The 244,219-nt window shown below is 34.0% G+C and overlaps 26 protein-coding genes, 2 long non-coding RNA genes and 1 other non-coding gene across 44 annotated transcripts; 9 read left to right on the top strand and 20 right to left on the bottom strand.

Annotated features, from left to right (window-relative positions):
* The first annotated feature begins 13,695 nt into the window (after positions 1-13,695).
* LOC108224108 (glycine-rich RNA-binding protein blt801) lies at positions 13,696-14,431 on the top strand. The gene is made up of 2 exons (XM_017398667.1): positions 13,696-13,720; positions 14,070-14,431. The coding sequence occupies exons 1-2, from the start codon at positions 13,696-13,698 to the stop codon at positions 14,429-14,431; spliced, it is 387 nt and encodes a 128-aa protein (XP_017254156.1).
* Positions 14,432-14,903: 472 nt separating this feature from the next.
* On the bottom strand, positions 14,904-22,952 carry LOC108208997 (secretory carrier-associated membrane protein 2-like). The gene is made up of 12 exons (XM_017379711.2): positions 22,683-22,952; positions 21,437-21,550; positions 21,289-21,351; positions 20,766-20,799; positions 20,446-20,568; positions 16,961-17,023; positions 16,750-16,843; positions 16,095-16,140; positions 15,942-16,009; positions 15,654-15,702; positions 15,325-15,390; positions 14,904-15,231 (listed from the first exon to the last, which is right to left on the bottom strand). Exons 1-12 carry the CDS (start codon positions 22,743-22,745, stop codon positions 15,145-15,147), a joined length of 870 nt encoding a protein of 289 aa, XP_017235200.1. The 5' UTR covers positions 22,746-22,952; the 3' UTR covers positions 14,904-15,144.
* A 3,462-nt stretch (positions 22,953-26,414) lies between these two features.
* LOC135150580 (wall-associated receptor kinase 2-like) lies at positions 26,415-27,365 on the top strand. Its single transcript, XM_064087027.1, has one exon. It carries the CDS (start codon positions 26,415-26,417, stop codon positions 27,363-27,365), a length of 951 nt encoding a protein of 316 aa, XP_063943097.1.
* Positions 27,366-27,456: 91 nt separating this feature from the next.
* On the top strand, positions 27,457-38,736 carry LOC108204543 (wall-associated receptor kinase 2). The gene is made up of 5 exons (XM_017374037.2): positions 27,457-27,595; positions 27,994-29,139; positions 35,858-36,871; positions 37,140-37,301; positions 37,412-38,736. Exons 1-5 carry the CDS (start codon positions 27,457-27,459, stop codon positions 38,584-38,586), a joined length of 3,636 nt encoding a protein of 1,211 aa, XP_017229526.2. The 3' UTR covers positions 38,587-38,736.
* On the bottom strand, positions 38,697-46,458 carry LOC108204544 (uncharacterized). Of its 7 annotated transcripts, none has more exons than XM_017374038.2 (16): positions 46,244-46,458; positions 45,459-45,549; positions 45,259-45,360; positions 44,760-44,795; positions 44,484-44,588; positions 44,203-44,286; positions 44,010-44,128; positions 43,525-43,626; positions 43,085-43,201; positions 42,902-42,967; positions 42,619-42,685; positions 41,709-41,762; positions 40,619-40,708; positions 39,663-39,689; positions 39,483-39,509; positions 38,697-39,236 (listed from the first exon to the last, which is right to left on the bottom strand). In XM_017374038.2, exons 2-16 carry the CDS (start codon positions 45,516-45,518, stop codon positions 39,087-39,089), a joined length of 1,206 nt encoding a protein of 401 aa, XP_017229527.1. In that variant the 5' UTR covers positions 45,519-45,549; positions 46,244-46,458; the 3' UTR covers positions 38,697-39,086. The 7 variants fall into 7 exon arrangements, with proteins under 7 accessions (XP_017229527.1, XP_017229528.1, XP_017229530.1 ...); XM_017374039.2 differs by having other exon boundaries at positions 38,763-39,236; positions 45,459-45,552; positions 46,244-46,389; XM_017374041.2 differs by having other exon boundaries at positions 38,942-39,236; positions 45,474-45,549; positions 46,244-46,385.
* A 2,234-nt stretch (positions 46,459-48,692) lies between these two features.
* Positions 48,693-55,556, bottom strand: LOC108220906 (uncharacterized). The gene is made up of 5 exons (XM_017394835.2): positions 55,044-55,556; positions 51,320-51,369; positions 50,635-50,712; positions 49,819-50,425; positions 48,693-49,614 (listed from the first exon to the last, which is right to left on the bottom strand). The coding sequence occupies exons 1-5, from the start codon at positions 55,203-55,205 to the stop codon at positions 48,886-48,888; spliced, it is 1,626 nt and encodes a 541-aa protein (XP_017250324.1). The 5' UTR covers positions 55,206-55,556; the 3' UTR covers positions 48,693-48,885.
* Positions 55,557-56,335: 779 nt separating this feature from the next.
* Positions 56,336-67,928, bottom strand: LOC108204753 (E3 ubiquitin-protein ligase JMJ24). The gene is made up of 16 exons (XM_017374348.2): positions 67,779-67,928; positions 67,576-67,657; positions 66,159-66,498; positions 65,955-66,050; positions 64,161-64,300; positions 63,981-64,080; positions 63,744-63,876; positions 63,606-63,660; positions 62,109-62,793; positions 61,599-61,928; positions 60,332-60,754; positions 60,166-60,238; positions 58,790-58,875; positions 57,370-57,489; positions 57,127-57,197; positions 56,336-56,931 (listed from the first exon to the last, which is right to left on the bottom strand). The coding sequence occupies exons 3-16, from the start codon at positions 66,486-66,488 to the stop codon at positions 56,838-56,840; spliced, it is 2,736 nt and encodes a 911-aa protein (XP_017229837.1). The 5' UTR covers positions 66,489-66,498; positions 67,576-67,657; positions 67,779-67,928; the 3' UTR covers positions 56,336-56,837.
* Positions 67,929-69,545: 1,617 nt separating this feature from the next.
* LOC108205325 (protein STRUBBELIG-RECEPTOR FAMILY 3) lies at positions 69,546-76,250 on the bottom strand. 2 transcript variants are annotated; one of them, XM_017375246.2, is made up of 17 exons: positions 76,109-76,250; positions 75,704-75,926; positions 75,329-75,458; positions 75,181-75,252; positions 74,922-74,987; positions 74,701-74,772; positions 74,537-74,608; positions 74,363-74,434; positions 74,215-74,280; positions 74,063-74,128; positions 72,920-73,293; positions 72,376-72,782; positions 71,759-72,030; positions 71,194-71,332; positions 70,516-70,637; positions 70,245-70,401; positions 69,546-69,956 (listed from the first exon to the last, which is right to left on the bottom strand). In XM_017375246.2, the coding sequence occupies exons 2-17, from the start codon at positions 75,795-75,797 to the stop codon at positions 69,867-69,869; spliced, it is 2,271 nt and encodes a 756-aa protein (XP_017230735.1). In that variant the 5' UTR covers positions 75,798-75,926; positions 76,109-76,250; the 3' UTR covers positions 69,546-69,866. The 2 variants fall into 2 exon arrangements, with proteins under 2 accessions (XP_017230735.1, XP_063941994.1); XM_064085924.1 differs by lacking the exon at positions 76,109-76,250 and adding an exon at positions 76,032-76,082 and having other exon boundaries at positions 69,635-69,956.
* A 409-nt stretch (positions 76,251-76,659) lies between these two features.
* LOC108224080 (tyrosine decarboxylase 4) lies at positions 76,660-78,143 on the bottom strand. Its single transcript, XM_017398634.2, has one exon. The coding sequence runs from the start codon at positions 78,141-78,143 to the stop codon at positions 76,689-76,691; it is 1,455 nt and encodes a 484-aa protein (XP_017254123.2). The 3' UTR covers positions 76,660-76,688.
* An 18,352-nt stretch (positions 78,144-96,495) lies between these two features.
* On the top strand, positions 96,496-97,272 carry LOC108224070 (uncharacterized). The gene has a single exon (XM_017398623.1). The coding sequence runs from the start codon at positions 96,496-96,498 to the stop codon at positions 97,270-97,272; it is 777 nt and encodes a 258-aa protein (XP_017254112.1).
* Positions 97,273-100,215: 2,943 nt separating this feature from the next.
* Positions 100,216-103,131, bottom strand: LOC108211152 (uncharacterized). The gene is made up of 2 exons (XM_017382679.2): positions 102,657-103,131; positions 100,216-100,577 (listed from the first exon to the last, which is right to left on the bottom strand). The coding sequence occupies exons 1-2, from the start codon at positions 102,930-102,932 to the stop codon at positions 100,449-100,451; spliced, it is 405 nt and encodes a 134-aa protein (XP_017238168.1). The 5' UTR covers positions 102,933-103,131; the 3' UTR covers positions 100,216-100,448.
* An 11,564-nt stretch (positions 103,132-114,695) lies between these two features.
* On the top strand, positions 114,696-114,767 carry TRNAQ-CUG (transfer RNA glutamine (anticodon CUG)). The gene has a single exon. It is a non-coding gene; the product is annotated as a tRNA-Gln (tRNA).
* Positions 114,768-116,812: 2,045 nt separating this feature from the next.
* Positions 116,813-119,585, bottom strand: LOC108224061 (probable 2' cyclic ADP-D-ribose synthase BdTIR). Its single transcript, XM_017398613.2, has 2 exons — positions 117,171-119,585; positions 116,813-117,037 (listed from the first exon to the last, which is right to left on the bottom strand). The coding sequence occupies exons 1-2, from the start codon at positions 117,668-117,670 to the stop codon at positions 116,968-116,970; spliced, it is 570 nt and encodes a 189-aa protein (XP_017254102.1). The 5' UTR covers positions 117,671-119,585; the 3' UTR covers positions 116,813-116,967.
* A 3,419-nt stretch (positions 119,586-123,004) lies between these two features.
* On the bottom strand, positions 123,005-127,629 carry LOC135150578 (uncharacterized). Its single transcript, XM_064087004.1, has one exon. It carries the CDS (start codon positions 127,627-127,629, stop codon positions 123,247-123,249), a length of 4,383 nt encoding a protein of 1,460 aa, XP_063943074.1. The 3' UTR covers positions 123,005-123,246.
* Positions 127,630-136,002: 8,373 nt separating this feature from the next.
* LOC108214391 (F-box/kelch-repeat protein At3g23880) lies at positions 136,003-144,054 on the bottom strand. 6 transcript variants are annotated; one of them, XR_010288157.1, is made up of 5 exons: positions 141,415-144,054; positions 140,136-140,333; positions 136,979-137,897; positions 136,698-136,743; positions 136,003-136,591 (listed from the first exon to the last, which is right to left on the bottom strand). XR_010288157.1 is itself a non-coding variant. In XM_064085923.1 (3 exons), exon 3 carries the CDS (start codon positions 139,637-139,639, stop codon positions 138,470-138,472), a length of 1,170 nt encoding a protein of 389 aa, XP_063941993.1. In that variant the 5' UTR covers positions 139,640-140,333; positions 141,415-141,519; positions 142,139-144,054; the 3' UTR covers positions 138,189-138,469. The 6 variants fall into 6 exon arrangements, 2 of the variants coding, with proteins under 2 accessions (XP_063941993.1, XP_017241865.1); XR_010288156.1 differs by having other exon boundaries at positions 136,003-136,743; XR_010288158.1 differs by having other exon boundaries at positions 136,004-136,743; positions 136,979-137,139.
* Positions 144,055-154,114: 10,060 nt separating this feature from the next.
* LOC108224045 (F-box/kelch-repeat protein At3g23880-like) lies at positions 154,115-155,308 on the bottom strand. The gene has a single exon (XM_017398590.1). It carries the CDS (start codon positions 155,306-155,308, stop codon positions 154,115-154,117), a length of 1,194 nt encoding a protein of 397 aa, XP_017254079.1.
* A 2,836-nt stretch (positions 155,309-158,144) lies between these two features.
* On the bottom strand, positions 158,145-159,771 carry LOC108195033 (F-box/kelch-repeat protein At3g23880). Its single transcript, XM_017361973.2, has one exon. The coding sequence runs from the start codon at positions 159,649-159,651 to the stop codon at positions 158,464-158,466; it is 1,188 nt and encodes a 395-aa protein (XP_017217462.1). The 5' UTR covers positions 159,652-159,771; the 3' UTR covers positions 158,145-158,463.
* Positions 159,772-161,504: 1,733 nt separating this feature from the next.
* Positions 161,505-165,255, bottom strand: LOC108212746 (F-box/kelch-repeat protein At3g23880). The gene is made up of 2 exons (XM_017384466.2): positions 164,070-165,255; positions 161,505-161,897 (listed from the first exon to the last, which is right to left on the bottom strand). Exons 1-2 carry the CDS (start codon positions 165,205-165,207, stop codon positions 161,872-161,874), a joined length of 1,164 nt encoding a protein of 387 aa, XP_017239955.1. The 5' UTR covers positions 165,208-165,255; the 3' UTR covers positions 161,505-161,871.
* Positions 165,256-167,156: 1,901 nt separating this feature from the next.
* On the bottom strand, positions 167,157-171,935 carry LOC108214038 (putative F-box protein At1g47765). Of its 2 annotated transcripts, XM_064085922.1 has the most exons (3): positions 171,735-171,935; positions 169,001-171,023; positions 167,157-167,417 (listed from the first exon to the last, which is right to left on the bottom strand). In XM_064085922.1, the coding sequence occupies exon 2, from the start codon at positions 170,182-170,184 to the stop codon at positions 169,036-169,038; it is 1,149 nt and encodes a 382-aa protein (XP_063941992.1). In that variant the 5' UTR covers positions 170,185-171,023; positions 171,735-171,935; the 3' UTR covers positions 167,157-167,417; positions 169,001-169,035. The 2 variants fall into 2 exon arrangements, 1 of the variants encoding a protein (XP_063941992.1); XR_001805472.2 differs by lacking the exon at positions 169,001-171,023.
* Positions 171,936-172,910: 975 nt separating this feature from the next.
* LOC135149901 (uncharacterized) lies at positions 172,911-173,997 on the bottom strand. The gene is made up of 2 exons (XR_010288155.1): positions 173,856-173,997; positions 172,911-173,293 (listed from the first exon to the last, which is right to left on the bottom strand). It is a non-coding gene; the product is annotated as an uncharacterized LOC135149901 (long non-coding RNA).
* On the top strand, positions 173,109-176,625 carry LOC108224037 (G-type lectin S-receptor-like serine/threonine-protein kinase At4g27290). The gene is made up of 7 exons (XM_017398578.2): positions 173,109-174,390; positions 174,513-174,638; positions 174,881-175,038; positions 175,235-175,445; positions 175,513-175,750; positions 175,837-175,987; positions 176,101-176,625. The coding sequence occupies exons 1-7, from the start codon at positions 173,109-173,111 to the stop codon at positions 176,407-176,409; spliced, it is 2,475 nt and encodes an 824-aa protein (XP_017254067.1). The 3' UTR covers positions 176,410-176,625.
* Positions 176,626-177,637: 1,012 nt separating this feature from the next.
* LOC108221192 (uncharacterized) lies at positions 177,638-179,612 on the bottom strand. 2 transcript variants are annotated; one of them, XM_017395329.2, is made up of 2 exons: positions 179,135-179,612; positions 177,638-178,239 (listed from the first exon to the last, which is right to left on the bottom strand). In XM_017395329.2, the coding sequence occupies exons 1-2, from the start codon at positions 179,473-179,475 to the stop codon at positions 177,810-177,812; spliced, it is 771 nt and encodes a 256-aa protein (XP_017250818.1). In that variant the 5' UTR covers positions 179,476-179,612; the 3' UTR covers positions 177,638-177,809. The 2 variants fall into 2 exon arrangements, with proteins under 2 accessions (XP_017250818.1, XP_063941991.1); XM_064085921.1 differs by having other exon boundaries at positions 177,638-178,236; positions 179,135-179,605.
* A 5,453-nt stretch (positions 179,613-185,065) lies between these two features.
* LOC108202291 (protein MOR1) lies at positions 185,066-205,832 on the top strand. Its single transcript, XM_017370682.2, has 53 exons — positions 185,066-185,416; positions 185,569-185,674; positions 185,758-185,881; positions 187,374-187,453; positions 187,544-187,721; positions 187,830-187,894; positions 188,314-188,396; positions 188,513-188,598; positions 188,719-188,832; positions 189,808-189,927; positions 190,940-191,042; positions 191,834-191,970; positions 192,538-192,603; positions 192,732-192,849; positions 192,960-193,000; positions 193,571-193,642; positions 193,757-193,861; positions 193,966-194,071; positions 194,569-194,681; positions 194,764-194,851; positions 195,094-195,194; positions 195,327-195,434; positions 195,516-195,621; positions 195,695-195,774; positions 195,862-196,011; positions 196,141-196,216; positions 196,324-196,448; positions 196,576-196,686; positions 197,935-198,084; positions 198,175-198,249; positions 198,331-198,412; positions 198,494-198,603; positions 198,691-198,792; positions 198,871-198,945; positions 199,044-199,139; positions 199,254-199,355; positions 199,468-199,569; positions 199,846-200,028; positions 200,147-200,335; positions 200,403-200,482; positions 201,183-201,245; positions 201,376-201,502; positions 201,760-201,882; positions 201,995-202,072; positions 202,233-202,391; positions 202,463-202,621; positions 203,181-203,278; positions 203,930-204,086; positions 204,172-204,288; positions 204,379-204,474; positions 204,601-204,672; positions 204,760-205,057; positions 205,151-205,832. Exons 1-53 carry the CDS (start codon positions 185,254-185,256, stop codon positions 205,405-205,407), a joined length of 6,075 nt encoding a protein of 2,024 aa, XP_017226171.1. The 5' UTR covers positions 185,066-185,253; the 3' UTR covers positions 205,408-205,832.
* Positions 205,833-208,180: 2,348 nt separating this feature from the next.
* LOC108214419 (dof zinc finger protein DOF2.2) lies at positions 208,181-208,912 on the bottom strand. The gene has a single exon (XM_017386410.2). It carries the CDS (start codon positions 208,910-208,912, stop codon positions 208,181-208,183), a length of 732 nt encoding a protein of 243 aa, XP_017241899.1.
* A 4,305-nt stretch (positions 208,913-213,217) lies between these two features.
* LOC108204903 (uncharacterized) lies at positions 213,218-221,281 on the bottom strand. The gene is made up of 18 exons (XM_017374577.2): positions 220,974-221,281; positions 219,877-219,996; positions 219,659-219,787; positions 219,490-219,552; positions 218,566-218,673; positions 217,923-218,000; positions 217,246-217,338; positions 217,035-217,121; positions 216,246-216,347; positions 215,500-215,619; positions 215,354-215,413; positions 215,109-215,242; positions 214,806-214,887; positions 214,661-214,719; positions 214,527-214,572; positions 213,764-213,855; positions 213,616-213,685; positions 213,218-213,519 (listed from the first exon to the last, which is right to left on the bottom strand). Exons 1-18 carry the CDS (start codon positions 221,178-221,180, stop codon positions 213,448-213,450), a joined length of 1,722 nt encoding a protein of 573 aa, XP_017230066.1. The 5' UTR covers positions 221,181-221,281; the 3' UTR covers positions 213,218-213,447.
* A 3,325-nt stretch (positions 221,282-224,606) lies between these two features.
* On the bottom strand, positions 224,607-227,135 carry LOC135149900 (uncharacterized). The gene is made up of 3 exons (XR_010288154.1): positions 227,007-227,135; positions 226,769-226,905; positions 224,607-225,001 (listed from the first exon to the last, which is right to left on the bottom strand). It is a non-coding gene; the product is annotated as an uncharacterized LOC135149900 (long non-coding RNA).
* On the top strand, positions 226,736-229,786 carry LOC108206561 (probable polyol transporter 4). Of its 2 annotated transcripts, none has more exons than XM_064085920.1 (2): positions 226,736-226,861; positions 228,286-229,786. In XM_064085920.1, exon 2 carries the CDS (start codon positions 228,297-228,299, stop codon positions 229,647-229,649), a length of 1,353 nt encoding a protein of 450 aa, XP_063941990.1. In that variant the 5' UTR covers positions 226,736-226,861; positions 228,286-228,296; the 3' UTR covers positions 229,650-229,786. The 2 variants fall into 2 exon arrangements, with proteins under 2 accessions (XP_063941990.1, XP_017232393.1); XM_017376904.2 differs by lacking the exon at positions 226,736-226,861 and adding an exon at positions 227,113-227,293.
* Positions 229,787-230,952: 1,166 nt separating this feature from the next.
* Positions 230,953-233,135, bottom strand: LOC108215655 (uncharacterized). Its single transcript, XM_017388191.2, has 2 exons — positions 232,597-233,135; positions 230,953-231,807 (listed from the first exon to the last, which is right to left on the bottom strand). Exons 1-2 carry the CDS (start codon positions 232,817-232,819, stop codon positions 231,068-231,070), a joined length of 963 nt encoding a protein of 320 aa, XP_017243680.1. The 5' UTR covers positions 232,820-233,135; the 3' UTR covers positions 230,953-231,067.
* Positions 233,136-234,076: 941 nt separating this feature from the next.
* Positions 234,077-235,501, top strand: LOC108225044 (stem-specific protein TSJT1). The gene is made up of 3 exons (XM_017399885.2): positions 234,077-234,523; positions 234,611-234,972; positions 235,052-235,501. The coding sequence occupies exons 1-3, from the start codon at positions 234,297-234,299 to the stop codon at positions 235,255-235,257; spliced, it is 795 nt and encodes a 264-aa protein (XP_017255374.1). The 5' UTR covers positions 234,077-234,296; the 3' UTR covers positions 235,258-235,501.
* Positions 235,502-244,219: the final 8,718 nt, after the last annotated feature.

Raw genomic sequence — 244,219 nt, 5'->3', positions numbered from 1 at the left:
ATATAGCTAGAACAAGTGTTTAACTTTCTTCTCAATAATACACAGATAGGCAAATGTATATTATCTAACCAAGATCCATTAATATCCGGTATAAGCTTGTTGTTTGTTGGATGGAGATAGATAGCAATATAGTTGGACTCTGTCAGGAAGTTTTGACACTGCATAACTACAAGTGGTCAGAAGCTTAATTAAGAGTCCAGCTCCATGGAGAGAAAAGGTCTCAGACTCTCGTATACCACAAATTTCATAAGTAATGCCTAAAATACCAGAGATGTGAGAAAAAGCTGACATATCATTTATTAACACCGGATAATCCAACATTTTGAACACTGCATGACCCAACATTTTGGATTGCAAAATGATATTTGGGACCTTCTCCAAGAGTGAAATTTGGAGTCTTATCCCTGAAAAAAGTGAATAAATTGGCCGACACCCCTCTCGGAACCAACTTTCACCTTCATTCATATCTTGTACTCCCTCTGTTTTTTAATATATGACGTTTGACTTTTTGACACACACTTTTAAGTGCTTTGACCGGATAGTTAAAAATATTATTTTTGAATTTTTCTTTTTCTGAATAAAAATATACAATCAAAATTTTAATTCACGAAAAAAATCAATCAAAAATAATGATTTCTACTATCCGGTCAACCCACCTAAAGTTACGTGCCCAAGTCAAAAGTGTCATATAAAAAAAAACAGAGGGAGTACTTTACCTATTTATAAGTTGGAATGACAAGTAAATAGGTACAGACAGATGGAGTAATACATACTAGAGTATATTTTAGCTAATCAATTAGTTTAGACATTGAGGATGGAGGAGTAAGAGCTTCATGGTCCCTGTACTGTTGAATGGTGTTCCGGTTCCCCAATAAAGATTACATAAAGTGAAACCAATACGTAGAGATATAGCAGTGGACCTAATCCCGTTCCTCATTCATGCTCAACTGTAATCCACTTCTCAGTTCTCACATTAATGCTTCCCTCTATTTTTTCTTCATCAGCTGACATTTTATTTTTATATGGTTTTTCTATTATGTGCACAGGCTAAGCGCGGAAATTTTTGTGTTTAGATCATTTTGATTGACTCCTAATTCTTAATAATGGTGGATCCCTCTGCAAATACATCAACCACACCCATCATAATGATCTAAATATAAAAATTTTCGCGCTTAGCATGTGCCTATGAGCACACATTAGACAAACCTTTTAATAAATGAAAGGTAAGGGCAGGTGGTCCAGAACAATCGAATGTTAGTAACATACATATAGCTACATATAGCGGGGAAAAGCTAGTAGTAGTATGTTGTAACATTCGTATGCGAGGACTCGGATCCTTCAATACGTATATTCTGTTGGATAAGCAGCTACTCTTAAGTCTCAACTCTCGAGTAATCATATATATATACACATACAAGTACTCTCCATTATATCTAGTCCTCATAGCGCACACAAAATGAACCTCTCCAAAATCTTCTATATTTCCTCTCTCTTGCTGCTCCTCTGCCTCTCTGTCTCAACCCTACCAGGATCAGCTTCCAGAGCCCCGCCAAAGGGCAGTAGCAGCAGCAGTGGTGGTGGTAACTTCCCTGGTAGCGGGGGTTACGGATAATATAGGAACAGATCATATTCCTCTAGGACAAAGAGAACAAGTACAAGACTTTGTAGGATCAATAACACAAGGAATTAATATAAATGGATATTTTCTAGATTTAGATAATGTATATGATGAGCAAGAAATAACTAGGAGAATTAAAGATTGGAATCTAGGAATGTATATAGCCCTAATGAATGCTAAAAATTTGGATAATATAGATTATATTTATGACCTAATATCCAAAACAATTATCGGAAAAGCAGCATTCTGGATTGAAAGTATAAATCATGCATTAAAAGAAGAAGCAAAAGAGAATGCTAAAACTTGGAGTGATATGCTAAACATGTTTGATGTAGTATTAAAAAGAGAATTTCTAGGAGAACAATGGTTTGTAGCACAAGATCAAGTAATGGTTGAAAGAAAAATAGAGATAGTGATGTATCTAAACAATATGAAATGTTGTAAGATAACCAAATTACCAGAGTATACTATAAGTTTTTCAAAACTATTTTATGAAGCAAAGTTCTTACCAGATGAAACTATAGTATATCAACAACTTTATTATGATCATTTACCTTCACCATATAACACAGAAATCACAAAAGAATATAATAATCTAGAACCTAAAGAAAATACGTTAGGAGAAAGAATTAGAGTATTAAGATTATACTTAATGCGTAAATGTGAAGAATATAGAGTTCAACAAAAAATAAAAAAGGATAAAAAGTATGGATTAAGGGAAATATGTGGATTTACAGAAAGAAAACTAGTATTTGGGTGTGATAATAAGCTAAATAATACAAAAAATAGATATAGGAAATATAAAAAATCAAGTTATAATAAGGATGAATATTATAAAAAACAAAATAAACCATATAGGCCTTATAAAACATTTAAATATAAAAGGAGAAGATTTAGGAGATATAAAAACACTCCTGAAAATAGGAAAAGATTTAAATATAAAAGAAAGTTTAGAAAAAGGAGATATACCAAACCTTTACAAGGTAATAATAAAACAAAAATAACAGATTGTAAATGCTGGAATTGTAATGAAAAAGGACATTATGCTAATAAATGTCCAAAGTTAAAACAAAATGGAGTAAAATATATAGATAGTACGGATTTTATAATGAAATTAGAATATATAAAAGAAGACAATAACAATGATTGGTACAATGATGAAATGTTTTATATTAGTGAAACAGAGCCTGAAGAAATCAATTATATAGAAGAAAATAATACTAGTAGTGATGAACTATTTGAAACAGAATAAGATGGTAGCTATATATGTCGAAGCAGATGTAGAATATAAGCCTTCAAAATATATAAAACAAAAGATGTTTATAGATAGTGGAGCAGATATTTGTTTAGCTAAAAAAGAGGTTTTTATTCAACATAAATGGAAAAGAACAAAAACACATAGGATTAGAGTAACAGGATTTAATGAACATATGAAAGAATTAGATATAATAGCAGAAAATGTGAAGTTTATATTAGATAAAACTAGGTTTAAATTACCTATAGTTTATCAGGAAAATAACATGAAGCAACAAATAATACTAGGAAATAATTTTTTGGATTCTTTTAAAACCCAAGTAATAAAACAAGAAACAATAAGTTTATTAACTCCATGTGGAAAATGGATAGTATTAAAAAGAATAGTACCTGTAAAATCAATTAGTATTAAAAATATAAGAACTGAACGACAAACTAATCTAGAACTATTAAAACAACAGTATCTAGAAGCATTAAAAATAAATTTTGGAGAGCATCCAATGAAATTATGGGAGAAGGAAAAAATATATGCTGAAATAAAATTAATAAATCCAAATGAGATAATAAGGAACCGACCAATTAGATATAGTCCAACAGATCAGAAGGAATTAGAAGTTCAAATAAAGGAACTGTTAACTTTAGGATTAATAAAGGAAAGCAAAAGCCCACATAGTAGCCCAGCCTTTTTGGTAAGAAATCATAATGAAACAAAAAGAGGAAAAGCCAGAATGGTAATTGATTATAGAGAATTAAATAAAAAGACAATATTTGATGGATATTTCCTACCATACAAAAGGAATTTAATTAATAAAACAAGTAATAAAAGATGGTTTAGTAAATTTGACTGTAAGAGTGGATATTGGCAGATAAAATTAACGCAAGAATCTAGATGTTTAACTGCATTCAGTGTTCCACAAGGACATTATGAATGGATAGTATTACCTTTTGGACTAAGAACAGCCCCTCAAATATTTCAGAGAAGAATGGATAAAATATTTAGAGAAATGAATGATTTCTGTTTAGTATATATAGATGATATATTAATATTTAGTGACAGTCTAACAGATCATATAAAACATCTAGAAGATTTTATTAAAACAATTAGGAAACATGGAATTTTATTATCAGAAAGAAAATCCGAAGTATTTAAAAATAAAATAGAATATTTAGGATATATTATAGATTCTGAAGGAATCCAGTTACAAGATCATATATCAACAAAAATAAAAAATTTTAAAGAAACATTAGAAAATAAGAAAGAAGTACAACAGTTTCTTGGAATAATAAATTATGCTTCAGATTATATAAAGGATTTACCAAAATTAAGAAAACCCCTTCAAGATTTAATAAAGAAAAATAAAATTTTTGAATGGACTAAGGAACATACTAATATTATAAAATTATTAAAAACTAAAGTAGAAAATTTGCCAAAGCTAAGATTACCCAAAGATACTGACCAATTAGAATTATTTACAGATGCTAGTGATATAGGATGGGGAGCAGTATTAGTAGCTTTTGAAAAAGATGATATTGATAAAGAAAACCCTTTAATATGTGGATATGGAGCTGGAACATGGAAACCAAATGAGAAAAATTATCACATTAATGAAAAGGAATTATTAGCTGTTAAATTAGGAATAAAAAGGTTTCATTACCATTTATTACCTGTAAAATTTATTGTAAGAACAGATAACACTCAAGTAAGATCGTTTATATTTAATAAAATAGATCCTTTACCAGAATTAAATAAAAGGAGAAATTGGCAAGCATTTTTTAGTTGTTATGATTTTGTTATTAAAAATATATCAGGGACTAAGAATGTTCTTGCAGATTTTCTTAGCAGAGAAAATGGACAGGGATAGTATGAATCGACAGGTGGAAGGAATAATAGCAGAAATCAAGAGGAAAAATCAGCAAATATCAGATTTAAACCATGAAATAGAAATTCTGACCAAAAATCTTGAAGAAGCCCTGAAAATTCTTAGATTAGAAACCCCTCAAACTTTTGTATCTCGATTAGCCTCCACACCAGTTATAAACACTATTACCCAAAATTTACCAGAAATGCCAAAATCTTTAAGTTCTATCAACCTGACTGATAGAATTAAACATCCCAAGGATTACATACAAGCCTTTGAAAAAATAACCAAATTTTATGATTATAAGTCAAACTCCACAATATTAAGAAATGGAAAGTTTAGCAAATATCCAAGGTATATTTGCAAAGAAAATGCAGATCCAAGTCTGGTTAAGAGCTTATTAATGTATGGTTTCATTGACAAAATAATGGTTGATGAAACGTTAACTAGTATATCAATGTTACCATCCTTGATAGCAGAAAGTGTGCAAGCTATGATGCAATCATATGGACCAGGAGGAATCTATGGAGTACAGGTATTCGATGCTTGTACCGATTTAACAGGGAAGCCAATATTAATATGTCAAATATTCAAATATGGCAGAAATACAGCGATAGAAGGTGATAGTACTAGTTTAAAAGCCCCCATGCCATGTACTCTAGAAGAATTTGAAGATTGGATATGCAACAAAAGAGCAATTGGAATAGCAGTTCTAAAATCCAAACTGGAAGATTTTATCAGAGGAAGGAAGGCATGTGTATTAGGTTCCAGAATGGGAGGAGATGTTGAAGAAATACTAACATTATATTATAATAATGATGTTTTGAAAACAGATACAACTGAGCTGACGGCAATGTATAAAAGAATTACAGAAGGAAAATATAATCATTCTATGAAGACAAGAGAGCTCTACAAGGAGATGACACCAGGACAAAGAAGGAAGACGATAGTAACATTACAAAGCCCCTCAAAAGAAGAAGGATGTTCTAATCCTTTTGAATGAAATGAGAAAATATCTGTATGGCCCAAACTTTAAATTTTTGGTTTGGTGACCATACTTAATGTTTTACAGCCCAATGTGAAATTGGTGACTGTAGTATAATAAAGATGTCTTTACAGCCCAATGTGAAATTGGTGACTGTAAAATATTAGCAAAAAATATTACAGCCCAAAATAAAATTGGTGACTGTAGTATAATAAAGATGTCTTTACAGCCCAAATGTGAAATTGGTGACTGTAGAATATTAGCATAATAATCATATTTTTACAACCCAATATGAGTTTGGTGATTGTATCTTATTAATTGATAATTATACGGCCCAATATAAATATTGGTGACTGTAAAAAGCAGATATGAAAGAACAGGAAAATCAGACGTCGGCAGCAGATAAAAGAACGTGGAAGAAAAAGCAGATATGCGAAGATATGATTTGACAGCAAATACTGAAGATTCAAAGGAAAAGAGACAGTGGGAATCTAAAAAGAAAGAAAAGATGGCACTCAGAAAAAGAAAAGATGGCATTCAGCAAATAATTCAGAGGCTTTTGAAAAAGAGAGACAAAAGGAATCTAAATAATGGATGTATCATTATTGTAGTAAATTATTGAAATTCGAGTGTATGGCTGTAAGTAAAGGCAGGATCTCTATATAAGAGACCTGATTGTAATGTTGAAAGATATCAGTTCTTGAAATATATCTTAAATTTCTCTACTCTTCTCATGGCTAACTAAACACCTTCCCCTACAATCTAAAACTAGAAAAACATATTCGTCAACAAGATACCATATACAAATATTATCTATTTGTCATCATAAGTCATATCATTTAAAGCAGAAGATGGTGGATATCTGTCGAGCAACCTGGTTGCAGAGCCTGTTAGACGGGAGGTCATAAAAGGGCATAGCAGACATCAGGGACTCCGGTGAGCCAATCTGCTTGAAAGGTATGTCTTATTTTAACAAATAAGATAAGATTTTTATATGCTATCTATAATTTATGTTATGCATAATGTTGATGAAAAATGTTTAGAAGTTATAGATTGTAGATTTTCTTTAAAAACATGTTTGTTTTTGTTAAAAGTTCTAAGTGCCTACCCTCTTTAGGGTCTGTTAGATATAAGCATCGATCCCCTGTAATTGGTATCAGAGCCAATTACTGGGGGATCGATGCTTATATCTAACAGACCCTAAAGAGGGTAGGCACTTAGAACTTTTAACAAAAACAAACATGTTTTTAAAGAAAATCTACAATCTATAACTTCTAAACATTTTTCATCAACATTATGCATAACATAAATTATAGATAGCATATAAAAATCTTATCTTATTTGTTAAAATAAGACATACCTTTCAAGCAGATTGGCTCACCGGAGTCCCTGATGTCTGCTATGCCCTTTTATGACCTCCCGTCTAACAGGCTCTGCAACCAGGTTGCTCGACAGATATCCACCATCTTCTGCTTTAAATGATATGACTTATGATGACAAATAGATAATATTTGTATATGGTATCTTGTTGACGAATATGTTTTTCTAGTTTTAGATTGTAGGGGAAGGTGTTTAGTTAGCCATGAGAAGAGTAGAGAAATTTAAGATATATTTCAAGAACTGATATCTTTCAACATTACAATCAGGTCTCTTATATAGAGATCCTGCCTTTACTTACAGCCATACACTCGAATTTCAATAATTTACTACAATAATGATACATCCATTATTTAGATTCCTTTTGTCTCTCTTTTTCAAAAGCCTCTGAATTATTTGCTGAATGCCATCTTTTCTTTTTCTGAGTGCCATCTTTTCTTTCTTTTTAGATTCCCACTGTCTCTTTTCCTTTGAATCTTCAGTATTTGCTGTCAAATCATATCTTCGCATATCTGCTTTTTCTTCCACGTTCTTTTATCTGCTGCCGACGTCTGATTTTCCTGTTCTTTCATATCTGCTTTTTACAGTCACCAATATTTATATTGGGCCGTATAATTATCAATTAATAAGATACAATCACCAAACTCATATTGGGTTGTAAAAATATGATTATTATGCTAATATTCTACAGTCACCAATTTCACATTTGGGCTGTAAAGACATCTTTATTATACTACAGTCACCAATTTTATTTTGGGCTGTAATATTTTTTGCTAATATTTTACAGTCACCAATTTCACATTGGGCTGTAAAGACATCTTTATTATACTACAGTCACCAATTTCACATTGGGCTGTAAAACATTAAGTATGGTCACCAAACCAAAAATTTAAAGTTTGGGCCATACAGATATTTTCTCATTTCATTCAAAAGGATTAGAACATCCTTCTTCTTTTGAGGGGCTTTGTAATGTTACTATCGTCTTCCTTCTTTGTCCTGGTGTCATCTCCTTGTAGAGCTCTCTTGTCTTCATAGAATGATTATATTTTCCTTCTGTAATTCTTTTATACATTGCCGTCAGCTCAGTTGTATCTGTTTTCAAAACATCATTATTATAATATAATGTTAGTATTTCTTCAACATCTCCTCCCATTCTGGAACCTAATACACATGCCTTCCTTCCTCTGATAAAATCTTCCAGTTTGGATTTTAGAACTGCTATTCCAATTGCTCTTTTGTTGCATATCCAATCTTCAAATTCTTCTAGAGTACATGGCATGGGGGCTTTTAAACTAGTACTATCACCTTCTATCGCTGTATTTCTGCCATATTTGAATATTTGACATATTAATATTGGCTTCCCTGTTAAATCGGTACAAGCATCGAATACCTGTACTCCATAGATTCCTCCTGGTCCATATGATTGCATCATAGCTTGCACACTTTCTGCTATCAAGGATGGTAACATTGATATACTAGTTAACGTTTCATCAACCATTATTTTGTCAATGAAACCATACATTAATAAGCTCTTAACCAGACTTGGATCTGCATTTTCTTTGCAAATATACCTTGGATATTTGCTAAACTTTCCATTTCTTAATATTGTGGAGTTTGACTTATAATCATAAAATTTGGTTATTTTTTCAAAGGCTTGTATGTAATCCTTGGGATGTTTAATTCTATCAGTCAGGTTGATAGAACTTAAAGATTTTGGCATTTCTGGTAAATTTTGGGTAATAGTGTTTATAACTGGTGTGGAGGCTAATCGAGATACAAAAGTTTGAGGGGTTTCTAATCTAAGAATTTTCAGGGCTTCTTCAAGATTTTTGGTCAGAATTTCTATTTCATGGTTTAAATCTGATATTTGCTGATTTTTCCTCTTGATTTCTGCTATTATTCCTTCCACCTGTCGATTCATACTATCCCTGTCCATTTTCTCTGCTAAGAAAATCTGCAAGAACATTCTTAGTCCCTGATATATTTTTAATAACAAAATCATAACAACTAAAAAATGCTTGCCAATTTCTCCTTTTATTTAATTCTGGTAAAGGATCTATTTTATTAAATATAAACGATCTTACTTGAGTGTTATCTGTTCTTACAATAAATTTTACAGGTAATAAATGGTAATGAAACCTTTTTATTCCTAATTTAACAGCTAATAATTCCTTTTCATTAATGTGATAATTTTTCTCATTTGGTTTCCATGTTCCAGCTCCATATCCACATATTAAAGGGTTTTCTTTATCAATATCATCTTTTTCAAAAGCTACTAATACTGCTCCCCATCCTATATCACTAGCATCTGTAAATAATTCTAATTGGTCAGTATCTTTGGGTAATCTTAGCTTTGGCAAATTTTCTACTTTAGTTTTTAATAATTTTATAATATTAGTATGTTCCTTAGTCCATTCAAAAATTTTATTTTTCTTTATTAAATCTTGAAGGGGTTTTCTTAATTTTGGTAAATCCTTTATATAATCTGAAGCATAATTTATTATTCCAAGAAACTGTTGTACTTCTTTCTTATTTTCTAATGTTTCTTTAAAATTTTTTATTTTTGTTGATATATGATCTTGTAACTGGATTCCTTCAGAATCTATAATATATCCTAAATATTCTATTTTATTTTTAAATACTTCGGATTTTCTTTCTGATAATAAAATTCCATGTTTCCTAATTGTTTTAATAAAATCTTCTAGATGTTTTATATGATCTGTTAGACTGTCACTAAATATTAATATATCATCTATATATACTAAACAGAAATCATTCATTTCTCTAAATATTTTATCCATTCTTCTCTGAAATATTTGAGGGGCTGTTCTTAGTCCAAAAGGTAATACTATCCATTCATAATGTCCTTGTGGAACACTGAATGCAGTTAAACATCTAGATTCTTGCGTTAATTTTATCTGCCAATATCCACTCTTACAGTCAAATTTACTAAACCATCTTTTATTACTTGTTTTATTAATTAAATTCCTTTTGTATGGTAGGAAATATCCATCAAATATTGTCTTTTTATTTAATTCTCTATAATCAATTACCATTCTGGCTTTTCCTCTTTTTGTTTCATTATGATTTCTTACCAAAAAGGCTGGGCTACTATGTGGGCTTTTGCTTTCCTTTATTAATCCTAAAGTTAACAGTTCCTTTATTTGAACTTCTAATTCCTTCTGATCTGTTGGACTATATCTAATTGGTCGGTTCCTTATTATCTCATTTGGATTTATTAATTTTATTTCGGCATATATTTTTTCCTTCTCCCATAATTTCATTGGATGCTCTCCAAAATTTATTTTTAATGCTTCTAGATACTTTTGTTTCAATAATTCTAGATTAGTTTGTCGTTCAGTTCTTATATTATTTAATACTAATTGATTTTACAGGTACTATTCTTTTTAATACTATCCATTTTCCACATGGAGTTAATAAACTTATTGTTTCTTGTTTTATTACTTGGGTTTTAAAAGAATCCAAAAAATTATTTCCTAGTATTATTTGTTGCTTCATGTTATTTTCCTGATAAACTATAGGTAATTTAAACCTAGTTTTATCTAATATAAACTTCACATTTTCTGCTATTATATCTAATTCTTTCATATGTTCATTAAATCCTGTTACTCTAATCCTATGTGTTTTTGTTCTTTTCCATTTATGTTGAATAAAAACCTCTTTTTTAGCTAAACAAATATCTGCTCCACTATCTATAAACATCTTTTGTTTTATATATTTTGAAGGCTTATATTCTACATCTGCTTCGACATATATAGCTACCATCTTATTCTGTTTCAAATAGTTCATCACTACTAGTATTATTTTCTTCTATATAATTGATTTCTTCAGGCTCTCTTTCACTAATATAAAACATTTCATCATTGTACCAATCATTGTTATTGTCTTCTTTTATATATTCTAATTTCATTATAAAATCCGTACTATCTATATATTTTACTCCATTTTGTTTTAACTTTGGACATTTATTAGCATAATGTCCTTTTTCATTACAATTCCAGCATTTACAATCTGTTATTTTTGTTTTATTATTACCTTGTAAAGGTTTGGTATATCTCCTTTTTCTAAACTTTCTTTTATATTTAAATCTTTTCCTATTTTCAGGAGTGTTTTTATATCTCCTAAATCTTCTCCTTTTATATTTAAATGTTTTATAAGACCTATATGGTTTATTTTGTTTTTTATAATATTCATCCTTATTATAACTTGATTTTTTATATTTCCTATATCTATTTTTTGTATTATTTAGCTTATTATCACACCCAAATACTAGTTTTCTTTCTGTAAATCCACATATTTCCCTTAATCCATACTTTTTATCCTTTTTTATTTTTTGTTGAACTCTATATTCTTCACATTTACGCATTAAGTATAATCTTAATACTCTAATTCTTTCTCCTAACGTATTTTCTTTAGGTTCTAGATTATTATATTCTTTTGTGATTTCTGTGTTATATGGTGAAGGTAAATGATCATAATAAAGTTGTTGATATACTATAGTTTCATCTGGTAAGAACTTTGCTTCATAAAATAGTTTTGAAAAACTTATAGTATACTCTGGTAATTTGGTTATCTTACAACATTTCATATTGTTTAGATACATCACTATCTCTATTTTTCTTTCAACCATTACTTGATCTTGTGCTACAAACCATTGTTCTCCTAGAAATTCTCTTTTTAATACTACATCAAACATGTTTAGCATATCACTCCAAGTTTTAGCATTCTCTTTTGCTTCTTCTTTTAATGCATGATTTATACTTTCAATCCAGAATGCTGCTTTTCCGATAATTGTTTTGGATATTAGGTCATAAATATAATCTATATTATCCAAATTTTTAGCATTCATTAGGGCTATATACATTCCTAGATTCCAATCTTTAATTCTCCTAGTTATTTCTTGCTCATCATATACATTATCTAAATCTAGAAAATATCCATTTATATTAATTCCTTGTGTTATTGATCCTACAAAGTCTTGTACTTGTTCTCTTTGTCCTAGAGGAATATGATCTGTTCCTATATTATTTCTTCGAGTTATTATATGTTCTCCTAGTTCCTCTTCTGGATAGTCTTCAGCATTTTTATTAGTATATGTTTCTGTTTCCATATCATTATCTGTTTGTCTAATAGAATTTTCCTCTTCTATATCACTTTCATCCTCTATTATAGCATTTATATTTTTCATTTTTCCCAAAGCCTCTAGTATTTCTTGATTTTCTTTTATTATAATTTCTTGTTCCTTATTATCTGATTCCTCCAGATACCTTATTTCCTCTTCTTCTGTATTACTACTATCTATTTGTTCTTTATCTGTTTCATTACTACTGTCCTGAAATTCTATTTTTTCTTTTCCTTTTAGTCTACTTACTTCTATTTTTAATTGACTTATTTCGTTTTTTAAATTTTCTACATTTTCTAATACTTTCATTACTTCTGATTTCGTTTCTCTTAATTCTTTCTTTTGAATTTTATATTTATTTTTATAAAATTTATATTTATTTAACCATTCTGTATTAGTTTTACTTTTTAGCTTAAAATTTTCCTTTTTTAATTCCTCTAATTCATCTTTTTTATCTATTTGTTCTACCTTTTCATTTTTTATAGGTTCATACTTTTTTCTTTCTCTTTCCATAATTTCTTTTCCGTGTTTTTTAAGAAAAGTTATTACACTATGTTCTTGTTTAGACATTTATTCAGAATTTTCCTTTTTTATGAAGTTCTGCTAGACTATTTATTGCTCTTTTAACTCCTGTTGACATTTGAGGTTTTGATTTACTTATATCCATAAGTATAGGGCTTTTAATACTACTTCCTATAATATTTATAGGTACTACTTCTGGTTTTTCTTCATTTTCCACTATTTCTTTCTTTGGTTCTAAATAATTTTGAATTGTTGTTAATTTTCCTAGAATTTGTTTAAAAGTGGGTACTTCGGATATATTCCATAAAGCTGTTATTTCCTCTCTTATAATCTGTCTACTTTTTTCTTGGTTTTCCTCTATTTTTGTTATTATTGTTTTTAATCCTTCTTTTACTAATATTTCGTTCCAAATCTCTTTTATTCTTTCCTCCGAGTTACTCATTTTTGTATACTCGCTTACTCCATTCTCCTTCAATGATCCAAATTTTTTCATTCTTAGGTTTGTTTATTTGTTCCTTTAACTGTTTTATTTGGTTTTCTAACTTTCTTTTTTCTTCTAAATATTCTAAATATTTTTCTTGAGATATTATTAATGTTTCTGTTATTATATTATTTACGATGTTCAATTCTTTTTCTTTATTTTTTAATTCTGCTTCGATATTCATATTCTTTCTATAAATCTTAATTTATTCTGATCATTTATCTCTATTCCTTCGTTTGTTATATTATACTGAATTTTATTAAGAAAATCCATTCCTAATAATAATTGATAACTAACATCATATTCGATTACTCCTAAAGTTAAATTATATTCTAAATCTTGGATTTTTATTCTCAGTTTTATAGCCTTTGTTACTATTGATTCTCTTGAGTTATTTGGTTCGTTTATTATTTGTGGTTCTATTTCTTCACATTTATTTATATCAACTTCCGTTATATGTATTACACTCGTAGTTGTTCCCGTATTGATTTCTGTTATTATTTCTTTTGCAAATATTCCATTAAATAATATTGTCTTAATTCTTAATTTATCCGATTCGTAACAAGGTATTTTTATTAGATTTATTTGTCTAGATAAACTCATATTCCTAATTAAATTTTTATCCTTTTTAAAGCTTAATCTAGATCCTTCCAGTATTGGTTTAATCCTTGGGGTTTGTATTATTTGTCTATTATTAAAATCTATACTTATTTCTTCTGGGATTGTTATTCTAGATTCCTCTTTATGTTCTATTCTCTCTAAAATATCTTCATATAATTTTGGAACTATTGTACATAATTCTGTTTGTTTCTTTACATGATGATTTCCAGTTATTGCGTATACCATTTTTGTTTCTAGCAGCAGCAGTGGTGGTGGTAACTTCCCTGGTAGCGGGGGTTACGGATATCCTGGTAACATCCCACCAGCATATCGTGGAATCATTGGTGGTGGCGGGTCGGGAGGATGGGGTGGTGGATATGGTGGTCCTAGTGGCGGCTCAGGGAGTGGTGGAGTGGTGAGGCCTGTTGTGACATGCAAAGTTAAGGGACCTTGTTATGGCAAAAAACTGAGGTGTCCTTCCAAGTGCTTCACTTCTTGGAGTCATTCTGGCAAGGGCTACGGTGGCGGAGGCGGAGGAGGTGGATGTAACATGGATTGCAAGAAGAAGTGTACTGCTTCTTGCTCAACTTAGTAAGCTCTGGACACCAACCTACAGCATACAATGGTACCACTGAGATGCTCATATAGGATATGAGATGCTTCAGTTCATGTCATGAGTAACATATATTTTGGTGTATGAGTATTACCTAAATAAATTACTGCCTTGAGTTTATCCAGCTAACACCCCCATAATTCGGTTTCACAATACCTGATATAAATTCGGTTCGGTTTTCACCAAATGGTCGCCCCTACCCATAATTGATCCTTATAAATGTGACTCTGGTAAAGTAAATATTGACACCATCAATACATAAGCCAGTTGCTGAACCATTATACTCACAAGTCATAACTGTACTCATGTTTGGTAAAATGTTTGACAATTACGAGGACCACAGCTTTGCAGGGGAGCAGATTTCATCAAACCATTTCTCTTCTAAATACTCCTGGATTTCGCACTAGTCATTGGCATGCATGTTAAAGTCGCAACAGAATAGAACGAGGGATTAGTGAAAAATATGATTAAGATTTACATAACTCTGTTTTCAATACATCAGATGAAATGCTTCTATAATTTTCATATCTAGCAGATGATATGTGTATTACATATGAAGAAAAAATTAAAGAAAATCACAGATTCAAAACATAATGGTCAAACAATTACGGCCTATGTGGAAAAACCCTAGCTGCAAACAATGTTGGGGCAAAGTTGTATTACTCTCATACACACTTGGGGCAATACAGTGGTTACATTGCTGCTCTAAAGGCTCCTCTTGCAGCATCACGCTTCATCTCTGCTGCTTGACCACTACCACGGAAGTACATGTACACTTGCTGCATACCATACAGAGACACAATTAAAAACAACAAACATGTTAATTAGATTTGAATATTTAATCTTCTTAAAAAATGCAACTGAAAAGATACCTGGATGACCCAAATACTGAGCACCGACTCAAGGCAGAATAGTCCGAATCCGACAAAGTAAAAAATCTGAACAAAAAATGTTAAATAAACATGGTCATTTGAAACATTTTCATGAATTGACATATTTAAACTGATTGTGCCTAATGTGCTTCATCTGCCTCCATTTTTGCAAAAATTAGTACATGTTAACAGATTTGAAATGGAAAATGTTACAATTACTGGGAGCTTGATACCACTAGAGAAAGGCAGCACTCAAGAGAAACAATCCGCAAAAAAAAAACAATATAATTATGCCTCAAATAAAAAATCTGAAAAATGACTGCACTTACCCCAACTATAGCATGATCACCAATGAGATCTACCGCAGGTAAAATGCCTCTGATAAGAAGTCAAGATAAGTAAATTAAAATTTATAATCTTCTGTCCATTCATAAATTTATTATGAACATAATTTAGAAATCTGTATGCTGTAACCATTCAAATCATGGTATTAATTAATAAAACTACTACTACATATGTAGGCAAGAAAATTCCTAGATCAAAATTCAATTTTCTATACTTTTATGTCCCAAATAAGTAGAATATGAAAAACAATTTAGCATTCAGATAAGACTCACGCAAGTGATTTTCCTTTGAAAACTACAGGAGGAGCCACTGCAGCAAAGATAACGAAACCAATGTGAACCTGTATGACAGAGGTAAAATGAGGTCTATGAGGTATCTTCTAGTATATATATATAGCAGGTACTTAACTAAGTTAATACACTTACCAGATAGAAGAGGAAAAACCATGCAAACTTGAAAGCACCTTCACTCCTGTAAACACATATTGAAATATACGAGTTCAGTTAAAGAAGTAGATATAAGGTATAAACCATGTGTACTAAATTAGTCAGAACTGCTTTCCATTGACGGTAGAAGGAAATGTTTCTGAAATTTTGGAAGAAATATATTGCAATTCATCACACAATTCTGGCAAACTGGAAACGGCACAACCCAGCTTCAAACAAATTTATGAAATTTGGTAAAATCGACGTAATGTAAAAGGTTTTAGAGAGTTTATAAGTATCTTCCGATTTTTGGTGTCATTTGCACCTGAGGTCACTTTAGGAATTTACATTTTTAAGAAAGTGGATCAAAGACTGTACCACTTAAAAAGACACGACTGTCTGTTTCTAGAAAAGAGCATCCCCCTCCAAATGTAAAATTACACACAAAAGTAGATATTACTTTATCCTGCTTTCAAATTACTTATACATGCCATGAACCTTCATAAATATTCGTAGGATATAACAATATGCAGGAATCATGTTTACTGGTCAAAGAATGTTTCAGATAGACAGAAAGAAAAACCTTAAAAGTCATAATAAAGTCAATCAGTCAACTGATGAAAAGGAACGAGTTCAAAAAGACAAAAGAAAGTACCTAAAAGCACGGTATAGTGGACGATACCACAACACATAGGCTAATGGGACCCCCGCTATAAAGTAGATGATGGAAAGGAACCAGATTTTCGGATCTAGAATGGGTAAAAAAATGAGTGAGCTGTAACAATATTAGGACGGCTAATATTGAGATAGATAAATAAGTTAAACATATATATGTGGTGTGAATATCAGTTTGGAGCCTGAATTACCTTCTCCTTTGATCCATGCCGTACTAGTGGCAATAATATTCCAGAAAAGACAGAGTACTAATCCTGTTTAATATTGAAAAAAGAGTAGCTTAGTGCCTGTCAGCCAAAAAGCTCTACATCGTAAGGCTTTTAATTAGTTAGTAGTGAATTGACTCAAAAAAATATTACAAGCACGAGCATTATAAAAAAAAAAAACTAGACTAAATCATGTAATCAAATTAGCCTAAATCGTGTAATCATGCACACAACTCAACTTTAAAGCAAATGGAAAGTTAACCCCGTTAGGCTTCATGGGCCTGCCTTAAATATAATCAAATACACGTGTAAATACTAAATATAATTCAATAAACATGTCTAGGCTTCATGACTGAAATGAACTTATAAACCAGGAAAGAGAGCTACTTCATTTAGGAAGCACGAATTCGTCTTACCCAATGGATACAGAGACCCGCCCATATAAAAAAAAATACAGATCAGTAACATATACCTTAGAAATGAATAGGATTATCTGTAATGTCATCTCTATAAGCTTATAAGCATGATATACATGAAACTGCTCTTCCTAGCACCATGAAGTGTTGCAGAAGTTGGTCAATTTATATGGAAACCCAATACTCTCAGATTATTTAATTTGGACACACAAGTTCATATAGTTTGTGACGTGTTAGGGTACACAATAAATCACGTTGGGTACACGAAATTCTGCTTGGTGTGTACAAATATAAATGCAAAATTTTGTAGTTTGTGTTTGAACATAATACAACCATGAAAGTGCAGAGACGATTGTCTACATCTTTACATTCTTAAGCCTGTCAATAATGTTGGTAGTACAACAATATTCTAAAATGCCCACCAAAGACTCTTTGGCTTCACCACAAGTCTTCTCTGGGTTCATTAAAAACATGTGCAGAACTGCAGATCCTAGTGTCCTGAAATCTAGTTTCTTCTGGAAACCTTTATCTATTTCCTCGCTGTATATTTCTCGAGTATATTCCGAGGCTGGCTCTCCAACAGCTTCGGTAAAAGCTTGACTTCCAATATATAATTAAACTAGCTTATAACCCGTGCAATGCACGGGCGATTATAATATTTATTATATTATCATGTATATTTTATACTTAACTAATTTTATTTTGAAAATAAATTTATGATAGAAAGTGGTTAAATAAATTTTTTATTTAATTAAGTCTGTCAAATGGCTAATTAAAAATTAGGTCGAACATATATATTTTTTAATGAGAATGTTAAAATATGTTTTTTACATATTAAAACTTAAGTAGACCTATAATTCCATATATAAACCAACCAATCAACCTTTTAATATGTCGTTAATCAACCTTTTAATATGTCGTTATTAATAATTAATAATATAGTATAGAACATATTATAAGTTAAAGAGACGCGTAAACCCAAGTACTGACTCATCATATACAAACCTGATTTTTAATATTTTGATTTGATAGATAACAAAAAATATACTATAATATATTATAAATTAGGGAGTTCTGTTGATCGAATACCAGTCGGCTCACTAAACTCGATTGACCGACCGAATTTTTCATGTTTAAGCTTTAATAGTATAATAATATATAGTATAATATAGATTTATAATATTACTTTTAAAGTGAGACATTAGAGTATTTAATAAATAATGTTAATGTTTCCTACAATAATAATAATAATAATAATAATAATAATAATAATAATAATAATAATGTTAATGTATTTTGTTTGAAAAATATCACCGGTCATTTATTAATAATTATATATAATAATATTATACTTTTATGTATATGTGGCCTGTGTTAATTGTACAAGATCGGTTTTTTAGTTAGAATATTTAAAAAATGTAATGTGTTTTATTTAAAAAGGAATTACTATGTTGATCGATGTTATTTTAGAGGATTGAGTTTTTTCCGTTAGAAAATATAGAAAAGATAATATATTTTGGTTAAAGAGTAATTAGTTACTCCCTCTGTCCCAGTCAATTGTATAAGTTTCTTTTTCACTGTTCGACACGCATTTTAAGGTTTTTATAAAACATAGTTCCGCAACTTATTTTTAAGATTTTCTTTTTCTGTATAAAAATATAAATGTTGTATTTTTATACAGAAAAAGAAAATCTTAAAAATAAGTTGCGGAACTATGTTTTATTAAAGCATTAAAGTCCGTGCCGCGCCCCCGTCCCCCAATGTATACTATTGACTGGGACGGAGGGAGTATATAGATAAGTCCGCACGTGTAATTGGCCCAAATACTGACCGACCAAACTTTTAATGTTTCGGCTTAATAATATAGTATAGATATAAGTTAATGATCTCTTCCAATCAAGCATCTACTCATTAACACTAAAAGATATTTCTAAAATGTACACGGTCCAGACTTCAAATGGATATTGTTGTGAGTTCTCCATTTCTCCATTAATTTTTTTTTCTTTTGGACTTTGGAGAACAACATTGACCCCTGACATCCGAATTCTTTTACCAATCCTCCATAGGTAACATAATAAGAGTCTTCAAGAATCCTAACCTTCAGTTAGCCAGCATCAGATGATCTAACATAGGAGTTCACCTCTCTTGAACATGATTATACCTCATGATGAGTTTTTGAAGATCAGCCCTACTAAGCATCATTTTAATTTATTTTCTACTCTCTTCCCCTTGACGCAGTCAAGGTAATTGTGAGTTGGATCAAACAAAAGTTACGTGCATATAAGATGATAATGTCGTACAGAAGAGATATTATGAAAAACTCCATTTTTGTTACTTCCTCCATCCCAGCCAATAGTATACATTGGGGGACAGGCACGCGGTACGGATTTTAATGCTTCAATAAAGTATAGTTCTGCAACTTATTTTTAAGATTTTTTTGTTCTGTATAAAAATAGAGCATTTATATTTTTATACAAAAAAAGAAAATTTTAAAAATAAGTTATAAAACTGTATTCTATAAGAGCCTTAAAATGCGTGCCAAGCAGTGAAAAAAATGTATACAACTGAATAGGACAGAGGGACTATTTTAGAACCTTTTCGTTATCTAAAATACTACAAAATATACTCAACTGCCTTATTGCCTAGCTAGAAAATCATAACTTTTACATTTGTACTGTACTCTCCCACATAATGGGACATATAGGTTTAAAGTATCGATTGTTGAGAAATACTATGTAGTCATGGGCGACGATTCATACAATTCCACTAATATGCAATTAAGGAATTCTTCGGTAGTTTATTATCTACATTTAATCCCACGATCTCTATTGATTTTATATTATAAATTCTTATTTCCAAATCATTTACTAGATCAAAGATACACATCAACAGATTAAAAATAATAAAAAATCACAAAAAAATATTGAAGAACAATTGTATTGGAACCCCTCCCCCCGAGAAAGTAGCATAAAGCTATAGGTTCACAACGGATGCAGGCAATCTGGCATGAGCAAAGTATTAATTATATAACCAATAAGATATTGACAAACCAACCTAGGTATGTAGTAAACGCCACGTACTGTAGCCTCTGTAGATGAATTGGTATTTCATTAGCAATGTCGTGATGAATTATTGGAAAAAATGGTGGCCAGTTTTTCTCCTCCAGAACAATACCAGCTGTAATTATAAAGGAAGAAATCAAACGTCGAGATTTCCACCACTAGATCACAAAGAATCTATGTGACAGGACAGTATCGTGTTTTAGAGTGGTATCTTGTATGGAAAAATAACCTTGAATGATGATTAAAGACATGTGTGGATAGTGCAAGTTCATAGCATAAAGTAAAAGAAAATAAGAGAAGATCAGATAATACCTCGTGATGCGGCTTCTTCTCTGCGTCGTACTTCCTGCATTGAGAACAAAATCACAAGTATATCACATTTATGCAGACATATGGTATCCAAAGAAAGGTGTTTAAAATATTTACACATGTGACAACACCACGATGGATTGATTAAGATTCTAATTTCAATGCTAATACCATACCAGTGGTACTATAATGGTAGGTATTTAAGGAATGATTGAAAGACAAATTCATGCTAACAAGATTTAGAATTTATCAATTAATAGTGGGGTTGAAAGACAGGAGTGCCCGTATCAATTTGATTGCTCATTTGTTGAATTGCAAACAAAGCGAAACAAAATATTTATCGAATTTATTGAAGAGTTGGGCTATGTCTTTACGAGTATTGGTAGAGCTGCATAATCCCTGCATCAACAGTCTTAACTGAGGGAAAGCAACAATATTTGTGCATAATTCAAAGGAACTCACATATTTATAATACTTCCCTTAAAATGGATAACCAGTGCACATGTGAATTATTTAATATACAAACCTGTTCCCTTCGATTTAGTTCAGTCTCCTTGGCTTGCAACTCCCTCTCTTTACTTTTCAAATCCTATAATGAGAAAAGAAGATAACTTAGAAAACACAAACTGATGAAAACAAGTATTTGACACATTCACCAATCTCCAGACACTTACTGAAGCTGAATCAAGTGGAATATCAACAGAGGCATTACGGTCGTAGAAATCTGTTGGTTCATGAGGAAGGGGTTTGAGCCTCGTATTTGCAGCAGGTGGAGCACGGCCAGGATTCTGGCATTCCATCAATAAAATTTATGTAAGGGACCAATAAAGTATGATGTTCTATTACCTTACAAGTACAATACTGATCTCAGAAAACATATACATCATGCTGCATACGCGACTATCAAGAAAAAGGACACTAAACTTTGTGATCCTACTTTCAAAGAAGAATGAAGTCTCTGTTTTAATATACACATCAAAGTTTGTTTCCGTCAGTTGATTATTCTTTAGATGTTGGGTTCTAAAGTCAAAGCAAACAAATGCATGAGAACTAGAAAATTACATATTTGTCTTTGACATACAGAATATGGCACAACAGATTTCCATAAAGAGGCTGAACTAGAGATTTTTGGAAGCTTGTTAATGTGAGTGCCTCAATCCTCTATAAAATGCAGTCTTATTTTACTAGGTCCAAAAAGTTTTAACACTATTAAGACACTTCAGATAATATAACCTAAAACAACTTATTTTCATGCATTACTGAGTACCAAAAGTGAACACAATCACAATCACTCATAGACAATGGGGCCTAATTGACCAGAGTTGTGCATTAACAATGATCCCAAATATTACATCTCATAGAAAGCTTAGGCAAACAGAGTGCCTCTCCCAACAGAAATAAAATATTCACCTAGTAGCAAATCTACATTTGACACCAATCTTTCGAGTCGATGCTACACAGAATGTATCACACATAATATCATATATAGATGCTTGTGCTACTTGAAGAACCAAATCGAAATGAGAGCCGACAATGGTGATTTGTATCAGAAACCCGTAATTCGGATTCACATAAGGTCACACACATAACTAGTAATTTGCATTCAAATCACCAATTTCAACCAAACAAATCACCAGTTCTTGGTCTTCTCGAGTTTGAGGTTATCACTGTAACTTATTTTTCGAGACTATCTTTACATACACATAACAAAACAATTAATAACACCAAATCAACACAAAAATCACTCAATTCAACTAAACACCAAAAGGGTCAAACTGTAACAATTAATAAGCTAGCTAGCACTATCAAAAACAAAACCACAAAAAGTGAAATCAGCCACACATATCCAACAAATACACATACAGAAAAAAAAAATAGTTGCGCTAAAAAAATTTAAAAAAGAAAAAAAAAAGGACTTACAGAGAAGGGATTGACTTCTTCATCTTCTTGGGCAAAAGGGTTTGCATCATAACGACCAGCCATCCTAGTCCAATTATGATAAGCTACTTTTAAGTTAAAGGAGAGAGATACGAGCTGATGTAAATCTTGTACAAGAGTTCCTGTTAACGAGATCTAAACTCAATTAGCTAGAGGGAGACAGCTTAACTATGAAGAAATTTCAGACACAGAAAGGAAACAATGAGACGACGACTTATTTTATTTTGGTCAGCGTTCTATTCCACCTTTTTTCGCTTTACTTTAAAATAATAATATTTAAAAATTACTTTAGTGTTTAGGTGCAGCAGCTGTACTAAGTTTTCATTTATTATTAAGATAAGTAAAGTATATACCTGCAGAATTATAATCATATATATATTTTAATATTATTTTGTTGGGAAGACAAGAATAACTAATTGTATCTATTCTAAATAAATAGATTTTATGTAAATATAAACATGCTTGAGTTATATTAATTTAATTTATTTGATATATTAAATAAGTTTTTTATAAGAAATTTTATCAAAACAGTTATTAATATAATAGGTTATAGATCGGCATAATTTCCGTGGGTTTGATTCAATGTTGAAGGTTATTATGGAATCGCATTTATCGTTGATTGTTCAGAAAGTCAATCTATATTTGTAGATGCCGTATGACTTTTGATTAATGAATTGATTCCTTTTTATTAAAAAAAAAATTTGATTGGTCGGTTGACTATAAGTCCGACATTCTTATTTTATAACATATAATAATAATTTTAATGATGATTAATAATTTTAATTATGATTAATAAATATTTATATAGTATTACTATTTTCGGTCCAACTTTTAATTTAATTATTAATGAAATTAACTATTCAAAATTTATTCAAAATTTTTAAAAAAACATAATATACTCAATAAAAATATATATTATTAAGTGCAGGACACTCTTATAAGCTGTGCTAAAATTACTTACATATATTGGAGTGGTTTGTCTATTCAAGAAAACTTGATTTTGATATATTTGAATCAAATTAGATTGAATTAAAATTATATGAATTTAGATTTGTGTAAGTTTTAAGTCTGATTCATATTTAATTTGATTTTTGATAATTATATATATATATTATAAATAATATATCTTTCAAATTTATTTTAGTTTATACTTTATGTTGATTTTATTTTAGAAAATGTAAAAGTTTAATATAAGACATATTTGCTTGTGCAATTGATCAATTTTGATATGATACATAATTTGATTCTTTGTGCACTAATCATATTTCTTTGTTCTCTAATCTTATTCTTATTATTAACATGAATATTTTTAAATCATATGCGTACATGTATACTTTTAGATATTGTAAAAATACATGTAAAAAGTATTTAACATGCAACATAATTATTATATGTTGAAACAAATTATGTATATATTAAATTCACCTATTCCTCGTATATAGTCAATTATAATAATAATTTTTATATAAAAATCAAAAATAATTTGAAAGTAGAAGCATTATCATAATTATTTTAAATAAATAATTATTTTATTAAATATTAAAATTATAATAATAATGTGTTATTTTTAGAATCAACATAACGGGAGTAAAGAACTAAAGCGTTCATGAATCCTTCAACTTGGGAATTTCTAGACATTTTCCGACCAAGAAGCATTCATCGACCACCGCACAGCTATTCAACTTCGAAATTTCTTGATATTTTTAAAGAGCAAGAAGCATTCACCTGACTTGACGAGGTAATAAACATGCTCTATCTTGTAGAGGAAAGAAAACACTTTTCATAGCTTTTCCTGACTGCATTGCCTTTGGTTTGTGACTCTGTTCCCTCCATAAGTCTTCCACCAAAATTGACGATAACTTTTAATTTAAAATATAAAAACGTATCTTGAACTCATATTGTATTGATAAAATATAAGATTTCCACCTTAACATCCACTAGATTGCTGTATAATTTGTTATAGTTGAAGTTAAAATATAAAAAGAAATAAATAAAGACTGAGTTGATATAGACTAGAGTCAAATATATTATAATCTTGAATTATATCTTTAATAATTCTTTTATCATATATTATATTCAAATTATTTAACAAATTAAAATAAGTTATTTAATATGTAAATGCATTACTTATTATCTGAATAATCCTATTAATTTTAAAGAGTGAAAGTGAAATGTGTTAATTAAGTATTTTGTATTAAATGATATCTTTGATGATTTAGAATTTTCTTAAAAATCTTGTATTTTAATTTTACCTATAATATGATGGATTTTAAAAAGTTTCATTTCATCAAAATTATAATATATTAAATTTATATATTAAAAAGTACACTCCTATCTTTAGAATATCAATTAAAAATAGAAAGATGTTAGATGGGAAATTACATGTCATTCTATTATTTATAGTGGCTCTAATTAATTTATGTAAAAACCTTTTATTTAAGAATATCACGTAATTTGAGATGAGAGTTGGTAATAATACATGAGCGGCAAACTTTACTTATCAAATTTAAGGGTTTATTATTTCACAAAAATATATTTTCTTATAATATTTTCTGAAATTGATGTTAAAAAAATGTTTATATTTATTATTTGACAAAAACTAAGAATTATTATAGAAAATAAGTAGAGTTTTATATCATTTCTTCTCAATATTAAATCTTTAATAGTGACTGTCCACAGAATCTTACTTATGGATGCTAAGTTTTGTCGACCTGGCGATGAATTTTGGTAATAGCCCGGGTGTACTTTAGTGGTACCGGGTAGAGTTAAGCATGGGCTATAAAACATATATGGAGTTTTGATAAGCTTTAGTGAGAACCAAATATTGAATTAAGTAGGATTAGAATTTAGAAATGAGATCCGCCATGTCAGGCTATGCAAGAGCGGGATAGATATTTTTAGTTTCTCTCTGTTATTACTTAACTATTTAAGGTTGTAATTTCAATTTGATCACGGCCATAATACATATACATAAATAGTTTTATTCAAACAAAGACCTCTATTGGATTAAAAGTAGAATCTAATACAAAATATCTGCAAACTTCTCACTCAGATCATAGTCCTTTGATTTGGTGCAATTGGCATTTTTAAGTTCTGATTGTGGTGTAATATATACTTGAGTACAACCTTTGAGGTTTTATTAGATCCTCTTTTTGTTTTAGTGAAGCGAAGTTGTAGCTAGACAACATTTACCCTTTAAATGCTCTGCAATGAACTTATAAATTTTGATCCATGCATTACTTGAGGTGAGTATATACAATTTCTTATTCAGAATTCAGTATTCATAATATTAATTCAATAATTAAAATAATACCCTTTATTTTTCTGTTAATGAGTTGTTCTAACAAAAAAGAGTCTTAACAAAAAAGGGGGGGACAGTATCTATATGATATGATATGTTTGGGTCAATCTATTGAAGAATTTAGGATCAGAAATGAACAGGCAAGAAAGATTCTGAAACGTACTCCCTCCGTTTTCTTTACAAGAGACTTGGTCTTTGGACACATATTTTAGTAAACCAGTACTCCATATAGTGAACCAGTATGAACTAGCTAAAGGTAATGAAGCTGTGGCAATGGCAAGCTGCGCCGGACAAGTCCAAATGTGCTGCTATAAAAGTGAGGACCATGCAGGACTAACAACATAAAATTCTAACGACTACCAATATACTACACACTTGACATAAAATTCCTGTATCGAAAACTGTAGATGAAAATGCATTTGTTTCTAATTCTTCTTGTTGTTTTACCGAGGCTTTCTTGGGGGTATGAAGTGCTTTCCCCCGATACCTCTAACCACACCATCATGAAGGCTCCAGTTTTTGCAAAGCCGGGGTGTCAAAGCCAATGCGGAGACCTGCTAATACCATATCCCTTTGGCATCAAGTCAGAAGGTCTGGATTGTGCCATCAATCCCGCCTTTGAAGTTGAATGCAACACTTACTACAATCCTCCTCTGGCCTTTCCATTAGATCCATATATGAGAACACATCATATTCATGATATATCCGACACTGAGTTACGAGTCAATTCTTTTCAGGCCTCTAAGTGCTACAATCAATCAGGTGACTTAACTGATCAACACATTCATGTAGTAAATGGACTGGATGGGACTTCATTTGCGTATTCAACTGCAAATGTACTTACTGTTGTTGGTTGTGATGACTATGCCAACCTATACAATGATCGAACCAATTTCAACGACAAAACAAACAAACCAAACAAGGTCTGCAGCGCCACATGCCCACCTGACAAGGAGATTCGTGAAGAAGAGTGTTCCGGCACTGGTTGCTGTCAAGCACCCATCACATGTCACACGAATTTCTCTATCGACCTTCTGACCTATAAACGCCACAGAAATGTCTCCTATTTTAACCAATGTGGCTATGCATTCGTTGGTGAGAAAAGCAGATTCAGATTTCGAGGTATGTCACATCTTAATGATTCAAACTTCATGCAGAAGATTGCAGATATACCTATAGTATTAGACTGGTTTATTGTGAATCAAACTTGCGGTGAAGCACAACGGGACCAAAGTTCTTATGCCTGCAAATTCAATAATAGTTACTGCATCGATGCAACTCCGTCGAGGGGATATCGTTGCAGCTGCAAACAAGGCTTTGCGGGAAATCCTTATCTCAGTCCAGGATGCAGTGGTAACTTATAAATCTGAAATTTCTATTCGGGAGGTTGTATGCCTTTTACTAAATTATCTGAGTGTAACTTGATTTTTCCTTTTGCAAGATATCAATGAATGTATGGATAAACAAAAAAATACTTGCGATCAGATTTGCAACAATATTGAGGGGAGTTATTACTGTTCTTGTCAAAGTGGATACTCCCAGAAAGGTGATAAATGCATTGCTAAAAGGTCCCAAGTCATCAAATATGTATCAGGTAAATTAGTTTTATGTACTCAGCCTCGTTTATACACGGCAGGAAAAGCAGTTTTTTCGAAAATTTTTTTACGATAAACAGTCGAATATACCTATTTTCGATGTTTCATGAGATATTTCTGCGCAGACAAAATCCCGATCAAAATTATATTTATTTCGACCGATTAATTTCGACCAATAATATTTACGACCTCTTTCGGTCGTAGTTCTTATATTCGACCGTTTATATTCGATCGAATTTAATTTTGACCGTTTCCGATTGAAAATGGACTGCGGTCGCTATTTCCGATCGAAAATAGCTGTTTTCCTTACAGCGGCATTAACTAATTAACTACTTTATCTTTCACTGTTATATCAATCCAGATTACAATGAAAACAATTCTGTATATTGAGGTGCAGGTTTGGGATCCACTTGCGTCTTCTTAATCATTGGAATGAATTGGTTATATTACATCTTTAAGAAACGAAAATATGCTCAACAAAGAGAAAAATTCTTCCGCCAAAACGGTGGTCTCTTGTTACGTCAACAAAGTAGAGACGGCAATACAAAAGTTTTCAGCAATGAAGAACTCAAGAGAGCCTCGAACAACTACGCTGCTGATAGGATTCTTGGACAGGGTGGTTACGGAATAGTTTATAGAGGAATTCTACATGACAATCGTGTGGTTGCTATCAAAAAGTCCAAACAGATGGATGAGAGTCAAGTAGAGCAATTTATAAATGAAGTGGTGATTCTTACACAAGTTAATCACAGAAATGTGGTTAAACTTTTGGGATGTTGTTTGGAATGTGAGGTACCACTCTTAGTATATGAACTTGTATCCAATGGTTCTTTATTGGATCATGTCCACAATATTGTTGGTGGCGCATCCTGGTTATCACTGGAGAATCGGTTAAGAATTGCTGCTGAATCTTCTGGCGCCCTTGCATATCTTCACTCTGCAGCTTCCATACCTATAATTCACAGAGATGTTAAATTAGCCAACATATTACTGGATGATAATAATGTTGCTAAAATTTCAGATTTTGGAGCGTCGAGGTTGGTACCCATGGATCAAACCAAAGTGACTACACTAGTCCAAGGTACTCTAGGGTACTTGGACCCTGAGTATTTCTATAGCGGCCGACTGACCCCTAAAAGTGATGTTTATAGTTTTGGAGTGGTTCTTGCAGAGCTATTAACCGGGAGAAAACCAATATGCATGGCTAACCCTGAGGAAGAAAGAAATCTTGCCACATTTTTTGTTACCTCCATGAACAAAAACTGTTTATTTCTCAATATTCTAGAGCCTCGAATTGTCAAGGAAGGAACGCCCGATCAACTTGAAAAAGCTGCTCTACTTGTGAGGAGGTGTCTTAACCTTAATGGTGAGGAAAGACCAACAATGATGGAAGTTGCTATGGAACTACAAAATTTGAGGGGTTTTACTAAACATCCTTGGGCTAATCAACAAGGCCATGAAGAGATGACGAGCTTAAAAGGTCATAGTGAGATCAGGCATTCTAATATCTATGATATTGAAATGAGTTCTGGCAGTAACTTTGGTAATGACTCAGATCAGTTAAGCCCTCGTTAAGATATCTTAATTTGTGTTATGAATGACTAAAAAATATAATTATGTTTTGCCATGCCTGTTTAACAGTGGTGATGGAATTTGTAGAAGTGTGTGATGTGTGATGAAAATGCGTAGAAGTGTGTAAGATAATCGAGAGCTAAGGTGTGGAAAATTGCTCTTAGTTCCCTCAACTTTTAACAATTTTTTATTGTTTTGAACTCGTCTAGGTAATTGTACTTTTCTTTATAAGTTGTAAATTAGGGTACGGGTGAAATGATTTGTTGAAGAAATTATGTATTAACATGGCTATAGTTTCGTATATTACATCCGTAATTTTACATTTTACGTCCTTGTTAAATGATCAACTGTGTAACTGTGTTTACTCAAATTAGAATGTGTTGCCCGCCGCCGCACTGATCTATGTTTTATTTTATATATTATATAATTATATTTATATTAAGTATTATTATAAAATAATTATAATATATTAATATTATTAATTATATAAATTTGTGATATGTTATTAAATTATTTAATATTATTTCTCAACTGTGAATATTTTACCCTTTTCAAATACTAGTTGAGAAGCCGCGCGCTGCGGCGGCCTATAAAAATTATATTAATGATTTAATATTATTGTTTGTAGAATGCAATAATTTTATGACTGTTTATAAAAAATGTATTAATGATTCAAAATTAATATTTGTAGGATAAAATAAATTTTATATGATAAAAATCTTGACGTAATACCAATACTAATATATAAATTTACAAAATTGGACTATAATTCATGGTGAAAAATGAAAATAAATTTCTACACGTAATTAACAATTTAAAGTACGATGAATCTTAATTTTATTTGGGTTTTTTTTTAATCATGTTCTTACATTGTCACCTTCCTCCAATTTTTTTGGATTGATTGTGCACAAAAACATCCAACTTAAATCCGTGAGATAGCGGTCTATAACTACCCTTACTTAAACAGCCTTCACTTGAATGGATGAAGTGATAATGCATGGATAATATTTTCCTTTATACAAAGTAAATCATATAAAAATTAACAACAACAAACATGTCCGATTGACAAAATAAATATTATAGAAGAATAACCAACAAACATAAATCACTGATAGTTAATTTATTAATATCATCCATCAATATCATGCCAGGACTATATTCTTCTCCCGTGTTACATAGCGGGCTATAACTAACTTTGCTTGCAACAACCTTTATTTTTTAATACCGTATAAACAGCCTTCAGTTATCGTTGTAGAAGAACGACACCATCGAATTAGAAATTGAGCAAGATAACTATCGTCGATGTAGGGTTGTGGTATTGAGAGAGAAAAGGTTGTGTTTAGATGATCAAAAACTCTACAACTTATAAGGGTATTTATAGGTGCAGAGAGACTTGTGTGCTACTTTTTTCCATAATTAAATAATCTGAAACAAAATCAGATTAAAACTTTCAAGTTACTATATACCATAAATAACTTGAAACAAAATCCAAAATCAGATTCTGAAACTTACTTCTAATATATCCGAAATCAAAAAAGACAGTTCTAATTTTTGATATTTTCATCCAAAAATTTCAGAAAATTAGAAAAATAGAACAAAGCGATGTGAGAGGCGCCACCTACACGTCCCTCGCTTCTCCTTTATATAAGTATATTGATTTTAAATTTTTTTTTTCAATACAAAGATTTCTTGACATGACTTTCCCTCGATCTTTATGATGATAAATTCAAATATCATTATTATTCTAGAAATAATAGCATAAAACTCTCAATTATTGTGTAGAAATATATGACTAGTTAAATGGGGTGATTTGACCGATATTTTGCATGGTCTTCAATATGCAAGTTTAACACGTTTCCTGGAAAGTAGAATAAACGGTGTGATTTCATAGTCATTTAACTTGTAAATTTCAACTGAAAGTTAAATTTCAGGACAATTTCTGAAAGTACAAGGCATGCATATGACTTGCGTTGAGTAGAGAGTACTAAACACTTTCCATCCTGTAAAGGAAAAAGGAAAAAAGCGTTTCTCTTGACTGCATTGACGTTGAGTTTTTTCCTGTCCACCAAAATCTAAAGCATTTCTAAAACTTGTTAACTCATAATATTAAATGGATATTTGAAATTGGAGCTTCAAAGAGAGTGACTCAGTGAAAATTGAAGAGTCTTGTTCTATGCATAATTTTAAATTCCTCTTAACTTATTTTGAATTAACATATACATATTATGGGGCCGTTTGGCTTAGCTTAAATTAAATGTTTTTTGCTTAAAGTAAAGAAATGAAATAGAAGTAAGAAGCAAGTTAAGACTTATAAGTGATTATAGTGTTTGGGAAATATGTAGAAGTCGTGAAACAAAAGCTAGCATCCCTAACTTTTTATAAGTGCTTCTTGACTTTTTACACAAACGATACAAATAAGTGCTTCTAACTTATAAATCCAGAAACTGAGCTTAAAAGCCTAGCCAAACACCCCCTATATCAATTTTCTTCTGATTCTCTTTATCTGAGAGTAAAATACAATGAAACTATAATAATAAGAAAATTAGTATCTATAATTGTTTTAGAACAATTTATTTTTATATATTTTTTTCAGTGATGGAGAGGCTCTTAAAAAATTCTGTAGTTGTCCACTTAGTATTTAAGTAATGAATCAAACAATTATAATTTTGATAAAGAGCATCTTGATTTTAAGTATTAGATAGAGTTGAGCATCAACCACACCATCATGAAGGCTCTAGCCGGGATTTGAAAGCAAATGCGGGAAGCTGCTAATACCATATCCGTTTGGCATCAAGTGAGGAGGTCTGCTGGATTGTAAATATTACATAATTTAAAAATGAGTTCTACCCCATAATAATGAATGTAATATTTGAAGATTGTAGTACTGTAGAAAATGAATGGGCAAGACTGTGAAACGTATGAACTAGGTCGGAAAAGTAACGATAATTATAAATTTGAGGGCCATCAGCCATGCGTGGACCGGGTCATTTGTTAAATCTGAACAGTTATTTTGTTGAATTTCTGAATGATGTGAATTTCTGAATGAATGAATTGTTGTTGTTTGTTATTTTTTTTCTAATATATCTGGATGACTGGTTTATAATACATGAATACTCTTAAATTAATTATATTTTTTGTCATCTGTATATTTATATCTGGTGACTTTTATTTATTTTATCTTTTTTGAATTTTTATATTTTCTTAATAATCAAATACATATTTTAAATATTTAATAATAGATATAAATATTTATCTTCAAAAAAATAGATATAAATATTAATTTTTTGATAATTCGGCTCATTAACATAAATTGAAAGATAAGTTTTCATGAAGGTGAAAATTTTTAATATTCAAAATTCTAAATTATTATATATATATATAACAATATAATATATAAAAATTTATAAATTTCAAATATTTTTATTAAAAAATAGTGAACCTTCCAGTTGCATAATATTAAATCTAATTCTAATGCAAAATTTATATTATTAACATTTATATGTAATTTTTATTATTTAAAAGAAGAGAACAATTACACATTTTTAACAAATTTTAAAAGAAATGTATGTGAGTGCCACCATACAACCAAGTTTTGGGTTACAATACACTTCTGGACGACACCTGCTATATTCTCTATGGTATCTCGTCCAGCTGTTTTTGGCATCGTCCAGATTAGAAAAAAAGTTGTCAAACAATCTGAATTAAAAATGAGTGTGTCGTTCAGCGCATCCGGCTTCATTCACTTGTTAACAAATGACCCCTAACAAAACGCAATAACAACATAAAATTCTAACGGATACCAATATACTACACAAACACAATTGACATAAAATTCTTGTATCAAAAACTGAAGATGAAATTGCATTTGTTTCTGATTCTTCTCCTTGTTTTACTGGGCTTTTCTTAGGGGTATGAAGTGCTTTCCCCAAACACCGCTAACCGCACCATCATGAAGGCTGAAGTCTTTAATTACCAAGCCGGGATGTAAAAAGCAGTGCGGAGACCTGCTAATACCATATCCCTTTGGCATCAAGTCAGAAGGTCTGGATTGTGCCATCAATCCCACCTTTGAAGTTCAATGCAACACGGACTTTTCTCAACTACATTGCATTTGGTTTGTCTCCCCTCCCTATCATAAATTTTGAATTATATCTTTAATAGTTCTTTTATTATATATTATATTTAAATTATTTAATATATAAATGACATTACTTATTATCTGAATAATCCTATTAAATTTAAAGAGTGAAAGTAAAATGTGATAATTAAGTATTTTGTATTAAATGATATCTTTGATGATTTTAGAATTTTCTCAAAAATCTTGTATTTAAATTTTACCTACAATACAATAGATCTGGAAAAGATTCATTTCATCAAAATTCATAATTATTGATAATATATTAAATTTATATTAAAAAGTACATTCCTAACTTTACAATATCAATTAAAAATAGAAAGATGATAAGATGGGAAATTACATGTCATTCTATTACTTACTTACAGTGTGGCATAAAACCTTTTATATAAGAATATCACGTAATTTGATATGAAGTAATAATATATAGAGTGACAAACTTTACTTACGGTTTTACGAAAGAATATCACGTAATTTGATACGAAGTAATAATATATAGAGTGACAAATTTTACTTATCAAATTTAAGGCCGGTTCTTTCAAAAGAATATATTTTCTTATAATATTTTCGGATATAGATGTTAAAAAATGTTTCATATTACAAAAAAAAAGTAAAATTCTATATATTTTTCAAAAATAAACCTTGAAAGTTGAATAAAAATAAGTTTAGTTAAACACTCTTTATTGATGTTAAGTTTTGTCCACCTGGTGATGGATTTTGGTAATAAGCCCGGGTGATGTCAGGTTATGCAAGAGTGGGATAGATAATTAGTTTATCTCTTACTGGTTGTAATTTCAATTTGATCACGGCCATAATATATATACATAAATTGTTTTATATCACCAAAAACCTCTGTTGGATTAAAAGTAGAATCTAATTCAAAACAGGGTGGGTGACATTCACTGTTTGATCATGGCGTTTAATGTCTGCAAACTTTTTACTCAGAAGTCAGATCATAGTCCTTTGATTCGGTGCAATTGGCATTTTTGAATTCTGATGGTGGTGTAATACTTGCAGTACAACCTTTGAGGTTTTATTAGATCTTTTTTGTTTTTAGTGAAGCGAAGTTGTAGCTAGACAACATTCACCCTTTAAATGCTCTGCATTCTGCAATGAACTTATGAATTATTCATGTATAAGTTATAAGAGGTGAGTATATACAATTATATATTCAGAATTCAGTATTCATAAAATTAATTCAATAATTTGAATTTAATTAAAAAAATACTCTTTATTTGATATGGTTGGCCAATCTATTGAAGAGTGTAGGATCAGAAATGAACAGGCAAGAAAGATTGTGAACGTACTCCCTACGTTGGAAAATGCTTGGTGCACATAATTGTGTACAAAAACATGTACATAATGACATGTGGTGGATTTTAATTGGATGGCCCCCCTGCATTTACATCAACCACCCCAATTAAATCCCACCACATCACTTGCCACATCATTATGTACAAATTTTCTGTACACAATTATGTGCACCTAGCACTACTCCCCTACGTTTGCTTTATAAGAGACTTGGTCTTTAGACAGATAGTTTAGTAAACCATTTATTGACGAATTCGTTTGAATTATAAACAAGTTACTTACGAGGAAGTATTCGTGTTTGTAATTTATGATTTGATATGACCGGGGGCCAATCTATTTGAATATTGTAATATTGGAAATGAATGGGCAAGATTGTCAAACGAATGAACTAAGAACGAAAAGTAATGACATACTGACAATGAAGCTGGCACCGGCAACGCGGACTGACAACTCTAAATGTGCTACTCCCTCTGTCCCAATAAATTCTATACAGTTTCTTTTTTGAGATGTTCCATCATTTCTATACATTCTCAAAATAGCAATTTTTTTAATATAAAACACTACTACATCCACTACATTCTCCCACTATCTCCATTCTATAATAATAATAAAAAAAACACTATTACACCCACTGCTTTACTCCAATATCTCAAATTTATTATTAAAAAATATATGGGTCTCACCACTTTACTCACTTTCCATATAACTTTACTCATTTATTACATTTTTTTTGGTCTCCTTGTCCAATCCCAATGTATATAATTCATTGAGACAGAGGGAGTATAAAAGCAGGGGCCATGCATGGACTAACAAAACACGCTAAGAACATCTTTAATCATAGAATTTTTTTTATAGATGCTGCAGCCTTGAAAAGTCCTTAACTAAAAACTTACTTGGCATATCAAAAATAAAAAATATAGACAAACTATTCAGAAAAATCACACTCCAACCATACTCACCCCTCCTTTGTCTATTATTATAGCCAAACCTCTTATGGATGAATATATTTTTCGATTCACTAGTGATCAGAAATTTGTAAAAAGATTACACAACACTTATTATCATATTAAAGTGACATATTAAATTTATAACAATCTTAAATAATAATAATAATATATTATTATTAAATTATAATTCACCAATATAAACAATATCGTCGAACCGGTTAGCAAATTTAAAGTAATGTCAATTTAGCCAACCACTATACTTAATGCCATTAGTGATATCTGACAACATAAAATTTGAACGACTACCAGTAATCCAATATACTACGCAATTGACATAAAATTCTTATATCGAAAACTGAAGATGAAGATGCGTTTGTTTCTAATTCTTCTTGTTGTTTTACTGGGCTGTTCTTGGGGGTATGAAGTGCTTTCCCCAGACACCGCTAACCACACCATCATGAAGCCTGAAGTCTTTACCAAGCCGGGATGTCAAAGGCAGTGCGGAAACCTGCTAATACCATATCCCTTTGGCATCAAGTCAGAAGGTCTGGATTGTGCCATCAGTCCCGCCTTTGAAGTTCAATGCAGCACTGACATCAATCCTCCTTTGGCCTTTCCATTAGATCCATATATGACACATCATATTCATGATATATCCGACACTGAGTTACGACTTAACTCTTTTCAGGCCTCCAAGTGCTACAATCAATCTGGGCCACCTGCCGACGGAATTGAACAACTCATTCATGTAGAGTATGGATTGGATGAGACTTCATTTGCGTATTCCACTGTAAATGTGCTTACTGTTGTTGGTTGTGATGACTATGCCAACCTATACAACGATCGCAGTTTGAACCACACAACCAGCAAACCAAGCCAGGTCTGCAGTGCCACATGCCCACCTGACAAGGAGATTCGTGAAGACGAGTGTTCTGGCACCGGTTGTTGTCAAATACCCATCACGAGTCACGCGAATTTCTCTATCGACCTTCTGACCTATAAACGCTACAGAAATGTCTCCTACTTTAACCAATGTGGGTTTGCATTCGTTGGTGAGAAAAGCAGATTTAGATTTCAAGGCATGTCATATCTTAACGATTCATACTTCAGGCAGAAGATTCGAGATATACCTATAGTATTAGACTGGTTTATTGCGAATCAAACTTGCGGTGAAGCACAGCGGGACCAAACTTCTTATGCTTGCAAATTCAGTAATAGTGAATGCATCAATGCAACCTCGTCGACTGGATACCGCTGCAGATGCAAACAAGGCTTTGCAGGAAATCCTTATCTCACTCCAGGATGCTATGGTAATTAACTATTCGGGTTTGTCTAGTGTGTGCCAATGGACACATGCTAAGCATTAAATTCTAAAGGTTTGGGACATTTTGATTGGTGTGGTTGTTGTATTCACAGGAGGTCCACCATTATTAAGAAACAAGAGCCAATCAAAATGTCTCAAACTAATAGAATTTAGTGCTTAGCATGTGCCCATGACACACACTAGAAAAATCGTAATCTTAATTTTGTATTAATCCCGAATTATCTAAATTTTGTTTGATTTTTTCCTTTTGCAAGATATCAATGAATGTATGGATGAGCAAAAAAATACTTGTGATCAGATCTGCAACAATATTGATGGGAGTTATTACTGTTCTTGTCAAATTGGATACTACCGGAAAGGTGATAAATGCATTGCTAACAAGTCCCAAAAGTCCCAAGTCATCAAGTATGTATTAGGTAAATTAGTTTTCTTTACTCAGCCTCATTCGTAGTAAGTAGCTACTTTAGCTTTCACTATTATATCAATCCGGATTATAATGAAAACAATTCTGTATATTGAGGTGCAGGTTTCGGATTCAGTTGCCTCTCGTTACTCGTTGGAATGAATTGGTTATATTTCATCTTAAAGAAGAGAAAACGTGCACAACAAAGAGACAAATTCTTCCGGCAAAATGGCGGTCTCTTGTTAGGTCAACAAAGTAGAGAAGGCAATACAAAAGTTTTCAGCAATGAAGAACTAAAGAGAGCCACAAACAACTATGCAGCTGATATGATTCTTGGACAAGGTGGTTACGGTGTAGTTTACAGAGGAATTCTAAGTGACAATCGTGTGGTTGCTATCAAAAAGTCCAAGCAAATGGATGAGAGTCAAGTAGAGCAATTTATAAATGAAGTGGTGATTCTTACACAAGTTAATCACAGAAATGTGGTTAAACTTTTAGGATGTTGTTTGGAATGTGAGGTACCACTCTTAGTATATGAACTTGTCTCCAATGGTTCTTTATTGGATCATGTCCACAAGATTGTTGGTGGCGCATCCTGGTTATCACTGGAGAATCGGTTAAGAATTGCTGCTGAATCTTCTGGCGCCCTTGCATATCTTCACTCTGCAGCTTCTATACCTATAATTCACAGAGATGTTAAATTAGCAAACATATTGCTGGATGATAATAATGTTGCTAAAATTTCAGATTTCGGAGCGTCGAGGTTGGTATCTATGGATCAAACCAAAGTGACTACACTGGTCCAAGGTACTCTAGGGTACTTGGACCCTGAGTATTTCTATAGCGGCCGACTGACGACTAAAAGTGATGTTTATAGTTTCGGAGTTGTTCTTGCAGAGCTCTTAACCGGAAGAAAACCAATATGCATGTCTAACCGTGAGGAAGACAGAAATCTTGCCACTTTTTTTGTTACCTCCATGAACAAAAACTGCTTATTTCTCATTCTAGAGCCTCGAATTGTCAACGAAGGAACGCCCGATCAACTTGAAAAAGCTGCTCTACTTGTGAGGAGGTGTCTTAACCTTAATGGTGCGGAAAGACCAACAATGATGGAAGTTGCTATGGAACTACAAAATTTGAGGGGTTCTACTAAACATCCTTGGGCTAATCAACAAGGCCATGAAGAGATCATGAGCTTAAAAGGTCATAGTGAGATCCGGCATTCTGATCTTTATGATATTAAAATGAGTTCTGGGAGTAACTTGGGGAATGACTCAGAACTGTTAAGCCCTCGTTAAGCTATCTTGGTTTGTGTTATGAACGAAGACGCCAACATAATTATGTTTATGTTTCTGCCATGCTGATGTAATAATGGTGTACTGCTCGGAGAGAATCTCGTAGAAGTGTGTAAGAATAATTGAGAACCTTATAAGATAATCATAGTTCATACAGGTGTCATTCTGTCTGAAAGGAATTCGTAGAATATAATGAATGATATATATCCCTTGGGATCTTACATAAGAAAGAATTGTTTCAAAAAGGCCAGATCCTATTTTGTATTGTTATTGGAGCTCCATCTCTGCTCAGCACATGTATAATCCAACCACTACAATATAACATGCGGATCCCTAAAATGCTACCAAGTATCCACTATACAGAAACAAGTAATGATTAATAAACAAAAAAGACGAGGCATCCTGTATACATAGATTAGCTGCGCAACAATATATGATATATATATATACTTCAGCAAATACGAGCATGTTAGAGCAATGTGATTCTTTGCAGCCAGGTTGCTTTATGCAGGCTGCACTGTATCTTGACGTTTTTTTGGTGGTCTCGGTCTTCTCGACCTTTTAAAAGGATCAACCCAGTTTTTATCCTCCTCTACGGCTTTTTCCCAGCGCGCCTTGAATTTTTGAAGCTCTGTTGTAGATTGTCTTCTTATCTGTTCAATCAATTTCAGAAATTGTAAAGTTAACTTAAAATGTTCTCCATTGATGGCATCATATAATACTTTGAAATGCTGCAAAGACGACTACTCTACATGGACATTATTACATAAAGTGATTAAGACAACTATTTGGAAGACTCCATAGTTTTATATATTTAGAGGTCAGATCAACAATCACATTAAGGTATTTCAAGAAAAAGAAGTTTATTAGGAAAGCTATTCTCAGTTCAGCTGTATCACCTCAGACCGCACATCAACAGTATGTCTCTGAAATCAGAAGAAATATACAACAGTAAGTAAAAAAAATTGCTGAGGAAAGAACTATTTTTGTTAATAAATTTATATATGTGGAAAATCTAAATATTCAGGAAGAGCATAAGATAATACAGAAAAGTAAAGGATTGGATGACAAAAGGATACCTTTAACAACTCCTCAGTTTTTGGACCCTGCAAACACGCATAAGAAGAGCAAAATTTCAAACTAGGTTGCAATAAAAGATTACAATATTTTTTCCCGGTCAACTTGATTTTAATACAGTGCCTTGTAAAATCATAGAACCAAACATGATAGGACTGCTATGTCAACTAAATTTTAGCAAAAATTCATGTTGTAAATCATGGTTCTCACAAAGATGACCGAAGGTACTCGGGCACCGGGTTCCTCGATGCTCAACCTGGCACAATTCGTCGCCTTTGATAACCATGATTATTGTGTACCATCACCAGATCCAATCAATAACAATACACAAGGAATTTTTCACTATGACTTGTGTTTTTATATGCGGTTGGACATGGTTGATATTTGAACTTATTATTCTATAACTTTTGATTAAAATTATAAAAACTTGTGTTAAATTATATTTATATTAAATCTATTAATGTATGTAATATAAAAAGATTTGTCGACTTTTTACGACCAGTCGGGCGACTTGTCGACTTCTTGAAGGTACTCAGACATCGAGGCTCGACTTGAAGCTGTAATAACCATGCTGTAAACTATTTTACTATTTCTGAAGAGTACTAACTTTTATAACTTAATTTGTTCCATGGATTCGGATTACTTTTCATATCTAACCTTAGAATTCCCTGTTTATAACATATATTAAAAGTCAATGCAACTATTTTTTCTAGCAAACGGTACAAAAAGTGCAGATTGCTTAAGACAGATGTTTGATGTTTATAAGCCAACAAATTCAGTAGCACGCATTAAGAAAGTTTTGTACAAAGTAACATCAACATAATGATCAAACATTCTTATGGCTTATGTCACAACAGATCATAATGTTCAAAATTGTTCTCATCATACTCGGAAGCAAATTCTCCTGCATAATCACTCCTTTAATTTAAAAACTACAAAAGAAGTTGGGCATATTTACCTTCTCTGCGGATGGTCCACCTAGAGTTTGTATGCTTTGATGAACTAGATATTCACTATCAACAACGCCTATATTCCTTGTGCGATCCCCCTGGTAAAATTTAAATTAAAATGGAACATATAAGACAGCCAGACACCACGACAAAAGCAGGCACTATACAGCCAAAAAAACAATCGCTTCAGGTCACAGATATTTGAGGACCCCATAAACTGAATGCAACCACAAGATGTTACTGAATACATATATTTTAGAGCCCAATAAATTTAAGAATATATACTATGGGTCATGTTCTTAGAACCCTTAGCCTAAGAACCATTAGTCTTATTTCTAGTATTAATTAGGGTTCTGCAGCAGAATGACACATGCAAAAAATGACGTGTTTATGTATTATATTTTGAAAATATTTTTGAACACACACAACGATGCAAAAAAACATGTATTTAGATTTGGATCATGCAAATCTATTTACAATTTAGGGTTCTGTAGCAGAACCTTAATGGTTCTAAAGGTTCTATTTTAAGGATTTGTTCTCTCTTGAGCACGACCCTATATATATAACCTAGTGTTGAACAGAGTTTCGGAGTATAAAACTCTAGTCATGTCATACGCTACCTCAAAACAATTAACAACAATGAAATGATAATATTTTATCTGAATAGTAATGACAAAGGAACATGCATCAACAGTCAGAAATCTTTTAAGAGGACAACTATCTTCTGTAAGCCTTCTAATCTCATGCAGAAACAAAAGAGTCAGATAGCCACGGTACTATAAACATTTTCTAAAAACCTTCTTCTGTTATTTTTATCACTAGCAAGTTAATTAATCTTGATCAACAATTTCTGCTGAAAAGAGCCTTCACATAAAATAAATCAAACAGCATTGAGCAATGAGGGGTACAAACTCAAGTTGCTTCCTTTAACATCTACCTAAAATACTAGTAGAAAAAGAATGATGTTATTTTATGATATGTCATGCATATATGATAACAAGCAATGCTTTCATCGATACATCTAGGATCTGAAGTCTAAAAAACATTATCCTAGAAGAATCGCCATTATGGCATCACCAACAAACAACCATAACCTACCTGTGCACAATAACCGAGTTTCATGTCCAAACCCCATCCATGAACAAGATCATTCTGAGAGAAGATAAAAAATTTATGATATATTAATAGGCTTCGATTTTTAAAATAAATAAACAAAGTGAAACTAATGCATAAGAGTGAAAACGTCTCAATTAATTAAAATTAAAAAAATTCAGCAAACAAAACTCTAAAACGACGTTCTATATGAAACAAAGGTTGCGGTAAGAGAAAATAACTTCATATTCCACATGCACTCCTTATATTCTATCCAACTATGTTGAGTAGAATAAGGATGACATACGCAAGAGTGTAACTGTACAAGTAAAAAAGAAAGTTTGTTCACCTCACTTGGGAAGTTATATTATCTTAGCGTTAGATTGAGTTTTTTTCTAACCGACATTGGTCGAACATTTGACCAATACTCATTTCAGCAACCCTCATCTTATACATGTGCTGCCCTTCCATTCCCTAACATTTAGCTCCATAAAGCTGCCTTGTTCCCATCCTAGTTTACTTTCTTGGTTCAGAGCTATATATGTTTAAGAGCACTAGTTTCATGCTGGCCATATATCAAAGAAGCACAATATTCTTGGACCCATTAAAAGTAGCAGCTTAATGCTTTCTGATATATATGAAAATAAAAATGCGTCGAAGAGAACCCCGTATTTTCTAAAATTACACTTCACATAAAGAAAACTTTACAATTTTCGGAACATAGTTCGAGTACTAGGCATGTTTCAAAAGACATGCCTTACCCAATTGTGGCAAAATGTTTGTACGGTGTAGACCAAGTTACATGTACTTTTGCTTTAATGGTTTTAGATAAATTACTGCTGCGTAGTTGAGTAAACGCCCTTGAGCTTCAAATGTGGAGTAAGTGCTCTTGGAAGAGGAAGATTATATAACATACCTGAATGAGATGCCACGTACAAAGCCAAGCAGATCTTGAAAACACTGGAGCCATACCTTCAACAAAACTGAATATATAGACGATCTGAATAAGCACTAACAAGTGATAACATTTAGTAACATAATGTACTTTCCACTTGAATCATTTTGCTTTTGTATATGTTATAATCTCCTACAGAAAAGAATAATTATATAGCTTACAAGACTCAGTGGCTTGATTAACCAAATGAGCCCAGTTGAGCTTCCTGGATCAAGTCAATCAAAAAGTACACATGTTAACTTACCCGGAGCATGGTGGACCTTCACTGTCACCTGAACACTTTGTTTTCCCTCTTTTGTCATATACTCTTCTGCATTATGTTAATTAGATTTCAAAGCATTAGAATCCGAATGCATCACTACTGACAGTAAAACCTCAGAAAGTCCGAAATTGGTAGATTATGAATCTTGGGAACTCATATAGTTACCTATGAAATTGCTTGCGTCTACTTCGTACAGTGATCCTGTGATGTATACCAGTCGAATTTGGGTCTAATGCTGGTTGAGATATTTCAAATCCTTGAAATTTAACAATATCCAAGTAACTGAAAATAGAGAATAGCAATAAAGTATATATAATCAAACTCAATAGGTGCAGTCATATTCCTTCTATACAGAAGGTGCATTGGAACTGGTAGGTAACACCTATATAACGCCAGAGAATAAAAGAGACTCGCAGGGTTACCTAAAGACTTCTTAGACAGAAATAGAATACTAGAATAACGTGAATGTACTAAAAGATATACATTACAGTGTTCTACAATCAATTATCTTTGAACATGTGTACAAAACACACACACACACACACACACACACACACACACACATCAGAAATAGGACCACCAGCCTTTAAGTGAATAAAAATTACCTTTTTGGATCAAAATGCTCCACCCCCAAATCTTCATCCCATAGAAATATATAGTCATAAACAGAGACAACCGAAGGATGTAGAAAACGTTTTGCAAACCACCTGAACCAACAAACCATGATCAGCCAATCTTGAAATCAAAACAACTAAAACTGAAGGTAAATAACAAAAATACACCCTATCTCTTATTTCAAACTGTCCCTTTTATGTATGCCATTACATAATAAAACTTGGAACATCTAGACTACAGCATTGTACCAAAACTCGTGGTGCCACCAGGGGACTCTGCACTAATTACTAAGACACATTGTTTACATATATAGCTATCCCAGGCCTAAAGTATAATTTTATGTTATATTTATCATTCATGTTTTCTCAACTCCAACGTCAAGTCTTTGTGCTGTTCACAAAAAATAATGTTATCTCTAAAAGGTTCCAATGTGTCATACAGTCAAAAAATATAAAAACATATTTATATGTCTTACCACTTTGTTTGGTTCTGACCAACAATATGAATGGCCTTGTTGCTCCATTCAAGATTCATCCACCCATCCACTTTCCCGTCATAATGGAACAATATAATTGTGAAATTAACTGGACGAAACTGAATTAAAAGATGTCAGATCATATATTCCATGCAGTAGTAGTAGTGATTCCGAATTAATTAAAGTATAATACCTTCTGAACTATATCATCCACATTATCCTTTTGATTAATACCAACAGGAATTGCCAGCAAGTAACAAGGACTAGGAACATTTGCCTGTTAAAAAGATAAGTTGGGCAACTTTCAGCACAGAAAACAAAATTACCATTGAAATAGTTTATAGGATACACAACATAGATCTAGACGTGCCGACAAGGAGTAAGCGGAAAGGACCGAAACAATATGTGATGACAACACTAAGATGCATATTGGATATTAATGCTAAATCATAGTTTACAGAATAAGAAACCAACCTTTGACTTGTTAGTCGTCCACAAAGGCTTCAATTCCAAATCAGAGGTAGATTGAACGATTCCACGAGGTAAACGAATTAAACTTCTCCAAGCCTCGTCCACTTCCTAGACAAAACATCAGAAGAACCTTAATTAAGGAAGACATGCTTCTGCGAGTACTTTGAGATGAAGATAAGAACACTAATATTAAGTCATTTCCTTGTGGAAGGGAGAATACAAGTGAAAAAAGAGATGAGAAATTCAACTAATATAATATGCTAGAATTGAGCCTATTACCCGTGATGCGTAGAGGGGATGCAATTTTGTATCCAACTGAGGATGTGAAAACAAAAAGGAATCCATTAGCTAGCCCATAAGAGAAGGTAATAATATAGTAAGAAGAAGCAGCACTGTGCATACAAAGTTGAGACAATGTGCAAGAGGACGATTTATGTGGCCTTATCAATATATATATATAGGGCTCTAAGCAGCAGGTGACAAGAAACTCAACAGGAACAAGTAATTTTAAAAAAACTTTAGGTTATGTGTCAGACAATCAGACATGCTTCAATGTTGTCCAGATGCAGGTGCATTGCTTACAGAAACATTACTACAGTTCCCGGTAACTATAGTAAGTAACAAGTATAATGGAAATTCAAATATATTAACTGTTAATTTTGGCTTCTAAAAAATCTTTGAATGATCCCTAAATATGTCAATGCAATTACAGACACACTCAAATAACCAAGTTGGTCCACGTGATCACCCAAATAGATGCCATAAGTTTGTAACAAACCTCAGTCTGCAGATACTGATAATTTGTGGTTTTATAGACAACGAACAACATCACGGTACATACAAATCCCATTAAGGGTTTCATCTTGAAGTTGCAAGTTACCTGCAGTTCCATGAGATAGTAACAAATTTTTAGTTTTCAAATAAAATGTACACATCAAATGTTCAAAACATCTAGTACTATAGGTAAGAGAATATAACCCCTTCAAACAATACATGTCTTTTTCTCAGTAGCCACCTCCACGATTTAAATACCCTCATAGACGAATATGAATTCAGATATTCTCATAAGCTGCTGCCAACAAATACACAGTATTCAAATATAAATTGTATGTGATACATATGTTTAGAAGATAAAAAAATCTTGCAAAGAGACGATTTTTACCCACAATGTCATTACCTAATTACCAAACAGTAATAGCAGTATTATGTCACTGAAATATCGGACTACCAAGAACTGAACTTGGTTAGGCAACCTACCACACCAACTTAAGAAGACAAAAATACAATAAAAACACACCACTAATAACAGTAAAACAGAACCACCATCAAATTTCCAAAATCACCGACTCCAAAATCTAATATTTTAAGAAGTCATCTCATGCCTAGTGCAATTCAGGTGCAATCCTCAGAACATCTACTTAATAATTTCAACATCAAAATAGTGTGGCAAACAAATCACAACCCAAATTTAGTTGCACCCATTTCACTTACAAAATCGAAAACCTAACAAAACATCTAAACAATAACCACAAACTGATAAATAAAAAATCCAAATAACCAATGCTTGAACGAAGGGAGCATATGATCTTTATCAATAGTATAAACCCCAAATCTTGGTTAAGCATAATAAAATAGTACAAGTTGAAAAAAATCAAAAACAGTAAAGAATAAAATAAAAAAAACAAATGGACAACACAAGCTACTATTAAGTACCACACAAATAGATAAACAAATGAAGATCTTTGAGTATATAATACACAAACCTCATATATATAAAAAGGGCTTCAATTTGCAGCTGAAATCAAGCTCCGACCAGCTTCCGGCGCATCGAAATCAGTGTCCGGCGGCAAAAGAACAAAAGGGGTTCCAAGAAACACAATATATAAGTGTGTTGTACAAAAAGATGAAGCAAAAGTGAGTAGAGGTTGCCACGTTTTATAGTGCGAATTTAACTCCGCTTTGTGTGTGTGTTTTTTGTAAATATTTTAAGTGTGTGTGTGTGAAGTTAAAGGTGTAAGAGAGAGACAACTATCAATGTCCTGTGCGTATAATACTGTAATAACTGTATGAGTTAAAAGCATTTATGTGATTCTGTTTCTTGAGGTTGTGTTTATTTTTTTGTTTTCTAAATCTTGAGAAAACTAATGGAAAAGACGTGTGTTTTCACACACCTGTCAACGTCGGTACGCTCTTGAATTTGGGACATCATGTTTGTTAGATTGATGATATATATCAATCCAAATCTCAGGATCTTGACTAGGCTTGTGTATAGATTGGTTTTTCAATTACTATAAATTATACTATACTCCACTTGTTCCGGTCTTTTTATATAATTTGAAGTATATAGAATATATTTATATATATATATATATAATTTTTTGAATAAAAATTGAATATTTATATTTTTATTCACAAAATAAATTTTGAAAAATAATATGTAAACGATATATTTTTTATATCGAAAATTACGTGTAAAAAGTCAAAGAGTGATTTAAAGGAGTTTATTCAATTAAAAATTTTAGAAGATTTTTTTTATTTATGAAATTCAGATTTATTCAACTGATATTTTAAAAACTTTGTTGAAATGAATTATTTAATTAGAATTTTATATTATACTACAAAATTCGATAATGTTCGATCAGGATTTTGAATTATATTTAAACATTAATGATATTCATTTGAAATTATATAAAATTCATTAAATTTTATAACGTTCAAATATCTTTATGACATTGTTTGGGATATTTTACTTTTTTTTTGAAATCTTACCACAATCTACTGGATTTTAAATTGTTGTTCTCAAATATTAAAGATTTTATGACATTTTTTTAGATACCGTATAAAACTAAAATCATATATACAATCTATTAAAATTCATAAATTTAATATAATATATATCTCAAATCATCTCACTTGTTTTTGACTAAATTTAAATCTTCGACATCTCCAAAGAAGCAAAGGAGATATTATCGATATCTATTTTATTCGTACGTTGTTAAAGTGCATATGTCGGTTTTCTTAAATTTATTTGAATGCATATAATAATTATATTTTTTGAAATTATATGGGATATATAATTATTATTGTGAATATAAAAGATGGTCAAGTTGCAGCATAACAACATTCCTAGGAGACTGTGAAATCTCGTACTTCCAACCTTCCTCACTTCTACCTTCGATTAAAATAGTGTAATTAGAATAGGAACTGGATCTAATTTTATATTATTATATTAAGGTGCAAGATAGGCTACTCGCACTTCAGTTTTACTCATTAGTTAATAGTTACATATAAATTGTTTGAATAAAAAAAACAGAAAGTGAACTAAATTGAAGGAGCAACTATAAAATAATAGAATTGAATTAAATAATTATGTTGATTTCAAGGTGGAATATAATCTAGTACAGTTGTTGGACCTTAATTTATGCTACTTTAATATCGAATAATGTTGATATTTGTTTAACACAAAATTAAAGGTCCGTTAACCCACTAAACAATAGATTAGATTTTCCAACTACCCACTAAATAATTAGATTCTTAGACGAATTAGAGTAAGTATTTACTTCAAGCAATAGTAGGAGTATTAAACTTTACAACTTTAGTGGCAGGACTGAGGTTGTTTGCCTGAAATTGAGGTCAATGTTCTAGGTGAAACTAACCATTGGGAGTGTGGGACCGCTAGAGTCAATAATTCATTAACAATAATATTGTTAAATCTTAATCAAGCAACAACTTTCTCACTTGCTTATGGATGCATGCTTCCATTTTTGGAATCTGTCTTGACTAATCCACTTGAGCCTGTTTTGATCCCTTCCTTTTGTAACATTTGTTTTAACCAACCTCAATTTTCTTTTAAGTCAAGTAAACATAAAAATATTATACATAACAAAAGGCTGTAGTTCAGAACACGCGAATACACGAATGATAGTAACATATGTCCAACTCAGCTCCCGCACGTGACATATATATTATTGTAAGTATGCAGGAACCGCCCATAAACAAATTGCCTTACTTTTAAACGGGACATTTCACCCTTTCGTATCTTGTTTTTCTGGATCTTATTTCCCCATATTTTTGAGTCTGGAGAAATATATATATGCATTTTAATTGTAAGAAGTATCAGGATAACTGCTCATTTCGATCGGTTTTATGGGGTATTACAGCTCTGAAATTGAATAGAACTCAGACTTCAAATCGGGTATTACTTCTATGAAATTGAATAAAACTCGACATATATCAGATTTAATTAAAACATCTAGAATAGTTGTGTACATCTAAACCTTTTCCTAAACGATAATACTGGAATATACTTTGATATGTCTGAGTTGATATTATCACAACTGAGTTATGTTTAGCTAATGATACAACTATGACTAATCACCTATGTTTAGCTTATAATAAAGAAAAACTACAAACCAGTAATCTTCTGTCCAGCTCGTTTTCTTTCCTTCATTGCGACAGTTTTAGATCGATGGTTATTGGAGTTTGGCCGCACTATCTTTCCCTGAGGACTGACACCTTTCTTAGCCACCGGCATTGACTGCTTTGGAAGATTAGAATCAGCATTGTTTGGTTTTTTGGAGCCAACAGATATTCCTACATGTTTCTTCGCCATCGTCAGGGACCCTAAAGGAGTAGAGCTGGTATCAGCATGTCGCAGTTTCAGGTACCCCTGTGGAGCTCCAGGGCTTTTTCTTGCCATCACAGATGACTGCAATGCGAGTGATGGAGTACTAGGACTCGCATCGCCTACCCTTTTATTACCGAGCAGAGTTCCAGCAACACCACCTGCAGTTTCAGTTGGCTTGGCAGAAAACTTTGATTTCTCTGGTCGGGGGCGAAAACTTCTTGGTCTTACAGGAGTACTGCACATTGGTGAGAAATGTACAATGGACGAGGAGATATTGAGGGAATCCCTGCACTGTTGTCTTATTTCTTTCATGAGAAGTTCTCTGAGGGAAAAGGCCGACTTGTATTCACGTGTTCTTTTCGAGTAAAAGATCAGCGCATTATTGGCTAGCAGAAGTAAGTCCCTGAAGAGTTCTTTAATTGATTTGATGGTGCCACTATCAATTCTCGACTTAATTGTATCGAGATCCATGTGCTGTCGTATTATTCTCTTGTACCTTGCCCTCTTCTGTAAGAATCAACATAAATCACATAAGCCTACAAATAACCAACTACAACTAAAATCTCAGTTTCTTCTTTTTTGACGAGGTTGAAGATGACAGTTCAGTATCCACATTGTAAACACATCTCGATATACCCTATTCAATCAATATTTGGTAGTAATATGAGATAGACGCTAAAAGTAAAACGAATACCTAAAAAGTATCCCTACCTGGCCATCAAGTCTTCGCTTAAAGACCAGTGCATGCTTGCTCTCTGCAACAACACTAAAAAACCCCATCAAGCCGCCACTTGTCCCCCTAAATAAGTCTTTATTGTGACCATCTACAGAGGAAGATTTGACTATTTGACCACAGCCACTGGTCGAGGTTTCCTTCCAAGATGAAATAGTTTGAACGTTAGCTTGGTGAAAATGTTCACTTTCTGCAATGCTGCCTTCTCTGATTTCCATATTGCAATCTTTCCTCTTTCTTTTACCTCTCCTCTTTCTTACAGTACTTACTTTTTCATTCATTAGCCCTTCTATCTTTATGCTCATAAGTGTCTCATGCTCATCGGACTCCAATCTCTTTGGCCTTGTTTCCATCTCTGGAGTTGATTCTAGTTCTGTAATTCGACAATCAGGGGAAAAGCTTGACCTGAAATCCTGAGTGTAACTTCCAGCAGATAAACTGTCCTTGGAAGTTTCTTTAGCAGAATAGTCAATGAGCTCGGTCTTTGGTACAGGTTCAGGAGATTCTGTCCGGCTGGTATCATAATCAACCTCACAGTCCTCTTTTTTCGAAGTCTTAAGCCTCTTTAGCTTCGCCTCAAGAGATCTGAACAGAAAATAATACTTCATTTCTAGTTTAAATGAAAAAGTTTAAGATAACTTCTTAAGATAAAGAAAAAAAGAAATAAATGTAAAGTTAAATTTCAAAGAAAGAAAACTACTTTCATACATGATAAGAAGGCAAGGAATATGAATAGGTAACAAATAGCCTTCTCGATCAACACCAAGACAAAGAAAAAGGGGGAGAAATCTTACCCGATCGATTCTGCAGTTTTCTTCAATTCTAGCTTCAGCTCTTTCATCCGGCATCTCCTTAGTTCTTCAAACCAAGCCCTATAGACAATAAGAAACATGAGAAAACATAACTCGGGGAAAGTTGATTCCTCAATAGTGATAGACAAAATCTGGTTCACTAGATACACTGTATTAATGTGAACAACAATGGCAAAACCTATACTCTGCTGGGTTACCAATGGTAGAAAAATAACTTCTCAGGGTTAGCAAGGAAATACTCATTAGATACTGCATATAAACAACAATGGTGAAGACTATACTCTTCTGGGTTTCAATTGTAGGTAGATTACTTCTCGGGATTACCAGGGAAATGCTCTTTAAGATTGCATTATATACCGTACGGAAGGGGGGGAAACTATCAACAACGTATCTACCATTTTAATACTATTGACCCCTCAAATACAAGTGCAATCAGGTTATAACATCCCTAAGTTTTGTTTAAACTATACATTATTTGCAAGGTCCGGACATTACATCTAATGGTAGTAGGACACACCAGCACCATCCAACGAACTAAAGTAAACAGACACCTAATGCTTTACTAGGAAACACCTAACAGCACACCAAAAAATCTTTTAGAATTTTCAAGAATTAAATGGGACAACAAATTGAATTATAGACTTATAAAAGAAACAGTCATACTTACTTGCAGCCAGAGTAACGCCTTCGCAAGTCCTTATACTTTGCTTTACAAGCCTGAAACTTATTTACTGTTAGATCACACTGAAAATGACAAAAGTACCAAGAAGAACATATTATGCCCTAACCTAATAATAGTTAATAAATAATAAGAAACAGTGAATAAAGTGTATAACATACAATTATAACCCTTTTAGTTAGGAAGAATTATTTGATATACAATAGAATAGAATTTCCAACTTTAAATAAAAAGGTTTCCCTTTCACTCCTTTCTCCATTCCATTTTTAAATTTTAAATTGGAGCTCAAACCTACAAGCTTGGGAATAACTTCTCCGTTTCTTTCCCCTCTTTTCTCATTACAAATCTCATCACTGAAAATTTGAACTCTTCAATTTTCCAGACTTCCTTCTTCCCTCCGCCTCTTCTACCTCTAATTTTGTTTATAATCTTTCCTTCCATTCCTCCTAACCAAACGAACCATTAGTTTCTTATTCATCCGCCAACAGGCGACAAGTGACAAATAAACAATGGTGACCACGGTTTAAATGAATCAGCTGAAACTTAGTACAAGGATAGTCTGATCTTAACCTCAACTATACATCTTTTATGGAACCAATTTGGAGTGGAAATTTAACTATTTTCACCACACTGTGAGTACAAAATACTCAGGCGGTTTATTTCTATCAAGTATAAGCAGGAAATATGTTTTGCAAGAAAGTTCCACAAGATATGGGGCGAAAATAAAAACCAAATAAAAGAAAACATTTTCGTTCATGGAATGAATATAGCCAGGCACAAATTATTTGTGCCACTGGTGGAAATGCATTGAGGAAAATGCACAACGGAGCCTAGCAGCTTAGGCATGAGAGCAAGCCCAAGACATTGACTAATTATACTGTTCTGAAACATAAAAATACATTATTTTCCATGGCATTCAGCAAATCTATCAGTAATTTGATTATCTCAACTGAAAGGCATTTACTTTAAGGGAACACCGGAATTTTTCTTAAAAGAATGAAGAATTTAACTAAAAAAATATGTTTGTAACATCCACATAACTATTGTCACCAATGTCAACAGATGATCAAATACATTTGTCCGGGATTTGTGAGAATTTCACATTCTTTTGCTAAAACAAACTAGTACTTTACACTTTATCATTAATAATGGCTGAACTGAACTAACCAAACATACTATGAAGTCTAGGGTAGTGTCATGGTAGAGTAACATGTACGCAAATCTTACTCTCTTAATCTCACTCCCTGATCTTAGGAGCAAGAGTAGATAAAAAGAATGCAAGGCATAGTAGACTAGAAGACAAATATAAACAGTAAGCCTTTGAACTGGTTCTGTATAATGTACAAACTAATATTACAATCACTGACTGATCTGATTCAAAACACAGGCAGCATGGACGCATGGTGTACTAAGACGACAGTCTTGCCTACATTTTCTCTATGAAAACTTACCATTCAAACTCGATCTAAATTTGCAGTAAAATCAAAATTTAGATGAATGATATATATATAATCTTGGATCTGTTCAATATTTCTATAATGCAACTACTATGTAGAAAATAGATGTGTTAATATATGATTTGTTCAAAATACAATGTAATGCTCCTGATCCCGGCTATTTGAAGTGTGTCATTTGTATTGTAGCTACCTAGCTGATTTGTACTGTATACTGCAGAATATGACAAAGCATATATAGGTGTGTACAAGTAACTTATTACTTGAAAAGTAATGTTCAATCCGTTTATGTACAGTTCACAATGTGAATGTCATTTATAAGTTGAAGCAGGGAAGTAGACAAAGGTTACTTATTCAAAATTGGTGCATTGGCTTGATAAACATCACTATATTCTTTTATAAGTAACGTCTAGCATTTCTTATTTTATTGTAATTTAAAGAAAACATTTTACGTCACTTTCCTTGCAGATTTCAATTTTCTTTAGTTTTATACAAGCAATTCTCCAAGTTTTCATGCTATAAAGGTTTTTCATTTGAACCGATACCTATATTATGTAACTTATGAAAATTGTTCTAAAAATCCCCGATTAATCCCTGATTACTTAAAAAAAATATTATACCGATTGCATTCCGATTTGACTAAATATCCACGATTTTTCAAAAAAAATATCCGATGAATCCTAAATCGGTATTGTCAACCGATTACTTCCGATTCCCAATTTCTACAACCATCTTGTATGAATAATTAATAACATTACTAACTTAGAGCATGTCCAATAACACAAAATTAAATGAACACCACTTCAAATGAAATACTAAGAGCAATTCCAATAGTGTCCTAATAGGTGCCTTATATTTATTATAAATATAGCTTCCTAGTGATTTAGGACATTATGTTAATATATCAACTATAACAACATGCCTTTATAATTTTGCCTTATTATTATAATAATATATTTGAATAAATCAGAGGGACATTTTTGGAGACCTCATTTGTTCCAAATGCCCTAAATTTATGCTGAAGACATCATTTAAGGACAATGTCGGACTTGCTTATGCAAAACAGCAAAGATGATATGGTTTATTCTATATATACATGCAAGGTTGTTTTAAATATACATGCAAGCGGGAAGATGGAAAAATGGAGTGAAATCAATAATTAAAATAATGATAACAAATATAATTGTACATTAAAAAGTTAGGTGGTTAAAATATATTCCCTCCGTTTTGAAATATAGGTCACTTGACTTTTTTGGCACACATTTTTAAGTCTTGACCGCATAACTAAACTCATTATTTTAAAACTTTTATTTTTTGAATTATAATATTAAGCATATGTTTTTATTCGGAAAAAGAGAGTTTTAAAAATAATGATTTTAACTATACGGTCAAAGAACTCAGAAGTGCGTGTCAAAAAATCAAGAGTAAACTTCAAAGTTGTGGCCAAAGTTTACACTGATTTTCAAAAAGTTGGCCAGAATTCTAAATTCTCAAAAAGATGACCAAACTTTGGTTCCGTTTTTCAAAAGTGTGGCTCCCGTCACTAACAGGAGCCTAACGGGAGCCACAATTTTGAAAATCGGGCCAAAGTTTGGCCACTTTTCTGAAATTTTGGAACTCATTTTTACCCTTCTGTCCGTTACTTCGTTAGTGACATTCAACGGGAGCCACACTTTTAAAAAGTGTAGTCAAAATTTGGCCATCTTTCTTAAAATTTGGAACTCTGGCCAACTTTTTAAAAATCGGTGTAAACTTTGGCCATGAAGTTTACTCAAAAATCAAACGACCTTTATTTCAAAACAAAGAGAATAAGTAAAATCAGATCTCTCTAGCGTCATTTAATGCCAAATTTACGAGTTTACATTTCATATCGAAAATCACTTTGTGGATTTCATAATATAGCAATAACTATATGTATTTTGCAATGTCATTAGACATGTTCTTACAAGTGGAAAAAAGACTTTTGCTTGTGAAAATAACTTTAAAATCTATATTACTTTAAACTACAAACCAATCATTACTTCAATTATAACTTTATACTCACTTCTACTAACTACTAAGTAACAACACACTTTTACAACTTCATCAATTACTCTACTTCCTTAATTTCACGAGCTCCTCTAGCTCCTTATTTTTAATTTTACAACATATTTACACTAATATTTTCATCATTAAACTTACCAACACAAACAGAAACTAAAAACTAACACAATTAAAATAAAATGTATATGAGTAAAATAATGATATAGTGGCCTGACCTCAGGGGTGAAGCTAAACGGGTAAACGGTTCGGACCCGGAGCTCCGAAGCAATCACATTCCAATCCTTATTCCCGTGCCTCAAAACCGCGCTTCCCAATACAAGCTCCTCCCATGTACCCCACTTCAACCTGGGCCCCACCGCTATCTTCCCCTCCCTCATCTTACCATCCACGTGTACGCCCGCGATTGTTTCCCCCAATTCTTATCTGCGCACCCCGGCGTATTATAGCAAATGCCCCTCCCTCTTGCCGGAAAATACACACAAAATATATACACGAAATTCCGGCGAGGATAATCGCTTTGTAATTAAAATTGAACGCTCGAAGAACAAGTAAGCGTGAGAAAAGGAGTTGAAATAAACCGCTAATTAAAACAACAAAAATAGACGATTGGTGTGTAAATATATTTATTTATTTATTATATTTCATAATTTTTTTTCTCCATGAAATTGAGGGTGTGTGTCTATGTGTATGTATTGTTAATCTTTATCTTCCTATTCCTATATCTTTGTCATTCTGTTTGTAAAGTGGTGTAGCGGTTTTGCCCCTCTGCTTTTCGTTTTTGACGGTTTTGCCCTCGCTATTTTGTCGGGGCTTTGGTGAGTTGAGGGGTGTTTTTGGTAATGTGTCTATTTTTTGTCCGTACTGTAATTTGAAATATTTTGGAGTTTTTTAATTTGTCATTTTCAGGAGTATGCTTTGGCAAACATTCCTTTCAGCTATTGCTCTTCAGGTGCGTTTTGTACCTCGTTTTATTCATTTTTATGTTTCGAATTGACCATCTTATGCTGGGTTGAGAAAACAATTGCAGATGATAATACGTTTTCTGAAAATATCTTAAAAGTATATTTTACATATTAAAAGTTTTCTGTTCAAAATTTTAGATAATTTTTATTTCAAATAACGTGACGAATTTTTGTCTCAAATGACATGACAGACAAGTGACTATTTTTAATTTCTGAACAAATAAAAATACAACGGGGTCCATTATTACTATTACAAATGTTCCAGTTATATTTATCTCACATAAGTATTTGAAAACATTTTCAAATTTTTTTCAGGAAATTTAGTATTTTAAAAATTATATTACTAGATATGTGATTGGATCTATTATCATGTATATATACAAGCTGTTATAGGGGAAAATTACTAATAATTGGTTGGGAGAATGGAACAGAATAATTAAAATAAATGAAAATAATATATGCAGGAAGGAAGTTTTGAAACAAAATTGCACAAGTGAAATATTGTTATGCTGATACTTAAGAACAAATTGATAAAACAATGAAACTTATAAATAATGTTATTGTTCAAATTTCATTCAATTCCCTTCAAATTCTTTCACCCCAACCAAATTCAACTCAACCAAACAAAAATAACAGATTTGAGATTCATAGCCTCCTGAGCATTGTTCCATCAAACACATATTGTTGCCCAAGTACTGCACAAATAATCTTTTCATGTTTTTTTAATTCACTGGGCAAAGTCAGTATTGGCCTGTATTAAACTAGTATACAACCACCGCTGGGCCAGGAGAAGATGGCAGTACAGAACACATACAGTTTTTAAGTAAAGATATACATATAGACGTATTCACAGTTGCTCATTGCTTGATGGGGATGGATGTCACTCTTCTGCCCACGTTTGGTGCAAGTGGTGACGTTCAAGCAGTTCCAGAGCAGAGCTGAGAAGAAATGGCTTTGTTCGATTTTAATGCAACTTTGCAAACATTTTCTGAGAACCATGGTTTGAAAGAATTTCTAAAATACATAAAGTATCTTTCATGGTCAAACTCAAGCTACTTGTCTGCGTTTAGTAACTTTATCCAGATTTTCTGAAACCAGTGCAGTTAGGTTAGGATCCTCAAATCCAATCTCTGCACCAACCCTGGAGGGCCAAGATAAAGAATGTAGTAACACAAAAATAAGAAAAACTTGAACATATGAATAGTACACCCTACAATGGCAGAATGACGATAAGCATCATCCTAGAGTAAACTTAGCTGACGAATAGGCCAGATGAACACAATCAGAACAACAGAGACAGAGAAAGACAAAGACAAAGAGAGCTTTTATTACTTACTTTGGATCAAGAACCAACTTTTGTACTTCCTTAATGGCTGAACTAGCTGCATATAGTGAGATCTTACCCACCTGAAAACTCAAAAGAACTCAAAAACATTACTTATACAAGAACAAGGTCTTTAACGTGGCACAGAGGAGACACACACACACACACATGTGTGTGTGTCTGAAAGAGAGGGCAAGGGATCAGTGGAGGTCGTTTTTGAAAAGATACTAATATTAAGGTTACTGTTAAGCTTACCTCCAATATATGCTGCTTGACATTGTGATTATTAGGAAGACCACGGATGTCTTCAGCCAGTCTAGTTGCCTCCTGAAGACTTTCAGGCCACAGAAAATCTAGGCCTAATTGAACGGTAGACTGCAAATGGACAGAGAAGAAAGTACAACACATTAGTCTCATTCAGATGTTTCACTGTTTTATGCTCCTCAGAGAGTAGATATGAAAACTGAGGGTTCATTTGATGAGAAGTGAACCAAACCATTTTAACTGGATGAACCAAATTAATAGATTAAGACTGTTTACTAATTTTGGTCTATGGACGAGACAAGAAACCCCTGGAAGACTCGGGTATAAAAGTGTTGCTGACCATTGAGAATTGTGTATAAATAAAATCTGAAATATACTTTGGTACTTCTTTAACATGAAAAAAAGTAGTTCTTTGTTCTTTAACATTAAATTATATTATTAATTTCAAGTTTATGTTTGTATATCATAAATTTATAATTATGATCAATTATTTATCATAATTAGGTGTAGAGCAATATACTGGCTGTATATTATTGTTGTTATTATTAGTATTTTGTTGTGAATTTTGTTTTACCCGGTTCTTAGTCTCTTATATTAAATAGAATATACATGTTTTTGAATGCATAAACATAAAACCAGTATATACATTAGTTAGCAAGTTTTAGTTGTTCAGAAATTATGACTGAACTTTAGCAAACAACCCTTCACTATTCGTTGAGAAATTAATGTCATTCAGAAAATTTCATTCAGATTTATCAAATGACCCCTGAAGCCTAAAAGGTTAAAGGTTGGCAAATGTCTCAACAAAAAAAAACATACTAATATCAAACCAAAACAGAGAATATGACAAATAGGTGACAGAAATCATTTTCCTCCCCTTAAAGTGTTTAGATACACGCTACATGTAGCTTAAAGAACTTTGGTTACATATATTTAGAAGCATAATTGTTAAGCACCTTTTAGCTTGACTCGAGTGTATGACTATTTTAGAAAATATATATGTGCGTGTCTGTATATATATTAGAAACCCTTTCCGTGGCTTTAAGCCAGGGATGCCTCCAGGATGCTTCTTCCCAGCTAGGCATTATTTTGTCACATGCCCAGCCAGAAAGCATCAACACAAAAATATTACTACTGGATGCAGTCGATTTAATAAAAATACTATTCTAATAAAACATAATAATTTGCTATCAAGATGATTTTTTGAGAAGGAAAAAAATCTGCCAATCTGAATTATGGCTGTGGAAGAGAAATGCAGTAGAGCAGAAGTGCTACAATATTTTTCAAGTCCCATTGCGGGTAGCACGAAACAGAAACTTTGCCACAAATATTAAAAATTACTTTTCAATTTCCTTCTGTTTTCTAAAATTAGTTATAAATCAAAGAAGGTTGCATTGTGTGGATGACTCACCTGAAGATTTCGCACTTGAAAAGGACAACCAGCAGGGAGGAATACAGCTTGCCCCAGATGCTGCTCGAATGACCATGGCTCTACTCCTGATAAAGAAAAAATGTTTAAAAGATTAGCATAGCTAAAGTAATATTTGACATAATAGTCTTAGTTGTGAATGTAGCAGGTATCATACTTTGGCCGAAAGATGGTGCGTTACACACAAAGTTCTAGTAAATTGGACAATAAATTGTTGACACGGGCAAAATAATTATTATTTGGAGTTCATGAAATTGTTGCGAGAGAATACATATTTTTGAAGCACGATACTTCTATACAGGTATATAAACTGCACATTCTGGATTAAAAAATAATAAATTAGGCAATCAGTTTCTATTCGCCTTCACATAGATATACGGACATAAATTCTCCAATGTTCATTTAGCAACATGGAATGGTTAGACAAGGTCAATGGATCACATAAAAGATGTAACCTCCAATATATCACATAGGAAAATAACAAAGGGGCAGATATGTGTCACTTGGGATAGCGGCTTTCAATAGTTACTCTCTAGGTGAAGATCACCAAAAGGTATCTAGATTCTAGGAATAGCAGCATACAAAATGATTTTGCATTTGTTATCCTAGAGTAGACGAATTTATACAGTTTGATGTCAACTCAAAATGACCTTAGTCAGAGTCACTTTTTTTCCTGAACAGCTTGTGTAGATATCTGGATAGTTATGTTGATAAAAGAGTTGATGTTGGCATAAACAAGGGAGCAATAGGAAGGCAGTGATGCCTCCTAAAATTTTGGTATCTAGGTTTATACAGATAGTGCACATCCACTGGTGTATACAGATAATGCACATCCACTACTTGCAAGAACACCTTTTTCATCTTGTGTCGGGTGAAATATTTCGGAGAATGTCTTTGATCTACTTTTGTTCAACCAACTCAGAACACTAAGTCTCTAAAATGCAGAAGTTGACACGAACAAACCCTCAAGGGCTTCTACTAGCATTTAAATTTCTGAATTATGATTCTTCCTACTTATATGCATAATAGTGTTATGTAATTATGACCTTCAATACTATAAAACAGCTAATGGCCTCAACTTTGAATATTCTCGGGACTAAACAAAGCACTGTATTCAGTATCAGTAACACACACTTGAGTTTAAGAAGTATAAATTATAACATTCAAAGAACACAGAAGTGATGGAACTTCTAACCAAGTATATTAAGTTTGGTTATATACAAATACTGAAGTTGGTAAATATATCAGCTCTTTCAGAATATTTAATTATTTATAGCCTCTGTAGTTTAAAAATTCTAGGACAGTCCCTTATACCAAGGTCCTGCATCCTCCAGAACTCAACGAAAGTGTATACGCACCTAGTTCTTCCTTCAACTTTCTTTTATGATAACTATTCAAGTATATCACTCCATCGTAAAGTGGCCGGGGAACCTAAACAAGAAAATTACATAACAATGTTAATGAAACTGATGTCATAAGGTTGATTATTATGACGTAATACAATTACAAGAGGATGAAACATACAGAATCATTTGTCAACTCATCTGGTCTTCCAAATTCCTTCCAATGGACTTTAATAAACTCAAGCAGCTTTGAAACATCTCGTCGCCTGAAGACATCCCAAATAGCTCCTGGGCAACTCTTTTTACAAGAGTTCTTAGCATCTCCATTCAAGTCTTCACAATTAACAATTTCCTTTTCAGCCATAGAAGTAGCAACACTATCCGTACCTTCTTCCTTGGCTAAATCCAAACTGCCCTCCTGCTTTGCTTGGTTTTCATGTTCCCCGGGTGATAGTTTGGGTGAATCTTCTTTGCTTAAACTAAGTGGTGGATCATTGTTCAACTTATTTGCATCATGTTCCTCAAAGTCGTTTTGAATAGGCTCAATAGCCGTCTTTTCCGACCCTTTCAGCTTCACTTCACAAGTATGTACCAGGAGGTATACCTGCATGAAATGACAACTGAAATCGTTAAATGTTTGAGGTGCATAGAACAAGACAACTTTGAGAATCCAGTAAACTGAAATATCAAAGGATTATCAATCAATTAGGGGTCATTTACATTTTTGACCCCAACAGTATTCACATTTGTACACAATAACCCTCAAAGTTTAGAAAAATAGCTCTCTGCCCTTACTGGTTCATTTCTACACACTTATCCCCTTTTCAATATATTTTTTCTGCAAATGCCTTCACCTCAATAAAAAATACATATTCCAGATTAATTTTGTTCATTGGAGAATGTGGGTTTTTATCAGCTTTTTTGCTGCCATTTAATTATTTAATTTACTAAATGAAATCAGTTCCAGGTTATATTTTATATTGCGGTGAAGGGTATTTCTGTAATTTATTACAGAAAAAGGGTTCGGGTGTACAACTGACAAACATTAAGGGCATGAATGTGCATTTATAATCCCAAAGGGTTTATGTGTACATGCGCATAAACTGTGGGCAATAAAATACAAGTAACCGTTCAACTAGTTTACACATCAACTAACAATTAATCAAAGCAATGAAGAAATTAGAAAAACCATCAAAAGGCCATAACCAAGAGTTCCCAAAATAAGGAATATATATAAGAAACCTACTAGACCAACTCCATACATTGCAAAATGCTTAGAGGGAATCTGTCTAGTTAGTATACTAACCATTATGTGGTTACATGCTAAAAGCCTACTCGATATATTATGTAGCAGATGTGTATCGCTAAATCCAACAAAAAAGTTCCTCTTATCTTCTCATTTACCATATGTATTACTGACACTAGGAAACAGAGTACAGGGAGCTCACCATATCCCGCAGATTGTAACGGAGATTGTTCACTGAGTTACCCCGATCAAGTTCCTCATATGTACCGTATGATATGAAAATTTTAGGTCCTACATCATTTTGCAACGAATAATGTGGCAGTTTTGCAGCAACATTTAGAAGACCCCACTTTGAATGAATATACTCTAGCAAAGGCAGAATGCTGATAATTTCAGGTCTCTGGTACATCAAAAACTCTTCCAAAGAACTTGGAGAGGGCCAATTTTTTAACTTTAACATTTGCGGCCAGCCATTTTCATGAAAACGACCATCATGGTATCCTTTGATAAACTCACCAAGTTCAATATCAACCTGAAATCACATAATAAAATATTTTAATAAACCCATCCATTTTTAGAACATTGGGATACAATGGTAAATCATCTTTTGGAATAAAAATCACATGGAGAAAAGACAATGAACTCTAGACGATATAAAACTTTGAAATTGTTTAGTCAATACTACACACTGAGTTAGATAAGTTAAACCTACCTCAGACCACTCCAAACAATCTAAAGCCTTCACATTTCTAGTGTCATTTCTCGTTTTTTCTTCTCCTGTCTCTCGAATTCCTCTCCATATAACCATCGGATCCCAATTCGGGGTTGACGAGATATCTATCACCTCCTTTATAATTACAGGTTCACCTCTGACCCAATGTTTCCTAAAGTCCCCAATCCCTTCTGCTCTAACATCTTTAGAAGATGGACAGTACAAATAATTATCATTCTCGTCGTCTCTGTGGGCAAACTGGAAAAGTCTGGTGTTATGTTCAGCTTCTTGCCGACTTAAGGTGTCGTGTATCTTGCATCCATTAACCATTTCCTCGACATTCTTCACCAATTTTGCAACCCAATTCATCTTAAATATGCGTTTTAGGGTCAAGGCTGCGCAACCACAGCCTCCATACTCCTTTGGAGGGCATGGTACACTGCCATCTCTGTTAGCTCTCCAATCAGAAAACTTATCAACCAGTCTATTCCTGGAAGGTTTAACTTGCTCAGACATGGCTATGGCTTCCTTATCACTGTTTTCCCCTGTTAACTCAATTTCCACCTTTACTTTTGTATCAACCATGGATAAATCTCGAAGATCTTGGCAACAGCTAAGGCATACATCATATGAACAATTCATGCAGTGCCGATGATAATCAATAATAGGATTTCTACAAAGATCGCTGCAAGAAAATCATCAAAACATATCAAATTTATTCCTGCACTAGACACTCCCTTTTCATTAATTGAATTGTGGTACTGGTAAGTAGTTCACATATTACTTTTATTTTTTGCTATTTTCTCAGACTTGCAAATACAAACAATGAAAATACCAGATTCTTGTGTTGTGAATTGATATATACTGATTCATTGAATGTATTTTAAAGTTATAAATTATAATAGTCTGTAAAGAGTACAAGACAATCCAACCTAAATCAATTTATAACCCCAACAAGTCAACAACTCATAATCCCTAAATTAAAGCTGAAATATTATTATTTCAACCAAATTCTCCCTTTCAAAACTATAACTGATGCACCAATTTTGTAACTGATTGAATACTTATTGTATTTATTATGTTGCCTATCATACTGTTCTCTAAAAATTGTGAGAAAGAATGTAGTTTTAGAAAATGTAATGTAATAGACTAATGGTAGATGTTAAATATTAGCACAAACATATAAAATAAGCATCATGACAGCATGTTGATATCACAAGTCTAGCCTCTAAATTTGCTGACATCAGCCATGACATGAACAATACTGTTCAAGGAGTAGGCACCGAGTTTTATAGTTACTGCAGTAGATTTAGTATGCAGGCAGTAATCATTCAGTTTGTTCTATAAACAGAGGCTTATCCTTATTGCAACACTTGTAACGACATTATAATATAAACACCAAAGTCACTACCAATCCCTTTACTCTCCTCTCTACTATCACTAGTAGGTAGTAAATAGTAACATTATATTATAGAAACTTGTAGCAGTCAAAATTACCAGCACATTTGCTCATCTGCATTTAGTTTCATTCTGGGAAGATCTATCTCATTTCCTGGATAATAGGTACAGAGAAAGTCAGATCATGCCAACATCATACAATGCTAAAACTTCAATAGAACTTTATAAGCAAGTCACCTCGAAGCTTTTTTTCAAATTCCACTTCGGAACACTGTTCACGGTGTATCCTCTTAGCTACAGGAAGAACCGAAGATAAGAGACAATAGAGATATTCTAACTTCTCTTTGATAGGTATCTCACGAATCTTGACCTGAAATGGAGTACATTTGTGATCATAGGTAACTGACTGGAGAAAATTAGAATGTACTTGAAAATTAACAGTCACGACAGAAATAGTTAGCAAATACTACATACCTTGATTAAATTATCATTTCTTAAGCATGCCTTACAGTTACAAGTGCCACGACATGCAGGACAACCACTCTGAATATCTTCAACAGTAAAGTTTGAATACCTAGTATAAAGAGAACAGTGTCATCTAGATGTTAGCATGGAAATACAAAATCATGTTCTATTCAAAATGTTTGTACCCACCAAGTTGAGATGCAACTGTCACAGTATCCTCTTCTGTCACATCTGAGGCACCAGATAACTTCTCTGTCATTTTGCCGACACTGATGGCAAGTTTGTCCCGCAGTATCATCGGATGTATCTGAGCTTGCATCAAAGGACTCCTGAGAAGAGAAGTTCATAATTAGGCAAGACAAAAATACTTATTCAAGTAGAAGAAGATGTATCAAATGCTAGCCCACATTATTACGCAAGTGCCGCAAGTCTGTCTAAATTTTGATACGAGTCTGAAATTGTCACAAGTTCCAGCTTATCTTGTTGCTCAACTGCAATCCTCAATTCTTTTGTTTTGAGGTCATATCAAATGTTCAGTATTGTGCACAAACCTGGTAGCCCTCCATTAACTTGCACCTAATTAACTTCGGTGTAAAAAACCAGGGCTTCCCCATTTCCTGTAGATTCATATTCTATGTTTGATATTCATGTTGCATTTCGCTTAGGGAATGCTAATTGCACCGATTTACCAAAATGTAAATAGAGGCAAATACATAGTTCCTAATTGAACGTAGAGATCTGTTGAATGTGAAGTTATTGCTAGAAGAATTCAGATATCAGATAAAGTAACTAACTAACAGAACAGAAGACGGAAAATTCATGATGACATCCTAGAAAGCAGGGATAATTCAATGCCCTGAAGAACTGCGCAGGGGATACTTCGCAGTGTGGGGGTGCGCGGGGGTGCGGAGGAGTGCGTATGGGATACACCATGTGGCGTAGAGATGGGGGATACAGGGGGGTGTGGGACTAGTGGCATTTTTCGTAATTTTTAACATTATTTTTAAAGCTTCAAGTTAAATAGTCAAAATAAACAAATAAGACAGTCAAATAACCTAAATGAGAGTAAGAGAGAGCAGAGGACTAATCAATTTAGGTGCAGTCGGTGTGGGAAAAATGAGTGCACTTGTTACCAGATGCAGACTTAGAGTGCTGATGAACCTCTGACTACATATGTAACATGTGTAAACTGTGACAAACACTGGAAGTTCTTTTTAAATCTTCCAGGAGCATACTGCGTCAATAAACTACTGCCATGAGGTCTACTGTGAATCCACAATCAGTAACTGGCTGTTGTCTACCGAGATAACTGCATAGTGTGTGTGTGTATAAGTTGTATATCTCTAGTATACTTGTATATAATTGGTGATAAACTGATAAATGATAAATAATATATATGTTTTGAATTTTGATTGGTATGATTCGGTTGGATTTTTCAGAATATTTGATTTGGTTGGTTATATATGAAACATTGGAAGTGTTACAAATTTAATTTACAATTGCAAATTTGTTAAATTTGAGATATATACATAATCTTTAATATTTTAATATTTGCCGTATCCCCATATTTTGGAATTTGACGAATTCCCGTATCCCCGTACCGCGAACCCGCACGCCCGCCCCCGCGCTCATGCTTCCTAGATGACATCATAACAACATGAATCTTATCTCTGACAAGTACAAGAACTAGTATTAAGTAAGAAACAACATATCTGCAGGAATGTTCCATTGAAAAGGGAAATAAATAGTTTTGCTGAAAGTACACTATTATCACTTTCCCACTCACTTCCTAATCCACACTCTGTCACAGGTATGATATACAGAACACACTCCTCAGTCAAAATATTTTATACCTAATTCCAGCTCCCAGGTCAAAAACACATTTATTAATCTCCATAATAAGCATTTGAGCCTTATTATAATACATATGATTATAAGCAAAAACAAGCATAAAATGGAAGCTAAAGTCACAGTTGAACTTACCAATGTAGGACTGTCTTCAAAGTTCTTTTCTGATCTACTTCTAGATGACTCCATGGCTGAAAGAGGTGTACCGTATGACCTAAAATTCTCCTCATACTGTTCAAAGTCTATTTTCATGTCATCATTTCACTTTTAAAAGATTATGAATAGACAAATTCTCCATATAGGGTATTTCAGAGAACAAATAATTCAATTGGTTAATACCTTTTCATTGTACTTCCTCCCAGAGACTGTACCAGAATAATCTCCAAGTTTTGAACTCACAATTGGTGATTCCATGTCATCACTCTTACTCTCCAAATAGATATCGCTTTCACCTAGAGAATTTCTTTTGGCTTTTTTCAAGCTGGCCCTCATTGCAGAATTTGCAGCCCTCTTCTTCGCTTGAATGTAGTGCTTTTCACAAACTGTCTTATCCGGCATGGACAAGGCAGTGCATCTCCATTGCTTCCCATCTGACCTCTTACACCTCAAATCATCCGCAATCCCAGAAGCATCATCACCATTTCCGGGAGGTGATCGAGTATAGTCCATTTTTGATTATCTAAGAAAAAAATCATGAACACATAATAATATATACAACTATATACGCAATCAACGTGCATAAAGTAATCCGATATAACAGAGGGCGCTACTCTATACTGTAACTTGAACAATGTTCCAGTCTCTTGTATTACTAACATCAGTGCGCATAACCAATCCAAACATACCTAATATACCAACCTCACAAGTAGGATTTAGAAAGATGACACGTACGCAGACCTTACCCCTACTCCAAATTTTGAGATTAAAGAAGTTGCTTGGTGTATCTTCGGCTTACCAAATGTAGGGACCAAAGACGTGAAAATAATTGCAAGACAATATAGTATATACATCATGAGTGTGTCTACCTTCTAAACACACACCCACACCCACACACAGGGTGGGTGGGAAGCATTGTAGCTTCACACTTTGTTCCCCGTCTATCAAACGCTATGTTAATCGAACGCGGGTACCATATACAGAGTATACACAACGCATATACAAGTGTCGAACTCGAAATATCTAAATATCGGGGACAACCGAAGAAGGGGTTGATCTATTTAGACAAGGGTGCAGGTACACGGCATAGTTCATCATCAAAAAAAGATATATGTGATATGTCACAGAAAAATTTAGAATAACAGGAAAATTAACCTAATATTACAAAACACTTTGCAAATTAAATACAGTTTTCCCCTCTTCTTCTTCTTTATTCTAATCCTTTTGCTTTCCGCATAATAATTTCATCATTACACGGTCTTCCACTCAATCAAAATTTCCGCACTTCAATTCGCAACAAAAACATGTGTCCACATTTTACTCCAACTTAAAGCAACCAAAACCAAAGCAACGTAGGTCAAATTTCTGCCACCACACAAGTCTCTACTCTCTACACTTAAAACAACAAGCCTCTTTTCTACAGAGACCCAATTAACTAACAACACTAAACAAATAAAACCAAAATCAAGTACTCGATAAGCATGCAACACCAAACCGAAAATTCCGACTTCCCCCAACACAATGCCCCATCAAAATTACCACACATATCACCAAACAAACTAATTCATATACACAAAACATATAATTAACACAAACATACCACTTAATCCACTTCTTCTCCTCTTGCACTTCTTACTTCACTCCAATTGTTAAATTTCAATCACAGCTGGCATTATAATCAACTGCAAAAAAATGAAAAATAAGGTAATTAAACATCAAAATCAAAACCCTAGATCAATACAAACATAGAGGGATGAGAAATTAACAGTGGTAATTAATTGACGAGGGGGTGAAAGAGCAAACCCTAGAACACACGGAGAAGCAGCTGCGACCAAAATTAGAGTAAATAGAGAGTGTGATTATAATTTATTATTTGATTCGATTATATTTATTTTTGGTATAAGCAAGCTGTGTGTCGCGGTAATTGCAGAGATGTGAAGAAAGAAGACGATTGTCTAATTTACTTTTATACCCCCGTGTTTATATTTTTAGCCGTTTGTCTACTCTGTTCTTTTTGCAGAGGAAAACGGTCAAGAGCGAACTGGCTTGGAAGTCATTTTCATAATATGTTTTTATATTGTCTTATTTAATATTTTAATTTGATTTTAAATAATTTATTTGATTTTATTGATTTTTGAATATAAAATTATGTTAAAAAAATTAATAATCTTTTTAACAAAGATGCAAATCGACAGGGGTGGTATGACTATAAGCGTAGTTGTCTTGTGTTTAAAGTTCCGAATTGTTAATAGGATGTAAATATATTTAGAGAATTTGTATGCATACTATTTTTTGGATCTTATTCACAAATATACTATCTTCTCTGAAATCTTTCAAATATATTATCTTTCGAATTTTATTTAAAAAAATATTATCTTCACCGATTCATCTTTTCATTTCTTTGTTACTTATCTCTCCACCTTTCTCACCTCACCTCCCTCTCTCTTTCTCTCGCACCACCATCGCCTCCTTCCTCTCCGCTTGTTTTAAACCATAATTACAATCCCCCCTCCTCTGTTTTGTTTGCTTTTCATTTCTCCTTTCTTCGTGATTTGCTTTTTGATGCTAGTTACGTAACTTATCTCCGAGTTATTGGTTTGGGTGTGTTTGTATTATTGAGTTATTGAGTCGTTACCACCAAGTAGCCGTCCGAGTCAGTTTTGTGTTTTGTTTGCTCCGATGTCTATCACCGAATCAAGTCTCTGTAAATTATAGTTGTCGCTTGAGTTTGAGTCAAGATCTTGCTTCGTTGAGTTTTGTTTAGACGGGGTCATTGAGTTGCCGTGTTGTTGTGTATGGATGAACCCAAAGTTTTATTATTTTTTCGCTAATTTAATTGATTTTGAATTTCGAGTTGCTTTTGAGTTGATTTATAGGTTGTTGTTTTAGTTGCTTTTTAGGTTGTAATGTTTGGCCTCGCGAGAGTTATTTTTTTGTCTTGCAACCGACTGCAACTTATTAAGCAAACAAATATAATTTTCAATTTTTTTTTTCATAATTGCATTTCCGGTTGCATGTGATTGCTAGCAGTTGCAAATATGGTTGCATATTCAACCACTGTATTTTTGAAAATATTTTAAGGATATAGTATTTTTACAATTTGTTTAAAAAAGTGATAGTATTTTCTCAAAATTCTTTCAAACTTTATTATAAAAAAATATTTAACTTGTGATTTATAATATTGAAAAAAAAATCCACTCTTTCCTGTCCTTCGCTTCAGGACCTGTCACTAGATCATTTATCAAACTCAATGCAATCTTCCCCTGTCCGCAAGGATCAAAAACATCATTTATCAAACTCACATCAAAAGTCAGCAACCTTCGTCGCCATTTTCATTTTAAAATAACTTCTTATATACAAGAAATAAATATATTAATCCCTGTATTTGTTGTATCTATTGTATGAATGATCCAACAATAAACTGAATAAATAAATTTAAACCATCAAATGCTCTATATATTAGATCCAACAGAAAAAAAAAAAAATTAACTATCAAATACCTTTTGATCAAAGCTACACTAAACAAAACAGCAACTTATGTTATTGGAGACACCTATGAACAATTGTCAGGACTCCAGAAATTTGTTATGTTCTAACTAATCAATAAATAATTTCGCTCATACACCGTTTCAAAAACTTTAGTACATAAATTTGTCACACGGAGCAACAATCAATGAATTGAATACACAAATTCTCACCAAGGCCATGAATGATGGCCTCAGCCACTTGAACCAGAAGAATTAGAGGGAAGTGACAGATATATGCAAGTTCTTCCGGACAAAATCATTTAGAAGGAAGTGACAATGCTATATGCTATATTAGAGGGAAGTCGCGGCATTTTAACACAGGCAAAAGCATCTAAGTTGTTTGTTCTCTTGATCTGATTTATTCTCAGATGTCATCTCTTGTTCGGGCTCTTCCAACCATATGTTGAAGGTCCTCAACAATTTCGGACATTGGTGGCCTGAATTCTGGCTCCGGCTACAAAACAGGACAATTGACCAAAAATATAAATAGACTTATGGACAAATCAAAAGATAACGAACATGAGAAAAATATGTAAGATTAGCTTTTGTAATAGAGAGACATAATACATTTCTATAAGACAAATCAAACTAGTTCTTTATGACATTTTATGGGAAATCATTTAATGTTCCTCTGATATGGAACTTCAAAAAGGATGTACCGCTTCCTTATTGTATCGGCTGAACATAAAAACGTATAAAGCAGAAAAAGTGTGTAAATGAACAAAGACAGAAGAAAACTCACCTGCACACACAAGGATATTATATCAGCCAAACGAGATAAAGACTTCGATGGATAAGTTCCTTTTAGCGAAGGATCAACCATTCTTGACAACGCATCTATATCATGAAGCTGAGGAGCGGCCCATCTAACCAGAAATTGCTCCCCTCTTGGGCACGACCTAATAATTATGATAAAACAAATATTCAACATTTTCCAAACTAATGGGTACGACCATATAGTTGATGCATTGCATTGCACAAATAGATTATAAGGAGTCCGAAACATAGATAACCTGTCATAAGCTTTCCTCCCGGTAAGTAGTTCCAACATGACAACTCCAAAGCTGTAAACATCACTCTGGCACGTATAATTTCCCATCTCAAGCTCTGGGGCACCATAACCCGAACCTTGGAACTGGCATATGGACAAGTGTCGGTAATTTTATTGCATAACAACTCGCTGCAACCTTGTGACTTAATTTAATTGTACTTTATCTAACTGCTTCATACGATAAGCTTGTGTCCACCCACAAGTAGAAGATATTTCTCTATGAATACATTGTTTTAATAAACCAACTAAGATATAGATACTGTGTTTCTGATAGATTCCGAGGCCTCGGTCTTTTTCATAGATGGCCTACACTTAAGTGTCTTTTTTCTGACATCAGAGTCGAGGCAGAAATTCACTTGCAAATACAGATCAACTAGCCTTGAAGCTTGTTACATTTTCAGTTACAAAATTCAAGCATATTAGATGTATAGGCTGATGTGATTAAAAGCAAAACCATACTTGCGCAGTTTTTAATTACTCTAAACAAATTTTTCCTCTTCCTAAGGAACCTAGAACACAAGTATAAAAAGTTGCCCCTGAGGACTGACAATCGAGAAAGAACTGATGAGCCCAACCCAATGCTGATTTCTAGAACACAGGATTGATCTACAAACTTGTAAGATTTTTTAGTCATGATTACCTGAGTTACGTAATTAGATGATATCAATGGAGCCAAACCACAATCTGAAACGCGTACTGCAAACCCATCATCAAGAAGAACATTGGCAGACGTGAAATTCTGATGGACGATGGGTGGTTGACAAACCTCGTGCAGATACCTTTGTCACAAAACAAAGAGAAATCACTCAAGTAATTAGATGTAACACTTATATGTCTTACCCAAGCTTTTACATTTACATAATATAAAACTAGATTCCATGGAAAGTTAGTACAGTGAATGTAGTGTTTTTACAATTACAGTATGACCATCTATTGATCTAAATAATAAAAAGCAATGATGCAGCAAGCATAATAAGAAACGGAAATAGGCTGAATGCAGTATATTTTAGATGTTCAATAACTAGCGATTTTAAGAGTGTTAGAGAGGACAGCCGGACAGGCCCCTGTTTTCCAGTATTTTTCCATTCTTACAGTTTTATATTAACAAATTAAAAACTACTAATAAACTACAATCTCTTTGAGCTCACAAACCTACAAAACTGGGAATCTAACATATTGCATTGAGATGTAATTCAGATGCTTACTCTAGAGCTCTTGCAGATTGAAGTGCCAACCGTACCCTAGCATTCCATGAGAGGTTTTTGTGAATTTCATCATCTATGTGCAGTGCTTCATAAACCGTTCCATTACCGCAATATTCATAAACAAGTAATCTTTGTCCATGCTCACAACAGAAACCAACAAGCTGAACTATGTTAACATGCTGAAGTTCAGAGACTCTAGAGACAAACTCGAGAAAATCATCATCAGTCTGATTCTTGGAAGCTGCGCCATCCAGTTTCTTTACAGCCAGTAACTACAAATGACAAATGAAAATATTAGTAAACTTGTGTAGATAAAGGTCATCGTTCCATACAGTTAAAACTTAAAAGCAACGTTGTTAACTCACAGTACTGTCTATCTACCCATCTTTACACACACATGTAGACATATAATAGTCATCCATCAGTGAGGTACTAGTACAACTTACCGTGAAGTACTAGTACAACTTACCGTGAAGTACTAGTACAACTTACTATCACAAGTCAAAATCAAGTTAGACAACTAATTTTCCCCAAATAATAAAAGACCCCAAATAGCACAGAAGTTCATTGATACTTTCCCAAAACTTTGCTTAACTATAAACAAGAACCATTATTACCTTCCCATCAGGAAGCTCTGATCTATAAACTGTACCCAGCTTTCCACCTCCAAGAAGATTTTCTTGAGAAAAACTATTTGTATACTGTTGAAGAGATGCAATGGAGAAGGTCCTAACAGAGCTCAGCTTCTCCATAGATTGTTTTCTAGATCGAACTGGAGGTACATTCGGCCTGATAATCACCTTTTCAAAAGGATTATTTAGAGGAGGTAGGGGTGGTGGTGGCAGGATGTATTCATCTGATACTGGCATATCTATTTCATGCTCATCTCTATGCCTAGCTACTTCAGCCACATCATTTTGCTTAGATACTCCAGCCACCTCATTTCGCCTAGGTACTGCAGACGCCTCATTTCGCTTAGGTACTGCTGCAGCCACCTCCTTTTTTGGTTCGGTATCTTTTTGGGCTGCGCATAAATAATAAGAGGGCGTCTGTTTACTCTAAAGAACAAAGTGGTTGCATATATATATACATACAGACACACACACACACACACACATATGAACACCGGAACCAGATAACTGATATGGACATCAATAATACCATTCTCGTTGTGACTGGTTTTCAGCAATGATGTCTCGTGCTTAGGCTTCTCCCCTGGGACATCGTGAACATCCATTTCATGCCTCTTAGGAACTTTTTTGGTCACTGGCCTTCCTTTACAGCACCTTGACATACAAAGGCAAAGTCCCAAGGCAACCACTATAACTATGACCAATCCTGCTACAACAATCCAAACAATTCGTTTTGACAAAAAGTTTTCCCCTTTTGAAGAACTCGAAGTTTCTGGATTAGAAGGCTCGTTTGGTCGTATTCTAGGGACTTGCTCAGAAGGTGGAGAGCCAATTGGTGGTGCCGAAGGAGGCGACGCTGGTGGTGATGAAAGAACTGTAGTGTTGAACGGATTTCCAGCTCTCCTGCATGATGATGTAAATCTTACTTAGTTTCCTTGCAAAAAGTTATACAAAAACTACAACGGAGTACCAATTGGACCTAAATGCCAAGTACAAATATATTGGTCCTACCACATATTGCGAAAGCCTACCAATTTGACTAATCAGGTTTCTGTTGGTCCTTGGACCATCCTTCACACATTCAATATATATCTCATGTACATATGCTTTAGCAGAGAAAGTGAAAACTTCGAAATTTGATTACCTTGTTTAAAAGAATCTTTAGAAACTCTCAAATTATCACATATACTCTATTTGCAAGGTAAATAAAGTTCTACTTCGTTAAGCGATGTCGATTCACTCGAAGAACATTTATATTCAAACATAATTTGGGAAATGACAGATAACAAATTGATCAAGAAGCATTGAAATCCTCTGTTTGGTTAAAAGCAATAGAATTAAAATTTGAACATGAAATTAAACTGGAGAGGATGATATAAGAATGAATTGAAACATTAAATCTCAAATGAAGAGTGACTGAAGAAAATGAGTCAGAAGGAGAATGGAGAATTCACTATAAATTTAGGAGGTCTGAGCTCTAGTTCAAACCGATTAGAATGGAATGAAAAAGTAAATAATAACCCACAAACTAGCACAAAATTAACTCACTTCCCTTCAATTGTATTCCCTTTAATTAAATGGAGCTTTAGACTCAGTCTGATTTTGCAATTAGATGTATAAATTATAATTAACTTCATGCGAAAAGATTCATCGGAGTTTAGCTTCACTTTACCTGAAATTGGGAATACCCAGCAACTTGTCGGGTACAGGTCCTGAGAACAAATTGTTCTCAACATCCCTGAGGAAAGAAGATTAAGCATTTAAAATTAGCAACAAAAAAAATAAAATAGAGAATAATGTATGCATATAAAAAAAACAGATTACAAATCTATTAATGGCAGGTCTTGCAAAACATCAAGGGTCCCTGTGAGTTGATTGTCCTGCAAGTGCCTGCAAGACAAAGATGATGAAGTTAAACACCAGCTACAAAATCAAATTATAAATTATAGGTTTTGATGCAGATAATACGCACAATTTGGTAAGTGATAATAAGTTCCCCAGTGAAGGAGGTAGCTGACCCTCCAAATTGTTGCCAGACAAATCCCTGCAATTCATGTGTTAGTACTAAATTCCAACCATCATATTCTTCTTACACATTCAGAATATGTAAACATGCTAAAAGTAAAAATTTAATGAGAATGCGTACAAATTAATTAACCCTGTAAGCTGTTGGAAAGTATCTGGTATAACTCCCGTCAAATGATTGTTGCTCAATGACCTGATACGTGAATTTGCATGTATATAAATCAAGATTGAGAGAAGTAAAAAGAATAGTACATTGCTCTTTTAGACAAACTAAATAGAACTTACATGTCTGTCAATTGACCTAACGTGGAAAAAGTCTCAGGGATGGTTCCAGTAAATTGGTTACCTGAAAGAGACCTACCATATGCAAACTAATTAGTACCTGGAGCAAGTAACACATATATATCTAACAATCCAGAATATTAAGAAAGTTCAGCACCCCCACTATGTTTTTCTTTAAACACTTCAATGTGAACGAAAAGCTATCAAGGAGGGCGTAAACTTACAAGATCCTCGTTGTAGTTGGCAAATTCGATGGAATGATTCCCCCAATATGGTTATTGCCTAAATCTCTGCATTGAAAAGAAAACTTATCTTCGGGCACATTAAGAACAGACATGAACTAATATTGCTGGTACAATGACGTGCAAGCCGAAAATCTCAATACCTCAACCTGATTGCTTGACAATAAACTCATAACATGATAATAAGAGAATCTACGAGGTCAAGGAAAAAAAACTTCTGCTATAATTAAAGTATACTTACATTTGTATGATAGAAGCAAATACCCCCAAGCTCTCACCCAGTACACCACCCAAATTTGCGCCATTTAAAGCACTGTCAATATTAAACCTTAAGTAATTTACATACACATATCCAAAAGGCATTAAATACTTACAAATGAGATGCATACATTGCTGTAATGTTGGCATTTACACATTGTACACCTTGCCAACCTTCGGTACACGGGTCGCCACCAGCTTGTACCCAACCAATAAGAGGCGGGGTTCCCAGAGCACCATATAAATTATTGATAGCTGCAACTGAAATAAAATAAACGACAAATGGAGAATTAAGAAAACTACCATCATCTTCACAATCCACATACAAAATTAACACTTGAAACTAATTTCAGGCCTTATGGATAAGGTAAAGAAGATCTCTCTCTCTCCCCCCCTCTCTCTCTCTCCCTCTCCCTCCCTCTCCATCTCATATCCATCCCTCTCTCTCAACAAGAACAACTTTAAAAAAGAAAGAAGAGAGCTTTAAACTGTTAATCAGGCCTTACCATCTCTAGGATCTGTAAAACCCTGGCAAACAACCAATGTTGACATCAATCCAACAAGAACTTGGCCAAATATCTCCCAATTGAACCGACCCATCTTCAATTACAAGCTTAAAGCCACCCAAAAACCCTAAAGTTCAAATCTTTTCAGCTAATTTCTTTCTGCAGAAACTTTTCCAATACAAAAATCTTCACCAAGAACCTCAAAGATGAACTCTTGAACTCACTGCACACACAATAAAATTAAAAAAAAATAAAACAGCCCATTAATCAAAATCAAAACTTTTTAGTGGGTTCATAAAGCTATTGACAAAAAGCAAAAGTAACATACTTAACACAATTAGTTGGATAAAAAAGTGCATTAGAGAGCCATAGGTTGAAATAATTAAGATTAAGGACACATCATACCTGAAAAGATGAGTAAATTACAAGGGACTGCAAAAGTAATAGAGAGGAGAGTGATCAGACATTAAAGGTGTCAGCCGACAGAATATTTGTTTGATATATATCTTCAAGGAGTGTGTAAAATCTTATGTAATCGTTGCTTGTGATTTCAAAATTTTCCAAATTTAAAACTGCGCATGTTTATTATTTTAATATTAGACCGTTGTGTTGAGGGGCTCAAGGGCCTCAATTTTGGGCTGGGCTTTTCTACTTTATGGTCTACTTAAAAGAAAGCAGATCCTAAAAATTGATTGTCAATTTGGAGCAAGTTCTAGAAATACGTTTTCTTTAAATGCCTGCACAAACAATTATTGTAAATTTATATGTTAGCATTTTACAGAATATTTATATATAGTAAGGTTCATGTAAGGCCGCCGCATATAAATTTATATGGTTCTATCTGGAACCTCATTCATAATGCATATTTATTTATATATATATTCGATTACCGATAGTTTAATACTATATGTAATGTTCTGCATGCCAATTAAGCAAGGAAGCAAGGGATCTGCATGCATGATACCGCGCGTAGACATAGTATAATTTAACGGAGCAAGGCGTCTGCATGCTCCTGCACCACCTTCCAAGCCACACTCACATGCCTCATATTTGTTAAGGTTGCTCCAACAGCAAATCTGATCATAAAAACACCTTCTAGCACTGCATGGCTCATGTAGACTCGACCAGACCCATTCATCGACTCCAATAGCTTCCGGTTAATCTCATTTACATCCTCTCCACTCTTTTGTCCAACTGCTGATGGCGAAACCCGGAAACAGACCAATGAGAAAAGCCTAGGCACCACAACTTCAAATCTTTTGTCCATGACAACCAGCCTTTCCAAATTCTTGGCCATTTCGACATGCCCTCTGATAAAATTTCTTAGGTTATCAACTCCGTAGCTTCTCAACACAAACCATAGTTTCAATGCTCGAAAGCGTCTACTTAGCATTAGTTGCCAGTCCTTGTAATCGATGACCCTGTTTGATTCAGTGGCGTGATTCTTTAAGTATTCGGGATTGGTGGAAAGAGCTTTTGTAAGAGCGGTGGGATCCTTCACCCACAGGCAGCAACAATCCAAAGTTGTCAAGAACCATTTATGTGCATTCAAGCTGAATGAGTTCACATTCTCAACTCCATCAAGAAAGTGTTGGAACTCAGGGCAGATACAAGCACTTCCAGCATATGCAGCATCAACATGAACCCAAATTTCATAGTTTTTCGCCACCTCGGAAAGCAGTCCCACTGGATCGACAGCGGTTGATGAGGTTGTCCCAATAGTCAAACACAAATATAATGGAATCAGCCCATCTCGCAAGTCAGTCGAAATTGCATGATTAAGTGGCCCTGGTAAAAGCTGAAAATCTGAGGCTTTGCTTGTTTTAATTGAACGTATGTTCTTGGGATTTACACCAACAATTTTTGCCGCCTTTTTTAATGCAGAATGAGTTTGGTCAGAGCAATACACAACTAAGCTGCCTATTATTTCCATCCCATATTGGCTTAACTTTTGATCTCTTGCAGCAACAAGTGTACATATGATGGCTTCACAAGTGGTCCCCTGCAACACGCCGCCTCCTCCACCGGAAAAAAGAAAAGATTCAGGAAGTCGGAGGATTTGTCCAACCCAATCCACAACTATGTTTTCGAGTTCAGTTGCAGCCGGAGAAGACATCCAATTGAATCCGACAATGTTAAAGCCAGTACTCAGCATTTCACCGAGTAAACCAGCAGTACTCCCACTTGAAGGGAAATAAGCAAAGAAGTTAGGACTTTGCCAATGTGTGATGCCGGGGATAATTTTGTTTTGTACATCTTGGAGAATTGTTTCAAACGGTTCAGGGCTGCATGGGGCGGATTCAGGTATGATTTTCTGGAGATAGCCCGGTAAAACTTGGCTTCTAACAGGATATTTATGAATTTGATGATAGTAATCAGCCAGGAAATCAATCATTAAGTGGCCCTGCTTTCTGAACTCTTCAGGATTTAAGGGATTCATCGGAATTGTAGTGAGACTTATGAATGTAGAAGTTGGTTTAGTTAGATGCATGCATTAATCATCATCTATGACTCGCTTTATATATTATAAGGTCCAAGTGAAGTGCAGGTTTCTCTCACTGATTTTTAACAAGCACTCTGTGGATTTGGCTGGACCTAGTGCCTTTGTTATACTCCCTCAGTCCCACCAAATAGTTTAGATTAGATTTGAATAAAGAAAAAATATATAGTGGGATCATTGATTAGATAGTGAAGTAAAAGTAATGTGAAAAGGAAGAGAAGGTGGTAGGATTTTTAGAAAGATTTGTAATGCAAAGAAATGGATGGAACATCCAAAAGAGAAAACCGTAAAAAATCTGGTGGGATGAAGAGAATAACAAGCATTTTGTGAGTTTGGCTCGTGTGAGAATCAGCTTTCCTGAGTGAGTTATAAATTTATATTGAAAATTGAGAATCATAAATTATTAAATTTGTTTTATTTTTAAAATTTGATTATACAAAATTTCATAGAATCATTTTATACATAAACAAATTTATGATTTTAATTTTATTAATATTGCGGGCTGGAGGAGATTTGGAGTAATTATAATGTAAGAGGAACACAATGGGCTCGTGCTTAAAAATTTTTTAGCGGATGTTGTTCGGCACGGCGATAGAAGTGATGCAAAGTATCCCGGCTTTTCTTTTCCTTCATTTTTTCATTGAAAACTAATTTAATTAGCTGCTTAGCAGTAAGCACCTCCTCCACATTCCATTCCAAATTCCGTGACCCAAAATCCATCAGATTTCACATTCAAATCCAAAATGCATCTTGAATCGTCGGTTCTCTCTCATCATCCTCCTTGGATTGCTCGCTTCGTGGCTGTTTCTTGTACCTGTTCAGGCTGTCGGATCAGCCGCGTGTAGTGTTTAACCGTACGTTTCTCCGATCGCGAGACGCTAGGGCTTTTAATCCTGTCAACGATCATTGTGGTGTTCCTGACTAGCGATGGATCGATTTTGATCTCTGCGTTGATGATTGGGGTGGCGATCGTGTGTGCGCACGGTGCGTTTTGAGCGCCCGATGATTTGTTTTTGGATGAGCAGGGTGAGCAGAATAGTTCGTTTTCTGTCATTCATTTCCGGTGCTGCTAACAATGTTACTGCTTCGACTGCTCCAATCATCGCGGCTCATGGTTGAAGATTTGGACATCTGGTTGTGTAATTGCGGATTCCGGTGACCGCGGCTGTTTCGGGATCAGATCCGTGAATCGGTCCAAGAAAAGCGTTAATTAATCAGGTATTAATTGAGGGCGTTTTTTTGCCATAATTGAGGCGTTTTGTGTGCCTTAATTGAGGCGTTAATGTTTGACCTGTAGAGTCAATTATGTGCCAATTTGTTGGCTTGTTTAATTATTAGATATATTATTTTTTAATTTTATAATATATAATATATATATCCTGTCATATATATATCGACTTATATTTTTCTTGTTTGCTTTGTTTTATATTTTCAGGATGCTTGGAAGAAGACGGATTTTTCTTTTTGGACATTAAAGTTTTATTGTCTAAATTTCTCCGGTCATCTTGTATGTACGACGGTTAGATGATAAGCTTTCTTGAATGAAAAAATTATCACGGTAAATTGTCGGATCATATTCGTTGAGATTCATTCTCGTTATAAAAAAAAAATATAAGAGGAACTTCGGCAATTGGTTCCTATCATGCACACCTTTTCGTGTCAGTACTCAAAAATAAAATCCATTTAACGTTTGTGTATTTCTGTTGTGTTGTTTTTCGTGTTAAATCGAATTTAAATATAAATATATATATATAAATATATAAATTATTGCAAATCTTAGATTTCTATGTAAAATTTTACAAAATTATATGAAATATATACATTTAATTATTTATATAGCTACAATATATATTTTAAAATGTGCATTATTTTAAAAAAATATATACATATATTTATTATAAATATACATATTTATAATTAAATATTAATATTTAATTATAATTATTTCATATACATCGTGTACTAAAAAATAAACACACTTGGTGTACTTCTAAACTCCGAATGCAAATACAAACAGTACTCAATTTAATTTCATATTTTCCTGTCTTGTTTTAGTGTCGTACGAAACATGTCTGCTCTACTTTATCTATATACACACTTATGTGGAACAGAAAAAGGATTGAGCTCCAAAAACACCAATTACAATCATCCTCTTCTTTACTGAAACTTTTAGCTGAGAGAAAAATAAATCCCTTGTTTAAGACATATTTAGGAGATGAAAAAGGATAGGAAAAAAAATCTTAATTTGTGTTAAATCTTTTTTATTTCTATTCACTTTTTATCTCTCCCACAAAATTAAAAATACCAATAAAAATTATTTTACATATAAATGATTCATTATAAAGAGTATTTATAATAATTTTTCGCTTAACTATATTTTAGATAATCATTAATTTATTATATCCAAAAATCCAAGATAGAGAATCTATTAGAAGTTCATATCATTTAAATAATAATTCTTATCACTTTGTCTCACTCGTCATTTTTGACCGGAAATTTCTGATAATTGACAACTAATATATCAACTTCACCCGTTTGGTCTTATTTCTCATATATTATCGATATACTAACTTGTAAATCATGTAACACATTAGCTATATTTGAATATTTTACATTTTTCACAATTTATAATTATTATATATTTTTTATATTATTTATTAATTATAAAATAAACTATGATATAATTTTTGGAATTTGGAATTTATTTATAATTATATATTAATATTATAAATTAGTTTTAACATATTTAATAATAAAAATGATACCTAACACTTTATAGGCGCTATATAATGATAGTGCTATGATATAATTATACTAAACATCATAAATCACACACCCTCACACACACACAAATTACATATTATTTATTTTATGTTTTCTTGTATATTATTGGAATATGAACTTTCATACAATTTTAAATTTATAAACTCAAAAATATCATAAAATAAAAATGATGTGAATTAAGTAATTTAGAAAAAGAGCTAAGATATGATGAGGAAATAATTATATCATCAGGATTCAAATATTGCATGCATGCATAAATTTTCTCTCAAAAATAAATTAATTAGATAATTTGCATAATTTATGAAAGATTTAATCTTAAATAATTGTTACATATGTATTAGAGTGTTTTATCAATAAAATATAATATTAATATACTTCATAAAAAGTTATGGTACCAGTATATTTATTCCTATCTATGCATGTATACAAATGAAATTAGCATATTATTCTCTAATATCAAGTTGTCACGTAAGGTCATCTTAAAACATCAATAACATCTCAACAACTTTAACAAAATCACTAAGAGATTTGTTATAACGTATCATATATTATTGATAATTGGGGTCAAAATTAAAATTTAATAACTCGAAATAGTTGAATCTTGTTTAAAAGCATATGTGGGGACTAAATCTTTTATATGATCACATTTTACTAAACCAATTCTATAATTATGTAGAATCATTATGATAATTTGTGAAGTTGTTATATTAAACAAGTGTTAAAAAATTATCAAATATGATATGGATGTAACAGAAAATAAAAATAACATTGATATGATATGCGAGACTCATAATATTAATAAGAGAGGTTAAGTAACAATTTTATTATTGAAATTGTTTAATAATATTAATTATGACATTGATTTCTTTGGTATAATTGTACTCACGAAAATGAATCTAGTGTCAAGTTTGCAGCGACGTTATATTTACAAAATAATAACATATAAATCATAATATGTTGATATGACATGGATAATTTGTAAATTTATGAAAACTTTAATTCTAAATAACTGATACTTATGTACTATAGCGTTTTATTAATAAAATATAATATGTTTCACTAGAATTTATTATAAAAAAATAATATATTAATAACAATTTGTTCCTATCCATATACACAAATGAAGATAACTGTTATCAATCTACTTATGACACTCTTGTAACTTAATGTCATCCTAAAACATGCAGAACATCTCATCTCAATAATTTTAATAACATCATGAGGAGATTTGTCACAATCAATATTTGATAACTCATTGAAATAGTTAAATCATGTTTAAAAGCATATGTAGTGATTATAACCATTTTATATGGCCACATCTTACTAAATCATTTCTTTGATTTATATATGAACCATGTTCACAATTCCTTAAGTTGTCACTTATTGAAACGTGTCAAAGAAAAATATCAAATATGATAGGGATGAAGTAGAAAATGAAAATAATATTATGATATCTTAGATTGACAATTTTAATGAAATGGATTGTGTGTCAAATTTATTATAGAAATTGTCCAATAATATTACTAGATTCCACTACAAGAAATTGTGTATTTACCTACCAATAATTTACCTACCATTAAGTATTTGTAAGTAAAAAGCTATATTTATTTACCAATGTAATATGTGTAGAGACTATTAGTAGGCAAATGGTAAAATTATAAGAACTACTTCAGATCAAGACCCACGTCTTATCTTTGAAACTTCTTTTGGTTTGGGCGGGACAATTACCTTCCAAACAATTATTTGTTTGCTCCTAAATTTTCTGCGGGCTGCTGACCTGTAATTCAAACTATTGCCACATCATATAATTATTTAAATTGCTAACACAGTAATACTACTGTGTAGACACGTTGAATATGGTACTCAAATAAAACTGTCATCAGTTCTCGTCACTTCTTTCTTTAAAAAAATCTTTTAATTGATAAAATTTATAACTGAAATATTTGAACATATAAACACATTTTTGTCCCGGGATAGTAAAATATCATTGATTCATAGAAATATAAACTAACTATTTAAATTGATAAAATTTGAGTTGTGACCCTCGTTTAGATATGTAATGGATGATGGTTTAAAGTTAGTATAAAATCTGATATTTTTTTGAAAAAAAATAATCAGATGCTTTTTTTTTATCAAATAAAATCAGATAATTTTAATCGTATCAGGATTTAATTAAAGAAAATATAAAAAAATGATTACAGAGAACACATATCCACATATATTATTCATTTGAAACGGCAAACATGAAGAAATTGGAGATACAAAGGGGAAAGAAGATTATTTAGTTAATTATGTATGCAGTATATAAGTTTGCATTCATAGTTTAAAAAAAAAAAAGGTTTGCATTCATATTATGTCAAATGTAATAAGAAATAATAAATTAAAAAAATATAGATATAATGTTATTAGAGCAGGCGCAACATAGCCTATATTTAAGGGCAACTGTTAGGATAAGAATATGACTTCGTTGGTTACGTGGTAATCCACCAAGAGTTGGTTACATCGAAGAATTCTCTCTACTATTGGTTTTATCTCGATTTCGTGGGTTCATGATTTAGCAGGGAAAAAAAAAGATTTTCGAAAACTTTTTCTTCCTCGAGTCATTAATTAAAAATCTGTCTTTCTTGGTTCTCTTTTTTCTTTTGTCTAATTTTTCTTTTTTTTATGATACTATTTCAAAAAAAATAGTATCATAAAAAATAGGATACTATTTCAAAAAAATTATTATTTTTTAAAATACATTCCGCGCCTCATGCTTTTATTTTTCATTTATTGTTTACGGTCTACATTCCCAAAAATATTTTATAATATAAGTCTAAGTTTTAAAAATTATATACTTATATATAATAAACGCAAGGGTGATAATTTGCTCGCATGGTTGTATGGTCTAAAAATTTATCATTGTATATTAAACAAATAAGTATCGTTAGATTAGAACAAAGTTAACTTCTGTTCTATAAGGTAACTGATATTTACTTACATGTTTATAATTCTTTTTTCCGAATCTAAAACAAATTTTGTCTTTCACCTGTTTATGATTTTTTTTAATCCAAAATAGATATTTCCTACCAGTTTTATTTGTAGCTAGAATCATATAAATCGCACCGTCACAATTTTTATATAATATATTTTAAAATTAATAAGTCGGATTTATGTGAGGTCCGAATATAAAAACTTTTTCTTAACCCAAAACAGATTCTACCTTCTTATTGCATGTTTATGATTCCTTTTTTTTAATTCAAAACAAATTATGTTTATCAATTTTAATCTACTATCATGTAAATTTTTAGAAAAATATAATCACATTATAATAATTTTAAAATAAAATACATTTATAAATAAAATCTAATAGAAGTTGGCGTCACATATTCTACTCAAAATATATTAAAATTTGATAGAAAGAATTTAAATATACTTTGGCATGTTACGTACGAGAAAAGGAATGGCTTTAGTGCAATAGTTTATTTGAAGCCATTAATGACTGTGATTATGTATTTACAACGGTTCTAACCTAAAAACAAATCATAATTTCAAATTTTATTCAAAGTTTTAATTTATTATTTATAAATTAAAAATTTTCACACCATTTAAAATATATTTAAAAAGTTTATAAATAATTAAAAGGCTCCCATGCCTTGCACGGGCTATAGGCTATTATATTATACTCCCTCCATCCCAATTTAGATGAGCTTTTTGCTCATTTCACACATATTAAGGGGTATTAAATGATTCTTATTTTTTCCATCTATACCCATATATATGAAATTTTGTAAAGTCGTTAGGATATAATTAGTTATTGCCAAAATTTTCATAGAGTATCACTAATATTTCATTGACTTTTTATAGTTGTCGTGGGTCATTATCTGGATTGAAAATGTGTTCATTTATTATTGATACTAGCTTTAAACCCGTGCGACGAGCTAAATATATATTCAAAAATTATTATTTATTATTTAAATTTTAATATCATTTTATTAATATTTTAGTAATAATAAATTGAAGTTTGATTAATTATGTTAACCTGTTGATATATTTTCTCTTAAAATTTAGCTCTTGTGATATTTTTTTATATCATAAATTGGTAGCATAAATAATAAATATTTTTATTATCCAATCTGTATATATTTTTATGATATTAATCAATGCGATACTTTATATGTAAGTCCCACCGATTATTATAAGTTGTAATAATAAAAATACAAACTTTTTCATGCTATACACATCTTAAGTGACATAGTCGCACAGTGATAGGAAGGTGCGCAAGGTAACGGAATAACGGATAGACCTCGGTTCATTCCCACTAACATCTCCACGTCTAGCACTATCCGTATTTTACTGCCTAAAAGTGGCAATACAGAGTTATCAGCAGTTTCTTCTTAATACTTTAAAATATTGAATGCTCAGCTAAAAAACGTCTTCTTTGAAGTCAAAATTTCTTCTCTCACAGCTTGGTTTGTAATAACTGATTTTTCAGGATGTTTGATCCTAATTCACCAAATAGATCTGCCATTCTCTATAAAATCCTCTATAGAAGGTCTGTCTCATCTATAGATTCCGGTCTCTTGTATAACATTCTTGCGGTCTATTTTACGTTTTTCTTCATCTCTTTCAGTGATAAAAAGAAATTCTACTAGTCATATTGATGCTGAGATTAACATCTTGTTTCATAAGAATCTTGACAAGTCATCTTGGGGAGAAGACGACACTACTTATTATTTATCGAGTAAAATTGGTACTCGATTAACTTTCAAATAATGCCACCAGTTTTGTTAGCAGTCTCAACTCTCAAGTGTCAACGTAAGTTTCTTTTAGATGTATTATGTTCATTCCAATTTTGTAATATAAGCTCAAATTGTTAACTACTTGATTCTATATTTTGTATTCTCCCCTGGTGGACAGCTTGACTCATGCTATTGCTTATTTGCAGAAAATTAAAGGTGACATGCTCCAGTTTAAGAGGCACATGCTCTACTTTTTACTTATTTTACGGTGAGAGCTTTCTCGTTTATTTTGGATTATTAAAAATGCAGATGTATTTATCATTTAATTATAGAAAGTTAATGTATACTTGGCAACATACATTAAAGGATTATGTTTCTTTTACTACTGTAGCTACGCTAAGGGTAAGTCATCATCATATCCTCTCAATCTTTCTGTAGGACATCATTTTTTTGTATTTATTACTTTTTTATTATTGTTCTTTTTTTATATAATTTTTTTTAACAATTACCTTGTTTAATTTTTTATTTTGCAGTTCAACGAGATGAATACTCCTTATCAAAATCATATTGCTATAACTAGTGAGTTTTGCTTAGGTGGAAGTACGGGTTATGGAGGTATGGAGAGCTGGGACAAGTTCAAGATTTTAAAGACAATTGCAAATAGTGATAATTTGTAATTTTTATTTTCCAATTCATAAAAAACTCATATGTAATGTACAAGTGACGATTTAGTTATTTATTTTTATAATTCTTTGATAAGACAGTTTTTGTATGAGATGATCTCTCATTCAAAACAATTAATAAAATCAGTTTATAATTTATTTGTTTGATATTTTTATATATAAATAAATAAATAAATTGTATAATGCTGTGGCAAACTTTAGATGGCCAAGAGCAACAGTTTTGAATAATTATTTGGACTAAATTAAGAGTGCCACGTGGATCAATCACTAAGTGTATCTAGACCAATCAAAAGGTGCCACGTGGACTAATAACTAGGTGCCATGTGGACCAATTAAAAGATGCCGTATGGATGCCAAGTGGACCATCATTGCCATGTAGACCGATGACATGTCAGCTGATGACTCAACCATTTTCATTTCATAAAACGGGGTCCACCCAAATTTACCTACTAATATATGTATTTGTAAGTAAAGACTCTTTCTCCACGAACTTTTACTTACCAATCGTTACCAATATAATATTGGTAGGTAAAACTTTTTATCTACACATGTATCATCTTTACCTACACTTAAAAATGGTAGGTAAATGTCAAATTTCTTGTAGTGTTCCTATTTATCTAAACTAAAATGAATTACTTGGTCATCAACATTGTTTTTTTTTGAAGAAACTTGGCCATTGAGGTTGAATTCATCCAAATATTTAACACAAAATACATCACATATGCTGATATGACTTGTAAACATGATGATGAATTAGATTTACACAAGTAAATATAAAAAAAATTCATACATGAAAAATAATTGATATTGTTTAACATACAAACTATGTTTAAATGATTTTCTTTTGTCAAACTATTTTAATTTTCACTGACAAATTTTTTTTTATATTTAATAGTTCAATATCTAACTCATCACCACCTCGTATCTTAGGTTTTTTGTCAAATAATAGTATAAATTTAATAATAACAAACTTAATTGATATTACTAATTTATTTTAGTATGTTACCTGACATTCCACGGAGAAGGATACTCCCTCCGTCTCTAAAAACGTTTCTCGTTTGAAATGTCGGCACTGTTCATAACATGAGACAAATTACTAATTTACGTCTAATCTATAAGATAAAATATAGTCATGAGTGATCTTGTTGGATTCGTATTTATGAGTACTTTAATACAGTGAATTTTTTTTATTTAATACTAATACAAAACTAAAGATATTATTGATTAAAAGTGTGTGTTGGCAAACGTGAAAAGTACAAATGAGAAAAGTATTTGGGGACGGAGGGAGTAACATGTTTGTTATTATAATTTAATGATGAGTTTGATAATTAATTTCTAACAATATCTAATAAAATATTAACAAAATATCACATCATATCACATAATGTCAATATCTTTAATACAATCATTCTAATAATTTATATGCACGTCCAATCAATAAATATTTTGTTGGAGTTGCTCTCTTCATTTGTTTGCACGTTTAACAAACGTATAAACAAGAACTTAAGTCGGAACTTTTATTCCGTCTGGATTTATTTAACGTTTATGAGGATCCGGTGAAACTGAATTTTGTCGTACTCTCTGTCCCACCACCAGATTCTTTACAGTTTTTTTTTGGGATGTCCCATCCAATTCTTTACATTTCAAAACTTACTAAAAATAGTAAATGGGTCCCATCACTTCCCAACTTTTCCTTCCTTTTCACACTACTTTTACTCCCTTTTCACACTACTTTTACTCCACTATCTCTCTTTTATACATTAAAAATTGATGGGTCCCGCCACTTCACCCACTAATCTTTCTCTTTTCCACTACTTTATACATATTTCTTAACCTCCGTGCCCAAACCAAACGTAAAGAATTGGTTGGGACGGAGGGAGTAATAGATTTCTCTTGTCGTAATAGATTTCTCCTACTGATTAGTCCCGGTTTATAGCATGCATTTGATTTGTCACTAGACTGGGCCACTAGGCACACAACAAGTTAGCACTTCAATATGTCTAAGGTCTTGTTTGAAAATTAGAGATCTTAGACAAAATTAAAAATTTGAGATGTTTTATAAATTTTAGCATTAAAATAAGTTAATATTTGTGTTTAGTAGTTAGTGAATTAGAGTAGATATTTGAATTTAAAAAGTTAATGTTGAAAAAGTTATTTAAAGAGTTTTTTAAGTTAGAGGTTTTGGTTTGTGTTAGAAAACGCTGATCAATCAGCTATTTATCAAACAGTTTTACAACAAAAACGGCTAATTTATTCCGCTAATCAAAACATCTACTATAAGCTAATCAAAACATATAATAAAATCCGTTATAATTTTACATCATTGTCTAATATTATTTATAAGTTCTTAATATTCTTATGGTTAAATAATATATTATGTTTTTTTTAAAAACATATATGTCATTATAGAATTTAAAATTTTCACATAATATATACTTTTTTTACTTAAATTATCATTCTTATTTTCTTCTTTTTGTTTCTTTTGATTTTTAGGCTCATGCAAAGAGACTTCATAAGGTTTCTTATTCAGACTTTAAAGTCTTATTATCCAAACGTCCGGAAATATATTGCGTATCTTTCGGTTAGATGATAAACTTTGATGGTAGAAAGAAATCTGTGTTGCAGCTTATCTATGATACAACTCAGAATATAGGGGTGAGTTCTGGTACAAACTTACAAACTTACAAATTTTATGCGTTCAACATATATATAATTTGAGTTCAACATATTTTTTAACATATTTTGTTGAATATCGATTAAAATCGTGTTGGAGAAGTACATATACTAATTTTTCAATATAAGAACTAAGTTAAACATATTATATAACTAATATTTATGTTTCCATACCCTACCTAAACCCCACAGATATAGTTTAAGTATCATTATAGATATATTCAACATAATGATAATTAGTGTTTAACACCCGATGTTGAACCCCAGTTATAAATGTGTTGAATGCGCGATTTATTTATGCGTTATTTTTAAAAATTGTGATGTTTTTTCAAGAATTTTCAACATGAATACTTTCTATAATTAAGTATTAACATTACGGGAGAATAAAAAAAAGTTTGTAAGTTTGTAACTTAAAAAAAAATTATTTGATCTTATCCCTATATAGACTCTGACAAAAAAAATATATATAATTCAATCCGTTAACAGTTAACTCTTAATTCTCAAAACAACCTAAATTCTTTACACAATTAAAAACAACTAACGACACAACGTATTACTAGTAATATTTACTTTTCGCTGTACGAACAACAAAGTAATGAACACTAAAGGATACTAATAATTATAATATTGGATTGGTTTTTACTTTTGAATACCCAGCAACATAAAATATATATATAAATTTATATCCAAATACCATATATTTGATAGATATATATTTATTCATATAAATATAGTTATTTTTATTAAATTTCATATAAATATTTATTTACTAATATATGTTTGTAAACTTATATACACAAAGTATATTATAGTACTATAGATAAATATAAATGTAAAACATAATATTTTTATTTATTCATCAGGGTTTTGGCATTTCAAGCTCCTAAGTCTAAATTTTAGGAGCAAATCAAAATTTAGTGCTCTTAAAAATTTAGGAGCCTACTCTCTCTCCTTTCTTTTAAAGAGCATCTAGTAGCTCTTAACTCAATATTATATTAATTTCTCTTCAATCCTCTCTCTCTTTTAGTTAACTTTTTCCTCTCATTTATAAAGAGTAGCATTGGAGTTCTCACGTTTTATATTATTGTTTAAAAAATGATTTAGTAGCACCGTTGGAGATGCTATTAGGATTCACTCAATTCAGGCTGCATGGCGCGGATTTCAGGTAAAATTTCACGCGTACATAACCTGGTGACTTGGCTGAATCCCTTCTCTACTACTCCCTCCGTCCCAATGAATTGTATACTTTTGGGACGTCTCATCAATTATATACATTCTAAAAAAAGTAAAATTTTATAATATAAAATATCATTACACCAACTACATTCTTCCACTATCTTCATTCTATAATAATATAAACACTATTACACCCACTATTTTCCTCCATTATCTCAAATTTATTACTCCCTCCGTCCCAAAATACATGTCACTTTGACTTTTTTCACGTAATTTGAGGTGCAAATAAAACATATGTCTATATATTATTTTTCAAATTTTCTTTTTCTGAATAAAAATATGGATGTTATACTTTTATTCAGAAAAAGAAAATTTAAAAAATAATATATAGAAGTATGTTTTATTTGCACATCAAATTACGTGCAAAAAGTCAAAGTGACATGTATTGTGGGACGGAGGGAGTATTAAATATAAATGGGTCCCACCACTATACCCACTTTTCATCTAACTTTATCCTTTTTTTTACACACTTTCTTGGTCTCCGTGTCCCAACCATTTGTACAAGACAACTTATAAATGATAGATTATATCAAAATTTGGATAATCACAGATATTATATAAGATCAAACTAAAAAATTATGATTTGTGCTCCCAACCATTTGTACAAGACAACTTATAAATGATAGATTATATCAAAATTTGGATAATCACAGATATTATATAAGATCAAACTAAAAAATTATGATTTGTGCTCCAATAGAACTTAACTATATATATATTTTAGATACAGACTCAGTCTGTGGTGCGGGAAACTGCACGTATGACATGCAAGGACCAAGAAAGGAGGGTGAACTAATTATGAGTGAAATTATTTTATTTTTGCGGAACTAAATAATAATAAATTTTATATCCTAGTTATTTAACTTGAATTTATATTTTTAGATCAGCAGATTAATATTAAATAATCTTACAGGGCAATAGGGCATGTAATTTCCAAGTATCTCTACTGAAGTTGCTAAACTTGGAGGGTTGATGTTGTCGGTCATCAAAAATATTAATATATAATTTTATCTTTTTTAAATAATACTTATGACACCTTTGACCAAAATAAACTCTAACTATTGCATTTAAAGTTGTTGATATTTTCAAATAAATATACTAAGATAATACTCCCTCTGTCCCATTTTAACTGATGTTTGACTTTTTGACACGTATATTGAGGTGTAAAAAAATAGTATATACGCTCAATAAAAAGATTTAATTCTTATATCAAATAAAAATTTAGATTCTAAACTTTTATTTGATATAAATTTTATAAACAATAATTATGTTTAGATGTGATTTTTTTAACACCTTAAAATACGTGTAAAAAAGTCAAAAGCGGTTAAAATGGGACAGAGGGAGTACATGCCTTCAGGCTTCAGCCCGAATGTATTCATTTTTTCGAATTTTGAAAATGTCAGAAATTGACAATTTACATGACATCCCATCAATCTAGTGTTGGACTTGGGCCGATTGGCCCAAAAAGATAAAAACTTCCTGGACTGATACCCAATATATACCGCGCAGGACCAAAATTGCGATCAAAAAGGGCTTCTAAGCGTCTTTGAAAGGTGGTAGAACAATTTTGTGTCGTGTTAAAGACTTAAATAAAGTTATTAAAATTGAATGTTGCACAAAAGAGAAGATGAGGTATAAGAAGAACCGATTTCCAACTTAAAAAGTATTTTATATAGGTTATTTTCACGTAGAACCCCGACTCAAAAACCTACATAACATTCTTCTTACAAAAAAGTGAGCTGATTAATCAAGAACATTATTTTTATATTTCCAATAAATTTTATAAATATATGTAATAGATATCTCAAAGGAGATAGCTAGGCACCCAACATATAGTTTTCACACTTGAGAAATAAAAATGAAAATAACTTGAACGTCATCTGATACCCCGGATTCTGACTCTCCAATAAAATATTAGACCCGTTTAAAAGTCTAAACATTTTAAGACAAAAAAAAAAAAGTCTAAACATTTAGAAAAATTGCATATGCATGACATGTCAAATCGCTCTCGACATGCCAAACTATCTGGTTGGACTATTAGATTACTTATTATTACTTCTTATTACTCCTCCCCCTTTATTGTAGAGGAACCAAACATAGAACACACACAAAAACAAAGACTAGACGAGAATTGTACAGAATCCAATGTAAGATCCAAACCAATTTATTATTAGATCTGGACGGTTTGCTACTCAGACGAACCAATTATTATGTGGTTTATTCCCCCATTTCTGTTTTATTTGACACTATATAATTTGTTATAAATTACTATTGCGCAGATATTTTAGTTAGGTTCGCCTGTGAAGTTGGATTACTTTGGCTCTTGTTTAGGGTGCAGCATGGCAGATGTGGTCAATTTGATTTGGTTTTATGTATGCCCATGTTCACTTGGTCAAAAATGTAAGAACATGTATTGTAATATTACATGATCTGTCAGCCAATGAATTTAGTTTACACCATTTTCATGACCCTTTGTCTCATCAAAGCCAAAATGCATTACTTTTGAGTTTACTATGATTCAGCTGTATGATATAGTAATTTTATAATTTATAATTTTACTCCTCCAAAAATTTTAGAGTATTTATATTTTGCTCCTGTGGTCTTCTATTAGATTTTTTTTTTAATTTTACATGTTTTATGAAAAGTTAGTTAAATAATTTATTTTTATAATGATTCATCATAGTTGTTTTAATTAATTGTATCGAGTAAATTGTGTGTTTGAGACAATATTAGGAAAGCCCTAATATATCTTGAGAAAAATTGTTTTAAGAACCAAAAAGAAAAGTATTAATTTAGGTATAATTTTTTTTAACAAATTATATATCAAGAAAGAAGACGGAGAGGGTATTATTAGTCCAAGAAATTTCATAATCAATCATCAATCAATATACTTATATAAAGGAGAATAAGGGGCGTGTATGTGGCGTTTCTCATATCGTGATATCATTCTGTACTATTATTCTAATTTTATAGAATTTTTGGATAAAAAATATCAGAAATTAGAACAACTTTTTTTAGTTTTAGGTATATTAGAAGCAAGTTTCAGAATCTGATTTTGTTTCAGATTATAGTTAAATAAGTCTTAAATAATTAAGACATAATTTTTTATATTATATTTAAAATTTTAGTTAATACATATCGGATCGAGTTGTTATAAACAGGTAATTTAGAGTGCTTCGTCTTGACTATATAATGATATGAACCTGAACCTGAGATCACATACCAACCGAACCTACCCAGTCTTCATTCATTCAATACGCCCGGCACCAGCAGCGCTGAAAACTTCATTCAATACGCCCGGCACCAGCAGCGCTGAAAACTACACTGCCACTCTAAACACTTCTCCTCACTGCCTTTGCATCTAAATCTGACATGACTTGTTGCACTCATTTTCCACCTTAAGAGGGGTGTATTGGATTGGGATTTCAAAGCATTTTTTTGCATTCATGAAATCCGAGGGTATTCGATTGGGATTGTTTGAAATCCATTAAAATCTTGAGGTATTCAATTGAGATTTTAAATTATGCTACAGAATCTGGTGGTATTCAATTGGGATTTTAAATTATGCTTTAAAATCCGATGGTATTCAATTGAGATTGTTTAAAATCCATTAAAATCTGATGTATTCAAATGCTGATGGATTTTTTTTCATTTCATAAAATGATGGATTTTGTGACATTCTTCGGTGTATTTTAAGTTTTTTGAAATCCCATCAAAATCAATGGGATTTTGAAGCATTGTACCTAAATCCTATCAACTCTGTGACATTTTATCAATAATCCGCATAAAATCAAAATCCCATACAATCCATTAAAATTCATAGACTAAAAACAATCCATTAAAATCCCAATCGAATACACCCCCGTAAATCTAACCTATTACTCTATCCGCCCCATCAGATTTTTTACCGTTTTTTTTTTCGACGTTCCACTCATTTCTTTACATTACAAAACTTACTTAAAATAGTTAATGAGTCTCATCATTTTCTCACTTTTCCTCTCTTTTCACACTATTTTTACTCAAAAATTAACCGGTCCCATCACTTCATCCACTTTTCTTCTTATTTTTCATTATTTTATACATATTTCCTAACTTTTCATGACTAAACCTAATGTAAACTATTGGGTGGGTATATCACCTCATGTCCATAGTCCATACACAGACAAATACACAAGCAGTTGTTAGATTATTTTGTTTAAATAGTAGTAGTACTACTAATCACCTGCACCAAATGGTATGTGCACATTGTACATTTGTACGTACTGTTTGTTTCTATATATTGTATTAATATAACCATGCAGATTGCAGTGGGTTCTGTTGGAAATTTGTCATTTTGAGCACCAATTTGAGTGAGGCTCGGCTACGTGCTCGTGGCAGGTTATGCTTGGATTATGTTCTCCTCTGAGAGAGCTTTCTAATGCATGTTTATTCACTCAAAACGACTAAGGAATGGATGAGTTATGATGATCCAAAGTTGTTTCCTTGGTAGTGGAAAAATTGGAATAAAAAGCTTGAATCCCACATAGATTCAATAAAGAGCCTTTAAAGGCTTTATATAGCAAAACACTTTGGTAGTGTCCAAATGTGTTACTAGTGTTATGCTCCACCACCTACGTGCGCGCAGGGGGGGGTGCAAATCGTGGGATTTCGAGGGAAATTTCGTGGCTTCGCAAGCCTCGGGCTTTTCCGCGTGTGCGGACACGAATGCAGCAAAATCTGGGCCCGAAGAATTACGGACTAGTTCTGCTGAATTTAATTTTCCACTGGGCTTGGGCTCAATTAAATTGACAGAAATTAATTCCGATTTGATTTCGGATTAATTGTTTGGTTTTAAATTAATTCAATTTGATTTCGGATTTAATTTATAACCGTGTAATTTAATTAACGCGTTTTAATTAATTACAAAGCGTAGCGCACAAGTCTTGCATTGCCTATATATATTCATTATAGTTTAGGGTTTGCACTCACGAAAAAATACACAGCCTCTCACGTCCAAAACCCTAGCCGCGTTGATAGTTTTCAACCTTGTTCTAGTTCGTCGAAGGTGCTTCTCGCATCGTTAATCCGTTTTATCCTGGGAGGCGATCGTTCATCACATACGGTGAGGGCGAAATACGCTTTAAGGAGACAGTTGCGCACTGGACTCGGATTCTCTTACATATATCTTTCGTTTCGATTCTGTCTCCTACGCTTTGCACACACAAACACTCTTTGATTTTTGCACAGATTGTATAACAGGTTCAGCCATTTTAAGGTGGGTTCCAAGCTATTAATATTGATTTAGAAATTTGGTCTGAAATCCGTCATGGTAGGGTTAGTGAGTTGAGTTGGCGTATGTCAGATCTCCTCTTTATTTTTTTTTTTCCAGAGCAGACACAATCTTTCAATATTTTCCAATCTTGCCATATAGGGGCCGTTTGGGTTAGCTTAAAAAAAGTGACTTCTTGCTTATATTAAAGAAGTGGAGTAGAAGTGAGAAGTAAATAAGTTAATAAAGTGTTTGGAAAAGAAGCAAAAGCTGTAAGAGAGAAGTTAGCATTCTCAGCTTCTTAAAAGTGCTTCTACTTTTTTACACAAACGGGTCAAAAGAAGCAGAAGCTAGAAGCAGCTTCTGCATCTCATTCCCAAACAGGCCCATATTTTAGGGTGGGCACCCTCTTCCGTTGTAGACTTGTACGAGTACTCTGTAGATCATATACTTGTTATTTATATTATTTTTTTCATTCATGGATCAATAATTCAGTGTCATGCAACTGTAAGAGAAAATTTCATTTTTACACTGTAGTAACGTTTTTAATATTATTTTTTATTATTTGACCCTGTCCCATTATTTATAAAATAATTATCATTGGACAAATATTTCAAAAATATGTAAAATATAAATTATAATTATTTATTTTCAAACAAAAATTTATACGTTTAATTTTAATTCATAAAAGTATTTGCAATAATATACAAAAATTTATAAAAATATTAAAATGTGTTATTCTTGCAACAAACAACAGTGAAGAATGAAGCGGGAGAGAGAGTAATTTATACACTGCTCTATATATCAGCATGAGCTCACATGTTCACTCCCAATATTAAGACATCCTCTTCGGCCTAGAATCCCCCAATCACAACTTCCAACACATCACCATGACAAAGCTCCCCTTGGTCTCCTGATAAACAAATCAACACAAACATATTCACTCAATGGGTTGTTTTGTAAGCAAACACAGATCAAACTTACCATCGAACCAAGCACCATTGCCAAGATCACCACCACCACACTTACTAGAAGAATCAGTCAAAGAAGTCCTCTCCGAGACTCCAAAGCTAAGACCCTCAACTCCAAGAATCTTGAAGCCTCCAAAAAAGACTCAATCTTTACATCAAAATGATCAAGATTTTGAGGGAATAAACGAGACCCATTTCAAAAAGATTCATAAGCTTGAAAACCCAGAAGAGGTTTCTGAAATTTCAGAGATTTATAGTTCTATGAGTGAGAGCTTCTCTAGAGAAAATGAAGAAATCGGTGAAATTCGCCGGAAAGTTGAGTCGCCTGAGAAGTTCAAGCGTCGGTCGTATTCCGGTGAATTACACGGGAGGAGAGAGAGGGGAGTGGCGAAATCTCCGGCGAGGAGGCCCGAGCAACCGTCTCCGAATCGGGTTCGGATCGTACCCGGAAGAGACAAACGGGTCGAACAGAGTCATGTGAAGGAAATGAGGCCCGTTAGAGACGCCGGAGAAAGCTCTCGCCGGAGGTCAAGGTCGCCCGTCATCCGAAACGACAATGCCGGGTCAAAACAGAATCTGGGTCGGAGCCCATCTGTGAGAAGAACAGGAAAGTCACCGGGTCGGGTCAGATCCGACTTATCCGAGAATTCAAGAAAAAGGGAGGGAAGTAATAAAGAAGGCAAGTGGCCACCGACAAGCAATGAGTTGATCGAAAACCCACTCGTGTCCTTGGAATGTTTCATTTTTCTGTAGAAACAAAGGGGTAGAATGGTAACTTGACACAAATTGTCACCCCGAAGTCCCACTGTTGTCTGTCATGTTATTGTAAGTAAAAAAGTGATATGGTAAGTATGTTAGAGAGGATATGGTTTGGCCTTTTAGACCAAGAAGATTATCCTTGTACTATGTAGCAAGTAAATCAATATTGCAGGTAGAGGACAGATCTGTCTGCAAAAGGTTATCTTCATTTTTACTCTCTTTTTTCCGGGATTTGTTTCATATATCCAATATTAAATTGAACTCGAGCCAAACTTCTCACATAACAATAATTTGGAAGAAAAATGAAGAGTTAACATTTTGCCAACACGAAAATGTAGTATTTCCTAAATTTGAAATACATTTTGTTCGATTTTTGATATATATTTGTACGTTTTTTGATCAAATAGTTAAAAAAATATTATTCTAAAGAAATTGAATTAAAATATATAATTAAATAAAAACAAAAATAATAATTCAACAGATTGATAGAGTAAATTTTATTTCTTGAATTGATTTACATCTTCTCGTAAAATGTAATTTGACGATAAGATTTAATTGAAGACTGTGAAGTCCCCAAGTAAAAAGTGGAAGATTCAATTTGAGAAATCTAAAGTATTTGTGGAGATACCGTTGTCTTTTAGTAGAAGGATAAATTACAAGTAAAAGTGGTAAAACTAAAGTGAAAGTGGAGGGAGGATTTAAGAGAAAAAGAAGGAAAAAGGGTTAAAAGTGAAGGAAAACAATGATAGACTAGGTTGAACGAAGATAATAAATGAGTGCAACGATACCTGTTGTATTATTGGTGTTTGAAAGTGCAGTAGACCAGCAGTACACTACTGGACCATGTTCAAATCCAGCATATTGGTGACTAATTTGTTTCCAGGGGTTGCATCAACGATTATTATCTGAATTTTACAGCAATTAAATTATTCCGACTTGTAATCTCGCTATATTAGACCTTTTTCCGACCTTGTGAATGTCGAACTACGACGACGGGTAGGAGGCATGAAAAAGAGGTTAACAGAGGGAAGAAGTTTTGATTCGGGTTGAGGATAAAATTTGTTATTGTTGCATGAAATGGTGATGGAGTAATGGTACGAATAAAATGAGTTGAGGAGCAGGGGAAAGATTGAATGGTTGTTGAAACATGAATGAAGGAAAAATTGAATATTCTTGGATCACATTTATGTAAAACAAGGACCAGCTAGCTTTCATGATTTGGGAAGTAGTGAATTCCAAGATCCTGACCAGGGGAGGGGTTCACGTCTGATTGCTTTCCAGCCAAAAGTTTAAACTCACGAGTAAATTTATTGTTTTACCCAAATGTTTTTTCCCTTATTTTCTAAGCTAACAGCTTGTTAGAGGAAAAATGAAAAGAGGTAAAGTAGTATACCACATACACTTCTATTTTCCGCCCAATCCGAGTCGTAATATATTGAGTAACCAATTTTTCCGAAACCTCAAGTTAATGGAAGCACTGCTTATCAGGATTATTTTATATTCTAACAATTAACAAGATCGAAATCCTTAATTTAACCACTGGGTCGGCTTTGAGTAAAAAAAAACTTGTCAGACGAGCTAACATGCTTCGCGGTAGTTCTTGTGATCTCAGCAACACTGTAATTATGTAATCATCGCAATCCAATCCGTTTTTCCAAACCAACGACTTAACTTTGTGGGTGTTTGGTGGAACAGCTTATGGGCTTAAAAGCTCTGGAAGTTCACTTTTGCTTAATACTGTCTGTTTGGCTACGTTTTAGAAGCGCTCAATTCAACATTCAGAAGTTCAAAAAAAAAAAAGCTATAGAAGCTAGCTTTTCTTGGACTGCAACTTATTTTACAACAGGAAACCAAGTCAAGTCACTGTGGTTCAACTTTGTATAATTATCACTCAGCTACCTTTATTCATCACAATATATGTCCTGCATTTTTATTGATTTATTCATAACTAGTATTAAATAAATGACATGTCTTTTTACTTGTTTTATCTGTTTTTATTAATTTTTTCTTTTAATGCAGAGTTTTTAAAATTTAGAATCTGTACAATATTTCTTGTATTAATAACAAAAGGTCTTGTGTTATTATCATCATTTATATTTAAATAAAACAAATTATGTTACAAAAATATGAAATTATACCAACTTATAAGTCAAGTTATACAAACACTTAAAAACTTATAAGTCACGGTATCCAAACACTTATCATAACTTATAAGTCCATACTAACTTCTCACTTTTAATCTATTTTTTTACTTTAAGCAATAAGTCACTTCTTTTAAGCCCAGCCAAACGGCCCAATATATATTCTTACTTACCAACTTATGAGCTTCCAACCACATAAAAGACACACCAGAAAACCTGCAACTCAATTGTCGTTAAAAAAAGTCTCACCGGACCGGGGGCTGTTATTCAGGTTTAGCAATTGGGGACAAGATAAGAAGATATTATGATGGTGAATTGATGCAAAAGAAATCAATGTGAGGTTTTGTAGATTGACCAGTTTCGAGAGGATGTCAGCCATATTCCTGGGAAGAATTATACGATCCAGTTTTAAACTTAACAACGCAGGGAGGTTCCATGCCATTCGAGGAAATCCGTGACACGCAGTCAAACAGAGAGCTGTTAAATGAGGCACACTGAAAGAGAAAATGATATTGAGAAATACCAATAATCAAGATAGAGTGTTCTTAAGACAGGCAAGCAGGTCAGACATGCTTCACGTAAAATGAAATCATCAGGGCATATATTGTGAGGTAACACCCAAGACAAGAAGGCATTTAGAGAAGTACTATTCCAAAATTCTTAGTATATTTTAAGGTAAGAGACCATCTTATATTTCAACTTAAGAGTCCGTATAACTAGTTTCTTGCAATTTCTCTTAAGCAAATATTGCCCATATTCTTGAAGAAAGGTAGGTGAGTTGTATAGAAATTAGGAAGAGCAAAAAAAAAGTCCAGTTTTGTATTGAATGGCACCTGCAAACCCAATGAATAATTATCTATCCAAGTCCATTACATACCTCCTCATCAAAATATGTACACATGAAGGATAAAATTACAAAGATGCAGGCTAAACTTGATGCTAAAATGCTTACTGATGAATCTACACCAACGCAGTCATAGCTCTGGTCAACTTGATTCCAGGATCCAGAATAGTGTACAAACCTTGAAATTATATATGATTATGGGGAGGCCATGGTACACGTTCCAGGGGACAAGGGACAGGAGCAGGCTGTGCAATGAATGTGGGAATAGCTTCTCCGGGCATCAAGACTGAAACTTCAGTCGCCCTTGTAGGAATCTGAATAAAGACACTTATCAGCACAACACCTTAGCATATCTTTTAACAAGTCTGCGGGATAATTAAATGCTTTTAGTAAAGAAATACTTCAACTTTATAATAGAATACATTTAAAAAAAGTCTAATTCAATTAGCAAGCCAGTCCATATCATCGAGCCTACTCCCTAGAATATTGTAACAGCCTAGGAAATTTATTCAACAAATTCTAAGAACATATGTGATAATGTATGTATGATGATATATGGCAAGCAACCTACAATGCAAATTAGGGACCCAGCTAAAGAGTAATGCATTCCACCTACGGACTAGTTAAATTTGGTATATCTTCTATATGATTGCGTTCTAGGACATACATATACTTCACTGAAACATACACTTTCACAATGTGTTTATGAAGCACTATAGGTATTGCAGAACCCTCCCAAATTTGATAATTTTTTTCATGAAAGGAAAAGATATCCATTGAATCTACACAGCATAGCTAAGAAGGCTTGCAGGGAGGTTTTGATACTGGGACAACAAAACAAACAAATCTTTGTTGGAAGCTAATTTGTTTATCATCAGTTAATATTTGATACACATATACGGGGCATTTTTACTTGTCATCCGGTATACATTTGACCTTAGCATATAGAGCTATGCATCTTCGACTCTTTGGTGTTAGTCGTCGCGTGAAAGACCAGATTCGCAGTGAAACTTATTGCAAGGAAACATATGGGACAAGAAAAGGAGAAACGAGCAAATAAACAAGAGAAGAAGCAAAATTTGCAAAGTTTCTTAACGAAATCGTGTTTAATGTGATTTTTATTGTTGATCTTTGCTGTGAAAATTCATTAAATATACTGGATAATATAATGAATTTTCTCGTATCCCGGTGTCCAACAGAGGAATGTGCCTGTCCCCGGATATTTAAAAATTTTGAGTTAGAGGCTGGGATATATGCTGTGTGTCCAACAGTCTGTACCCCAAGTCCTAGTAACTTACATTTGGTGAACAGAATATGATTTTTACTTCAGTGATCAGCTGATTAGAAAATTAAGCATGATTTTGTAAATATTCACTACAAAGACTATTATATTGTTGAGTATTGGGAGCGGGCTTCTAAATTTTCAAAAAACACATACTGGCAAGTGGCAAATAGATGCGTAATCTTAGTCGCGTATGAACTATGAAAACTAGAATTTCTGTGCAAGTGCTGCTAATGACACTATACGTATTCGCCATCAATTAACTTTAAACAACTCATACAATTGCAGATACAGATATTTCTGTCTAAACTGAATTTCGACCTTGAGTGCATTAATGCTTGTTAAAAGACAAAAATATAGACGACTTGATAACAAAAGAAAGACGACGGCTTGTCTCCCAACTAATTGCTGGCCATGAGATGATGTGAAGCTTCATAAATATTTCTAGTGATGGCCCAACTTGTTAACATGTACAAGAGTGGGTAGTAAACACCAAATGTACAAGAAAGACATGTAGACACATGATCTCCCTCAAGTTTTTTATGGGCAAAAATTGGGGACCAACAAACCAGCTAGCAACATCTCCAATGGCCCATTTCATCAAGACAAAATTTGCTTATCTCTTAATTTAAAGGTTAGGAAACAATGCACATGCTTAAACTATATTCACACACTAGTTAGTCAATGGCATTGTTTAATTATATAATTGTATCAGACTAATTCATAATTACTAAATCCAAATTTAGGTTCCTTTGTCACTATTTGTGGGTATATGTATAGCATCCAATTCAGATAAATTTTGTACTTTTCTCTCCAAACAAGCAAGTGGAAGTTACTCAGAACTTGTAGATAACATATCTTCAATACTCTTTGTGATTCTGTGAACTACTTCTATGATGAGCATAAACAATTGTTTTATATGGTTAAAATACATGACTAAACATTTTTAAAAAAAAAATACCCGATAAATTTATGGTTTTTAACAAAAAAATTGTCAATAATTGTTTGTGGATGGTAATTAATTTCAATTGGCTTCTTATTAGGCAGATAAAAATCTAAAGAGCAAAAACAAAAATAACAAAGCAATTGCATGGTAAAATTTGAAACTGACCTTGGGTGATGGGTAACTGAGCTTTCCATGAAACCCCATTTGGGAAACCATATCCAAATGACTCCGGTCACCGGACGGTGACATTTCCGGCGAAGTGGTTCTAAGAAACCTCTCAAAAATGGCCATAACAAGAAACATTAAAATGAGAATAGCAGTAGCAACAAACCCACAAGACACCGCATTAACTGAGTTACCAAAATGCCTCCAGTGGTCATCTCTTTGTAAACTCATCGGAGCTCCGGTGGGTGACCATCCCCCATGAACTTCTTCCCCCATGACTATCCAACTTTACTCAAAGAACAAGAAGAATGACAGTTAAAAAGAAGCATGTACAAGAAAAATAAAAGATTTTGCTATTTTCAAGACATGCTAAGAGGCCTAGTTTGCAGCCTTGCAGGAGTTATGAATCCATTCCCAGATTGCCCAACCTCTCATTCATTTTTCCCACAATACCCACTTTCTTTCAATCTTTCCCTAAATACCCACCTTTTGTACTTCAGCCATGAAAAAAACAAAAAGCCTGGCCCACATGCTCTTAAATCAACTATTTACAAAATAATATATACTGCACAATATCTAGCTTTTTGAAAAATAATGTTTAATTTTACAGGCTTTTGTCTACTCAAATTTAAAGTGTATTGTCTACTCAAATTTAAATGCAGAATTGTCATTTCAACTCTTTGGCTTTATATCAACTCAAATATTTTAGAATTGTTAAATTTAATATTAGATGTTTGTTTTTTTGTTGATATGTTCAATTAATTTTAATTATAATTGACAATGATTAATTAAGAAACTGTAGGGTCAATTTAATAAAAAACATGAAACCTAAGTGATATATATGCAAAATGTACATGAGGGGTGCATGTGATTTCTTGTCCTTTTGCTGCATAATAATCTGGTGGGGTCCATATCAAGTCTTGTTTATTTTGGAAAAGGTAAAAGTTGGGTAGTTTGGGAAGAAAGCAACGAATGTGGGTAGATTGGGAAATGAGAATGGAAACATGGGCAATCAGGGAAAGTCTTCCAGGAGTTATACATACACTAACAAATGTTGCATATATATGGACAAATTATATTAGAGAAAACTGAAAGAGATGTAGCTTGGGGATTTGGATAGGCTATGTGGAAAGTAAGACACAGAGATGTCACCATTTGTTTTAATTTTATATACTACTGCTTCATTCTTGAGCTCTACTTTGCAGCTTATTTGAATGGGCCCATCTTTGGGCTTTTTTTGTTTAAATTTAGTTACAGACTTATGGTTTTACGTTACCACCCAGATTAAAATTGTGATCTACAATTTAAAATAATTTAATTATATTAATTAGGAATTTTAAATATATGTATTTGATTAGTTACAATTTTATATTAATTTATGAATTACTAAATTATAATGATAAGATAAAAGTGATCAAGAGATAATTTATGATTTATTAATAATTTTTATAAAAAAATGTTAAATTACTGAAAAATATATATATATCAAATTAATTTTTGTAAATCAGTTTCTGTCTTATTTATAATTATAATTCAATCACTGAAGTGACATTTCACAATTTAAAATCAAAAATAATTTTAAGTCATGATTTAAAACTGCACACCAACCGGCTGTTAGTCGCCAAGTTAAAGAAGATTTCGAATTAGTAATTTCCATCCATGTGTTCATACTCCCGTGTTTGAATTTTGAATTTTTCTTTTCGAAATAAAAAAAATCATTAATTATTATAAATGAAAAATATAATTTTAAAAACAAAAATTTCCACCTTGCGGTCAAATTATTTAGAAATATGCACCAAAATTAAGTGACATGTGTTTTGACATGGAAAAATGATAAGTTCTTGATTTCTTAACGCTAGCTACATTTTCAATATTTCAGATTTAGTAAAAATTTGAGGATTAATTCTTAGAAAATATTTTATCTCTTTATATATCAGAATATTTTTGATAAATTCTGCGTCAATATGTTAATTAGTTGGTTTCACCTATCAATTCTATGATCACGAATGCATATAATATTTATAGAATACAGTCTATAATAATTTTTCAAACGAAAATAGAAATTAAATAATTAATTGGTGCATAGAAATGGAAATCAATAATTACGTGTACTAAATTTTTATATACCTACATGTTTATGATAGAACACAAATTTGGATTTATTTAAAGCTAAGTGGTTGCATGTTGAATAATTATGTACAAAGCAAATACAAATCACAAATGTGTCCCCTCGATCCATAATTGTTGCAAGACTAGTAGTTTGATGGACCCTTGAAGCGTCTTAGCCATGTATTTCAAAATTTAACCGGGCCCAAAGACGCAGCCCGACTAGTTCGTGTTCATTAGAGATTACTTTGACGCTAATGTTTCTACAAACCTTGATATGTTTATGTTTGGAGAGTATTTTATGTGATTTGAAGGAAGAAACCAGCGATATCAGACGAGTGATATGGTTGATCAGGAGATTTGGGGTGTTTTAGAATTTTGACAATTTCAATCCGCTATGCTAGTGTTTGGTAGTTAGCCGATAAAGCTAATTTTAAAAAAGCTACTTTGAGGAGATTCTGGAGAGGTTTTGATAAAAAATTAATCAAAAAGTTATTTACAAAACAATTTTAAAAGAAACCGATAATTTAAACCGCTAGTCAAAATATCTATTTTAATCAACTAATCAAAATATTTAATTCAATAATCAAAACATTTAATTCAATACACAAACAGCTAACCGATAATTTTTAAAGAGGATCCGTGTAAAAACATGAACAAGGTGAATCCAATCTTGAATATGTTCACACACAGACCACGGATTGATTAACATGGAGCTGGAGCTGTCAAATGTAAGAGGCCTCGGACTCGGGTTGTCGGGCTTTTCAGGCTGGCAGAAAGCATGTGCGGGCACAGTGCTTATCTGTACCTTTCAACGGCCCAGATAGCATCTTCTGTCTATGGCCCTTCAGCCCCTTAATTTCACCAGCTTCAAATTCGACCCACCACTCATTTTCTCGCGTGCACTGTCGCACGTGAGCTGTTATTTGATTGTTTATTGGTTTCTAGTGACAATTAATAAATAGTCTATGTTTATGCATATATTAACCCGCTGATCAAATTTGTGAATATTACAGTAATAAATAATAATGAGAAATAAGTTATAAATTTGGCATGCAGTAACAAATTTGTGAATATGGTTCTCCTCAATAAAAAAAAGTAATAACAAGCGAACAACGTGACATGCAGTGTTTATATTTTTTCCCCAAAAATAATAATTTATTTATTTATTATAACGTAGAAACCCGTCGCCGCTGTCCTAAAGGGCGCGCACTGAGATTTTAGTGATAGTTACGAGTGACCGAGGGTTCCTCTGGAATTGGTCAAATCGAAATGGTAGAATTGACTGAAAGCCATAAGTAGTAGTCTTGAAAGTTAAATCTCCTTTCTCTTCTTTCAATGTTTAAAGTTTGGACCACAGCTATTGCTCTTTCGGTTTCAGCAGCAAACTAATAAAGACCTCACCTGGTCTATTTAGATGTTCGTTAAACATGCGAAACTTGATTAAGTGATAATTAATAAAATAATTATTTTATCCAAATAATATTATTTCTGGTTTCAATATAACGTTGATAATAGATTTCATCCTTGACAACATAATGAATTTAATAAAATAATATTTTTTATTGGTTTCAACATTATTATTTCAAAGAGATTTAACTCTATCTCGTATTAAGAATTTAATATTAGTTGCTTACACGGGTAATCCCACAAAATTTTAAAAAATATTAAACATTGACCCCTGCTCAATCACCACTCGCTTTAATGTCTAAAATTTGATTCTCATCGATGACGGAAAAATTACCGGAAGCTTTCTTTGCATGTTCGTGTATTAATATTCGCGAACAAACTTACATGCAAATAGTTTTGTCTGGTTTGGATGTCTGAGGTCTAAAGAACAAACACCTGTACTGCAGAGGGCCTCACAATGAGTAATTGAGAAGTCGCACTCAACCAAACAGGGCTTTTCTTAAAGCCTAGCAACTTATAAGCAAAAAGCCATATTCTTAAACGGCAAAAACTGACCCTTTGTTTGAGGCCACAAAATGGGCCAGAAAACACACCACATGCCCCAGGGTTTAGTTGCTTTTACATTTACTCGTCAACAAGAGCCTTAAATATATTGGTCTATGCAGTGTTCTAAAAAGCGCATTAAGCGGCCGATTAAGCGGCCGCCTAAGCGGAATCGGCCCTAAAGCGCTTCGATTTTGTACTAACGGGGGATTAAGCGTTTTTGAAAATTAAGCGGACAATTAAGCGGATTAAGCGGTCGTTAAGCGGATTAGGCGGTAATTAAGCGGTCAAAATAATGTTGACTTGCTAATTTTTTTTAAAAAAATAATTTTGAAATATTATTTTTTTAATAATATAACTATGATTATATTATAAAATTAAAAAAATATATTTTATCAAAAATATTAAAAATGCGTATTCTTAACACAACATAATATTATTTTTAAAAATATTAATATTATAATTAAATATTTAATTATATTTAATTAATCCGCTTATTGACCCGCTTAAAATTCCGCTTAAGCGTCCGCTTTACCGCTTAAGCGCTAGAAGGTCCTCCTGCCGCTTAGAACCGATTTGCGCTTTTCACAACACTGGGTCTATGTCTCTAGCGGTTTTGTTACAAGTAGGGCCTTGTTCGGGAGCACCATTAAGCTGTTCACCATAAAGGGGATTAACTGGTGCATGGAATTCTATATTTTTAAAAGCAGCCAAACACATATTTCATCATTTTTTTGTCAAGTAGATTACAGATAATGCTAGATTATTCATTTTTTTGAGTACATTGTGTGAAAATAAATTTTACTTTCTAGTCCTTCATATTATGTTTAAATATAATCAAGTCACCATTACAGTTTTTTAATTATCAAATATAAAAAAGCTTGAAAATTGAATCCAACCTGGTCCACGCCAGAGTGTTTTTTTTTTTTGGAATTATCACTTTTATTTTATTTTTGATGTATGAAAATTTTGAATTCTTATTTAGGTATACCAAACATTTTTCGAATGCCAAATTACAAATCAATCAATCAATATATATATATAAAGGAGGATGCGGACGTCTCTAGAATTGCTCGATTCAGTCTTCTAATTATTCTTAAATTTCGGAGAGAAAATATAGTTATAATTCAAAAAATGAGTTCAACAATTCTAAAAGTAATACAATTCTTTTATTATTGAATTCTAAACATAATACAATTCTTCTTCTTATTTACAATTCTAAAGAAAAATACTATTTATATTTGAGATTTATAAGGTAATACAATTCTTATTTTCAATTTATTCTTATAATTTTCTTAAATTTATCAGGAAACTTATCGAAAGAGATTTATCCAGAAACTCATCGAAAGAGTGCATGACATTTGGAAGAGTGCATGACATGCTCTATGGATTATCTAACAGAATTGCAACAGAATTGCAAAATGTTTTTAGGTCCAGGTTAATTTTTCTTTTAGTTTTATCTTTGATTGTTTTGGCGCACTCTGTCTTTTCCAAAATTTCTACAAATCCCTGATTTCGACACCGCATGAATCCTACTAAACTGAATTTGAATCTGCATATGTCAGGAGCTTAGTGTGTTTACGTTTATATGTTCTTTGATGTTTATATATGTAGCCGTTGGAGGCTATAATAATTAGTACCCATGATTTTTTATAACCCCTCGCCGGATGGCCAAAAAGTTATCAAAGATGCCTTTTAGAGAAAAATAAGTTACACCTTAAATTTGTCCAGTTGATCATACAGCTTGCGGCCACTATTGCCAATAATTAATCTCAAATCATGGGGATGCTGTGATTTCATTGATAATCAAAGTTCAAACCATGTTTTGAGTTCTATAACATGTTTTCTTTTTACAATTAAAAGAATACGTTCATATCAGGTTCGGTCTTTTTTCTATTATTATTTTGGTGAATTTATTGTAAAGAATATAAAGGAGGATGCGAAAGGCGCCTCCTTCGTTTAATTTTCCTAATTTTTTAAGAGAAAATAGATAAAATAACTAGAAATAGTATTCGTAAAAAAAATATAACTCTAAATAGTTAAGAAATAGGAATTCGAATAAAAATATAATAGCCAAAATTTGTGAAATTCTAAGTAGTTAACAAATAGAAATCTTAAAAGAAAAGAGAGATAATTCAAAACAATTAAAAAATAAAACCTATGAAAATGGATATATTTATCCAATTATAATTATAATTTTATCATAATGTAAATTATTCTTAATTAGTATTTTGTTTGAGAGGAGGGCGGCCCAAATTAATTTTTACCTAAATAATAATAAATTTTCTATTAGTATTATGTTTGACGGGAAAGCGACTAAAATAATTTTTTTTATTTAAGTTATAATATATTTCTTTATTAAAACGGGACCACAACTTAAAATAATTTTTACCAATCATAATCTTTAACTTTATCATAATTATAATAATTTTTATTAGTATTGTGTTTGACGGTAGGAGACTCAAACTAATATCTATATTATAATATTTTGTTATTAGTATTGTGTTTGACAAGAGGGTGGTTAAAACTAATTTTTATCTATATTATCATATTTAATTTTATCATAATATAATAATTGTTGATTAATATTGTCTTTGATGAGAGGGCGGGTTAAACAATTTTTTTTTATTAGTATTGTGTTTGACAGGAGGGCAATTAAACAAATTTTTATATTAATTATAAAAAAATTTATTAATGATATGTTTAAAAGAAACATGACTCAAAATAATTTTTATGTAATTATAATATTAATTCGTATCAAAATTTCTAAAAAAGATTCTTGATTATTATTGTGTTTGAGGGGAGGGCGGCCCAAATTAGTTTTTATCTAAATAATAATAAATCTTCTATTAGTATCATTTCGACGGAAAAGCGGGTAAAACAATTTTTATCTAAGTTATAATTTATTTTTTATTAAAACGGTACCAAGGCTTAAAATAATTTTTATCCAAATATAATCTGTAACTTTATCATAATTATAATAATTTTTTATTAGTATTGTGTTTGAGGGTACGGCGACTCGAACTAATATCTATATTATAATTTTTTGTTATTAGTATTGTGTTTGACAAGAGAGCGGCTCAAACTAACTTTATCTATATTGTTATATTTAATTTTATTATTATTATAATAATTATTGATTAATATTATCTTTGATGTGAGTGCGGTTCAAACAATTTTTTTTAGTAGTATTGTGTTTGATAGGAGACCACTTAAACAAATTTTTATATTAATTATAATATTTTTTTTATCAATGATATGTTTAACAGGAACATTACTCAAAATAACTTTATACAATTATAATATTAATTCGTATCAAAATATATAAAAAAATCATAACGCCGCCGCGAAGCGCGGTTTTATTCACTAGTAAATAAATAAATTCAATTAAGGTTTACTAAAGAGATCAACAACAAGGTTACCAAGAAAAAGGAGATAAGAAGAATAAAATTAGCATGGGAAGTCAGGTTCTAGAGAGGAATTTTGTAGTAAAATTCCGAATTTATCTTCACTTGATAATAATGTCTACACCTTTTCAAACAGAAATAAAATAAATAAATAAGGTCTACACTTACTAAAATAAATTTAGTTTTTCAAGTTTTTTCTTTTTACTATCTAACTAAATACAGCAATACATGTAAATGGGCTAGTCCAAATATTCATGCCATGGGCTCTCATTTTTGGGGCTTTGCATAGTTATACGACCCAACATCCGGAAACTATGGGGCTGTTTGTTTTGAAGAACCGGCTTCTCCTTTTCACACTTTTTTTTTTAATCCGTTTGTGTAAATAAACAGAAACATTTTTAAAAAACTGAGAATGTTAGCTTCTGCTTCTTTTCCAAATACTTTATTAACTTATTTATTTCTCACTTCTACTCTACTTTTTTAATTTAAGCAAGAAATCACTTTTTTAAATTAACCCAAACAGCTCTGGCCTCAAACTTTTTTAAAGATGTCACCACCATTTGTTAACAATTTTTCTTCAATTCAATAAGATACCGTTAGGATTTAATTTTAGCTTAGTTGACTCTTATCTATTTATCTCTGATCCAATATAATGATACTTCCTCCGTCTCATTTTAGTTGTCACCTTTGAGTTTGTGCCGGTCAAATTGATCAAAAGTTTGACTCAAATTTATTAATATATTATAAAATAAAAAAATATATTACTGGAAATAAATTTTAATCTACTTTAAAATGTAATTTTTAGTTTTTTAAAATAATGAAAGAGACTTATAATTTTTTGTCAAAAAGTTAGTCAATTTGACCAATAAAAATAGAAATGTGACAACTAAAATGGGACGGAGGGAGTATAAAGAGTCAGTTTGATGATATTCTAAATCCACATAATTGTCATATAATATAAAAATTAAAACAATATTGATAAGTTTTGAGTAAAGTTGTGGCGGCATTTCATAAATAAAATATATCTAAGGAGTTTATTAAATTATTTATAAATTAATTAATATTATTTATAATTTAAATTAAATTATACTCAGCAGTCAGCACCCTTTGAGCCACATTATACATTATCGGTTTTAATCAGGGTTAGCAAACTTGCTGGGGTTTTATAGTTAATTTATCAGAGGTTTGATGATATTAAAATTTAAAGCGCCGGATGATCACGATGATGCTTCGGGATTTGATTGATCACTGTCTGCCCCGGGTCATCCTAGGTACCGTCTTACGAATTATTCCCTCTGTCCTCTTTTACATGTCTATTTTGAGTGAAAAAAACGCGTACGAATGAATAATTGATTCTATAAACTTCTTCTTTGAATATCTCTAACTAATGTCCCTAATAGAAGCTGTTGTAGAATCAGTGAGGTTTTATAATTGTTGTTGCGTTGGGATGGCTTGAAGTGAAGAAGTTATTACTGATCATATATACGAGGGAACTTTAAGATAACTTACGTACGCTGTTGGGATTTGAGAGAAGCTTAGAGCTATGACACAAGCAGATTCTCTTGTTTAGGCTATTTTACTAGGTCATCTTCCAGCTCCAACAACCTCGTAATGCAGAAATTAGATTAGTTTTGTAATTTCCCATGAGTTAGTCTGTCACAGAGTAGCTTGTGTTAAGTACTTCTAATGAACTGTGTTGCAAATTCGTAAGTGGGAAGTTATGGAACTGCAATATGTAATGCATGTAATTGGAAGTATGATGAATAGATTTAGTGTTTTTTCCCACTCCACTGCAAAGGTTTATTAAAGAAAAATTGATGCTACCAAGATATTATACATTGTTAACAAAAGTAGCAAAAATAATTAAGAAAAATAAAACGAAGATGCGCGAATACTGAATCTGAAATAAAGCTAGTATTTTCTCTTTTTTCAGCAGAGTTTATCTACTTTGGATTATAGAAAATTAGGAAGTACATATTATCTATCTTTCTAGGTATTGTTAATGTGCAACTTTAGGTTTCGTTCTCTGTCCTACAAAGTTAGGACTCGTTAGATGTGAAAGGATTTCTCTACTGCACGTCTGCACATCAAATTGGCCCAAATACTCCATTTTGAGCTAATTAATGAGATTTTCATTATTATTAAAGCAAATTATTATGACCATTTAATGGAAGTAAAGCAAATGAAAGTGTACTTTGACTAGAAGTGTGCCCACTGGCGGACAGCATAGCCTAATTTTGATTTTGGTTTACTTTTGCCATATTAGATAGAGACATGGAGTGCCATACTTTTGTTTGGGCTTTCTTTAAATAAATTAGATTAGGTTGTAGAAGTTTTTGAGTTGATTTCTGCATTACTCTACATCTTTCTCATTTGCCCACATCTTTTGTATATATCATTCTTTCCTTAGATGCTTGAATATTTTTATCTTCCATGAGAATTTACCAAAACGGGGTTTGGTTTGTAAAGTGGTATGTTTTTTGAATCACATATCGGGTCAGGAGGTACCAGAGTGAAACTCCATTTTTGATATAATCTGTGTGGTATAGTGTTGAAATGAATCTTTCGAGCAAAACTATTACTGAGTTAATAGTTAAATTAATTTGTTATATAATATTATGTATTATCATTAGTAGAGTGGTATCAGGTATGTGTTTGAGATCAGGTTTGTATTCTTATTATTAGTGTTTGTTCATGTAAAAATTTTACTTTTTTGTATTATGTTATATATTAGTACGAAATATTAATGATATCACATTCTTAAACACACCCTCCCCCTTGAGTATCAAAAACCCATACCCTTGTGGTTTTAAGTTATAGGTTATAAAAATAAAAAAATAAAAAACACAACCTACACAGGTTCATTCCCGATGCCAACCAACCAAACGATCCCTTACAATTGTGCTTCAAGGTGAGTCTGCTTCCAGTGTTATGTGGTTTGTTGGAGTAATGTCAGTGATTATGGTTTCTTATGCTCACTTCTATGATTAATTATGTTGCAAAATTTCACGAGGCTGAATTGTGAACTATAATGTGTTCTCCTTTTAAGGCTTGTTTCCGGGACTGGTATCAGGATTACCGAAGTTGGATTTGCCTCCTTCACACGAGCTTGATGGACCAGGATCTGTTACATATCTGTATTCATACAACTCATCAAAAGTTTCGGATACTAGGGCTGGGAGTTCAGAAAGTTCTTAAACTCTGGCCTGAAGTCTGTCATATTATCTGAAGGTGAAAATCAGTATTATTCTTCACAAAATGATCCTCCCATGTTTAGCCTATCTGGAAGTCATGTAGACTGGAACACTCAGAGCCTATTTTGGTGAATTTTCGCCAAGATATTAATATTTGGTTCAAGGTAATCGTAATCCATTAAATTCTGCTTTTGGGTATTTTACAATGAATTCTGATTTTAAAGGCACGCTAATATGATTTAAGTATGGCCCTTAATGCACATCTTGAAAATGTCTTATTCACCTCTTTTCAGTATTAATCTTTTCTATTACTCCTTAATTCATTCTGTAATTTGTTACAACATCATTTTGTGGTTTAAGTGAGGTTTCCTGATGTGTCAGGTCTGAATTGCAACTTTTCTACAGAGAACCCTGATATTATTCCAGCTTCATGGGCTGATTTGGCAGTCAATTGCTCACAATTTCTAGGAGCACCACGTATGAATGCTGCATTATTCTCACAAAGTGCATACTTTACTGAATTCTCTGAGAAAAATATTCTTGGCACTGCATATGGTTCTTCTATAGACATGGCTGACATGAAATTATGCAACATTGCTGATAAGGTTAAGGGTCTGAGAATTTTACTGGTAGGTTGGATCAGCTGGGTGCAACGCCCAGGTGATCACCCAGGATGAAATACATGACGTACATCTTGCATCTAGTAACTGGTACAGGGATCTCATGTTAATGATGACCCAATATACGTATTCTTGAAGAGTTGAGTGAACCTGCACACCGGCATCACTTGCCAACAACTGTTGAGCTGAATATTACATCATGAATTTCAACATCTTTTAAGCCCCACAATCACATTGATGTAGGCAGTGTGAGACTTGCGATAAAAGATGAGAGGTTCTTCCGAGCTGCAGTGCAGGTGAGCTCAGGTGATTTGTGTGCCAACCATTCATTAATAACTGTGTGAATGTACATAGCTCTGACGTTAATTCCTACCACGGTGAGGAATTAATTGCATTATATCGAGTTGTTTCAAATGCAGTACTTAATTATGCAAACAAAAAGAGTAACCAAACAAACTTTATGAACAATACCCCAATGTTGCAAACTGCAGACCTCTTAAACTTGCTTTTGCCTGCTGAATGCGCATCTCTGTTTTTTTTTTTTTAACTTTTATAAAATGTGATATGAAATTTGTTCATTCTTTAGGCATGTATATGGTAAAATGTTGTTTTGTAGTCACTAAGTATTGCTTGTAAAAAGGACTTGCTTCTCATTTTAGCATCGTACTGACAATGCTGTGGTTTATAGTTCAACTGTGTTTGTCCTCATCTGGGTTGAAATAGTCTCAAAAGCTCTTCTTGTCCTGAAGTGGCGCAAATGGTCCCATGGTCTAGTGGTCAGGACATTGGACTCTGAATCCAGTAACCCGAGTTCAAGTCTCGGTGGGACCTGTTTTTGCTATTTTTGCAAACACCAAAACAAATGAAACACCCATGTTCCCTCCGATCTTGTCGATTCAAAAGAAGATTCAAATGTCTACCCAAGTTCGCCATGTAAACACAAATACCACATTTAATTTTTCAGCAGGTTCCTATTTCATATTACTGTACTAAATTAGTTCTCTTTCTATCTAGTTAAACACGTGAATGTTAGAAAAGTAGATACATATACTTACAAATTTGAAAAATATATTGCATTCGTGATTATGATACAGTACGATGGTATATTAAATATTTTAATATTCTTATGAACTCTCTTCTTTTCAATAATTTTTTAATAATGTTGTTGGCTTGGAATTTAAGCAAATTATTAAACTAAGATAATAACCACTTAGAAATGGTGGGTTTTAAGATGACAGGACCTATTAATATTAATAATATGAAAGATATTTAATTATTTTAGTTTTGTAAAGAAGTGAGATATTATAAAAAAAAGTGTTAAAAAAAATGAACGGGACGAAGAATAACGTCAAATGTGTACTGTATAAACTTTTTGTACTCATTCATTTTATATAAAATAAAATTTCAGTTAGTTAAAACAATCACTATTGCAAGATTATATAAGGTTGCATACAACATGTAAAATACAGACACATATCTTGCATGTAGATTGGCTATTATACGATAAATTGCTCTTGTAACAACTTCGGTTAGCTTATGATATATATATATATATATATATATATATATATATATATATATATATATATATATATATATATATATATATATATATATATATATATATATATATATATATTGAAATATGCAGGAATTTTCAATCCTAATCTTATGATAATTCACATAATGGATAATTAATAACTTAGAAAGTGTGATGTAAATTTTTTTCAATGTTGTATCAGGATTAGTCCATTGGTAGATATATCTTGATCAAATGAAGATTTTCAGATAATTGAATCAAATATCATAATAATGATATAATTTTTTTTATGGGAAAATATTCTCTATTAGTGCGGGGTTCCAAATTTCAAATGATGAATTACTTGCATTCGGTTAACGGAACAAATCTAGACTAATCTAACTAAAACAAGCGTGCCGTGATTTTTAAAAAAAAATCAAAAAATAATTTGCATTATACCGCCACATACTCTAGTTAACCCATAACCGATTAATCATTATATAAATTCCTCTATCGTATGGTTTCTTCACCAAATAATCCCCATTATCATTTTCTAAAACATTATATTATTTTTACTTGGAACATGTTTAATAGAATGGTCAAACACATCCAATGCTATACTATGTAGTATATGGCTATATGCGCATGAATTTTGTCTGCCTCCTTTAAAAATCGTGGCGGTGCTAAGAGGTTCTGATTACTTATTCTGTACCATTTAATTGTATACGTTTCTTTTCAACTGCTCGACACGTATTTCAATGCTCTTATAAAATATAGTTCCATAACTTATTTTTGAGATTTTTTTTTTCTGAATAAAAATATAACATCCAAACTATAATTTAGAAAAAGAAAATTTTAAAAATAAATTACACAACTATACTTTACAGGAGCATTAAAGTCCGTGCGTACCCGTCCCCAATGTATACTACTCAGGGGACGGAGGGAGTATATTTCAGTGAAGTCGATTTGAAGAAATTTGTATATTCAGAGTTCAGACACACATTTGCATCAATCACATATACGTACATGATTGATTAAATCCAAGAACGTCTTTAATACTGCCCAAAGTTTTTAATCACGGGAACATAATCAGAAATCAAAATGACCTGAGTTTAAAATCGATTATGATTATAAACTGATTGTTTTAAATCAGTCAGAGATCGTATGAATAAATATGTTATATCTTATTATTATAAGAGAAAACTGAAAACATTATTGAAATATATAAAAAAAAGATTTTCTGAGCCAACTGAGATTTCAGCAGCTAGCTAGCCTCTCGCTCGCTCGGTTCGGTTCTAGGTACAGCATTTACAAGCATACAATAAAATGACCTGATCTAATACGAGTAAATGGTCTTATTAGGTTACCGAAGAAAGATAAATACAAGTGATGATAAGAAAATGAATGAACAAACATTTAGAGAATTTATAAGTTAAAAGAATCAGTAAATTTGTAGATCCCCTTGCAATTTTTGCAAGTCATTAAATAAAGTATTGCAATTCACCAGCTATATCAATCTTTTACTTCCAGCAAATTCTTCATCACCGCGTCAGACGCATCCATCAGAAACTCGGACCAGTTACTGCATTATCAACATCAACATACATCACAAAACTCTATGCATTAATCGAACATTATTCAATTTTCTTTTAAATTATGAAACAAAAATTTGTAATTATATATGTAGAATTACATATAATGATTTATGCACTTACCCTTTAGATGTATTGAAAGTTAAGCCAACAGTGTACTTGGCCTCCTGAAGAGCCCAAGAAAACCTTTTCAGATTTTCGGCGGTGCAACACCCGTTATCCCTGACACGAAGCTCCGAGGGCTTTACGTCAACAAAAATCGGAATAAATTTTTTGTTCGACTCCATAATCAGTGACAATTCATGCAAGCAAAAATACGAATCGCAGTACCGCGGCGATAAAACAGATATCCCAAGCTTACACTGTCGTACAGCAGTGTCAATTTTATCAAACAGTTTATCACCCGGCTTCATATTCTTGCTATCCAAGAAAGGCCGAAACCCTAGCCTTGAGAGATGATCGTACAACAATCCGGCCACATTATCTTTCGTGTCGATGCCGCGGTGGCTGATGAAGATGTCACACGGCGATGATGGTCCACCTATGGTCGGCCGGAGTTGGTTACGGTGGTGGAGAATTCGGTTACAAATGTTCTTACAAGTTGATGATGAATAATGTTGCATGGCTTAAAAAACCTAGGTTTGGCAGTTAAAGATAAGTTGTGTTTTGTTTCTGTTGATAGAGGAATTTGGTGAATCAACAAACGTGAGGTTCGTTGACGGACTTAGGTGTTTTACGGTGATTATATGACGGAGATCCGCCGTGGACGGTGGTTTTAGGTGTTTGAGGGTGGCTGAGATCAAGGGAATATATTTCTGCTCTCGTTCTCACAACTCTCGATATATCCCCTTGATGTGCCTACGTACCCCTTTATATAGGGGATCAAGCCGTACGTAGTTCTATAGAACCAAGACTCCTAGTTTGATCAGGACTAGGCCTCTTGGGGATAAGACCAACCATGGGTCGGAGACTTATCACTTAGAGTTCTACTCCAGTTAGAAGTAAGCCTTGAGACAACTACCTTAGAATCCTAATCCAAGTACATCACGGATACGGCATCACCTCCACTACGAGAGATGACACTAACCGCTACTCTTCGTAACATGGAGGAGACATCGGACAGAGTCGTGACCACTTCCATGAGGCGTAGGGACGCGTCCTTACCCCCTAGTGAAGGTTCTCACTAAGAGATAAGACAATCGAGGAGCCAAGTTACACGATCATCCCAGTCCCCCAATGAGGACTAACTCACCAGAATACAGGACCCGGACATATGATCGGCCTTCGTGTTACCCCTGAGGGCCTTCTACAACCATGATCACCCCAGGCCCCCGCACGAGGACAACCCGGCAGATAGCAGGACTGGGGATTATAGATCATGCCCGGACGTAACCCGGGAACTACCAGATGAGCCTGATAACTACCAGATGAGCTCTGGCACTAGTCTTCATATCCCTCGGAAGGGTAGGTCTTCGTATCCCTCGGAAGGGTCGTCGTCGAGACTCACTCAACCTCACACATATTCATCACCTGTGGGCGCGACCACGGAGGGCGCGCCTTGGGTCTTCACTACTTATTTCTTCCTGTACTTCAGACACGCGACACCTACACTTAAGACAGGAGGCCGCGCCTCCCGGGATCATGCCGTGGAGGGCGCGCCCTCCTCTACTCCCCCACAGCCTAAAAACGGCTACAACAAGTACTCCCCAGATTTGGTAGATATTGCAAATGTCTAGGAAATCTTCACAGAGCATCCCTCATCCTTAACAGAGGGCGCGCCTTTCGTGACCGGCGCGACCTCCCCCTTCTGAATTTGAAAAGCCACAACCGTTACAAGAGGACAGCTGTCACATCCAACCTCCTACTATAAATACTCCTTCTTCGTCTCCATTTCATCATTTCCATACACTCTCTCTCTCAGGCGGCGATTTCAAATTTCCGGCACCAGAACTCCATCTTCCGGCAATTTTCCGGCGATTTCGGTCCAACAAATCGACTCCCCAACTCCTAAGGTACATTTTCGTTATTCTTTTGCAAGATCCCACCATGAATTTTACTAGATCTAGCACCATGTCCTTTCGTCTTCCCGCTGTTCTTCATGTTCTTGCTGTCAACATATATGTATATGTATATCTGTATATTAACTTGCTTCGCGTTTGATCTAAAATTGCAATTAATAATATAGTGTATTCTGTTTGTCGAATAATGGCTTAAGTGCCCAAGGGCGCGGCCTCCTTCGAGGGCGCGCTTACGAACTATAGTGAAAGCCACACTAGACCACCACTCTCTCATCCGCTAGTCATAATGCATAGAGGGCGCGCCCTGCCCGACTAGGTCGCGTCCTTCTATTCTTTTGAACCTCCCATCTTCACTTATCTCTTTTCTCTTTTATCCCCTCATATTCTTCTCCATGGGCGCGCCCTCACACCTTCTTCACTTTTTTCTTTTCAGCTGGCAGACGAGGGCGCGTCTCCTCCTTTTCATCCCTTTCGAGATTTCCTCAGCCGCATCGGGATATCAGTTTCCCCTCCTGAGGTCTTTCCTCCTTCTCCTCCCAGAAGCCCTCAAAGGGTTCCACAAGAGCTCTTAGAGAGAATCAACAAACAAATAGCGGAGGGCACTTTCATTTCAGACATGGATTCCTCTTCGCCTCAGCCTCAAGACACTACTCAGGCCCAGCCATCCAGCCATTGGGCGCGCCCTGCGGACTACGATTCCGAAATCGAGTCATGGTTTGATGATGGCCCTCCACACACCAAGGCTGACAACGCAACGGAGGCCGCGCCCTCCAGGATGACTGAAGCCGCGCCTTCTAAACCTGACAAAGGGAAAAGGATTGCTATTGACGACACTCCTCCTAACTCTCCCCTTTGTCAAGAAAGCTCTTCAGAATCCGAAGGCGCGCCTGAAGAGGGGCCTAGTCACAATCACCTCCCCTGACAGTTCTCCAGAGCCCTATGAACATCCCAAGATAGAGTCATGGGAAGAAGATATTGAGTGGGACACCCTTCCTGACAATGACACCTTGTCTCCTAGGGCTGTGGAAGCCATCAAGAGAAGAGCAGGCAAACTGGCCTGTGTAGACCAGGACTCCTTCATTTCCTGGGATGAGCTAGAGTGGCTGCAAGCCTATTATCATATGGAGGGGAAAGCTGTTGTCCCCAAAGATGGGATGCGACCCCATAGATTTGATAAAGAAAATATTCGAATACCAAGAATGGTCACCACCCTTAGGCACGTACCCTTGGGTGTGACCGCGCCCTTGCCATCATACTATGTCGACCTGTGTGATTGGTTCCAGGTCGCGCCCATCCAACTCTCGCCTAACTCTTACATGTTGGCCGCCGGACTTTATATTCTTTTCGATAAAGTGGGTTTGGGCGCGCCCTCCATGAGGGAGGTGAGCTATTTCTTCAGGTTGGCTCAAAGTCAACCAGGATACTTTTACCTTGTGGTGCAGCACGAGCACAACAGAAAAGGTTTCTCTGAGGGTAGGAATACACACGTAAAGAAGTGGAAAGACACATTCTTCTACATTTACAACACTACCCGGGTCACCACCCAGTTTAACCCAGAACCAGGTATGCCACCCTCTTTCTTAATCTTATAAGGGCGCGCCCTTCAGGTGAGGGCGCGACCCTTCTTCTTTTTACTCCAAGATCCTTACTTCTCCACCCTCCTTCTTCAGTTTATCACGATAAACCGACTCTTACAGCAAAGGAAGCTGAGCGTGTGGCCAAGGTATTCAACCTTCCACTTGCTGAGAGGAACCTTCCCTCTGTGGTTACCGAGCAGAACCTGATCAAGGTTAAGCTACTACCAGAGGAGGTTGGGACGAAAGTAGGATGGAAGAGATTCATTGATGGACGCCCTGTGGGCGAAAAATTGAAGGGCACCAAGAGAAAGAGGGCTGAGTCCAGCGACTCGGAGGGTGACAATGAAGATGGTAAGGCGACGGCGCGCCCAGTCATATGGGCGCGCCTTCAACTTATTCCCTTTTCCTCTACATTACACTCTCATTTATACTCCCCTGATTGCTGGTATGTGCCATGCTTTATATTCAAGGCTGCGTTTGACACGCAAGGGCGCGCCCTTGCCACTTATCTTTTATTCATCATGCATTTTTCCACTTGCATTATTTCTCCTACATGTCGTTTAAACATGCAATTGTATGTATATTGTGATGATTTTTTTTCTTTTTTAGTGGAAGAGGGCGCGGCCTTTCTACCGGGGTTGTGTCCTTTAATATTGACTGATTTCTCCAACTCCTAACCCCTTTTTCCTTGGTTTCACTTGTGCAGATATGCCTCGTCCAAGCTTCATTGGTAAGAAAGGTGCCGCTACCCACCAGCCAGACAGGGCCGCGGCCTCTGGCTCCAAGCAACTTCCAGATAAGGGCGCGGCTTCTGCCCTAACTCGGACAATTCCTGACATCCCAGAAGCTCCCACTACTGAGCAACAACCTGCCAAAAGGAAGAGGCAGTTAACCAAGGGCGCGCCCTCCATGGGCAAATCGGCGCGCCTTTTCGCCGACATAGGTGATACCTATGTCGATGAAAAGGAGCTTGACCAATGGAGGGCCAAACCTCAGGAGGAAAAGGACACTTTTTTGCTCAAGGGCGCGGCCGAGTTCCTCGTTCATCTCCACGACAGGGAGGAACGTCGACTAGAGGACGCGGCCTCCCTGAAGAAGGCCGAGGAGAACCTCTCCAAATTGAAGGAGGATTTCAAGTCTCAAAGGGAGGATCTGAAGAAGGCGCAGGATGGATGGAGGAGTTGTCAGAGGTCGTTGAAAGAGGAAAGGGCGTGCCTTGAGCCTCTTCAAAGAGAGGTTGAGAACTTAAAGAAGTTAAATGAGGACTTAGCTGCTGCCAACCAGGAACTCAAGGACAACCAGGCCTCACTTACAGCTGCGGAAGTCACAAAGATCGAGGGCGCGGCCTTCGACGATGGGGTTAACAATTATGTGGCCACCTTCGTTGCTGGCGCGCCCTCTTTTGACTGGGGCTCCCACTTTGGTTCCGAGATGGCAAAATGGGTAGAAGAATTCAAGGTCGAACAACCAGCCCTCATTGATGCTAAGAAGGTTCTTATCGAGGAAACCTTGGCAAAAGAAGCTTCTGCCCATAGGGAGGCTGAGGAACAGGCGCGCCCTCAGGACAATGTGACCAAGGACACTGTTGACAACCAAGCTTCTTAAGTTAATTTTGCTTTATCCCTTTAAACCCTGGACGTACACTGAGGAGCAGGCCCTCTTTTGATGCCTTGCAAATTGTACTTAAACAAATTTTCATCTGTGACATTCAGAATTAATCCGGGGGGCGCGCCCTCCGGTTGGCTATTAATTTATCTAATTGTCTTGATGATGTTGTTAGTGTCTCTCAGTAATGCCTGTTGTTGCTATTAACTTAGCTATGTGATCTTACTGCACCATTTCATGTGGCGAAGACATTGTTTCTTGCTCGAAATCACAGGCTTATAGCTTTCTTTAAGTCCAGCCTTAGGCTAGGGCGCGACCTTCATCTTGTTGGGGGCGCGGCCTCCGCATGCCTTAGCATGTTTCTCATGGTTTGTACCATTATGCCTATAGCGGGGGCGCTATCGCTTAGGGCGCGCCCTAAGGTCTTTTAAACAGTATCTTTACTGTGGCTTTGTGAAACTGTCATTGCAAATGTGTCTTGTCTTTACCGTTTATTCATGGCTATCACTCTGAATTATGCCTATCGCCTTTGGATATGGGATTAAGCATGTCTTTTGTTAGAAGGGGCGCGGCCTTCCCTTTATCAGGGGCGCCTCCCTGCTTCAGAATATTTCTATCATTCTTAAATTCTTTTGTTAGTATTCTACCGGCGCGCCCTTCTCCTGCCTTAGAATATTTTAGGGCCAGGGCGCGGCTCCGGAGCCGTTCTAATCACAGTTGTTCAGAAACAATCATTCGACACAATCTTTTTGTGGAAATAGAGTGGCTCTAGGCCTTTATTAAGATAGTTAAAACATGCCATGGCCTCGGGCCCATACCTACATACGATAGAGATAATGCGCTCGAGTACGAAACCGCACCCGTCCCAGGGAGCTGTTAACCCCAAGGGGACATAAAAAGACTAGCAAAAAACCTCTGCTAGGAGAGAGCATATATGCATCACCACTCCCCTAGACTAGGGATGACATTAGTGTCATGGCTAGTCTATGCAGCCTTTGGCTACTGATAGTATTTCTTTAGGTGTTCCGAATTCCAGGGGCGCGGAACAGGCTTCCCGTCTAAGTCTTCCAGTCTATAGGTTCCCTTCCATAGTATCACCTTCACCCTGTAGGGACCTTCCCAGTTGGCACCGAAGACCCCATGCAAGGGGTTCTTATTGTTGAGCACAACTTTTCTGAGGACGAGGTCTCCTACTTGGAATGGGTGAGCCTTCACTTTGTTGTTGTAATACCTCGCTGTTCGTTGCTGGTATGCAGCTAATCGTATCTGCGAGGTAGCTCTGATCTCTTCAATCATATCCAAGTAGAGTCTTTGGTTGACATCGTTGTCCTGTTTCTCAAAGTAATCTCGCCTGAACGACCCAGCTCCGACCTCTATTGGAACCATGGCTTCACATCCGTAGGTCAACACAAATGGCGACTCCCCAGTCGTAGTCCTAGGAGTCGTGTTGTAAGACCATAGCACCATGGGGAGTTCCTCCGGCCAGCTTCCCTTGCTATCTTCCAGCTTAGTCTTCAAGGTGTGTTTGATGATTTTATTCACCGCCTCCGTCTGCCCATTGCTCTGGGGATGGTATACCGCTGCAAAATCCTTCTTGATTCCGAGGTCATCACAGAGGCCTCTCAATTCCTTGCTGTCGAATTGCTTTCCGTTGTCCGAGATCAGCTTGTAAGGGATTCCAAACCTGCAAACAATAGAGTTAAAAACAAAATCCTTAATCTTTTTGGCTGTGATGGTGGCTAAGGGTGCGGCCTCCGCCCACTTGGTAAAGTAATCCACAGCTACCACCGCGTACTTCACACCTCCCTTGGCTTTAGGGAGTTCCCCAATCAAGTCTATCCCCCACATGGCAAAAGGCCAAGGACTGGTCATGCTGGTCAAGGATGTTGCTGGGTTATGGGTGAAGTTGGCAAACCGTTGGCACTTATCACACGCTCTGGCGAAATCGAAGGCGTCACTCCTTAGGGTAGGCCAGTAGTATCCCTGCCTTAGAACCTTCATAGCTAATGAGTTACCTCCCGAGTGGTTCCCACATATGCCTTCATGGACCTCTCTCAGTACATAGGTGCACTCATCACCGTCTATACACTTCAACAATGGCTGGTTGAAGCCCCTCTTATATAGTTTGCCGTCATACTCGACATACCTGGCTGCCTTATATCTCAGCCTCCGTGCTTCGGCTTTGTCTTCGGGTAGCTTTCCTTCCTTAATGAAATCCCATATCGGTGTCATCCATGTTTGATGCTTGACGCCGTCTCCTACCTCCATGACATTTAGTTCCGGGATGCTAGGCACCTCTTGGACTTCCAACCGAATCACCCCCAACAAGGAAGCTTCTTTTTGAGATCCCAATTTCGCCAAGGCGTCGGCGTCTCCGTTGAACTCTCTAGGTACCTTGTTGACTTGCACTTCCTCAAATTGGTCTAGCAACCTCTGGACGCATTGGAGGTACATAGCTGTCTTGGGCCCCTTGGCTTGGTACCCCCCTTTTATATGCTCTACCACCAGCATTGAGTCAAGCTTCACCACAAGTCTTCTGACTTTCATCTCGAGGGCTAGCTTTAAGCCTCCCACTAATGCCTCATATTCTGCGTCGTTATTAGATAGTTGGAAGGTGAAGTGGATTGCGTTCAAGAGCCTGTGTCCCTCGGGGCTTACCAATACTATGCCAGCACCTGCTCCGTCATTATTCACAGCGCCGTCGGTGTGCACCGTCCACCATAGTTCGGGGATATCTTCTTTCGGGGCGTCCGGTTGTGGGGGTAGGTCTGGGTCATATTTGATTAGTAGGCCAGAGTTCTCTCCATCTTCCGGAAACTCTAAAATGAAATCCGCCAGGGCTTGACCTTTGATGGCGGTACGCGGTCTGTAGTCAATGTCGAATTGTCCTAATTCAATCGCCCACTTCATCATCCTGCCTGTTACCTCTGGTTTGTGCATGATTTGACGAAGGGGGTACGCGGTCCGTACTTCCACCTTATGCGCTTGGAAGTAGGGTCGTAGTTTTCGGGATGCGTGTACCAAAGCATACACCAACTTTTCCATACTTGTGTAGCGAGTCTCTGCGTCCAACAACCTTTTACTTACATAATAGACTGGGGACTGACCATCTGCGTCCTCCTTCACCAAAACGGCACTGATGGAGTAGTCTGAGACAGCTAGGTAGAGTACGAGTGTCTCACCTTCATCTGGTTTGGCTAAGAGGGGTGGCTCGCCCAAGTGTTTTTTGATTTTCACGAAAGCGCTTTCACATTCTACCGTCCATTCAAAATCCTTGGATGCACCCTTCACGGCCTTGAAGAACTCTTTGCATTTTTCGGAAGACTTTGATACAAACCTGTTCAAAGCGGCGATCCTTCCGGTTAGGCTTTGGACCTGTTTGATATTGGTTGGAGACTTCATCTCTAACAAAGCTTTGATTTTCGCAGGATTGGCCTCAATACCTCTGTGGTTCACCATAAAACCAAGAAACTTCCCTGACTCCACTCCGAAGACACACTTTTGAGGGTTGAGCTTCATCCTGTACTTCCTTAGGATTTCGAACATGTCAGATAAGTGGGACACATGATCATTGGCTTTCTTGGATTTTACCAACATGTCATCAACGTACACCTCCATGGTCTTTCCGATTTGATCCTTGAACATCATGTTTACGAGCCTTTGGTAAGTCGCGCCTGCGTTAATGAGTCCAAATGGCATGCCAATATAACAATATAGCCCTCTGTCCGTGATAAATGAGGTGTGCTCCTGGTCAGGCTCGTACATGGGGATCTGGTTGTAACCCGAGTATGCATCCATGAAACTAAGGAGAGCGTGGCCGGCCGTTGAGTCTACCAACTGATCGATCCTAGGCAGTGGGAAGCTATCTTTAGGACACGCCTTGTTAAGGTCTGTGAAGTCTATGCAGGTACGCCACTTCCCGTTGGGTTTTTTCACCAGCACTGGGTTTGCTAGCCATGTTGGGTAGAACGACTCTTTTACTAATCCCGCTTTCATGAGACGGTCTACTTCTTCCTGGAGGGCTTCAGCTCTTTCCCCACTTATGGGTCTACGCTTCTGTCTAATACCTTTTTTGGTGGGGTCGATGTTGAGATGGTGACACATAACAGCCGGATCAATCCCGATCATGTCTTCATGACTCCAAGCGAACACATCAAGGTTGGCCTTTAGGAACTCTGTCAGCTTGGTCCTTACCTCAGAACTTAGTTTCGACCCTATCTTGAGGACCTTATCATCACTCCCCGGTGTAACCTGTATCTCGACTGTGTCCTCAGCTGGTCCCGTGTTCTGCATGGGCATAGGCAACCTAGGGTCTAGATCAAAATCAAATTGTTGGGGGTTTGCCTTGTGTTCTGGGGATGTATGCTCGGGTGTTCCTTTAATTGGTACGGGGTCATCTAGTTCCATCACTACCTCTGCCTTGTCTATCTTCCGGATTTTGGCGGGGGGGGGGGTGACCCCTGCCTCCCCGACTCGCTCTTTACATTCTCCCACCTTTGACTCATGTGTGAGGGGTAGTTTATCCTCGAAGTGGATGTGTTCTTCGGATGGTAAGGGTGAGGGCGCGCCCTCCGTATCACTTTCCGGGTATTGGATAAAGTAGATAGCGTGGACTGAATGGAGTTCCTCATGGGGTCTCACTCCTCTCTTCTCCTGAAAATTTTTGAGCGATCGGCCATAGCAGTCGCGAGACTCGTACTGAGATCCCTTTACGCACCCAACCCCTCCAGGAGTAGGAAACTTCAAAGTGAGATGATAGATGGAGGTAACTATCCTCATGTCTTTCAAGAGAGGGCGCCCCATTAGTGCATTATGAGCTGACGGGTGGTCGATGATTACGAACTCAGATATCTGTGTGGTCGCCCGTGGCGCTTCTCCCAATGTCACAGGTAGGCGGATGGTTCCTTTAGCCTTGATGGCCTCTCCTCCGAAGCCATAGATGTAGAGGTTCTCTACTGTCATGTCTTTATCTGGTAGTCCCATCTTCTTGTAAGTGTCGTAGTAGAGGATGTTAACCGAACTTCCATTATCCACGAATACCCGGTGAACGTTCATAGTGGCGATGCGCATGGCGACCACTAGGGCATCGTTGTGGGGATGGTGTACCCATCTAGCGTCGTCCTCTGTGAAAGTGATGTCCATAGTTTCTCCTTTGAAGACTCTCGGGGCCCTGGCTGATAAATGGTTTACGTTGGTAAAGGGGTAGTCCCTTGCCTCCTTGGCGTACCTCTCCATTGCCTTTCGACTGCCTCCACCTATGTAGGGGCCTCCGAATATGCTCCTAATGCTACCTTCCCTCACAAACTGGGTGTCGCTCTGCTTTTCATCATCTTTATTTTCGGGTGATCTTCCGCGGGCGCGCCTTTCCGGTGGGTGATCCATTCTATATTTCTTTACCCATTCCGTTAAGTAACCTGCCCTGAGTAACTCCTCAATCTCCTCCTTAAGGTGTCTACAGTCCGCGGTGTTATGTCCAGCCGATTCGTGAAAGTCACAGTACTTCTTCTTGTCTTTGGCAACGTTATAGGGAATAGGCTGCGGCTTCCGAAAAGGGGCCTTATCTTTGCTTACCGCATAGATGTGCTCGGCTGACGCCACGAGGGGGGTGTACGTGCCCGGTTGTCTCGGGGGACTCTAATTCCTTCTATCACTAGCCATGTGTACCCTTGCTGGGGAACGTCCACGTCCTTTTGGTTCCGGACTAGGTGTGTGTTCCTTTCTCTTACCCCGCGACTTGGCGATTTCTTTCTGATTCTCAGCGAGTGACTGTTCTACCTTCTTGAAGGACTCGGCTGCTGCGTACAGCTCTGACAGGTTAGACGGGTCTTTCCCCTGTAGGTGCTTCCAGAAATCGGTTCCAACCTTTAAACCGGCGATGAGGAAATTTTTCAAGGTCTCATCTGACGCTCCCGTAACCCCCATAGACTCCTGGTTGAACCTCTTGAAGTATGCGGTTAGAGATTCGTTATCGCGTTGCTTGACATTGGCTAAGGTGGTGACTGGTGGGGCGTATTTGGTCGCGGCTTGAAACTGCATCATGAACATTCGCTGCATGTCTACCCAAGAAGAGATCACACCTTCCCCTAATTTCTGAAACCATTGCTGAGCACTTTCCCTTAGACTTGCCGCAAGGAACCTACACCTGACGAGGTCTGGAATTTGATACAAGTCCATCTCAATGTTGAACCTGATTAAGAATTCCCGGGGGTCCGAATTGCCATGGTATCGAAGGTCTGCATTCACATGTCTGAACCCTGTTGGGAGTTGGGCGTCACGGACCGCAGCGGTGAATGGCGAAGGGATGTTAGGTACAGCGGTGGAATGTCCAGCTTGTAGGAGGGCAAGTAGTTTCTTAAGGTCTTCTCCGTTGATGGCTCCGAGTCCAGGGATGGTTTGCGTAGCCGTTTGGGTAGTAATGGGTGTAACCGTTGTGCCGGTATTATTAGCTAGGGTAGTGATAGGTGTGGCCACAGTATTGGTGTTGCCGCCTGGGGTTTGAACGACGGTCGTAGCAAGGGTCGTCTGCGTACCCGTGGGTGTTTGTTGTTGGGTCCCAGTGGCCTGTTGATTGGTCGTGATGGGAGTTGTTTGCTGAGGGTTAGTGATGATAGGAATAGTTTGCTGAGCATTACCTTGAGCGTTGGCTTGAGGGTTTGTGCCCGTATGATCGTGAGGAGTGGTTTGATTGGTCACGCCTGTCTGGTCATTAGGTGTGGTTTGTTGAGGATTGGTTTGATGGGTTGCGCCTGTGTTACCATTGAGGGGGCGCGACCTCCTTCGACCTAACTGGTTTGGCGTGTGCTGGCTAGACTCGCTCTGCGAAGGGAGGTATTCAATTATGGGTGGTCCGCGACCTCTTCCTCCGATTGATGTGTGGTCTCTGCCTCTACCTCTTACTCCCCGGTAGGTTCTGCCAACGCCGGTGTCGCGCCTTTGTTCTGAGGGCGCGCCTTGAGTCCCCTGGCGTTCTCGCTGTTCCTCTCCCGCCAGATGCACAATCATGGCTAGGCTGTCTGGTGTGATCCCAAGTCTTTCGGCCAAGGGTCGGGCGTTCGCGTTCTGATTTCCTCTTCCTTGCCCGGACCCTCCCGGCTGAGTTGGTGGTACGGAGACGGTCAAGGGCGCGCCCTGGGTACCATGAGCCCCGTGGTTGACGGTTGTTCCTTGGGGATGATTAGCGCCGGGAGTTGCATCTCCATACTCCAACATTCGAGGTGTGGGGCGTCTGAAACGTCTGCGTCCCCTCCTATCATGGCTCCTAGACTGGTGAGGGCGTCGGGGTGCGAGTTCTTCCAGGACGGACTCCAGGGTATTCAACCGTGTGTTGTATCTTGCTTGATTTTGTTCCATTCGGTGAAGGGCACTAAGAAGCTCCGTATTACTGACCACAACCGGAGGTGGGTTGTTAGGCAAGGTGCGGGGGTCTTCAATGTGCACCGGTGAGTACGGTTCTACTGGTTCATCTTCAACGTAGTACTCTCCTTCATACAAATCATCGTCGTGGTTGGCCATCTCTTCCTCTTTGAGATTTCACCTGGTTCCCCTCCTTCTAGCGCCAATTTGTTGATAGAGGAATTTGGTGAATCAACAAACGTGAGGTTCGTTGACGGACTTAGGTGTTTTACGGTGATTATATGACGGAGATCCGCCGTGGACGGTGGTTTTAGGTGTTTGAGGGTGGCTGAGATCAAGGGAATATATTTCTGCTCTCGTTCTCACAACTCTCGATATATCCCCTTGATGTGCCTACGTACCCCTTTATATAGGGGATCAAGCCGTACGTAGTTCTATAGAACCAAGACTCCTAGTTTGATCAGGACTAGGCCTCTTGGGGATAAGACCAACCATGGGTCGGAGACTTATCACTTAGAGTTCTACTCCAGTTAGAAGTAAGCCTTGAGACAACTACCTTAGAATCCTAATCCAAGTACATCACGGATACGGCATCACCTCCACTACGAGAGATGACACTAACCGCTACTCTTCGTAACATGGAGGAGACATCGGACAGAGTCGTGACCACTTCCATGAGGCGTAGGGACGCGTCCTTACCCCCTAGTGAAGGTTCTCACTAAGAGATAAGACAATCGAGGAGCCAAGTTACACGATCATCCCAGTCCCCCAATGAGGACTAACTCACCAGAATACAGGACCCGGACATATGATCGGCCTTCGTGTTACCCCTGAGGGCCTTCTACAACCATGATCACCCCAGGCCCCCGCACGAGGACAACCCGGCAGATAGCAGGACTGGGGATTATAGATCATGCCCGGACGTAACCCGGGAACTACCAGATGAGCCTGATAACTACCAGATGAGCTCTGGCACTAGTCTTCATATCCCTCGGAAGGGTAGGTCTTCGTATCCCTCGGAAGGGTCGTCGTCGAGACTCACTCAACCTCACACATATTCATCACCTGTGGGCGCGACCACGGAGGGCGCGCCTTGGGTCTTCACTACTTATTTCTTCCTGTACTTCAGACACGCGACACCTACACTTAAGACAGGAGGCCGCGCCTCCCGGGATCATGCCGTGGAGGGCGCGCCCTCCTCTACTCCCCCACAGCCTAAAAACGGCTACAACAGTTTCTAATTTTGTGTGCGCTGAAGTTAAAATGTAGATTGTTTTATGATACACTCATCTATTTATAAGCTTAAAAAAAAATGTAGGCACTTGATTCGTAATGAGAGTACGAATTTCAAGGAAAGAATTGAATTCAACGGTTTTACTAACGGGATTCAGATCGGACCCTAGAAGCATTTGGTGTTTGTCTTGACAAAATACAATACAATACGAAGGCCGTTTGAATTTCTTGACTCTCTAGGTGTTATTACGACGAATTATGATTTTAATCCTTCAAACACGTAAATTTCGTGCTATTTCCTTATTTATTTAGTGCTTTGCGTTGGTTTTTGGATCTCAATTTTTATTCATCGTGTTATGTTGCATGCATGTACCGTAAAATTTCATGCTATTAGTTTATTTTACCTCGGGTGCTGGCGAGATCCCGGTGCTGATCCGGGAGGTTTCAGGGCGAAATTAATTTCGGAATTTTGGAAATTTAATCGCAAAATTTATCTGTGATTCCTGAATATAAAATTTTGTTGATTATAATAAATTTGTTTATGTTCTGTCAATATTATAAGATGACTCGGAAGAGTATAAGGTTTGATTTTGTTGACTAGAGGTGTTTATAAGTGAATTCGCGATTTTAAACTAAACTTGGTATGCAATCAAAATGCATGTTATAGAGTAGTACTCCCTCCGTCCCTTCTATTTCTTTACACTTTCTTTTTTGGGGTCCCATCCAATTCTTTATATTTCAAAACTTACCCAAAATAATCAATGGGTCCCACCACTTTTTCACTTTTCTTTTCTTTTGACATTACTTTTACTCCACTATCTTCTTTTTATACATTAAAAATCAATGGGTCCCACCACTGCACCCACTTTTCCTTCTCCTTTCCACTACTTTATACATATTTCTTAACTTCCGTGCCCAACCCAAACGATAATAAACGGGAGGGAGGGACGGAGGGAGTATATATTTATTTCGAATGATTTTCGCCAGAAGGAACAATCTAGGCCTGGGTATTTGACCTTTTCAATAACGACTCAACTGAATCTGAAGTGGGCCAGTTTCGTTTCAAAATAATATAAATGAAAATGTACAGTATTTTAATACACCCTGGTGTTTGTTGACCCGGTTTGATATCCTGGAGGCCGGAACTTTATGAATTGATTACTCCTTCTGTTCCTCTCATTTCTTTACGTTACTATAAATAGTAAGTTTTTCTCATCATTACACCCACTATTTTCTCTTACTATCTCATATTTAACAATAAAAACTACTATTACATCCACTACTTTCCTCCACTATCTCAAATCTGTTATTAAATATTGGTAGGTCCTATCATTTTAACCACTTTTGATCTAATTTTACTCATTTTTCATATATTGTCTTGGTCTCAGTGTTCCCCCTCCAATGTAAACAATTGAGGGGGACGGAGGGAGTATGAACTACTCTACTAACTTTTAAAGATTTTATTTAACTAGCATAAGTCTAGTTTTCGCTAACAATATTGATAAAATTTTATAAATTAATGTCTCCAATTTATTTAAATATAGAGATGCAACTTCTACATGCATGTTAAAGCATAGACTTCATTAAAAAATTTAGAACAATTACTTGGCATTTTGCGTCTCTTGGTGTAGACTTTTACATATATATTAGGGCTGTTAACGAAACGAATATTTAATGAAATATTCGGTATTCGAATTCGTTTAACATTATTCGTATTCGTTTGTTAACAAATACAAATACGAATTCAAATCTTAAAAAATATTCGGTTTGTTAACGAATACAAATTCGAATAGATAAATATTCGTATTCGCTATTCGCTTAATTATTCGGAAATTAAATTATATATATATATATATATATATATTTTATATTATATAGAAAAATATTATATTTTTATTTAATAAGATTATGTACTGGTAAGGGGAGCTCTTCTAGTTATAGGCACAGACCGACAAATCAGAAACAAAATGTCACACCTTCTGGTTTATCCAGGTTTGTTCAATCAGTAATTTGAATTTTATATTATTTGAGTTGGATGACTTTTTTATAGTTTGCTTGAATTGGTGAAGTATGGGAGTTTATAACTTTTGTCACGTGTCAGCAGTTTAGTTATTTTTTTTATTTTCTTTTAAATGAGTGTCTTAAACGAATATGAATAGTTCGTGAACTTAACCGAATACGAATACGAATACAAATAACTATTCGGATAATAAACGAATACAAATCCGAATATGTATATTTAAACCGAATACAAATACAAAAACTATAATATTCGTTTCGAATTCGTTTCGTTAACACCCCTAATATATATACTGGTCTCGTTTTTTAATTGACATACGTCAAAATGCAATTTATACTTTTAAATTATAGTTGTCATAAAGGGCATCTTAATTAACTTATGCTTTCTTATGGGTAAAACCTATACTCAAAAGCGGAGCCGATAATTTTTTATTTAAATTTATTAACGATGAACAAATTGTCCATTCTATATTTGATATGATTTTTTTGTTGAGAAAAGTCTATATTTGATATTTAAATAGAGGAAAAAAATATTATTTTAAAATTTTGATCTGTCAAAATTATAATTTTTAACTTTTTGAATTTTTTTTGTGAAAAATGGTAACCGAGATCAACGTCATTTAGAGATTAAGTACTTTAACTAGAAAGTAACTGGATTCTTACTCGGAATTAATTTAATATTATATATTATATTAGTAATGTACTAATGTAACATATTTAGAACATGGCATGATTATTTGAAATAATAATTATGAATATGATGTAATTTTGAAAGAACAAGTTGAAATAGTTCACAATTTGACATTTTAAAATAAAAATCATATATATTAGAATCATTTTCTTCTTCTTATTCAAGTTTTCATCTTTTTAATTTCTAATCTTTTATTCACATGTTTCACTAATTTCTTAAACATTTATGAGTCAGGTTGATTTTTGTAAGATCAATCCAACTCCCGGCTGAGTAAATTTAACCTATCTAAAAAATTAACCAAATTTCCCAAAAATTAAATAAATTAATAAATCAATTGAATTATTACCTACTTTAAGTACACTACCCACAAGTTCTAAGTTGTCTGATAAAGTGTAGAACTCTATAGTTTTGGCTAAACCCTTTTGTTGTTTGTATTTCAGAAAAAGAAAATAAAATCGTTTGTTGTTTGACAAGTTGCCAAGGCTAATAATTACCGGAAAGAGAATTGGGCCGACCGAGTTACAATTTTAGTTTGGAACAATTCGTGAGTCAATGTAACAGTGTTGGGCCCAGTGAATATATAGAGTAGTAGAGCCACAATTATTCAAGTTTGATGACACGAGACAAGAAATATTTAAGTATTTTCATACAGAGACAAAGAAATAGGATTACTTCATATGATTCACTTGCACATATACAGTATCGCTTAAATAGTTAAATTCAGCATAAGTACTCGTTTCAAAAAAAGTAATAATTGTGTTTAATGCTCAATTTTTTATTCAAGTGAGTCACAAAATTGATACAAGTTATATACAATGAAAGGATTCATGATACTAGTCATTATATCATATATTCATCATAATAATGGTCTAATTATTTTTATTATTTCAAAATACTAGTCATTTAATTTTTCATATATTTTGAGGGGTAAAAGATAACATAATTTTATATATCATTTTTCAATATTTTTATTAATAAAAGAATATTTAAATATATAAAAGTATGTTTTTTTATATTTTAAATTATATATAAAAAGTCAAAATGAAAATTATTTCGAAACATAAAACGTTTTTTAGAAACCGAGGATAAGAAGACGGGTCAAAATCAAAAATCAAGTCTCTCATGAAAAATCTATAAATTTACTCCAAAATATGAAGGAGCACAGTAAAAGTAATTTCTTTCCATTTTATTCTATTCATTTCCCCACCAACGGGACCGGACAAAACGTAAGCTAATTGCTGTTAGAATTGTTCAGAGACACACACACAATAGTCATGACGGCAATGTAAATGCAGTGCCACTTGTTTCAATCGCATGAAATTTTTTGACCTGCGACTGTAGTATTTTCTTCTAGATTTCTTCGCTCTCCTCGGGTCTGTTCCTGAACAACATGTTTCAGAAAATTAAGCAAGCTTTTTCAAAGTGGTCTACACATTAAAAGTAACCCGTCATTAGACCGGAACTATTGACTTGATATCGCAGAACTGGCCAAAGATTTGAACCATTCTGGATACAAGTAAGCTGGATGAAACAGACCAACAGTTGTGTCAGTCATACTAATGTTGTAGGAGATATCATGCGAATATGTAAGACAATGGCTACTATTAGGAACACTCTTGTTTGATCTGTTTCGAGATCATGGCATGATTGAAACAAGGATTTTGCTATGTTAGTAGAAGTTTGGTTTGAGTGTTGTAATTCTACTGGACAAAGGGTGTTCCGGTCCCTTTATAAAAAGCTTAACCAGCTTCTATGACATTGTAAAACTACTTAGAGGTGTTAGAGCAACACTCTCTTTTAATCATACGAGAACAGACAGTAGACAGAGCCGACAGACAAACAGAAAATCAATTTCGATAAATATGCCATGGTTCAGGTGTTGTAATTCTATTAGAGAAAGGGTGTTCTTGTCCCTTCATTAAATGAGTGAGGCTTAACCAAATTCTATGGCATTAGGGGAAAAAACTTTAGATTGCTAAGAAATCAGTCCATCTAAAACGTTACTAGAGCAATTTACACTTTCCTCTAATCGTACTAGACAAACCAGATAACTAATGTAAATAAATGGGCATGATAAGTAACCAAACTATCTTGAACTTTAAATTGTTATACCAAAAATCCAACATCTTATATTATTTAACAAAATATCTTTTGGCGGAAACTATGGGTGATGAGATGTACTGATCTTCTTACACCAAACTATCTAAAACCTTTAATTGTTATACGAAGAATCCAACATCTTATATTATTTAAGACAATCACTTTTGGTGGAAACTATGGTTGATGAGAAGTACTACATGAGATGTACAGATCTTCTTACACGATTATTAGGACACACAGAAACATTATTACATACATCTGCCAACAAATTAGTGTAAAGTGCATCTGAAAGCAACACACATGGAAGAATCGAATGGGAACTTGTGAAAAAATGAAGATAGAAAGGAAGAATACTGAAAAACGAAAACCTGTGCATACTCTGAAAAGTGAAAACTGAACAATATGACATATTAATCAAAACAGTAGTTACTGGTGATTAATCAAATAACCATACATACACAGTACACACCCATCCTGTAATAACAACCACTCAACTAATTCTCCTTGATCCTATAATGATCCTCGGCATACTGAAAGAGTTGCAGACTAGATAATACAGTCTACACATTCTCTTCTGACATAAAATTCAGGCTAAAGTTAACTACCAACCTGTAACTAACATGAAATGCAGGCTAAATTTAAATATCAACCTGCAAGTAAAGAAATGACCTAATAACTATCAAATATAATTACAGTTACTTGAAATTTATTCTATGAACAAATTACCTAGTTATTTAGTTACTATTCCACTTACATATAGTAATATAATTACAAGTAACACCAAGATCACTTGAGATAACTGAGCCATTGAATTCCAGAAGGTTGGCTAGCGCTCCATAGTCAGTATCAGCTGAGCTAATAATTGAGAGAGTAGGTTGGTAATTGGTTTATAGCGTGGTTGGGCATCCTGCCCAATCCAAGTCAGTTTAACCTTGCAACTGTAGATCACTAGAAGAAGAAAGTAGTAAACCACAAGCACGATAGGCAGAATCCATATGAGATGTATGAGGATGCTGCATAAACTGACTTGAATACTTGACCGAATATGTGATACCTGTTCTTTTGATCGGTAACAGGGTTCCAGAGAATAAGTTTCTTCTCTGTAAAAGAAGCAGACAAATAAACCTCAATTTCCCCATCTGTTTAGTTTGGTGAAATCAGGAATGTGCATTAAAATAGAATATACATGTGATGAACTGATGAGGTATCAGGTGACAGAATTTTGGAAGAGATGCAAGTGAAATATGGGTAAAATCCATATTCTGAATGCTTCCTGTAAAACATATGATTGAGAGGAGTGAATGATCTCTATATTATATGGAGAATGTGATTCACCTTTCTCCAGTCTCGTGCATCATTGTTTCTAGCCTTTTCAGTAGCCCATCTGGTTATTCAACTAGAAACTGCACAGCTAATTTGTGACAGCAGTCGACAACACTTTTAAGTTGCCTTTGACGTTGGAATAGAGGTGTGCCAAACTGAATTACAAGTAAAAACTGGAGATGGATGAAAAGGATGAAAGACATGAAAAAGAGCCATCTATAGAAGGATAGAAAACATAACAAGAGGTGGGAGTCGTGAACAGCATAAATTTTAATATAATTCAAATCTGCTAAGTATAAAGTGGGGGAAAGCATGTGAATTCATCTGTACATGGCAAAGTATAGAGTTCATTAAACCTCATATGATTGAACGGAGAAATTGATGAATACAACATTACTGTATATTACTAGATGAATTAAGTTCACACAGAGATCACTTATCATATGCAATCTTAGTCTGTGCATAAAGCGTTCTGGTTTAAAAAAAGAATTAATCTTTGCACCAACTGAAAATGGCGATTAAAACATCAAATCTCATTCAATTCTACTACCAGACTACATTCTAATATACTAAGCCATTGCCGAAACTGGTCAAATACACTCTGACTATATTGATTTTACTTATATAAATTTTATCCAACTGGACCTGAATGTAAAGAAGAAAAAGTAGCATGGAAGTTCGACGACTTGAGTCATATCCAGTACAGTACATATTAACATAACAAAGTGAAGAAGTTTGAAACTGTAATACATGTTTAACTTCAGAATCATAAAGCATTTGGTTCAAGCTAGATATAAATGATAATACAGGAAATGTGAGAAATTTTTATTGACTGTAAAACCAAAGTTTTGAACTAGCACATCCATTTTTGATGAATAGCTATAGGCATAAATTGGTACACAACGGTTGCTCAAGTCCAGTAATGAATAAACTGTCATGCAGAAGAAAATATTCCTCAAAATGTAACTAAAAGAAGTAACTATGCAAAAAAGGCCAAGGAAAGGAATAATCAACAAGAACCATGTAATGAGGATACCAGCACTGACAAAACCTTTTAAAAAATTTATAATACATTCATTTCTCTATTCACCACAAACTTATATAGTGATTTACTCCTACAAAAGAATTGACCAATATGAAGACACCAAGAATTAAGAAGGGAACAAAGTTTAGGTCTTTTGTGTGATTAAGACCAGTATACCTACAGAGGTGACATATAATGTAAAATGAGAAAACCAGAATTTATTGGAGAATGAATACAACAAAGTCAAGCATATAGAATATAATGAAAAATAAAGAAACAGAATATAACAAACAACAATTTCATCCATGTCTCCTTGAACATAAAACAATGAAAACCAGCAAAAAGTATGAGCAAAATAGATGCAAATTTCAACCATTAATCCCTAAACATTTAAACTGGCCATTTCCCCACCATATTTTTCAACTAAACATATCATCAACACTTAAATGTCTAGAATGCCAATTGGAATTAGCAACTGATTATCCTCTTAATGAATTGATTAATCGCCGAGGAGTTCTAGAGCCGAGACCATGTGTACGAGTTTGGGTTTGTAGATAAACAGACTCCATTCCTGGCAGAGAAAGCAAACTAGGGGTATATCCATAGACTACACGAATACCAGTTGTATCTTGAATGTGTTTAATAGTGCCTGTCTTGAGATCATAGCAGAGAAGTTTGCCATACACATGACATAAAATCTCACCACCATACTTAAAACCCTGTGACAGAAGTACACTCTCATGAATATTGAAAGGTCCCAGATTGTACATCTTATTCCAAACACCACAACCCTCCTCGTCCAAAGAATATACCTCTACGAGTGTATCAATAGAATCACGTTCATGCACCATCAAAGCAAGACAATCCTTCATATTCACAAATTTAAAATCCTTTCCACGTGCACCACTTCTACCATAGTAAAAATTAGGCAACAGCTTGAACTCATTACTCCCAGCATCAAACTTCAGTGAAGCAAAATATATAAACGGTGTTGTGAGTCTATAGACCATTGTTGTCCAGTAAGGGCAATTTTTTACAATAGTAGTTGGGGCAAATGAGTCACAGTCTCTACTTTTAGGAAGAAGAGTAGGGGAAACAAATAAATCAGTCCAAGAATCGAATTTAGAAGAGTAAAAACTAGCAAACCTTGAATCAATCGAGACTACAACCTTGTAATCATTACTTACTGGATCAAAACCGAATCCGATGCTATTGATTTCACCAGAATGGTGTGGTGCAATAGTTACCTCTTTCGATTGATGAATCGCAGGATTCCACAAGGACAACTTTTGGCAGCGACGGAGACAAACTATGCCGTTGATAGAACCAACCAATTGATAGTGTTTATCGGTAGGAAGAACCAAAGTTTCGTTGTATCGGGAGAGAATGACGATCCTGAATTGTTTTTCAGCTATGAGACAGTCGTACTCGTTAGGGTTTCCAGAGGCGCTGCGAGTGTAATGTTCTCTCACAAATTCAGGATCAGAAAGGAGGGATAGCCAAGATTTAGAAACAGATTTGAATCGTGCCACATATTTGATTGGGAGGCGGATAAGTATCTCGTTACGGATTAATTCCTCCGGCAGTTCTGCCGGCATCTTTCTTACCCCGTTTACTCTAGCGGCCGTAATATTTTTTTTCACCTTCATTGTGAGTGTTTTTTTGGTAATGACCCAAATCGCCTAAGTTTCAATATATATTGATTGTGGTAACAGATACATACCCCCTAATTTCCGAATGAATACAAGTACTGGCACGCACATAGCACACAAATCAATTGAGACACCTTAAAGGTGGATACGCAATGTCATTAGGCGTGACTATTTTTAAAACTCAATATGATAATTTGTGTGAAAATCTGTGAAAAAAGAAGGCAATAATGTTTATTTAAAGCTCAGTCTTGAGAAAACTTTCTTTTACTGGTAATAACAGGTTGAGTGTCCAACCCTCATTCGAGGCATTTGTGCAGGAGTATACTTGAATCTCTACAATGGACCATAACATTAAAAGCAAACTTACCCATTCAATTACATACATATCCGAAAAGTTAGATTTGGACATGACTAGAGATCACCTTGAAGCAGGGAGAACAGGAGTAACATGGATCACATTGATGAACAATGTATGTGAGCAGAATCCAATTACCTTTGAAAGGGAAGCATTTGCAGCAGTACTGTCAAATTATATACTCAATTCTTCCATTTTGAGCAGGCTTTTTTAAGCTTCACCCATACAACCTTCTGATCATAAAGATTCATCCAGCTGTCGTAGCTCAAAGAGCACTAAACATTTACCAATGCTCTTAGGTTGAATTTGGCTTGTTTGGTAGAGAAGTAGGACAAACTGAAATAAACAGAAGGTAGAGAAGGATGAGAAACTAATTATTTATATTTGAAGCTTACAGATCAATGTAATGCTTTCCCATTATCTAGTGAAGCCTATACTTTGCTTTTCAAACTAGATCTTGAGGTACTTTTACATCAAACCACAGTTTGACAAAAACAAACCAGTTGTCCCGTGCCCCCCTACTCCAGACCCGTCTTACATGACTATGCCCTCAAAACTATCTTTAGTTCTGGGGCGATGACCTAGTACTGGGAATCACTAAGGAGTTTTAGAGCAGGTGCATATGCATTTTTTGGTTTAAAGGAATGAAAATGGAAAATAATGGAATAAAATATGTACTATTTGAATTTACAAAAGTACATTCCAATTCTTTCTTATATATGTTCAGTTGATTCATAATTCTATATCCGTTCCATACCATATCTATTAATGCCAACAAAGAGTAGCACAAGTGTGCGAGGGGTTTCTTACTAGTACCGTAAACACATTTTTTGTATGTCATCCGCAGACAACAGGGGTAGCTAAAATTATTCAGCATTTTTATGACTATTGACAGATATGGAAAAATAATGATATCAAGTTCCTACATTCATATGCGTGTAAGAGGAATAATAGGAACCAATCATTACTGAGTGACAAGCCTTTTATATATGTATTTAATTTAAGAACCGGATGTAACAGAGTGAACACAGTTGCAAATATCAATGATTTGAGTCTTACAGAGTAGATTGAAACTGCAATAAAAGGGTACTGTCAGAATCATATAGTTCTGATAAGCTGTGGTTCAAGTTAGATATCATCAAATGCATGTACTCCCTCTGTTTTGAAATATAGGTCGTTCGACTTTTTGGCACACACTTCTAAGTCATTTGACCGCATAGTTGAAATCATTTTACAATTTTCTTTTTCAGAATAAAAATATATGATTAATAGTATAATTCAAGAAAGAAAAATTCTAAAAATAATAATTTTAACTAAGCGATCAAAAGACTTATAAATGTGTGCCAAAAAGTCAAGCGACCTATATTTTAAAACGGAGGGAGTAATTCATGAACAATTATTCTTGACAAATACTTACATGCATATTGGTACTTCGTAGTAGCTTCAGGACTGGAACTATGTAATTTGTATACAGATATTTTCGATGAATACTTACATGCATACTTCAATTGTAGCTTTAGACCTGAAATGAACTCCCACACAAAAGATTAAAAATATTTTATGAATATATATAGATGCATAAATTTGGACTCGGTTGTAGCTTCAGGTTTGCAGATATACTATCATATAAATACTTGACACAAGTTTAGAAGAATCTATCAATACTTTCTTGATTCCGAAATATCAAAAGAAAAAACTGAGTATGAGCACTCTGAACTAGTAAACACTTGAACAGCCTAAATTATCATACAATGACCTAAAACAATAATTTCTCTCTTCATGTGCAGTTGCTTGCCTCTGCACTTTTCGGTGGGGAGGAATGGAAGTGGAATAGAATTTGTATTACTTGAATGCACAAAAGTACATATTAATTTTACTATTCCCCTTAACAACTTTCTTTGCTTACTTCAATTTACTCAATTTCAATCTCCATTCCATTCTATGTCCATTATTTCCAATAAACGTAGCACTAGTGTATGAAGAATTTACAAATTAGCCTTCATGCCATCGGGGAAAACCAAACTAGGCGTATAGCTAAAGGAAATGTTTGAAAAACCAAATCATGTCCCATTAATACGCTTGAGAAGATGTGTTTAGTATTCAAAGAAAAAATTGTCCACTCTCTTGAAATACAAACTCACCACCATATTTAAAAAGTTAAAACCCTGTGACAAATACCAATCTGGCCTCAAAAAATCGCGTGGTCCAACACGGCACATCTTGTCCCAAACACCACATTCCTCGTCCAAAGAATATATGTACACCTTATAATTCAAATCATATCTCTCAGTAATCTGTTAGAGTAAAATAGTTATTCATATTACATTTTAGTACATAATTTAGGCAACAACTAGAACTCATTTACGTGTAGCATCAAACTTCACTGAGTATTTAGAAAAAGTCCTACAAGGACAATCCTTGACATAAGTAGCTGGAGTGTCTAGTTTGTCAGGCAAGACATCATAACCAGAAACAGTTATATCAATCCAGGAGTAAATATAGTAGAAAATATCAGCATACCTTGAACCACATCCAGAACAAGACGAGTTAAGAACCTTGTAATCATTGTCTAAAAGATCAAAACCAAGTCCAATTTGATTCCGAGGACGATCCAATGGAAGAGCTAGTCATGTTTTGAACTCAGAGGTTTGAGAAAAAAATAAAGGTTCGGGCCACGTTAGAGGATCCTTTGTATACCTTTGAGTTCGAAAACCACGTCATACGATTTTTTGTGTTCACCTCCGCTCACCTTTTTTTCATTTTATTTAATCCCTACTTGGAGTTTTAAAAAATAAAGTAATTTTCTCTCAAAAAAATAAAAAAATTAAGTAGTTTAACTTTCATTTATATTTGTATTCTTGAATTTATAATAAGAACAATGTATCAGGAGATTAATATAAATTTAACATAATTTTACTCCAAAATTAGGATGAAAGTCCTTTGCTTACTCTTTACTTTACTTCATTTTCAAAATTCAGGAGTAAAGCGTTATGTTTGGATTGTGCATGAAAGTGTATAAAGCGGGTGGGAGAAACATAAGGAAAGGGCGTATATTAATAGAAGTAATTGATATTTAAGTATTAATGGAAAAAAGTAGTGGTTAGAATAAATTTTTATATTAATTATATCAAAAAAATATAAGGAATTGAGAAGGAACATTATATAAAGAAAAGTGCAAGGAATACACAATATTTGAATGGAGGGAGTATGAAATTATGCATCTAATAGCGCCAAAGCCTAGAATATTAAGAAGAGACAATTCAATGAATATTGTAAATATCTGATTTGTCGGAACATATTTGCGAATCAAAACAGAAATTTAACATGGGAGAAATTGATAAGCTACATGGACTTCCCAGATTTGAAATTATGAGAAGAGGATAACAAAACCTGAGTAGAAATTGAAGAAAACAGAACGAAATTCCAGAGCGCAGCCACCAAAGCATTATACATGATCTTGTGCCCTCTTATAATACTACCCACACATTCAATCAAACACCGTCTAATCTGCAATATGACCATCAGTAAATGGTTCTTTAATTAATGAACTGATTAACCTCCAAGGAGTGGTGTAGTTGTAACCAAGTTCACGAGTTTGGGTCTCGGTTTGTAAATGAACAGATTGCATTCCTTGAAGGAAAGCTAAACTAGGCGTATATGTAAAGCAGCTGCTTATGTCACCGCAACCTGCAGAGAGAATACGCTTTGATGTATTGCTTTTTTGATCATAGCAGTACATCATCCCATTTTTCTTAAATACAATCTCATCACTGTTCTTAAAACCTTGTGACAGATCTGCCCGGTATAGCAGTACACTGTACATCTTACTCCAAACACCGCATCCCTCCTCGTCTAGAGAATATAATTCCACCATCCTGCTATGAGATCGTTCAGACAACATCAATGTAAGACAGTCCCTTACATTCACAAATTTTATACTAAATTTATCACTTGAAGGGCGAAACACCATCACTGCATCAAACTGAGGCAACAACTTGAATTGATCACTTCCGACATCAAACTTTATCCCACCACATCTGCGTAACCACGTCCCATCATGTTTCCGCGAAAGTGAAACATATGTCCAGTACGGACAATTCTTGACTATAGCAGTCCCATTCCCTAAACTCATATTTAGGTAAATCATTCCATGAATCAGAATTAGAGGAGTAAACACAGGCCGGTTCGCCGATATGCTTGATCACCACAACCTTATAATTATTACTGACATGATCAAAACCGAGACCAATTCTATATATAAAACTAGACATAAAACTTGATGGAAGGGTGATAACTTTAAATTGAAGAATGGCTGGGTTCCACAACAAAAATTTCTTGGCAGAATAAAGACAAATTAAACCATTAACCGAACCAAGCAATTTGTAACTGCAATTAAAGTCGCGGGGGAGTAGATATGTTTCTTCATAGCGTGAGATAATGACAATAGCACGGCCATTATTAGCTACGAGACGATCATAATCGTGAGGGTTTTGAGTGGCGCTGCGAGTGAGGTGTTGTTTTACGAATTTGGGCTCAGTGAAGAGAGATGACCAGGATTTACAAACGGATTTAAATCGTACCACTGATTTTAGGGGGAGTCGCGTGAGGATCTCGTCGTGGAGGACTTGTTCCGGCAGCTCTGTTTGAGACTTCATTGTCTTTTTTACACACACGCCGGCCATAGATTAATAGTATTCACCGCTAGGTTTAAAGGAGTCGAAGTATGTATATATGCATGTGCGTCTAGTACGGGCCCAGTGTCCGGATCTTTCGGACTTTCTATGAGGTGTTCTCAAAATCGACCGCGAATTAATCGTTTAATCGGACTCCCAAGTGAGTTGCCATTTTTTTTTTTAGTTCTAAAAGAATTAAGACTTAATTACCGAAAAAACTATTAAACTATTGTGATTTTTTCATTTTAATCATAAATCTAATTTTGTTGCGGAAAAATGCAACTAACTAATAGAAACGTATTTGAGAGAACCCAATTTGAAAATATTTCTAACTATGGTTAAATGGATGTCCTACGGAACATTATTAAAATATCATTTTTTATAATTTTATTTTAAACATTTACATAATCCATTGTACACACACCAAACAATTAGGTTTTTTTTTACCTAGGATTCCACAGCCGCTACCCTTCAAGTGCACACCAGTTAAACCCACGAGCTCACGTATAGCCTGCAATCTACGTGGACTAGGTAAACCGCACTTAAACGACAGACTCTGGTTCAGGAAGCATAATCACAAATTCTGCTACCTTCGGAAGTCAAACATGTGACCAAGAGTATACAAGTCTGCTCTTTAACCAGCTGAACCAACCCTTGCAGACAGTTTTTATTTGAATTATCAGGGTTTGTCATAATATAATTTTAAATTATTATCAGATAAATAATATATGTGCTTGTGTAGGTTGTATATGAAAAAAACACAATTATCATATCCATGCTACAGTAATATATCGACAAAATTAGTAACAATGATTAAAAGAGCGATTAAGAGTTCGAATAGATTTATAAATTCGATACATATATCATAAATCACATGAAAAATTATCGATACAATTATACACATGTAGTCAGTAGGCTATAGGTGTTTCATAAAAATCATGCTAACATTGTCCACTGCCTTCAAACATAAATTATGATTCGCTCTATATTTGTGTAAAATATGAATTAGGATTTTGACCTTTTAACTCGATAGTAAAAAATTAATAAAATTCATATACTAATTAATTTATAACTTAACCGTGTATGTGGCATGCATCTCAATTTAAATTTAACCATGGTTATGGATTAGTGAGATTGGGTTTTCTAAATATAATTTTTGAAAGTTACTTGCATTGTCTCGCAATAAATATACTATTATGGTTAAATTGAAAAAAACATGATAGTTGTATAGTTTTTTTAGTAATTAAGTCAAGAATTAACTACAAAGACTCTACCTGACAGGGGAAAAAAAAAACTACAAAGACTCTTAGTTATTAGTCCAAATAAAAAATTACAAATTTAATCAATAGATGAATGAGTGATCATGTTTTATATAATGCAACATATTTATATACTTTTGTAATGGAAAATTTCTTTTACGACAACACAAATTTAAAATCAAATCAAAATCAGCTGAATAAGAATATTTCTTTTTTAAAAAAAATAAAAAATAGAATATTTCTAAATAGTAATATATGCGGGTATTTAACACAAAATAAATAGTATTTTTTATCACTTAGTTTCAAGATTTATTATGCGGCTTTATTTGTTAACTTTATTGTTAACCTAAATATTTTAATATAAATATTGGATGATAGTTTAATTTTATTGAAATGTTAACTTTATTGTTGAACTATAAATATATAATAGGTATAGGAATGACATATAATCTGCATTTTGTAGTTTGTAGTTTACAACATTGTATACCTAATGTCAAAGATGCTTTAAGACGCCAATTCTAAAATTAGGGAGCATGTTAGTGACAAGGCAGGTAATTCATACAAAGAAAGTCGTTTCCAATGAATTCAAATTCATAATTATTATTAAAAAAAAATATTTGCACAAATTGGTAAATTAATTAATTATGAACTATGATACATAAGAAAAGCAAAGATCAGAAATACGAGTTCAAACTTAGCAAGTAAACGGTGATATTCAATTAAAACAAAATCAGATATAATTATGATACCAACATAGACGTGCAATTTTCTTACTACTTTGCCACAAATCTCTAACAGTTGCCTACTCCTGCTAAAGAATTGATCAAACTGACATAATCAAAAGCAGAAATGTGATTATTTAGATTTACACCATTATGAAGCATATGAAAAGGAAGGTCAAGCCATTTCATCAGGTACTTTCTATTCAAACTATAGTAGCAAGTTCCACATTATGACCATGAACAAAGCCCCAGGATCTTATTTCTTTCTAAAATAATTTAACAAAATGAAAGGTTCTCGCGTATAATCAGTCTTATCTTCTTTCGCGAGTACCAAAACAAAGAAATCTAAAGGGCTCAAGCTACCTTATCAATTAAAATGAACTATAGCTACTAATCGTTTTAACTGATCATTTCATCAAATGTCTCCAATGGTCACTTGACCTTAAGCAAAAGATCAATCCCATAGTGAATTGATTAATAGTGGAGGAGTTCAAACTAATGTTGTGTTTGGTTGGGGTGAATGAATATGGAAGGAATGGAATGAAATTTACATTATGTTATGGGCGGATTCTTATAAATTTCATTCATTCCTCCATTTCATTCTTTTGCTAGAGATCACACCTCCAATTTGAGAAGGAATGGAGAAGAAGGAATGCTCCATTCCTTCCTATAATCATTTTCTTCTCAATCTCATCATAACAATTTTGCACTTATATAATTTTTTTCAAAACTTTCCTTCTATCTCTACTATTTTCATTTATTTTTAGTCATCCCATTCTCCCCAACCAAACACAACAATACAACAAATCAAGGCCTAAAAGAATCAGCAATCCAACAAAATTATAAACTAGAAGAATCGTTTATCCTTTATGACCTGTCTCTGAATTTCACCCACTATTGATATCTAACCCACCAAGATTTCTTTAAGGGGTCATTTGGTTCGAGGAGTGGTATCGGGTTGGAATGAGGAATCGGGTTAAGCTGGTATGGGTTTGAGGTATCATATCTGATATCATGTGTTTGGTTGAGTGCTGAAATCAATATATGCAATTTTTGTAAAAAAATAAGTTATTAATTTATATTAATTAAAAATATTAATAAAATTATTATTGTCATATATTTTTGCATCATTGATTTAATTTTGTATCAAATATTAATATTTCATTACTTAAATAGAAACAATAAGAAAAAAATAAATAAATGCATCTCATACCTCCATCTCATACCCACCTCCCCACTTGGGTATCAAAAACCCATACCTTGGGGGTTTAAGGTATGGGTTTCAGATTCTGTTTTTCCCAACCAAACATCAGGTATGGGTTTGGAATGGACAAACCCCATACCTGATTCCATAAACTCATGAACCAAACGACCCCTAAACTCTCAGCCTCCCACTCTTCTGCAATCTCGAAAATCACTTGCACTATGTTTAACAAAAAGTTGAACCACAACGTCCAGGAACACAACGGAAACATCACAACAAAAGTAAACAAACAACAGTTCGAGCAGAATTCATGAATCTCGGTTTTGTGTTCATTCGAAATGCCAAAACTTAGGGAAAAAAGTCAAAAGATGGTTACAATTATACGGAACTCAACCCAGATTTCATCCAATGTTCCATATTAACTCATTAAAAAATAACAAAACATTTAAACTCCCTCACAAACCGTTCCTATATAAAACAAAACAAAACTAACGGATAGTTAATACTCCCCGAGTACAAGGTATGAGAACATAAACTACAAAAAGCTCCTGGAATTTCATTTAACTGAACATTCAATCACACACTTAAGCAGCCGAACTTCCAAATTACCTTAAGAAAATGCATTACACATCATAGACTTAAACTGTCTAAACTTTCAATTTAATTTAAGCAAAGAATTACTCCCTCCGTCCCAGCCATTTGTATACAAATGGTTGGGACACGGAGACCAAGAAATTGTGTAAGAAATGATTAAAGTTAGATGAAAAGTGGGTATAGTGGTGGGACCCATTTATATTTAATAATAAATTTGAGATCGTGGAGAAAAGTAGTGGGTGTAATAGTGTTTATATTATTATAGAATGAAGATAGTTGAAGAATGTAGTTGGTGTAGTGTTGTTTTATACAGTATAAAAGTTTACTACTTTTGGAATGTATACAATTGATGGGACGTCCCAAAAAAGAAACTGTATACAATTCATTGGGACGGAGGGAGTAGTTGTTTAATAAAGTGATTAACTGCTGAGGAATTCTAGAGTATATACCATAAGTATGACTTTAAGTTGTTGAATGAACAAACTTGAGTCCTTGAATGAAAACCGAACTAGATGTATATCTAAGCAACTTATTAAAAAGATAGATGCAGACCTGAACGTAACCAAGTAAAAGCAGTTCTGGATATTGATAATTTGAGTCCTATAAAGTACAGTACAAATGGACATAATCAAGAGTGGAAAAAGATAAACTGCAAAAAAGGATTAGTTCACAATCAGGAAGCATGTCATAAGCAGTGGTTCCCTCATTCCAAGCACTAAGCTAGATATTAGTAATATTATAGGTGATTCTGAATCACTAAATCATTATAACAAAATTGAATCTTGTTTTAAAAAACAAAAAAACAAAAAATGGGCCAACACACCACTGTTTCTGATGAATCACATGCAATTGGCATCTAATAGCATTACGAGACTAACTGACAACTACATGGACATGAGTCAATTTTTCTTACTCCCTGCAGAAAAATTGATTTCCAAGAGGCAGAAAGGAACAAAGGTTAAAAACTTTAACACACCCGCTCTTAATCTAAAAGCTTGGTTAATATATCGTTATTTCTTCAGGATTACTTGATCAATATGATTATCAGGAAAAAAAACTTGATCAGAATCAACATAAAGAAAAAACATGACTAGATTAATAAATTAATGATACACCCAAAGCAAGACTATAGAATATAAAGTCAAGCCATTTCATAGTATGTTCCTTAAAACACTTAAAAATTGCAGAAAAAATCAATTGTCATCAAATTTGAATCATATTCAGGTAAGAAACAAGAAGCAAAAAATCGATAAAAAAAATTATCAGGGAAGAAACCATTGCAAAGACTAGTTCGATTCCAAAATTGAGGTAAAAACCAAATTAGTTCCAGAGTGCGATTGATGTTCAAAGCAGTTAAATCGCATTATAAAACACTTAATAAATAACATACATATAGTTTGGAATGCCTAATGATCGCAAGATAATGATGAGGCTCTCAATGAACTGATTAATCGTCGAGGAGTCCTATGGCAATGAGGTGTACGAGTTTGAGTTCTTAAGTGGACGGACTTCATTCCTAGAATAAAGAACAAAGTAGGTGCATATCTATAGCAGGTTACTTGATATTCTGTAGAAGTCGTACCACGAATGCGCTTGTTTTCTTCTGTTTCGCTAACAATGCAGGCAAACATACCATTGTCATGATACACAAGCTCACCATCAAACTTAAAACCCTGTGACAATGACACATACATACCTCGCGTTTCAAAATCCAACATTACTATGCACTTCTTAGTCCAAACACTACACCCCTCCTCCCCATCCATTGTAAACATTTGCACAATACAACACTCAGCTCTCTGGTCATGCACTATCAAAGTAACACGATCCTTCAAATCCACAAACTGATGACAAAACTCAATTCCAATATCATCCTTATCCCAATGATACTCCGGCGACAAAGTAAACTCATAATTCCGAGGATCAAACTTCACCACACTCAGAAACACCTCAACCAAATCAGTATACTCTTGACCAGGCACAAGCGCCTTCGTCTCATACACATATCTAGACCGCGTCCAATAAGGACACCCCTTGACAATAAACGGCGGAGTACAATCCTCAAAATCCGTCTTGGGGAACAAATCCTCCTCAAAAAACACCTGACTCCAATCATCCAAACCCGAACAATAAACCGACGCAGACCTCAAATCAGCGCACAACGCCACCACCTTAAAATCATTCCCTACCCAATCAAACGCCAAACCGAGACTAGTCCCAGGCACCCCAAAATGACCCGGGGGAAGCCTAAACTCCTTCGACTGATGAATAGCCGGATTCCACAACGACAAATTCGTTCCACGATACAAACAAACCAACCCATTAATCGAGCCAACCAAGAACGACAAATTATCGAAAGGGAGCAACTTAGTTTCCTTGTATCGAGATAGAATTACTAATTTGGTGCCTTTGTCAGCAATAAGAAGGTCATGAGCATTAGGGTTTTCAGTGGAGTTGTAAGTGAGGTGTTGAAATACAAATTGGGGCTGAGAGATTAGGAAAAGCCACAATTTACAAACGGATTTGAAGCGTACCGCTGATTTTATCGGGAGTCGTGTGAGAATCTCGTGCCGGAGGATTTCGTCCGGCAGCTCCGCCGCCGTGGTCTTCTTTCTTTTCGTTTTCACGGCCATCTCCAAGTGCTGAAGCTGAAGAAGCAACTGTATAGGAGTAATTTATTACTACAAACTATCCCCTTTTAATTCTCAGTATTTTATAAAGAGATAAACGAAATATTGGAATTTATTCTCAGTATTTATTCTCAGTAACAATGAAAATATTTTATGTACATGTATTTTAGACTTTGCTCGGCAAGACTCATGTAATGTTTTAACTTTTAAGACGGTTACTTACTTCCGAAGATATTATGACCATCTCGCATCGGTTAAAATGTTTGGATAAAATAATATAAAATTTGTTATAATAAATAAAATATCATGCATGATTAAATTTTTAAAAATAATATGTTATTATTATTATCACACCATCTCTTATAATATCAAGATAATATATTTAATTTGAACTTGAAACTACTAAGAGTTCTTTTCATAAAAATATTTTAAAAATTACTCTAATTTTCTTTAAAACAATTGCGAAAATATAATTTTTCAAAAAAAAATTATATTTGCAATTTTTTTACAAAAATGCGAATGCAACTTTACGACTATATATAAAATTTCTGGTAATCATATTTACAATCACAAACTCTTAAAAAATATATGTACATATAGGAAAAAGCAAAATTCTACTCCAGAGAAAGATAAATGTGAATACAAACTCTTCCTTTTGTGAATAATTAAATTCAACCAAAAGTACGACTTGGGGTGATCAAATTAACAGGTCATTCCGGGGACGAAATAAAACTAGGCATGCATCTAAAACAGCATAATGAGGGCACACACGCAGAAGTTGTCCCAGGAAGACGCCTGACTGCATTTGTAATGTGATGATCAGGTACAATTTAAGCACCATACTAAAAATCATTTGACATGGACACATGCCTATCTGAGTGTCTTAGCTGAAACACAACATTCCTCCTACCTACATCATTTATAAAACTCCAAGACACTCTTAGTCATGGAGCATCAAATTCATAATCAAAATCATCATGTGTTTCCTGCCACACTCATATCATGATAAACTTCAATAACCGACTTAAACTTGTCCAGCATCAAAATTTGCAGCAACCAGAATTCTAAACTCCTTATCGGGAAAACCCCTATAGAAATTCATGGATTACGTGCAACAAGGACCAATCCTTTACAATAGTGGTTGGAGTATTCTTAGTGGTTCATTCTGTTTCAGAAAAACTTGCAAGCCAAAATGTTCTTGACCCTATGACTTGATTATATGATCCAGATGTACAGATAGCAGGCTAAGCTAGAGGTATCTACAGACTATACTAGAGGTATCTGAGTTTAAGAATAAACTCTCAGAAATAAGAACATTACTCTGCTTAATTACTCTGACCATATGGCAAGTTGGGGGTGAGTTTAATGTATACTAATATCCTCTAAGAACATAAAAAGGTCTGACCATTTCATTAATATGCTCCGATCACCTATGCTTACAAAAACAATGAATTCAGATATTGCAGCAATGATAAATTAGCATTTACCAGACACTCCCAGGTCTTAGTTGCATCTGGCTTGTCCAAACGGGGGTGAGATAGCATAATATACATGTGAAAGCCAGAGTTGGAGAAGAAGGATAAACATTAATGAAGGAAGAAACAAGGACATATTCTACTGCTTAAAAAATCTAAGGATAGTTTTCACCAGTTGTAATATACCTGCACCAAAAGTATGAAAACAAGTCCAAGACTCAAGACACACACTAAATTACTCAACCAATGGTGCAGAATCTTTGGTTTTAAGCATCCCTAAAACAATAGGTCTAAATACCGCACTGGAAGTACTCCACATTTAATTCTGTAAGAGAAGGGATAGCTATTGAGCTTTCACCACTTACATAAGAAAGAAGTAACAGGATTTTAATACATTTAACAGACCAGTGATATTAGGAAAGACCAGAGAGCTGAAACTGAATCAGTAAAACAGTCAGTTTATTGAGTTGGATGATAACATGCTAGCAGTTAGCATTTCCAGTGTTTAAGCCCAAATAAACATATTAAAGTATCGACAGTCACTTACTAGGTAAGGATTATATATTGCTAACCCAAGTAGAAGTATGAGCTCTACTAACATCAGTCAAAATAGCACTGATGAGCTAGAACTAGATGAATTCCTAAATAGATCTATGTTCGGACTCCTATCTCATCTCCTTGTCTTGAAATATATGGCTGGTGAAGAAAATAGATAATAACTTGATAAGGTCCTTAACTACAAATCAAAACACCTCTTCCTAGCCTTGAAAGTTATGGCTGGAGAAAAAAAATAGATACTAATAACTTAATAAGGTCCTCGACTTCAAATCATAACAATGCGAGACAAAGGCTAGGGCCTAGGGGCATTCTGGTCCAGTAACATCCAAAATGGTAAGACTGCATAGTTTGGTTGTATAATCACAAATACTTCAAACTTCGCAAGTATACAGGATAATTTATTATGGTGAATTTACAACTTGAGAGCTAAATAGGATCCTAACATAGACATGCAATTTTCTTATATTAGATTGCTTCTTTATTCACACAAATTCATCATAGTGATTTACCCCTACATAAGAATTGATCAAACTGGTATAATCAAGAGCAGATATTTGATGATCTAAATTAAACTAAGATACAGCATATAGATATAATGTCAAGCCATGTTCAGCAAACTTGTAGTCAATTTAGAAACCATATATAGATACTTCTTATGTTTCAAAGCAATAGTAGCTAGGAAAAAAAGTGAGGGCAAAATCAATATATGACATTCATATAGAAGAAACCACGAAACTAGTAGTAATACTTTCCCAATCCATAATATGCACACAAACAGAACCTAAGTATCAAGGAAAAAAAGAAGTCCAAAAGGCACATAGTTACCAAATCGGGAATCTAAATTTGTAGTAGTTTAACTGATCATGGAACACTAAAATAGTCTAAACGGCCAGTTGAGGTCAAGCAAAAGATCTGTCTGTTTACTGAATGATTAATTGTCTAACTAAACATTTAGTCAGACATTAAAATTGTCCAAATTGCTGGTCGACCTTGAGCAAAATATCATCCCCTTAGTGAATTAATCAATCGTCGAGGAGTTCTGAAAGTGTTACCAGATATACGAGCTTGGGTTTGCATATAAACACTCTTCATTCCTTGAAGGTAAACCAAAGTAGGCACGTACGGAAAGCAGCTTATCAGATTCAAATGAGATGTAGTACCAGCAAGTCGCTTGACTGTATTTCTTTCGGGATCACAGCAGACAAAAGTTCCGTAATTATGGCATCCAAACTCTCCCCCATACCTAAAACCCTGTAACAAGTGCAAATAATGGGTATAAAGATCAAGAGGTCCAACACTATACATTTTACTCCAAACACACGAACCCTCCTCGTCCAATGAATAAACATCCACAACACTATCTTTAGACGTGTTATACGTCATCAAAGTAAGACAATCATTCATAGTGACTAGTGCATAAAGCTTGCCACGTTCCCAATTCTGTTCACTTGCATCAAACTCAAACTCAGGCAACAACTTGAATTCATTACTCCCCACATCAAACTTCATGACAGCCACAGATCGAACATCGTCATTATTAGACATATACGTATCGCATTTCCAATAAGGACAGTTCTTAACAATAGTCTCGGGTCCGCGCTTATGATCCCATGGCATTTTTTCAGTTCTAAAAAGCACATTATCAGGAACAAACACATCGCTCCACGAATCAGATTTCCCCGAGTAAACACAACCATACCGAGAATCACCCGACACATAGCAGACAACCACCTTGTAATCATTCGATGCGTGATCGAAACCGAGTCCAATGTGGCTCAGATCAGCATGACGTTCTTGATGTTGTGTCGGAAGAGTAAACTCCCTGGACTGATGAATAGCAGGGTTCCATAACGACAACTTCTTGGCACTGCGGAGACAAACTAAGCCCTGAACAGAACCAACCATTTCGTAATTATCGAGAGGCAGGACAAATGTTTCTTTGTAGCGAGTGAGAACGACGACTCTTCTGTGTTTAGCAGCCACGAGACAGTCGTAGTCATTAGGGTTTTGAGAAGAGTTGCGAGAGAGATGCTTTTTCAAGAAATTAGAGTCGGAGAATATAGAGAGCCAAGATTTGGACACGACTTTGAAACGCACCGCCGACTTTATCGGGAGTCGTGCGAGGATCTCGTCCCGGACCAATTCCTCCGGCAGCTGCGCCGGCGTGATCTTCTTCTTCTTGACGTTTGGAGCCATCGCCTTTGTTTTAGTTTCCTGGAATCTGGGGTTGGTTGTGATAGTGTATATGTACCTGCTCTGTTTTGACAAAATGTGAATCAAGATTACGAAATTGTGCTCGAAAATGACGGAGCAAAAGATGTGTTTGTTTATTGAAGTTGATTATTCTTTCTGAAGCCAACTCCTAATATTTCTTCCGTTTCTAATGAAGTGTTAACTGGGTTAGAGCAACGACAACTATTCAAATTTTTTGGCAAAAATTGGATGAATAATATTATAAAAAGGGTCTTTCTAATGAGGTGGAGGATCTTTGTTGGTCATGATTTTTGTGTATGCAGGGGACATTCATGATTATTAATGAGAGTGATTGTTAGTGTGTGCTCATCGACAGACACTAGAAAATCCGTTATTAAAAAATGTGGAAAATTTTCGCTCGAAAGTGTGGATAAAAGAGGCAAGTGACAGATTACTCAAATAAAAGTCGTGTGATTACGCAGGGATCTAGCAAGACTCTTTTACCCATAAAGTCGTGTCATTACGCAGGGCTTCATCGTGAAGTCGCGGGTATATTTCTCCCCAAATATGATGAGCCCTGCCCTGGTGACTGCATTCTTTTGAGACGATGCATATTGAACATGTTGCCAATACTACAAAGAGGTATCTGAGTTTAAAAATAAACTCTCAGAATATTTTTGAGGATAGGAGATATGATAAGTTGGGGGTGAGTTTAATGAATACTAATATTCTCTAAGAAAACAAAACAAGTACTCTGCTTCTCTTTAGGATATATGGCAGAGACATGATGAAGATAAACTTGGTCCTCGAGGGTTTTCGGGTATCTATGACCCGGAGAAGAGACATTTAGATGAAAGTGGCTTATAATTGAACTAGAAGTATATACACCGAGGCAGTAGAGCATGTAAAGCTGTCAGAGTGTCAGACTGGATGCAGATCCTCCTGTCCGACCCAACATTGATAATTTGATACTCCGATCACCTATGTTTACAAAAACAATGCACTTAGATATTGCAGTTCAATGATAAATTAGCATTTACCAGACACTCCCAAGTCCTAAGTTGCATCTGGCTTCTCCAAAAAGAGGTGAGATAGCATAAAATACGTGTGAAAGCCGGAGTTGGAAAAGAACGATAAATATTGATGAAGGAAGAAACAAGGACATATTCTGCTGCCTAAAAAATCTAGATAGGATGGTTTGCACCAGTTGTAATAAACCTGCATCAAAAGTATGGAATCAAGTCCAAGACTCAAAACACACACTAAATTACTGAACCAATATTGCAGAATCTTTGGTTTTAAGCTTCCCTAAAACAATAGGTCTCAATATTGTACCGGAAGTACTCCACATTTAATTCTGTAAGAGAAGTGATAGCTATTGAGCTTTCATCACTTACATAAGAAAGAATTAACAGGATTTTGATACATTTAAAAGACCAGAGAAGCTGAAACTGAATCAGTAATTACAGTCAGTTTATTGAGTTGGATAATAACATGCTAGCAGTTAGCATTTCTAGTGTTTAAGCCCAAATAAACATATTAAAGTATCAGCAGTCCCTAACTAGGTAAGGATATTTGCTAATCCAAGTAGAAGTATGAGCTCTACTAACATCAGTTAAAATAGCACTGATGAGCTAGAACTGGATAAATTCCTAAACAGATTTAAGTTCGGACTACTATCTCATCTCCTCGTCAAATATATGGCTGGTGAACAAAATAGATAATAACTTGATAAGGTTCTTGACTACAAATCAAAACATCTCATTTTCTAGCCTTGAAAGTTATGGCTCGTGAACAAAATAGATAATACTGATAAGGTCCTCGACCACAAAACGAAACAATGCGAGACAAATGCTAGGGGGATTTGGTCCGGTAGCATCCGATAGTTATTAATAAAATAATGTTAAAGCTTCATGTTACATGTAATTGCAAAAACCGGAAACACTGCCAAATTTGGTAGTATATATCAGGACTTGAGGCTTTGACACCTTCTATATTAAAGAAATAATAGGGGCCAGTTTCGGTGCAGCATAATTCCTCCAGAATATAAGTAACTAAAGAAGACGGTTAGGCTAATATCAACTTCTACTACCATCACTGTTTCAGAATGTAGTGTCCTGCATTCTTTAACAATCCATCTCTACATAATATGTTCTGCTTTTATGATTGCTTTAATGTATAAGGTTGAACTTCATTGTGGATATAATACCTTTTATAGGCATGGTACCCAATTTTTACCCAGAGAGTCTCCTATATTCGTACTACTCTTTTGTTTTTTTTTGTTTTTTTTTCCAAGTGGATAATACTTCACAACACAGGGCACGAGAAGCATGACTAAAGTAGAAGGTCAATTCTAAAATCTGGATATACGTCATCAAGTAATGAAATATATATAGATAATTCGTAAATATATTTGCACTTTCTGTAAATTCAAAGATTAGGACCAACACAATCATTTCTGATGAACACTTATGTGCATAAAATGGTACTAATCCAATAGCTATACGCAAGAAACATTTATCATCACAACTACTTCAAACTTCGCAAGTATACAGGATAATTTATTGAGGTGATTTACAACTTGAGAGCTAATTATGATCCCAACATAGACATACAAATTTCTTATTTTCAGATTGCTTCTTTATTCACCACAAATTCATCATAGTGGTTTACCCCTACTTAAAATTGATCAAATTGACACATTCAAGAGCAAATATTTCATGATTTAATTCAACAGACAGCATATAAATATAATGTCAAGCCATTCATGCCATGTTTATCGAACTTGTAGTCAATTTAGAAACCATATATAGATACTTCTTATGTTTCAAAGCAATAGTAGCTAGGAAAGAAAGTGAGGGCGACATTAATATAGAAGAAACCACGAAACTAGTAGTAATATGTTCCCAATTCCATACTATGACTACAAACAGAACCTAAGGATCTAAGGAAAACAAGAAGTCCAAAAGGCACATAGTTACCAAATCGGGACTCTAAATTTGAAGTGGTTTAACTGATCATGGAACACTAAAATAGTCTAAACGGCTAGTTGAGGTCAAACAAAAGATCTGTCTGTTTACTGAATGATTAATTGTCTAACTAAACATTTAGTCAGACATTAAAATAGTCTAAACTGCTGGTCGACCTTGAGCAACATATCATCCCCTTAGTGAATTAATCAATCGTCGAGGAGTTCTGAAAGTGTTACCAGATATACGAGCTTGGGTTTGCATATGAACAGTCTTCATTCCTTGAAGGTAAACCAAACTAGGCACATACGGAAAGCAGCTTATCAGATTCAAATGAGAAGTACTACCAGCAAGTCGGTTGACTGTATTTGTTTGGGGATCATAGCAGACAAAATTTCCGCAAAAATGACATACAAACTCTCCCCCATACCTAAAACCCTGTGACAAGTCCAAATGATGGGTATCAAGATCAAGAGGTCCAACACTATAAATTTTACTCCAAACACACAAACCTTCCTCGTCCAATGAATAAACATTCACAACACTATCTTTAGACGGCTTATACGTCATCAAAGTAAGACAATCATTCAGAGTGACTAGTGCATAGCGCTTGCCATGGTCCCAATTCTGTTCACTTGCACCAAACTCAAATTCAGGCAACAACTTGAATTCATTACTCCCCACATCGAACTTCATGACAGCCAAAGATCGAACATGCACATCATTAGACAGATACGTACGGCATTTCCAATAAGGACAGTACTTAGCAATAGTCTTGGGTCCGCGCTTCTCCCAGTCCTTTTTTTCAGTTCTGAAAAACACATTATCAGGAACAAACACATCGCTCCACGAATCAGAATTCCCCGAGTAAACACAACCATACCGAGAATCACCCGACACATAGCAGACAACCACCTTGTAATCATTCGATGGGTGATCGAAACCGAGTCCAATGTGGCTCGGATCAGCATGACGTTCTTGATGTTGTGCCGGAAGAGTGAACTCCCTGGACTGATGAATAGCAGGGTTCCATAACGACAATTTTTTGGCACGGCGGAGACAAATTAAGCCCTGAACAGAACCAACCACCTCGTAATTATCGGAAGGCAGTACAAATGTTTCTTTGTAGCGAGAGAGAACGACGACTCTGCGGTGTTTAGCAGCCACGAGACAGTCGTAGTCATTAGGGTTTTGAGAAGAGTTGCGAGTGAGATGCTTTTTCCAGAAATTAGGGTCGGAGAAAAGAGAGAGCCAAGATTTGGACACGATTTTGAAACGCACCGCCGATTTTATCGGGAGTCGTGTGAGAATCTCCTCCCGGACCAATTCCTCCGGCAGCTGCGCCGGCGTGATCTTCTTCTTGACGTTTTGACCCATCGCCTTTGTTTTGTTTTCCTGGAGGCTTGGGCAATTTGTGCTAGTGTATATGTACCTGCTCTGTTCTGACAAGATGTGAATCAAAAATGCGAAAATTGTGCTCGAAAATGACGGAGCAAAACATGTGCTTATTTATGTTAATTATTTTTTCTGAAGCTAACTCCTGCAATAAGTATCGAATTAATTTCTTCTGTTTCTGCTAGTTTTTCATTTTGAATTGGGAAAATAGATTTTTTTGCCACTCAACTTATAGTGTTTTTAGAAACTTACCATCCAACTAATTTTTTTATTCTTTTAGTCATTAATCTTAGGTTTGGTTTTATTTTTAGCCATCAACTTAGGTTTGGATTTGATTACCAGCATTATGATAATTTTTTTGTCACTAAACTTATTGCGTTTTTAGAAACTAACCACTGAATTATAATTTTTTTTATTTTACTCACTAGTGTTAGATTTAGCTCTTTTTTTTGTCGCTGAAGGTGGGTTCAGATTTGATTATCAGCATTACATTTTATGTGTATCATTATTAAAATATAGTGGTAGTCGGTAATATTTTGATGATTTGATATATGTTTGTATTCTTATATGTACTATTTTTTATGTCTTCAAGGTCGCTTAACTTGGATGATAAGAATTTTACACCCATTATATGGCCTTTAAAAGATGTAGTTTCATATATAACTTTAATTTTTTCTTCCGAATGAAAATTCAGCGTTTGAATTTTTACACACAAAAATAAGTTATGAAACTATGTTTTATAAAAAATCTTAAATACATGCTAAGCACTAGAGAAAATTTGTAAACTAATGAGAGGGACGCAGGGAGTAATAATAATATAAAATGATGCATTATATATAGAGGACAATCATCGATAATTAAGTTTTCCTCTCTATTTATTTATCTCGAAAATTGTAATAAAATAAAGTTATTAAAATTTTTGAAGATAAATTTACGAAAGATCTTAGACTGAGCTAGTCCATTGAAAGTTTAATAGCGAAAGATGATGCGTCATATCACTCAATTACACTTTATCTTATGAGAGAGGGTGAATTGTTTGAAGTCATTGATTTCATATTCATGATTTATTGAATTTTTAGAATCTAATTATTATTATTCCTGATTTTAATTTTTCATCGGCTCATTTTATATTACTATTGCTATATATAAGGATATAAACATACGACACATCATCAAAATATTAGATACTATCACTATGTATAAATGATGATACAAAAAATCATCATAATGCTAGTAATCAAATCCAAACCTAAGCTTGTGGTTAAAAACAAAACCAAACCTAACATTAGTGACTAAAAGAATAAAAAAATTAGTTGGGTGGTAAGTTTCTAAAAACACTATAAGTTGAGTGGCAAAAAAATCTATTTTCCCTTTTGCATTTTAAGTGTTGGAAGAATTCCTAATTCTTCTAAAATTTTAGCTAAAATTGAATAAACGATATCTCAAATAAAATCTATATAAATACTTCTGTAAAAATTCTCACTCTATTCAAAAAATCATTTTTTCCTAAAAAAAATATCAATCTCGTATGTTGTCAATATTTATTAAAACTCTTTAAACTCTACAATTACTATAATAAAAATATTAATGATAATAATATTTTTAATATATAGCCCATAATTACACATATTATAAGATTACGTCTTTAATAGAGTGATCACTGAACTATTCAATCGTACTCGTTCATTTATTTATCTATTAGGGAGTTGAAAAATTTATGTGCTTCGTCATTTTATTATCTCTCGTAATTCGTAAACTACTCCAATAAATAAATAGCTAGGAACAATGGCGCAGACACAGACTCACAGGTCCGCGAGTAGCCAATGTGTGAATAAAAGAGCCAAGTGACGGATTACTCATAAAGCAATGCTGCTAGGCACCCCAGCACCAATAAGAAAATAATTCAGCTACTCAAATAAGTGTTAACTTGGCAAGGGTATCAAATAGTACAAGTAAATGAGCTCCTAGCATCAACCAAGTTAGCATTAATGACTTGGCCTGATCAAGCAATACTCTTTTACCCATAAAGCCGTGGGATCACGCAAGGCTCTGTCCTGAAGCCGCGAGTTTATTTCTCTCCAAATATGATGAGCCCTGGTGACTGCATTCTTTTGAGACAATGCATATTCAACAAGTTGTTGCCAATAGGATAGAGCAGACACTGGATGGATTCTCAAAAGATTCTGAGGTCGGACTATTATTTCATTTCCTAGTCTTTAAAGTTGCGGCTACAAAACAGAATGGAGATTAACTTCATAAGCTCGTCGACTACAAACCAAAACAATGTCAGACTGATGCCAGGAAAAAAACCGTCAGGTTTTCAGTCTGGACACTTAAATACCAGAAAATGTAATTAACAAAATATGTCATAACTTTATGTGACATGTATATGCACAAAATGGGAATAGTGCATAGTTTGGATGTGCAAATCTGGACTTTAGGCTTCAACTCCTGAATCGAAGAAATTAGAGTGAATAGTTGTTCTCAGATCAGCTTCCACCATCAGCAGTGTTTCCGGATGCAGTGTAATTCTACCGGAACCAAAGTAACTAAAAAGGGGATATTTAGTCTTATGGCAGCTAACAACTCCATAATATGATCAAAGCTGATCATGTTATCAATACTTGATACTAGTAGAGTGCCTAAGAGAACAACTATATCAAACTTCATATATTTGAGTCCTATATAGTAGAGTGCAAATGACATAACCCAGAGAATAGGTCGAAATACAGCACTGGAAGTACTCCACATTTAATTCTATAAGAGAAGTGATAGCTATTGAGCTTTCATCACTTACATAAAAAAGAAGTTAAAGGTTTTTGATACATTTAAAAGACCATAGATATTAGGAAAGACCAGAGAAGCTGAAACTAAATCAGTAATAATGGTCAGTTTATTGAGTTGGATGATAAAATGCTACCAGTTAGCATTTCTAGTGTTTAAGCCCAAATAAACATATTAAAGTATCGACAGTCCCTAACTAGGTAAGGATTATATATTTGCTGATCCAAGTAGAAGTATGAGCTCTACTAATAAAATAGCACTGATGGATGATTTCCTAAATGGATCTAAGTTTGAACTACTATCTCATCTCCTCGTCTTGAAATATATGGCTGGTGAACAAAATAGATAATAACTTGATAAGGTCCTTAACTACAAATCAAAACATCTCATGTCCTAGTCTTGAAAGTTATGGCTAGTGAACAAAATAGATAATAACTTGATAAGGTCCTCGACTACAAATCAAAACAATGCAAGACAAATGCTTGGGGGGTTTTGGTCCGGTAACATCCAATATTTATTAATAAAATAATGTTAAAGCTTCATGTTACATGTAATTGCACAAAATGGTAACACTGCATAGTTTTGTAGTATAAATCAGGACTTTAGGCTTCGACACCTTCTATATTAAAGAAATTATAGGGGACAGTTGTGTTTAGATCAACTTCCACCATCGTCACTGTTACCGGGTGCATCATGATTCCTCCAAAATCTCAGTAACTAAAGAAAATGGTCAGGTTAATAGCAGCTTCTACTATCATCACTGGTTCAGATGTAGTGTCCTACATTCTTTAAGAATCTGTCTCTACCAAATATGTGCTGCTTTTATGATTTGTGGTGAATAAAGATTAAGGTCAGAATAGTCTATGCATAAATTGGTACTTATTCAATAGCTTAGAAAAGAAACATTTATCATCACAACTACTTCAAACTTCACAAGTATACAGAATAATTTATTGAGGTGAATTTACAACTTGAGAGCTAATTACATAGTCATGCAAATTTCTTATTGTTGATTGCTTCTTTAATCTTTATTCACCACAAATCCATCATAGTGGTTTATCCGTACTTAAGAATTGATCAAATTGACATTATGAAGAGCAGATATTTGATATAATCTATATTAAACCAACATACAGCATATAGGTATAATGTCAACCCATGACATGCCATGTTCATCGAACTTGAAGTCAATTTAGAAACTATATATAGATACTTCTTATGTTTCAAAGCAATAGTAGCTAGGAAAAAAAGTGAGGGCAAAATCAATATATGACATTAATATAGAAGAAACCAAGAAACTGGTAGTAATAATTTCCCAGTTCCATAATATGCCCACAAACAGAACCTAAGGATCAAGGAAAAAAAAGAAGTCCAAAAGGCACATAGTTACCAAACCGGAACTCTAAATTTGAAGCAGTTTAACTGATCACGGAACACTAAAATAGTCTAAACAGCCAGTGGTGGTCAAGCAAAGGATCAGTCTGTCTACTATTGATTAATTGTCTAACTAAACATTTAGTCAGACATTAAAATAGTCTAAACTTCTGGTCAACCTTGAGCAAAATATCATCCCCTTAGTGAATTAATCAATCTTCGCGGAGTTCTGAAAGTATTACCAGATATACGAGCTTGGGTTTGCACATGAACAGTCTTCATTCCTTGAAGGTAAACCAAACTAGGCACATATGTAAAGCAGCTTCCCAGATTCATATGAGAAGTAGTACCAGCAAGTCGCTTGACTGTTTTTTTTTTGGGATCATAGCAGACAAAATTTCCGCAACTATGACATACAAACTCTCCCCCATGCCTAAAACCCTGTGTTAAGTCCAAATAATGGGTATAAAGATCAAGAGGTCCAACACTATACATTTTACTCCAAACAAACGAACCCTCCTCGTCCAATGAATAAACATCCACAACACTCTCTTTAGACGGCTTATACGCCATCAAAGTAAGACAATCATTCATAGTTACAAGTGCAAAGTGCTTGCCACGTTCCCGATTCTGTTCACTTGCATCAAACTTAAACTCCGGCAACAACTTAAATTCATTACTCCCCATCTCAAACTTCACGACAATCACAGATCGAACAAACCCATTATTAGACAGATACGTGCGGCATGTCCAATGAGGACAGTCCTTAACAATAATTTCGGGTCCATGCTTCTCCCAGTCCTTTTTTTTAGTTCTGAAAAACACATTATCAGGAACAAACACATCGCTCCACGAATCAGAATTCCCCGAGTAAACACAACCATACCGAGAATCACCCGACACATAGCAGACAACCACCTTGTAATCATTACATGTATGATCGAAACCGAGTCCGATGCGGCTCAGATCACCATGACGTTCAAGATGTTCTGTCGGAAGAGTGAACTCCCTGGACTGATGAATAGCAGGGTTCCATAACGACAACTTTTTGTCGCGACGGAGACAAATTAAGCCCTGAACAGAACCAACCATCTCGTAATTATCGGAAGGCAGCACAAACGTTTCTTTGTAGCGAGAGAGAACGACGATTCTGCTGTGTTTAGCAGCCACCAGACAGTCGTAGTCATTAGGGTTTTGAGAAGAGTTGTATTTGAGATGCTTTTTCACGAAATTAGGGTCGGAAAATAGAGAGAGCCATGATTTAGATACGATTTTGAAACGCACCGCCGACTTTATCGGGAGTCGTGTAAGGATCTCCTCCCGGATCAGCTCCTCCGGCAGCTGCGCCGCCGTGATCTTCTTTTTGACGTTTTGACCCATGGCCTTTGTTTTAGTTTCCTGAAGTCCTTTTGTGCTAGTGTATATCTAGCGGTTTTGTTTAGACAAAATGTGAATCAAATTTACGAAAATTGTGCTCGAAAATTACGGAGCAAATGATGTGTTTATTTAAGTTGATTTACTACGTCCATCCCAAATTAAATGAGTTAATTGAGTTTGGGCATGTAACTTTAGGTGCATTAACCATCTACTTTCGAAATTTATTTTTTTATTTTTTCTTTTTAAAAATAAATCATGTAGTTATGCGGTCAATGAACCTTAAATTGTGTGCCCAAAGTCAACGAGGTCATCTTTCTTCTGTTTCTAATGAAGTGTTATCTTACGTGTCAGAGCAATTAAACTCTTCGAATTCTTTGGATAAGATTGGATAATTAATATTATAGAAAAAGTAACAAAATAATTCAGCTACTCAAATGAGTGTTAACAAGGTAAGCATACTTATCTAGAAATTTCCTAATCAAATAGAAGCAAATGAGCTCCTACCATCAACCAAGTTAGCAAGACTCTTTTACCCGTAAAGTCGTGTGATTACGCCATGCTCTGTTGTGAAGTCGCGAGTTTATTTCTCTACACATATGATGAGCCCTGGTGAATGCATTCTTCTGAGACAATGCATGTTGAACAAGTTGTTGCCAATAGGATAGAGCAGACACTGGATGGATTCCAAAAAGGTTCTAAGGTCGGACTATTATTTCAATTTCTACTGTTGAAAGTTGCGGCTGGAAAACAGAATGGAGATTAGCTTCATAAGCTCGTCGACTACAAATCAAAACAATGTTAGACTGATGCCTGGTATTGAATGTGCTGGTATTACAGAATTTAGTCAGTCCAGGTATCTAGTAAAGTAGTAGCACTGCTTCTTGTATTAAAAGTTTAACTTGTTACTCTGTCATTAGGTATTGCTAATATAATTCTAAAATTTTGAGTATGGATGATAATTGTGGATAATTAGGCTTCTTACAGGATGAGTTCTTGCTAGAGGAATGACATTGAAGACATTATGAAAATAACCACAACCATGATATAGCAAATTGCAAACCCATCCCTAATTTTGTGAATACAAAACGCAGAAACTAGATATGTGATTTAGGTTAAAGGTTTATGAGTTGAATTACGTTTGGACTGCTATAAATTTAATATTGAATTAGACTAATCTAAACGGGTTAGGTCGGGTTGGGTGGGGGTTAATAATTTATAAACCCTTACCCAACCCAATCTATTCGGGTTTATAAAATTCAAACCCAATTATCTTTCAGTTTCGAACGGTTTGGTTTGATCGGCCGAAATAAGAGGCGGTTTGGATCGGTCTAGCGGGTTAATCGGTTTTTTGTTCACCCCCAGTCTGGACACTTAAATATCAGAAAATGTAAGTAACAAAATACGTCAGAACTTTATGTTACGTGTAATGCACAAAATAGGAACAGTGCATAGTTTGGATGTGCAAAGCAGGACTTTTAGGTTTCAACTCCTGAATCGAAGAAATTAGAGGCAATAGTTGTTCTCAGATCAGCTTCCACCATCAGCACTGTTTCCGCTTTCAGTATAATTCTACCGGAACCAAAGTAAGTAAAAAGGGAATATTTATTCATATAGCAGCTAACCATAACTCCATAACATGTAGATCAAAGCTGATCATGTTAACAATACTTGATACTAGTAGAGTGCCTAAGAGAACTATTATATCAAACTTCATATATTTGAGTCCTATATAGTAGAGTGCAAATGACATAACCCAGTGAGAAGCTCAAGACTGTAACATACTAGGTCCGGGGTGAGCATCTTGTTAACCAAAATCAAAGCCGAAATTTTTTCCGGTTAACCAAAACCATAATATTCAAAAAATGCTACCAAAACCGTAATGTTAAAAAAATGCTACCAAACCGAACCGAATCTATTATTTCAATTATTACTGAAAATCAAACTAAATCACCTTAATGTATCAAAAACAGTGAAACTTTGCTAAAATAAACATTTGTGTAGCAAAAACAAGCCAACAATGTTACTCAAGTTTAAATTGCATTATTACATTGAAATTTAAGTTTGCATTCAACATCAAAAACATTCAATCAAACAAGCATCTGCATACCAGTCCACTAGTCCAGTTTTGTTTAAACAGTTATACACTTTTAACTTGGTGCTTCTACTTCTCAGACTTTCACATTCAAGTCCATCCTCTCATGTTTCATGTCATTCTGCATAGGAAATTAGGAAGTAAAGGTTAGAAATTGGAAAACAGCCATGGCACTAGCACATAACCACTTAAATTTACACAGCTCTTACAAATTAGTTTTTGAATAGCCAACAACTGTTCCTAAGAAAATAAATCAACATATTCAGTATCTATATATCGACATATCAACAAAAAACAATGCATGAAAATTCTAAAATATAAAGGCAGATAAATTCGGGACATTGGACAGACCCCGCCCCCTGTAGCTGCCCACATAGAATTTCCCAGGTGCTCATACAAGACTTGTGTTCCACGTAATTTAGTAATGTCCAGGTTTCAAATTGATTACAACTTGTATGTGAGCAACAACAATAGCAAGCTTGCCCTGTAACAAGTGTAGTGTGACAAAGTAACAGGTATTCCCCATCACAAGTATAAAAATATTATTAACTTATTATGATCAATGTTTATTATATAATATTAGAAATTCGATTTTTTTTTCTTTCAGTTTTTCTATCATACATGATTAATACTGAATGACCAAAAACCAAATTTTTTTAAAAAAAAGAAAGAAAGAAAGAAAGAAGTTCTATAAAAAAACGAACCGAAATATGTAATCCGGTTAACCGAACCAAATTATTTTTTTCGATTGTTCGATACGATTTTCAGTTAAGTGAACGAAGGTTACTAGGAGTATATTAGGAGTTGATTACTGAATGTGTTCCCACTCTATACATCTTAGTCCAAATACCACATTGCTTCTCATCCAAAGAACATAAAACCCTAAGAATATGCACAAAATAAAATTACTTAACCAAAATGAGTATGATACCTACCAAGTAGATTTTGTTTTAAATCTATGGGTGAGACTAAATCCCAGAAAGACACCTATTTGTTTTCTAAAAGTACAAGAGATGAAAGAGTAAAATTAAGATTAGAAATCATCGTGGAATGAGGCATGGATATATTGTAAGTTTATAATGCTTATTTTTATTATCAGTTGTAATACATTAAAATGCACAGCAGTTCTCTCAATCTCAAGACCGCTATCTTTCTCTTTTTTTTCACTCCTGCACACAAGAATAAGCTAGCTTTTACAAAGTGGTCGGTACATAGAAAAAATAACGTTTCCGAAAGTTAAATGGACTTGCATTGCTTATCTTGTTTATCTGTGAATAAAATTGCCATATACAGCCAAGACAAGCTTTTAAATGATGGTGAGAATCCAAGTCTAAACTTCTTCTAGACTAGGAAGCTTCAGCTCAAGGAACATTTTTCAACAAATTCAATGTGAATCAACTAAACTTGACATGTTTTATCCTAGCATGAAGAATCAGATATTCAGATTTAAAGCCAACACTTCGCTTAATTTATTTCCTCACGGAGAACAAAAGTAACATCTAATGTGAAAGCTTAAGATAAAGCAAAAATAAACACCATGATGAAGCTAACAAACTCTTAATCCTTCCCCAATTACAAAGTATGGGAACGAATAAAACCGGAGTATCAACAAAGAGAAGAGAATTCCAAATCACAAATATAAAGCAATAAAAATAACATATAACCCTCTAATTCTTTTAAATGAAAATTTGATCAAACACTTACAGGGTCTAAACTGACCAATGGCCTTGAACAAGTGATTACTCGCGTAATGAGTTGAGTAATCGCAAAGGAGTCCTAGAGCAAAGACCACGTCTACGAGTTTGGGTAGTTGAGTGAGCAGACTTCATTCCTTTAAGAAAAACCAAACTAGGCATATATCTAAAGCACCTTACGAAGGGGGGTATGTTTGTAGAACTTGTACCGACAAGACGTTTGCTTGTAAGTGTTTCGTGATCATAGCAGAAAAACACCCCGTAATATCGAAATACAAGCTCATCACCATATTTAAATCCTTGTGTCGGTGACACAAGTGGGTGAAAATTGAGAGGTCCCACATTGTACATCTTACTCCAGACACAACATCCATCTTCCTCGTCCAAAGAATATAAACCCACCATAGAAGATTTAACTTGAAACATTATCAAAGTAAGGCTATCTTTCATATCAACAAACTCAAAACAAGATCTACTTAAGTCTCCATCAATGTGAAGTCCAGGCAACAACTTGAACTTGTTACTTCCAGCATCAAACTTCAGAGCAATAAAAACCTTAAACCGACTATATCTGATAAATGTCCAGTAGGGACAATCCTTTGCGATGATAGCTGGACCAGTTAATTGATAATTGCAATCTTTAGGGAAGACATTATCAGGAACAGATATATCAATCCAAGAATTGGAACTAGAGCAGTAAAGAGTAGCAGACCTTTTATCCACTGACAGAACAACAACCTTGTAATCAGTACTTGCTGAATTATAACCGAATCCGACGTTACTCAGAACAGAATACTTGTGGGGTGGAATAGTCAATTCCTTAAATTGATGTATAGCAGGGTTCCATAACAATAACTTCTTTCCATTTCTGAGACAAACTAAACCGTTAATCGAACCAATTAAAAAGGAATTAGCTAAAGGGAGTAGAAATGTTTCTTTGTATCGAGAAAGAATGGCAATTCTGGTGTTTTTTTGAGCTATGAGACAATCATAATCTTCAGGGTTTTGAGCAGCACGGTGGTGTTCTTTTACAAATAGGGGATCAGAGAACAAAGAAAGCCATGATTTAGATACAGACTTGAAGCGTACCACTGATTTGATAGGGAGCCGCGTAAGGATCTCATTCTGAATTACTTCCTCTGGCAGATCCGCCGCCGTAGTCTTCCTTTTTCTCAATTTTTTACCCACAGCCATACTATTGAAAAATAACCTAACATTGAAGTTTAACTATTAAAATACCTAAATGCGGAAATGAGGCCTTTGCTGCCTTATTTGATACGTACGCAAAATCAATATGCGTATCATTATATTACACAACCATATATATATTAGTCGCTTCCTTTTTCCTATTACCGATCTCAGAACCAACCACTAACTCATTCTCGGATCCAATAACAGAAATCAATCACAAGACTCATCCCAAAGCCAACCAAAATGTTTTGACGGCAAAACATCTACTCCATTAGCAATTAGGAAGTGACATTCTTAAAGCTCTATCTATTTAACAAGCATCGTCAAGCCCACATGTTATATTAGCTTGTACCTGCAAATTCTAAAATCCGAATGACCTCATAACTAATGAACTTCGATCTTCTTAATTATGTGACATACTTTATTTTATCACATTATCATTCCGATATTGACAATGATACAGGTCTGATCAAATTCTAACCCCACGAGAAACGTCTCTTTCCCTGACATCCAGTGAATACCCAATGTAATAATATCAGTAGTTCTATAAACCAGTATTTGAAGAATTGTATTATCAATATATGACTTCTATATGCAAGATAAAGGAAGGAGATATGTAGGAGTACTTACCCATTTCCCTCTGGTATATCTTCCATAAGTGAACAAAAGGAATTAATCTAATAACCAACTTAGTACTTACCCACTTCCCTGTGGTGTATCTTCCATAAATGACAACATTTCTCCCATACTAATATAGTAAATATTAGCTGTATATAAGATTTGTCGAAGCGCGCATGAAACGAGCTGAGTGAATGCAGTATCGAAGGCTGATAATTTAATTCCTACATAACACAGTGCAAACTGCCATAACCAAATGCGAAGCACCATAAAATTGCAACAAAAAGTTAATTTCATAATAATGAAAAATGTCGTAAGAAGTGATTTAAGCTAGATATTATGAAAATAAAGGTAATTCCCAGCAAACTTGAACTGGTTGCATATATACACATTCAGGCTGATGCAGCCATTTTCTATTAATAAGTCATAGGTATGGGTGTAAAGTATAAACTGTCAAACAGAAGATGAGCATATTTTCTCAATTTACGCCAATTAAACCTTTGATTTTTAGCATATTTTACCGGAACAAGAGGTCGAGGGTTCAAATATAAAAAATGGAGGCACGCGGATGAGTAACTGAATATTTAAATTCAATTTCTAAAATAGTCCATGCCTAAAAAAATACAGTAAACAATTAAACCTCATAAACAATCTGGGATGTAATTAGGAGACCGATATAGACACGTAACGTTACACTTCACATGTTTGAACCACCGTTATTCACTCCTTCACGTAATTCAGTATAATGCAAGCTATCAATAATTCTCCTGAGGGACAGGTTAATAATTCTAATTACCGGAATTGAATGAAGAAGAAATGAAATGCACTTAGGAATGGAATTTATTTATTTGTTTAAGTAACATTCAGTACAAATGTGATAAGAAATATATAAAATCTATTTCACAGGGTCTAGGACCATGAATTATGAGTCATACCTCTTTTAATCATGAAGGTTAGGGATAGGTGTTGATGATGCCGGTGAAGAGCTCGACACCGCCGGTGTTTTTACGGCGAAGAGCTCGACACGGCCGGTGTTTTTCCGGCGAGTCGCCGGGGAAAGAAACATGTATAAAGGTATTGAGTTGTGAGCTTCTGCAAGTAGTCTACCATGGAAGTGGTGGTGCTTGGATTTACGTGGTGGGTGGTGTATATGAATAATTTTGTTAATAATTAATATTTTTTATTTATTTACAAATTATAAAAAAATAATTATATATTTTTATTTACTTAGTTTTCTTTGGTTTATTCAAAAAAAATATTTGTTTAAATATTTAGTTTTTAAATATTGTACTCTTTTAAATATGACCTTTTGAAATTATAATAGAAGATTTCTCTTATTTTTTAAACATTTAATTGATATAATAAGTGTATAAATTATGTGATTAAATATATTTTCAAAAAATTAAGATTAAAATGTATTTATAATCAAAATGATCCGTCAGAAAAACGTAGCTGCTTTTGGAGTTTATTTTAGGTTGCTGTCGGCCTGACGGTACCAAGGAGGTTGCATATTTTTAAAAATATATTTTGCAATTTGAATTTTTTTGAAAAAGCCCAAAATTAAATTATACATATTTCGAACAGGTTTAAGCTAGAACATATTAAAATAAAACAATTCAGAATAATCTACCCCAATTAAGAGAAGTTTGGCATTTTTGAAATGATGAAGTGATATTCCATGCCACACAGCAGTAACACCTGTCAGATATTTCAATATGACAATGAATATATTATGGGCTGTTTCGCAACGGCTTAAAAATGTTAGCTTATGGGTTTGTATCGTTTGTGTAAAAAGTCAAGAAATACTTATAAAAATTTTGGAATGTTAGCTTTTGTTTCAGGGCTGGTACTTATTTGTCAAACACTTTAATCATTCATAAGTCTTAACTTGCTTCTAACTTATACTCCACTTTTTTATTTTAAGCAAGAAGCCCTTAATTTAAACTCACTCAAACGGCCCCGTAACTTAAGTCGTGTGTGGAATGAATAACAATCAACAAGAAGTTTCTGCAGCGGCCTACTTTATTCTACACCTTACCTATTGTGACCGTTTTTACCTATCGGTCAATGCATGATATTCAAAGTAATTACAATTGCCCTGCAAAACAAAATGAATGTCAAAAAATTTAGATTAAAAGCCAATTTTGACTCTAGCATACATGTGTCAAACTTTGATTGTCATCATACTACTTTGTCTATGTTTTATATTCAGCAAATGGACTTGTTACAAACAATTATGAAATTTGGTTAAAGGAAACACACTACCACATTTTCTTTACTTGAAAGTGTACACAATTTGCAAGTGTGCAATGTATATTCCCACCATCATTCTGTTTTGGTTCATTTTATCCTCCACCTTGATGAACTCAGCAGCTGTTGACACCATTAGACCACACCAGACTATTAAAGATGGTGACACCATTATATCAGCAGGTGGAGAATTTGAACTGGGATTTTTCAGTCCTGACAGCTCGAGAAATCGATATCTGGGCATCTGGTACAAGAAAATATCAGTTAGGACAGTTGTATGGGTTGCTAATAGAGATCATCCTCTCATGAGTACCTCAGGCGTGGTACGGATGACTGACAAGGGAATTACTTTGCAGACTTTGAATACTAGTGATGGGATAGTTTGGTCGATGAATGCATCTAGATTTATGAGGAGTCCTGCTGTCAAGCTACTGGATACAGGGAACTTGGTTTTGAGAGATGAAGATGAGGTTATTGAAGATGCACAAGATTTTATATGGCAGAGCTTTGATCATCCCATGGAGAGTATGCTGCCTGGGATGAAGTTTGGTGTAGACCTGGTCACTGGTATTGACAGGTACTATACGTCGTGGAAAAGTGCTGATGATCCCTCCTCGGGTAGTTTTACCTACAGACTTGATTACAATGGTTTCCCACAATTTCTTTTGTGGAAAGGTTCAAGGATTTGGACGAGGAATGGACTATGGAATGGTTACAAACTCGGTGGCATTCCCAATTACAATCCCAATGGAATATATAAATACAAGTTTGTGCTGAATGAGAAGGAAATCTATTTTGGGTTTTACCTCATCAATCAAACAGCTGCTTTCATAAGGCTTGCACTGAATCCAAGTGGAGAACCAAAACTTCTGGTGTGGAATGATCAGCAAGAGAAATGGATTGTTTACCTTAGTCTACAGGACACTGACTGTGATCGCTATAACTTGTGTGGTGCTTATGGAATCTGCAACATAGAAAACACGCCAAGATGTGAATGCTTGAGGGGATTTGTTCCTAAATACCCAGAGAAGTGGAAAGCAGCAGATTGGTCTGATGGATGCGTCCACAGAACTCGTTTAGCCTGTGGGACTGGGGAGGGTTTTGTCAAATATTCGGGTGTTAAGTTGCCAGACACACATCACTCCTGGTATAATATGACGATTAACCTTCAAGAATGTAAGAGGTTGTGCATAAAAAACTGTTCTTGTACAGCTTATGCAAGTATAGATGTCACAAGAGGTGGACATGGATGTCTCTTATGGTTCAGTCATCTAGTGGATATTAGAGATTACACTGGAGATGGACGAGATATTTATGTAAGAATGCCACCCTCTGAACTAGGTAACTACTTCTGCAAATATTTTCTGTTGTCGCATTCTATATAATATAGCAGCAGAAATATTACCTCAAACTCGTTGCCTTGTGGGATTTTTGTTTCTGTTTTACAATTTTGGTTAACGCAGTAAAAAGCTGGAGTTCTGGAGTAAGGAGGAAAACAGCAGTTATTACAATTACTGTGATGCCAATACTAGTGCTACTTGGCATAACTTTCCGTTCAGTATACAACAAGAAGAAGCTGCTGAAACAAGGTAAACTATCTACTACGAAAACTGTCTGTCAATTAAGAAAGAACTAGAATTTGACCAATAGCAGATAATAGTGCTATAATATACTGAGCCTAATATCTTGGAATAACTAATAAGTCAAAACTGAATTTAAAACAGGGAACTAATACTGACCTCTAGGTTGTGCAGATCATTTGAATGTCTATCACTGTGCGTTTTCATTTTTGCCAACTCGCTGTGCATGTGTTTAACTTCAAACATTGCAGAGGACTTGAATATAAGTCTGGAAACTGTTGCTTTGACTGAAGTTGAGAATGAAGATCTGGAGTTGCCATTGTTTGAGTTTGAAAAAATTGCAAATGCCACGAGTAACTTCTCCAACGATAACAAACTTGGAGAGGGCGGCTTTGGACCTGTCTACAAGGTAATCATAGTGATAAATAACATGTGAATTTATGTAAACAGTTTATGCAATGTAGTTATCTGCAACTAGTTTGTCAGTACAGCAATGACTTAAATCACAAAAGTCTATATTCATATACATGTACCTAATAACTGGAAACAGGTACAAGTGTCTGTACCATAGATGCAGGATTAGAATGGTAATTAGATTTTTTCAGGGAACATTGGATGATGGACGAGAGGTGGCCGTGAAAAGGCTGTCAAAGGATTCGAGTCAAGGATTAGAAGAGTTCAAAAATGAAGTCTCATGTATCGCCAAACTTCAGCACAGAAATCTTGTGACGCTTTTTGGTTGTTGCACAGAGAAGGGAGAGAAGATTTTGATCTATGAATATATGGCCAACAAAGCTCTAGACTCGTTCATTTTTGGTATGTCCCAACTTGATACTATTACATGCTAATTTTAATGTGGACTAACTTGATGAAATATATATAGATGAAAAGATAAGAAATACAATCGACTGGCCAAAACGATACAACATAATAAATGGCATTGCAAGGGGACTTATGTATCTTCATCAAGATTCAAAGCTACGAATTATACATAGAGATCTCAAAGCCAGTAACATTCTACTTGATCATGAACTGAATCCAAAGATTTCAGACTTTGGCATAGCAAGAAGTTTTGGAGGAAACGAAACTGAAGCAAATACATCAAGGGTGGTCGGGACATAGTAAGTATTTCCAATACTGCAATTTGATTTCTTTTCTTGTGTGTCAGAGCTGATTATTTGACATTGTACCTTTTTCTCTCCTGCAGCGGTTACATGTCACCCGAGTATGCTATTGACGGACAATTCTCCATTAAATCTGATGTGTATAGCTTTGGTGTTTTGCTAATAGAGATAGTGAGTGGAGTCAAAAACAGATTATTCAGTCATCCTGATCACAGCTTAAACCTTTTAGGGCATGTAAGTATGAACATATTATTTAGCAAAAAAAAAGTATGAACATATTATGAAAATCCTTATGCTAGAGGCTTTATATACTACTGAGTACTGACAATCACATAAATTTGATTTAGGCATGGATGAGTTACAAAGAAGACAAACTTCTGCAACTAGTCGATGAGGTGATCTTGGAGTCTAGTAACCATACTGAAGTTTTTCGAGCTATCCAAATAGGATTACTGTGTGTTCAACATCAGCCGAAAGACAGGCCAGTTATGTCGCAGGTAGTTCTCATGTTGAGCAGTAATATGAAGCTGCCTCATCCTAAGCAACCTGGTTTTTTCATGGAACGGTGCCTTATCGAAGCAGAAAACGTATTGAGCAACCCAAAATTTTCATTATCTAACTATTTTACGATCACTTCTCTCCTACCTCGGCAATAGGTGTTATCTATGTACCTAGAAACAAATTGTTTTCGCTACATGTAACTAGGTTGTATATAAAGAACTAACGCTTTTTACCTCCAATTTTTTTAGCTAAACATTAAATTAAGCACTCACATTGTTTACACTTCCAAATGCCGGTAAGCAATTGATTAGAATTCTAATGAGTTGATTAATTGCCGAGGAGTTCTGGAGTGGAGGCCAGGTGTGCGATTTTGTGTCTGTGAATAAACAGACTTCGTTCCTTTAATGAAAACCACAGTAGGTGTATACAGAAAGCAGATTCTTACATAAAAAGCGGCTGAAGTTGTAGGAAGAAGACGCTTCACGCTTGATTGTCTTTGTTTTGTGATCATAACAGTAAAAGACTCCAACAATGTGTATATAAATCGAGTGGTCCGACACTATACACCTTACTCCAAACACCACATCCCTCGTCAAGAGAATAAACATCCACCATACTATTAAGAAGGCCAATAAATCATTACCATAAGACAATCCTTAATATTCACAAATTCATAATACTTCACCAATTCAAAAAAATTTCCGTATTCATCACTTAAATTGGTGTAAATCAAAATATAATTTAACAAACATCTTACTTGACGAATATCTAGTACATGACCAACGATCTATATGGACGGAAGACATAATCAGGAACAAAAACATCAGTTCATGAATCGGAGTTAGAGGAGTAAACAATAGCATACCTCAGAGGAAGAGACATATAGCAGGCCACAACCTTGTAATCATTCTTTACAGGATCAAATCCGAGGCCGACGTTATTGAGATCACAATGGCGTGGGGGAAGAGTGAATTCCTTGAATTGACAAATCGCGGGGTTCCACAATGATAACTTCTCGTCAAGATTGAGACGGACCAAGCCGTGTATTGAACCAACCACTTGATAATCATCAAAAGGGATTATAAATGCTTCTTTGTAATGGGAAAGAATGAAGATTCCTACTCTGTCTTTGTTAACTATGAGACAGTCGTAGTCATGAGGGTTTTGAGTGGCATTGCGAGTGTGGTGTTCTACAAATTTGGAGTCAGAGAATAAAGGAAGCCATGATCTGGAAAACATTTGAAGCATACCACTGATTTTATCAGGAGTTGTAAGTATCTCGTTCCTCTAGCAGCTCCGTCATCATTGCCAGCAACTTTCTCGGAACAACTTGCTTTGAGATGCATAACATATATTATTCATCTAAAATCATAATTAGGAAACTGAATGAAAAGTGATTGTTACACGGATTATAAGCATTTTTCACATCTCTGTGACCATAAGCCTTGTCTCGATCTCTTGTTACAGAAGGGTAACCCCTCAGATATTAATTTGATCATCATCAGAGACGATATAACTAGAAAGTACTATCTTTTTTTTTGCAAAAGCATTGTGACTACATCATATGCAAATAAAACTTCGCAAACAAAAACAGGGCTAAAAGTACAAATCCAAGCGCTCCTGCAGCACACAACAGCAGCATTTGTTCTATTGCTGCTCCAAATCCAGCAATAGCGATAGGGATAGTTACGAACATAGGATAACATATAGCCATTAAGAGACGCATTAGTAACCCCTCCAAATCTTGTGCTCCATTCCCGACTATTTCTTCTACAATTGGCATCACAAATCTTGTAAATAATATCGCTGAGGATGAGCCTGGGTGAGCCAATTGATAATGGTATTTCCATGTATCAAGTAGCCACCAACAGCACCCCTTGACCTTTTCCCAGTCAGCACTTCCACCCACTCCTCCACCGTCGTCATTGGTGCCCGTCCATTTACCTCCTCCATTTCCTTGACCACCACCAGAACCGTCACCGCTACTTCATTTGCCAGCATACACAAAATCAGGAAAAAAAATTGATGAGAAATAAATCTAAGACTATTTAGTTTATCCAAATTGTTTCTGCTGTCACTTAATTACTCAAGATATTAAGTACGGAATACAATGTAAAACCAACATGTTTAGTACAATTCTACCGGTTAGAGCTGACAGTTTTAACAGCAAAAAGATTGCAGAGTGCTGCAATCCTATCCAGGACGTAATTTTAGTCTGAGCTGGGTTTGGAAATTTTATGTAGAGTTCATTGAGCTTAAGCTTTTAAACAGATTTATAGTTCTACCTCGAATACGTAATGGGTCCAAGTCAACCTGAACATAAACAAAGCTCCAAATGTTACTTGCAAACTCAAAACTGTCTGATTTGAATCAAGTTCTATTCATTTATCAAAGAAATCCCATGAACAAACTCTAATTGCAGCCCTAATCCTTTTAAGCAAAACGCACTTTGACCAAATTAGTCTTTAGGCTATAACATGTATTCATGACACCACTAGCCACTCTAATCCATATAATAAAACTTTGAGAGTTTACCTGAAACAAGTACAAAATTCACCAATGTTAAAAAGATTCAGCATCAGTTCCGTCTCAAATACTGAATAAACGAGTCGAAGCCAAATTGAACTTGAATCAAGCTCAAAATATAATCTCATTTGTAGAAATTCAAATTTTCGGGTTTTAATCGAGTGCCATATATTGAACAAAGTCCATTAAAAAACTCCAATTTAATCCATACTCAATTTATAGCCTGCTCAACTAAAGTTTCAGCCTTAATACCATCTAAACAAACACAGATAGAACAAATTTCTCATTAACTACATTATCAAAAACCAAACTAGCTACTTCAATAAAAATAAACTGATAAGTTAAAGAATTTACCCAAGACCAGTATCAGATCCACCAATGTTCAAAACCTTAATTTGATCAAACCCTGACTTTATCTCATTCTCCCCAGTGTCCTTTATATCAAAATTGAAACTTGAAAATGAGGCAGCACATGACTTTGCACCAACCGAAGAAAATCCAAAACAATTTCTGCCTGCCCTGTGAAGTGATCTAAAGAATCTTGATGTTGAGCTGACAGGAATCTTGAAATCTGATGTTATTACAGAATCTTTATTGTTAAGGAATCCAGGATTCTCTGACACCACCCTGTTTCTGGGATAGTTGCATTTTAATCTTGATATGGTAGTGGCTGGATTGACAATAAATGCCAACATGATTCTTAGGTTGTGTATAATCTGGGATTAAGACAGAGTCAGGAGTAGTTGATTAGGCTCTTGCTTTTCTTGACTTAGCACTAACAGAAGGAACAAGATTAAGTTGACTGGCGTGTTTTAAGCTGATTTATCGGTCTTCTTTGTTTATTTATTAAAATGATTCTTTTCGCTTTACAAATAAGACTATTATGTGGAGTTGCTTGTGATAGGAATGATTAAGTGTAAACATGAAGTAAATTTTTTAGAAAAATTGCCTTATGAACTACAGTAATGATGATGATGATATTTAGTGTTAACTAGCCTAGGACCTAGATTGTAAAATAATTATCCGCGAGCTTTTTTGTCACTCATGGTCTCTTTTCCTGTGAAGGTTCACTACATGAAACATTTAAGAAATTCTTATTGTTATTTCTGATGATTAATGTGATAAATATAGTTTCAAAAAAAAATGTGATAAATATAACTTTTCTATTATTTATTTACCTTATAGTAAAATTTATAAAAAAAAATATCATATTTAAAGATGCCTTTTAAATTTCGTATGCCGTTTTCTGATTGAATATATCATAATTAATTGAGTATATTAAATTATTAGCATATATATCACTTTCTGATTAAATGTATTAAAATCGGATATTGATTGAACTGACATTTGATCAAATGCTTTTTGAGTTAATCAGTTACAACCAAAAATAATCGCAATTGCTGGTGATAAGGAATGTTATCAATTTATTATCGATCATAAATTTCACCCTCCTTCAATTTCTCAATAGGTATATTTTGACTATTCGAATTAATTATACTTTGATTAAAATCAATATGCATTGTATAATTGAAAATTATAAAATATATTTCTGTTTTAAAATATAATTTTTATTTTCCAAAATAATAAATAAATATTTTTTTAATATATAATCAAAAAATTGTAATTTCAAGTTCTGAAAAATTGAAATCCGTCCCTTTCTTACGAAACCTTCGGTTCTCAGCAATCGAAACAGTGAGTGACCCGACGCTCTAACCCACTTTCTGTATGATTCAAAATGAATATAGTACTGTAGTATCAGATTCCTCAAATTTTGAAGAAAATATTATGTATATCATAATTTAAAACTAAAATGTCCTAATTACTTTTTAAAAATTTGACTTTGATATTATATTAAAATATAATATTATATAATTTTAGATTTTATAACAATAAAACATTATATTCTATAACGTCGAATGCATATTTTATATATATAGCAATATTTCTAGAATTTGTAAATGTTTTCTTATGGATTTGGATTTAAAAAGAACAGTAGACACTATTTTTAAAAAAAATATATATAAATTAATGACGCAACGTTACAAAATGATATTTAAAAATATTTTTCAGCGTAAACTGTGAGTCAATATTTTTTAAAATGTTGATAAAAGGAACAATACCATAAATTTTGTTTGATTTTTTTACAAACAACATGATAGAAAGATGTCCTATTTTAAGTGAATATTAATTTATATATTGAGTTTCAATATTATTAGCGTTGTAGAACAAATCTTATATTTCTGACTAATATTTAAAAAAATTGAAAATAATTTGTTTTACTATGTTTAGCATTTTCCAAATGAGTACGTCAGTCGTTGCTTGCTCGGTGCTTCCAAATTGGGCTGTAAATCGAGATGGATTATCCGTTTTGAAAACGATCCAAATCTACGGAAAAATTAAGTACGTATAATATATGATCCCGGATATGAGTACACCTATACCCGCTCAGATTCAGTTTCATATAATTTTTCATAATATGATTCTACCCAAATAACCGAATATGATCCACGGTTCATATTCGATTCAAACTCATATACATATTATATTTTAACACCATCATATTTGCAAGTAAATAGTCATTATTTAAGAAAATTGTAATATCTTATTTAAGTTTATATCTTCGTAAAATATGATTTATTTAATGTGATCATACTTATTATCTTCATATATATTGAATAAATGATATATACCAACATATAACTATAAGTTTTAATTTAAAATTATTATACTTTATAATATTATGTTTACTTAGACTAAATGATAATTATTTGAACAACTTAAATAATAATGATATTTGATGTCAGTGGATCATATCCAGCTCATATTTGACGGATCATAAACTATCCGGTTAAAAAATAAAAAATACGATACTGGATCATATCCGGTTCAGATCCGAATCTCAAATACCCTGGATCGGTTTATATCCAAATAAAACGATCACAAACTTAAATCTGAGCAAACTAAAAATAATATGATGCTATAGTAGAGGATACCCGGGATCAGCAGGATATTTTACAGTAGTTCCGTGTTTCATCGGCCATCACTTCATCCTCTCTGTGGGCTCCGCACTGCTGATTCATTTATAGCTATCCGCTACTCTGGCCCAACAATATAATTAGCGCTGCAGCAAGCCCTATTTTTTCTATATATATATAGCCAATCTTGTTTAAATTTATGTCGCTGGCTTTAAATAATCATTAATTTTAAATTAAATAAAGTCTATCGTATAATAAATTAAAAAGTGGTTTACAGAGGAATTTTTTTTATCAAAAGTCGATAGAATTTTTGAGAATAAAATTTGTTGGAGTACTCATTTCAGTAGAGTCTTAAAGCACTCGTTCTTCAAAATTGAATAAAATATAAAAGATTATTGCACTTTATATTCTCACATTTTGTAGTCCTAAATTTTAATTAACTTTCAGTTTGTAACCCTGACCCGCAAATCAAAACATCTGTTAATTTTAACTGTCAATAGTGTGTATATTAGCTTCTAACAACTAGTTTACCCGGTTACCCTCAAAATTTATGTATTATATTTTGAAATTTTATCATTTTATAGAGGTTTGCCCCTTAGTTTTTCAAGAATTCGTGCATTTCTACGTATATATAACGATGTAAAAAATTTAAAATAAATTTTAAATGTGTATTTGGATTTAGAATCTGATTTTTTTGCATACACGATGTCACTTATTTTAATTTTTAAAATCAATACATATTTTATTTTTTATTTTTAAATTTATGGAAACTAATTTAGAATTTATTTATAGAAGCTAATTTAGAAACTAATTTAATTTTTATCAAATTTATAGAAACTAATTTTGAATCAGAATGAAACATATTAAATCATTTTTAATTTATAAAAACTAATTTAGAATTTATTTTTTGGAATTCAAAAATTACTTTACATATTATTTTTACTTTTTAATGATTTAAGACACAAATTATAACTGGGGAAAAAATTAATAAAAAATGAGAAAATAATATCCAATGAAAAAAGAGGAATGAATAAGGAGGAATATTTTGTAAGCCTAAAAATAAAAATGATCAAAGAGAATGACAATTGTCTAAAAATTAAAAAATAATAAAGACTTCATTATCTACTATTAATCCACTATTTTTTATCTCTTTCAATTTACATATTAATATTATATTAAATAGAAAATGAGTATAAAAAGGAGAAAATGCCTAAAATAACAATTAGAGTAATACGTATGTCCAAAATAAGTGCTGACAAATAAAATATACATTTTATCCAATCCAACCCTGGAAGAATGTGTATACCAAACTTAACACATATACCAACTGGAAAAATAACATGCCAGACTTATTGTATCATATCTCTCCTTGTTCCGGGACACTCAGAATAAGAATTCGAATTGTAATTAAATAAAAACGGATTTTCTAGTGTGTGACATACACTTTTTATTTAGGTGGTGGATTCTGATTGGCTCTCATTCTACTAACAATGATAACCCCTCCACCTGCACAAAAATTCTCATCAATCAAAATCTCTCTATGTAAAAAGTAATTGTTAGTGTGCGCCAATATCTTGATAAAAAATAGAGATGGTGCGTTCAAAAGTGACGTTGATCATGAAGTGTGGCCACGAGGCTCATTAACAGACTGTGTAAGTGTTTTGTAAGTGATCACATGTTAGTACTTTTAAGAATCATGTGAGAAATTAGATTTGATAAAGAATGTACGCATCTTGGGTATGCGTATAGACTAGTAACGCATTTCATTTCTACAAAAGGAAAATGATATTTTGGACACTTATTTGGTCTTCTGTTATTTTGTACAACACGGTCTTGAAAAGAGGTACTAAGAGCTTTCACCCATATAAAAAGTATGGTTGAAGTTGATTGTTTTAAAAATATAAATACTTGCTGAGAAATATATATATTTATATCATACTAATTTTGAACTGTGTGAAGAAAGGGCATGTATATATTTCAATTTTTATATAATTGAATATCTAACAACATTTTATTAATATTATATACAACAGCTGAGCATGATTGGAGTATGAGTTTTTCGAGTGGTTGGCTAAATTTTTTATTTTTAGTATGTCAACTCACATTTTAGCAAAGAGTTTTCAATGTTTAGAGATGCTCTAAGAGCATCTCCAATGGTGTTGGATATAACGGTTGCCTAAATTGGACATTGTGTAAAATTTGTTGAAGTTGTAAAACATTTAGGGGCCGTTTGGTTGGGTGTGGTTAAGAAAGGGAAAGGGAAACATGAAGGCTGATTCCCTTAGTTGGTGTTTGTTTTGTAAAAAGTATCATTCTCTTTCCCTCTTTTCAGTTCCGGGTTTACCTAATATTCTCCAAACCCCATTCCCTACCCCCCACTAGGTATTTCTTTTCCCTTTGATTTTTTTTTTCATTTTCATTTATAATTTATTTCCTAATTCATTAAAATTATAACTAATATTTAAAATATATTTAAAAAAATAAAAATAAATTTTAATTTAGTATTTATATATTAAAAATAATTTTTGTATAATTTATAAGTCAAGGTATTTAAAACATTAATGACATTTTTAAATAATAAATTGTATAAAAATATAAATAAATTATATTATTATAAACATAAATATATTTGAGTCTTTTGATATTATTTAATCTCTGAAAAATCAAATATAAATATAATCATATAATTTTTCATTCCGTTTCCGGATCAAAACCAAACAGGTAATACAATTCAGTATCAATCCTTTCTTTTCTTTTTCTTTCTCTTTCTAAATTCCTTTCCGTTTCCATCAGTCAAACCAAACGGCCCCTTACTTGAATGGTATTGGTTATGTTGATTGCCTATAATTTAAAAATAGTATATTATTAATATTTTAGATTGTTATAAATAGAATCAATCACTTCAATATGATAACAAGTGATATGTAATATTTTTACAGATTTCTTACAAACCTGTAGTGGATCGTCAAATATATCATCCATAAAAGGTTGATTATAACCATAATTAGTGATAACAGGTGGGTATGATTGAAGGGCGTTTTTTGAGGACGTTATGTCAATTAAGATTTTAGGTAAGGACTTCTCATAATTGGTTGGAGATGTTTTAAGAGCTCAATAAAAAATTATTGAGATAACCTTCGATTCTTCCCGTTCAAAACTCCAACCATCATATTTCCGAAATCCGAACGATGGAATTAAAAGAAATAATTGATTTTCATATATTTCCTTTATCGCCGATATATCTCTACGTTTAAAATTCAAAAACGCTCTCTCTCGTTGAAATATAACCCCATTTCTTTCAACCAGGTTTGAAACAACAGAGAAAATATATAAAATTAAAAAGAGATAGATTTGTATCTCTTTCTCTCACCCTCTCTCTCGCTCTCTCTCTACTCGCCGGCACTCATTCCACCTCTCTCTATTTCAAACGCCAATTATACATACACCGATTTGTATCTATATATTTCTCCACACAAACACACACATTTGTAGATTGCGATGTCGACGGAAGATGAAAAGCTGTTGAAAGAGGCGAAGAAATTGCCGTGGGAGGATCGATTGACGCACAAGAACTGGAAGGTACGGAACGACGCCAACATCGACCTCGCCGCCGTTTGTGCTTCTATTTCCGATCCGAAGGATCCTCGTCTCCGTGATTTCGGTTAGGTTTCGTTTTGTTTTTTACGATTTTCTTGGAATTTGAATTTCAGATCTGGTTGTTAGGGTTGGTGTCGAGGTATGTGTGAATTTGTAGTGTAAATTGTTGTGTAATGTGTTTGTGTTTGTGATTTGGTGTGGAATTTTTGTGATTAGGTCCGTTTTTTCGGAAGACGGTGGCAGATGCTAATGCTCCGGTTCAAGAGAAGGCGTTGGATGCGCTGATTGTGTTTTTGAAAGTTGCGGATGCGGATGCCGGAAGGTGAAGTGTCAATTTAGGGTTTTGTGTGTTTTCGGTATTTTTGTTTGATTTGGGGGAATTTAGATGTGGTTATCTGAATGTAGGTATGCGAAAGAAGTGTGTGATGCGATTGTGGCAAAGTGTTTGACGGGACGACCGAAGACTGTGGAGAAGGCGCAGGCTATATTTATGCTTTGGGTAGAGTTAGAGGCTGTCGATGCGTTTCTGGTATGCCTTAGTGTTTTTTTCTTGTTTTTTTTTTGAATTTTGTCGTGATGTTGCTTAACGGCTAGGTTAATATGTTCTAAACACGTGTATGAGTTTGCATTGGGTTTTGTTGCTGACATGGTGTAGCTTGATCATATGTATGTAATATGCTTGTGAGTGCATTCAAAATTGTAACGCCAGCTAAAATTATATAAGCTGGCACTTTGGAATCAGCTAAAGCATATGTAGTTTTAGTAAGCAATATCATAGATTCATTTCCAAAGTTTTAAGCATTACAGGGTCATGCTACTTCTACTGGCTAAATTCTTAAAGGTCTTTTTCCATTACATCATATGAATTACAATATTTTTTGAAAATGTTAGGCAGTTTAAGCTATAATTTCTGTTAATGTTTGGTTCAGCTTTCCAGTATTGAGTCGCAACATAATATAGTATTTATTTTTTGCTTTATACGTTGGCCGATAATCAGTAAAGCACTTTACTGCAGAAATATTTGCATCTTTGTTAATGCAAAATTTGGTATGCTACTTTGTACAGGCTTAAATTGACTTAACTTTTTATGCTAAGAACAGAGAATTTACTTGTATACAGATTTTTGTCACTTGTAAATTCTAGGCATGAAATTGTGAACTTTGTGCTGATATATTTCCAGTTTCTCTTTCCAATGGAAACATATCTAATTTTCCTTTGCGGCATCTTACTTTTGTAATTTTAGGATTTTATGCATGTAATATATGTTGGTAGGATAACATTCCCCATCCCATTAAAATCTGCGGAGTTTTATCATATATGCACACTTCTAATAATCTGCCTCCAACTGCATGTAAATTAATTTGGTACTGATGCTCCTATACTGGCAGTTTGTTACTGGTGCTCCTTTATTGATAATTTGGTAAAATCAATAATTGACATATTGATAAATTTGTATATTTATATATTAAAATATTAAGCTTAAAAGTTATAAGGTGTTATGGAACTATTCTGTAAGAAAGGCCAGTATCTTGGACTGACAGCCCCTTTGTGTAGCCTTCTGTTGCACGGTGTTACAAAAATTGCATGTTAGAAGGTGTTATGGAACTATTCTGTTTGGTTATTTAGAATGTGTATATTAGTGGCCAACAGATATGCAAATTTCTTAGCTCATTTCCAGGTATTGTTGCTAAAGAGATTTTGTTACCTAATACTGAAATGAAACTAATATGGCTGTTAGAATTGAAACTCGTAGTCTCACATAATGCACATTAAGAAAGACAGGGTTTTTCTTTTGAAAAGATACAGAGTGTCTTGAAGAACTGAATATGTTGCATTCCTTGAGTTAATTGGAATTGAGTTTTATAGAGCAAGCTAGACAATGATTATGTGCTATCTTTGCTTATGTTGTGTGGAATTGGAACTGAATCTTAATTTGATTCTTCAGTTATTATATTATGGAGATATATAGTTATTTCCTTTTTAGGCGCATTATTTAAAGACTTATATATCTTTAACTGAAGGATGCTATGGAGAAAGCAATCAAAGCTAAAGTCGCGAAAGCAGTTGTACCTGCCATAGATGTCATGTTTCAAGCCCTAAGGTTTTAAATGTGTAAAATATTCATCTTTTACAATTTGTGATTTAGAATCCAAATCCAGAGATATTGGTTTAAATTTTCTACATTTTTCAGTGAGTTTGGATCAAAGGTTGTGCCTCCGAAAAGAATTTTAAAGATGCTTCCGGAACTCTTTGATCACCAAGATCAGAATGTTCGTGCTTCATCTAAAGGGGTTACACTTGAGCTTTGTCGTTGGATTGGAAAAGATCCAGTGAAGTCGATTTTATTTGAGAAAATGCGTGATACGATGGTATGTAAATTATCTATTGGCAATTTGGCCTAATGTTCATCCTTGTAACATCTTTCGTTTATCTCTCTGGGAATGTGATAAGGATTTGTCTCTTTTTGCCTAATAAAGAAAAAAGAATTGGAGGCCGAGCTTGCTAACGTCACAGGGTCTGCTAGGCCATCTCGTAAAATAAGGTGATTGTTTGATTTGTAAAATCTTTCTTTTTTTTCCACTGAAGGATGTATATATTCTCTCTATATAGGGTTTTTGTGTGAAGATTTGCTCTCAGCATCTAACTCAATAACTTCTATCATTCCATTTGGAAGTTTGAGTAATGCTCCGGTTGGCTTTAAAATGTATGCCCTAGATGGATGACATTATGGTAACGTAACATTACATAATAATATGAAATAATTGGAACAGGTACATACCAGTATTCCACATAGCCTAGAAATAAACCAAATTAAACTTACCCAGCATGTCCCACTCTGGAAGTATGTAGGAACAATGTTTTCATAGATTAATATCGACTGTGATGAGCTGATATTAGGTCTTGTTAAAATAATTTTGCTTCAGTTTTTATAAATGGACTTATTTTTGGATCAATTTCCAGATCTGAGCAAGACAAAGAGCCAGAACCTGAAGCTATGTCTGAGGTTGCAGGGTCTGGTCCAGCTGAAGAAGCAGCTGCAGATAGTATGTTATCTACTTCAAAGCCATTGAGAGATACCTATATAATTTAAATTTTCTGATGTATCAGCCAATTATAAGTTGATCTCTCCATATGGTGCTTATATGTATATTTCTGTCAGCTCCCCAGGAGATAGATGAGTATGAACTTGTAGATCCTGTTGATATATTGACACCTTTAGAGAAGACCGGATTCTGGGCTGGAGTGGTTAGTGTTCTTTCTTCTTATATGTTAACAACATTTAAAACTTCATTAACTTCACATGCACTATTTATGTGGTAAATGGCAATACCTTGTCTGCGGTTTACATTTCTTTGGATCTTGTAGAAAGCTACCAAGTGGTCAGAACGGAAAGAGGCTGTAGCAGAGTTATCTAAGCTTGCTTCAACAAAAAGAATTGCTCCTGGTGATTTTACAGAAATTTGTAGAACACTTAAAAAGGTATTCCATTCATCAGCAATGAATAAACCATATGCTATTTTTAGTTGGTGCTCTGCCCATATATGGCCAATGTCAAAGTGTTTAACTTAAAAGTTATAATCCAATATCTATTGTGACCGGTAAATCAGTGCTTTGACATATGATTCTCTATTTTTATAAAATTCCACAAGCTATTAATTTGGTATTACTACGAGGGTGATGTAAGGATATTTAAAATCTTTCTTCTGCATTTTCACTACACTGAGGCTGTTGATGTTCCTTACCTGCATTATATATTCGAACCAGTCTTGTTATTTACTGGATTTAAGACTAGACTGTATTTGCATTAAATTGTGGTTTGCATCATTTAAGTGTTATTTTATTTGCCGAAGTGGATGTTAATATTTAAGTGGTTTGACACATCTTAAATAGGCATTCAATTGTGCAGGCTTTCGAATGACTGAACTCATTATATGTTTTTAATTGTTGCAGTAATGTTATCAGAATATACAAATTGATTCCAATAAACTATGGGATGATTTAATTGTGCTTTTGATTGGGCTAAGACACATTAAATGTGATAATGCACTTGGTTGAAATTTCAGGATAATTAGAGAGTGAGATCTTGAGTTATGATGTTAATAAACCTTAAGATATCTTTTATCACCAATTATAGACTATGTTTTGATGTGCGAAGAGTTTCAAAACATCTATATAACTAGTTGACCAAAATTTTGAAAAAAAGATGCTATTCTTCTTTCTTTTGCTATTGTAATTGTTAAGTTTATACTCCCAGAATTGATGCTTTAGTCCTCAAGTTTAGTTCGAATATACTAGTTTTTGATAGTTTTTAGCAAATCTATGTCCATGTTTAGTACTGTTGGCTGTTCCCAGATTCCATTTATAGTATAGTTTATCTTTTTGCAACTTTTTTTAACCCTTGTAATCGATATGTAACTGAATTATATCTGTCACTCATAACTCACCCCCCTACAGCTTATTACAGATGTAAATATTGCTGTTGCAGTCGAAGCTATCCAAGCAATTGGCAACCTTGCCAGGGGTTTGAGGACCAATTTTTCAGGGAACTCACGGTTCATGTTGCCAGTTCTACTTGTAAGTGTAGTAGTCTGTAAGACATTTAAAACATCTTGTGAGCATTAGGAATATGTGTCTGAATATTTTAACATAAAAAAAGTAATTTTCATGCTTACAGGAATTGTTTTTTGTTTTTCTACGAGTATACTTGTTTGATATCTTTCTCATTTGATTAGAGTATAAAAATCTGCAACTGCTGAAGTTATTCCAGAGTTTCTCAGCTTCTTCCATCAAGGATAGGGTGCTTTGACCATTGACCTAAATACCTAATTTAATTTTATATCTCAACCAGTGAATGTGGATCATTATAATCAGGCAACAAAGTTAATAGTGATACACTTTTTCTACCTACTTATTTCATATGAGTCATATGACTTTTCATATGAAAACTCGAATGAGTGATACCAGCTTTATGTAAAACACACAGGAAGAAACATGATTCTGGCTTAAAATCTCCAAATAGATATGTAGCAGTTTGATACATCTTAGGAAGTGGGGATTAGTTGATCGGGAACACAGAATTGTCATATAGAGATGTAGAAATATAATAGAGTAGTTGAGTAACTTGATATAGAACAGTACTTTATTCAGTGTTAGTGACGTATATAGTTTGAGTAACATCTCCTATTCTTTGTCATCTAAAAAATATGTTATACAAAACAACTAAAGGGTAAGGAATCACCCAGAAGAATCACTCCAAATACCAGATTTCCTAGAATAAATCAGATTTGGAGATTAGCTAACATAAAATTTCAGATTAGTTGTTAATACTTAAAATACGGGTAACTTTAGCCTTGTTTTTTGTTTCTCTAAGCGACTATATAGAGTATTTATTATGAGTCTTGTTGGTTTTCCCCATCTGCTTTGTTATTACAGCTACCGTCTGGTGTTTCTCATTAGGACGTATTCCAGTCACACGTCTGAATTTTTGTCATTTTAGTATCCTTTGTTTACTTCTGTTTCTGCTCAATGATAAAAAGAGGTTGGTATTGGAGTAAATATTTTGTTCAATAAATCTTATCTATAACAGGAAAAATTGAAAGAGAAAAAGCCTACTTTGACAGATGCTCTTACTCAAACTCTACAAGCAATGTACAAGTCTGGGTGCTTGAATCTTGCAGACATTGTTGAAGGTAGTACTCCATAAATATATATATATATATATATATATATATATATATATATATATATATATATATATATATGTATATGTATATATGTAATTAACAATGCAACGAATTCTCCCATCAGCTTATTAGCTCTTAAAACTATGTAATTAACAATGCAACGAACTCTCTCATCAGCTTATTAGCTCTTGTTTTTAATATCCTATTAGTTATAAATTCTTCATTTTACTTGAATGAAGAGCCTACTTGAGAAGTTAGATTACTCGATCTGAATGTAACTGTTGCATAAATTTACCCAAGGCATGTTCAGTAGCTCAAGTGAGGCTGAAATGCTGAATGTCGTGTCTTCTACACTAATCTGTGGAGTTTTTATTTTTTTGGTATAGGACTGTGTAGACCAACTGGTAGTGCAAAATGATGACTTGATTCATTTATTATCCAAAGTGGTTTTAATATTAGGAGAGGACATCGATAGAATCATTTTCGCTCATTTATCATTCTTCTTAATTTACTGACATGATTTGACGTGTGTGATAATTTGTGGCAATTCTTTATAATGCTAAGTCGTCTTACAGAGAATGTAATGGTAGTTCTGCACGACTGTATATCTGAACATGCAACATATTATTCCAAGAGAATAAAATTAGTCCTGTATTACTATATTGTTCACTATTAGTTTTTGTGAAATATAATGTTATCACTATAAGTGAAAGTGAGTGTGTACTGTGTACTTGTTTGATTCTATTTGTTAACTTTTCAAGTGATATTTTAATCATGCCGTTATACTTTCATTGCAGATATCAAGACTGCTGTTAAAAATAAAGTTCCGCTTGTACGGTCTTTGACTTTAAACTGGTTAACATTTTGTATTGAGTCAAGCAACAAGGCTGTTCTCCTCAAACTGCACAAGGAATATGTTCCAATATGTATGGAGGTAAGTTACATTTCATGCTGCATCCTTTATTTTCTGGCAATATATGTACAATTGTATTTACATAACTGTCCGAAGAGAGAACCGAGAAGAGTTGTGCACCTTATGTTTGCCCAGGCAGGTCTATCATTTTTTTTAAAAAATTTATCTAGAATAGTGTGCGTATTGTTGACGGGTGGATTCACGTTCAATCTGCTAAGGTTTTTTACCCTATATATAAACTCTTGGCAATAAATATTAAATATAATTGTTTCAGTCCCCTTTTTGACGTGTAGAACTCGGCGTCATCCTTGTCAAATGTCAAGACTGCTGCATCTAGTACCTTATACTCCTTACAACTTTACAAATATTACCTCTGCAGCTCTGCTGCACAAGCTGTTGGACCAATTTGTTGATTTTTGTTTTTGTGCACCTATTTACTTGCCATGTAGCAAAATTGAATGTGTTTTTTTTTCTTTTAATAGTCAATCATGCAAGTTCTATAACTAGGCTTTCTAATATCGCTTCAATCTTTAGTCCAAATCTTGTTTGTCGTACTCATATTCTATATATATTTTGTCGGTAATGTAGTGCCTCAACGATGGGACACCTGATGTAAGGGATGCTGCCTTTTCAGCTTTGGCAGCATTGGCAAAGGTATTTGCATTTAAATTCATACTGTGTCTGCATTTTAAAATGTTATTCTCCATTTTGTATCTCTACCGCTCTCTCTCTATCTTTTTATGAATATTTTATATGTTTATTGTTTTCTCATTTTCTTGTAGTTGGTTGGCATGAGGCCTTTAGAAAATTCATTAGAAAAACTTGATGAAGTTCGAAAAAAGAAACTTTCTGAAATGATTGGGAGCTCTGGAGGCGGTCAACCAGTGGCTGCAGGTTCAGGTTGTAAATTTACATATTTTTTTTAGTAATCTATGAATGCGGTACATACTGCTAAATTGATGTTTATCTTTCAGTTTCTATACTCCTAATATATTGTCTATAATATCCAGCTGCAGTCAAATCTTCAAGTGGAAGCATGCCCGGTTCTGAGGTGATTATCCATCACCATATATGCTAATTCTTTGATTTGTTAGTCTCTAAAAGAAAGGTTGCTCAGATATTGCAAGGCAATTTGAAAGCATATATGTAGTGAATATGACTTAATTTGTGTTGAATGAGAGAATGAGAATAAACGTATAGTAAGAGAATCGTTCAATAGTAACATCCACTTAATAACATGAAATTCATGTGAAAGTTATTAAAGTAATGTGTGGAATGTACATAAGAACACCAAGTTTCTACTGAAGAAGCACCTTTTATTCGGAGGATGTGTTCATTTCCTTTTGTTGATAGTTCATGTTATCCCAGATTTTAGCTTTGTGAGTAACTGTCTTGTCATTTAGCATTGGGTTAATAGTCTTATTTTATTTGTTTAATGAAGAGCGAAGACAGAGACCATTTAAGCCTCCACCACTGCCATCCCTTCTTGCTTCAGATGTTATCCTTTCTTGAATCAATATACTTATCAATTGCCTGCATTTTAGGTGCTTGTGTAGAGTATAGGCTATCATATATTTAGCTCTGACCATAAGAGGCTGTATTTATTTTGTTGCTCTTGCAGTCGTCTGATGCATCATATGTTCGGAGGTCTGCAGCTAGCATGCTCAGTGGAAAAAGACCTGTTCAAGCAGCAGTGAGTTTTTTTATTAAACTTCCATGGCTACTATATATGTTAATATTTGTTATGGAATCTTTAATGTTGCCTTGATACTTTATTATCTGAAGAATTGTGTTTCTCTTCATCCAGGCTGCTAACAAGAAAGTAGGTTCTGTGAAATCTGGTGCGAGTAAGAAAGGAGATGGATTGGGACCCTCAAAAGCTCCAAAAGCCATTGAGCCTGAAGATGTTGAGGTGATAGTAATATTTTGGCCTCTGCTCCTATATTCTACTTAGATTCACTAGTTTAATATCTGTTACATTTATTAATTTGTTCGTTTATCATTTGCTGTTTGCAGCCAGCTGATATGGGTCTTGAAGAGATTGAAAGCAGGTTAGGATCACTTATTCAAGCAGAGACAATTGCTTTGTTGAAGAGTGCAGTGTGGAAAGAAAGGCTTGAAGGTATGCCATTCTTCTTGAAGTACCTATAAAACAGTCTTCAACTTAAGTGAATAGAAAGTATGATTTTAATCATCAGTTTGTATTGGTATCTGATAATGTTGTTAACAAGTTTAGCTGTAATGAGTAGAAAAGTGGGAGGCATATGGATTATGCAATGAAGGCTATAAAAACTAGTCATTTTGTCATATTTTTTTGGCAGTAAACCATCTTCTCTAAAGAGAGAGATACTTATATGCACTAAAATGTGTTGAGATCAGGCATTTTTCTCACTTAATTGTATTCATGTGATCCTATAATGTTAAACTAAACTGTCAACATTTTGCAGTTGTGATCCAAATAATATGCACTTCTTTGATTAATTACATTTACTCTGTCTGTGTTGAATGAAGTTCATATATTAAGCCAATAGTGTTAAATTTCAGTTTGGTACATATCTCGTAATATATATATGTATGTATCTGTTAGTTGCTTATTGGTCGTCCCTATTGTCATTGCAGCAATTGTATCCCTCAAGGAACTAGTCGAAGCTATACAGAACATTGACGCCTCAGTGGAGATTTTGATACGTTTACTATGTGCTGTTCCTGGTTGGAATGAGAAAAATGTTCAGGTATGCTTATCAATTTGGTGACCTCTAGGTATATTGTGATATAACATATGATGAAGCATGCACTTTCTTTTTGTAAGTGCAGGTTCAGCAACAGGTTATTGAGGTCACTATACATATTGCTTCTACTGCATCAAAGTTTCCCAAAAAATGTGTGGTTCTTTGCATTCAAGGTCAGTTCATGAAACATCACTTATATATTTTCATAAGTATGTCAGGTAGAAATGGACTATATACTTTTCTTTTCTATTTTGTTCTTTCCTTGTGCTATGTGATATAATGCATAGAGAGTTCAACACTAGTACTAGCTTTTGGTTTTTGGACTTAATTTACTTAAAGCAAACGATTAAAATGCTTTTCTTTTTCATTGAAAACTATTTGGATCTCTCTGTATTTAAGTTGGTGTTGTCAACAGGTGTCAGTGAAAGGGTTGCCGATATCAAGACACGTGCACATGCCATGAGGTGCCTAACGACCTTTTGTGAGTCTGTGGGACCAGGATTTATATTTGAAAGAGTAAGTACAGCTGTGTGTATAATGTTTTACAAACGGCACCTGGTTTCCTTAACAGTCTGATTCATTTAGCAACTTTGTCCTGCATTTTTTTCTCTCTGTTGTCTTTTCAACATCTGGCTTTTGTCTAATTAGATGTACAAAATAATGAAAGAGCACAAGAATCCAAAAGTTCTCAGTGAGGGACTTCTTTGGATGGTTACAGCAGTTGATGATTTTGGTGTATCACTTTTAAAATTGAAGGTAATTCAGCTCTTATGTGATTGCGACAGGGTGATGTGGTAGGCTTTTGATTTTCTCTAATCCTTTGTGTGCATTTTGTAGGATTTGATTGATTTCTGCAAGGATGTTGGTCTGCAATCCAGTGCTGCTGCTACAAGAAATGCCACTATTAAACTTATCGGTGCTTTACATAAGTTTGTTGGTCCAGGTAATGTTTTAATTTATGACTCTGTTCATTGTGTAGAAATAATTGTTGGGGCTTAAAGCTATCCCTTCTGCAGATATCAAAGGGTTTCTGTCCGATGTGAAACCAGCTCTTCTTAGTACACTTGATGCTGAGTATGAGAAGAATCCATTTGAGGTAGGGTTCATCATTCAATATTACTTTTACTATCTCTTTGTACTTGTATCCTGTTAGTGTTCTAAATTTGAATGAAATTATCTGCAGGGAGCAGCTGCAGCTCCAAAAAAAACTGTGAAGTTGGCAGATTCGTCAGCATGTGCTTCTGGTGGTGGGCTAGATAGCCTTCCTCGAGAGGATATTAGTGGGAAGATCACACCAACTCTGCTTAAAGGTTTAGAGAGTTCAGATTGGAAGGTATTAATTGTTTCCTAATGTTAGCAACAAAAGTGAATTTCGTCCCAAAGTTCTACTTTTGCAACAATTGTCTTGACATTGTCTTTTTTTTTTTTGGGCTAAATGACATTGTCTTATTACGTTCTTCAGATTCGTATGGAATCTATTGAAGCTGTAAATAAAATCCTTGAAGAGGCTAATAAGCGTGTTCAGCCTACTGGTACAGGTATAACCTTAATTTTTCGTACTTGTGACACAACTAAATCTTGCATGTGGTTTATATACGTATAAGATTGTTACCCTTTTGATCTTTGTATTCTTTTCTGTATTAAGTGGAGTTATTTGGGGCTCTAAGAGGTCGGCTGTATGATAGCAACAAAAACTTAATCATGGCTACTTTGTCTACAATTGGTGGCATTGCATCTGCAATGGGACCCGCTGTTGAGAAGGCAAGCAAGGTAGGTTTTGGCTTGTTGTTCCGACCCTCTTCTCTCTCCTATCAAACCTTCTCCCCCCTTTTGTTCCGTTTGTTTTTAGTACTTGGGCTTGCTTTACCAATCTAGTATGTGAAATTTTTCCTGGCAGGGAATTCTTTCGGATGTTTTGAAATGCCTTGGTGACAATAAAAAGCACATGCGAGAGTGCACTTTGACTACTTTGGACTTGTGGCTTGCTGCTGTTCATCTTGACAAAATGGTTGGTGAAATCTCATTTAATATATTGGTTTGAAGGGGGAGTGTGTTTTGTTATACACTAGATTAGTCCCCTGCAGATGCATGGTTCAAAAAAAATATTATTATATGGTTTTAAATAAACAAAAATATTATTATATAATATTTAAAAAAATGATATATATATATATCATTATTATAATAATTATTATTTATGTAATATTATGTTTGTTGATTTTGTCTTCTTATTTATGAAATTAATACTTTTACTAATTTGAAATATAGAAATGATATTAAAAATATACTAAAATTAAGCGTTGACAAGTTATTTTTTCCCTAAACAAAGCACATATAATTATATTATAATCGGAGGCAATACAATTTGCTATATTAATTTTGAATCAAATTAATTTAGTCTCATTTATGAATATTCATTTGGGTAATTACTAATTAGCCTTTTAATGAGATTGACTATTAAGATCTTATTCAACAGTGTTAAATTAAATTTTTATTTCATACACCAAATAAATTATATTAACCCAAACATGTTTATTAATTATTTTAAAAACTATTTTACTCAAAACATATATTATTCTAAGATAAATTTATCAACACAAAAAAATTTAATATTAAAAAATATTTGATAAAATAACGAATATTATAAGTGACCCGTGCATGGCACGGGTTATAAGTTAGTATTTTAACAAATTATAAAATATGATATATTTCTTATAACAATCTAAATGTATATAAATAAGATATTTATCTACCTTGATATATATAAATATAATATATCCATAAATTATAATACTCATATTATGTTACTATAAAAATAAATTGGATAGATAATAATATTAATTTTTAAAGAGGTGATAAGGATGTTAATAGGAGATGTACATGTATAGCATTAAATATCAAAGTGTTGAGCCAAAGGAGATGTACAATGGATAAAGAGATGAGATGTACATGTATAGCATTAAATATCAAAAAACTGAGAAGCTGACTCGTGTATAGGATGATGTCAGCTGGTGTTTGTTTTAGTAATAGTATAGATAGATAGATTGTTCTATTCAATATCAGTTTGTTTGAGATATTGTGTAATGGAGTAACTGAAAGTGGATTAAGAAAAATAAAAAATGAACCCCAGTATTTTAATACTTGATGTACATTTTGAAATTCCACTGATATACCTGTATATTAGTGGAAACAATAATGAAAATGAGATATATGATGATCTTGTGTTATTACAATGACGATCCTGCTTCAAATCTAGGTGCCTTACTTTGCTGCTGCTTTAATGGATGCTAAAATTGGTGCTGAAGGTCGTAGGGATATTTTTGAATGGTTGTCCAGACAACTTGCTGGATTAAAAGACTTTACAGATGCTATACATCTACTGAAACCAGTTGCCACAGCTATGACAGTTAGTTTTCTCATCCTACGAAATGTCTTGATATTTAGATGTTACATCCTGTAAATGTTAGCTGATGTTTGCATTGTGGTTTCTGTATAGGATAAATCAGCAGATGTTCGTAAAGCTGCAGAAGTTTGCTTTGGTGAAATACTGAAAGTCTGCGGGCCCGAGTTGGTAAGAAAGGAATAGAACTTGACTGGTCCTGATTTATTGTATTTTGTTTGGATTCTCTTAATTTATTTGTGTATTGTGTAGGTGACTAAGAATGTAAGAGATATACAAGGACCTGCTTTAGCTATTGTTCTTGATAGATTAAAGCCGTATGGGGCTTCTCGAGGTATATCAGTATTGCTAATATTGATACTAACTATCCATGTATTGACTTTTTTCTAAAGTTAAGTACAATATATTTTGATAGATACATATGAATCCACAAGAACCACATCAACTGCACCACCTTCAAAAGGTGGCTTAAAGAGTGGAAAGTCTAATGGTGCTGTGTCAAAGCATAGCAGAGCTGTTGCTCCGGTATGTTCTAGTTGTTTGAGTTTTTTTTTGATTTATATTGCTTTGTGTGGAGACCTAACTACTGCTTTGTGTCATTTGTGTTGAAAGAGAGGTGTCTTGGCAAAGGGTGCAAGGCCTGAGACCATCATGTCTGTTGAAGATATTAACATGCATTCCCAGGCTCTATTAAATATCAGGGACTCCAATAAGGTATATATAGATGCAGGTTATAATTCTAGAAGACTGGATTCTTTGTGCTTGCTGTCATTTGGAATAATTAATGTGCAGGATGAGAGGGAGAGACTAGTTGTGCGCAGGTTCAAGTTCGAAGAACCACGCCTAGAGCAAATTCAAGATCTTGAGGTTTATTTCTGATGGTGCCTAGTATACTGTTGACACAAAAAACATAATACCATATTATCATATTTTTATTCAATAATCCGGAATTCTTCTTGTATCAGAGTGATCTCATGAAGTACTTTAGGGATGATTTACACAAAAGGCTTTTAAGCTCAGATTTTAAAAAGCAAGTTGATGGTATTGATATGCTGCAAAAGGTACTCTAACCGTGGTTTACTTGTTTATTTTGTATTTATTTTCTATGTCCTAGTATGCTGGTCGTAGTTATTCTCCAGAGATTTCCTCATTTATTGTTTACACTTTGTTCACAGGCACTTCCATCTATTAGCAGAGATATCACAGAAGTTCTGGATATCCTTTTGAGATGGTTTGTTTTGCGGTTATGTGAATCCAATACGTCATGCATATTAAAGGTGCTCTGATGTGATTAACTCTTTATTAGTTATATATGCTTGACTTGGATTGTAATTGAATTCTTCTGATCACATTTATATATAAGCTTCTTTTTATTGAATTTACAAATAGGTTTTGGAATTTCTTCCTGAACTCTTTGGCACACTGAGAAATGAAGGGTACATCATGACAGAATCGGAAGCTGCAATATTTCTTCCGTGCTTGTTTGAGAAGGTTCTGACTCTACGTTTGTCAATGCTCATATATTATTTGATACTTAAATAGTTAAATGTATTTCTCATGATGGGCAATCTGCTACTTATATGGAGAACATGTGTTGTAACTTTGACTTTCTTGTGATATATTTCCCTACTGTGTATGCAACTTTCTCTTTGTTTTATTGACATTTGTGCATTTTGTACCACTTATTTTGACCTGATATCATGTGCCAAAAAATGAGGGGGTGTTCTTACATATTCTTTAACGAAGTGTTTCTGTTGTGATGTGCAGTCTGGACACAACATTGAAAAAGTAAGGGAAAAGATGCGTGAACTAACTAAACTAATTATCCATACATATTCTGCGGCAAAGACTTTCCCTTATGTATTGGAGGCTTTACGTTCTAGAAACAACAGAACTCGAATAGAGTGTGTGGATCTTGTTGCTTATTTACTTGACAATCATGGGCCTGAGGTAAGTTGTAATAATTTTACAAGTTTCCTTTTAATTTTTGTCTTGTACGTGATTTTTATTGTTATTTGTTCTTTTAAATAATAAAGGATGCCTGATGCGTGGATGTGTGTTCTTACAGATCAGTGGGCAATTAAAGTCATTGCAAATTGTTGCAAGCTTAACAGCAGAACGAGATGGTGAACTTAGGAAGGCTGCTCTTAACTCTCTTGCTACGGGTTATAAAATTCTCGGTGATGACATATGGAAATATGTTGGCAAGGTAACAGAAGCACAGAGAAGCATGATAGATGATCGATTTAAGTGGAAGGTCAGTACATTTTTGCATTCTTTAATTTTCGCCTGCTCAACATTAGCTTGAGGTTCACCATTTTCAGGCTCGAGAGATGGAAAAAAGAAAAGAAGGGAAGCCTGGTGAAGCTAGGGCTGCTTTGAGACGTTCTGTTAGAGAAAATGGGTGTGTATCTTATTACCTCGAAACTAAACTTTCGAACCTTTTTGTTATCTTCTATCTTTTGGTTGAGTCGGCAGCAATGCAATTTTGGGCAAATTGAGCAGAATCTTATTAAGCTATTTCCATCCCACATGCCTTGATTATAGTCGTTGACAAGTCTTCTTGCTTTGAATTTTTCTAAAGTAGTTCTCAGATTGATAATAAAGTTTAAGATGAACCACATACCCTGTAATGATTTATAATTGCAATATTTTAGATATCTAATATTTTCCTTGAGGTAGGTAGATGTCACTCTCTTACAACATAAGCATGATGTATCCAGTTCAAGATGAACCACCTACCCTGTAATGATTATAAAATGAACTAGTTTGCGACTACTTTTTTCACTTCTAAAATGGTGAGATAAATGGGATCGGTGCTTCCCATGATCTGAAATGGTTTTAGTAAGTGAAATGTATAAGATACTAATGGCAAAATATTTTATACTTTGTGCTACGAATTGTAGGTGGAATGAGTACTTTTTCTTTTGGACAGTCAAAGTAGTATGGGGTCTTTTTAGTGTCAAAATCAAAAGTATTGTTATCTGTATTCTCTGTTTGTGATATTTTTTGCCATTTTTCTTGTTTGTTTCATTCTTTATTGTTGTTAAACATTACAGAACCCTTGTTTCACTTTATTGCGCATATTTGTTTTTGATACCCAGGCCGGAAGCAGCAGAACAAAGTGGTGAAATTTTTCGATCTATGTCTGGCCCGATAGTTAGTAGGTAAGGATGGGTTATATATGATTTTTTTTTCCTTATTTTTATGTTCCTTAATTGGGACTTGAAAGTCTTGTGTTTTCTCTTTGGAGCTCATTGTTTGTGTTTTCATTGTGATAATCATAACACTGTTTAGAGAGAATTATGATCAACCTGATCTTCACATGGAAAGGCATTCAATGCCGAGAGCACTTGCCAGTCCTATTGGTCCCACAGACTGGAATGAAGCTCTGGATATAATTGTTTATGGTTCTCCTGAGCAGGTTTGCCTCTGTTTTCTTTGCTATCAGCGTGATTTGTTCTGAACAGAAACCAGGCAGTTTTGATTAATGAAACATCTCATCATGCACTCGTATATGTCTAATAAAAACTAAGTTGAACAAATTACAATTTTTCGTGAAAATTATTTTTTGTTAGATTCAGATATCATACTAGATGTGATTTATTTCCCTCTAGATGTGGTTTATCTATTTTCATCTAGTATCTTGATTTGGACAATTACTTTTGTTTTATGGTTCAGTCTGTCGAAGGAATGAAAGTTGTCTGCCATGAGCTTTCCCAAACTATGAATGACCCTGATGGGAGTGCAATGGATGATGTCTTGAAAGATGCAGATAGGCTTGTTTCATGTTTAGCAAACAAGGTACCAACTACCCTCACTTTGACCCAGTTCTTGTCAAATGTCACATTAGCTAGCTTCTTTGCTCCTGTGAGATTCTAAAGAGTGATTATTATCATCATCTTATTATTGGCAGGTAGCCAAGACTTTTGACTTCAGTTTGATGGGGGCCTCTTCAAGGTCATGTAAATACGTCCTCAACACGCTAATGCAGGCAAGTAATTGTGTTTTAATGAATGCAGCTGTCAAGGAGTGATTGCATGTTTAAATTTAAATTAGAACCTAGCGAACTCAACACTTGCAGCATCTCCAAAGTTCTTTATCAATATTAATCAGTTATAACTGAACTTACGGTCATCTTTCTGTTGTTGCAGACATTTCAAAATAAAAGGCTTGCCCACGCGGTCAAAGAAAGTACTCTTGATAGTCTCATTACTGAGCTTTTGCTTTGGCTTTTGGATGAAAGGGTTCCACGGATGGATGATGGCAGTCAACTTTTGAAAGCTTTAAATGTGTTGATGCTTAAAATATTGGTAGGTTTTTCTGAGGTTGGATTCAATTTTGTCATATGTGTTCTTATACTGACTAGCATTTATTTGTGCAGGATAATGCCGAACGAACATCTTCATTTGTTGTACTTATCAATCTATTACGCCCTCTGGACCCCTCTAGGTGGCCATCTCCGCCATCAAATGAGTCTTTTGCCATGCGGAATCAGAAGTTTTCAGACCTGGTTGTCAAATGTTTGATTAAACTTACCAAGGTTAATTTCTTGCCGATACTCCCTTAATTTCATCTTACCATTTTATTTCCAAGCTCTTCATATTTTTATAGTTTTTAACACACTCACTTTTGACCTTTACAGATTATGTTGGTCATAATATAATCTCTTGTTTTTCTAAATTAGAACAAGAAAGACTTTTAGGTTTTACCCTAAATTTTTTACTTGGCATGTGTTTCATAATAAACTCATCTGTATTAGAACTAGTGCTTACATCTTACTTTCCAGGTGCATCATTATGCAATTGTCACAATGAATGTTATATATATACACCCAAGTCCATTTATACACTCTTGTGGACTATTGTATATGTAATTCTGATGCCACATTAGTCGGTGCGACTTATATTGATATATTTTTAGTCCATATAAAACTGGCGTACTGCTTTATACGATTGTGGAAAATCCTGCCGGTTTCACATGTGTTAACATGATTTTCATTTTGGACTGCCATTCAGCATATTAATCTATTGTTTTTTTTGTAAAGACTCAGAATCATGGCTGTGGCTGGTTGTATAACAGATGTGCTTTACCCAATGCAGGTTCTTCAGAGTACCATATATGAGGTTGACCTTGATCGAATACTTCAGAGCATTCATGTATACCTGCAAGAGCTTGGAATGGAAGAGATTAGGAAAAGGTATGATTGAAAACTATTTTAATAAATTGTAAGTAGATATATGAAGAGTTGGTCACTAAGCTGGTATTATTATGACCCCTCAATGTTTACTATGATGTCACTGCAATCATTTTTTTTTATTATGTCTACTATTTTGGAAAGTTGTCCAATAGATGAGTATTATATCTCAAGCTGTAGTTAACCTCAGTCTCTAGCATGATACTGGTTGACTTAGGACAAATTGCCCATCTGGAAAAGTTTGCTCTTGGTACCCATCAGTTGTGAATTTTTGAGTACAGATGTAAATAACGGCTTGAAAGACAGGACTCTTCTTTAATTATTTAATTCCTTTTAGTGCCTTCCACATTTTCCTTATTTTAGCCTTGCAAGATCTGATATTCTAGAAAATTTTGGGTTGTACTCTTTTTCCACCACCAGTATCACTAATGTCGAGCAGTACTTACCCTTCTTAGAACGCTTAATTTAAACTATTCTTAATCAGGAATTTTTCAAAATTCAGTTTTCGTGTTGCACTTCCGACAAACTGTTTGATTCTGAAGGTCTAATATCTGTTGGAACTTAAAAACTAAAATAGTAATTTCCACTACTGCTAATTTCAGTTTGGTCTAACTTCATGTTTTGTTGGTCGCTTTATATTATCAAAATCTACAGAGCTGGGGCTGATGATAAACCACTGCGCATGGTCAAAACCGTTCTACATGAGCTTGTTAAGCTTCGTGGGACTGCTATTAAAGGCCATCTTTCAATGGTACCAATCGATATGGAACCCCAACCAATTATTCTTGCCTATATCGACCTTAATCTTCAGGTATTGTAACATACGAATATAAAGAAGTGTCCGGGTCTTAGTTTTTTTTGAACATGTACGATTCTCATATTGTTCTACACGACAGACCTTGGCAGCTGCAAGAATGTTGACTCCATCAGGACCAGTTGGCCAGAGTAACTGGGGTGATTCAACAGCGAATAATTCCTCACAGGCCACACATTCTGCGGACTCCCAGTTGAAGGTACTGTTTGTTACTTTGTTTATGTTTTGTTGCTTAGAGCTTATCAGTTTTCAGCCAATCTAACTTTTCTTGATAATTATGATTATAAAGCAAGAGTTGGCTGCAATCTTTAAAAAGATTGGGGAGAAGCAAACATGCACCATTGGCCTGTACGAGTTATACAGGATCACCCAATTATATCCCAAGGTATATGCAAAATGCATATAACGTGAAAGATTTGTTGTTTCCATCTTATGTTCTCTCACATTTTATGATAATATTTTCTTTTGTATTCAGTATTTACTAATGATATTATATTCTTACTATATTCAGGTTGATATATTTTCTCAACTACAAAATGCTAGTGAGGCATTTCGTACTTACATTAGAGACGGTTTATCTCAGGTATGTGCTGATGTCTTTTGCAATAATATGTTTGTGAATCTGTGAGCGACTAATGTGTGACGAGTTCCTTTCTGCCATTATTTGCAGATGGAGAAGAATGCAGCAGCTGGCAGAACACCTTCAAGTGTACCCTTAGCAACTCCCCCGCCTTCTTCTTTGAACCTTTCCTCCCCAAAATTTGCACCCCTGTCACCTGTACATACAAATACGCTAAGTGAGGCAAAATCTGTAAATTCTAAAGTAGAACCTACGAGCTTTAGTTTACCCCCATCTTATGCAGAAGATGACAAAGCTTATAATACCATGATGTCGAGAGGTCCAATATCTGATCATCAAGAATTGAGACATCAGACTGGCGAGCAAAATGAAAGATTCCCTCCCGGAGGTTTACTTTTGCTGAAATTTTCCTTGCAGTTATGTTTCATCTGTTGTCCCCTTTGCAGAATTTAAAATTAACATGTTATTCTACATACTGCAGTTACTGGAGGAACGCTAAATGCAATTAGAGAAAGGATGAAGAGTATTCAGGCAGCTGCTGGAAACCCGGAATCAGGAAACAGACCACTTATGAACTTAAATGGCAGTGTGGACCCGAGCCAAATTTCCCAATCTACAGACCGAGCCAATTTTGAGAATCCTGCACAGGTTGGTGTCCTCCCTATGGATGAGAAGGCATTATCTGGGCTACAAGCACGGATGGAAAGGCTTAAAAGTGGGTCGATTGAACCTATGTAGGAAGAGAGGTCTACAAGTGGCCATTTTGAGCGTCAGGGAATTAATTATTCCCTAATATGCTAGCGCCACAATGAAGAGGCTCGGCAGATGTAATTATTCAACCAGTGCGGTATAGATGATTCAAATTATTGGTGCAATGATCATTTGCATAGGTGTTTGTATCATAATCTTAATTTTGTAGAAGAGTTGTAATGAAACAGTGTTGTTTGTTGTGTAGTGTACTTAGTGTTGAGCAGCTGGTAAAACAGTGTATATTATATGCTTATGTTTCTATATCGGCATATTGGTTAGGAGATTATAAATGGATGTTCGATGTTGTCATTGAATTTCTCAGCAGTTTACAGTTGCAACATAGATACGTACAAACGTAATATGGCATTATTATAATGGTATCACGAGTACAAGGGTCATTTTTGGCTTTATGATGATCGTTGTCAATATAGTCTTCAACAGGCTTGAACTATTTTTCCTGTAAAACTGAAATTTCTGAATTCGACTTGATTCGAATATGAAGATATTATTTTGGCAGGAAATTGTTTGTTATTTGTAACTTCCAGTACTTGCTTGAAGTGCCTAAATGGAATCATTGTTCATGGAAAGATACAAAGCTGGGAGGTGACCTATGCGGTGGCTCCTGAGTTGGCTCTGTGGGTCCGGGAGCCATAGGTGGTCGGTTAGTAACAACTAGGGACGGCACTACATGACATTCATTCAGTAAAGTCTGAAGGTCGGACATAGGAGCCTCCAATACTTTCACTGCAGTAATCATTTTCTCGTAACTGGTTGAGCTAATCCTTTTTATTGGTCTGATTACAAAAATATACTCGTGATACGGATTCGGAAGTATAGTCTACTAATCCATAAGAAAATGAACAAATGAGGCATCAAGGCCCCAGCACGCACATGTTATTCTGTTTAAAACACAAAGCAAGCACATGTTTAGCACTATTGCTAGAAAGGACCACAAAGATAATAATACTTCAACACAGAATTTAGCTAATGTTTTATGCTCTAGTTGTTAGAAGTTTACACTTGAAAAGAGTTGAGCCGAAGATCCACAAGTTGATCTACTACACAACTGAAACGAGGGGACAGATTACAGAAAACGATTCTCTCCCACTAGTGGACATCAATTTGGAATAGGCAATTGTATGAATCTAGCTACTTGTTTACTTAAAATTGTACACATGCGCGCGTACACATATCTGTGTGTACATATATATTATTCACAAGAATCTTCCGTCACATCTTCCTAGCTAAGTCTACCGACCATGTTTTTCCCCATTTCCTTTATCTCCTATCTGTCAGTATCCGTCCCATTTCTAGGCAAAATCTATGGTGCATTATCACAACTATGTGCTGGGCTATGGCCAAATTTTTTTCCCGGATACACCACCATATAATGAGAAATTGGTGGGGATATGGAATTGTTGTGCTAGATATATATAACCAGATTCTTTTTTCAAGAGATGCTGTGATCGAGCACAGATATATATACCAGTAAGTAATTAGGACTTGACCTTAGGAGGTACCATGATATAAATATATTTTATATCTTATATGTTTTTTTCTTTGTTATAACTATATTATTTCAATTTTTGACCCCTACATATGGTTAAATTTTTTAGGTTATAATAATAATACTATGATATATGAATTTCGCGATTTAAAAGAATGTCAGGTGCTATTTTTTTTTCCCTGTCATATGTCAGGTGCTATTTTGATTTATATTATACTAGTTTTAGTCCTACACCATGCATCAACGGGATATATTAATTAATTATTTTTTGTATTATAATCAGATTTTTTGTATTTAACTTTTTTTTTTGAAAATGAGAATAAATCTCACAAATATGAATCGGCAATTCACCGTGATAATTCTTTCATTCAAGAAAATTTATTATCTAACCGTCGGACATGCAAGATGACCGGAGAAGTTTAAACAATAAAACTTTAATGTCCGAAAAGAAAAACCGGTTTTCTTCCAAAAATCCTGAAAATAAAACAAACGAAACAACGACGATATATATTAGATTACATAAATTATACGTGTATATGCATGTGCTGATCAAAATATTTACACAATTATGATAACTCATAATTGAGACAATTAAATTTTTAATTAAGGCACTATTAATAAAATATTAAAACCCTTAATTATGACACATTAACGCCCTTTAAATACGACACATTATCGCCCTTTATAAGTATTTAACTTTTTTTTTTTGACAGTATAAGTATTTAACTTTTAGTTGTATATAAAGCTTTTGTAATTCAAATGTTTTATTAAACAAAATATTTTTTTGAGTTTCTTATTGTGATCGTGATTTTGAGTTTCTTATTATGATTTTGAGTTTCTTATTATGATCGTAATTTTGAGCTTCTTATCTTGTAATTAAGTGATTTTACAGAGTGACCCGTGAAGCTTAATACAAGTACCCATCCCGTAATTGTTGTTCTCGGGGAGTTGTACTTGCATGTAAGGAAGAGATCAACAACATGCATATACTTGAGATTTCTCATATAAATTTAAATTATAAAATTAGTACATATACTACTAGAGGAGAATATTTGATGACAGATACAATTCAAGATACAAACAAACATCCATATATAATAGAGACACAACCTGATCACCATTCACCCACTCATATATATACACACTAGTCATTTAAATTAATGTTTATCCTAAATAATTATAACAATAATCATACATGACATTAATAATTGCCAAAACATTCTCCGTACAAATTGTAAAAAATAAAATTATTTGCTAGGGTTTGATGTCTTCTGTTTCATCCCAGTTAGGTATACTAAAATCACCCACTGTACTATCAAACTCATTCCAATTCCAGTAGCTGCAACTCCCCAATTCCGTTACACTCGACGAATTTACATTATTTTCAATACCTGGAACCTCGAACTCCCACGCTTCATTAATCACCGATTTATCCATGTTCTCGAGCTTCTGATAAGACGTAGCAATATTATTCAAATTCAACGAACGATTATTCTTCTCGCAATTCCACCCCGAAAAAGAAAATTGCATTGGCTGATGGTTCATGAAACTCTCGGAATTATATATAAATGCACTATCATCGTTGCTGAGAAAAGATGGCTGCTGAGAATGAAAGCTGTTTATATTCTGATATGAACTTTGCAGTGGTGGATTGGTGGTGGCGGCGGTGGCAGCTGGTTGAGATGGCTTGTGGCGCTTGTTTTTGCGGCCGCCGCCAACGGGGACATTTCGGAGAGTGCCCCCTTTAGTCCAGTGGCGTTTACAGGCTTTGCAGAAATGGCGAGGTTGTGTTCTGTTGTAGTTATTGTAGTAGCAGAATTTGGTGTTGGATGAGTTGCATCTGGGACAGTTGAGTGGCTCTGGCTGCTGCAGCTGCTGGTGCGATCGCTTGTTAGACTGAGCCGGCTTCGGAGATTCGGATGGCGGTAGCCAGTTGTTATACACCTGGCTATCATCGTCGGAGACTTGCTTCATACTCAACCCCATACAAAATTCACCGATTTATTTGAAATATCAACTCGATCACACAATTGCCCCTTCTCGTTGTAGTGGTCTAATTTGATCTTTAGAGAATGAGAAATTGAGCCAAGGTGTTTTGGCTATAAGAGAAAAAACAAATTGATATTATATAAATATGGGTCTTTCTGGTGTGTGCTCGTTCTCGTTCTCGTTGCAGGGGTCTGTGGTCTAATTTGATCTTGGATGCAGGTGAAAAAATTAGAGTGATGGGGAGAATTGAAGGGGTTGAGGAGGTGAGCCAAGGTGTTTTGGCTATAAGAGAAGAAACAAAGAGATGTTGTATTTATAAATATATGTAAGATAGTTTTGTGGATTAAGAAGGTGATGAGAAGTGAGCATCAACATGTCTAAGATTTTCTCTCTCTCTCTCCATATATATTAAATGCATATATTAATTCTGTTTATGTTGAATTGTGTTGTTATGCGAAATCTGTATCAATCTATCTGTGAAAACGACAAGAGACATAAAATAAGGGGAGGGAGAAGACTAGGGGACGTATGTTTCTTGAGGGTGGCTAGGTTGTGGTGTGTATGATGTGTTCTTGTGTTTGTGGGGGCGGTTTGGTAGCTTGTGGTGGGCCATTATCATATTATATAATGTACCCCTAGTAATATTATTACCACTATCCCTTTCATACAATTGTATGTACACTCCGTATGTGTATAAATAATGTGGAGAATATAGATGTAGATAATAATGTATAGAGTTACTTAGAGATGAAGGAGATGGAAGGTGGCAAAAACACATGTGGGTGCATGAAGACCATTGATAGTGCCTTGTGGCTTTTGCTGTAAAGAGGAGGAATTGATTAGGTCCCAAAATAACAATTTATATTTGTGCCATGGTGTATTGTGGATATATTAGTATGTGGTGTTCAATAAGCTCTCAAGAGGGTCCTTTGCTTGTATGTATACTAATCACTTGGTTACCTTGAAATTTCAAATACATTGTATTATTAATTAACCATTATAATTATAATAATACATGCATGTACACTTTGTTTATTATTTGTCTAAAAAATTAATATAATAGGTCTGTTTGGAAATTACCGATTAGCGATTAACCGGTAGCGGATCGAGTTAGATATTTTAACTAGTCGATATATTGAATTAGATATTTTGACTAGCGGATTGAATTAACAATTTTTTATAAAACTGTTTGTTTAGCTTTTTGTGATACATTTCAATACCTTTAACTCAAAAGCTACTCAAAATAATTTTTCAAAATTAGTTTTTTTGGCAAAACTCTATTTCAATCCGCTAATTATCAAATACTAATATTAGCATATTGAAATGGTCAAAATTTTAAAACACTCCAAATCTATAATTTTATTCCAAACATCTGACTTCCAAACACGGCTAACATAGAAGACTGTGTTTAAGTTAAAGATTAAATTCTTTGTAATATAAGAAACCATGCTATTTATCTATAAAACACATGCATAAAAGCATTGTTATTGATCAAGGAGAGATGATGATCAAAGTTGGTGGAACTCACTTTACAAACATATGTTTGTTACACTGTCTATGTTAACGCATCACAAGTCTTCTAGTCAAAATAATCAAAACTATCTAATATAATAATTACAAAATTCTTGAGAATTCTGATTCACACAAACGCGTGAGAAGAACATTAGTAGTATTTATTTTACGGAGTGGCCCCTAGTTTTAGTAGTTGCCATAAAATTTTAAGGTTTGGAGGAATTTGGAGGATACTTTGACAACTAACTGTGTATTATCTTGGAAAAATCTTTAAAGCATGTTTGGACACGTTGACATGCCCAGGAATATGATGACATCATGAGATGGTGGATTTTACTTGGACCATTCCAGGAACTAGCTACTACATTGGATCTCATCTCCTTGTATAACGGATTAACGATTATACATTTCATGATAATTAATAATCTCAAAAGCATACTTGATACTTCAACCTGGGCACTGACTATTATCTCTTTTATTTGGAGCTGAGGAGACAATGTTATAAACTCCTAAATCTATTCATAAAAATATGAAACTAAGTGAAAATCAAAGGCCAGGTAATATAAATTTTGGATCAGATTTTTTTTTTTGAAAATAACTATTCTAAGAGCATCTCCAACCGCACACAACCCTTAGCTAAAAAGTGAGTTGGCTTGCCATATATAAAAAATTTAGCCAACCTCTTGAAAAAATCGCACTCCAACCACATGAATCTGTTGTCTATAATTTTAGACAACCTCATATGGATGACTATTTTTGTCGAACCTCTACAGGTCTGTAAAAAATCTGTAAGAAGATTACACATCATTTATTAACATATTTAACTGATACATCCTATTTTAACAATCAAAAATATTAATAACATACTATTTTTAAATTATAGCCAACCAATATAGCCAATACCATTGAAGCAAAATGTCTTACAGGTTCAGCAAATTTTACATAATATCTTACAGTCCAATTTAACCAACGATTATAGCCAACGCCGTTGGAGATGCTCTAAGTGTATTGTCGAAAATCAACTGTCATGTATGAAAAACCGAGAAGTATCACTTAAGGAGCAACGCTTGTATAGAAAGCATTCAAATATGAAAATACTGTTTTTATTACATATTTAGTAAATAATGTATGTATAACTAGTGAGATCCAAAAGATCGTAGGATTTAATTTAGTTTGAGAAGCAATATATTCCGACTCTGTGAGCAATGTATAATGCACACTAACACACTGAATTGACTACTGTATGTTGCAAGGTGAGATGGGCAATTAAACAAATAGCAGGGTCCAGGAGTGGGTGGAACAGGGTCATATGTGTCTGCTGTGTGGACGTTTCAGGGAATTTTGTTGAAGAAAGAAATAGGACTTCTAGCGTACCCAAGACCCTCGTTAAATATTATATAAAAATATATGATTGTCAGAAAAGTATTACATATTTTGAAATTATAATATAAACTATATGATTTTTGAAAATTATTATATTTTGTTGTGTTAATAAGAATAATGCTCTTTAGACTCTTTTGTTTTGTTTGATATTTTATTAATATATGAATTAAAAAATGAAAAAAGTGATGGATCAGTATTCTTTATAAAAATCACCTAAGAGTCTCTTTAATCCCTACGTCAAGTCAGATTCTTTATTTTCCTACTTAAAAATCTTGCTGGAGATGCTCTTATGCATCAGTACTTATACAAGCTACTCGTCACCAGTTAACTTAAAACTTAGTGACCATTTGACTGGATTTATTTTTTAGAAATAAAGATTTATTTTTGAAAAAAAATATATGAAATTCAACTTTTATGAAATAAGTCCTTATTTCTTCCCCGTGAATATTAAACACCTTACTTATATACAAAAGAATTATCAAATTGTGTAATTTTTAAAAAGAATAAGACAATAATAAGTCCTTTACTTATTTTGCCAAACATGTTCTTAAAGACCCTGAATACGTACAATGTGAATCATAATAAATCACATGTTATGCTATTCTAGAACAAATAATATTTTTAATAAACACGAATCCAGTAACGCGTCCTGTTCTGACAGATCCACCATCTATTTTAAATAAATTTAAGGTGCGAATCGGAGGCGTTTCAAACGGACGACGAAGACTAGAACCAGTTAATGTAAACACAAGTCTATTGATAACGATGTTCTTGATTTATCAGTGTTCGTTCTTAATGGGAAAAGCCGAGTGACCACTTAACTTCTATTTCTTCGATTTTACTTCTTTCCATATCATACACAAGCATCCGTAAAACCGTAAATGTACCGCATCGATCAACAATTTTTTTTAAATAAAAATCTACTCTGCTAGAAATTAAGATCATTTACCCAACCCCACTATGCTCAACAAGTTTATTGGATTTGACATCTGTTTCTCATCAAAGCGCGCGTAGTCTTGTCCACACCATGTATATTTGCATCTCTAACCATTGTAAATGTTTCCAAACCAAAAACTTAATTGAGCTCCTGAGTTCTACATCAGTAGAAGAAAAATTCAGAAACTTTTCAATGTTTTCTGTCACCTACCCAGCAGTCTACATTTTCAGGGCACTAGGGAGGGAACCTCACATATAACTTTTCCAAAATTCCATATGAAACCCTTTTTTACTTGCCTCACTTCAAAATATACCAAACACTGTGAGAAAATTAATTCAACTGATTTCTCATCTCTCTTCAGCATAACCTGACTAGAAGCAATGAAGCAAAATCTCAACACAACTACTAATAAGCACTGTCACAGACTCACAATCTGTGGGGTGTGAGCTTTGATGTAATACCACAATAAATGCATATCAAGAAATAGAGCTCATATTTTTTAGTAGGATACTGTCTTGTAGTTACGGAGTACAAATTACACGATACATATGACAAACTAGGTGCGAAAAATTCTGAAAGACATGCAATAGTGCAAGTACGCAAGATTTATAGCTTGTCTCAGAAGCTGCAACAAAAGATGATAGAAGATCATATGGGCAGAGCTAAGCCCCTAAAACAGCTAAATATAAGAATCAAAATTCTAAAACTTGAAATCTTTCTTCTTTGATTTGCTGTCCTTGTCCTGCATCTTTCGTTTCCTCTTCTTTGCATTCTGCAGAAAACAAACATTAAGCCATTACAGATGTGAAAACAACTTAGAACAAATAATTGAGATAACATTAAAAAAAACGTTGTATAACAAAAATACCTCGGCCACCATGTCACTGAAATCTTCCCGTTGACTACGGAGTTTCTCTTCCTCTCGGGCTTCCTCGTACCTGCGAAACAACTTTTATATTAAAAGAAATCACAAGAAAAATTATTTATTGAGATGTTCAAGCGAAAACTCCACGTACTTGGCAGGCAGAACATTGTCCATAACTTCCAATTCTTCTGGATTTAGTGACACTTCAACTCTATCTGATTTTTGACCTCTAAGCAAATCAACCTGAAATGAGAAAAAGTACGGAAATCAGCATAATCCTGACTTTCGACTAGTACCTTATGCCGGACCAAGCACAATCGTAACTCTTCCTTTAATCTTGAAATTACACATGAAGGTGAATCTTATTCATACTTCTAAAAAAGAATCAATCCAACAAATTTTTTTATAGGGAACTTCATGCTATGTACTACTACTACATAATTCAACCCCTTATGACATATAATACAATAGCTTCACTTAGGGCTGAAACTTCTCACAGTAGCAAATAAATAATCATGAAATAATCTGAACTGCTATATTTTTCCTCAACAGTACAAAACATGCAGCATATATATTGTCAAACCAAGGTGCTCAAAACAATGCATATACATTTAAGAGTGTGAGTCTGCGTGTGCGTGTGAATAAAAAGGCTTCAAGACACATAGCCGGTTCCTGCCTACTGTTAGTAACAAGAGTTTGGTGGTTTGTAAGGGTCAAAATCATTAAGACTGATTGAAGAGTAGTAATAGATATTCCAAGCAAGATGACCAATATATTATCAACAATAAAAAAGAACTAAATTAGATTATCACCCACTTCCATGGATGCATGCATACTCATAAACAAAATTCATTGATGTGGTTAGTAAGTACATAAAAAGAAAACATGGATAAAGAGCACATAAAAATGCATACCCTCTTCGCTGCTGGCTTGTCTTGGGGAGCACCAGTTAACACATAGCTGCAGGCATGAAGGTAAAAGACATTAGAATCAAGGAACTGTCTACAATAAATATTTCTAGAGTATAAAAGCAAATAGTGACACTTACGTGTGACTCGTTCCTAGCAAGGTCCCTGGAGCTATCTTTTCTTCTTTCTCTTCAAGCACCTTAATAAGAAAATGCACAGATGAGCTACAGGCCACACAGAAAGTATCAGAGAGGAACCTAGATATGTATACTATAGTATGCTTACTTGGTAAAGAGGTTTCTCAGGTTCCTTCCTCTGCTGCTTGCGAAGGTCAATAACATCTGGAGTCTCAATACCAGTAGGAGTGCTGACAAACCAAAGAGGACCTCATCAATAATATATCACAATTTCCAGGCAAAAACACATGATACACAATACTGATATCAACATGGACATAATAAATTACCATCTACAAGTTATTATCTGTAACACAACTTAATGATGTACTGAAGTAACAATCATACAAAACCAAAAATAAACTTGACACTCAATACAACAATGTTCCACAAGTAACAGAGCCAATGTTACCTTGACAGACTATCAACTGACTGAATACCATCTTCTAACTCTTCCTCATCTGGTTCTTCGACTTCCTCTTCCTCCTCTTCTTCCTCTTCTTCCTCCAAGTCACCCCAATGCTTAGTTTTATCTTCTGGTTCTTCCTGATTGACGTTAAATAAGAATTTCAGAACCATTTGGCACCATCACTTCTTATATTTAAATAATAATAAAACATAATAATGTTGGTAAAGAGAACAGTATAGGTTGACTACCTCATAGTTTGGTTGTTCTGGTTGCTGACCAAATACATCTCCATATAGAGGACGGCCTTGCTGTTTTGACAAAATTGAAAAAAAGTTGTAAGGGTAAATTATGCCCATACAAAATGGCCAAACTATATGTTGGGCAAAAAACATACATCGTCAACAGGTGGTTTGCCCCAGCCTCCAGGATGATAACCAAATAAAGCTCCATGTGGAATAGGAGCATTTAGCCCAGGAATCTTCAATGATGGATAAGACGGAGGAGGGCCATATCTCTGACAATAAAAGTTAAGGTCAAGACACAGCAAGATTAGATTCATTTTTTGTCTAACAAATAATTTGTAATCTAACATAACAAGTCTCCAGATATATTATATGTACTCAGCTAAGAAGTATATCCTGTAAAGAAGCCTAAAACAAAGATGTACAGTGATATAGGCTCAAAGATCCAACCTGCAACTAGTTTTTGCTCAACAATAGATCGATTTTTAATTGACAAGTATATGTCCTAAGTTTTGATAAAAGACAATTTGATACCCACGTTGTCATTACCAAAAAAACAATTTTCAGGGTGGCAACGTAATTGAAATGAATTCAATACTCACAAATTTGACAGATAAAAACTCTTTAGAAAATTATCAAAGTAGCCAGTAACATTAAGTATAAGAATATTATTCACAGCCGCACGCATGGACACTAACCCAGCCATCAATGAGTAATAATGTGAAACTAGGTTGCACCTACAATGCAGTTTTGAACACATAATACAGCAATTCACCCAGATTTCAGATACACACATAGGTGGAAATTATTAAAAAACAAAAAGTTTCTCCTCTTTTACAAGGTTCAACTGCTATGTGTACATAGATCAAATACTATCTGCAAACTACTAGCTTCTTACCTGCATATTAATGAGCCATGGAGGAGGAGCACCCTCAGGCATCCCAAGAGCATCTTTTAGTTCTTGTGACAGCATTCCTGGCTTCATCTCCCTTAGTTTTACCTTTAGAAGCATGAAGAAGCATACATTAGTGTCGTTTTACATTATCTATACTTGGTAGATAAAAAATTGACATTCATATATAATCTCAACAGAGTAAGCAGCATTTGTCATTTTAGATTGGTGCCATAAAACTTGTTTTGGCTTGCCCGCCACATAATTAAATCTTTAATATAATACACTACAGTATTTGCATATGTAAACGACAAAAAAATGCAATTAAACCACCAGTAAGATATATACATGTGCACACACACACACACACACATATATGTGTGTGTGTGTGTATAATGAAAATGTTTGTTTAAATTTATTTTAAAGCATTGGGTGCTTGTTTTGTAAGAGAGCAATATGTGTACTTTCTCTTTCATAATATGTGCTTATTATCCTGATTTAAGCATATCATATTGCGCCAACTCACACTGAGCACTCGCAACTTGATGTGGATTTTGGATAGTAAGAATTCGTACAATTCGTGAAGACGACATTTCAATTCAAGGTGTCATCTTAAATTTATCACAATTTACAATATAGGTCACAGAGCAGTTTATCTAAGGTAAACGATGCATAGATTAAGATCTCATATAGCCAAAATTTTAAACAATTTTATATTATAAAGACTTAATTCAGAACACCATTACAAGGAGACCTCTCATCACATTCTCTTTCCATACTATACAAACTTCTTACCTCAAACTCTTTCCCTTCATGATACAGATCACCATGTGATGTCAATTTTGGTTTTGTCTGGTACTTAAAGAATGCATCATGAAGAACCTACAACAAGAATTAAAACCATTCAACAGGATTAATTATTAGTCAGACAAACTATCAAAACCATTATCATTTTCTACAGGACCCAACAGGCCAACATGATGCATATTTCAATTGTTTAGCAAACCTGGTAATCAATGTCCATTTTTCCCATTTTTGGTTGCATCCTCTCACGTTGCTTCTGTTTGAGTTTCTTGTTGTCCTCCTTTTCAATGTAGGCCTGCACATTCAAAGTTAGGGAACAATCAAATTGATCAGCAAACATTTACATCAAGGCATGTAAGGACTAAGGGCAAGATAATTAGAGTGAGCAAACCAGAAGATAGAGCTATACGTGTGTATCCATTATCTTTCATGAAAGAAAAAACATCAAAACAAAGGTTTAAAAAGTAAAATAGTATACAGTCTATGAGGATAAAAAAACATATATCTTGAGAATTCAATACCACTCTAATTATATTAGAAGGTTATAAAAAAATATATCTCAAAAATTCAATATCACTCTAATTATATTAGAAGTGAGCAGACCATTGATGATCAAAAATTAATAAACAAAATTGATGAGAGCTGGTAAATAAAGGGAAAAAACTTATTTCGAAGGGCAGAAACCCTTTCACAGAAGACAAAAGGTTGTAATGATTCAAATATATATATATATATATATATATATATATATATATATATATATCATTCTATCTTTCCTTTGAGATATATTACATTATAAAAGCCGTAGATGGGGTAGAAATACAAATTATATCAAAACGCCTGAACACATAAACATAAGAACTGCAATATCAAGCTTACTTGTCTAATTTTCTCGATGCCTGTAGCAGCAATGAAATCAGGTAGTTGAAAAGGTGTCTTCTCAATACCTCTTTTTCCCTGCAATAAAATTTGAAAATAGATGAGGCCCCACAATCCAATCAAAAGATTTAAAGGAAAGACTAGATAATAACAATCACACAACGTTATTACACATGAATGTCACCGAAGGTTCAATCAATATATATATACATCACAAGCACTATGCATATTGTTAACTAGTTAGGAGATTAAAGATGCTAATAAGCATCCTGCTGATTAATATATTCCACTATTTAACATGCTGCAAAGGTACCCTATCCTACATATGGCTATTCGCCAACAAATGTTATCACATATTATATCCCAACCCACACTAGCATAATACAATGAAAGAGAAACCATTTAGGGTCCCTCTTGCACAACACCTACATGTCCTGGCTCCAAGGTTGTCACAGCCGCAAGCCTGCAAGAACCAGATACGGACATATAAGACAAACCTTATTGACACCATCATCCACCCCCCTCTACCCTACACCCCGTCAATGAAACCAACAAGTTTTATGTTCGATTTATTTATATGACCAAGAAGAAATAAATCATTTATAATATTCCCATTGTGCATATATATAATACAATAACTCACTTGTAGAAACTTTCTTTTCTGACACCAATGCCTTGGTACTGGAACAGTATTGCGATATGATTTTAAAAACACAAGCAGTTTAGGATCTGATGAGGTAGCATCCCACACCTGAAAAAAAAAGAGTTGTGTTACAATCTCAAACTTATAAGAAAGCTCCTTCTGTGTATTATGCAACATTGTCGCTATTAATATGTCAACATGATGCTAAAGAGGATTAAACACAAGGAAACCACAAAATAAGCCATATCCTCATAATGTCAGATTCTAACGAAAAACAATAATATACCACTAATTTGATAGGAAAAAAGCATGAATTCTATTGAACAGGATACTTTAGCATAGAACAGTTAACGTGAAACTAATCCCAACATTCAATGTGTTAGGTAATTATACTAGAGTTAAGACATTAGCACTAAACATTGTTTGGGTTGGGAGTCGAATAAAAACAAATACAGAAGTCAATGGGTGCTGTTGTTTAAAAGTTCAGCACTCCAATTAGCTTTTCACATCATCCTCTATGGATGCACAAGGTGTGGAAGGATCAAAAATTAAAATAAGGGTGCGAGAAACTGCAAACACTGGTATGCCATTTTAAAAATTCAATCCGATAGGAATATAATCAAAAAAGTCATTCTTTGAATAGCTGATTTTAATATTAAGAACATGGGGCAAACTAATAAGTGGTGACTTGTGCTTAACCATTGAACAAATGATTTGATTTTCATTTTAACCTCAAATAAACTCGTAAATACTCTGATTATATCTACGTAACATAATAATCAGCTGCATCTGGAACTTAAAGCAACATACCACTGTATATTGTCAGTGACATCAATAGTTATGATTTTGAAAACGTAAAAATATTGGATGCCGAGGTTATAAAGCTCAAAAGTGTTGCCTAGAAAGATATGGATATATTATTACCTCCACTACATCAGGCCTCGAACAGATCTGCTTTAATTCTGCAATCTTCATCCGGCGCTGAAGCTGGAAAATGAGCAAGTTTCAAAACTACTACCTCAAATACCAAAAAAATTACTCTGTAGCCATAAATCTTTCAAAAATTAATAACAGAGCATTGCAGATTTTAAACCTTTTTCTTTTTGTTAGAGATACCACCCTTCTCTTTTTCAGGGGCATCTTGTCCTTCCTCTTCATCATCTGAATCAACTTTTTTCTTCGCAGCTGTATCAGCGGTAGTGTCATCTTTCTTTGCATTCTCCTAAAAGATTAAACAGAATAAACATAAGATTTTACACTTGGAAAAGGAAAGTGAAAGAAAAGATTCACTTATTTGAAGTCTTTCTTTACCTCTGAGGCAGGTAGCTCGCTGAAATTAAACTTTTCAAAGACCTTTCTAAATTCCTCATCCATTTCTCCGTCAAGTTCAGCCTTTTCTGGAATATATTCAACTTCAACTGGCTCAAAGGCCTTCACAAAAGCACAAGATCGAAAGTTAATATTTACACAACTTAACTATATTATGAACCACCCATCTATTCAAAATGGCACCATTCCATGCTTGAGAATGAACTAGAACAGTAATTCATCCTACTTTATACAATAAAGCATATAAGATTAATAACAAAAACTTTAGGCCATAATTTATTTTAACTATTATATATATTTTACAATAAACAAGAGGGGGACAGTATCAAGAAAAAGAGAATGCAAGCAAAAACAAATCATTTCAGACAACTTGCTCTTTTTTCACGAAATGATGCTCTACTTGTAAGCATTACTCATTAGAGCTCATACAAGATTGTTAAATAATTATTAGGTTTTGGCTATAGTATTTAACACCATGGTTTACATATTAAAAAAGATAATAAATGCCGTTAGTTCAAATCCTATGCAAGGTGTAGAATATTAGAAAATACAAAACCCTGTTCAAAATCAGATAGTTTTAACTGCAAACCTACAGCGAACTAAAGTAATTCCCGAGTACATACAAATAAGCAGGTGACATCATATTCAATATATATTGATAACTGTAAAGATAGGACACCGATGTTAGATAATAAACACATCAACAAAAATACAAATAACTTTGAAGCGCGCAGATATAATAGCCGCAGCAACACAACTGGTAAAAGGAATCCCGGATACAAACATTAATATCACTCAAAAGCCGTCTTAAGTTACCAAGTTTAGCTAATCTATTAGCAAAATAGACACACTGACACACTCCTCGACCTCAATTTCGATCTATTAACTAACAAAAAACACGAAACAAAACAATTTATTTCAATTCATCAACACAAACAATCACACACCATAATACACTGGAGATCTAAACCTACTATCACAAATCAACACGAACTTAAATACAAATACACTAACAATTAACACACAAAATTCCAAAACCCTAGCAATTTGATGATAAAATATTATTTAAATTAAATTACCGTCTGAGGATCGGAGTTCTCCTTGGCACTATCACCGCCGTTAGCGGCGGCTCCGGCTTCGCTCTCGTCTCCGGCGGAAGCATCGGTAGGTTTGTTCTTCTTCTGCTTGCGCCGCCTACGACGTCGTTCACTCTCCCGAGATTTTTTCGCAGCGGCGGGAGGGTTCTGCGGTGCGACGACGACGCCGTTTGGCAAATCCGGTGTCATCGTTGTCGAAAATCACTCCGATATTGTGTTTGTGCGACGGGGAGAGATTGGAGTATCGAAAAAGGGGACCGTGCGTGTATGTGTTTGTATACAATTATATAGGGATAAAATGAAAATTAGAAAATTTAAATTATTAAATCTAAACACACTTGGGCCAAGTGAACATGGGTAGGGCTTATGTTTGGGCTTCACGCAGTCTGAATCTGATTTGATTAAAGGGTCCTGGTTTGTTTTATCGCAGGTCTCTTTTTTTTTTGACAGATGTTTTATCGCAAGTCTAAAATCATTGAATATGGGTAGTATGTTTTTTGATATCGGACCTTTCCTCAATCATCTCAAATTATGTGTTGGATTATACTTACGTTAACAATTATTTATACTAGCTTTTAACCGGTGCGAAGCATGGACGACTATATTATTCTTAATTTATTATTTATAATTTAAATTTTAATATTATCTTAGTATTATAGATTATTAAATTGGATTTATTATAAATTATATTTAAAAGGATTATATTTAAAAGGATAATGATAAATTTTTTATCTTGTAATACAAGTTGAGTGTTTTTAGTTTTTAAAACTGTTTAACATTGTAGACTTCTACTTAGGTAAAAAGAGTACCAAACTAAACAAACATAACTAAACCAAAAATTTGTACGACTATAAATTATACATATATTGGCTTATTATAGTATAGTATAGATCCCGATTTATCAGTCAAGCTCGATAAAACCAGAATAATAAATAAATTCCCCCTAATATCTTCCGTGGATAACTATCACAATAAAAATAAATCAAAATAAATCGAGAACGGTCCTCTACTTTCAAAGAGGTATCTCAATAATGGATCGAAATCTGGAAGGAGGTCCAAATCGATTCAAAATAATAGCAAAAAATTATATAGATAGCCCGTACCTTTCAAAACATGTCTATTTCGTCGAGTCTCTTTTCAAAATAGTACTCAGATCGTTACGTGTTTTATGAGAGCCGAACTTATCACACCAGAAATTATGCTTTCTTGACGACCGTTATTATTCACGATATTATTGTGTTCATTGTTTATTAGAGCTTCGTTCGTCAACCGTGTTGTTATCAAGTTATCGACTTCCTTCACCTTCTAGAACGGATACATGATCTTACAATTTCAAGAAAACATTTGTTTTGATAAATAATCGTCTGACCGTGATTAGTGAAACTCTTTTTGTGAGAAGTTCTCCTTCTCTTGAAGTTACCTAGTTATTTTGTCAGAATTTTTTAAAGGAGTTGTTTCACGTTTTTTACATATTTTCCCCCTACCTACGTTAGTTTTGAATATAGATGTTATTTTTGTGAAGCTCGTTCGAATTTTGCTGAGAACTAGCTTATAGCCCGTGCAAGGCACGGGAGCTTTTTAATTATTTATAAACTTTTTAAATATATTTTAAATGGTGTGAAAGAATTTAATTTATAAATAATAAATTAAAATTGTATGTATCATGCCAATGTATTAAATTCTTTTTATCAAATTTTAAATTATTTTAAGTAGAATATGTGACGCCAACTCCTATTAGATTATATTTATAAATTTATTTTATATTAGAATTATTATAATGTGATTTAAATATTTTTCTAAAAATTTTTATGGTTCGAGATTAAAATTGATAAACACAATTTGTTTTGAATTAAGAAGATGAATCATAAACATGCAATAAGATGGTAGAATTTGCTTTGGATTAAGAAAAAGTTTTTGTATTCGTTCCTCACATAAATCGGGCTTATTAATTTTGAAATATATTAGATAAAAATAATTTTGTGACGGTGCGATTTATATGATTTTACAAATAAAATTGGTAGAAAATATTTATTTTGGATTAAAAAAATCATAAACACGTGAAATTCAGAATTTGTTTTGGATTCAGAAAAGGAATTATAAACATGTAAGTAGATATCAGTTGTCTTATAGAACAGATGTTAATTTTGTTATAATCTAACGGTGCTTACTTGTTCAATATAGGATCCGATGGATAAAAATAATTTTTTGACGGTGTGATTTATACGATTCTATAATTAAAATTTGTAGGAAATATTTATTTTGGATTAAAAAAACCAAAAACACGTGAAAGACAGAATTTGTTTTGGATTCGGAAAAAGAATTATAAACATGCAAGTAGATGTCAGTTTCCTTATAGAACAGAATTTAATTTTGTTCTAATCTAACGGTGCTTATTTGTTCAATATACGATCCAACGGATGATAAGCTTTTGGACCAGAGGACCATGCGACCAAATTATCTCCCTTGCGCTTATTATATATAAGTATATAATATGGTATAGACTACTTGAGCACCATATTGTTCCGTGCTCAAATATCAGCTCGGGTATTTTCTCTACTTTTTCCAAAAAATGGAATTAGTCATTGTTTAAAAGGTGAAAATGAATTTCGTTCACATTTTTAATAAAATTTAATAGAAATTTAATAAACGTCATTATTTAAAACACAAAAATTAAAACCCGAATTTGAAGAATTGATCAAATTTCTTAAATCTGTTTTCCTCAACCACGACACTTGTTATGCGCGTCGTGGTCTTGCCGCAAACATCAACAGTCAACACTCAACACAATCATGCTCGATGCATGCACATCTGTTTTCGAAAATGTATATTCTCAAGTTTGATGTAGGTTCGTTTATGTGAAAGTTTTTACATACTGAGTTTATAGGCAATATATAGATTAAAATTATGATTTATAACTTATAATGACCTAATATAATAAGTGTTCAGTTTAAATAAAGAGATAAATTTGATAGATTATTTTATTTAAATATTGACATTGATTTTATTTAAAAAATCATTAAAATAGAATAAACTGATCAAAATATATCATACTGAAATTCGATTTTAAGTTAGCTTTGGACGTTTTTCTAATTTTAAACTAATTTTAATTCATTATATAAATAAAAGATTAATTATCTAGTTGGTCACTAAAGCGGGTTTAATGTATCAAATTAGTCACTGAACTCAAAACGGTATCAAGAGTGTCACTGAAGTGGCCATACATATCAAACAAGTACCTTGAAATATAAGTTCAAGCAGTAAAAATATTATTTATAAAGTTTTACAAATTATTTTTGAATGTCACCAAAACCAAGTAAAAGGTTATGACTTCTAATATTTATGATAATATATTTAGATTTTATCAAGTTTATTTATTATTTATTTTTAATTAAAACAAAGAAAATAATTATATAATAAAATATAAATAATAAATAAACTTGATAAAATATAAATATATTATTTTAAATACTAGAAGTCATAATCTTTTAGTTGGTTTTGGTAACATTTAAAAATAATTTGTAAAACTTTATAAATAATATTTTTGCTACTTGAACTCATATTTCAAGATACTTGTTTGATATTTATGGTGACTTTAGTGACCAACTTGATACCGTTTTGAGTTCAGTGACCAACTTGATACATCAAGACCACTTCAGTGATCAACTTGATAATTAACCCTGTAAATAAATGTTTTAATTCAAAATTGAAAATAATTTAAAATTTGAATATTTAAGCCATAAAACATACGGTACTCAACATTGTTTGAATGTATTTTTCAAGAGTAATGCATTCCACGTGGTTGACGGTAAACCACTCCAGTTCTATTTTCATCCCCCGTCCACCGACACTTGCCTTCGCTGCGGTTAACTCAGGTTCATAATTGCGAGTGCTTGACAGGTTTTATAAGTTGGATGCCTTTTTTTTTTTTTTTTTTTTTTAACGTGGGTAGCGCGGTCGCTATTTTTGATGCGCATTGGATAAACCCACGAGCTCACGTGATAACCTGCAAACTAAGTGAACCAATGTAAAAAAGTTATTATTTTTAAAAAAATGAATTTCAATGTCATTTTCTGAAAAAATATCCTAACTATCACTTCAAAACGCAACTTCGTGCTGCGTTTTAATTTTATGAAAAAAACACGACTTGAAATTACGTTTTTAACTGAAACCACAATTTAAAATTGTGTTTTTGTCCCACATTGTGAAGACATGGAATTGCAGTTTCAATTAACATTATGGACTATTTTTTCAGAAAATGATAATAGAGACCTTTTTCTACTAAATAGTAATATTTGAAGCCAAAACCCTAATAAATTATAAGAAAAAAAATTATCTACATACATAAAATAAGAACTACAATAAGATAAAACATAAAAAATATTATATACTTGTATACAATAAGCGTAAGGAAGATAATTTGGTTGAATGGTCTCGTTATCATCCGTTGTATCAGGATAAATAAGCACTCTTAGATTAGAAAAAAGAAAATATAAGTCAATTGGTATCTACTTGCATAATTCCTTTTTTTAATTCAAAATATATTCTGACTTTCACATATATGTGATTTCTTTTTTAAATTCAAATCAGATATTATTAATCAATTTTAATTCTGGAAGCATGTAAATCACATCATTATAAAATTAATTTTATCTAATATATGTTCTTAAAGAACATATTAAATAAAAATAATATTATTCAAAATATTAATAAGACACAATAAATAAAAAAAGATATATTTTATAAGAAACTATTACTTGATTGATACATATGGAAAAAAATTTAACTTGGGTAAGCTGGAAAAAACGGAAAGGTAATTTATAAAAACTCAAAAAAAAAAAATCATATGTATAATTATAAATGAAAACCCGGACCTCATACCTCCTCACTAAGGTCGTACACGTGTTTGTGCATTCTACTTACATGTATAATTATTTTTATTAATCCAAGATAATCATGATTACCCATATTAATTCTAAAATCATGGAAAAACAAATAAATATATTAGATATCATAGTTATAATATAAAACATATTTATAAATATAATTTAATAGAAATTTGTGTCACATGTATAAAACTGTAGCATACAAATACATATAAAAAAATAAATTAAAAACACGATGTGAAGATACCGTAATAAAAGTTGATATCACATATAAAACGTCCAATACAAATATGAATCAACCAAAAATATTACACAGAACATAATCTTTAACTTTCACTAGAACACTAAAATCTTCGAAACATATAAATGGTCAAGGCATTGAACATAAATCACTCCATATCATATCATGCTCATCGACATTTTTTTTCATTCTTCTAATAATTGTTACACAAAATTTTGTTAATATCAAAATATGAATGTGTAAGAGGGATAAAAAGTAAACATATGATTTTAAGAACAATTTATCAAAACTACACAAGAAGATCAACAAAGAGCTGACTATAATAAATAATTTCTCGAACAATATAACAATACTACTAAACAAGTATGAGTCAAAGATAAAAAATAAGACGTAAACAGATAAGAGTTTAGCACAATACCAGTTTTGATTAAAAAAACAAAGTTTCATATTTAATTTTTTATTTAATGGAAATTATGATTTATTATGGATAAATATTTTTTCCCAACATTTTAAGTATATTAAAAAGTTATAAAATTATTAAATTAATGAATATTATAAGTGAGCAAAAAATGGTTAAAAAGATAAAGTGTTACTCTATCTTATTTTTAAGAAAGGTTGCTTCCTAGGACAAAAAAAACCGTGGACCCACTCACCATACGCAGTGTCTTTCCTTAATGAGATCCAAAACGTACCAACCACGGGACAACAATTACAAGTGCTTGAATTTTCAACACCAGTCCGCCAAGGTTGTCTTTTTTCTTTCTTCCCAATTTTTTCTTTTAATTTTCTCCTGCAAATTTATATCTAATTATATATACACGTAATAAAAAAGGGTGAAAAAAAGAAACAGACGAGAAAGATTTTGCAAGATTTTTGTGCGTATATAATCACCTTCTTCGTATCTGTATGTTTTCATCTCTTTCTTCAGAGAGAGATACAGAGAGAGAGAGATTTGTAGTTGCATATATACATACATTTTGTGTGTATACATAAAATAATGGAGTTTCAAGAAAATGGGAAAGGTGGTAACAAGTACAGGAGAATGGATGAATTAATAGAAGAAGATAATGATTTGTCAAATGGTGATTTTAATCAACGAGAGAGAACAGATAATACCAAGAGATATGTTATAGCTTGTGCCATTTTTGCCTCTCTTAATTCTGTGCTTCTTGGTTATGGTAGGTAGATTTGACTCTTGTTTTTTAATTGGTTGTGTTGTCTGATCCCAATTTTTTTGATTATTTTAATACTTTTGATTATTTTATTGCATTTTGTTACATGTTTGTTTTGTGATCTGGACTTGGTAGTCATAGACTAGTTTGATCTCATCATGGTCACACAAATCTAGTTCTTGGTTTCTGCCCCTTATTTGTAGATTGCAAAAAATTCGAACACATGACTATTTCTATAAACCCTTTATCACTAGACTATCCCGATCCTCGATTTACACTTCTCTGGGATAAAAGAATCTAAGTAGTCATCTGGGATGTAATGCACACACAGTCTTTCACCTCTTACCTCCTAAAGTTGTTATTGAAGTTTGAATTGTGAATTTCCAATTAGCAAAGGCAAAACTCTTTCAGTGACATGTTCTTATAATCTTTGCAGTGTAGCTAATTGTTAGTAGATTCTGGTTTATTCTAGCAACACTACTCAAAGAAAGGCTAAAGGAAAATAATATTATTTATTATGAACTATATATTGTATCTTCTGGACATGAATTTTGTGTTTAGAGAGAGATACCTTCACAAAATACACTTGTTGAACTGTACAAGATCCGTTACTTCTCTAATACTTTGAGGTTTTAGAAGAGGTCAATTCAACATAGGATCACAACTCCGGTATATCTAATATTTTCCAATTGAGGGCATAATTGATTAATTGTTAGTTTTTTTGTTCCTGGATAGGATTGTGTTGTGCCTTCTGTGAGATTTAATGGCGGTCCAATTGCACGAGTGAGCGAGAGTATTAAATTCTGTGATAACCGTTTAGTGATTTCATATATTCATTTAAAAATACACACACTAAAAGTTGATCTGTGCTTGCAGGGTGATTCATAAGGAGATAGGGAATTACCTATATATTAGAACTGCATTTTGTAATTTAAGCATTATATTGCAATGTGTGTGTGTGCGTATTTAATTACATCTCCAGTACCAATCTTTCACAGATGTGGGGGTAATGAGCGGAGCCATTATATTTATTCAAGAAGATTTGAAGATCACTGAGGTGCAAGAAGAAGTACTCGTTGGAATCTTGAGCATAATTTCTCTTCTGGGTAGTTTAATTGGAGGGAAAACATCAGACGCGATAGGTAGAAAATGGACAATGGCATTTGCAGCAATTGTCTTTCAGACTGGAGCAGCTATAATGGCTTTAGCTCCGTCTTTCAAAGTACTTATGTTAGGTAGGCTTTTTGCTGGGGTTGGGATAGGCTTTGGAGTCATGATTGCCCCGGTTTATATATGTGAGATAGCACCTGCAGTTGCGAGAGGCTCTCTAACCTCCTTCCCTGAAATTTTCATAAATTTAGGAATCCTTCTTGGTTATGTCTCAAACTATGTATTTTCAGGACTACCTGTCCACATAAATTGGAGGGTCATGATTGCTGTTGGAATTCTTCCCTCAGCTTTTATTGGTTGTGCTCTCTTCTTTATCCCTGAGTCGCCTAGGTGGTTGGTAATGAAACATCGTATTGATGATGCAAGATTAGTGCTTTTAAAAACAATTGAAAATGAAAGAGAAGTGGAGGAAAGATTGGCAGAAATACAGAAAGCTGCAGGGCATGGAAATGCTGAACAGTATGAAGAAAAAGCTGTCTGGCGTGAACTGCTACATCCTTCCCCTGGAGTTTTAAGAATGCTAATAACTGGTTGTGGAATTCAGTGTTTTCAACAGATTACAGGTATTGACACGACTGTGTACTACAGCCCTATAATATTTCAGACTGCTGGGATATCGGATAAGACCAGGCTTCTTGCTGCAACGGTTGCTGTGGGGTTCACGAAAACAACATTCATATTGGCAGCTATAATACTTATTGATAAAATAGGGAGAAAGCCCCTGCTTTATGTGAGTACAATCGGGATGACTATTTGTTTGTTTACTTTAGGACTAACACTGACGTTTCTGGAAAATAGTAAATTTGGAATTGCTATGGCTATTGTAACCGTGTGTGGAAATGTAGCTTTCTTCTCAGTGGGAATCGGGCCGATATGTTGGGTCATGACATCTGAAATTTTCCCTCTCCGGCTTAGAGCTCAAGCATCAGCAATTGGTTCAGTGGGGAACCGGGTTAGTAGTGGCGTCGTTGCTATGACTTTCCTGTCTATCAGCGAAACTATCACTATGGGAGGAACATTCTTTAGCTTTTCAGCGATTTCAGCTCTCGCTGTTGCTTTCGTTTACAAGTGTGTTCCAGAGACAAAGGGAAAAACCTTAGAAGAGATTGAAATGCTTTTCCAGAATGAAGAACATTGGAGAGGTAATGCAGTGGAGCTTGATGATGTCGAACATTTAGTACAGAACCAGTAACTAGATAAATGTGTGCGTGTTTTTTTTTTAATTGAAAATTTCACTGAAGTAAGAAGACAGATTGTGATTATACAAAGAGTTCAGAACATATTTCTGGAATTAGATTCATTGAGATATCGTAGCACAGTTTTATTGCTTATTGTGTGCTCTGAATCATCTACATTTACCTTTCTCTCATATTGAAAATTTGACTAAAAAAAGTTAGGTTTCTTTGTGTTGACTCCAACTTGCAAGCCTTAGGTGTTCTTGCCAGGCTCTAGGTGAAATTTTTAATCCAAAGTGATCTAATCTGTTAACAGGATACATAATCAATTTAGCCGATCAATATAGCCAACCATTTACATATTCCCCTCGGAGATGCTCTTATACCTTCAAAATGGTTATCTTTACTCCTTTAGGCAAAATGGGGCGCGTGCTGATGCTTCTAATGATCCAAATGTACTGAAGGGTAATGCAATAAGATGAAGATAGGGATAGCTCATAAGTCATAGAGGTTCTGTACCACACCAGCTCTATTACCTGGTCGTTGATCTTGGTTCCTTTGGTTATTCTCTTACTCACCGTCTCTCGACCGCGATGGCATCATAACCATGACATGAGTCTACTTGCTTAACCAATAATGAGGTTGTTCGTAAACACTGCAACCTGATGTTTGCTCTGAATCTTCCATATTATCCGAATATCAACATGGTTGTACGTGGAATAAGACATTCATAAATGATTAATTAGACGTTATTAACAAAGTTGAATGTCTAATGTCTGATAGTTCCGAGAAACCGTTTTGCTCTCAATTCACAACTTTATCATGCTGAGCTTCTCATATCATGGACGGGAAACTGAATATAGATACCTTTGTATAAAAACAGAAGAAGATCCAGAAGCTTGATCTTCGCTGGAATCTCCAACAGAGGCTGGTAGTTGACACTGAAGTAAAATGGACGGTGATGACAAATCCAAAAGCCAGACCAGATTTTTCAGGAAAAATAGAGTAAATCAAGAGCAAAGCTGGAAATTAAGTTGCAAGGAGAGTGAAGGCTACATGTTGAGAAACAATACAACTTTTTCAAGTTGAACATTGCATCAATATATAATACAGCAACAGCAACGTCAACATTAACATACATACTCTCAAGTACAAAGTGTACACTCCAGTAAAGTAAATTCAACAAGTAACTGCTTAATGCTTATATCGACTTGCTAGAGTAATATAGTGCCTTATATATTGCTATACGAGAGTAACTGCTAGTTTTATCCAACAAAAACAACACCACATCGCCACGTACACACCCTGCTAGGAGAAAGCTTCTTAAAATCTTGTCATACATGTAATGGTAGTGGCATAAACTGAACAAGTAGTTAATCTGGTAAAATGGCATAACAAGTTACTGATAGTTAGTTTTTCTAGCATTACAGTCACCTCATTTTTTGTTTATTAACTGCATCAATTGATCACTCATCCTTTCAAATTCTGCCTTGGCAGCATTATAGGTCTCAAATGCCACAGAAGCCTCATTCTTCTTTGCGTTCAATCCCCTGAGTTCCACTTCAATTTCAGAGTGTGTAAGTTTTAGTCGATCCCTCTCTTGTGTCATAGACTTCACCCTCTCTCCCTCCTCATACAACTCCTCTGTAAGCATACGCAAGGCATCTGTCATCTCTTCTTTCTTAACCATCAGACAATTAACCTTCGACTTAGCTTCAGACAGATTTTCTTCAGCAAATAATAACTCCTGTTTCACCTTAGAAAAATACTGCGCTTGTTCAAAATAATGAGCCTTCATGTCCCAGTCATTCCAAGCTTCCTTGTCCTTAGCAGCAGATTGTACCTTTTGGTGTTGGACAATCAGTTTATTAACTTCACTCTTAAATGAGGTAAAATTATCTCCCAACACTTCCAGCACATCATAGCAGTTACTAGCAAGGATCTTCATTTCAGTGGTGCTCAGATTGCCGGCAGAATTTTTAAGACGGGCCACTAATTCAGATTTAAAGACACATGCTGCATCTATTAGGCGTTGACGATCCTCCTCTGTCCGTTCTTGTTCATGGAGGAAGAGGCGATCATGTTTTGGCTTTTCTTCCACGGGTGAAGAAGGAAGCTCCACCACTGGTACCCCATCCATAGTTTCCGCAGTTTCCTCAGGTACCATTTCTTGACCTACATAAATGAAATTATATGACCATATCAATGTGATAAAATCATCTCACTGTAACATGATTTTAACAACCAATAATCTCTTTGAAGCTAACATGAAACATCTAAACAGCCACTTAAATATTCTAAAACTATGTGATGGCATATAACCATGTACATATTCAAGCTGTCTAAACAAAACAAGGCAACTGACAAAAATTTACAAATTAACAAAAACTGTGAAACTATAATATGGCTCCCTAGTGATGATACATCTCCGTAATCATAGAATTTGTTGTAAACCATGTACAGAGTCCAGATCAAGAGTCGAGACATTTTACTTGCATATTACTGATTCAAAGTCCTGACCTTGTCCACTCTTAGAGATTTGTACTAATCAAGACCAAGAAAGAACCGAATGAAAGCACACAGTCTTAATAATCGCAACTGCAACCTCTGATAAAAATGACATTACTGCAAATCACAAGATCTTGCCCTAATCTTATAACTTTAGATATATTATTACAAATCTTGAAAGTCATTATATTTAAGATCAAAATCTTTATCATCACAGCTGCAGGCTGCAGCATTTGAAAAAAAACAGTACTTTCAAATAACTCTAATCACATGATCCTGCCCCTAACTCATTATTTGTTTTACACTAAATTAACCACTGCATTAAATATAAATAAGCACAAACATAAAGAAAAAGGGGATCAAATTTCACATCACATTTAGGCTTAAGCCACTGCATTTAGCATAAATGAGCACAAATTTAAACAAAATTTCGAAAAATAAAGAAAAGGGTTTCACCAATAGCGAGTGGTGGGAGTTGCTGCTTATTTCCAGCTGGTGCACTCATCTTCTTCTTCTCGCTGTTACACTTTCTGATAGCCGTTATTCTTGGAAGCTCTTCTTCATTTTCCGAAGAGTCCGAGGCATCGTTGGCATAGACTACACTCTGACGAAATCTGCTTGATCTTCTTACATTTGGTGGCTCTGATCTTTGCTCCAATTTCCTTGATTTTCTTACCATTTTCTTTTCTTGAAATTTTTCACAGTTGAGCTTCACTAGTTTTTGCTGTAAATGCAAGACTACACTATAGTTGTGCAGAGAGATAAATAAATAGGAACATTAATGTGGTGTGGTGGGAGTGCTTTATTGTTTTCTAAGCAGGTTTAGTAAATGTGTGAACCAACGGTCTGTTGCTGTGTTCATGTATAGACACAGAGAACTTATGATTTTTGAAGGGTCTGGTTGAGTGACAAAAAGCAAAGCAGAAATGGTATGTGATCAGTAGATTTGCCAGAAAAGAAAACAAGACAAGACCCCCTTCTTTTCAAATGCCTGTTTAATGCAAATGGCTTTTGTAACGTGTGTGACATGCACATACTAAAAACTACCAACTAAATTTTATAAATTTAAATTATTTCAATTGATTCTTATTTTTAATAATCATGAGTACCCGACATATACAAAAGTTAAACTAATCGAAATGAAGTAAATGAATAAAATTCGGTGCTTAGCATGCACACCAAAATCCGTCACTCTCGTTTTTTTATATTTTCTTATATTGTTTAATACGTATTTCAAGTTGCATATAAAATTTAGTTTTATAACTTATTTTTAAATCTTTTTATATAAATATTAAAATATTAAATTTATGAGGTATATGTTTGACTCACTTCGTTTCGAATATCTATTTAATAACATATGTATGTTTTGAGTTCTGGACTGATAACTCGGACAAGTATTAGAAATCAGTTTTATCGGATGATAAACATGTTCAAATTGGTTTTACCCAAAAAGATAAATATAAAATAGTGTTAGCCGCCTTTTTAGTTATATTTATAAATTTTAAAATATAATATAAAAATATTTTGAATAAAATCAGATAATGAATCATGTTCTGAAAATATTAAAATTCTTATTTTTCAAATTTTATTTTATTATTACTGTCGATGACAGTTATAATTATTTACTTGCAATATCCTTTCGAAATTCATCGTGAAAAAAAAGAAAATTACTAACAATTCGGTGAAAGCACATGAGCGTCCTCAACTCCTCGTCGTCATGGATAAAGTAATTCGAAAAAGCTGACGAGGATTATTGTCATTATCTAGTATGGCCGCGGATGGATAAGGTTAAAAGAAAATTTTCAATTTTATTCATAATAAAACTATGCCATTACTGTAGTAATAAACTAATTAAGCTAAACAAAGATAAGATTTAAAAGACTTTTTATCTATTGACCAATTAAACCTCGTTTGGTCTTCTCTTTCCTACACTATTACACGTACTCTTGTAGATAAACACAACTACTTTTTTGCATCTGTAACTCTGTTTCTCCTCCCCTGCATCTCTCCCTATATATAGTCTCGCAGATTGTAGGTAATACTCACATTCACATCATTATTATTCATTGCCATTTGTTTGTTTTAGATCTTGCTTCAAAAAATCTGTGCTTTCTTTTAAAAAAAATCTGTGTGTTGTTCTTGAAATTGTGACAAAAATGTTGGGAATATTCAACAAGGAGTTGGTGAATGCACCAAAGGAGCTCAACAGCCCTCTTCCTCCAATGGAAGGTTCTGCCAAGAGGGTGACTCAGAAGCCCAAACAAGTGGATCCTCAAGAGTGTTTGAAGGGGTTCTTGTCAGCTCATTCAAATGCTTTCTCTCTTTCCTTTGCAAACAATGGAGCTGCTCTTGCTTTTGCTCCTCCTGCTCACCCTAATCAAAGGTCAGTTTGTTTCTACCAACATTTATTGAAAATTATGCATGTTTGATTCATGATCTGATAGGGTGTATTGTTTGTGTGATGGTCTAGGTTGTTCAGTGGAGTGGATGACATATACTGTTCTTTCTTGGGGAGTTTGAACAATTTGAGTAGCCTTAACAAGCAGTATGGTCTGTCAAAGTGTGGGAATGAGGCCTTGTTTGTGATCGAGGCCTACAAGACTCTGCGCGATAGGGGTCCGTACCCTGTGCACCAGGTTCTTAAGGATCTTGAGGGCAGTTTTGGATTTGTGCTGTTTGACACTAAGGCCAGTACTGTGTTTGTTTCTTTGAGTGGTGATGGAGGAGTCAAGCTCTTCTGGGGCATTGCTTCTGATGGTTCTGTCATGATTTCGGATGATTTGGACCTCATCAAAGCCAGTTGTGCTAAATCTTTCGCCCCTTTCCCTACCGGTTAGTAACCATATGTTTTTATGTATTAATTATGATGTTTGTCTTTGAAAGATTTACTGATCTGGATTGGTTTGATCAGGGTGCATGTATCATAGTGAAGGAGGATTGATGAGTTTCGAGCACCCTACAAACAAATTGATGGCAATGCCGAGGGTAGACAGTGAGGGGCTCATGTGTGGATCAAACTTTAAAGTTGATGTTTACTCCAAGACCAAAAGCATGCCAAGGGTTGGTAGTGAAGCCAATTGGGCTGCCGTTTGGGGACAACAAGCCGAGCACTTGTAACTTCTATCATCATCATCATCTTCTCGTGTGCTTATGGATTAATGGCTGAAGACATTAAAATTGTTGATCTAACTAGTTAGCAAAACAATGTTCTTTAATCAAGTTGTTTTTCTCTATCATTTATCTTTTTTTTGCTCTGCAAGTTGTCCTAAATTTGTTGGCTTTTGCCTTCTGTAAATAAGTTCTGAGAATGCAAGCTTTTGATATTTGACAAGTGATCAATTTATATGACCATTTCATACTATTCTCAACCTTTTCAATTTCTCTTAGAAGTGGAATGAATAATATGTACCAAACAATACTAAAAAGAACTTACAATGATGAGGTATGTTTATTAAAGAAAAATTAGTAAATTAAGCGAAACAACACAATGAGCCTCGCAGCGTAGATCCCTCTCTGCTGTCAGAGTCAAAAATCTCTCTTCTTCCACATACAACTCCTCTGTAAGCATAATTAATCCACATGTCAGCTCTTCTCTTTCAAGATTTATAATATCTGCATTACTTTCAGCTGTAAGCTCAAGTAATGCACTTGCCAGCTCTTCTTTCAAGCTTCAAAAAATCTGCTTTAGTCTCAGCTGTAGACACTTTGTTTTGAGCTCTGGCTAACTTTTGTCTCACTTCAGACATTAAGTTCATTTGGTGAATATAACGAGACATTATCTCCCACTCATTCCAATTTTCTTTCTTTTTAGCAGCGAATGCTAACTCTGGGTGTTGGGCAATTAGTCTGTTAACTTCAGTGCTAAAAGATGTATAAGTATCTCCTAAATCTTCAAGTGTATTGTAACACTTCTCAGCAAGGATGATCATGTCCAACAAACACCGTCGTAGGCTTTACTTCACTTGCATTCTGTTTCATTTTCCTCTCTAGCATCCTCGATTATAGTAGGCATACCAGATTGAGAGACTAATGAGCTGGCTCTTGTTCCAGAATTAGATTGTAGCAGTATTGCTTCTTGGGGCAGAATTAGATTGGAGTGACTAGTGAAGAACTTGTGTGTGAGGGTGGAGAGGATGAAATAAAGAGTTGCACTTGAGTATGCTGTGGATGCACAAATTTAGCCTCAGGATAAAGATTCTGCATGACTAAGTGAGTGAACAATCCCTTTGTTTGCATACACATTTGCGGTCTGCACACCTCAATTTTCTATACTAAGTTCCCCTGCATAGATGATTTAGTGATAATCACAATTTTTTTAAAAAAATTATCAGAAAAATCTTTTTCACAAATTTTTCAAGAGAGAAATTTTTCCTGTTAAATTTTCTAGAATTTTCTTTTCATGAAATAATTTGTCGAGAAACAAAGCAGAAACATGAACAACAAATATAGAAGTCCTGTAACTCATACAAAATATGCAATATCAACACAACACTATCAGAACTCATTTTAAATAAAAAGAAGAGTTGTCCTCCTCACTGTCATGCTCTGCTCTCAGATTTCCATAACTTATGTCTCATAAGCACCAAACTTACTGTCGAATGACCTTCTGATATGGTCAATATGTGTTGAAGCAAAGCCTGAAAGAAGAGCATTATGAAGCTGGCTCTTGGCTGTCAGATGAATTTCAAATATCATGCGTTGTCGTAGATAGTACTTCAGGTATTACTGATAACATCGAATTAGGAGCTAAGGTCTTAATCTACATACTATTCCATTGAGTTGCTGATTCAAGATTTTATCAGAACAATGCAAATAGAGGTTCAAGGCGGGATATGATACTCAACAATACTGTACACATGTTCAGAAGGTATTGCTGATAGCAGACCATTGCAATCCCGAAACTACTAGCAAAAGTTTGAAATATAATCTAATTGAGTATATAATTTAAAACAGAAAATCAAGCATTATAGCTGAAGAAGAAACCAGAGAGGGAATTTTATATAAATCTGAGGAAGGATCAACTATGTTCCTTAATCACTAGGTACCGACAAAGCAAAAAAAAAGATATATACTTTATAGAAATCATTAAATAGATAGGCCAAATATTTTGGGCTCCTATATATTATGTTCAGGATATGCATCAAAACTTTCTTGTATAGCCACTGACCAGACTAAAAAAGCTCAAGATGAGGCTTTGACAATATTAACTATATTTTTGTCTGTGCAAGTAGTGTCACCACAGTACAAAATCATCAAAAAGGGAAAACAATTATGTATCACAAATGACAAGTGTTTTCGAGTTAACATATATAATAAATATCTTACGACACGCCACCAAGATTAATCTTACTACAGAAACCTCAGTTTCAGTTTAAATATAGAATTAAGACCGCCACTTGCAATCCCTTAAATCTCACCAGCCATTATAGAATACTTTCTGTAAACCAGAACAAAATTTGGTGAAAATGACAAATGCCAAACAATGCAATGATTTCCACATGGATTTCTACATCAATCAACCAAAACTAAATAAATTACCTGAAAGTAAAAAAAGATTTAAACCATCACCTTCTATCATTACAGAGCTCAACTGCAAGAGTAGCTATACAGCAAAAAAAATACTAATAAGTGGCCTACAGGCTACACATGGAGATGTTACTTGCAGATGGCAGACCACACCAGAAGAGACGCCAAGTGCAGATCCAGTGTCCATAAGCCTCATCTTTAGTGGAAACTCCAACAGAGACTGGTTGAGCTCACCTGAAATGAGCAGCGATGAAAAATCTAATGTCAGGACCGAATTCTCAAAGAAAAAAAAGATATACAAGTGGAAAGATTAAAAGTTAAAAAGGAAAGTAAAGCGACAAAGCTTCTAAAAAGGAAGATTCATTCAAGTCAAACATCGCAAGAATGTATAGCACGACAGATAAGAAATAGGCATTTAGATTCTCTAGTGCAACAGATATACCTTGAAAAAGAAACTTGAACAAGTGACTGTTTATATGAAATTGTTAGACTGATACAGTGCCAACTGCGATGTACATTGGAATGTGGAGACAAGACAGAAACTACTAGCTCTACCAACAACAATGACACAGAGCTACACAAGCCCAACAAGAAGAGAACTCCTTTCATCATATGAATAATCAGTGGCATGAACTCAAACATAGTTATTTCTTAAATTCCATAGCTTACTGATAGTTTTTCAAACATTAATATGAATTACCTGATTACTTTTTTACCAACTGAAGCAAGTGATTACTTATCCTCTCAAATTCTTCCTTTGCAGTTTTATAAGCCTCCAATGCCACAGAGGCCGCCTTCTTCTCTGCATCCAATTTTACAAGTCCAATTTCAATATCAGAGTGTGCCTCTTTGAACCGATCCCTTTCTGCTGTCAGATCTTTCACTCTCTTTTCTTCCTCGTACAACTCCTCTGTTATCTTATGCAATGCATCTGCCAGCTCTTCTTTTTTAAACTTCAATAACTCAGCCTTAGTCTTCGCTGCAGAAAGTTTGTCTTGAGCACTGGATAAGTCCTCTCTCGCTTTGGACAGAAACTGCTCTTGGTGAATATAACGAGGCTTAATGTCCCACTCATTCCAATTTTCCTTATATTTAGCAGAGAATTCCACCTTCTGGTGCTGGGCAATCAGTTTCTCTATTTCACTGCGAAATGAGGCATAATCATCTCCTAGTTCTCCCAGTATATTGTAGCACCTACTAGCAAGGTTTATCATATCTTTAGTCCTCATAGTATCTGCAGAGCTGGTGAGACAAGCCACCAAGTTAGATTTAAATACAGCTGCTGCATCCAGGAGGTGTTGACGATCCTCTGCATTCAGAGCCGGATCAAGCAAGAGGATAAGGTCACATTTAAGTCCATCTTCCTCCTCAGGAGAAGGAGGCTTCAACACAGCTACCCCATCACTAGTCCCTCCATGTTGCATTTCTTGACCAACACTAAACAGACTCCTAGCAGATTTTACTTCACTTGCATCCTTCTTCTTCTTTTGTGGTGAAGCTATCTCAGATGCTGTTGCACTACTCTGACAGCCACCCTTAGTTACAGTAGGCGACGCGTTTTTCTTTCTTTTACCAGAATGGGAGACTAAGGATTCGGCTTTTATTCCACCATACTGAGATTGTGAGGGTAGTAGTACTGCTTGGATAGGAGGCACAGGATCTTCTCTTACATCCTCCAATTTAGGAGAAACCAGAGACGAAGATGATAAAGTACAGAGCCGTTCTTGAACATATCGTGGAAGCACAAATTCAACCTTACCATTAAGATTCTTCATGACCAATTTAGAAAACAATCTCTTACTTTGCACACACACTTGCAATGTATCATCCCTATCATCTATAACAAGATCCTTACACAAATAATTAGCAATAATCATAAGGAATCTCGCATAAAAAACAACTCCACTTCTATTCACTACATCACCTAATTTGGTAGATAATTCCTTAAGCAGCAATGCCCCAATATCAATCCCCCTTCCATGCACCAAACTAAACGCAATTTTCTGAATAAACCTAGTTATAACATTATAACCACCACATCTCGGAGCAAAAGCCCTCGTCAGAGTGTCAAAGAAATACGACCACTCCTTCCTAAGATACTTCCTACGTAACTGACTCAACTGCCACGGCCTCCATGCATACTTGATAAATTTCAACATGCAAATAATCTCCTCATCAGTAGGTAACTTTTCGAAATCAGAATTAGGCAAATGAAGTGCTTCATTGATCACAGAAGGAGTTAAAATATAGGAATTACCCTTGATGGTGAATTTTATTTCACCAGCTGTGGTGCAATCAGCTGTGCTCCACATTTCTTGAACTATTTCTGCGTAGATTGTAGGGCTTGCAGTGAGTGCATAACTGACTGGAGACATTTTCAAGAAATCCATAAGGGGATGAAAGTCTGCATGGACTGATTCTTTCTCCATGAAAGCCACAAAATTTGTGATGCTACATGTTACTCTGCCTGATGAACTCAAGCTTGTTGTACTTTTATTCTGCGCCATTGGAGTTTGTGTCAGAAGGTTAAACAAATTTTAGGGTTAAATTTGAGTGAGGGTATACAAAATAAAGGGTTGTTTGTCGCACCTAAAATGGTATCCCGAATCGCAATGATGTGGATGGGAAGTTTTGATTGGCTGAATGATGTGGATTTAATGGTCCATTTCATGACTCCCTTTTATGTAGTTGGATAAGTATTTTTCATGATTTATTTAATAAAAAATTCAAAAAAAGATTTATTTAATAAATGTACAAGTTAAGTTAAATTATTTGTGTATATATTAGTCAAGTACTATAATTATAGATAATATTATGAGAGTAGTTTTTCATTTTTTTTTGAAAATATTGGGAAATAATATTTGTATACTTGTTGGTTATAATAAAAAATAATATGTGATGATTTTTAATTTTTAAAGTATTCAAAAATAATCGTTTCTTAAAATTTTTGAGTCAATATATTAACCACTCTTATCATGTGTTCTGGCTTGTGCCATATGCACGTATTCCATCCGTCCCATTTGGTTTCATACATTTATTATTTGACACATATTATATCTTTATAAAATAGAGCACAATTCTTCTGGATACATTGAAGCCTCTATCCTAAATATTTTTATGTTTTCATTCAGAAAAGAGAAGTTTTTTTTTTTTGGACAAAATGCATTCATTAGAGAAGTTTTATTTTCAGATTGCTTAACAAACATAATATAAATATCCTTGACGATAAAAATAATTATACAGGTTTCTCGAGCCATCTAGTTGACATAAACATTCCTAAAAATAGTAGGCATGAGTATCGAATCGGGTGTCTGCATAAATCACCTGTCTTCAATTTAAATTTAACTCTTTGTACTTGAAAAAGATCCACTTGACTTAAGAAAAAACGGTTAAAATTTTAAGCCAAATAACTCATTTCGGATCTGTTTAATAAACGTTAATGACTTAACCGAATATTCATATTTAAATTAATTATTTGTAAGACATGCGATTCAAGTATTTTTTTTGGTAAGGTCTATATCCTCGTAAATAAATTGTATCGAAATACAATAAATCGTATCGGGAATTTCTTTCTTTCAAAAAAATTTATCATCTAACTGAAAATCATGCACAAACATAACTCCGAACGCTTAGATGATAAAACATAAATGAATGAGAAAAGAAATTACATAAAGAAGGTCACAAACTACTCGCTTCCAAAATATCATGGAAAAGGAAACAAACCGAACAAACATAATCAATATACAAGAAAATGAAATATATATATATATATATATATATATATATATATATATATATATGAGATTAATAAAATATAAAAGAGATAGTAAATCTAAAAAATAAAAAGAGTGAATATATCAAAATATAGAGGAAATAAAAAGTAGATGTATTTACAGATGTAAAAAGGAAATCTAATCAAAAGTTTCCCTTTGGTTAGACATTTAAAAATTTAATAAATTTAGCTAATTAAAAATATAATAGACTTTTAAATTAATTAAATTTTAGGCAAACTCAAAAGATCAGCATAACTTTGTTCCATTACACAAGATCTGTGAAATCAAGCCATTCTTATTTTGAAATTGCAAAAAGTGTTCCACATAACTCTGTGGAGACGGAACCTGTTAGAACCATTTCAAATATAAACGGTCATAACACTTTATGGGAGTTAAGAACAAATATGATATTTACAAAACAACATGATACCATTAGCGAAAAAATATACTTGTAAAATCTCTAATTTTTCAATAATAACTTATAACCGAATGTAAGGGAAGATTTCAAGTTTATGATCTCTCTATCAAAGTTGAAGTAATTTAAAAGAGACCTGGAAAATTTTAATGATTTTTATTAAACAAAATAATTATTATTTTATTAAAAAAATTAATTCAACCGGCTAGCACTGAAAAATACTCTATATATCAAATAATGCTATTTTATTTGCCAAGATATGTGGTTTTGTGGTTTTGGTGATAAGGCTGAAGCTGGGTCCAAAAACACTGCAATGTCAGGAGATGCCCCGACAACAACATTTGCATGAGAAATTAGAAAAAGCCATCGATCTTTTAGCTCTTGAAAGGTGAATTTCCGAGAAAACTGAACTCCTCCTGTACCAAGTGATTCTAAAGACGTACGAGTCTGTACATGACATTCAAGAAATTCGGATAACATTCAAGTACTTATTTGTAAGATATCATTCGAGTCGAGCTGAATGCTTGAAATCAATTTAATACATATGAATGACATATGCAACTATTTATAAAATATTCGAATCTAGTATTTATTTGTAAGATTTGATTCAGTCGAGTTGAATGAGTTAATAATCATTTATGAGATCATCAATTCAAATACTTATTTATGAAATTTGATTTGAGTCGCATTGAACTGATTTCATCTAAAAATTTATATTACAGGGTTTGATCAAATAAACCTAGCTACTAAAAATTGAAACTCAGATTTACATTTTTTCTATAATTGTGCCGACAAAATAATCATATATTGATAACAACACTATTTACCGATCGATTCACGAGTATCATATAATTACTAATATCATTACGTTTACTAGTTCATTATTAAAAATATTTTAAATTTTATATTAATAATTCTATTAGATTATTAGTAAAACTTATGACAAAAAAAGATTATTAGTAAAACCACATAATATATTATTTTTAAAAGTCATAACCAACATTAAATAATTTAAATTATATGATGATTATAATATTATCAACTAGTTATCGGAATATCCAATTTGAGTGTTTTCTTATTTTTCAAATTATCGTATTTTAACATCAAACAAGTTGACCTATTTTCTCTAATTGGATTTTTTCTAAATGTAGTCACGATAATTCAGTTTTTTAGTTCCACTAAGCTAACCATAAATTATTTCAATTGGTAATAGTAATATGACTTCTCCCAAAATTGAAAAAAATTTCAAATTCCATTGATACAAAGCCGATTTCAATAGATTTGTTGGATCGAGGCTCCCATTGACATGCATCAAATAGGAATTGAACTTGAGTTGTTAACCATTCAGCCATGAATGCTCAGCAGAGATCCTCGTATATGTTGAATAATCAAATTTCAACTGAAAAGAAGTCGTTAAAATAAATCAATGCAATTTATGATGAACCAATGAAAGGATATCAAGACTTTTCCCCCTCCTCTCATATGTAGAATTTCCAAAGACTCTGCTCGCTTTATTTATTTCAAAATAAAAGAAAGGGTTATGTATGAAAGAGGAATATTCCAACCCCCAAGTAAATAATCGTTAAAATAATGAAGAAACTAGTAAATTCAGTTACGAAACAATATAAAATAAATCAAATTTTATATCTGAATATTCGATTTGATAACGTGCTACCAATTCTTCTTCTGCCGGTAAATCAGAATGTAATCTTTCACACTCGGTTAGGAACGAAATTAGAAAAATGATAAACCCTATAGGTTAACGCTCTGTCACAACTTACTCTTATATTTTATTTTAATTTCTATAAAGAAAAAGAAATAAATTCTATATTCTCTCCGATTCACAACTCAATCATATATGATGAAATCAGCAGAGATTCGACTTTTTCAAATTCTGTTTGTAGCTCACTAGAGGCCCTGGAAACAAAGATAAGATGTGTATAAACGAAGGAGATATCCAGCAACAAGAAGGAAAGGGATTATTGAATCACGGCATACACAAACACACATGAGAATGATCAAAAAGTTCAATATAGTTTCTTTTTCTTTTGGTATCGAAGGTGAATGCAGCCTTCATAGCACAAATACTAATGCAGTTCGTTATTTAGTCACGCAGAATATTCTATATCATATATATAACAATTTTGGAACAAAGGATAAGATCATCCACCTATGTATACAAGGATATTGATCTGAAACAATTACTCAGCAAGAGAAGATATGCTTCCTCAAGCCAAAGCCATAAACAAAGTTCTAACGGACAACTGGTGTGAGGCTATATCATAGTCAAAGAAATCGAGTAACACAAAAATGAAAAGAAGCAGAAAAACAATAACATAAGTCACGGAAACTCAAGAGCTTAGAC

Source organism: Daucus carota, chromosome 1 (genome assembly GCF_001625215.2).
Source record: "Daucus carota subsp. sativus chromosome 1, DH1 v3.0, whole genome shotgun sequence".
Taxonomy (NCBI): Eukaryota; Viridiplantae; Streptophyta; class Magnoliopsida; order Apiales; family Apiaceae; genus Daucus; species Daucus carota.
This window is presented reverse-complemented; position numbering and strand designations above follow the sequence as displayed.

Excerpts from the sequence above, each read along its gene's own strand:
- LOC108224108 (XM_017398667.1), top strand. The coding sequence starts at position 13,696 with ATGTATTACACTCGTAGTTGTTCCC. Across the intron at positions 13,721-14,069 it reads TTACACTCGTAGTTGTTCCC|TTATTGCGTATACCATTTTT; the intron begins GTATTGATTTCT and ends GATGATTTCCAG.
- LOC108208997 (XM_017379711.2), bottom strand. The coding sequence starts at position 22,745 with ATGGCTGGTCGTTATGATGCAAACCCTTTTGCCCAAGAAGATGAAGAA. Across the intron at positions 21,551-22,682 it reads AAGAAGTCAATCCCTTCTCT|AATCCTGGCCGTGCTCCACC; the intron begins GTAAGTCCTTTT and ends ATGGAATGCCAG. Across the intron at positions 20,800-21,288 it reads AACTAAATCGAAGGGAACAG|GAAGTACGACGCAGAGAAGA; the intron begins GTTTGTATATTA and ends TTCTCAATGCAG.
- LOC135150580 (XM_064087027.1), top strand. The coding sequence starts at position 26,415 with ATGCATTTGTTTCTAATTCTTCTTGTTGTTTTACCGAGGCTTTCTTGG.
- LOC108204543 (XM_017374037.2), top strand. The coding sequence starts at position 27,457 with ATGGATAAACAAAAAAATACTTGCGATCAGATTTGCAACAATATTGAG. Across the intron at positions 27,596-27,993 it reads AGTCATCAAATATGTATCAG|GTTTGGGATCCACTTGCGTC; the intron begins GTAAATTAGTTT and ends ATTGAGGTGCAG. Across the intron at positions 36,872-37,139 it reads TCTCACTCCAGGATGCTATG|ATATCAATGAATGTATGGAT; the intron begins GTAATTAACTAT and ends TCCTTTTGCAAG.
- LOC108204544 (XM_017374038.2), bottom strand. The coding sequence starts at position 45,518 with ATGAGGGTATTTAAATCGTGGAGGTGGCTACTGAGAAAAAGACATGTA. Across the intron at positions 42,968-43,084 it reads AGACGCAAGCAATTTCATAG|AAGAGTATATGACAAAAGAG; the intron begins GTAACTATATGA and ends AACATAATGCAG. Across the intron at positions 39,690-40,618 it reads GTGGACCATCCGCAGAGAAG|GGTCCAAAAACTGAGGAGTT; the intron begins GTAAATATGCCC and ends GCGTGTTTGCAG.
- LOC108220906 (XM_017394835.2), bottom strand. The coding sequence starts at position 55,205 with ATGAGGGAGGGGAAGATAGCGGTGGGGCCCAGGTTGAAGTGGGGTACA. Across the intron at positions 51,370-55,043 it reads CGTTTAGCTTCACCCCTGAG|GCTTGTAAAGCAAAGTATAA; the intron begins GTCAGGCCACTA and ends AATAAGTTTCAG. Across the intron at positions 49,615-49,818 it reads AGCGAAGACTTGATGGCCAG|AAGAGGGCAAGGTACAAGAG; the intron begins GTAGGGATACTT and ends TGATTCTTACAG.
- LOC108204753 (XM_017374348.2), bottom strand. The coding sequence starts at position 66,488 with ATGGACTATACTCGATCACCTCCCGGAAATGGTGATGATGCTTCTGGG. Across the intron at positions 63,877-63,980 it reads GAAATGATAATTTAATCAAG|GTCAAGATTCGTGAGATACC; the intron begins GTATGTAGTATT and ends ACTCCATTTCAG. Across the intron at positions 61,929-62,108 it reads ATTGTTTGGAGTGGTCTGAG|GTTGATATTGAACTTGGTGA; the intron begins GTAGGTTTAACT and ends ATGTGATTTCAG.
- LOC108205325 (XM_017375246.2), bottom strand. The coding sequence starts at position 75,797 with ATGGGTCGGTTCAATTGGGAGATATTTGGCCAAGTTCTTGTTGGATTG. Across the intron at positions 74,609-74,700 it reads TTAGGTCAATTGACAGACAT|GTCATTGAGCAACAATCATT; the intron begins GTAAGTTCTATT and ends TTCACGTATCAG. Across the intron at positions 71,333-71,758 it reads CAATCTGCAAGAGCTCTAGA|GTATCTGCACGAGGTTTGTC; the intron begins GTAAGCATCTGA and ends TTTGTGACAAAG.
- LOC108224080 (XM_017398634.2), bottom strand. The coding sequence starts at position 78,143 with ATGAATCCCTTAAATCCTGAAGAGTTCAGAAAGCAGGGCCACTTAATG.
- LOC108224070 (XM_017398623.1), top strand. The coding sequence starts at position 96,496 with ATGGGTTGTTTTGTAAGCAAACACAGATCAAACTTACCATCGAACCAA.
- LOC108211152 (XM_017382679.2), bottom strand. The coding sequence starts at position 102,932 with ATGGGGGAAGAAGTTCATGGGGGATGGTCACCCACCGGAGCTCCGATG. Across the intron at positions 100,578-102,656 it reads TCAGTTACCCATCACCCAAG|ATTCCTACAAGGGCGACTGA; the intron begins GTCAGTTTCAAA and ends GTCTTTATTCAG.
- LOC108224061 (XM_017398613.2), bottom strand. The coding sequence starts at position 117,670 with ATGCAACATTATTCATCATCAACTTGTAAGAACATTTGTAACCGAATT. Across the intron at positions 117,038-117,170 it reads ACTTTCAATACATCTAAAGG|TAACTGGTCCGAGTTTCTGA; the intron begins GTAAGTGCATAA and ends TTGATAATGCAG.
- LOC135150578 (XM_064087004.1), bottom strand. The coding sequence starts at position 127,629 with ATGGATCACCCACCGGAAAGGCGCGCCCGCGGAAGATCACCCGAAAAT.
- LOC108214391 (XM_017386376.2), bottom strand. The coding sequence starts at position 139,639 with ATGAAGGTGAAAAAAAATATTACGGCCGCTAGAGTAAACGGGGTAAGA.
- LOC108224045 (XM_017398590.1), bottom strand. The coding sequence starts at position 155,308 with ATGGCTCCAAACGTCAAGAAGAAGAAGATCACGCCGGCGCAGCTGCCG.
- LOC108195033 (XM_017361973.2), bottom strand. The coding sequence starts at position 159,651 with ATGGGTCAAAACGTCAAGAAGAAGATCACGCCGGCGCAGCTGCCGGAG.
- LOC108212746 (XM_017384466.2), bottom strand. The coding sequence starts at position 165,207 with ATGGGTCAAAACGTCAAAAAGAAGATCACGGCGGCGCAGCTGCCGGAG. Across the intron at positions 161,898-164,069 it reads AACCCAAGCTCGTATATCTG|CCGCAACTTTAAAGACTAGG; the intron begins GTAATACTTTCA and ends TCTGTTTTGTAG.
- LOC108214038 (XM_064085922.1), bottom strand. The coding sequence starts at position 170,184 with ATGGCTGTGGGTAAAAAATTGAGAAAAAGGAAGACTACGGCGGCGGAT.
- LOC108224037 (XM_017398578.2), top strand. The coding sequence starts at position 173,109 with ATGTATATTCCCACCATCATTCTGTTTTGGTTCATTTTATCCTCCACC. Across the intron at positions 174,639-174,880 it reads GAAGAAGCTGCTGAAACAAG|AGGACTTGAATATAAGTCTG; the intron begins GTAAACTATCTA and ends CAAACATTGCAG. Across the intron at positions 175,988-176,100 it reads GCTTAAACCTTTTAGGGCAT|GCATGGATGAGTTACAAAGA; the intron begins GTAAGTATGAAC and ends AATTTGATTTAG.
- LOC108221192 (XM_017395329.2), bottom strand. The coding sequence starts at position 179,475 with ATGTTGGCATTTATTGTCAATCCAGCCACTACCATATCAAGATTAAAA. Across the intron at positions 178,240-179,134 it reads GGATCTGATACTGGTCTTGG|TAGCGGTGACGGTTCTGGTG; the intron begins GTAAATTCTTTA and ends TGGCAAATGAAG.
- LOC108202291 (XM_017370682.2), top strand. The coding sequence starts at position 185,254 with ATGTCGACGGAAGATGAAAAGCTGTTGAAAGAGGCGAAGAAATTGCCG. Across the intron at positions 193,643-193,756 it reads AAAGACCTGTTCAAGCAGCA|GCTGCTAACAAGAAAGTAGG; the intron begins GTGAGTTTTTTT and ends CTCTTCATCCAG. Across the intron at positions 202,622-203,180 it reads GTTTGATTAAACTTACCAAG|GTTCTTCAGAGTACCATATA; the intron begins GTTAATTTCTTG and ends TACCCAATGCAG.
- LOC108214419 (XM_017386410.2), bottom strand. The coding sequence starts at position 208,912 with ATGGGGTTGAGTATGAAGCAAGTCTCCGACGATGATAGCCAGGTGTAT.
- LOC108204903 (XM_017374577.2), bottom strand. The coding sequence starts at position 221,180 with ATGACACCGGATTTGCCAAACGGCGTCGTCGTCGCACCGCAGAACCCT. Across the intron at positions 217,122-217,245 it reads AAATGGACATTGATTACCAG|GTTCTTCATGATGCATTCTT; the intron begins GTTTGCTAAACA and ends TTCTTGTTGTAG. Across the intron at positions 213,686-213,763 it reads GACAATGTTCTGCCTGCCAA|GTACGAGGAAGCCCGAGAGG; the intron begins GTACGTGGAGTT and ends GTTGTTTCGCAG.
- LOC108206561 (XM_017376904.2), top strand. The coding sequence starts at position 227,113 with ATGGAGTTTCAAGAAAATGGGAAAGGTGGTAACAAGTACAGGAGAATG. Across the intron at positions 227,294-228,285 it reads TTCTGTGCTTCTTGGTTATG|ATGTGGGGGTAATGAGCGGA; the intron begins GTAGGTAGATTT and ends AATCTTTCACAG.
- LOC108215655 (XM_017388191.2), bottom strand. The coding sequence starts at position 232,819 with ATGGTAAGAAAATCAAGGAAATTGGAGCAAAGATCAGAGCCACCAAAT. Across the intron at positions 231,808-232,596 it reads ACTCCCACCACTCGCTATTG|GTCAAGAAATGGTACCTGAG; the intron begins GTGAAACCCTTT and ends TCATTTATGTAG.
- LOC108225044 (XM_017399885.2), top strand. The coding sequence starts at position 234,297 with ATGTTGGGAATATTCAACAAGGAGTTGGTGAATGCACCAAAGGAGCTC. Across the intron at positions 234,524-234,610 it reads CCTGCTCACCCTAATCAAAG|GTTGTTCAGTGGAGTGGATG; the intron begins GTCAGTTTGTTT and ends GTGATGGTCTAG. Across the intron at positions 234,973-235,051 it reads TTTCGCCCCTTTCCCTACCG|GGTGCATGTATCATAGTGAA; the intron begins GTTAGTAACCAT and ends TGGTTTGATCAG.